The 207,282-nt window shown below is 39.3% G+C and overlaps 8 protein-coding genes, 1 long non-coding RNA gene and 1 other non-coding gene across 21 annotated transcripts; 8 read left to right on the plus strand and 2 right to left on the minus strand.

The window, feature by feature from the left end:
* Positions 1-3,133: 3,133 nt before the first annotated feature.
* trnaa-ugc lies at positions 3,134-3,205 on the minus strand. Its single transcript has one exon. It is a non-coding gene; the product is annotated as a tRNA-Ala (tRNA).
* Positions 3,206-7,985: 4,780 nt separating this feature from the next.
* Positions 7,986-18,962, plus strand: LOC122845072 (tumor protein p53-inducible nuclear protein 2). 3 transcript variants are annotated; one of them, XM_044141202.1, is made up of 5 exons: positions 8,007-8,319; positions 11,785-12,158; positions 14,054-14,368; positions 14,468-14,624; positions 14,714-18,962. In XM_044141202.1, the coding sequence occupies exons 2-5, from the start codon at positions 12,035-12,037 to the stop codon at positions 14,979-14,981; spliced, it is 864 nt and encodes a 287-aa protein (XP_043997137.1). In that variant the 5' UTR covers positions 8,007-8,319; positions 11,785-12,034; the 3' UTR covers positions 14,982-18,962. The 3 variants fall into 3 exon arrangements, with proteins under 3 accessions (XP_043997219.1, XP_043997052.1, XP_043997137.1); XM_044141284.1 differs by lacking the exon at positions 14,054-14,368 and having other exon boundaries at positions 7,986-8,319; positions 14,714-18,462; XM_044141117.1 differs by having other exon boundaries at positions 8,006-8,319; positions 14,054-14,624.
* Positions 18,963-20,181: 1,219 nt separating this feature from the next.
* On the plus strand, positions 20,182-29,549 carry LOC122829436 (glutathione hydrolase 7). Of its 2 annotated transcripts, XM_044113998.1 has the most exons (18): positions 20,182-20,429; positions 20,611-20,772; positions 21,094-21,257; positions 21,354-21,613; positions 21,884-22,110; positions 22,292-22,443; positions 23,037-23,154; positions 23,252-23,319; positions 23,548-23,621; positions 23,801-23,994; positions 25,038-25,125; positions 25,456-25,583; positions 25,700-25,788; positions 25,877-26,029; positions 26,112-26,226; positions 26,321-26,458; positions 26,546-26,645; positions 27,867-29,549. In XM_044113998.1, exons 4-18 carry the CDS (start codon positions 21,394-21,396, stop codon positions 28,037-28,039), a joined length of 2,037 nt encoding a protein of 678 aa, XP_043969933.1. In that variant the 5' UTR covers positions 20,182-20,429; positions 20,611-20,772; positions 21,094-21,257; positions 21,354-21,393; the 3' UTR covers positions 28,040-29,549. The 2 variants fall into 2 exon arrangements, with proteins under 2 accessions (XP_043969933.1, XP_043969923.1); XM_044113988.1 differs by having other exon boundaries at positions 20,182-20,772; positions 21,094-21,613.
* Positions 29,550-30,185: 636 nt separating this feature from the next.
* ncoa6 (nuclear receptor coactivator 6) lies at positions 30,186-45,148 on the plus strand. 4 transcript variants are annotated; one of them, XM_044113967.1, is made up of 17 exons: positions 30,186-30,309; positions 33,378-33,716; positions 34,081-34,236; positions 34,332-34,454; positions 34,836-34,958; positions 35,054-35,863; positions 36,009-36,131; positions 36,922-38,206; positions 38,290-38,408; positions 38,567-39,069; positions 39,157-39,387; positions 39,512-42,485; positions 43,312-43,362; positions 43,473-43,503; positions 43,882-43,923; positions 44,155-44,288; positions 44,410-45,148. In XM_044113967.1, exons 2-17 carry the CDS (start codon positions 33,419-33,421, stop codon positions 44,454-44,456), a joined length of 7,050 nt encoding a protein of 2,349 aa, XP_043969902.1. In that variant the 5' UTR covers positions 30,186-30,309; positions 33,378-33,418; the 3' UTR covers positions 44,457-45,148. The 4 variants fall into 4 exon arrangements, with proteins under 4 accessions (XP_043969902.1, XP_043969893.1, XP_043969885.1 ...); XM_044113958.1 differs by having other exon boundaries at positions 30,206-30,309; positions 34,836-34,964; positions 39,160-39,387; XM_044113950.1 differs by having other exon boundaries at positions 30,212-30,309; positions 34,836-34,964.
* Positions 45,149-45,449: 301 nt separating this feature from the next.
* On the plus strand, positions 45,450-56,734 carry top1b (DNA topoisomerase Ib). Its single transcript, XM_044112062.1, has 21 exons — positions 45,450-45,613; positions 45,905-45,929; positions 47,469-47,565; positions 47,927-48,053; positions 48,970-49,025; positions 49,165-49,272; positions 49,380-49,470; positions 49,547-49,632; positions 49,740-49,855; positions 49,932-50,053; positions 50,134-50,256; positions 50,338-50,525; positions 52,083-52,227; positions 52,325-52,468; positions 52,546-52,731; positions 52,970-53,038; positions 53,148-53,262; positions 53,352-53,479; positions 53,589-53,683; positions 53,885-54,034; positions 55,629-56,734. The coding sequence occupies exons 1-21, from the start codon at positions 45,581-45,583 to the stop codon at positions 55,729-55,731; spliced, it is 2,307 nt and encodes a 768-aa protein (XP_043967997.1). The 5' UTR covers positions 45,450-45,580; the 3' UTR covers positions 55,732-56,734.
* Positions 56,735-57,979: 1,245 nt separating this feature from the next.
* On the plus strand, positions 57,980-94,732 carry plcg1 (phospholipase C, gamma 1). Its single transcript, XM_044111935.1, has 33 exons — positions 57,980-58,272; positions 60,362-60,646; positions 71,063-71,212; positions 71,357-71,450; positions 71,532-71,579; positions 73,059-73,143; positions 73,281-73,364; positions 73,711-73,733; positions 73,820-73,892; positions 73,989-74,090; positions 76,353-76,471; positions 76,950-77,035; positions 77,185-77,305; positions 77,510-77,678; positions 78,216-78,338; positions 78,560-78,661; positions 79,541-79,728; positions 80,352-80,552; positions 80,741-80,860; positions 81,604-81,784; positions 81,885-81,962; positions 82,041-82,144; positions 82,290-82,383; positions 82,548-82,617; positions 84,681-84,841; positions 85,041-85,137; positions 85,232-85,456; positions 85,589-85,737; positions 87,293-87,407; positions 88,036-88,197; positions 88,296-88,384; positions 91,395-91,651; positions 91,733-94,732. Exons 2-33 carry the CDS (start codon positions 60,433-60,435, stop codon positions 91,767-91,769), a joined length of 3,921 nt encoding a protein of 1,306 aa, XP_043967870.1. The 5' UTR covers positions 57,980-58,272; positions 60,362-60,432; the 3' UTR covers positions 91,770-94,732.
* Positions 94,733-95,908: 1,176 nt separating this feature from the next.
* Positions 95,909-111,967, minus strand: zhx3b (zinc fingers and homeoboxes 3b). 6 transcript variants are annotated; one of them, XM_044114450.1, is made up of 8 exons: positions 111,532-111,967; positions 103,387-104,294; positions 103,209-103,307; positions 100,808-102,337; positions 99,146-99,877; positions 96,953-97,205; positions 96,532-96,570; positions 95,909-96,438 (listed from the first exon to the last, which is right to left on the minus strand). In XM_044114450.1, exons 2-7 carry the CDS (start codon positions 104,131-104,133, stop codon positions 96,548-96,550), a joined length of 3,384 nt encoding a protein of 1,127 aa, XP_043970385.1. In that variant the 5' UTR covers positions 104,134-104,294; positions 111,532-111,967; the 3' UTR covers positions 95,909-96,438; positions 96,532-96,547. The 6 variants fall into 6 exon arrangements, with proteins under 6 accessions (XP_043970385.1, XP_043970405.1, XP_043970413.1 ...); XM_044114470.1 differs by having other exon boundaries at positions 95,909-96,570; positions 111,532-111,568; positions 111,818-111,953; XM_044114478.1 differs by having other exon boundaries at positions 95,909-96,570; positions 99,146-99,460; positions 99,599-99,877; positions 111,532-111,951.
* LOC122829717 lies at positions 111,960-120,163 on the plus strand. Its single transcript, XR_006370415.1, has 4 exons — positions 111,960-112,045; positions 119,132-119,327; positions 119,509-119,561; positions 119,657-120,163. It is a non-coding gene; the product is annotated as an uncharacterized LOC122829717 (long non-coding RNA).
* A 343-nt stretch (positions 120,164-120,506) lies between these two features.
* rab5if (RAB5 interacting factor) lies at positions 120,507-124,772 on the plus strand. The gene is made up of 4 exons (XM_044114495.1): positions 120,507-120,841; positions 122,621-122,724; positions 122,822-122,951; positions 123,191-124,772. The coding sequence occupies exons 1-4, from the start codon at positions 120,734-120,736 to the stop codon at positions 123,230-123,232; spliced, it is 384 nt and encodes a 127-aa protein (XP_043970430.1). The 5' UTR covers positions 120,507-120,733; the 3' UTR covers positions 123,233-124,772.
* A 1,221-nt stretch (positions 124,773-125,993) lies between these two features.
* Positions 125,994-135,185, plus strand: dhx35 (DEAH-box helicase 35). Its single transcript, XM_044114509.1, has 21 exons — positions 125,994-126,095; positions 126,477-126,604; positions 126,706-126,798; positions 127,019-127,096; positions 127,220-127,324; positions 127,402-127,463; positions 128,302-128,371; positions 128,642-128,701; positions 129,075-129,187; positions 129,270-129,366; positions 129,524-129,682; positions 131,037-131,247; positions 131,355-131,479; positions 131,593-131,647; positions 131,755-131,945; positions 132,042-132,119; positions 132,249-132,378; positions 132,498-132,579; positions 132,669-132,740; positions 134,072-134,183; positions 134,273-135,185. The coding sequence occupies exons 1-21, from the start codon at positions 126,056-126,058 to the stop codon at positions 134,309-134,311; spliced, it is 2,100 nt and encodes a 699-aa protein (XP_043970444.1). The 5' UTR covers positions 125,994-126,055; the 3' UTR covers positions 134,312-135,185.
* The last annotated feature ends 72,097 nt before the right edge of the window (positions 135,186-207,282 follow it).

Raw genomic sequence — 207,282 nt, forward strand, 5'->3', positions numbered from 1 at the left:
CAGACTTCAACGGCTTAATAACGGGGCACATTTATATTCACATTTTCATTTCTTTGTTGTACTCATGCCGTTTGTTTGCAGAGCGCGTTAATTTGCAGACCAAGAGAGGTTTTACACGTCCATCGGCAAATGATAATAATGTCACTCATTATTAGATTTGCTCACAGTTGTATTGTTGCATGTGAGTCAAGAACAAACACTTCACAAGCCAACAGACTGGGTCACAAGCAAACATCTACATCTCACACACAGGTGGAAACATTGTCTATTTTTATGCGAGGTGGTGAAATTAAATGTTAGCTCAAAGCCCAGACAGAAAATGATGGGAATGCGGTTTGTTAGACCATGTTCAAGATTTATTCCCCTCTAACTTGACCTAAAATTTCTTAGATAACAAAAAGACGGCCAGACTGAGAACCTTACTTGGAATTTATCCTGATGTCAGCTTGTGTTTTATATTTCAGTACTTTCTGAACAGATAGATATATCCTTTCATGCATTATTCAAAAACCTATGATACTTTTTCATGTGAAATTTTCATGTGATTTTTTTCTACAAATGAAATTTTCTTTTTCAAAATGTTACGAGTTATGCGGTTTATTCCTCTTTGCCTAATGTTGTCATAATGTTTCAATGTTTTTGTTTCCATTCCTTTATATCCCTCATACAACAGGCTTTTTCAATTTGTTCTGTACAAACAAATCTGCATTTCTGTAGAACGTAAAGATTTTTTTTGTGCTACATCATGGCTTTGACATTATTATTATTATTATTATTATTATTATTATTATTATTATTATTATTATTATTATTATTATTATTATTATTATTATTATTATTATTATTGCTGTTGTTGTTGATCGTAGGGTATTTACTCGGCAAATTCAAATTTCAGTAGACCTACATACTAAATTGGCGCCACCTGCTGTTAGAGATGTGAACCAATTCTTGAAAATACTCTAATTTGCCACAAGGTGGCGACAAAGAATAATTAATACTTGTTCTCAGACTATTAATGTTATTTATAATCTACAGAAGAGGATTAGGGCCACCGGGGGAAAAAAAAAAGGATTCTGACTTTAAAGTCAGAATTCCGACTTTAATCTCAGAATTCTCTTTCTGACTTTAAAGTCAAAATTATATATATATTTTTTTTCGGTGGTCCTAATCCTCTTCCGGATAAATCACATCAATCTACTTTTAAAAAAAAATCCTCTACAGAACTACCAAAAGTATGAGAAGTCAGGAATATGTTACTAAACAAAAAGTTTCAAAAAATTATGAAACAAAAAGATAAGCCATTTGAAATAGTTTCATTTAAAATGATTTCATCAAAAATTTTTGTTTTTTTATTGTTGTTTTGTTTAAGGAAACTGTGCCTCTTTTAAAATTGCTAATGTTAAAAGTTTAAAAAGTAATTTTAAAAAACATCGTTCAAAGCACTTTTTCTGTTTTGTGCAATATTTCAGAAGCTGTGTAAGTCTTTACAAATCTGAGGTTCTGCATTCTTTCAAGAGGTAGAGCCTTTTTCCAGGAAACTCTTCCAAACAAGTTTTACTTGATTTTCTTCTAATTAAACTGCCATAATTTTTCTTACATACCACAATTAGTAACAGCTCTTGGTTTTGTTATACACTTACAGCTACTGAGAATATTACCATGGACTAATTAAAAACCTATTTTTAAGACACAAATGTTGATCACTTTAATACCTGCTTAAAAGTTATTTCCAAGAGGTACTCACCACAGAGCATTTTCAAATTTATGTCCTTTATAAATCAACAACCTTCAAAATGTAGCCTTTGGGAAACCAGCAGTATATTCTTTGGATGTTGACCTAAGGTTTACTACAATTTGTGTTTAACCTTTAGATAATCTGTAGGGAATGTTCTTTCAACCTTTCTTGAAACAAATAGAGCTGCAGCTGCCATTAACTCTGTACTAAGTTTATATATATATATATATATATATATATAAAGTTTATATATATATATATATATATATATATATATATATATATATATATATATATATATATATATATATATATATATATATATATATATATATATATATATATATATATATATATATATATATATATATATATATATATATATATATATATATATATATATATATATATATATATATATATATATATATATATATATATATATATATATATATATACTACACACACAGAGGTAATCCTGGAGGATTACTTCTATGTTTTTTGAGTTTCCTTTTAGTCTGAAAAAATAAGTCATTCAGGCTTGCTCAGGAAGAGGAACTACTACAAACTTAATGTTTTGTTGAACAATAGATAAGTTTAATGTTTGCCAATGCGACGTAAATGTATCTGTGCTGACTTAAACCAGGGTTGAATTTGAATGTATTTAATTAAATGAAAGAGTCAATTTCAGGAGCAATCAACCTCAGTCCTCTGAAAATAGGTTCTCCAACTCTTACATGAGTCTGTGTTCAAAAGCACCTGAAATAATGGTGGTATTACCTCATAAGTACAGTGCAGGTTCCACTGAGTCCTGCTGTCATCAGTTTAGGTGTATAGAAGTAGACAAACATCAAAAAGATGATTTATTTCACTGAGTCAGCATCCAAATTGGATCTGTTTCTGTTTTTTAAATGCCTTGAAAGAACAGTTAACGTAAATATAAATTACCGAAATTAATTTATCTCAACTCATGTGGAAGGTTCTCTACAAGGGCAACCTTTAGAAAACCTTCAGCAAATTTGTCCTGAGGTTTCAAATAAACTTTATCATTTTAAATTTTTTGCCGTTGAAATCTATTGAGAGAAACATTAATGTTTAAAAACAATTGTAGTAATTTAATTTAGTTGAAGCAACATCCATTTAATTTTTGCAAAACAATAAATTTCTAAAGTAAAATATTTACCCTGACACCTAATTTGCTTCATAAAAAGGAACTGGAAGATTTACATACAGTTCCTTCTTAGTTCCACCATGTTATGTTTTCAGCCATGTTTTTCTCTTCTTTTTTTTCTTACTGAGACTACTCTGAAAAGATTTATTCATTAAAAATATGTTCGGTGATTTCTTCTGAATAAATGTTGTGACTCAAAGACGTTCAACAAAAATCTCGAAAAAGAGTGGAGATGCCGGGGATTGAACCCGGGGCCTCATACATGCAAAGCATGCGCTCTACCACTGAGCTACATCCCCTACTGGAATCTCAGGCGACCAGGAAGTGGTTTTAAATATAACCGTCAGTCGAATTGCTGTCTACTGAAAAGTACTTTATGTACGAAACCTTATTTTTGACCTACTATAACTCCTTATTTTGCCGTTTCAATTTCCATTTTGTCACCAAGTTTCCCCGCCGTGCTCCAAATAACAGAAATGATTATTTAAGCATTTTTCTGCATATTTGTTGAAGAGACGTTTTTTTATGTGACGACCAACTGACGCGAGTACATGTAATAAAAAATAAAGATGTTTGCTCTAATTTAAGTAATTTTTTTAACCTTTCTGATGCTTTGTGCTATTTTGAACCTTGCTTTTAGGCGGTGGACAGGACACATCTGCATTTATCTGACCAAGGAGTTCCTGATGATCCCACACTGAGTGAAAAGCAAATAATTAACTGACAGTGCTGAAGGACAGCCAGACAAGGTTGCCGTCTATATTTTCTTAAATGAATGGCGCCTGAAACTCATTTCTTGTCATCCGTGACAGCATAATCCTTTAGAGAATTTAAAATAGCTCTCCTGGTTACGTTTCGTAATACCCTCCAGGGGGGAGCGTTGCCCCCTTCCGTCTGGTGAGCACAGACTGTTCTAACCCATGTTTATCGGTGAGTATGCACTCTTTGCCAAGGACACTGTCTCCAGACCCTGCTTGCTCTGGCCTTGTAGGGCTAGATCCATTGGATGCAGATTCTACAGGAGAGATCTCTTCGTAGACCAGGGACCTCCCAGGAAAAAGATCTGTCAATTCTGCTCCCTCCTGCTGTGTAAATTTGGATTAAAGAGTGCAATCAGGTTATGCCTGCCGAGTAAGCAATATTAACATAGTGCTGTTGACCAGAGGTTATCTGGGGACTGTGTGAAGAGTTTCAAGTCCAAACAGGCTGCATGCAATATGAGACAAGCAGAGGAGTTAGTCATCTAAGGCCGCAAACCGGCTAACACTAGTGGACAGTGTCAGAAGAAAAGATTTGGGGTTTGGCATGTTTCTAAAGGTGGACACACAGGCAGAAAGCCCTGGGTTTAAAAATTTTAAAATGCCTTTCAAAGTGCATCAGTAAAGTTAAGCATCATCATTGTAACTGTGATTTAGCAAAATGGCCTCAAAAATGTTAGCTAAATATAGATTAAAGGCATTTTAAATGTCCTGGGAAATAATTTTACTTAAATTATTTTAAAATAGCCTTTTCTGTCTCAGAGGATGTCTATTCAGGCCACTGACTGTCATACAGCCAAACAATGCTGATGTTTTTTAATATAAGTTATTAAATCAAATGAGCACCCAGTCAGAGGAGGGGAACATGTTATGACAAGGTCTGGTGGCCCAGGGTCAATGAAACGCAAACGTCACAACCAAAAGTCACAACGGAAGTCATGATAAATCTATGGATTTAACAGAAATATTTGTCTGTGTTCATAATGAAACCCCTTTTCCTCCTTCTCTCTCAAAGTTGTATTATATTAGCATAATTTTAATTTAAGCATGAGACCTAGTGTGGCTTTTCCTCTTGTTTTGTTGACTTTTCTGAGCCACCATAACAACTAGTAGTTATGCACATCACAAACTTGGCCTGTATAGAAGAGCAACAAAAAGAAACCAGGTGTATTTTCAGTGTGGCACAATTCAATCTCTATGTGGGACACAGTAGGTGGAAGAAGGTGCAGTGGCAAGAAATCTAACACAGCACATCACTCTGAATACACCACTACCAAAGTGAAACATTGTGGCATCAGCATTGTGCTTTGAGGTGGCTTTTTGTCAGCAATCTGAAGGAAATACAGTTAGAGATGAAAGAGCTAAATACAGAAATGTTCTGGGAGAAAAAAATTCTTTAATATGTTGCAAAAGACTTGAACCTACGATATAGCTTTATCTTTTAAAAGGACAAACAACCTCAAACATATAGCCATGGTTATAAAAGAAAGCTGCTGTCTTGCAAGTCAGAATTTGAGCTATTTTACAAAGCAGAAATGGGAAAAACATCAATCTTAAGATAAGCAAAGCCTTTAGAGACATCCCACCAAAAAACCTGCAGCTGTAATAGCAACAAAAGGCATTTATACAAAATATTAGCTGAATACAAATAAAAAAATTTTTTTCTTTAATAAAAGGATCCATGTATCACATTTAGGGACTATATTTTGTATGTTCATCATTGTAAAAAAAAAAATTATCCTAATGTGCTGAAGATGAAGAGATTTTACATGTCTCTTAAAATTAGTGGCAGTTGTTTGGTGGTAACACTTCTTATCACAGGGGGCTGCTGTCTTATCAACAGCCAGACGGTAGGAGGCCTAAGAGAAGAGAGACACTAAAAATAAAGCCTACATTACATGCATGATGAAAGTAAATATTGTGAAGTTAAGTATCTAAACTAAAGAATTAAGATAAGCTAAGTAAAATCAGAGAATGTGAAGGACCAGACTTTTTTTTTTCTGTCTGATTTGTCAAAATGTCTTTTACCACCATTTGATAAATAAATTACAGCAGTTAAAATGAGAGAGAGATAAGGGTGACAAAGTTGTGACCTTTTACCTGGTTTTCTGATCAGCACAGAAAACTGCAGGACTCTTAGGGGACTTAGGTGAAAGCACCCAAATGAATTAAGGAAAAGGGGGGGGAAATACAATAATCACTACTGCCTTTTGGATATTTAATTAGTAAGCTTGAGCTACAATAATTTGTGAAAATTGTTACTATAATCATTTCTAGCGCATAAAAGCAAACACAAACATCTCGACACGTACCCATTTCATGTTTTGAATGTTTTGTTTTGAAAACCCTATAAAAACACTGTAAGGGCATGACAAAACAAGCACTACCGGGGCTGTGACTTGCCCAGATTAGCTTGAGAGCACAAACATTAGACACAGATGCACGTAATGTTCTCGGTGAATGTTTGTGTTCAGCGTGTCAATTGAGTTTGGAGGTCATTATCACTGCAGTGTGTTCAGTGTGTGTGTGTCTGTCTCTGCGTCCTTTAGTCACCCAGCACCTGGTAACTGTATCGGCCTCGCCACCCAGACTTAAGACAGCTTTGAGGACTGCTTTTATTAAAATCATCACATCTTCATGAAACATATGTGACACATTCAGCAGGAATCTGGAGACAGGTGTGTTTTTTTTTTTTTGTTCATAGTTTCCAGCTGAGTTTCTGTTGTTGTTGCTTCCTTACAGTGCAGCACCAAAACACTGACTACTTTGCAGCCGAGGAGTCGGACTTTATTTACAAGCTTTGGGTAGATCTGCTTGGGCTGCCTCTTCATTCTTTTTTATACTATTTTTTGTACTTGACATGAGTTTGCACATTACACTGTAGGTTGTCAAAAAACTGAGAACTCTTTAAAAGCGTACAGTCAAAAAAGTGAGGCCTTCACGAATCCTCCATCTAGTTAATCATTAATGATTTCAACTTTTAAATACACAATTTCATGTCTGTCAGTGGTTGTTAACAGGAAGGTGCCAAAAAAATCCACTTTAAGCAAGTTTCCTGTTATGTTTTCTGCTGTGCAAAGACACAATAGAAGATCAGGCTTTGAAGTCCAGGAGCCTGTTAAGCCTGAATGATTCATGGGACAGTGTGATGTGTCTTAAGCAAAACAGTTGTAGGAGTGAAAATGTGAGCATAAACAGTGGACCTAGAGAAGGTGAAGGCCTTTTTAAAAATGAAGGTTTTTTTAAGGAGCAAAGAATAAACAATTGGGAATTTAATAGAAATAGAAATATCCCTAGGGCTTAAAACTTCATGGTATGTGTTATATCAAAATTGATCAACTATATAGAGGTTTTACTTCACTTTATTTAATAGTAGAAAAGTCCATGGTAATTTATGAACTTCTGTGACTTGATTAAGTTTGATTCAGTTTTCTCATGCGGGGTTTGTATTATTAGATTCCACTGTTTAGTAATGTTCTGTGCAGTGATTGTTTTTCTATCCCAGTAGATGTGCCCCATTATGTGAGCCTTCACACCATTGCATAAAGTGGAGGGGGAAAAAAGGAGGAAACTGGAGACTGCAGAAAGGACAAAACACCACCAAGAGTTTAAACCAAAAATCCAGAAATACCATTAAACGCCCAGGTGCTGCATTCATAAAAAGTCAGTAGGAGTGGGTGGTATACAGTGTGATGAAAGGCACATTTAGGTCCATCCCATTAAGGCAGAGTGAACTGAGTGACGCTGTGGGGAGGAAGAGATGACTATTTACATAAATAAAATTCCAGCAGCATCACTGAAAAGAAGAACATTGGTGCTGTCTGTACTGTGGCTGTTTACTCATTTGAATATTTGAGGTTAATGATCAGAGTGGTGTCAGATGAGAACATGCAAATAGGATTAGGTAATCCAGCGTTAGCTATGAATTTGCAAAAAATAAAATAAAATAAAATTTAATGAATTAAGAATAGCATGAATATGGAGTGAAGTGTTATTTTAATATACAATGACTATTATGATTACTTCAAGGGTATTGACTAAAATATAACTTTACTTTGCTGTCATCGCATCTTCATCTGCTCCCCGAGCAGGTCCTGGATCAGCTTACCCTCCCCCAGCCCAGCTTTCCAACAACAGAGCTGCTGGAAAGCAGAAGCTGATCAGGGATCAGTCTCCATTTCCATCTGGGTTCCGGCTGACAGCTCCTTCCTGCCCAGCCCCCACCTATCCCTGTTGCTTAGAGGACTCGGCTCCTATCGGGTGTAATATTCTGATTGGCTGCCTCGCCTTCTGGGAGGCGTGCGAAAGGCGTGGCCGACACATTGTGATCTCACAATCAGCTGTTTTGTACGTTTCTACATTCTGATCCGAGGATCAGCTGGAAGGCAGCAATAAACAGGAAAATCTGCAGCGAAGGAAACAAAAAAAAAAAAAAAGGAGAGGAGGAAGCAGCTGCAGATGTTATGATCTGAAAACAAAAACATCAGTGTAATTTTTTTTTTACACGAAGCCCTTCTTCTAAGAAGAAAGCCTTTTATTTTTGTATATTAGTGTTCCAACTACCTCACGTAAAGGCTATTTCTAAAGCTATGCTTTAAGAGTTGTCGTTTCTACTGTGTTTTGACACCTCGTTTACAACTTGAACTCAAAGGCAGGTATGTATGTTTTCATTTTTTGTTTATTTTCAATTTAGCCTTTTGTGTCTTGGCTGTAGATCTTAGACAACAAATTTGCCAGTCAGCCTCTTGTAATCCTGGTTTTGGGGGCATTTATTAAACCCATTTCATGGTTATTGAATAATGTGACATTCAGTTATAACGTATTTGTCTTTGTGACCCATACTGTAGGCTATTTCTGTCCGCAGTGTATTCTATCTGTGATGATCTATTATTAGGACATGAATAAATGCGAAGGCAATATCGTGGTGCAGAATAAGATGCGTAAGAAGGCCGATTTGCGCTCATGTTATGAAAATGACTCCTGCCTAACTGAATATATATGCTCAGCCAGCAGCCGCTGCTTTGAAAACTGCACCAAAACCCTGATGTGGGTCTATGGCGGATGTTGACGTCTTTTCAGCCTCTTTTTTTTCTCCTCTTCTTTTTTTTTTTTTTTTTTTTTTTTTTTTTTTTGGTCAGGGTACATTTTCAGGGTTCATTTATTTTTGCATAAAATCCTAAGTTATTCAGCATAAACACCGGTCTTTTGTGTTACCGGAGCCCGGTCCAGTTGATGTCTTGCGAGCGGTGCACTGTGGCACAGCTGTCATTGCTGTGACCCTTCAGCTGTAGAGCTTATACGGATAATTCATGTTTAACCTGAATACCACCAACACACATCGAGGGAATCGCGACTTCTCTCTGCTTCATGTAAAGAAGCTGCAGCTGGTTTATTTACCTTATAAACACTGCGGGTGTCTTTGTCATTTTCCGTGTAAATATTAGTGCTGCTGGCAGCATAATCTTTACATAAGCGCAGTTCTCAGGGGATCCATCGACAAGCAGGAAATGGCTTTGCCGTTTCAAAATGCAGACTAGACACGGACAGCGGAATATGTTTCCAAATACATGATCTTGCATTTCGATATGTTTGCTGTTAAGACCTTTTTTTCGCCTTTGGTCGCAAAATGGGCTGGAGCTTCAGTGTCAGCGTCCGTGACGCAACGTGACGTTAGAGGGTTCTTGTTTTCATTCTCCATATCTCCGCCCATCGCGCTCCTTTCTCGCCTCCCTCTTAGAGGAAGTCTCAATTGGAGATATTTCTGCATTTAATATATAAGATATCTATATTGTAAGCTTGTAAACCTCTTGTGTAATTATATAGCTTCTATCACCGGCTTTTGTTTCTCCTTATAGACCTGAGGGCAAAGCCAGGGCCGCATTTAGGAGCTTGTGGGTCCTTGAGTTAAAGCTAGTTTTGCTGCCCTTCTCACACAAGTTTCTGCTATATTCATTTTGCAATACATTGGAAGTTGGGTATGGGCGATGGTCATAATTGCTATTAGCAATGGAAGCTAATATAATATTAACCTTGCTGCCCTGGGCTTGGAGACATGTTACCATTCTCACCTTGGTGAAACTTGGTAAATGTAGCAATTAGTGAGTTGATTATTGTCATTAAAAAAAATAAAACTTTGAAAACCTAAGCTCAAAATAGAAATTTCAAGTTGGTTGAATGTCCTACAACGTAATAAAATGGCTAAGCTTTATTCCCTGTAACTGATACGGTAATATAATTATAATCTGCAACCCAAAACCTAGTAACGTCAAGAGAGGTACAAAGCTCTGTGGCAGAACACATAAAAGGCACTGCAAAGGAAAAGAGCACTCCAGCCCACAACCTTTAAACTTGTTTCTTTAAGTCTGTTTATAGCATCAGTAAAAGTGCACAGTTGTTAATCCATAGATTGTACGGTAATAATTAAGGTTTGTCAATAGCTTAAATTATACAGGCAGCCATGTGATCTCTTTTGCCACATCCAGTATCAATAACTATGTTTAGACCAGTAAGTTCACATTTAGAAACTCATAAAAGACTGAAAAATGATGCACTGTCAAAACAAGCAAATAAAAAAAAGTTTTATCAGTGCATCATGTACAACATGCAGATAGTGTTTTAATCTCAGGCAAAACAGACGAGAGTCTTCTCACTTTGAAAGGTTGTGTGTGTATCTATAACTATTGACAGTCATGTGTGTGGGGGAGTTTGTAGAAATTAGACAAACCTGTATAAGTGTATGCTCTGTAACAAGTGGCATGTATGTGTACCTATTGACAGTGAACTTTATTATTTAATTATTTGGGACAATATTACTAAAATTATGTCACCAAAAGTAGTTATAATTGAATTATATCTCTTAACAACAATACATTAGTAAAGAATGTCAAAACGTACATGTTGTCAAATAACCCCAAATCTAAAAATTATTTAAAGTGTGTCAGTGCTCTGCGTGGAGACCAGGTGTGGTATTCGTTTCACCTACAGTCACTTGGTTTGAGTACATTAAATATGCCCTTTGAACTTGTAAAGGTTGACAGGGCAAACTATTTAAACATTGCTCTGTATTACATCATCATGTCTATATACAGGTGAGGCACTTGCCTCAGCTGTTGGTGCTGCATTTCTGTTTTTATTTGGATGCATGGGTACAGTCACTGTGTTTCTTGTTGTAGGAGTCTCTTTTGTTACCTTCTTTCACCCTCCTTTTCTCTGGCTTGTCCATCTGTTCTGGAACTGCTGACTTGTTGTCTAGATCTATTGGGGGAGGGAGGTTTAGTCATTGTCATTCTGCTCTTTGCTTAATGAATCATTTCTATGTTCATAAATCCCTTTTCGTACATGTTTTCTTCACCAATATGTTAACGTAATTGACAGTTTAAAGCTTAAATGCATGCCATACAACAATCAATACATTTCCATTTTAAATCAATTAAAACCACTAATTTAAAAAAACAAAACAATAACGATAATCAAAATCAATAGTGCATACAAACAGAATCAGTTGTGACATCAGATAACCGTCATAGGGAATCGAGTCCAGTAAATCCTCCTGGGTCATTTTGTTATGAAAAGCTTTTTTTTTTTTTTTAATTGACTATGTCAACTGTTTGATATATTGTGATTGTGTTTATTATGAGGGCTGCACAGTGGCACAATCGATAGCACTATTGCTTTGAAGTAAGAAGGGCATGGGTTCAAACAGATCTGGGTCTTTCTGCTTGGAGTTTCCATGGTAGGCACTATCCTCTATGAGACCAGTGTTAGATGATGGAAGGATGTTTATTCTGTAGTGGAGGCAAAGGGGGAGATTTGAATTTCCCAGGACATTTATAATGCCTTTAATCTATATTTAGCTAACTTTTTTAAGGCCATTTTGCTAAATCACAGTTACAATGATGATACTTAACTTTACTGATACACTTTCAGAGGCATTTTTTATTTTAAAACACAGGGCTTTCTGCCTGTGTGTCGACCTGTAATGATTCTGGATATAAGATTAGCTTACAGCTCATGAACTTAATGAAACATTGAGCACCAGTTTTTGCTATAACCATGTTTTGAAAACTCACTGGTTTTATCAAACTATCAATATTTTTTAATTTATCTCTCTTTCTCCCCAGGCCTTTGTTCCAAACCAAGTGAAACCTTACATTTGCACTACAAAAGTCTCTCCTGCCTTGATTTGTCAACTTCAAGATCAAGCACAGGACTTTAAGTGGAAACAAGAACATCAGGCAGACAAACAGCATTACACAACAACTATTACATTGATAAATATATAAAAAAGAAAAGGCAGCTACTGCATACATTTTCTCTGTAGGAGAGCATATAGCACATCACAGGCATCAAAACTTGACGACACAAGCAGAAATGTTTCAGCGTCTTAGCAACCTGTTGTTCGGGGAGGTGGAAGAGGTGGCAGCTGATCTGAAGGGACCCAATCCATGTGTGACTGAGGCCGACGAAGAGGGATGGATGCTCGTCAACCTGACTGGTGAGTCCAAGAGTTCAGGGATGGAGCGGTGGGGGGAATCTGTCATTTTATTTAAACATCACAGTAGAAAATACACCAGTCAGGCACAAAATTATGTCCACTAAAAGTGAAGTGAATAACACAGATTGTCATCTTATAGAAGTGTTTGTTGATGGATGTAGGAATTTTAGTTTGATAAGGAGCAGTTCGTAATAGACAGCTGTGTCAGAGAATCTTCTGCACCTAATTGGTGTCCCCCAGTCTGCAGATCAGTCATAAAGGTTAAAGGAAGAAGTAGTGGTGAATCAGAAACAGGGCTGGTGATGAACATGGGGAGCTAAGACTCAAATCACACAGACTGTAGCTTCAGTCGCATCTCAAATTGGTATTCATGGAGCTTCATAGCTGCAGACCAGATAGGGTGGAAACAATATTTCCTAACTGTGGGGTTGTATTTCAGCAAGATAATACTCCCTGCCATGAAGCAAAAATAGGCCAGGAATCGTTTGAAGAGAATTCCCCTGATCTACATCCATTGGTGAATCCGTGGGATGTACTGGAAAATTAAAGTCCAGTGCCTGGACACCCCGCCTCACAGCTTATGGACCTAACATCCAGTGCCAGATGCCACAGGAAGGGATCCAACTCACAATTGGGGCTGTGGTCACAATGTTATGTCTGATAGTGCAATTAATTTGTGTGTTATGAAGTAAGAAATATTCACCTCTTCATTGCCATTGCATGATGCAGTTAAAATCTGAAAGGTAAATGGGGACGGGGGTCGATGGAGTACGGTGTAGAATCAGTCTGGGCATGGCGTACCTCTACATGGCTGCCCTGACACCAGTGCTGTCTCTCTGCAGATGAAAGCACAGGAACATTCAGCTTCGTCCACTTTTTGTTCATGGTGGGATCTTGACAAACACAGTGACTGCAAAAAGAAAGCTTGTTCTGATGCCTTTAATGGAGCAAAGCACATATCAGCACGCCAAAAGTCGTGCTGATCATTTTGTCCCTTTGCCATTTTATGCCTTTGCAGTTTTGGTCAATTTCTGCCTGACGTTTGGGATTGAAAAATTAACCATTGCACATCAATGCATGCCAACCTAGGCATAGCATTATACCTGCTTCTAAGTAATGTTTTATCTTCTGCTCTTATATTACCATAAGAAGATGCAATTATGTGTCTGTGATGAATATTTTCAGCCATCATTAGGTCACTCAGTTATTTTGATTTGAACTGGGGTGCAAATATGACATATTTCATTGGACAGTTCACACAAACTGAGTATTAGGACCACAGTCCATGGAAATCAGGAGTAATGTTTTCATCACATTATTTTAATTGACTAATAAACAATAAAAATGGACTGGTACTGAGTTTTAAATGATGCATAGACGAGGTATGAGCATATTATCTTTTTCCATACTTAAGGCACGTAACATGCAAGAAAAATAAACTTAGATGTAATTATTTGTGGGAAACAATCATTCTATTTAAAGATGTAAAATGGCAATATGTGGGTACAAAATGGAGAAGGGGCTAGCTGACCCAGAGCTCATCAAAAGTACCTCTCAGCAGAATCAAAACATTATGTCACTGACATCATTACAACCTCAGAGGGTCAACACAACTAACAATGTGACTCCTTTATGTTTTGTGTTTCCTTACCCCTTCTTTTTTCCCCCTCTCCAAAAATTTTATTTAAACACCCTTATATATCTCACATCGGTATGTGTGCGCGTGCGTATGTGGTCCCTCTACAATGATCCTCCACGTCCCGCATGGCCTTTTGAAAAACAATTTTTTTCTTTTGCAACATTTGCAAAAAAAAAATAAAAAATTTTGCAAAATCATCCTCCTGCCTTGAATGGCCTTCCCATTCCTAATCTCATCTGTCCAATGTCCTTAAAAGACTCTGACTGCATGATGCAGGTGGAGGATGATGTGGGAACCCCACTGACTGCACAAGCATCCCCCAACAGTAAACTAGCAGATCACCAAAACATGCAAACAAGGACTGAATGCCCAGCCTCCATGCCCCGTCTGTCTCATAAGCGTCGCAGGCCCCATAAAGGTCAGACACAGGATCCAGCAGCACCTTCGGAGCCCCTGTCTTGTCCCAGTGCTAGTCCACCACACTTAGGTGCCGCCACACCCGTGAGCCTCCCGAGACGGGCCAGACTGTCCACGCCCTCCTCCACCCCGTCAATGTCTCCAGGCTCTGGGAGTGAGTGCGGGGGCACTGGGGGTGCCAGTAGGTCAGGATCAGAGAGAGGCTGCATGGATGAGAGCTGGTTTGTCACCCCTCCCCCCTGTTTCACTGCAGAGGGAGCCACGGCAGAGACCAGCCCCATGGAGGACCTGCTCATAGAGCACCCCAGCATGTCTGTGTATGTCTCCCCCAACAACCTGTCCATGCTCTCCAGCAGCAACCTGTCTGCGGTGGGGGAGGAGAGCATCGTCAGCCTGGCAAGCAGTGCGAGGTGAAAATTTTTTATTCACACTATATCTCATCTTCACCTTCTTTTGTAGCTAATAACAGTCCTGCTGGTTTTTGTTTTCCCATTTGCAGCAGAGTGACTGAACCAGCAGCTCCCCCAGCCACCCGCAGCACTATGCCCACCAGGGTGAACCGTGGAGCGGCTGCCCAGGCTGGGGGCTTGGCCAAGGTCACCCAAGTGGCCAGGGTCCAGCGTTACAAGGCTCGCATGGAGCGCCGCCATCTGAGCCGCAGCCACATCCAACGCCAAAACCGTGTGAGGGAGCAGGTCCCTCGTCACGCTTCGCACGCCAGAAGCACCTTCCTTCACCAGCCCAGCAAGCGCAACTTCTGTCACTAAGGTTACCATCATAAAGAGGGGCTTCGTTTACGTCTGGGGGTATTCACAGTGCAGAATCCACCATAGTCACCACGTGTCCACCCACAGCACTTTTAGCTTCCATTTCCATACATTGCGTCAGGATGAGTCACAGACTGACTCATCTTGGTCATTTTTCATCCATTATGCAGTTAGAAAGCATTTGCTAAATGTAGATCTTTGTAGATGATATGATTACCTCCTTATTGTCCTCCAGAATAAACAACAAAAAACAAAAAAATAAGTACATTTTCAAGCTTTATCCAGTTGTAATTTCTCGAAATGGCAATAGTTGAGTTTTATTGATTTATAAAAGCTTTTTAAAGACATATGAGTTTTATTTTTCTTCATTTAAAACCATAATACTGTGTAACCATCATAGAAAATAAAATAAGACTGAAATAGCCCCTTCTTTCATAGTCTGACTGGAGGAACACTCTTCATAGCAAATCTATAAAACATGATCATGATTTTAATTTGGTTAGTTTTGCTTACAAAAGGTTGGAAAAAAATACCGCCTGGCGAGAAGGAGAGAAAAATCAACACAAGTTGGTTTCTCTGCAAAGTTGCTTTACTAAAAAAAGTGTTGGCAGAGGAAACAATTGATTCTCTTCTCTGCCCCGTGAAGAAGGCCACAGCATGTAGGAGATGGTGAGAGCATGTTACAAAACAGACTGAAGAGTAAAATGAATCCCTCAGTATATGGGGTTTAAAAAAAAAAAAAAAAAAAAAAAGTGGTTTAACCCTCAGAGCAGCCAGTGAGAATTCAAAGATTCGGGGCTCAGATTTGGGTTACAAGGTATAGCAAGACATGGTAGGTGAAAAGCGGTATCGAAGGCAACTCTTTATTTTGTTTTCATAACATGGATTTCATCTTATTTTATCTGAACTGTCTTTTTCAAATTTCCACCACGGGAGAAAATAAAAGTGTTCCTGCAGTCAGATGGAAAGATTTGGCTTTTAAAGTTAAATTAATTCTCCTTGGAGATATGTCATTTGCCCAGCCATGTTTAACAACAATATGGGCTGTGAACTTAAATTAACTATGTAATTATGTTTTGTTTGTTTTTTTTGTTTTTTTTACAATAACCTATTGAAAGAGGTCTACAGTACCTTCCAAAGAGGCTTATAAACTTTGATTTTTTTCACACTTTGTCACATTACCACTACAAGCTTATGTGAGAGACCAACAACAAGAAGAGAATAATTTTGAAGTAGAAAAAAACTTGTACAAGTAGAAAACCTGAAATTTGTGGCCTGCACTTGCTCCTTTGGAGCGAATGATAGAAACACCTTTTGTAGCAGTTACAGCTGCAAGTCATTTCTACCAGTTTTGGACATGTAAACATATATTTCTGCCCATTTGTCTTTGCAAAATATCTTATGTCAAGTAAGCCTGGATGCAGAGGAGGTAGAAACATCCGCTTTCAAGCTTTGTCACCTTTTCTCTGTTGTAGTAAGGTATGACCTTTAACTGGGCCATTCCAACACATGAAAGGGCTTTAGTTTAAACCATTCCCTGGTAGCTATTTATTTAGGGTCGTTGTTCTGCTGGAAGGTGAACCCCTGCCTCTATCTCAACTGCAATGTAGGATCTTAAAGGTTAGTATTGTCCTATTTAGCTGCATCCCTCTACCAATGACCTCTGTCCGGTTTCCTTGCTCTGCTAAAGAAAAGCAACTCCATAGCATGATGTTGCCACTGCCATGTTTCACGGTGGTAGTGTTGTGTTCTTGTTCATTTTCTGCCACACACAAGATTTTGTATGCAAGCCAAAAAATTTTACACTTTAGTCTCATCTGACCAGCGCACTTTTCCACACATTTTCTGTGTCTTTTATAGAGATTTGGCAACATAGACAAACTAGACAAACAAGATTTGTTATGATTTTCTTTGAACAATTCAATATTGTAACCATTTTTCCATAAAGATTAGTCTTCACAATCGTACCCTATTTGGTTGGTCCCATAAAAATTACAATTAAATATATTGAAGTTTGTGGAGGCCATGTGACAAAATGTGAACAAGTTCAAGGTACATGAATAGTCCTGCAAGGCACTGTATTAGGAGAAAGAAAAGCAACAACTTTCTTAATGCCGTACAGCAAAACCTTGAATCGGTTCATCAACATGCAACATCGCTCTACCAACAAATCCATAAATGTCCAGCCCTTTTTGTTGCTTGCACATCCAGTTCTGACATCATCCACTTTTACGATCTCGCTTACTGATATGTATTCAACAATATTAAACAATGGTGCTGAAGTGTATACTAATGTTTGTAAATTATTTTAAGACATGGATGTAAGTTTGCACTGTCAGATATTGTGTGGGTAAAAGTTTTAGCAGTGTGCTGTGTGCTTGTTTTTTTTTTTCTTTCTGTTTTTACTTTTGTGAAACTTTTTTTTGTTTTGGATCCTGAAGTGTGAGAAAGTGTACTGGCACGCTAAATGCTAGAACCTTTCCTATATGGGGGGAAAATGCTAATTATATTTAAAAAAAAGTGTTGGTCATTTATTTTTCTTGTAAATATTAGAAAACAATTTACAACTCTCCGTTATAGATGTCAATGCCTCTGGACATATCGTCCAGCGGGGTATGAGGTTCGATGAGGCTGCAAATGGTCTCAGAATAACATCTGAAACATCACTAAACTCAGATAATGTGCCATTGGCAAACCCTGGCCTGTAGAGGGCAGTGCCGCACAGCACCTGCTGCATAAATGGTAACGACGTCACACAGCAACGATGACATAGTTTGAAAACATCTCTGAAGGAGTTCAAGTTCAACAGAAAGATTGTCTGTGGATTCATTTCTGATTGTTGTCTTGATGTTTTGCTTGAATGAGTGACATTATATGACTTTTTTTTCCCTCATGTACCTTTTTTGTTTCCTCTTGTGGCCGTGATCCTTTGAATGAAAAGTCTTTGCACTCAAAATATAAAAAAGTGAATACTACCTTGTTTATTTTTGTTTGCTTTGAAGATAAATATTATGTAATCGTTTATATCCTCAATAATGCAGAGCATATAAGGTGTGAGCTCATCACACACACCCACACACACACCCACACGCGCACACACAACATATAGTGCTGTCTTTAATGACATCCACAGTATTCCAACACTATACTGTGCCTGAGAGGAAGATAATGTTAACCTGTTGCAAATAAAACAGTGAAAGATCACAAGTGTGTGTAAGACACCCCTCCAGAAATACCACAGATGACTCTGCAGGTGAAAAATGTTTTCTGTTTTGAATCTTTTTCTACCCGTCCCCCCTTCCTCACTCAAAAATGAAACATGTTTTCTGTATGTTGTGTCTGATTATCATTAAGGTGTTATGCTTTGCGTGAAAGTTCTCAAAAATTGGTTGTGGATGGATGTAGACAAAAAGAGGCAAAAGACAAATAGTTTCTATATATGAACAGAAATGTACTGCATTAAAGAAAAAAAAAAGATGGACATGCTTGTATTTTCCCACATAGCTATTAGAAGTTGTTTAACAATATGGGTGTTTCAAACAAAAGGCATTGAATGTCTGGGAGGTGATTTCCTGTATTATGTTGTGCCCTGAAAATAATGGCAGCTTAAAAATACTCGGGAGGATTTGTCCATATTACACCTGAGTTGGTACAACCCCTCCCTCACTCATTCATTCATTCATTAAAAAACAAAAGATAAACCTATAAAAATTTGAAATTTTGTGTATCTGATATTTATGGTGATTGTGCCTTTTCACTGTTTCTGCATGGTTTTTGTGATGTACTGATTCCCCATCCTTGGACAAGTCATCCACTGACAGACAAGATCTATGCAAAAAAAAAAAAAAAAAAATCAACAGATGGGAATTTTTCAGCATTCATTCCGACACCCCTCCAATAAAAATATATATGCATATATTTAGAAAAGAAACTGAACAATAACAGTAACAACCAGAATAAATACTCAGGTTAAGACCTGAATTCTGTGTCATTATTTTACCTCTGACATTAATCTATGAATGTAATTAAACATCACCAAATGCAGGAAGTGATACATTAGGTGTTCTAATAATGAATAAACAGTTTGGCATTAAAAAACTATTGTTAAAGAAAACAGGTATCTTCATTTATATGTTTTAACTTATTAGATAAAATTCTAACTATCTTACACACCCTAGCAATAAAGGGCTGGTTCTCCTTATACTGTGAATGGGGTGAATTAAGAAACGTTTCAGGAATAAACCCACATTATGTGAATAGACGGGTGTGGCAATCAAGAGTAAATATTGTCTGTAGATCTGGGCGTTGTGTTCTTGTGTGCAACACTGACTTAAAATAGTGTGCACAAGAAGCTCAATATAGTAATCATGACAACACACACAATTATGTTAAAAATAAACACCCAAAAGGAACGGCACAAGCCTCCATGATTTCTTTTTGGCAGTAAGGGTGATATGTTTTGTCAGTCTCAGGTTTAATGTTATAATGTGGCCAGGCGCAGTTGCATTAACAGCACCAGGGTTGAGTTCCTCCTTCTGCTTCCCTGCACAAAGCTAATAAAGCAAAGTAAAAGTAAAATAAAACATGAACAGAAGTGGAGGGAGAGGTGCTCTGTCACAAGTGTGCTTTTAAAATGGGAAATGTTTCGAGGAAAACCAAGAACTACATCAAGAATTTTTTGATATGTTAATAAATAATTCTTTAAATGGGAGTGGAAATGAGTATATTACTGCAAATAATGTTGCCATAATGTATGGAGAATAGTGACAATATTATGCAGACATATCTTCACATAAGCTTTCAGAAATTTCTGTACCTTACATAAAAACACACTTGCGTGTCTTTTTTTGTATTTAAATTATTTGCGTTGAGACCTTGAATGATATCTGTGTTTTCCAATTAAGATCAAAACTGAAATATAAGCTTCTATTTTGGAGTTTATTTATTTGTACATCGGGTTTCAGAGGAGTCAGAGCCTCACCGGTCATGAACTTCACTACAAGTCACTGTGTCATGCCGCTCTAGGTTGGGATATTGCCATGGGCAAAAAGCCCTCTTGCCCATGTCAAAAAAACAACTATTAATATAGCTGCCACCCTGTTTTTATTTTTTCCTCATTTTTTTCCCCTTGGGGAACAAATAATGAAAAGAGACAAAAAAAAGTAACAGTAGACCGACATCTGAGACATTTTCATTCTTTTCTCGGGTGAGGGAGAAGAAGACAATGAATAAAGGGAGGGTTTAAGGCTGAGCAGGTTTATGCACCTGCTATGACGTGCTTTTCCACTCCAGCCAGTTAACCAATACTCCGAGGCAGCAAGTCCAGGAATCGCGCAAAGAGAGTTTCCCCTTTTGTTATGATGCAGATAGGCGAAGAGGCGGGGGATTTATGTTTTTCAGAAAGAGATTTCAGTGAACCTTCAAGGCCTCAAGCTCTTTTCCACTGAAGTAAGTCTGACGTTGGTACAAAGAAGACGACCAGAACCCTCTGGCGATTTTTTCGCCTGACATATATTAAAGGCATCCAATTTTACCTTTTAGTTACACTCAAATGTATTTTTAAAACAGAGTGTTCAAATTCCGATAATTATCCCCTAACAAGTCCTACCGGTTGTCCGACACTCAATAGGAAGTGAACTTCAGCGTCGAGCTGCGGCTGCTGTCTGTGCAGGGAGGGATACGGTCGCTGGGATGAGTCCGTCCTTCCTCCGCACCGGCTCCGCATAAAAACCTAAAAAAAAAACACCTCCAAGGAATGCTTATATTGAACAACATGTATTTCACGACAAGGGTAAGTATTATTGCCTCACACCGATGCTCTTAGAATCAGTATATATGGAAAGATGCGTTAGCTTGTAGCAGCGCGGTAAATAAACAGCGCACGAATTTAACTTCGGAGTTTTAACAGGTAATAACACTGTTGTTTCTAGTAATAATAAACTCGTTTGCTACTTGACCTTTCTAGGAAATATGTTGTCTTATTTCCAAACATTTGCTTTAGGCGTCTTGTAGTTTTATTAAATCCTACAAATCGCAGCTCATCGTAGCTGTATCAAGGAAACTGCTTATCTAAAACTAGTCAGTCAATCTGCGTGTTTGTTTTTATGTCCAGGTGGAAAGAAAAGCACCATCATTGGAGCTACACACGTCTGCTTTGGCCTAATGAAACGTTTCCCAATTAGACCCGGCTGCAGTGATCTAGATGTGCCACAATCACACTTAAAACTACAAATCCCTGCACGATTGGGATATCATGAGAATTTAAAGAAGCTGCAGGTTCCGGATTTGCAGTCCCTAAAAAGAGGAAATCCATACATTTCTCATATTACCTTCTTTTTTTTCACAAACATGTATTTCTTGGCCTAATTCAAGAATTTAGAAAACAGAGTCAGCACAAGATTCATTGCAAGTCATGCACAACCCTGCTCCAGAAGCTGTGACAGCCTATCCGGGTGGAAGTGGGGTGGACAAGGATGCCAACCCGGAGACAACCTTGGGGAGCGCCTACTCTCCAGTGGATTACATGAGCATCACCAGCTTCCCCCGGCTGCCGGAGGATGATGTGATGTCTGGAGAAAACACCTTAAAGTCCCGCAAAGAAGATGACAACGTCCTGAGTGAGCAAGACACAGGTAGGACTCAGGAAGTCATGTCAGGAATTATTATGCAAAACACTTCCTAGTTGAGCTTATCTTGCCTGTTCATTTAAATCCATGGTTGGAACCATTGCAATAAATCACTCACACAGGTTCAGTTAGTTCTATATTCACTACATGGAGTCGTAATTTAGAAAGAAATCAAATACCAGCTTTAATTTTTTTGGTGTTTTTTTTTATGTGAAACACTGCATCCTCTCCTTTCCCACTTATGGCTGCTTTTCATTTACGCTTTACTCATCCCAGACCCAGATCTGTTTCTGAAGTCGGCTCGCCTGCAGCGTCTCCCGTCCTCTGCCTCAGACTTGGCCAGCCACGATGTCGCCTCGTTGAGGGAGACCACTGTCGACCCTTTCAAAGAGGACTGCGCCTGTCAGCGGGACGGGCTGACGGTCATAATCACAGCCTGTCTCACCTTCGCTACCGGGGTCACTGTTGCCCTCATCATGCAGATCTACTTCGGCGATCCACAGGTACTGGCCTATTGCTGCTTCCTGCTCATTTAATGCCAACAGCGTTGCATCACTTCTGTTTCTGTGAAATTAATAATTAAGAAATTACTGTGTGTATCTTCTTGTCTACACTCGGATAAGCCATTTCATAATAAAAGTGTGATGAATATGCTTCCTTCCGTTGTCTTTTTTATGTTTTCAGGTCTTTAACCAGGGAGCGGTGGTGACAGATGTAGCTCAGTGTACATCTCTGGGGTTTGAGGTTTTGGGGAAGGAGGGGTCCAGTGTGGATGCTGCCATCGCTGCTGCTCTCTGTTTGGGAATTGTACACCCTCACACATCTGGCATTGGGGGGTGAGTTACTTAAACATAACAGTGAAAAAAACAGCAACATAAAGATTAAGGAACATCTCAGGTAGACCAATAACAAAAGTTTTGGCGAGGTTTAAAGAACGTTCAGGCTATAGAACATTATAACAAGCTTTTCATATCTAACTGAGTGACATGGAGTCCATCATCTGAGTATAGGAAGAGACTGCAAACGTACCGTCCAGCCTAGATTGACTGTCAGGGAAGGAGAGCATTAAATCAGAGAAGCGGCAAAAAGGCCAATGGTAAAGCTGAGCTAAGCTGCAGAGATTTACAGCTCAGGTGAGAGAATTTGATGATTGGAAACTTGTTAGTCAAGCACTCCACAGATCTGGTCCTCATCATTGAGGAATAGTAAAAATAAAGCCACTGTTGAAAGAACAACATAAGAAGCCTTGTTTGTACTACTTCGCCACAAGGCATGTAGTGGACATAGCATATATGAGGCCAAAATTGAATGTTTAAAAACAATAATTATACTTTTTATTGGTTCATCACATGCTTTATGTTTGCCTCTGTCCGCCAACTCAATCATTATGCTTGCTCGGATGTCTGCGTTGTGCTCTTTTGATGTGTAGTGGTGGCGTTATGTTGGTGCACAACATTCGTAAGAACGAGACAAGAGTGATTGACTTCAGAGAGACAGCGCCATCTGCCATTCAGGAGGACATGCTGCTCGCAAACCTCGACCTTAAAGTACGTTTTTCTTCTTCATGTCAGCCTGCTAGAAGTGAGAGATAAAGGTCTGAAGTTGCTTTCTGCTGCCTCGAACATATTGTTTTGTTTCTTTCAGTCAGGGTTGCTAGTGGGAGTTCCAGGGATGCTCAGTGGGATGCATCAGGCTCACCAGCTCTATGGCAGGTCCTTATACAGATAAAATTATTTGTTAAATTTGTTACAAGCCATTATATTTTGCATATCTCCATTAATTTCACTTTTTCTGTTGAAATTCTTTTAATAAAACTAAATATTTTGCTTTTATTTCTTTCTCTTTTTTATGTGTTAAGTTAACTATAACAATATGTTTTTAAGCTGTCATGTTAGCGTGACTACTAAGTTGTTTGTTGACTTAATATTTTGTTTTTCTAGGATACCATGGAAGGATGTTGTTTCCATGGCAGCAGATGTAGCCAGAAATGGATTCAACGTTACTCACGATCTGGGTAATTATAGATTATTATCATGCCAGACACCGGGTGCAACTAATTGTCCTTACAGTTGCTCCTTTTTTGCAGACAGAAGTAAGGCACCATGTTTCTCTCAGACAACATAAAGTGAAGGCACACAAACTTTAGCTGTAATCTCACCTCTCTCTCCCTTTAATTTGTTTATTGTTTTGCAGCGGAAGCTGTGGATGAAGTGAAGAATAAGAGTGTGTCGGATGCATTTCGGGATTTGTTCCTCCCCAACGGTCAGGCTCCAGTTTCCGGACAGTTCACCCGACGCATTGATTTAGCAGATATTTTGGACGCGGTCGCAGACAAAGGAATATCAGAGTTCTACACTGGGAAGCTGGCGCAGGAAATGGTGGCTGAAGTAAGGAAGACTGATTTCCGTCGGATTATATAAGCAGTCATGAATTTTGCATAGTGTCCTTACAAGATGAATTTTGTTCTGCAGACATCAAAAGTCTAGTTGTGCCTTCATTATATTGTATCATTTTATTGGTTTTATTGAACACTAATGTCAAAATGGAATTAATGTTTTGGAGTTTAGTTTTGGTCTCATCTGACCAGAGCACTTTTTATCCATGCTTGCTGTGTCCTCTTCGTGGCTTATCACAAACTCCAAACAGGACTTCTTGTTGCTTTATTTTGACAATAACTTTCTTCTTTCCCCATAAACTCCAGATTTATGGAGTGCTTAACTCACAGTTGTGTCGTAAACAAATTGAAATGCTGATCTCTGCATCCCAGCTCTGTAATCTCATTGCTTCTGATGGCAATCGGTTGCAGTCGACTTACTTACTAGAACCCGACGGACCCACCGGTGGGTCCGTCGGGTTCTAGAGGTTAATAGCCCTTGTGATCCATCAGTGCAGAAAGGGTTAAGCAACGTCAATGGAAAGGTGGCGGAATACATATTTTTGATACAAAAAAAGCTATTGTAGAAGGATGTATGATTTTCCTTTCTCTTTGTTGATCTCTGCTCTATTGGTCTGTCACATAAAACCCCTGCTGAATAGTGGGATTTGATAACTGACTCTTCATTAAAATGACCTACACAGGGCTGAATAAATATCAGCGTATTAGAAATAAGCAAACCACTGATCATTTGATATTGTCACTCAGCTGATTCAGTGACCCTGACATGACCTTTAAAAGTACACTCCCTGGTGTTAAGCTGTGTGTTTGATTAGCGAGGCACTAACACACTGGATGAAGACTTTCGCTCGATAATAGGTAACATAGTGCCGTCAGTTGCAAACACTGGAAAATCTTGCTCCTCTTCGCAATCTTGAAAGGTTTGTCTCTTACCACAACTTGACAGAAGGAACATATTTAACTCTAACTGATGAAATATGTTTTGTAAAAGCAAACGATACAAGCATATTGGACCTAATTCTAGCTTTGTAATAGGTGAAAGCAAAAGATGGCGTGCTGACGGAGGAAGACTTTGGAGACTACAGCACTGTCATACAACAGCCAGTGGAAATCACCTATCAGGGTAAATGTTCCTTATTACCCATCAGAGCAGATGGAGAGACACTTTCAACTACAATATTCACTTGACCTGATATAAACACTTTTTTCTACCAGTCCTCTATGTTTCCTGGGTGATTCTAGAATGAGCTAATTGTCCATTCTTGACTTTGGCAGAAGTGTCTTTGATGCTCTTTTGGATCTAAAGTGACCTGTTTTTAGTCTAGGAATCCAAATGAAATGCAAACACTGATCTTATTTAGTAACTACATACTTTAGCTCCTTTTATTATTTGATTTGTTCATGTTTGATATTACCATGTCTTTAATATTGTGATCTGTTGGTGTTTTTGAAGGACATCATATCATGGCCGCCCCAGCCCCACATGCAGGTGTTGGTTTGATCACTGCACTCAATATTCTTGAAGGCTACAATATTACGAGCCAAGTGCCCAGAAGTAGCACCTACCACTGGATTGCAGAGGTAAATAATTATATATAAATATACATATTTTAATTTTGATTATAGAGTGTAACCACTTTGCATGCTGGATTGATTTCTGTATTTTCTTCTGTTTTATTTGTCAATAACCTCCCCAGGCTGTGAAGATAGCATTGGCCCTTTCTAGTGGACTGGGAGACCCTATGTTTAACAATTCTGTCTCAGAGGTTGTTGATAAGATGCTGAGGTACAAATGAATCCACCTTGTAAGAAGCCAAATTAGTCTCTCTCTTAGTAAAACATCAGTACAGAACCTCTTTTCTTTGGTCTTCCAGTAAACCAGAGGCTTCCCAGCTCCGACAGATGATCAATGACTCCCAAGCTTTCTCTGTCAACCATTACACTTCATCATTTCCAATGAAGGACGGTGCAGCAGCTGCACAGGTCATTGTCATGGGCCCAGATGACCACATTGTTTCAGTTGTCAGGTACGTCTTATTGCCAGTTTGATAACAAAAAAACCCACCAAAATTGTTAAACTTGCAACGCGTTGTATTTTTTTTTTTTTAGCTCACTAAATAAACCATTCGGCAGCAGGATAGTGACTTCGTCAGGTATTCTTCTTAATAGCCAGATCCTGGACTTTTCGTGGCCTAATGAAACAGTGAGCTCATCACCTAACCCTGTATGTATGACCTTCGGCTTGACCCACTTCCTCATTAAATTATTTGTTGCACCATCTTACGGCTCTTATCTTTATGCTTTCCTTGTTGTTGCAGCATAACCTCATTGAGGCTAGAAAAAGACCCATGTCCTTCCTGATGCCCACAGTGGTGAGGCCAGCCGTGGGATTATGCGGCACATATGTGGCCGTTGGATCTTCCAACGGAGAGAAGGCCCTCAGCGGCATTACACAGGTTAAATATTCACCTTTTAGTCCTGTGACACGTACAGACCTCTCATAAAATGTATATTTTATTACAGTTCATGTAATTCCTCCACAGGTACTTATGAATGTTCTCTCTCTGCGCAAAAACATGAGTGACAGTTTAGCGTATGGCAGACTCCACCCACAGCTGGAGGACAACCTACTCCTGGTGGATGGTGAGTTTTTTTCTCTTTTGTCAGGTTGGGCACAAACATCCTGATACTCACTCTTTAGGCCAGTGTTAAGGTATCATATTGGGATAAGCTAGAAAAATTTAAATGTATATTTAGGAATTAGTTGAGTCTTTTAAGTCAAGTGTTATGTTCAATTTAACATGTTCAGAATGATTAATTTGTCTCCACAAACATTAACCTCTCCTGCTCTCAGCATGTACTGTTGCAAATTGTTACTTTTATCTGCATAATTTATTATGCAGTCTATGTAAAGTAGAAGCTTGACTCTGGCAAACAAAAACACCAAGTGTCTGTGTCTATACCAGCAGTTACCAGAGCTAAGCAAAATGTTGAACATTTTAAATGCTTTTATTAACTTTTTCAGATGTTTAGACTTTCTGGGATCTTACAGTAACTCATAAAAGTTTTGTTCTTCTGAAGTATAAACATGACATGAGACTGAGACCCATGTATCTGTTTTGTAAGTTGGACAATAACCCATATTTATCTTTCCACCATACACTCAGAGAGCAGGATGGTATCACAGATAAGAAAATATCAACAAACATCACCGTTATAAAACTGCAGCACCTGTATAAAGCTATTAACTGGTTTCCATATGCGGGTCTTTCCTGTCATATCACATGCAAACACACCGATTTACTATACCTTACTGGGACTACAAGAGGAATGCACTGTGGTCAGCTGAGAACAAACTTCAGCTTTTTTATCACTCAAACACTCCAGGTGGATCTGGCTTGAAACAAAGAATTTGTATGTAGAATAGCACCACAGACCATTAAGTATATTGGGGGATCTGTTATGATGTGGAAACCTTCTTTGACTGCACAACATGGATTATTTAAAATACTAGAAACTTTCAAATGAAAAGGTTGGATATTGTGCCAGAAAATAGAAAATGGGTCTTCTGGTGAAATTTTCATCCTTAACACATGGCCATATAAGCTCAGAAATGTAACAAAAAAGTGTGCCTTTTCTTAAAAGTTCTGTTTCAGATTATGCTCCCGCACTAAAAGATGAACTTATTTGAAGGCAGGGTTGCCATAAAACTGTCCAACAGTGTAAAATGCCTCATAGAGACATCCAGTACACACAATCCAAACAAGTTGTGATTGCTACACCCTTTGTGAGTGTTATATTTGAACCACGTAAGAAAAAATATCTTAACCTTCTTGTTGTGTTCTTTTACCTTACCTGCTACAGCTGAGTTTTTAAAGGACGATGTGGTGCTGCTGGAGGCAAAAGGGCACAATGTCGAATGGAGGGAAGTTCTTTCATTGGTGGAGGGAACACGGAGAACCAATGATCTCATCATCGGGGTGAAAGATCCCCGCAGTGCTGATGCCTCTGCCCTCACTATGTCCAACAAGCCTTAGTGCATTACTTCTTCCTTACTGCAACAGTAAGAGCAAGTGGTTTTTAATGACGAAGAAAGGAGGCTGCTTAATAAATAAAACAACAAGCTAACCCGCCCTGCAATCATCTAACAGCAGAAACACATGCAGGTTTCCCTGAACTAACATGGTACAAATCTGACCCTCTCTCAGAATATTAAATTGAAAAGTAGATCCACTTTAATGTTGATAATAGTGCACCTACTCTCAAAACCTCGAGGACCGTCCTAGCACAGTGCACCTTCTTGTAAAAGTACACACCCATCCCAGAAATGGCTTAGAAGTCAGCTGCTTGTATTATACACAGTAACGTAAAGTTTATTATTGAATCACAGTGAAACAGAAGCATGAGCGGTTGGTGAAATTATTTGTCCGAAGGTGGCGGAATGGGAACTTTTTTTTTTACTACTTAAGTTCCCGAGTTTTGCACTAGAAATGGCTTTCAGGAATTATGAGTGGAATTCCTTTGGAAAATAATCAGTCTTTTGCAAGGATTCGTTGGAAAAAGGAAGGGGTATGGCAGACCAAAAATGTCATCATTTATAACATATTTGAATCACCTTTGCTTACTTTGTGATTGCATTTCACATAACCACCTAGAGCTTAGTGGAAATGTTTACACCTGTTACAAATCCTTGCTGCATCTCACCTGAGAAGGAGCGTCTCAGACTAGACTAACAACCTCCCCTCCTCTTTCTGTGGCATGTAACTGTGTTTCAATGTTACTTGGTAAAGCTGCTGGAACTGGAACTGTTGCGTTGATTTTTTTGGGACCATGCTACAGACTAGAGTGCATCTGGAAAGTCTTCAGATAACTTCACTTTCTCTACTTTTTTTTGTGTTACATCCTTATTCCAAAATTATGTCAATTTAATCTCTTTCCTCAAAAACCTACGCATTATTAAACCTACCAATTATTATTTTTTAGTTTTCTTTTTTTTTATGCAAAACTCTCAAAAACGTTTTTCTACATTGTCATAATGGAGTATTTGTGTGTAGAATTTTGAAGAAAGAAATACATTTAATACAATTTGGAATAAGGTTGTAACAATAAAATGTGGGAAAAGTGAAGTGCTGTGAAAACTGTACAGATGAACTGACACTGATAAGTTGTTACATACAATTTTAGACTAAATTCTGTTCTTTTCTCTTCTCCTTACCAAGATATTTTTATTAAGCTCCACAGGTCTTAGGTATCAGTAAGTGTTTGATGAGTGCAATTAAACTAATCCTGTAGAAACTGAATATTTGAATTTTCTTAATTTGAAGGTTATGTGGCTGCATTCTTTCTAAATAATTTCATGTGATTTCTGTTTTTAATGTAATGTTTATTTGACTGTATACATTGTTATCATTTATATAGTTTTAATAACATATACCAATCAGTGCATCTTATTTGTGTATCAGTGCAATTGTATTAGATTGTATTTAAGGTATGAGCCAAATGTTTTTGCATACTTTATCACTGAAATATAAATGCCAATCCCAACTAGTCAGTTTTGTCTTTCATCTTTTTTGGGTGCGGTGCTAGGCACACATTTCCACAACTGATGTCTGGGAAAACAGTTGGCAGCCATCCGACCAAACAATAAAGAATGTTTAACTAGTTCTATCTTTCTGTTTTTATTTTAAATAAGATTTTAAATGGGTTAGGGTTACATATGGACTGCCGCACAAACAGAGAAAACGGGGCAACAACAATAAATACTAATTTTTGATTTAATAATTTCGATTTTTCAGCATTTCAACCTCTGCTAATCTCGTGTTATTTTTTCCCCTGTCCCATTGTATGCTCAAATTTCATATTTTTGTGGGGAGACTTTCTGAAAAAGGGATTGCCAAGAATTGCCGTCAACATTACTTCTGATCAATTTTAAATTTTTTGTCATTAAAAAGCCATCAAAAGGTTTTTGCACAACCCAGTGAAAATCGGATTCACAGTTTATGAATAAACATTTGAAGGGATTGCAACTGCAGGGAAAGAAAGGCGTATTTAACACACATGCAAGACATCAACATGGCGAAAATAATATTTAAAAATATAAAATATCCAGACACACACGAGGGTTAAATAAAGCAAATTATATGAGGGGGGTTTTATAACGCCGTTGTTCAAACTTTTACAACTGTTTTATTTTGGAAAGCATCATCGGAAGTCGTTCTGTTAACCTGCTAACGAGAATCATGTTTTGTTAGCCTTCCTAGCAAGCAGATTTCAACTGGTTAACCATATTTCCTCACGATTATGTGTGGTAAGGTGTTTCGCTCTTACTAATTGTTAGGTGTAGAAATTTAAAATAAGTGAAATTTTCAGCTAAGCGTAGGCGCTTGAATGGATTCGTGATGAGTTACATTTTCTGTTAGCCGGCTAGCGGTTGCTAGCTGGAATTAGCTGTAGTTGACGGAGACGCTAGGATGAACAGTTTTGACTTCCAGTTTGCACATTTTGAAGATGTATCATCTAAAACGTAAAGATGTGGGATGTAGACATTGTCTGCTCTTGGTTGATTATGCACAAGGACAAATGAAACTGTATATGAGCGTTTGCGTCGGGAATTTCGCTACCTTATATTTGCGTTAAGGCCCTTACTTCTGGGCCCCCATCATCATCATTGAATCAAGCTGGAGCTCTTTTATAGTGCTCCATTTAAACCGTGTGATATTAACCGACTGGGGGTAGAATCCAAACTACACTTTACATGAATAAAAGACGCCTCTAAAATTGGGATTTGTCTGCTTTGATAGACTTAACATCACCGGTCAAATTGATGTGACCTACAGGTGTGTTTAGTGTATGCTGCTGCAGTCATAATGTGATTTTAAGTTTTTCTTCTTGCTTTCACAATTAATAACCGTCTGTGTACATTAATAAACACGTGTATATAAGTTTTAAATGTGCAAAAATATTTCAATGACTCTTAATTTTCCTATGTGGCCCCTCTTTGAGAATTGCGAAATTTTTTTAAAAGACAAAGCACAGCTCCGTACTTACTATAGATACAGTACTATACGCTGTTTGAAACTTTATATGTGACGGATTTATCCAGGTTTAGAGGTAATTTGGTCAAACATTTCCAACCTTTGAGTGTCAACAATGCTCGTTTGAATACGCAATTATGTTCAAATTCACACGCACATCCAGTATAGATTTTGGCCCATAATTTAGTCCGATATTTTTAATTTTTACTTGTATCATCCATAGTCCAAAAACTCAATACATTTTGGCATTAAACATGAAAATTCCTGACACCTGGAATATAACAGGTGTTTCTTATTGCTTCTCAGTCATTTGCCACATCAGTACCACACACACTGATATCACTATTACAATATATTTTTACGATGTAATGTGCAGCCATAACTGTCAGTGAGGTGGAAGAAGAGGGATTCTACACTTTTTTGCTGCTAAAGAGAATACATTGGAAATTAAAGTAGCAACACCCATCAATTTTGCTACAGAAAAACTGGAGAGATTTAGTTACTAATTCTTTTCTTAAGCATTGTGGCTCCTTTAATGCTGCTTGGCTACCTGGGCCAGGCAGCAGGTAGCAACCCAACCAATGGAACTGCTAATATCAACATGTTGTGCTTCTTGTGTTACTCTAAAAAAGGCAACCCAGCAAACGGGTAATGTAGCCACAAGCTACTTCTTAGCTTCTTATTTTAAGTCTTTGTTTTAAAAGCGAAATAATGATGATCCAACTTTATGCATAAACTGTCTTCATCAACATTTTACTTTTGGAACAACTGGAATAATTTTGTTTTCGAGTTTAGAACATTTTTTATTTTGTTTTACATGAGTAAGTACTTTATTTGTAGTGAAATGCTGGTATTTTTACTCGATGTCATATCCTGAGAATCTGTTGCCTGTTCATGCCTCCTTTCATGTTATTACTGTGTGGACATTAAATGTAAAATACCTGATAATACTTGGTTTAGGTAGACAGACTCCAGTGAATGGCGAAGAGGATGCTGCTTGATTAATAGCAGCCCCCTCAATCAGCAATATTTCAGATATAGCTGAGAGCTGATCTCTCAGAACAAATGGTTCTGGTGTGATTGTGCACCAGGAAACTGCTTCCCTTCAGAGGCTGAGTGTGAGGCAGAGCAGATCTGTTCACACAGTGCATGTGGGTCATCTGAAACTTCATCAGCAAATCTCTTGAGGAACAGCAAGTGAGGAGATCTAAAGCCTCAGCCAGCACACTTAAGTCTACCAGTACACATTTGTTTGATATTTAGAAAATTGGCAAAGAAAGATATAGGTACTAAATCGAGGATTCCCTAGTAGGATATCAAACAGTTTGATTTGATCTTTTTAGCTTCCTAATTGCTTAAAGAAATATAGTCCAATAACAATAGAAATTCATCTTTCCTTTTGTATGCATTTAAGCGCAAAAAGAAAACATTTTCTTCCATATTGTTATAAGCTTCTAAGTCTGTATTGTTGCTCTGATGTGGCAGCCATGTTCTGACTTTAGAGGACGTAGAGTACAGCATATGTTGAGTTCAGGTTTAAGATTAAACCACTGTGAATGAGCCAGCGTTAATGCTGTAATCCGTGCAGGAAAAATGCGGGATGCATGCATAACCTTTTACAAGCACATGCTAATTGTATTCCAACTACTTGAGAAATGTTGAGTGCTCAGAACTGTGCAGAAGGTTTTTCATCTGAGCTGTTGAGCAGCTCAATATTGGAAAACGTGAGTGTGGCGATTGCTGAATATTGCATTGATACTAATTGCAGTTAAGGCACAATTCCACCGGTGTTTTTTCCTTCTGTCATGAAACTGCTCATCCTTCAACTCTTCATTCTTGGTCAATAAAAATGACATTTGTTCCAGTGGGAAAAGTCCATCCTTCTGGTCAAATATAACATTGTGATCTGTCATTCATTCGGTCCCTTATTTTGTTATAAATTCTTTGTTTTTAGCCCGCCTCCCCTAAATTAGGTCGTTTGATGTATTTGTAGTTTTTGTGAAGCAATTTGTGGTTTTTACCTTTCCAAAGTAATGTGCTTTTATGTATTTTCTTTGCGATTGTGGTTTTGTAAATGTTAGTATTGCTTTAACAATCGTTTATGTCAACAAGTCCTTTCTGATATCAACTCATTTTGATAAAAAAAAAAGAGTTTGAATTGAAAGCTGAGCAGTGAGCTGCTCCAGTTCCTCTGAGTGCTTGGCTGTTTTTTTTTTATTAGGAAGGAATAATATGTCTGACTTTGTATTGCTTAAATTTTGTGTACTACAACCTAGTTAGTTAGTTTTTTTTTTGACATTTTTGTTGTTCTAACCTGAGTCTTTAATACATGTGACCGCAGATTAAAACAATTCAGACGCCACTCCCAGTAGAAGGCGGAGGATGGCTCACCGACAGACCCCGCCTGACGTGTCCCACAAGGCTGAGCACCTGGAGTCTGACAACGAGTCAGACAGAGACTCAGGTGTTGGGGATGATGCAGTCGAAGAAGCTGATAGTTGCCACGAATGCAACACAACTGAAGTAGACGAGGTTAAGAAGGCAGACGGGATGGAAGAGGACGGTGTGAAGGACGAGGACTCCACAGTATTTGTTGCCTTTCAAGGCAACATGAACGATGAGGACTTCGCTCAGAAACTTGACTCGGTTCTCAGTGGGATACCCAATGTGCTTAATATGGGTTAGTTTTGTTTTCGGTTACGTAGTAAATGTATTAATCAGATTCAATTTTCCTCTGTTTATAATAGTTTATAATGGAGTAATTGCTTTGTTTTCCCACAGTTTTTATTATGTTTCCTTCTAATTAGGTGGTTTTAACTTTCTTAAATTCTAAAGGCTTTCAAATTCTTGATAAGTGTGAAAATATAACAATGTGTGAGATTTTATATTGAAAGAATTTGCAGTTCGTTGCATAAGATATACAAGCCCTAAAAACTTTGACAAGTCGCACAATTTTGTTTCCGTGAGCTCTTGTGTGTTCTATGCATATGAAATATATGTTCTTGCATCACTTTGTATATATATATTTAATTATCATCTTTTAGGCTCTGATAAGCTGCAGCCACAGCGTGTAGAACCTTGGAATAGCGTCCGTGTTACCTTCAACATTCCCCGAGATGCAGCAGAGCGTCTCAGACTGTTGGCCCAGAACAACCAGCAGCAGCTCAGAGACCTGGGTATCCTCTCTGTGCAAATAGAAGGTGACAGAAGCATAATTCAAACATGGATTTCTTTGAAAATATAATGAACATGCAAATCCATATTTGCTGCTTTTCTTTTATGTTTTAATGTTCAGGCGAGGGAGCAATCAATGTGGCTGTTGGACCAAACAGAGGACAGGAAGTAAGAGTGAATGGACCAATTGGTGCACCTGGTCAGATGAGAATGGATGGTGGCTTTCCAGGTCAGCCTGGCCCAGGTATGTGTTCACTTAATGTTTTCTTAATTTATAGCAACAGATGATCCAGTGAATGAGAAACTATATTACAGACGACATCTGAGTCTGAGCAAGTTATAAAAACAATATAAATGTTTTTTTTTCTTTGTTTTAGTTGGCATTCATTTTTTTTCTTTTTAGCTGTTGTTCTGCTTACTTTAGAATATTGATTTGCTTACAATTCTTCGCAAAGTCTTCATACCCCTTGATCTTATTTACATTATGTTACATTACAACCACAAACCTCAGTGGGCTTTATTTGGGTTTTATGTCATGAACTTGCACAAAGTAGTGTATGACTATGAAGTAGGGGGCGATATGCATATTTTCACAGTTGGTGGCATGTTTTTTTTTTTCTCCAAGGCGGTGTAAGGATGCCCAATCCGTCGATGGTTCCACGTGGGCCTGGCATGGTGGGTCAGCCTATGTTGCCAGGCAGCAGCGGACAGATGCACGTTCGTGCACAGAGACCACCTTTACAGACAGGTTTAGGTCTTTATTTTTTGCTTCATCTAATAATTGATGTAGGAATTGCAAATACATTACAGCACTTGCATAACAAAATTCCACTGTTGTCACAGATGTGATGGATCCAATGATGATTTCAGTTCAGCAGCAGCAGCAGCTTCAGCACCAACAGGGCGCTGCACATGCTGCAGCTCCCATGTCTGCTCAGGCTGCTCATCACATGCAGGCACTGCAAGCAGGCAGACCAATCAACCCTGCCACACTGCAACAGCAGCAGGCCCAGCAGCAAGCTCAGCAGCAGGCTCAGCTCTCCCAGCTCGGACCTCGACCTCCATTCAACCCCGCGGGCCCGATGGGTGTGCCTCCTGGCTGGAATCAGTTGCCTTCTGGCGTACTACAGCCACCAGCAGCCCAAGGAGGCCCTGCCTGGAGAAAACTCCCCCCTCAAAACCAAATGGTTCAACGCCCACCGTCACTAGCTACAGTTCAGACCCCCAACCACCCACCACCCCCGTATCCGTTTGGTAGCCAGCAGGCGGGGCAGTTATATAATGCAATGGGACAGGGGCAGTTACAGCAGCAACAGCCTGCAGGAATGGGGCAGTTTGCTGCGCCGCAACCTAAAAGCCAACAGGCTGGTCCAGGTGGTGTCAGCGGACCACCCAGACCCCCGCTACCCCTACCGTCAACGTCTGGACCACAGAGCAACATCACTGCCAAGTCACCTGGATCGTCCTCGTCTCCGTTTCAGCAAGGTTCTCCTGGGACTCCTCCTATGATGGCTCAGAGACCTACGACTCCTCAGGGGTTCCCCCAGGGTGTCGGCTCACCAGGCAGAGTGGCTCTCAGCCAACAGGGCAACATGCAGCAAGGATTCATGGGAATGCCCCAACATGGGCAGCCGGGAGCCCAAGTCCACCCTGGTGAGTAATTGTTGGTAACGGCTTCTTTTTCTTTTTGGTTTCCATGCAGGTTAAAACATGATGCAATTTTCTCTTTATAGAACAATCACTATAAAGTTATGATTTCTAATGTAATGATGGTTTCTTGAATAATTACTGATTGCAGGCATGGCAAAGCGTCCTATGGGCTTTCCAAACATGAACTTTGTTCAAGGTCAGGTGACTGGTGGCAATCCAGGAGCCCCGGTAGCAACTCAGCAGCTGCAGAACCAACAAATGACTCACACAGGTAAAAACTAATAACATAAGAGAAATTCAAATGACACTGCAGAAGGATGGCTGTATGATTGGGGGAAATTGATCAAATTAGTCTAATGTAAACTATATATTATTGTTCTTCACTCAATGCTCACAATTTCTTTTGGATTTGACATTTTTCTCAAATTTTATTAGATTTGTGTTTGAGAAGAAAATAATCAAAGAAAAATGAACACACACCCACATTTTTAGAAATATGCATTGCTACATAAATTCAAACTATTTATTTGCATGCACTGCACAAAGAGACAAAACCTCATTCACCATAATTATGTCAGACCAAATTTTTCGTTTTAGGTTAGTTAGCATTACCCAAATTTTCTAAATATCAGAGTAATATTGGACATTTTTTGTCATTCATTTATAATTTGCGGAATGTTGCAAAATGATTTGCCAAATTAGACCAAATTTGCACAAAAATTTTGATTGTCTAATTCAGTGGTTCTCAGAAATTTTCTTCTGCCCCCCTCCCCCTCACCCCCCTCCAGTGGTTTCCGAAGATTATCTGGTCCACCCTATGGATTACAATAAAAATCCCCCCCAAAAAAAGAAAAATTAATCAACTGGGCACACACATCGTTCAACCAGACATAACACACTTTTGTTTTTTTTTGTTTTTTAATTCATCCATAACACTTCCTGTGCGCGCCCCACACTTTGGGAACCACTGGTCTAATTTGAGATGTAAAATATGAATATGTTTGTGTCATAAAAAGATATTTCTACAGTCTTTCATATATATTTTTTCTGTTTCAATTCAGGAGCCCAGCCAGCAGCATCTACTCCAAACTCGATGCAGGGACCACCCCACGCTCAACCCAATATAATGGCTGGTCAGAGTAGTATGCCAGGACCACCCCCTGGTACCACGGCTGGGGCTAGTATGGGCCAGCAGCAGCCTGGCCTCCAGACCCAAATGATGGGCCTCCAGCATCAGGCCCAGCCTGTGTCCTCCTCCCCCAGCCAGATGGTTCAAGGCCAGGGTGGCGGTCAGACTGTCCTTTCAAGGCCCATTGGTCAAGGGCAGAGAGGAGGGATGACCCCACCCAAGCAAATGATGCCACAGCAAGGCCAGGGGGTGATGCATGGGCAGGGTCAGATGGTTGGAGGCCAAGGGCATCAGGCCATGCTCCTGCAACAGCAGCAGCAGCAACAACAACAACAAAACTCAATAATGGAGCAGATGGTTGCCAACCAGATGCAAGGAAACAAACAGGCATTTGGAGGGAAGATTCCACCTGGGGTTATGCCCGGCCAGATGATGCGTGGCCCTTCACCCAATGTTCCTGGTAACATGCCTCAGTTCCAGGGCCAGGTTGGCCCACAGCAGATGACTCCACAGCAGCAGCAGCAAATGGCTCAGATTCAGCAGCAGCAGCAGTTACAGCAGCAGCATCAGCTGCAACAGCTGCAGCAGCAGCAGCAGCACCAACAGATGAACCAACAACAGCCTCAGCAGATCCCAATAGCTGGCAATCCTAATCAAACTATGGGAATGCACGGGCCACAGATGAGACTCCCTGCTGGCCATCATCTCATCCAACACCAGCAACAACAGCTGCAACAACAGTTTCAGCAACAAAAACAACAAGTTATGTTGCAGCAGCAGCAACAACAGGCCGCTCAGCAGCATCCACATGTCATTGGAGATCCAAATAGTGGGACAGGGGAGTTAGGTGTGCAGCAGATGGTCCCTGATATGCAAGCTCAGCAGCAGCAAGGCATGATGGGAGGCCCCCAGCATATGCAGATGGGTAATGGTCACTTTCCAGGTCATGGCATGAACTTCAACCCACAGTTCGCCGGTCAAATGCCAGTTGGAGGACCATGTGGACAGCCAGGTGGTTTTCCTGTTAGCAAAGATGTTACACTGACCAGCCCACTGCTGGTCAACCTACTGCAGAGTGATATCTCAGCAAGCCAGTTTGGACCAGGTGGGAAGCAGGGAGCTGGTGGGGATAATCCAGCTAAACCCAAAAAGAAGAAACCACCCCGAAAGAAGAAGCCCAAAGAGAGTGATGGACAGCAGGAAGTAGAGGGACTTGGGTAATAACAATTATTTGTTACAGTTGTGTTGAATGCTTAAACTGGTTATTTTGTCAGATGGCTCATTTTGTTTCTCCTTCCAGTGGCCTTGATGGGACTGTTGGCATGGAAGATACAGATTTGCCAAATCTAAGTGGGGACCAGGGTTTGGGTTTGGAAAGCTCCGGGCAAAAACTCCCCGATTTTCCTAATAGGCCTACAGGTACATTTTATTTAAAAAAAACAAAAAACCTTAAGTTATTCAGTACAAATCTTCAGTAATTAGTAAAACAATTATTACAGTTGCATACTCTTTTAATTTCTAAAATTGTATTGTATTTGTTATTAAGTTATTACTATGAACCTCTTTGTTTCAAATAGGCTTTCAAAATCAGACTGGAGAACAGAGAGTTCTGCAACAGGTACCGATGCAGTACATACAACAACAACAACAACAGCAGCAACATCAACAGCAGCAGCAACATCAACAGCAGCAGCAGCAACATCAACAGCAGCAGCAGCAACATCAACAACAGCAGCAGCAGCAACATCATCAAATGCAGCAAATGCAACAGCAGCATATACAGCAACAGCAAATGCAGCAGCAAATGCAGCATCAAATGCAACAGCAGCAAATGCAACAACAACAACAACAACAGCAGCAGCAGCAGCAGCAACAACAACAATTGCAACAAATGCAGCAGCAGCAGATGATACAAATGCAGAATCTTCAGAATGCTCAAGCACAGCAAGGGATGCCAGGGTCACAAACACCAGGACAAAGTCAACCACAGATGCATCAACTACAGCAACAACAACAACAGCAGCAGCAGCAACAGCAATCACAACAGCAACAGCTGCAACAGCCCAGCCTACAACAACAGGTACACGTATTGTGTGACTTAATGGTATTGTTTCTTGTCAACATCAGAAGCTGTATCTTGTTCCTAAAGTTTGTCTCTACATTCTAGCAGCAGCAGATGATGATGATGATAAAGATGCAACAGGAGTCCAAGAATCGCATGCCCATGCCCCCAGGAGGGCAGCTTCCTCCTAGAAGTTTAGGCAATCCAACAGATGTGCAGAGGCACCCTGTTTCGCAGCAGGGAAACATGCCTGTAATGATTAACCTTCAAGGCCATGGTGGTGTCCCACCCTCACCTGACAAAGCCAGGGGGATGCCCCTAATGGTGAACCCACAAGTAAGGCTTAATGTTAATGGATTTAATATAAACATTTATATCTGATAATCAAAAGATAACTTTGGATTTAAAGTGCAGAAGTAATCAGAATTTTTTTTAAAATACTTTCTAAAATCTTTTCCAGCTCTCAGGTGCTGCACGAAGAATGTCTCATCCAGACGTAGGACAAGGACCCCAAGGCAGTGGGTCTGAGGAGGTCTCCACTGGTCCCCACACAAAGCAAGACAGGCCTGCTGGCTCAGAAATTGGAGTTCAACCTGGAAATGGGACACAGCAGATGGTTTCCAGCCAGACTTCCAACCCTCAAATGATGAAGCAAGGACCTGGGCAAACAACAATGCCTCAACATACTGGGGCCAGTCCTCAGCAGCAGTTAACCACTCAGCCCCAGCAAGGAGGCCACATGCCTGGCCTTCATTTTCCCAGTGTCCCAACGTCCTCACAGAGCTCAAGACCCAAAACCCCAAACAGAGCAAGCCCTAGGCCGTACCACCATCCCCTCACTCCGACTAATCGACCACCAAGTACTGAGCCCTCAGAAATTAACCTTTCGCCTGAGAGACTAAACGCTTCCATTGCAGGCTTGTTTCCTCCCAAAATTAACATTCCTCTTCCTCCGAGACAGCCAAACCTTAACAGAGGATTTGACCAACAAGGTTTGAACCCAACAACTTTGAAAGCCATAGGCCAGGCTCCCCCTAGTCTAAGTCTGCCAGGTAACAACAATAACGGCAACTTAGGAGGAAATAACTCTAACAATCAACAGTCTGCTGGAGCAGGTGTAGGGGTTTTAGGTGCCAAGCAAGACAAACAGTCTGGGGGTCAAAATAAAAGGGCAAGTCCTAGCAACAGTCGTAGGTCGAGTCCTGCTTCCAGTCGAAAGTCTGCCACTCCAAGTCCAGGAAGGCAGAAGGCAACAAAAAATACCATGAATTGCCCTCCTCACCAGCAGCAGTTGGTTAACCCTCAAGGACAAACCATGATGCTAAGTCCTTCCTCTGTACCACAGAGTCCAGTATCGATGCCTTCACAAGCTGGTGGAGCCATAGAGACACAGCAGAGCCAGAGCTCCCTCCATGGTATTCATGGAAACCCTGTTGATGGATTTAGGGAAAATCAGGGAATAATGCCACCAGAGCAGCGACCAATTGCTCAACCTCCAGCCCAGACACAGCAATTTAGAGATTTGTCATCACCAAGAATAAGCCCTCGTATGCCAGCACATCAAGTTCTCAAACCTGATGCTGAAACGCAGGCTAACACAGTTGACAGACCCCCAACACACCTAGCTACTGGACAGGACTCAGAGGTCTCAACTGCTCTTAAAGCAGCTCCAACATCCCTTAACCAGTTACTGGATAACGCAAATATTCCAAACATGTCACTTCGACCCTCGCAAACAGGGAATGACAACAAGCCTGCTTTGGATCCAGATAGACCTGTATCCAGCAGTTCTCAGAACTCGGATAAGTCAACGTCTGTCGTTACTACAGCCGCTGCTCCTGCTACTGCCGCAAATGAAACTCCAGCTATACCTAGATCTGCTCTAATTCCTACCAGTGGTTCTTCCTTGCCACCTACTTCAATTCCAAGCTCCCACCCATCCACTGCTGCAAACGCTAGTAGTACCCTTAGTCTTAAACACAACCTATTACCTAGCTTTGTAAATTCAAATGTAAATCCAGCAGCTACTCTTACTAGCTCAGTCTGCACTAACACTAATGCCAATCCAGGTCTAAGCACCAGTATGCCTGCTTCCGGTCAGAACACTTTTGCCTCCTCTGTTAGTGCCAGCTCTGCAGTAAACGCTGCCAGTTCAGCTGTCAAACCAAGCCCCAGTCCAAAACCTGTGACCAGTGTTCAGTCAGTAATACAGATCCCCGCATCATCTAGTAACATTTCCCCCAACCAGATAACAGTGTTTGTTACATCAAACCCCATTACATCTGCTCCCACTTCACAGGTGCCAACATCAATGGTGTCCACCATGGTGGCCGTCCCTAACAAGAATATAAGACCTCAAGACATCCGGCATCCGAGCTCTGGCCCTCGACCTGCACAATTTATCACTACTACACCTGTATTTATTAACCCAATTTTCCAGGTCCCAGGTTCCTCTGTGGCTCCTAATTCAGGAGTTGTATCACAGTCTGTTACCATGGTGGGGTCTTTACAGGTCTCAGCTGCAAACATCCATCTTTCTCATGCCCCTAGCTCCTCTCAAACTACAGGGGCTACAATGACAAGCGCTCAGTCTAACAGGAGTGGTCTCGGACAGGTCCACATAACCACTAGTATGTCGCCATCAGGGCCAGTTAGTACTCTTGTAGCTCCTCAGCAATTTAACCAAGGAAGCATCAAACCAGAAACTCCAAGTGAGGCGAGTTCCTCTCAGAAATCTGCTGTCCCGGTGCATCAGCCTTCTCCCCACCCAGGCCCGTCTGTATCAGCTTCCTTTCAGCCACCTCTGGCTTCTCCACCTCCTTGCTCCAGCCCCATGGCTGTTCGAAAGAGTCCCGCGCCTCCATCCCCTGCTTCCCAAATTAAACCAATGCCCACATCAGCCACTGTATCCGTTTCTGGCAAAGGCGACTCCCAACAAACTACTGTAGAAAGGCCTCTGCAGAGTCATACAGGGGGTATCCCACAGCAGGTCTTTCTACATCCTGCTAATCAGACTGAAACACAAGCTCCTCATACTACTGCTGTTGGTCCAAATAATAATCCACCTGTGGTTTCTAAAGAAATCCCCAGTCAAGTTACAGTTCCTACTCAGATTGTTGGACAGGCTCCTGCACCGGTCTCGGTCCCAAATCAGCCACCGCCTGTAAATTCTCAAGCTCCCGTTGCGACTGTAGTTGGCTCCGGGGTTTCTTCCAGTGCTTTGCTTTCTACAGTCCCTCCCATGCAATCTTCTGTAACATCTGTTCTTCCGATTGTTGCTGCAAGCGGTCCCGGGGAGGCTTCCCACATCACCTCCTCACCTACTGGTATTCCCAGTGCAGTTCCAGCAAGCCAGACCGAAGTCCCAGCTGCAGAGCCTTCTGTGCCGCCGCCAGCAGAAGCAGCAGCAGCTGAATCCACCCAGGCCACCCCAGGTACATTCATAGCAAGCCATGAAAAATATTCATCTTGTTGGTATACATATTGTCACTCCTCTGTTAATTGATTTTTGCATTTTGGCCCTAAATGGGGAATTTTAGGGCTGTTGCCTGCATATGCATACACATTTATTGGCACCCATAGCAAATATTTATAAAAAGAAAGCATCATTTTAAGTTTACGTGTAACATTCACCAAGATTACTTGTAGTTTACCTGATGTTCATTTAAAATGTACTTGTATTGTAAATAGGTCAAAACAGACCTGGTGCATTTGGAAAAAGAACTGGCCCATAGCATCACAGGACCTCCATCACACTTAGTAGTTAGAAAAAGAACATTTCCACATCTTCATCCTTTGTTTCAAACCTGACCAGAAAGGCTTACTGTTTGTGTGCCCTCCAAGCTACTAATTGATATAAAGGTAGATAACTGCAGATTTTTTTTTAAAAAAAGTCACGTAACAGTAAATAATTGGGGGATGAATAAAAATTGTAACAGATTGCTTAAGATTTAATTCTGTTTCTAGAAAATTTTAAACATTATTCAGCCACTTTTATTTTTAAAAAGGAACAATTGTACTCTGGGTTGTTACTGTTTTTTTTGGACATTTTTGATATTTTCAGTATGTTTAATTAAAAATTTGATTTTATGCAAATTTACTTGAAAACCATTTAAAGATTTTATCAGGGTCCAACAAATGTATCTGCTACCATTCACATGATGTTACTTCCACACACACAGCTGCTTCTTGTAGCTCTTTAAACTGTTGTGCATCTAGATGTTTTCCACCACTGTAGATGTTTTTTTTCTCATGTTTCAGCACCTCTGCAGCCAGAAGTCTCACAGGAGCCTGCCTCAACTGAGAAGACGGGTAACTGATCCTTATTTATTTATTTTTTTCTTACAGAAGAAAAAAAACAAGCATTAACATTTTTGGAAACTTTAGAGTCCTAATTGATCATTTGCTCCTGTGTTTCTTAGGTGAAGACATCTCAGCAGGTTCAGAGCAGGGGTAAGGCTCCAAAATTATTGTTGCCGTCCTCTCTGCTTGTTTTGGGTGGCGGGGTTTCTAAGCTGTCCCCTTTTTTTAACGTTAATTTCACGGAGAGCAAAACCACTCTTGGAATATTCTTGGGGATTTCTGTCTCCATTGACACAATTTGGAGGTTTTTTTGGTTGGCCACAGGGGTAAGTGATGAGCAAAGGCCTTCGGACTTGGTACGTATGATTAGCATGAGATTATATGATATTTAAAGCATGTCAAATCAAAGGCAGATCATTACCACATGGCTGTATCTCCACAGTGGGATTATCATGATATGGTGAGGTGGTAAAACTGTTTGTTCAGCACAGTTGATAGTTTACCGCTGTTTTTCCACTTCTATCACAGATGGGCAAAGAAAAGAAAGACGCCCATCAACATAGTCCCAAGGTATGTATTTTGACATGGTTGTGCTGCAAAGGCAGAAGCAGTGATCATGTCGACGTAGTCGTGGATGCTGTTGGGATGAAGATGGACAGTATCTGTGGTAGATGAGGAAAAACAGCAGAGTCCTCTTTGGTATTACAATGTTGAGTAAAGCAGAAATGGTCGCTCGTTAGTAACAGATCCACGTCCTGTTTTTCTCTCCTTGTTTGTTGTTTGTCTTTGTGGTTCTCCCAGAGCTGCTGTGGAGAAGCCCAAGGGGCCAAGCAGACGGAGCTCCCGAGCTGAGAAGGAGGCAGAGGAGGAGCCGGCGGTAGACAGCGGCATCCGGAAGAGGTCAGCCAGGCCTGGAACCAGTGCTGCAGTTAAAGGTACAATAATCACCAAAGTGACGTTTCAAAGTCAGTACCTTTGAAAGTCAGTATAATGTCTTATAAATGTCTTTATAAGACATTATAAAGTTTTCTCTAACCGACGTATTTGGTTTTACAGAAACCGCAGCAAGCCCCACCCAAGCCAAACGAAGGAAGTCTAAATAGGCACAACGGTGGTCGTTTACCTGTGAACTGTACTGTAAATGTTTATTTTTTCTGCTGTGAATCAGTTGACCTTAGTTTCTCTGGCTCAGTCTAAAACTTAAACTAGAGGAAGATACTATGTACAGATTGTTTTATGAAAAAAAAATAAAGCTATTGTTTTGTTGACACATATATGTGTGATTGTAGCTAGAATGTGTGTATACAGTTTGTGTGAATGTGCATTTTCTTTCTATAAAATGCTGGATTAATCATGAAGATTGATAATGAAACTCACCATTTACTGTATGATTAAGTTGTAAAATCAAATTAAATTTTCTACTGCTTTTGTTCTGTGAAATGACATGCTGGTTCTTTTTGTCAATTATGTTGAATACAATACAACTGTGTCCTCTCTGCCCATTTGACGGTTTATGGTTGTCCGAGATAGGGTCGCTAAGGTGACATTCTCTAGCTCATTGGGCCAGAAGGTGTCCCCTCAGAAGGTATCCAATTGGCTTCAAGCCCTTTTCCTTCCATCATTAGTTTTGCTGAAATACTAGAAACAGAAAAAATAAAAACTCGTATGAATCTTGGAAAAATATCTCAATCTGAAAACAAAATCTGTAGCTGAAAAGAACTGAATAAATGTATTTGAATATATATGTATGTGTGTATAAATATATAATGGAAATTAAATTTCTTTTTAAATAGTATTTTTTTAATGCACTTACAAATTATTTTATCCGTTTTAACCTTTGCTTTTTCTCTTGTTTTGATAAATATAACTTCCATTAGTTTGACGCTAATTTGTGAATGTCTTCACATCCATAGTGGGGTTCCAGTTTTGGATGCCACAGGAGTAGATGAGGGCAAACCTGATGAAGAGTTTTGGGGGAATTTCAATAATGCCAAGACTGACGCCGACGTGTTTATAACTTAAATGATTGGTGTACAGTAGTAATAAATGCCAGCCTTCATAGATGTTTATAGAAGGAGAGAGTTCTCTGATAGAGTGAGCATGCGCAGTTGACAAACATTGGGACTCCATTCCAGGCTGTCAGTGAGGGTTCCCTGAACCTCGCATCCTGAACTGTCGTCCTCTCAGTAATAACTTTATCTGCTCTCCAAACAAAAACAACTTGACCATGAGTGGGGATCATGGACGCGGAGATTCTCAGGTAGCTCTCGCTTCATAATCGAGGTTTTTTCTCGGTAGTTTTAAATCAAGATTTCCGACCACAACTGACATAATATGAGTAATAACCGTCACGTTATGAAATAAATGTCAATTAACTCTGAAAACTGAAGCAACTATTCGCAGAGAGAGCCCTCCAGATGTCCAGGTTGTTTGTGCTCTTTTTGTTTTGTATTTTGATAACAGGAATGTATTTCTAGGTTGCAGTTGTAACTTGAACTTACCGGCGTTTTTAAAATTGAAATAATAAAAATATTTTCTCCACAATTTTCAGGTCAACTCTGGATTTAAAGGAAGTGGTAGGTCCTTTTCTGACGATTTTCTTTATTCATCCTGACTAGTTTCTAACCGTAGCCGCTGGTACCTGTCTACTGTTAGTTTTTAAAGGACAGAAATGGCGTCCCAGAGACTAAGTCCCTTCTCCTCCACTCTCTTGCGGCTATTGTTCAAAAAGAGGGTCTAAAATGTGCATTTACCACCCTCGGATTTCAAAACTAAAAGAATATTCTGAAAGAGGCTGATCTCTGGTAAATTTTGCATGCCTTGGTGTGACGATATATGGATGCAATTGTGATGAATTTTGGAGCCGAAAGTGATGGAATTGGGGTTGAGGACTTAGTCTCTGCGCCATTTTCTTTTCTGTGTGAAGCATCCAGGGCGCCGCTGAGCGAGCCAGCTGTCCGCCGTGATATGGAGGCGAGAGCGGGGCGCTTATCGCATCTCAGCACCGGCTGCTCTCTGCCTCCATCCCTGTCAGAGAGCCGTTTATCTGCACCGCCAACAGAATATATATATATAGGTTCAGAAACTTTGATCCAAACTAGAGGAATTTGTACACAATTACTCAAAGCATATGCTATTTTAATCTAATTATAAACCCCTTATGTGACACTTTAAAAGTTGAGAGTATCTTATCTCTCTGTTAGGTTACGTTTGTACTGATCTTAGAGAAAAAAGTGGGAACATATTTAACTCCCAACTGGAATTATTTGATGTCAAAATACATGAAGATTCTTCCCTTTGCATAAAAACCTTTATATGTCAGTAATAGTTTATTTGGGGGGGTTTTCAAATTCAACAAAAAGTACTTGCTGGTGCTCAAGCGGTACTTATTTCTTAGTGGTGCTTTTTCTTAGTGACTAAAAGTGTTTATATCTTTAAGACGTCACATTTTATCACATTATTAACAGTATTAATAATAATTTTTATTTGCAATTGTACAAACTTTACAACAATGTAAAGTGGAAACTGAGATGATAATTTATATTTGTCAAATTATGTGATATCTGAAGCAATGGTTGCATTTATTTAAGGTTATTACAGTAAAAGAGACTGAATACAAATGCAGACCACACTCTTCATATTTCAAAAAAAAGACATTACTTTTTTTTCTTTGTTTATTAATGTACATGATTATTAATAAAGACTCTTTGACATCCTCCTTAACTTCAAAGTATAAATTACAAACAAAAGTTACATAGGAATTGTTAGGAATGCAACTAAATGTTGCACAGAGAACTTTGTTGATAACAGTTAACGTTTACTACTGGATTTTAACCTCCGCCGCTAATCAAATATGATCTATTAAAATGACTTTTACAACAAAAATCTTGTGTGAGATTACGCTTCTTTAGTAAAAGAAGAGTTTATTTTAACTTGCTTTGCACATCCGTGTCAGACATATAAATAAATATCCAGGCTCTATGTGAATTATGGCGCCCTGTGAAGTGTTTATACTTCTTGAGATTATCCTTAAAGTTTTTTTTTTTTTTCACCTAAGTAACTTAAAGTTGTCATTTTATGAGTGACTCCAGTTGGATCTTTTCATTGTGTCGCAGACTCTCACAAACATAAAGACAAGCACAAAGAAAAGGAGCACAAACACAAAGATCACAAGAAAGACAAGGAAAGAGAGAAAATAAAGCACAGCAACAGGTACACATTTTTTTCTCTCTATTAAGTTAAGAACAGAACATGAATCTATTTTTCATTTGCCTCCTGATTATTTCTGTATAGCTTGCTTTAAAATGTTATGTAAGGACTATGCTCACAAATATTACTGGGATTACTGTTAAGAAAACTCTGAAATATTAAATCAGTAAAGTGGACGTAAGCCAGCCACATTAATGACACCTGCAGAACATGTGTTGTGATTTGTTCTTGGAGAAATAGTGGTGGCCTGAGGTATAACAGCAAAGATGATGAATTTAAGTTGGTGTTAAAGACGTTTATGTCACTGACATGCTCTGTCTGACCTCTTGGATTGGAACTACTCTGTGACCTCTGCGGTTTTCAGCGAACATAAGGAGTACTCTGAGAAAAAACACAAAGACAAAGAGAAGCTGAGGCACAGTGACGGCAGCACAGACAGGCACAGAGAAAAACACAAAGACAAGGACAAAGAGAAGAGGAAAGAGGATAAGGTTTGTTGATTCCTTCTTAGTGTCTGTCACGGTGAGCTGGAAGACTTTTGTGCTTACTCGGTGCTTATGATCTAAGCATTTTAGAGGTCTGGACAAGTATGGTAAAGCAAAAATAGAGCAGGGCTGCATTCAACCACCTGTTTGTTATTCTATCCATTATTTATTGAACCATCTATGTTTTCTTTCTTGCTTTTCTACTTTAATAATTGGCTTGAAAAGTGTTTTCAGACTATTGTTTTAGTTTTACGTAATGATTTCATTTTGTTCTTAAAACAAATGCGTACTTAATTATTTCAGCTTCATTTAAAAATAATTTATTAATTCAAAAGAGAAATTAGGTTTTCAGCTATCACTGGTGAACATCCCCAAATCTTAGAGGTAACATCTCAACATCGAGTCTGTAGGCACAATATTTCACTGCAGAATTTTGTGGATTACATTGTCTCTGTCCCATCTCATATCATCTGGGGAGGAGTATAGTTTGGAGTCAGGGATATGACCCTTCAGCCACGTCTTAGTGAAACATGTAATGTTTCACCATGCTCTGGTTGGGTCCTCAGCAGCTCATCCATCTTATTTCCCTTTTAAGACTTAGGACAAAGAATGTTTAAACTTCCTCTTTCTCTCCCTCCACTTTGCTCCTGCTCCATAATATGTCTTTATCTCTCCAAAAGATACAGTTTTTTTTAACCCTTCTGTTACTGTTATACTTATTGCAGAAATACCAGAGTAAAGGAGTGCTTTATTTACTAGTTAGCTACTTCAACAAGCTGCCACAGTGTGCAGCCCTATTTTAGAATTCCTTGTATTTTCCAGAGATTAGAAAACGCAACAGCTTGACATAATTTACTCAAGCTGATCAAATTATGACCAGCTGTTTAACTTTGACTAAAGGAGTTTTTATTTTTTATTACAGAGTTTACCATCCCATCCTGACAAACCTAAAAAGGAGAAGGAAAATGGATATGTGAGGTTCGCAGTATTGCTTTATTATTATATATGTAATATATAAATGATCAAGTACAATTAGACAGAAGTTTAGCCTACCATCGTATCACTAAATGTATGTGTTTGTTTGCTTGACGTAAATTATATTTAATGTGCGATTCAGAGACAGAAGTCCCGCTGCCATTAAAAGCGAGCCGGAAGATGACAATGGCTTCTATCCGTCTCCCAAACACAATAAGGCCATCAAACGTGAGAAGGATGATGATGAGGAGTATGTATCATTCAAATATATTGAAATTTCTGCAATTAGCAGCAATTAAAAATGTATTTTATGCTATTTTGTAATCAAACCTTTATTAAAGCAGGAGTTGTTTACAGGTTTGAATACAAGCCTAAGAAAGTCAAGGTAGAACACGATAAGAAGGCCAAGAAGAGGAAACATGAGTATGAAGATGACGAGGAGGAGGAGGTATGCCAATTTAACGTGCCTTGTTGAGTTGCATTGACAAAACCTCATATTAAATCATGTAAATTGCGTCTTTTAGGATACCAAGCACAAAAAGAAGACGAAAGACAAGAAAGCAACAGAGGGAAAGAAAGGCAAAAAAGAGGAAGAGGAGAAATGGAAATGGTAAGATAAAGTTCAGCTCAAATTGTTCTTTTCCTCAGAAAATGGCAATCAAAGTACCACTAGACTACTGGGTGGCTGATCTTTTTCTTCCCTGATTGTGTTTTTAGGTGGGAGGAGGAGAGGTACACCGACGGCTCTAAATGGCGCTTTCTTGAACACAAGGGTCCGGTCTTCGCTCCACCTTATGAGCCTTTGCCCAACAAAGTCAAATTCTACTATGATGGTGAGTATCACCTTGAAAATCAGGCTGCAGGTCACAGAGAATTAATTGTTCAAGATTGTAATGTTTTTTTTTTTAGGTAAGCCAATGAAGCTTAGTGCTCCCGCTGAGGAAGTGGCCACCTTCTTTGCCAAGATGTTAGATCACGAGTACACCACTAAAGACATCTTTAGGAAGAACTTCTATAAAGACTGGAGGAAGGTGGGGAGAATCCCCATGCAATATGTATGAGTTCAGAAAAAGAAGCAGACAATACTTCATTGATTTTCCTTGTGTTTTAGGAAATGACATCAGAAGAGAAGTCGATAATCACAGACCTGAACAAGTGTGACTTCAGAGAAATGAGTGAGTACTTCAAAGCCCAATCAGAGGCTCGCAAACAGATGTCCAAGGAGGAGAAACAGGTTGGTGCTCATCTATGTGGATGCTATCAGTCTTTAGAACACGGTGGAACGAGTTAATGTGTTTTCAAAACTGTTTTTCAGAAAATCAAAGAGGAAAATGAGCGGATCCTTCAGGAGTATGGTTTTTGCATCATGGACAACCACAAGGAAAGGATTGGAAACTTTCGCATCGAGCCGCCGGGTTTGTTCCGAGGACGAGGCGACCATCCAAAGATGGGGATGCTGAAACGACGCATTAGACCCGAAGACATCATCATCAACTGTAGCAAGTAAGGATTCAAATGACTTTTTACATATATATGTAGAAATAACAATGCAAATTCAGTCAATGCATATCCTGAGGATATGGCCCTCCTCCTGCCAGTATGTTATGACTCTTGTGTCCTGGTTCAGCAACAGTTTCTTTGATCCTAATGTTGCTGAAACCAGAGAGCTCTACCTGGGGAGCCAAAGAAAAGGAAGAGGCACTTACATGTGTCAAAAAAGACATTAAAAGACAGGCGTTGTTAGCCTGTTGAAGCTTCTTTTTTTTCAGTAATCTTTAGACATTATCTTTATTTAGACATCTATTTTGCTTTTCTTTTTTAACCACATATTTATATTACCTTAACATTTTAAAAGGAGTCCACCAAGGCTCACTTTTAGGCTCAGGTAAGGTTTCTATTTTTAATGACATTTAAAAGATTGTCTTCAACTAAAGTGCGCTTTTATGAAAATAGGACCATATTTTCCTTCATTAACTCCACTCTGTGGGAGGCTAAAACCAAACTACCTAATTGCTGCTGCAGCCATCATTGTAGACCTTAACATTGGTTCTTATTTGCAAAAGTGAATCCTTAGAGACCTTCCTGGGACAGTATTACCCTATGAATGATTGGGTTTTTGGCTGAGCGCATATCAATGTTTTATACAAAATAAATTTCAAAAATTAGTGGACTTTTATTATTGAATAAGGGGTTGTCTTCATTTATTAATTTGAAAAAAAACTTGCGTCAGCCACTTTTTTGTCTATTCTCGACTATGCTACATAAATATTAAAAACAAGGCATTTTCTAATTGTTTAAAATGAAGACACGGTCATCTGTTTGATTTTTGTCTATATTTTGTTTGTAGGTCAATCATATTTTATTTATTTTTAAGCCTAGGAGGTCAGTGAAAATAGTACCTAGTTCTGCAGTACACCACAAGGTGGCCCCGTCAAACCAACCTGAATCCAGTTAGGTGAACTCACATCATGGGAATCTTACAGGTTCAGAGGAGATTGAGTCAGTTTGCAGGAGTTTCTCCTTAGGATTATAACTCACATTTGTTGATCTTCCTCAACTCTGTGTTCACACTCTTCGTTCTTTATCTTTCCCTCTTTCTTACCGTCTTGTTGTGTCAGCTTTTTATAGACTTTAGTTAAATTTATTGTCATGAAACCTTGCCTTGGTGTTTCTTTTTATAATTAATTTGCAGCATTGAGTTACCATCAAAAAGACGGGGGAATTAATATTATTCAGTGCCAAGAATATTATTGTTCTAGTGGCAACAGTATGAGAGCACACACTCAGATACACCACTGGCAGTGTGTCGAAGGTATTCTTCCTGTAAAAGAAAGCCAACAGATTCATAACCCAGAGAGGATGTGTTGATCCTCACATGCGGGTTATAATCTCTACATTACAATATCTTAAATACAGTGTTTATTATGAAAAACACCTCAGTCTTTCTGTGTCGGGTGAGACTTTGTTGTTACTGATGGGTTGGAAAATAGTAGTTTTGATGGAATTAGTCCACCATACACCAACATTCATTCATATTAAACCAGCTGTTTGTTCCCACAGGGACTCCAAGCAACCCAAACCTCCACCAGGGACAAAGTGGAAGGAGGTTCGCCATGACAACAAGGTGACCTGGTTAGTATCCTGGACAGAGAACATCCAGGGCTCCATCAAGTACATCATGTTGAACCCGAGCTCCAGAATCAAGGTGCCTGTTCTTTCTCAAACCTTCCATGCATTCATTAGCCTTTTTTTAAACATTTTTACCTCAGTTAAAGAAAATTTGTGTGTGTGTGTTTGTGCAGGGGGAGAAGGACTGGCAGAAGTATGAGACCGCCAGGCGTTTAAAGAAGTGCGTGGATCGGATTCGTACTCAGTACAGAGACGACTGGAAGTCAAAAGAGATGAGGATCCGGCAGAGGGCCGTTGCACTGTATTTTATTGACAAGGTGAGTAAACCTCCGTAATTGCTGTCTTAAACTAAGTTGAAACAATAAACTTAGCCATTGCGTTTCCCCCTGCGTAGCTGGCTCTGAGGGCAGGGAACGAGAAGGAGGAAGGTGAGACGGCAGACACGGTCGGCTGCTGCTCGCTGAGGGTGGAGCACATCAAGCTGTATCCCAAGTTGGACGAGCAGGAGTATGTGGTGGAGTTTGACTTTTTGGGAAAAGATTCCATCCGCTACTACAATAAGATCCCGGTGGAGAAGCGGGTGAGCTGCAAAATGACAACAAACAACAACACCATAGAATCACAGTAGAGCAATACAGACCCTCAACATGATACTGCTGCTGTGCTTGAATGTTGGTGTGGCAGTCTAATGTTCAGATGTCATTTTCCCCTTTTCATTAGAAATGCTATGGTGCAACAGTGAATGCAATTAAAGAGTCAGGGTTGCAACTTGTACAGTTTTTCTCATCCACATTGATCCTCTGTTTATGTCTCCTCAGGTCTTTAAAAACCTTCAGTTGTTTCTGGAGAACAAGCAGCCAGAGGACGACCTCTTTGACAGATTGAATGTAAGAAAAGCACCAAAATCTGCCTTCAGGATGTGATCGGGGTACATTTAGGTCTGTGGTACTTTTCCTCACCTACACGCTATCTGTCTTTTTTCTGCATTTCCTATAGACTTCCATCCTCAACAAGCACTTACAGGAGCTGATGGATGGACTGACAGCCAAAGTTTTCCGTACCTACAATGCCTCAATCACCCTGCAGCAGCAGCTCAAAGAACTTACCTGCCGTGAGCAGCTTTACTTCCACTCACTCCAACCATCTGTGTTTCTTTGAAACGTTCTCCTTTATCCGTTTCTGTTGTTGTTGGGTTCACAGCTGAGGACAGTATCCCAGCTAAGATCCTGTCATACAACCGAGCTAACAGAGCTGTAGCCATTCTGTGTAACCACCAGAGAGCTCCGCCCAAAACATTTGAGAAGTCCATGCAGAATCTTCAGACCAAGGTAACCATGCCTTAGTAAAAGTTTTTTTAGGAAGCAAAAAAAAAAAACAAGCAAAAAAAGATGCATCATCTATACTAATTTCCTCATCCACGGTGTGCTTGTGATGCAGATTGATGAGAAACAAAAGCAGCTATCTGCAGCCAGGAAGCAGCTGAAGGCCGCCAAGGCCGATCACAAGGCCTCACATGATGAAAAGAGTAGAAAGTAAGAACACCTGAGAGCTGTTAGCTGTCAGCAAAGTGTTTAATCTATCGCTTCCCGAACACTCTCTGTCCATTTTGGGTTAGAAAGAAAATACATTTTTAACCTCCACTGCTGAATGTGCACATGATGTGGGTTTTTATTTCTTCATCAAAATCTCTGGCTTATTTTAACGTCCTTGTTTTTGTATTCTCTCACTCTCAGGACTGTAGAGGTGAAGCGTAAAGCCGTGCAGAGGATAGAGGAGCAACTCATGAAACTCCAGGTGCAAGCCATGGACAGAGAGGAGAACAAGCAGATTGCTCTGGGCACCTCCAAGCTCAACTACCTGGATCCACGCATCTCTGTTGCCTGGTATTTATGCAGTTTCTTTCTTCCGACGCTGGGAATTGTATGGTTGAAAAGCCGGAACGTTAGGGTACAAAACCGACTGATGCACAGGCCAGCCATTTGTTTGTGTGTGGCTGGCCGTGTGGGCCGCACATCTACCTCGGCGACAAAAAGGCAGGAAATGGCCTTGCATTGTAGGAAAAGAAGCAGCAGAGGTAAAAAGCTAGCGGCTGCAGAATGAAAATAAGAGGAAGAAAAAGCGTGTGAGCGCCAGGAACAATGGGGTTTGTTTCTGAAAGCTAGGGAGCGTCCCCAAACAGCTCTCCTTCCTCCATGCGGGAAGTCCATGAGGAACTGTCTGTGGCAGAATGCCTCAGAGAAAGGGGTGAAGAGTGGCCCGCCCTCCCTAAACGATGCTCCACAACTATTTATGGAGAAACTTGTCCTCAGGCACAATGGACGAAGGAATGCTCCCTGCTTTAGTGTAAGGGATGGGGGGGCTCCCAATAACGGGGTGGTGCCTGGAAACCTGGTTTACAGTGTAGGACCCGTGACAGTAAGGGGGAAGAGGTTAGTTGGTTGAACAGTCTGTGTTTCTACAGGATCCTGCCAGTTCACTTCATCCTGCTAAATTACTGTGTTGAGGATTTGTGGAATTTAACAATAGTTTTAATAATAATAAAATTAAAATACAAAAGTTGCACAAGTAATATTTTATTATGAAGTTCTTTTCTGATAGACCAATACAAAGTGGAAATGACACATGTGCCGTGGTCTGGTTGAGTTTGGTTTTGATAGAGTTCTGTTGTGTTGTTGACACCCAGCTCTGTTTTCATGGAGTTCTTTTGTGTTTTGTTTTAGTTCTGGTTATTTGCTTTGTATCAGTTAAATCTTCTTGGATTCATTCATACATATTTACCATAATTCAATTTCCCTCACACGTGCCATTTATGCAGTTGATTAGACTCACCCGGTCCTGTGTCCACTAATCACCCCGCAACCCCACATTTACCAGCTTGCCAGTTTCTCTCACTTCTAATTCCAGTTGCCTGCCTGTCACTATTTTATTCTCATATATTTATTTTTAGTACCGTTACATGTTCTCCTCTTTTCAATAAGTCAACTTCAATATGATACTGCCATCTTTCTGCACATGGGTCCAACTCAGCTTTTGGCAACCTCTTTTTCTTTTCTTTTTTTCTTCTTTTTTTACAATTTAAGAACTTTGAACTGTGGAAGACACCATCTAAAGGCCACGAAAGGCCTTTAAAGGCAACCATTATTTCCTAAGAAATAAGAATACACCTAAAGCTCTTGAATATGATTTGCAGAAATGTTGTTTATCCCATTCCTTCGTCGGCACCATTAACTAGATAATACTATTTCCTCTTCATCAAAACTGACCGAAAAGTTTTAAAGTTCTTAGAGAGAGATCAGATCTTTGATTCAGCTAAAAGAGCTCCAGAAATTTCCACAAATTGTTATAAAAAAAAAGCAGCCACATGGAAATACAATAACTTTTGTCCAGTCTTACTTCAATGAAGGAGAGTTAGAATTAGAAGCATAAACTGCTGCTCATATTTTTGTCCCTAATTGGTTCGTCTTCCCTTCTCTCCAGGTGCAAGAAGTGGAGCATTCCAATCGAGAAGATCTACAACAAGACCCAGAGGGAAAAGTTTGCCTGGGCGATCGACATGGCCGAAAAGGATTATGAATTTTAACTGCACTTAGTATTTTTATTTGAACATTTCTACTCAAGCCTTTGATTGTACAGATGGTATGTCGCCGATGTCAAACGATTCCACTGTGCGATGGCTGTGGGACAAAGCCAGGACGGCACCTAAGCTGTGATCACAGACAGGTTTAGTAATCATGCTGTAAATATCGACCGGTTGTGTACAGGCAAAAATCAACTCTTGAAAGATTTCACCATGTTGCCCCATACGGCATCTCTCCTTAGAAGCATTATGATATTGTGTATGTAGCTGCAGCTCTTTGACCGTATTCCCGCAACCATGATCACGTTAAGTATTAAGTTGTGTCAGATTAAGTGTTCTGAAATGCTAAGCCATCAGATCCATAGAATAATAATTCTGATAGAATAATAAATTATTATGTTTGTCACTAACACAAGGGATTCTGATGGTTTTGACGAATGTTTAGGTGGTGTTTAAATTAAGCTGGACAAAGCGGCGACGGCGAGGAGCTACACTCTAGCACTATGCTAAGACACATTAGCACACAGAATGTCAAGTTTTATCCATGCTGTTTATTTCAGGGATGTACATATTGTCATTGTTTTGTTTTGTTTTGAAGCGTGTGCTGTATGCATCCTCAACAAAAAGCCCTTATTGCTCTATTGCAAATCTTTAGTGAGTGTGTGTTTCCTCAGTCTTACAGTGAACAAGGCCTAACGGTGATTTTGGTTACTTAAAATGTCTGAAGCATCATGTTTTTGTGTGCCAGAGCTCAAAGAGGCTGTTCCCTCTGACGGAGGGGTCTGGGTTTTTGCCAAAAATAATCTCATCATCTATCCTTGTAGGTGTGCTGTTTTTGTAATGCTATAATAGAGCAGGAAATGTCTTTGAGAAATCTTCTAATGTGAATGAATAGCTTTTGTCATGAATATTTCTTGTTATTTGATCACTTACCACACAAGCCCACGCTGATTTGAAAGCTTGTTGTTTAGAGCTTTGTAGTTTTCAGAATAAAACATCAACCTTGTTCTATTTGTCTGCTATCCTAATCTTTTACATATGTGGAATTAAAAACAAGCTGTTTAGAGCTCATCAGATGGATTCAAGCAAATAATCCTCAATATTAATATCACTTTCTTTCATATGAATTTATCTCTGCTGTCTTTTGTTTTCAATGACATGCTGTGGAACAGCTGAATGAAAACAATAAACAGTTGCCGGTTCTTACTGTAACCGTAAAGAAAGGTTTTAGGAGAAAGAGACTGAAATAGGCGCTTCTGCTGAGTAAAAGTTACCTGAAGTTTACAGTGAAACTTCAAAAGAGCTTCCGGAAGTAAGGTTATTACTTTCAAAGTAAAAGATTTGCATTCGTAGTCCGTTTCAGTCAGTAATTAATTAAGAAAATCAAACTTACAATGGTTGCCAGAAGTCTATACACTCCAATTATGATAGACTGTTTTAAAAAAATAGGATTGTAAAAATAAAAAAGTATGTCGTCCGTTTCCACACGTGCCTATTTGAAGCACTATTTGATTCAGTTTCAGCGTTCATTCTTTTAGGGTTCACATCTGCTATGAGTTATTATTGCATTGAATGAAAATTTCAGATAAAAATGTCCAAAGAATTGTTTGACACAAAATTAACACGGAGCATATTCAAAGACAACATCAGATAAAGACTGACTTAATTTTTTCAGCATCACTGTGAGTCCAACCATACAGCTAAATCTGGGAGGAAATTTAAAATTTTGTAATGGCCTATCAGCAACTAAAATTGACTAAAAATTTGTTTAAATAACTATGCAATCAGTCATGAGCAAGTACTCTCAACCCACACTTGTTTAACTGCCAAAGTAGATCGTTTTAACCATAGTCACAGAAGTAATTGAAAATGGAATTTAGGTTTGAATATTAATCCCTGTGATCATTTTGCAGTTTTGTTTACCTATTTCAATTGTCCTTGCACAATTAGTTTATTGCTAATATCTGATCAATTTTGTTAATTGCATTCAAGGTGAAACATCAGCTTGTTAAAACAAACGGACGGACATTTTATATATATATATATATATATATATATATATATATATATATATATATATATATATATATATATATATATATATATATATATATATATATATATATATATATATATATATTTATATATATATTTATTTATTTATTTATTTATTTTATTTTGAAAATCTGCAGCGGAAGCTTGCTCTTTGACTCTGCTTGGGATGATGCTGCTGCCAGTGGACTGAGAGGGGGGAAGGGCCTCCGCTGGTTGGATCCGAGAACAGACAAACTTACGTAGTCTTGGCTCGCCGCTGCTTGCCTCTCTCTATGGACGGCTGGAGGGGAGAGGGGGGTATTGCTGGGATTGTAGCTGTTGTCGTCGGCTTCGTGGTGCCTTCAGAGGGCCTGGTGATGATTTAATTCACGGGAAACCCGGGTCCGCGGAGTGGAAAAGGAGCAGGAGAAAGAAGGACGAGGGGAGTCGGGCTAGAGGAGAAAGGAGGAGCAGCCGTTAGAGATGTGCGGTCGGGCCGAGATTGCTGCGGTAGGTAGTTACGGAGCTCTCCAGCTCCTGCTACATGTTGTTCCACCCCCCTCCCCAATCCCCCTTGTTAATTTCTCCCAGGGTGTTAAGAGTAATAAACAATGAGAAAAAGGCAGGGTAGGTGCTGCTACCTGTTTTTGACGGAAAAATCCAGCCATATTCTCCTGTCGGCCCAGGCAAAATGCTAGCAGCCACTGGCCCCATTTCCACGCTGGTAAAATAGTGAAAAGCTCCTTGTTAGACTGCTGTCCCCCTTTGCTGCTTTAACACTGTCGTTTCTTAAACTTGCTGTATTTAGAGGGTGGCTTTGTTTTTCTGCAGGGCACGGGCCTGTTTTTCTATTTATTTATTTATTTATTTATTTATTTATTTATTTATTTATCTTTTACATCATTCTAGATTAAAATAAACCCGACAGCCTCCGGATTAAATTGCAAAAAAAAATGCTTATGTAAAAGTTTTGTAGTGTTATTAGTTTTAAATGTCTAATAATGGGGAAACAGTTTTTGTGGAGGTAATGAGCTGTCATTTGTCTACAGCACTGCTAGTAATTATTAAAGAATTATTCTCCTGTCTGTATGTGAAGTTGTGTAAAAAGTCAGCAGTATATATGAAATGATGACTAAGATGTATGTTTTTCCTTATAAATCTATATTTTTTGTTTCTAATCTACATTCTGATGTGATTCAGATGTAGCCTATACCCTGTACTGACTTATTGAAGGTCTTTGTGCTGAGAAATCTGGAAAAAGGCATAAGAAGTCAAAAATGTGTAATTCATCAAGATATCCATCAAGATCCAGAAATCACAATTTAATTCAGGTTTTCTTTTTTTTCTTTTTAGCCTATGTGTCAAAGTAGTAAGCAGAAATTATGTTTACATTGCTTTAATTCACTGTCTGGAAGGATTTTCTTTAAAAAGTCTGTTTAATGCAAATAGAGGTGTTTTTTTTTTTTTGCTTAATCTTAAGATGTCTATTTTTAGGCTTTGGGTGCTCAACATTTGAGAGCATTTTTGATTTTAAGTACGTATGTAAGCATTTTTACAGGAGTTGCATGCCGAAGAAGACGACTTATTCAATAAGTGTACTAAATGAACATTTAAGTGATCCCTAGAACATGTGTAGGTTTAAAATTGAAGACAATTAAAACTTCATTCATGGGTGATTTGCATTGAAAACTCTTTAGATAATTCAATAAAAGACTCTGCAAAGGGCATTGTATGAATGCCCATATTTTATAGTTAGAACAATTATAAGCACTGTACAATTCTTTTATTCAACCTAAACATCACATTTATCACTGTAGAAAATAACATTTTCACCAGTAACGGCAGCAGTGATTATTGTGACTTGAACAAAAACTGTTCAGCTTGTATTTTGTTTCCAATGAAACCCAGTACAGTAAAATCCTGAAATTAGATTGTGAGTAATTTTTTTTTCTGCTGGATATTGGGCAAGCTAATCATGTTATATATTTTTAGACGATACGTATGATTTTGCCATGCTGAAACGTCAACAGTAATAAGCAATGCAATCACCAAGAATGAATGAATGAGGAGAAAATAGATATATAATAACCTGGGCATGTCTGTTTTACATTATCATTGAAAATTAGCACCTCATAATGTAATCAAAAAGACCTTTTCTTCTTTTTTTTTTTTGTGTTTGTTTTTAGGAGATGAGTTCAACCAGTAGCATAAGAGAGTTAGTTGAGCAAAAATGGTAGCCGAAGTTCAACAGATGCATTAAAACAATGCTGCACAATATCAGAGTAATCTTGCCTTAGCATTTTAGTCTCTAAGATCTAAATCAGATGTAGACATAAACAGGTTAAGTTCCTCCAATGCTTAACAGATGAAATATTGTAGCTAATTGAACATTTCGACCGGACAGATAATGACAATGTTGGACAAATTGAAGCTGCGTTGCTCATTGGGATCCAGTATATTGTGCAGCCCTGGTCCCAGTATTATTTTTTCCAGGTTTTAACTTCCAAGTCTTTGCCCTAGTTTACCGTACATACAGGATTGCAATACTCTGGGGAACTGTTGTTTCATGCGTCCTCTCCCCCTTCTCCTCCTGCTGTAGGTAACCCTGTCTAAGCCTGGACCGAGCAGATTGTTCTGAGAGGAAACGGATAACAAACGGGGGAAGTGAACATGGCTGGGACCTCTGGCTTCTTGTCCAACGGACCTGTTCCGTGGATGGACGACACGGAGATGAACAACCTGTACCGGGACCTGGAGCTGGGCACAGTGATGACTCTGTTTTACTCCAAGAAGTCCCAGAGGCCGGAGAGACGGACTTTTCAAGTAAAACTGGAGACGCGGACTATTATCTGGACGCGAAGCACTGACAAAATTGAAGGAGAGAGTGAGTAGCTTGCAGAGACACGCTCACACACTGAGATGTTAGTGATTTTCCTTTTTGAACAATGTTAGGATGGAATGCCATTTGTGCCAGAACTGGTTTGTGTGCATGAAGGCAGGCATGAACCATGTTCATTTGAAAATACAATGCAACGGTACCTGAAGGCTCCTAATTAGTTTTCTTAATGCATCAGATTATTTTCTGGGTTGACAGGTCTGATCAGCATTTCTTCCTGTTTTTGCATTCAGCTGTCATTATCAACAAATTGTGCTTGAGCAGTATGTGCTTAATGTGGTTTGGCATTATCTCAACGAAATCCGCTGGAGCTTTCTTGAAAAGGGCATGATTAAGTTACTTTTGTTTATTTTTCTCCTACATGTTTTTAAGCAACCAATCACATCCCTAGAAAACAAAACAAAAACAGTGACACAACGCATGACATCATTTTCAGGAATTTCTCGGTCGTCATGAATCGCATCACTTGGTCTGCAGCCAGCAACTGGAGCAGATGAAGCTCAGAATAAGATCCTTTGCGCATACACATGCAACGATATGTGCAAACGGCTTCACCATGTTATTTAGGGTGCTGGCTGGTGGTTCAGTGGGTGTGAAACTGCTACATTTTAAGAAAGAGGTGCAAGTATTTTCAAGACAGATTTACAATTGGACCTCTTTTAAGCGATGATGGGATTCTCTATGGTTTTGTGCATATTGTAGGAGTGCACACTATTGTGGACATAGAGTGGGATTGTTGGTATTTAGGGGTATGGTGCTCAGGGATCGCTTGCCAGTGGAAGACGTTTCTCCCTTTGTTACCACAAGATGACCGTCTCGTGTTTTTCACAACTAGAAATATTTCCAAACAGCTGATTAAGATTATTTGGACACGACGAAATAATTCAGGAGCCTTCTATTTACGAGCTGTTGGGCAGTGAGCAGCACTGTTTTATTCCAAATTAATTTCAGGTATTCGGCATTTATATCGAAAGTGTAAACTTTTAGATACAATACAGTATAAAATATTACAAAGTGGGCATAATGAGCCAGTGAACGCGCCTGTTCCATTGGATCCCAAGTATTTGTGGGTTTTAGGGACCCTCAACCACCTGTGAATACTTTAGACCCTCTACTTAAAAAATGCTTATAACTCCATTTTTAATAGTTGAAATACCAAATATACCTTACTATTAGGGCTGTCAATTAATTAAAGTACTTAATTACAATTAACTTACATTGTCCATTATTAACTCATGACAAATCACAAATTAAGTTTTTATAGATGTTTTTCATATACTTTAACTTAGTATTTTTTATGTTTATAAAATTTGGTAAAAATTTACTTATTTTATGCAAATGAATGTTATAATTTCATCAATACCAAACATGACAAACAATATTAGGAATATTCTGCAAAAAGAAAATTTATAAAAGTAACATTCTCTTTAAAAAAAAAAATTGCCAGAAATGTTCTTATGCATATACTCCCACAGATAACTGCGTTTTTCCTTCATGCAGGAATATTAACCAAGACAACAGATTTTATGTGGGATTATAACAAGGAAACAAAGAAAGTACTTTGAATTAAATGTAACAATGGGGAGTGAAGTACAGAACTCGGACTCTTTTTAAAAAGCGCTGTTTATTTTTGGGAGGTTTTCACATGTTGCATTTGTTTTAGGTCTGATTTCTAGAAAATGGACTAATTTATATTGGTCAATTTCTTAGAAATTAGTCAATTTCCTAGACACGGAGGAAGTTGAATAAAATTAGCAAATTTCCTAGAAATCAGACCTAAAACAAATGTTGTAATAACAAGTGTTTTTCTGAGGAAGGTTCAAAGGAGGAGCTTATTAAAAGAGACTTTTAATAGTGCTGTTCAAAGTAAGTCATTTTTGAAGCAGGACAGATGTAACATGGGATTCTTTCTCATGTCTGTTACTTTTGCATTTATCCTTTTTTTATGTTTTTCATTTGCTTCAAGATGTCTAGTGTTGCTTCAGTAATGGATAATGGAATGAAAAAGGATGCTTTGCTGCGGGTTTTTTTTGTTTGTTTTTTTTGTCTACAACAGTAAAGTAATTCCAGAGGTTTATTCTGTTGCTACTGAGCTGCACTCACAGGTGTCCTGAGTGTAGTGCACAATTCTCGCCGAGTTGAACAGGAGGGTGTGACAGAGAGTGAAAATGACCTTTTAGAAAACAGGGGATTAGCCACACTGAGAGAGAGCTGGAACAAAGAAGAAAATAACGTTTAAAACGGCAGTAGATAATTTTTGTTTAAAAAAAAAAAAAAGAGTATTGGTTTTTTACATTTTTGTTTGACTAGTATAACGGGCACAACAATACGAGACAATCTGTGAAAAAATAGAGCTCCTTCAAATAATAAAGCCTGTCTGTTAATCCTATGTTAAAGAAGATGACAGGGCTAAAAGGAATTTGCATTATGATTAACAAGGTAACTTTGAAAAGCCTGCTTAAAACACCTTAGTACCAAGTGGATGCTTTCTAAGCGCTTTTGCTCCTTTACAAGTACCAGCCAACAACGTGCCAAGAAGCATTGAACCTTTGAATTTCAGCTTTCGAAACTGCATTTTCTTTCAAATATTTAAGATATTCTTTACAAAACAAATTCAGAAATGCGCTAATCTTCCATGCATAATTTGGAGTTATGTGAACTTATAGGTGAATTGTGAATACTGAACCACAAACAGTTGGAGCTCCACTTTAGCATATTGAGTGTAAATGAATGGGAATCGAAACACGCCATGCAATCAGATATTCCATCCAAGGAGTCTTTTGTAATTGGGATGTTGCAAAAAAAAAAAAAAAAATTCTATTAGTGTCAAATGAGTCGATGTGTTGTACAGTTTGAGCATGTTGATCCATCTTTTTACTTAGTTATTAATTTAGATCCTTTTTTCTAAGAAGCAGGTGTCTTAAATGTTTCTCAGCCAGTGCACAGATTTTTTTTTTTCCCGCAGAAGTGATTGTTTTTATGTAGCCAAGGTTCTGGAGAGCTGGACTGTTTCCCATCACTTCCCTTTGCTTCTAGTTTTTTTTTTTTTTTTTTTTTTTTTTTTGCTTTGTTTGTTTTGTAACTCGGATCCCTTGATTTAGAGATTTGTGCTCTAGTATTTCAAGCAAAATCATATTTACAATGAAGACAGTTTTTCTGAAATTAACTACATGAACAAGTTGTCTTTTACTGGATCAATACGATTTCACACAACCTCTCCAGTCCACTCCCAACGTTATGGTTCCCCCCTTCAAGTGTAGATGTGAGTATTTGACGAAATTACTTTTATGACATACATAAAAATAAATCCTGGGTCATTGATGAGAAGACCTAGTATTTCATTTTTCCTATCTGCTCCATTAATAAGAATTTTACAGTAATGGGTGTCAAGCTGAAAACACGGAGGCCTTCGGTGAGTCTTTTAAATCTCCTGTCTGTCGGCTCGAGCACAGCTGCGGTCTGCTCCGGATGCAACGAGAGAGAGCACGCAAAAAACAGAAGAAGAAGAAGAAATAAAATGAAATGATGGGAATAGAGCTTAGTTGCCTTTTTAAACAGTGAAGGGTTTCATACAGCCATGTGCTATGAGCTCAGAGCTGTTATTCGATACTCATGGAGAGGTGAAATTAGCTTAGGCTGTTCATTAATGTACAGAAATAGAGTCTTTGGGATTTGCTGGAAGTATGTCATCAATCAGGATCAGTCTGGCCTGGAGTATTTACCGCTTATCATATCAGTGGTGTTAAGGAATGATGCCCCCCAATTGCAGAAGGAAATGGCTATAATAGCTGAAGACTATGTTTCGCATTTTCTGCGTGAAAATTCGGTGAATTAGCCTTCATCTATTTCTTTTTTTTTTCTAGCATACCTTTCAAACCTAATAACATGTGGCTTACACACTATATGATGCTTTAAGATTTACGTGTTGCTTGGTAAAGCACGATGTGGTTATGAGGATTAATGTACAGAAAGTTGGGGGTTGTTAAATCTGCACTGAATTTCAAATTAAAAAGTGTCAGATCTCAGTCTTTTTAAGAGGTGAGGGTCTCACTTCACTCTGTACTTGTGCGTGAAGTCTGAGTCAAAAATAGATGTGTTGCAACTTCAAGCTCTGCAGATCTACTGTATATCTCACAGATGATCTGTAGACATTCTGGTCGAGCACGATCCTGATAAGTGACATAAAAATGCATCAAAGCCATCTTCCACTTTTAACTCCTGAGACACGCAGCGAAAGTCGCACTCTTTATTTTTAAAGCTAAAAGTAACGATTCTGCTCAGTCTTCTATTGTCGACTTTAGTGCGCATACTTGAACATTTTCCTGACTTGTTGCTAACTGTGTGAAATAATATTAAACTTACATAATTGCCTTCATTCATGTTAAGGCATGCAGCTGACTGAGCAACATCAACAGGAGTGTCTTATGTCTACAGGTGGTGAAATATATTTGAACTGAAAACCTTTGCGGTAATGCTTTCAGCTCCCTACTGTCATCTAAAATCTGACCTCCAGTAACTTGATGGAGCATCCAACATGCCTCAGTAGAAAATGGTTTTCTTTAAAGAAACTTTTTACACCGTCCCTAGTTTCCCTAATGTAATTTTAAAGCTCCTCACTGATTCTGAACATGGTTGACCTAGTCGTCTTACCTCAGAGGCGACTTCCACATGAAGGTTGTTTACCTTGACGTGATGGTGCTTAGTATGATATGTAACCCTGTCGCAATAAATCAATTAATCGTATAATCAATTAAAACTGGTAGTTTTGTCTGTTTACCTGTCTGAGCCTAATTATTAATAGTTTACAGAGACTTTATAATCTATTGTGTTTATGGTTTTGGTTGTGTTTTAATTTTATTTCCATTTTATTTTTTGTTTAGAGTTTTTTTTTATTTTTTTATTTGGGGTACTTAAAATGTTTGAATGGTATTTTAATTGTTCATAGAAATTAAATCTTATTGATGTTTGAGAGATCAATAAATAATGCAGTTTGTGGATTATTATGCCAATGTCATTATATTATTTAAAATTAATCTCAAATCAAAAATATTATTGTTTATTGCAATAATTTCTGGGACAATTTATCATCCAGTAAATTTTTGTAATTGTGACAGACTTAATGATATGTTGGGGAAAAGGATCGACTCTTACTATTAAACCCTTGGATAACTTATCAGGGTGAATTTTAATAGTAAAAGCTGCACTTTTCTCAAATTTCTGTACATTTTTACCACTGGGACACACACCTCTTGAGATTAATTTGCTTTTGCTGTGTCAGCAGTAGCCTTTATCTCCGGACGTAGGTCAGTGGGGTCAGAGCTGCATGACAAGGTTCAAAAGAGTCTCATAACAGTCCCAAATATTCACAATATGACTACAAAGTGCTCCAAAATACAAGTGCTGATTGGATTCTTAAAGCACAAGCGATCACAAACACAGGTGATGATATGTTTTATATACACATTTACCCAAATAATGGTTACAAAAGTCTGTCAACAGCAGAAAAGTGACAACCATATATTGTAACACTTGAGTTTAAAGTGAAACATAATGATTAAAGACTGTTTCTCTGTAAGTTTACAGAACATGATGAAGGAAAAAGATGATTGTAGAAAAGTTTCACTTTTTTGGGCTTGACTAGCAAAGTCAAGTTTCTATGACTCGCATGTGAGCCATAGAAACTAATCATTTGTTAAATTATTCTGTGGATTAATTTTCAATCACAGCCTTTTCACTGTTTCATTTATATGTTTTTTATTGTTGACATTTTTTTTCTTTCAAAAAATAGTTATATTGTGGGGCTTTTTGTAATTATGGTGTGAAGCTTATCATTGCCTATTCTGGCTAGTTTCTGTTTCCAAGAGTTGGAATATATAAACAAATATATAAAGCTTTTTCTGGCCTTCCAGAATGGTAGTTGATTATTTAAATAAGGAGCAGAAGCAACGTCAGTGTGTCTAAGACAGCAGTTAATGCTAAGTATTGTTTTGCTGTAAAAGTGAAATAATTACAGTTTAATTTTGAAATTATAGCATCTTTGCAATTAGCACAGTTAGCAGGGTGGGCATTACTAAAACAGCTTTCTCCAAAAGTATTCCCTGAGACTTCTATAAAGGCTGTCTTCATTAGCAACAACAATTTTGTAAAAGTGTTGCTCTCTCTCACTGTCTCACAGCCTGAATAACCTACTGACATGTCTTAGCATGCTGCAGCAAGTGGAGTTTCATTTTAAATAACTTCTTGCGTCTGTTCATGTTTCTTTGGCTTTATTTTCATTATGAAACTAAAAATGGCTAATGTCAAGTTTTCTCTTAGTAACATTGTCTGCAGCAAAAAGTCTTGTGTATTGTGTGTTCACCAATTAGAAAAATAAACATTTGAGTTTATTATCATCATTAAGCTACTTCTAATCGAGGCTGATTAGGCTGAAAATTGTGCTTTTTTTTTTTTTTTTTTTTGGTCAACAGCTCAATTTTAGGTGCATTTCTGTGGAGTGCAGATGAGCTCACCAGCTGTTATTTATCTTTCTGTTGTTTGCAAAGGGTTTAAAAGACTAAAACTTCTAATATCAACATGTGGAAAACTTGGCCCTTTCTCCTCGACTTATCATAAACAGTGTAGCGATAATCTGTTCATACTTTTTTGGATTAATCGATTATTAATTGGATAGCAAGGGGTGCTTAATGTGAGATTATTTTTACAGTATTTGAACCAGTTTAAACTGAAACTTTAAACACTGCATGAGGAAATCTGAGTTGGACACATTAACAGACAAAAGGTTTTTGTACCTTTAATGCAAAATGTATAGTTTTTTTGTTGTTGACAGTTTTAGCATAATTGCTGCTCTGGCCTTTTTTGAGTCTGTATGCTCTACTTAACAATCAATCAGTTACAAAGTTAGTTAGCAATCACTTCAATAATTAATTAAGCATGATTAGTCTCACTGATCATTCCAGCATCATTTCTCATATTATTCAGCGATCAGAGTACTTTTGCACTTTATTCTAACAGGAATATGTGATGACTCTGTCGTGTCGTGTCCTATTGCAGCGTCACTTTCTGCTCAGAGACCAGAAAGTGGTTTCAGTGAAGCCAGGTGAATGCGTAGTGTTATTTCAATTGCAGCTGTTTACTCTCACACCTTACTTGTGTGTTTTCTTATACAATCATAGCTGTTTACTACCCTAAAGTTTTATTTATCAGGATTTTCTGCTGCATTTAGCTCAAATTTGCCTTTTAAAAAAAACCTCTTGTTTTACTTTGCTGAGAATAGCAGAGCTACAGCAACATTCTGTCACATGTTTCTGCCTCTTGTTTTTCCCTTAATTATATCAAGACTTTAAACATGGAAATGAACGTAAGAGTTAACAGTTAAAAAAAAAATAATCATAAAATATGTCCTATTTTCTTTTTAAGTAGTAAATCATTCATTAGGTTTTGTGTAGAAATTTGTAGAAATGCAGTGTGAGTTACCTGCATTCATGTGTGGAAAGTTTTTTGCCGCTGTGACCTGCTTTTTCCAGCCCTCCTGCAAAAGAAGGGCACATGCACTCAGTTCAGACCTCTGGTTTCTTTTCTAGGTGACGCACTTTTTTGGGTTTTTTTACACACTTGACACTCATTTCAGTGTTTTGGTTTTTTTTATGAGATCTGTATCAACAAATTAGTGGAACATAAGCACGCAAGCATAAAGGGCTCCTGACTGAGCAGCTCCATTAAAAACGTTGCCAATTTCGTCTTTTTCCCCATTGGAAAACGAGCTCAGCTCTGGAGCTGAATCGATCCAGTTTAAGTGTTCTGGAGAAGGTTGAGTTATGTTGTTGTGGGCAGCTGTTGAGAAAAGAGGAGTCTCCAGTTTAGCTTAAGCCAATAAACTAACTAATGTGGATTGTGTCGTGTCGTATTGTGAGCTATAGTGTTTCTTGAAGGATCCGCTTAAACAAATAATACGGCAGTAGTCTTACAATTAAAATACATAAGTAAAAAACTGAAGCCATATTAGTTACTCGTTCGTGAGCATTTTTAGTTAAAAGAAACAAATATGAGGACTTTGTTGTGGAGCTGGGATTTGACCGAGCTGGGAGGAGGAACTGAACAGGGTGTGTTGCAGGAATACCTTCTCTCAACTCCCCGGGTTAGGTCACACCTCTGGATATCTCCTTTACATCCTGACACAAGCCTCCAAATATTTTGACTCAAAATGACTAACAGTTACACCAGCTCGCCTGCAGTCAACGGATGTCTGCTGGCTGTGAAGTGGGTGAAGTAAACTGAGATGTGAGGTATGACTGGCAAGCTACAAGAAGACCTAGTTTAAACTACACGACAAAAGAGCATGCACACAGTCACCTATGCACAAGCACAGATGTGGTGTGTAGGCGACAAAAGCACAGGATGTGTGGTACGGGGGCAGGAAGAGGAGCAGGAGCTGAAAGAAATGTGTGTTTTTAGCAGGAGAGTTTTGGGTTTTCAAAAGCTACTAAAGTAGTACCGACAGGGACCCAATGAGTTTCTTCAAACTTTTACTCTTGGAAAGTTCCAGACTACTTGATAATCACACCAAGACACACCTTAAAGAGGACAGAATCTATTTGCTGTTTCTCTTTGCACCATAGTTGGCTCTAGTAGTTTCCTGTTAGGATATGGATTGTATATAGAAGTGGCTATGATGCAATATGAAATGAATATATTGGTTGTAAGCTTCTTATTTGTCTCATTCGTGTTGATCGTTATCTTTGTACTGTATGGCATGTAAAGTGAATCATTTGTGGTTTGGCTGATGTTCTCAGCCTCTGCTTCTTGTGATTAGAGGGCGTATAAAATGTGTTACTCTGTAAGCTCAGCGGTTATTTTTTAACATTTTTAGTGTTTCAGTGTTTATTTATACATAAGATTTAAATGGGGAAAAAAAAGTATTTCTTAGGAAGCTTTCAGTAGGTATTTAATAATACCACAGAATTATGTCTTAGAAAATGTTGTCATTTACAGGCCCAGAATGGAAAAGGTTGTTTCTTATTAAGTTTTACTAATGTTTTTTTTTTCTTTGTCCCTGTTAGGCAAATGTCTGACTGAGTTTCTGACTATAACAACCTGGAGTAGAAATTGTATTTTTACGTCACAAGATTTACATCCAGTCAAAATAATCCAAATTATTTTATTTAAAACAAAACTACCAATAATTCCTGCTTGCAAAAAAATCTGTTCCTAAAATAGTTTAACGGTGGTTATAATGTTATGATGCTCTTCTTAACCATAAAATGTTGTTTGTTTGTTTTTTACTGTAACGTAGAATGATAAGATAATAAATATGATGCAGACTCTCTAATATTAGTAGTAGTTTTCAGCTGCTTATTGCACAAAATATGAGAAGTTTTTGATAGGGATGACGATATATCTATGTTGGTCCCATAACTAAAACCGTGCTGAAATCAATATCCAGTGTTTATTTCCAACTTGTTATCGTTTCTGTTTTGGGAGGGAGAAGGAAGTGAGATCACTATGTGGTATTTGTTGGCTCATTATGACAGTGATGCAGTGCAGCATTGTGGGATTTTTAACTGAAGCAGAGAAGCAATGGCACCGGTGTGGTCGTTTTTGGACTCTTACAAAATTTAGATGCAATATAAAAGACATTGTTAAATGTTGGCCATAACAGCAATATTAATACTGAATATTGATATAGGGAAAAAAAATTATATTGGTGCATCTCTAGTTGTTGACATTTTGCTCTTTAAGGGACACCTCAAATATAAAAAGCTATTAACTAATTAACTAGTCGGGCTGTCTGCTCCAGCAGCTACCCTGCGTTCGGGTGGGTACATCAGATTAGCAGAGGCGACACTGCATTGTTCCCTGAAATGACATCAAGGGGTGGAGAATTCCCAAAAACCTTTCATGGGAATTTTGGTTTGGAATTTGTGGAAATATTACAAATTGTAAACTTTCCGTGAGAAAATAAATATAATATATATTTTTTATTCATATGCATTCATGTAATATTCTCAAGCAATACCATATATAAAATATATTTACCCTATAATGTCATCAAAGCTGATTTCATGAAGTTCACAGGCTCATCTGTTCGTTCTGTTCGTTCTTGTGTTCTGGGCTTCAAAGTGCAGGTTTAGTGGCAGAAATCATGTAGGCATGTGATGAAGGAAACACATGCCCAGTTCATGAAGGGGATGTTTACTTAATAGCCTGGCAGTAAGTAGAGTACGGTGCATGTAATTAAGGAAATGGTATGGCCAAAAGTGTTTTTATCAATTTTTAAAAGCTTGGGTGTATCTGGATTCCAGTGAATGGCCCTGTGCCTAGTTTCCCATCATCTTTGGAAATGGTCCTGAAAGGAAATGGTGACTTTTTTTGTTTTGCTCACTGTCTTCTGTGCGTCTGGTCCTACAGTTGACATTCGAGAGATCAAAGAGATCCGTCCTGGTCAGAAGTCCAGGGACTTTGAGCGCTATGTCGAGGACTCAGCAGTACGGCTTGACAACTTCTGCTTCGTTATTCTCTATGGCACGGAGTTTCGCCTTAAATCCCTCAGCTTGGCAGGTACGCGCACAAACATTCTTCATCTGTCATTGTAGCAAAACTCAGTTGGTGGAAAAAGGGACATTTTCTTTCAATTATGACTGCTTTTTATATGTAGTGCCTTCATTTTTGTGACTCTTGTTTCTTACTAACTGCTTTCCTCAGCAACATCTGATGAGGAGATGTCCATGTGGGTGAAGGGGTTAAAGTGGCTCAGGGACGACACATTGAAATCACCAACACCATTACAAATAGAAAGGTACATTAAAGCAAACATGTCATTATCATCCAAATTTGTTTTTTATTAAGAATGTTAAGTCCATTCATTCTCATCTTCCAGGTGGTTACGGAAGCAGTTCTATGCTGCTGATCGCAACAGAGAGGACAGGTAAGTTCTAGACGGCGCAAGAACAACTAACTATTTTTCATTTATACACATAAATATGCACATATTTGCATATTGCACATAGAGCGGGATAGTTCAAGCCTGTGTTTCTTGTAACTTTGATAATTATGGCTCACAGGTCACAAAGTCTGTGGCATGGAAGGAATGTATCTGGTGTCCCTTATCTTCCTGTTGACAACAGGACCAGAATTCTCTGTGGCACAGGCTCATTCCAAAATGAATCTCAAATACTTTTTCTAAAAATGATAAAGAATCAAGTGTTTTCAAAAAAAAAAAATAATAATAAATGCAAGTTTTAGCAACTTTTAATTTTTTTATGGAATTATTGCTTTGGAGTTCCACAACAGAATTAGAGTAAGAGTACAAATTATATTCAGATCTCTTTTTGTTACCATTAAATTGCAAACTAGATGCTTTTTTTTTAATGTTTTCACAAATATTAACATCTCATCAAAGAAAAAGGAACTATCCTCTTTTTGCAAAGGTTTTACAATGTATGACAACACATTATTACCTGCTGTAGATGTTTCTCAAAAATTATCAGTTGCACTTTTTCCCAAAAGGACTCTAATGTTGATTTGAAAACAAAACGCTTACTTTCTTTTGAAATTAGGACTTTTGGCCACTGAGCAACAGTCCAGTATTTTTTTTTTGGGCCAGTCAGCAGTTTTCCCCATGACTGTGTCCTACTGACCCAGACTGAGACAGGCTCAGAAAACCTTTGCAGGTGCTTGTGGTTGATTAACTGATTAGAGTCACTCAGTGGGTAACTTTTACACAATGTTCTAAATTTCTTTAATCAAAATTAAAGAAATTTAGAACAACTGTTTTTCCCTGTATAGTGAATTTCTATATTGTAATATGAACTTCACTTTTTGAATTTAAGTTTTTAAGTCTGACTGCAAACATTCAACAGGTTCATCATAATTAGTTCAAAAATTCTTATTTTTAAATTGCTCTGCACTTTTAACTTTATGGTTTTGGCAAAAACAAACAACACCGCTACAAAGAACAAGATATTTTCTTTGAGTTTGCTTTGTGAAATGTCTTTTTAAATCAGCAGCAAGTAACTTTCCTAGTTCAAGTGGCTGTTTAATACTCAAGAGTAAAGTGAACTGGTTCCATCTGGTTGCTGGGTGTTTTTGTCAGCACTCAGTAGAGGTGTAGTGAAGGAACTGACCTAAGAGCCAAACACTAGCCCCTCTTCCTGCAGCAGGAAACAGACTGCAGAGCACGAAGGAGATGTGCAGAGATGTTTGTCTGCAACATCCCTGTCTTTGTTATTTTTTAAGGCTATTCTCATCGCCTGCCAACAATTCCAGGCTCTGTAGTAGAAACGAAGCAGTAGAAAAATAAATCTGATAGGATGGTGTCCAGGCTTGGACGGATTTTACGTGCTCCTGCATTTTACTGTTTAATCATTTTTGTTTTCACAAAACATGCCTGTGCGTGTGTGCATAGGATATCCTACAAGGATCTGAAGAACATGCTGAGCCAGGTCAACTACAAGGTGCCAAACATGAGGTTCATCAAAGACAAACTTCCGGTAACCTCTCTCCGTCTTATCACAGACCACCTTTCCATTCTCTCTCCCTGCCCACTTCCTGTTCCACCGTAAGATTTATGATTTTTATCGTGAAGGTTCTTCCTTACACATTCATCCTTCTCCTCTTGCTTTGTAAGGACTCTGAAACCAGGAATGGAGACGTGACCTTCAGCCAGTTCGCCCAGCTTTATCGAAACCTCATGTTCGATGCGCAGAAAAATGTAAGTGCAGACATTTTATGTGCTCCCATCACTCTTCCCCTCCTGCGATCCCCTGCTGAGGCCCACTTCATCCCCCATCTGTGTGTTCTCAAATGGCTGCAAGATCAATATGCACCGGCTGAAACCCACCAAACCCCTCTAGTGGAGGCCATTAGGACACACAGATGAGCAAGCTGACAGACTCTGGTCACATTAAATGGATGACCCCAGTGACCTCATCCAACCTGCTGGAAGTCTGTGTCTGTCCACATAAGCAGGACTGCACACAGCATTAGTGCAGCACTGTGATAGAAATTAACTAAAATATTTTGTTTTCTTTTTTTTTTTTTTTTAAACCTCTTTTCAGGTGGAGATCCCTTTTATGCAAAGGTAGGTCCTAAAAACTAGACTCTGATGTGAACAGTGAATCTTTTTTTGAATGTCAGTTGTTAATTTCCTGCTTCCTTCTCAAACAGGTTCATGGGTAACGTAGCTGATGAAAGAATCACCCTGGAGGATTTCCAGAGCTTCCTCGTAGAATGCCAGAAGGTAATCCCTCAGCTATTTAACATGTCACTGAATTTGTTTTGGTTTGTGCTCTCTAATCTGACTGTATTTTTTTTATTTATGGTTTGGGCATTTAAGGAACTGTGGGCCTCGGACAACAACAAGGTTCAGGAGTTTATGTTCAGCTACCTGAAAGACCCGCTAAGGGAAGTGGAGGATCCATATTTCCATCCAGAGGAGGTAAATAAATTACCATCTTCTGTTCTAAGGGTTTCACTCGTTAATGGAAACATGTCAGATGTTTTCGGAAGTAAAATTTTCCAATGCCCCTCTCTGTGCTACAGCTGTGGGTGGGAGATTATTCAGACACTGATGTGGATACCAATGATCTTGGCCTAAAATACCATCTCCTACGCAGTCAAAAAAGGCTATTTACCAAAAGGCTTCATGACAGTTCTGCAGAATGCGAAGGATGCTTTTGTTGTCACCAATAATGTAATGACTTAAAAGGAAATGAAGCTGGTGAGAACCAGTCTGCAGGGGATGCTGGTAAAAGTTAGACAATGCCTTCACCTAACAAGCAGGAATACAGTCTTCAGCTGGACCAGAAACTCACTTGAGTTCATTAAAGTAATTTTACTTTGTTAGCAGTTTGCAAGATGCTGCATTATTTCTCACGTCTCACCACTGACTTGTAATGTAAGTCAGGGTAAATCATCTAAAAACCACTGCAGAAACAAAGTAGCACCGAAACCGCACATTCCACACAGAAAGGTCTCAACTTGGGTTTGACTCAAGAAGTTTCTTCCTGTACAGAAACAGTTGAACCTACACTACAGCCTGAATATTTTATAAAGCATTTGCAGTCTGTAGAATACTTTTTTCTAGGATAGACCTTGTCCAGTATTGCAGTTTCAACCGGGACCCCATCTGAAATGGTACCAGTGCTAAATTAGTGGTATAATCAGCCTGTTTTTTCTGTTTTTAAAATATTTTTTGTGTTTCCTGTCGAACAATGTGGTTCTGGTTCTAGGATAGTCGTCAGTGGAGCGTTGACGCTTCCAATAGAATTCTACACTTGATTTTTATAAAACACTTCAAATGCAAATGTAGTACGGTAGACAGAGACTGTAAATAATGGGGGGGGGTGAAGGGAGAGAGGTGAGATAAAAAGTTTAAGAGGAAATGAGACAAGACTAGAGAAAAAGAAGGATAAAGAGAAAACAAGAAAATACCCTAGAAGTCTGCTGCTACACCTTCAGAGAGAGAGAAAAAAAACTGAACCGAGAAACCACAGTGACATCCACATGGGATGGCGTTGTCACTAATAGCAGATGATTGGAGCCACAGACTTTCAAAGATCTTAAACCAAGCCACTGACACAGGAGGTGATCCTGTTCATTCCAGTTAGATTTTATGCCAGAGATTATCAGGGATATGTATAACAGTGAAACAGGCCTTAACTACGGCAAAAACAAAATCCAACAACTTCTTGTTGCGTTTTCACATAATGAAAAAGCATTACCGTAGTTACATTTCAAACAATCTGTAAATATTCTAAAAGCACCCTGGACATAGTGAACAAGATGAACTTTAGTGTTGTTAGCATTTTTTTGTTTGTTCATTTTACGTCACTGCTAAACATTTTTGTTTTTGTCTATCCCTCTGTTTCTGATTGTTTTATTTATGTGTTTTATTGCTGAATGTAAGCTTATTAGGAAGTTTGGCAAAAGGAAATAAATGTGGTGGAAAAGGTGTCAAAGCAGAAGGAAGAACTGCATCCTGGATAGAACTGAAGTAAAAGCTTTTAAAAAGGGAGTGGACCGCAGCTTACAGTCTGGTTCATGAAGTCCAGTGTGACGTTTACACAGCTGGTGGTAATTTTGGGGACACGTCATCTGTTGACGTTGCTCCACTGGATTTTATAGAGTTGGATGTCAGTGCATCTATCAGGACATTTTAGACCCCTTCATGTCTCTCCTGACGAGCTTTATGGAGATGCTGGTTTAATTTTCCATCTGAACCTGATACCTTTTCATACTGCCAAAGGTACCAATACCTGGGTTAATCACCATGTAGTTCAGACAGGAAAAACCTGCCTTGTCTTAAGATCATCTATTGTCTGACATTCTTGTCAAAATGAAAAGGAGAGAAACCACACCCAACAACGTAAAGGCTAATGGTGGCTATTTAAGCATCCTGAGCTACTTTAACCTCTGCATTAATGCAGTAATTTATCCAAAAACAGGCCTGACCAAGCATTACATCATCTACTATAATGTACATGCACATACTCTTCAGTGACCTGGCATTTAAGAATTAAATATAATCTGTTATTGGTTTTGCAGTGTAAGTTTGAGTTTTCATCTGCAAGCCTTAACCAATTTAAGGTTTATCTCCGTGTTCAATACTGAATTTTCACTTTTTGAACTGGGCTAAACCAAGCCTGGATTTCTGAAATAATTTCATTCACAAACTTTTGCTCTTTTCTCCTCTCTGCAGTTCCTCACATACCTCTTCTCCAAAGAGAACACCATCTGGGATTCCTCCCTGGACATGGTGTGTGCTGAAAACATGAACAACCCCTTGTCCCACTACTGGATCTCCTCATCACACAACACGTAAGAAAAGAACGTTTTCTTCTGTCAATTGTAGTCGGGTCCTGGGAATGCTGAAGCCTGGCATCCTCTTCCCCAAACAAGCCTTTTACACTGACTTCTTGTATCAGATAAAAGCGTATTATTTCCTCGTTATGTCCCAGAATAATATTCATGCTGGTATTCAGTGAGAAGAAGTATTTGTCCAGGCATTGAAAAGTGTGAGAAAGGCACTTCTGATGATAACCTTTTGTCCTGGAAGTGAAACAATACTTTCTGAGGGGCTGAAGTGAAAATTTCCCATGTTCCTTTGAGTCTGTTTGAATGGATATGAAACAAGAACTTCTGTTGACAAAAGAGAAACAGGACTTATAATTTTGCTGTGCTTTTTTTGTTTGTTTAGTACATAAACAAAGTCAGTGTGTGTCTGTTCTTTCTGGTTGACTGTTAATGTATGAACTTGCTTTGTGTACATAAATTATTCTTGTGTGGGTATTTTTAGCTACCTGACGGGAGACCAGTTTGCCAGCGAGTCGTCCTTGGAGGCGTACGCTCGCTGTCTGAGAATGGGATGTCGCTGCATCGAATGTACGTAAGCACACATGACCTGCTCTGTCATCATCACTTTAAGATTACTTTCAACCTTTTAGCTGAACCGTGGCAGTGACAGTTTCTTGGGTGCATGCCAATACGTCGTGTTTTCCTTACTAAGAATAAAATCGTCTGTGTGCTTACAGTGGATTGCTGGGATGGTCCTGACTCGATGCCGGTTATTTATCACGGACACACCCTCACGACGAAAATCAAGTTCAACGATGTTCTGAACACCATCAAAGACCACGCTTTTGTCACATCCGAGTGAGTCTTCTTGTCTTCACCGGCTTGTGTTTCTCCTTTATGACTTTTGTTCCCGATAAGATAACAGAAGATTAAGAAAGGACAGAGATCAGAAGATTGGAAAGAATGTAGATGTGTCATCCTTTATTAATATGTCTGTCTGCAGTAACGGATATTTTAGGAAATGTTCAACCTATCATGGTCTAATCTGTACATCTCCCTCAGGTATCCCATCATCCTGTCCATTGAGGATCACTGTAGCATTGTTCAGCAAAGGAATATGGCCACCCAGTTCAAGAAAGTGTTTGGAGACATGCTGCTGACCAAAGCAGTAGATATGGCTGCAGACGGCCTGCCTTCACCCAACCAGCTCAAAAAGAAGATTCTCATTAAGGTCGGGCCTTAAGAAATCAATTAAGGGCTTTTAATATTATTATTGTTTTATATCTTTTTGCAAGAATTCTGGATCGTAGCGTTGTCCTCCCTCAGGTTAGAAGGGCGGGAAAGGATTTTTTTTTTTTTTTTTTTTTTTTTTTTTAGCAAACACGCTCATTCCATCCAAGTAAATCTAATATTTAACAAGAAAATCAGTTATTTTTTTTAATCGAGAAAATAAACCTTATCCTATTTATAATCATGGTTTATCAGTCAGGGTGGATCCAGGTGTTTCACTAATATCCATATGATATGGTTCTCACTTCCTTGTTCTTTAAGTGCTGTGGCTCAGAGAGTTAGTTTGTCAGTTTTTTTTTAGTTTTTTTTTAGTTACTTATCTGACCATTTATTTATGTCGAATCTTTCCTATATTCAGATATTGTGTTGCTCTAACATATATTTGTCCTTTAACACGCTTAGCCTTTCAGGACTAGCATTGCTACGCAGGTTAGAATGTTGCTGCTCCTGACTGTCCTTCTCTTTCTTTGTGCCTCAGCATAAGAAGCTGGCAGAGGGCAGCGCCTACGAGGAGGTGCCGACAGCCACACCTTATTCTGAGAACGATATCAGCAACTCCATCAAAAACGGCATCCTTTACCTGGAAGATCCCATTAACCATGTAAGCATTCTCACTGCAGAGCTGATGCCACATGAAAGGCCGTTGAGAGACAGATGGGGGGACTGGAAAGTTGCAGCTCATATCCCCAAGTCTTCCAGTCGTTCTAAATGTTGTAGCTGTAAAAAAGACACAAAGTGCTGCAGGTTTTTCTTATCTGTTGGTTTTGAAAGTTTTATACACTTTTTCATTTCATTGCATCTTTTATCTCCTTATTTTTACAGGATTGGTACCCTCATTTCTTTGTCCTGACTCACAATAAGATCTACTATTCAGAGGAGACCACCAATAACGTGGGTAATGATGAGGATGAGGAGCTTAAAGAGGTTAGTACAAGCAAGGGCGTAAATCCCATTTTATTATTGGGGGGCTCCATAAACAGGGATATTCCTTAAGAGTAATTTTGGCGGGGTCGGCAAGTTTCCATTGAAAGTAACGTAAAATGTGGTTTAAAAAGTTTTTAAACCACATTCAAGCTGCAGGACCAAAAATGACTAGTAATGCACATCAAACATGTTTTATTCTCAGTAAGCAGCCTGCAGAGAAGTAAAATTCAAATTCAAATGTTTGCTTAGATACGAGTTTCATTTAGTCTGACTGATCTAATCTCTGCCACACCTTTACAAAAAATGTAAGGTTCTAAATACAAAGGCTTTAATGAGTAACTTGTTAAGTTGCTTTATTTTTAAGCCTTTTTTAGTTTTGCCATGTCCTGGGTGACTGAGAACAAATAAGTAGATAGAAAGGAATATCTGGGGAATATCATAATTTAAAGGCAGCACTTAAAGCACAAGAGTTTATATAGAAAATTATTCAGATTAAATTTTTTGGTTTTTAATTTCTATCTGTTCTCTCTCATGATCTCGGCTCCCACACAGAGCTGGCTCCACTTGCTCAGCCCCTCCCTCCCGTTTCAAACTCTTAGAATTTAACTAAAAGTTTGTGTTAAATATGAATGAGATGTTTGCTACCTTTAACAAAGAAGCTTACGTCAATGAAAGCAGCGTAGCAGTTTTGCTAATAAGGCAGCTTATAATGATTCAGTTAAAGTAATGAAATAACAAACTACAGTCTGATTTTTACCCACACCCGCTAGTCTAGAAGATAAAGGTGGCCAATAAGGAAACGGTATTAAAGCTGATGTATTCTGCAGAGTATGGAAACACTGTAGCTGCAGTTTGACTGATGTCTTTGTTTCTGTTAAGGTGCTCAATACTATGGACCAGCATGTGACGGAGAAATGGTTTCATGGGAAGCTTGGCGCTGGGCGGGACGGACGGCAGATCGCTGAGAGGCTCCTGTCGGATTACTGCCAAGAGACCGGAGCTCCTGACGGCTCCTTCCTGGTCCGGGAGAGCGAAACCTTTGTAGGAGACTACACCCTGTCGTTCTGGTAAATACAGCCGTCACAATGCTCCACGACTTTTCTATGAGACTAGAAAAAAAAACCTGAGAGAATAAACTGAGATTGATTTATTTATTAGGAAGTAACAAGCAAATTTGACAAATTGTAAAAGTGTTGATCTACAAGGTTTCTTCAAAGTTCAGCCGTGGATTGAAATGTACTTTGATGAGCTCAGGAGGCCGGTGCAGAAATCAACTTTTAAAACAATCAATGAAAGGAAGCAACGTCTAAAATAGCAGCCACCATTTCTCCTTAGAGATATTAGAGGCTGATAAGGTCATACAGATGGGCTTCAATAATTCTACAGATAAATGTGGCCCTGAAAGCTGCTCAGGCAATGCGTTGCTTTTCATTTTGGACAAGTTATTCATCAAATTACGCTAAATTTGTAAAATAAGTGTGTGTGACATGCATTGTGTGAGATTTTATTTAATTTTGTCTTAGAGGTCATTCAGGCTAGGCGTCATTTTTACAATGTCCAGTGTCAGTTAAACATTTTACCATATTGAGATTAACCGAGGTTACTTTCTGCCAAATCATGAACAGTGAAAATACGAAGCAGCACACGGTTGTTCTGACTTCCTCTCCTGTCCTCCCCTGCTGTACGCCAGGCGGTTGGGGCGCGTGCAGCACTGCCGGATCCACTCTCGCCAGGAAGCTGGCAGCCCCAAGTTCTACCTGACGGATAACCTGGTGTTCGACTCGCTCTTCGCTCTGATCACCCACTACCAGCATGTGGCGCTACGCTGCAATGAGTTTGAGATGAAGCTGACCGAGCCAGTGCCTCAGACCAACGCTCACGAGAGCAAGGAGTGAGTTTGCAGGAATCTTTTAAATTCCCAGAGAGTTTGATGATGCTGTTCACGGATGTATTTACTGTGTTCTTGTTTAAACTCAGGATTAACCTGGCTTTGTTTTCTCTGATAAATCGATAACTTAGAGCCATAGAATCAGAACGAAGTTATTCATGATGTTTTGGGTTTTGGGTTGTTTGTTCTAGATGGTACCATGCCAACCTTTCCAGGAGCCAGGCAGAGAACATGCTGATGAGAGTTCCTCGTGACGGGGCTTTCCTAGTCAGGAAAAGGACAGAGCCCAACTCTTTTGCCATTTCATTCAGGTAACTCCATCCTGATGCTCTGTTGACTGATGCCTATATTATTCTTTCTGGTCTATATAGAGCTTTTATTTTAGTTCTCAAGACCTGGTTTAGCCATTAGATGTTAGTGCAGCTCTCCAGTATTGATGGCCTTGGATCCCTTCTAAGTTTTGTTTTGTCACCCTTTACTGCAGTTTTTTATTGGTGTTTTATGTGATAGACAAACACAATCTACTACTAATAAAGTGGAAGGGAAATGACATGTTCTTAATCTAAACTAAAATGAACAGACTGTTTGCATTCAGCTCTCTTTACTCTGATACCCCTAATAAATTTCTGTGCAGCTAATTTCCTACAGCAGTCACCTAATATCCAGAGTCCACCCGTGTGGTTGATCTTGGTATGAATACTAAGATATTGTAAGCTGTTACAGTAATATCTTATGTTTTGATTTTAAGATATTGTGATTTAATCTGGCAGAAATCCTTAGGTTTAAAAACTGCACATAATGCAGAAACGAGTGAATCTACAAAGCGATGAGTAATAGTAACTGGCTTCAAGTGCAAATTTCAATTTTTGATTTTTAATTTCTAAAAAATAATGAAATTAAAAGACAAATTTTCTATCATTGTGTTTGTCTGTCTAATCCAAAAATACATTTAAATGTGTCTGCAAAATGTCAAACCTATGTTAGGTATTGCATGCTTCTAAACTGTATACCACATGTTGTCATTATGACTGTGTGAATGTTTGTTTGGTTTCAGGGCCGAGGGTAAGATCAAGCACTGCCGAGTGCTGCAGGAAGGTCAGGTAGTCTTGCTGGGCACCTCGGAGTTCGACAGCCTCGTCGATCTCATCAGTTATCATGAAAAGCACCCTCTGTATCGAAAAATGAAGCTACGCTATCCCATCAACGACGACACACTGGAGAAGATAGGCACTGCTGTGAGTGCTATCCACTGCATATTTACTAGACGTTAAAAATACATAAACTCCACCAGTCAGAACGCTCCGCAGTCTGTGAACTCTGCATGTTGACCAACAGGAGCCAGACTACGGGTCGCTGTATGAGGGCAGGAATCCAGGCTTTTACGTGGAGGCCAATCAAATGCCAACTTTGAAGGTGAATTTCCAGCGTCTCTGAACACTCGCGCTTCCTCACCGGTGGTGTTTGTCTAATTACTCTCTCTGGTCGTTCCAGTGCACAGTCAAAGCCATGTACGAGTACAAAGCTCAGAGAGACGACGAGCTCTCCTTCTCCAAGAACGCCGTCATCACCAACGTAGACAAACAGGAAGGTGGATGGTGAGTGAGAAGTGCAGGAAATTGTTCTTCTATTTGCAGAGATCGCATTTTTCTAGAAAGAGACCAAGAGCAGTGAGTGAATTATAATATAGTGCCGCTGTGACGTTGGTTAGAAATGCACTTTAACTTTTTGTGTTTGACACAGGTGGAAAGGTGACTGTGGAGGGAAGAAGCAGATGTGGTTCCCTGCAAACTACGTTGAGGAGATCAGCCAAGCGACAGCGGAGCCGGACAGAACTGTGAGGATCATCACCTTGTTGTTTATTCTGCTGATCATCATTAATCTCTCTCATTGGATTATTGGATCCCTGCATAATGTGGAATAAAATGTCAACAGAGATGAAACACTTTGTAATCTGTTTCTGTTTTTTTTTTTTTTTTTGTCTTCTCCTCTGTCTTGCAGGAGATTACAGAAAACAGCCCTCTCGGAGATCTGCTGAGAGGAAGTGTGGACGTAACTTCCTGCCAGATTAGTGAGTAGCCCCTTCACTTCCTGTCAGACTGCTGCAGGGCTGCAGAGCAACCTGTTACCTTGACAGCGGGCCCCACTTCAAGCTGAAAAATGGAGGCGCCTGCTTTCTGTGTTATGACTTTCCTGACTGCTGTTTTATCGACCTCTTTCTTAATTCATTTCTCATAGGGCTTGATTATTTTTTATATAGCTTTTAACACGCATTCATCTCATAGTTTCATCATGTTCAGATTAGGAAAACCACAGTTAATTAAAAGATAGGGTTGTTCAAATTTTACCCTCCGAGCATGCATTCGGAAACCAAAGTAAAGCTTGTGTATATGCCTATTTTATCAGTTTGCCTTTAAACCGCCAGGCTGCCGAGTTTTGACAGTTTCGTGAAGAAAACGATAAAGTTTATTCTGCTGGTTTTCATTTTATTCTCTCATTGTGAGGAGAATAACATTTGTCTTTAAGTGTCAAAGGGTCAATTTTTGTAAAATATCAGACAGAGATTAGCTGAGTTACTTACTAAGGAAAGCGTTTATCCTAACTAATCAGATCATGTGTGAAAAAGGGGTCAGGTGTAAACCTAATCACTGCGCTTCATATTTGCTTTCCCTGCAAACACCCAGACTGCATCTGCATCTCAGAGATTTGAATAACCTCTTTAAATCAAGTGTCATTTATCTAGCCACACCTTGGCTTGATGATAGCTTAACCTATAGAGAAATAAAATCTGGCTAAAAGACCCTCACTTGCCTCACAAGTGAGGAATACCGTGAAAGTCAAACATGCAGCAGTAGCGTAATGATCTGGGGCATTTGTGGTGGCCTAGTCAAAGTCTGGACCTAAATCCGATAGAGTTGCTGTGTGTGAATTTAAACAAGCTGTAAACGTTTGCAATTCTGCAAAGACAATGACAATGGACCCAGATTCATCCAGAGGAATTTAATTGCCTGTTATGACAAATGTTTTATGGTAGTTGTTGTTCCTTAAGGAAGCCTGAACCATCTATTAGATTGGGTTGGAAATTATGTTTTACATAGAATCAAGGCGGTTTGGATGGTTTTAGGTTTTTTTTGTTTGTTTTTTTTTTCAAAATTTATTCCAAATGGGAAATTAAATGTCAGAACTTAAATCAGGTGTCCAAGTATCTTCAAAGTGTGATTGTGGTCAGTGATGCTGATGAGCAGGAAAGATCTCCAGTAGCAGTCAGTTTTGCAGTGAATATAATGAAGCGTCTGACTGAAGACTGTTGCTGTATGAGCGTGTCATGACTATCAGAACATGCTTCCAGTTCAATTTCAAGGCAGCAGAGATGATATTCCACAGCAACACTTTCTGGATGACATGGTCATCAGTTACCGTGGTTTTGTCTTTGCCACTCCTCTTTATCTGACCATGTGGTTAGAAAGCTGGACAGAGAAACGTTGGAGTCAATCTTTGCCCTTTATTATTGATTTAACAGATGGTTTGAACTTCCTCCTTCTCTCTCTGCTCTTTGGTTGTGCTCTGAATCCATGAAGTCTCCTTTTCAACTACTCTAGGATTTGGAATTGTAGTTTACGTATTATTTGAGCCATTGAGATACTCATCAGCTGCTCCCAATTGTAAAAACTATACCTTATTGTCAAGGTTACACATCACAACTGGACAAAAGTAAAAAAAAAAAAATATATATATATATATATAAATTGGTAAAAATCTCTTCAGGTGCACAGCATCCAAAACAAGAGGAAATAATTATCAAATGTCATCCAATCCAATGTCTCAGTCAAAAAAAATAAGTATAAACAAACTAAGTAAAATATTGACCCAACAGATTCTCTTATTGCTTTTTTCCCCTGCAGCTCAACATCTCCATCTAGTGGCGTTAGAATAAATATTTTTTATTTTTTTTTAAATTGAAGCAAAACATCTTCAGTGCAATTCTTAGTGTTTTACACATAATCTAGATTTAACTGGATCTATTATTTGGTAACTTGTTTGTATTTATTTATTAACCATGGCTTGATGGAAGCCGTACATGATATGATAATGTGTTATTTTCGCTCTTTCTTCTTTTGCTTCACTCCTCTTCAGTCACGCGCATAGAAGGGAAGGGCAGCAGACCGTTTGTCTTCTCTCTGGTTCAGAATAACACGGTTCAGGGCACTTTGCTGGACGTGGCTGCCAACAGCGCAGAGGAACTTCAAGACTGGAAGACGAAAATCCAGGAAGTCGCTGCGACTTCTGAGGCCAAGGTGAAGACGCAGATATGGGATGCTTATCAGGAAATCCACAGAAATATGAAGGCTATCTCCTTTATAATAGCTGTAAATATTTAATAAGCACCAGCAGTGCGGTGCAGTGCACATGAATGCTAATTTTATTTTCACACACACTGAGCTGTATGCTACCCTTCCTGCTGCCATGTTTACATTTATGTGTTTCTGCGCTCAGCTGGAAGAAGGCAAGATAATGGAGAGGAGGAAGAAGATTGCGTTGGAACTATCAGACCTGGTCATCTACTGCAGACCGGTCCCGTTTGATGAAGAAAGTGAGGATTACACACAACTTCCTGATGGTGATCTATGATGAAGTTGAACCTGTCCTGAGATTAGCCGCGGTCCCTCCCTCTCTGCCTCACTCAGAGATCGGCACAGAGCGGGCCTGTTTCCAGGACATGTCGTCCTTTCCCGAGACCAAAGCGGAGAAGTACGTCAACAAAACCAAGGGGAAGAAGTTCCTGCAGTACAACCGGCTGCAGCTGTCCAGAATCTACCCCAGAGGCCAGCGGCTCGACTCCTCCAACTACGACCCGTTCCCCATGTGGCTCTGCGGCTCCCAGCTGGTCGCGCTCAACTTTCAGACTGCTGGTAAGTCGGAGTGCAGACAGGAGAATTCATCTTTGGGGTTTCTCTTTTTTTTTATTATTATTATTATTGTTTCTGTTTTTCCCCCCTACTGATTTCACCTTCTTTGTCCATTTCCTCTCCGCCTGCCCACAGACAAGCCGATGCAGATGAACCAGGCACTGTTCATGCTGAACGGAAGGAGTGGTTACGTCCTGCAGCCTCCCATCATGAGAGACGACACCTTTGATCCCTTCGACAAAAACACACTACGTGGCGTAGACCAAGTCTCAATGAAAATAGAGGTAAAGTCAAAAAGGTTTCATTCTAGTAAAAGACGATAAGGAGAGTTTATCAAGACGGCGTGGAAAAGTTGATTAATCGTGGTTTAGCTTTGTTACTTACAAAATCAAATTAAAAGACTTAAGATGTGTTTAGGTACGACCGCATTAGTTGTAGTTTTGCATGACAAAAATAAATGTAGTGAAGTTATTATTTTTGAATTCAAATGTAATAAAATCCTGAAGGTGAAATATAATTAGAAAGAGCTGGAAATAAACTGAAATACAACCAAAAGGGGGTGGGGGGAGGTCTTTATTTAAAATGTAACTTTGACATTTTACATTCATGTACATTGTTCTAATTAATGATATTTTTTATTATTAGATTAAAAAATTAGATTTTTTTTTTTTTAGTTGTGTTGTGCACAGATCATTTTTTCTTGAACTGTGCATTCATTCTTAAAGTAATTAAAATCAATTAAACCCACTTTAAATTCTAGGCTTTTAATCATTTTTTGTACATTTAGGCTTTGATTAATTTTCCACAGAGGTTTCTATTTTAATTTACTCTGGTTCAGGAGGTAAGGACTTGATGGAGTTGATCATGTGTGATTTTATGCACTACAGCTATAAAAGTCAAAGAATTTTAAAAACAGAAAAAGCTTTTCTTCTTTTTTTTTTTACCATAAATTTGTTATTCCAGGTGCATCGGGGATTGCTGTTGTGTTTTGTTTTAATTTACACTTTTGAAATTAAAGTTAAAATTATTTCTACCTTTCTCAATCAGTAGAAAAAGGATTAGAGCAATAGAAGCAATTCTTTACGGTCAGAAATCCTATTTTCCATCTTTTAGCTCCTTCCATCAATTCTACTGTCAATCAGAAGAAACATGTTGGTAAAATGAAAAGACTTATTTTAAATTTCATTTTGCCCTTTGCTGTATCGCTGTCTTCATTTTGTTTGACTTCGATATGGTGAGAGTTGCATTGAAATATTAAGACGTCTTTCAGCGATGTTTGTATACTTCAGTCGGTTGTTATAGGGAGCACAACTCGGCAAGTAGGCTGCAAAGATGGGAAACCACCTCCTAAGAGGAGCTGTGAGATTGTTGTTCCCCCTCGCCTCAATCTAACCAGGGCTGTCTTTCACATGCTTTCAGTTCTTTGTGGTTATTTGCCACAGAACAACTTTGCTCACAGCAACCTGTTTTTTTTTTTTTGTCTTCTTTTCTTCGTTTGCTTGCGCTCTCTCACGCTCGTCACCACGTTGCATGTTTTCTATGCTTGCAAACTCCCATACTGCATCCGCATCTCAGATTATTTTTTTCCAATTAAAGTCTAAATACCTCAAAACAAGTCAAAAGCAGTTTTGCAATAATTGTAAATCAAGCAGTGTGAAAAATCCTAAACGTCCAGCTGACTGAAATTATAAGCAAAAACTAGAAATCAGTTGCGTAAGTCCGGCTCAGCAGAACAAATCTAGATAAAAAAAAAAAAAAAAAAAAGTCTAATGAATGATTGCATGTGTATTTGTAGTTTGAGGTATGACGAATGTGAATTTAGTTGCTTTTTCTTTCAAGGTTTTGGGCGCGCGGCACCTCCCGAAGCACGGCAGAGGCATCGTCTCTCCTCTCATCGAGATTGAGGTGTGTGGTGCGGACTACGACAACGAAAAGCAGAAAACAGAATCCGCAGGTGAGCGCCGCCTCAATTGTAGCCGCAGGTCTCTCTTCCAGGAATGGGCCTATCCACCAAAACCCGTAGGAAGGAGTTATTTTTAGATTGATTTTTTTCATTGTTTATTGGATCAATTACCTTTTGTGTACAATTTCCTTTGTGGTCCTAGAACAACAGGAAGTTGTGCAAACAATTTGGCCTTGTCTGGGAATACAAAAGCAAAAACATTGTGCAGCGTTGACATAATTGTAGTTTGTCAGGTAGAATGGTTTGCATTGAAACTTGTAGATTTTAGGTTTTGTATTTTTTAAAGGAATCCAGTTCAATTAGTGTCATCAGAGCTTCTATTAGTGCAGTGATGCTCTGATCAGACCACATGCCTAATAGTATTTGGCTCCTTCATGTCAATAAAAGCCAGTTGGCAATGTTGTTGTAGTTGGTGGGTTGTGAAAAACGAGCGCCACTCTGCCCCCTGGTGGCAGAGCCACGATGGTGTCTCCAAAGTAAGCTTCATTCACACATATCCATAGTATGCAACAATGGTTCTCTGAAGATTAGTGATAGAATGATTATTCTATCTATTTATCCATTATAAATCAAATTAACCTAATGCAATGACTAACCCAATGTCTGCGGTCTCTTCCAGCTGACAACGGCCTGAACCCGACCTGGCCCAGGAAGTCCTTCTCCTTCACTGTCTGCAACTCTGCCTTTGCTTTCCTGCGCTTCGGGGTTTTTGAAATTGATATGTTCAACGACCAAAACTTTCTGGCTCAGGCGACGTTCCCCATCCAGAGCCTCAAGACAGGTGTGTTTATTCCCCAGATCTTTGTCTTTGAGAGGAAAAATCTCGACGCTGCAGGGACGCAAGCAGCTGTAAATGTGTTTTGTTTTTTTGTTTTCCAGGCTACAGGTCGGTACCGCTGAAGAACAGCTACAGTGAAGATCTGGAGTTGGCTTCTCTGTTGGTCCACATGGAAATCACCAGAGGAAGGGTGGGTTAGTCTCTTCAACCGAGCTTCTTTTAAACCTGCCGGTTATAAAAGCAATAAACTCCTTCATATAGATTTTATTGTTTTATGATTAAGAAATTATTTTAACGCTAAACCAGGAGGTTTGCTGTTTTTTGTCGAGTAAGGCCGCAGGAGTATTTTATTTTCTTGGCTTTTAGCAAAGACGGCTAAAAGTGTCTAAACACTCTCAACTCTGAGAGATACTCGTCTGTTTACAGATTCATGTCTGGAGCTGCATGTTCACACCTGTTCTAGATGTGAGAACATGTCGCTGACCGGTGTGAGATGAGGGAAAAAACATAACGTGTATATATTTTACAAATTGTTAAATATAACCCCAACCTACTAGATCTACATTGATATTTTGTATGTAAGCGCTACATTCTAGGTTTTAAAATGCTTTATTTTATTATTTTAGTCAAAATCTTCAACTCAAAATCTTCATTGATGTTAAACCCTGAAGAGATTATGGTATCTCCATAAGACAGATTCTGCTACTTCTGTAGCTCTGCACCAAAAACCTAAACTTTATGTTGTAAAATGGGAATTTGATTTCGGTGTTGGTGGTGGTGTTTACTATTTAAAATGTAAATACTATTTTTAAGTCAATTGTATTTGGCACCAAATGGCAGAATTGTACAAACTGAATAAAATCTGTTGAGAAATGCTCCAGTTTAGTTTTTTCTTTTAAGTCTTCGGGTTCTTTTTGTTTGTTTTTTTTAATTTTTTACATTGGATCGGGTTTCTGGGGGCATGATAGCTTCAACACACCGCCTTCACCGATGTTTGTTTCTAACCTTCATTTATAACGAGGAAGAGAATATCTCGGGGAGCTCAAAAATGTCATTTACCAGTGTCCTGGGCTACACAACAGCAGAACAAGACAATTTCAACCTTTAAAACGTTTTCAAAAATATGCCTGCTGCAATGCCTTCCAGTAATGAGGAGCAGAATATTTAAAGCGCTCTTTCCCAGTTCTGTCCTGGTAATTTGAATCTCACTTCAGAGTAAGACTAGACGGAGGAGCTGACTGGAAATTCACACCAAGTAGAAAAAAAAAAAAACCCCAAGTAGAGCAGAAGGGTGAGAGCAGCGACTGATGAACAGCAGGATTTCGGTCAGTCAATCAGACTTTGAACTGGAGACGCATTCAAGCTGTTTGGTTCAAAGAGTTGCAAATATAGATCGAAAAATTTGAATACTGTGAAAGTTCAATACTTTCTGTTTCTCATTTGGCAAAAGTTAAACCCTTATATACGTTGTTTTGGCCTGGCTACAAAATACACTCGCTGGGCACCAACAAAGAAAGAATCCTTTTAATATTTTTGTAAGAACCCGTTTAGGTTTTATTATGCCGTTTTCTGTGGCATCGTTTCAGTCCAGTGAGTCCTGGCGTTGTCATCTTGTAAACTTCCCCCACGTCATCAGGGAAGAACCAGTCCATTGATAGAATAATCTGGTTCTTCAGGTCAGATGACCTCATAATGTTGCTGAACTTTGACCTGACCATAGTGCTCCCCTCTCAGGCATGATGGGTTCTTCCCTTCATCTGCCTCTCTTCTTACCCTGACGCTCCTGTCGCTCTGGAAGAGGGGAAATCGTCAGATCACATCTTTATGCCTCCTTCCAAATTAAAGCCTGTTTTTCTCCGGTTAGCCTCACTGATTGGTGGTTTTATGGTCACACAGCTGTTCAGTCCCAGTTCATTGAGTTTCCCATGACGATATGCTCTTACTTTCTCCACCGCTCTGATTTCTACCGTTGTTTTTCGTAACTTGGTGTCGCCAAACCTTTAATTGATCACAATCACAAATTTCTTTTATCCAACCCCATTTCTCCCTCAAAGACGATGACGGTTCCCCCTTCTAGTTTTTAATAATGTCTTGATGTTAGTTTCTCAAGTCTCCTTGGATGATTTGTCTGCTTGATGCCAATGATTTGACTCTTCTTAAACAGACTAACATCCTTGTTTAAGAAATGAGAAGCTACTCTTTGCATCAGCTGGGGTGGAAAAACTTTCCAGCTGAAAGACGATCACCAGTGGAAATATCCAATAGGAAAGTCCTGCTGGAAAAAGAAGGCGGCGTCTCCATGCGGCTTGTCAACCGAAGGAAGTGTGAGCTGCTGTAAAACTTCCAGGTAGACGGATGCGTTTGTCTTGGAGACTTCACACTGGATTTTAAGCCACTGGGCTTCTGTGCTGCTTCACTTTTCCTCCAAATTCTACAACCTTCATTTCCAAATGAAATGTGAAATTTACTTTCATTTGAAAGGATGGCTTTGAACTTCTAAACGACAGCGCAGTTAATTTTCTCCTTAGCCCAGGTAAGAAGCTTCTGACGTCTCTTGATCAGGAATTGAACTTTGGTCGATGTGTGTGCCGGATCTTGATGACTCCAGCCTCAGTTCACTGAACGGATTTTGCTTTTCCTTTCACCCAGCTTTCTGCGAATATGCTGTAGCTCTTTCCACAATATTCTGCTTTCCTGAGGCAATGGATTTTGAGTTTTCGTTATCTGTGAGCGGCGATCTCTAAGACTACAAGAAATGTCGGCTTGTAAAAGTTTGAAAGTTTCACTTTCTGAAATTAATGACAAAATTGTTGGACTTTTTCTTCATATTCAAAAAATTTCAAGCTGCGTTTGTAACAGAAGTTGCTTCAGATTTCTGCTGAACGTCTTGCTCTCGCTCGCTCTGGTCTCGACAAACAGTTTCTCTTTAAATAGCTTCAGGCTTCCTGTCCCTTCATTCTCACCGCCCCGATGATGAAAATAGCTCTAAGTCGTCTTTACTTCGCAACAAGCTGCATCCTGTTTAAACAAACGATTAACTCCTCCAACTGAGAAGACGTGATGATCGCTCGGCTTCATCGCTTCTTCTGTAGTTGTTGAGGAAATTTGGCCCAAACCCGGTGAAACCAAAGTTTTTCTGTCGGACCAGCAGCTGTGCTGATCCTGCATCATCTCTCCTGTCTTTGCTCCGTGGTTTCCAGGATGAGAACGGGGAAGTCCTGAGCCCGTTCTCCGCGGTGGGGAGCGCGTCGGCGCCGGCGTCGGCGCAGGTGGGACGAGAGCTGGGCTCCGTGTCCTCGACGTCGTCCGCCATGTCCCCACTGCCCCAGTCGCCGGCTCAGGCCACGTCCTACAGAGGGAGGGAGGGCTCGTTCGAATCCCGCTACCAGTCACCCATCGACGACTTCAGGGTGTCCCAGGAGGCCCTGCTGGACCAGATGGACCCTCAGAACCGAAGGTGAGCGTGTGGACAGCTGGACAGCTGCTGTTGGTGGTGTAAGAGGACGTAGACCTCACTCTGTCTCCGTTTTCTCTCCAGGATGCTGCGGAGGACCAGTCGCCTCTCCCCGTACTGATGATGTCACTGACTGCTGTGATTGCTGTTTCCATGGAAACACCCACCACCGCTTTGGCCTACATTTCAGGCAGCTCTCCCTCCTCCGACTCCTCCTACAAACCCCTTCTCCACCCCCCACATCACCGCCTCTGTGTCCAACCGAGGAGGAGGGAAAGGACGCTGTGGGGTGGGAGGGCGCTGACAGGAAGCAGACGGCGGCAGACAGGAAGAAGAAACTGGAAGGCTGGAGGAGTCCTGGACCGCGATTTCCAGTGTTGTTGTCGTCGTGACAACAGCTGCTTAGTTTGGAGACCAAGTGGAAGAAAAGGGATAGAGCCGGTTCCGGTTCCTCTCTCTCTCTCTCTCTGCTGTTTGGACAGATATTTATTCCTGCTGCGCCGTCAGCCGGAGAGCAGCAGCGGCAGCCGGCCTGCTCTCAAAGAGCTCCTGTCTCCATGGTTTTAAATATTCCAGTTATTTAAACCTTTAAACATTCATAATGTGACTTCATGTCAGCGTGAACCACGAGGGCTTTCTACGGCTACGTTTAACCTCGCTCTGCTTCGTGACAGACATTACGTGCCTCCGCTCTGACTCCGACTTACAACCTGGACCGAAATCTCAGAGGCGTTTCTGCTTTTATTATTATTATTATTATTATTATAATTATTAACGGCGGGAGGAAGAGGTCACGGCCTGTTTTTGCGTTTCTCACTTACATTCCAACAAAACAAGAGCTGCACATCATTCCATCGTCTTGCTTTGCTAGCCAGCTCCGCTGACCCTTATGGGACCTTGGCCCTGTGGTCATGGAGGTCGGGCCTGGACTCTGATGGCGACTGATTGTTGTTTCTTTTTGGGGTTTCTATTTGCACCCACTACCGTCACGTTCTTATCCACATCAGTGTCTTAAAACACGCCCCTTGTTAAGCAGTACGTGTTTCTGATGTTCTAAATTCATCTGAGAAATGCCAGAGAACAGGAATAACCTGGTTTCATAAGCGTCCACACCATTTTCAGTTTTGAGAAAGTATGTCGCGTATTTGGCCTCTGCTTTTCAAAATGGCCTCCAGACGTATCATCCCGTAAGGTTGAGCCAAAACTTGATTTCTGGTGAAGAGATTCTTTTGTCTCTTGCCTGATTTAATGGGATCTTAAATCAACTGATTGCCAGCAGACATCTAAATTTTAACGAGCCCAGATCATAATGCTGCCACTACCATGTTTCACTGTGTTCTGCCAGAGGTGCTTTGTGTTTTTCCTCTTCAAATTTTTAGTCTAGCAAATGTTTTTTTTTTTTTTTTATCCGGACACTTGGAGAAATACAAGAAATGTTTGGAACAGAACCAGAATATTCAGCTTTCTCAGAGGTCCTGACAGCGACTCTGCAGCCTCACAGACTGGTCTTAAATATGTTTAGTCAATGACTAAGATGAAACTTTGGTTTTAAACTTAACTTCTGAAACTAATTAGGAAAAAAAATAAATAAATCTGTCAGCCAGAAATGAAACATAATTTAAGGGCACCAGGGCAGTTTTCTTTTGTAAAATGAAATCTTGTGTATTTAAGAATCAATAAATGGATTATAGGGCATAAATATCTGCAGATTATTTGTAATAGCTCATAAAATACATTTCTCTGAAACTTTTTAATGCCTAAAGACACTTACAGACTCCCAGAAACTGTGAGTTTCTATCTAGTTTCAACAGTTTATCGCCTGCAGTCGTCAGGAAATGCCTCCTCCGGTCATTTATAGGGTGTGCTAACTTATGCAATGAAGTTCAAGCAGATTTGTTTATGTTTAAGTTCAATTATACAGACTGCGTCACATTAAAAGTGTAAAGGCCTTTAAACAAAAAGTAATCATCATGGTTAATCTTTTTTTTTTTTTATCACAATAACATAAATTTTAACAGCGGTGTGTAAACCTAAGACTCTCACAAGAGTCTGCGTTGTTGCTGTTTATTCTGCTCATTCCTAATACAGGAGATTCATGCTGGAATTATGGGTAAAAAAAAAAAAAGATGGGAGTTTGTTACAGTGACCCAGCTTTGCAGCCCAGTATCCCAGTCTGGATCGCTTTCTGCTGATGAAGTCAGATGTAGGTCGATTCTGAAGCGTCACTGAAAGTCTTTTAGCTCTGCTCACACGGATTTCTGTGTTTTGGCGCAGGTGGCGTCACAGTATTAAGATAAACGAGTATTGAAGACCGGTAGTGACCAAATGATAATGAATGAATGAAAGGTCCAGAGTTCATCTCACCGCTGCGTCTCGTCGATACATGCCTGGAAACGGATTAGCCTTTAGCTGGACAAACAGTGTTTCCCTGATTTCGACTAAACGGTCGATGACATTCAGATTCTTGCTCAGTGTTTTGAGACGCATTTTAAGCCATAAAGGACGATGTAAGGTGAAGGCGGGGTCATCATGCTGGACGGCTGGGGCAGTTTGTTGCCTTTGCACTCAATTATTAATCCCAAAGCTCCTTTGTCTTACATGTACTCTTCCTCCAGTGTGTTTAGTTTTTTAGTTTTTTTTTTTTATGTGTGCGTGTGTGTGGAGCAATGCATTGCTCTCGTTTCTGGCCTATCTCCACACACACCACATTGAAGCCACATTTCCCACAGCCATGGTCACGTTTTTTTTTGAAGGTTTGCTGCTCGGCACCGTGTGAGCTCGTGCAGAACGACTCGGCTGTTTGATGTTGCAGGAGGATTTTCCATATTGACATCAAATCAAGCTTAATAACAAAGGACGCCTGTGTGGGGCCTTTAATTGTAATTTGTCTCGCTTTTTTTGTTGTAATTTGATCGGTTTTTCTTTCTGCTAGCGTCGGCCTCATTTTACATTTGCCTTCCTGTAATGTGCCTAAACCTCAATGACGAGAAGTATTAATTTTATTTTTAATTTTATTTTTTTTGCCTTTCATATGGAACATATTCAAGCCTGAAAAGTAAATAAAATACTCACTGCTTTATACAAGCTTTCTGGTCCTTATTTTTCTCATCAAATTGTTCACTGAGATGCAGATACTTCTTTTTTTAAACTTCCGGCGCCACATCGCAGGAAATGATTTAAAGACGTGTGAGCAGCCGATAAACATGACTTAATAATCTAACAGAACCGAAAATGAGCCACGTGGAAGCGAAGGGCATGAACTTTTAAAACTTGTCTGAAATAATTAGGTATTTAAAATGGGGGGGGGGGGGTATTTATAGTATAGTATAGTATAGTATTTATAGAAGTTGAGCTTTTTTCATTTTTTGTCCATAGCAAAATGTGGACATTTTGCTATGGACATCACATAAAATTCCAACACATGGAATTTTATGTGATGAACCAACATAAAATGATGCACAAGTATTAGATGGAAGGAAACACGCTTTTCAAAAATGGTTACAAAGTAAAATGTGAAATTTGTTGCATGTATATAAATGTAACTTTGTAAATCAGCTGAAGATGTTTTGAGGCATGTCAATAATCTTTGGACATCTAAATACTAAACATTTTCAGCAATTCTTTGCAGAAGAGCAACTAAGAGCATGTATTTTTGAGTCTGGACTTTGACTGAGCCATTCTCTCCCACATATTTGCTTTAAACTAACCCTGGGTTGACCAAAGTTTGGGCTTTTTGCAGCCATCAGAATTATTTTGTGCAGCCTTGAATCCCTGATTTAAGAAACAAGTGAATCTTCAGGGTGCAGGAAGCCTTTGAAAAATGCAAAATGTTACAATTGGAAATGCTAGGTACGACCTAAAACATTTAGGTTGCTCTGCATTCTTTTTAATGTAAGTAAGACCACATACATCCAGCAACTCTCACTTGGAAGCAGATTAAGAAAACTCAAATACAAAGACCCTTCCTATGTATTTTCCAGCCATTTTATAGCATAATAAATGATCACCTTTACCTATCAACTGTTGTATTTATCAAACCTGACTTAAAAGAAATTTCACTGTCTTTTCACATCATCACAATAACGCTACTCCTCTACACAGTTTACATTGAGCACTATATCACATTAAATCTGAGTAAAATTCAGTTTAAAGTTTCTGTATTTTGTCTTCTAAAGAAATTATCCTTCAAACAGTAAAATGTTTCAGATTGTTTTGTTTGGTTAACTCATCTTGGACCAGTGAAGGAGAAACAGGTTTGAATTCATTACATTCGGTTGTTTATTCTCCAAATGCATCTGTAAAAATTGTACATCGAGCATAAGTATGGAACTGTGGTAAAAGTTCTGATCTTTCGCATTTATTCCTAAGACAGATTCATAAAAACAAACGAGACATAGAGAAGCACTTGATGCTACCAGAAGATCCGAACTCCACGTGGTTTTAGCACATCGTCCCATTCCTTTGGGCGTCACAGGATGCCCGCCTTCACTCCAAACGTCTCCCAGACTAAAGTCCGTCCGATCCAAGCAGAGGAAACGCATTCAAGGAGCGACGAAGACGCACCGAGAGCAGCAGAGTTTGGACGTTTAGCTGAGCAGAAAGAGCAAGACTGGGAAACAAAAAGTTCATCTATGGCCTTGGCAAACGCCCGGCGGCGACGACTTGATGACAAACTTCCCGTCACTCATGGTCAGACCTCAGTCCACCAAACATGTGGTCATCAAGTAAAACCGGGATGATGGCGTCACATGGCACACGGAGGGACCGAGGGCTGGCTGTAGTGTCCGTCTCTAGTAGAGGGAGATGACGGATCTGGGGTCAGTTTCAAACCACTGATCCAGTTACAAACCATCTGCTGTCCTGCCGGAACAAAGACCACCTGCCTTGTGAACTCTGTCCTCACACTAAGACCTCTTCACTTCCTGTAGAGGAGAAAAAAAAAGCAACAAATGAGTCAGAAAAGATGTAAATCTATAGTTGAGCTGTTTAGTTGGGCCAGAGAGGTGGGAAGTGAATGTCTGCCACAGAACGCCTCATTACTCATCATCATAATGTCGGTGAGTTTGTAGGTTCCACCCTTGGATTTCTGTGCCACCCGATCATTTCACACACAGCTGTTGACGCAGCACTCCATTTCCCCAACAAATGACGTCAATCTTAACAATGACTTCCTGTCTTTCTTTGTTGCATTTAATTATTAAGATGTGTGTGAGTGGTAGCTTCTTGAAAAAAGTCAAATTTGCTTTACACACACACACTCATAAAACCCCCCCCAAACAAACAAACCATAGAGTCCAGGATTACCTGTAGCAGAGCTGTCGGCGTCAGCCTCCGCCCCACACACCGACTGCTCCATCTTCTCCTCCGTCCCGCCGCCCGGCTGTGGCTCCAGAGCCGAGGATCCTGTCGGCGCCGCAGCTGCTTCCTCTGCGCCGACGGCGTCTGTTCCCGCCCGCTGTGCGGCGCTTTGCTTAGCGTCGGGGATCGCTCCCCTGGTAGAGAACCAATGCCGCACCAAGTCGCCCGTCAGACCAGTTTTCTCAGCCAGATCCTTTATCTAGGACGGAATCAGAAAGGTTTTATTAATTAAGATGCAGGCAAATGGTAAAGCTGAACACCTTGAGACTGCAAGGAAACTATTAGTATTTAGATTCAGCTCATATGAAAGCTTTGAAATGTTCTTTCCATGTTTCAAGCAGAACGTCATTTACGTCAGTGATCAAACCATTTCTGCTTTTACCGTTTAAAGTATTTTGTGTTGTAATAAAATAAATTAATGAATCCATAAAAATTAGGAGTTCTTAGAAATAGTAGGGAAATGTCTGTTACTACTGATGATAATATTATATTAAATATTTACTAGAATTGTTTATACTGGGTATTGCTACTTTGCTTTAATCCTGTCATACAGTGGGGACGTGGATGATAGATGAGCAAGAAAAAGAATGTTTATTAAACCAAAATAAAATACCAAAAGGAGAAATAGTGTGTCATACAAATAAACAAAACTACTGATTAAACTAAGATTAAAAACAGCAAAGAGACGATTTCACTCACACTGAAAAGATCAAAAACTTTTCATCAGGAGATTTTTTTATTTTCATGTAGTTCAGTGAACAAAAGACTCTCATCTCTTTTGAGATAAAAGATGACAAGATGAATTTAGGAGGAATCAAGACCTGAGGTGTGTCTTAAACTTCAAAGATCTCAGCATCCCAGGAGCTTTATATATCTATATATATATATATATATATATATATATATATATATATATATATATATCTATATATATATACATATATATATATATATATATATATATATATATATATATATACATATATATATATATATTTAATTTTTAAAACTACCTAAAATATCACTGACTGTGTTATGAGAGTTTCATGGTATGACGACAGTTTTACAACATCATGGTGCCTCATGTGATCCAACTGCTGTTAGTCAAGAAACAGAAAAGCATCAGCTACACCTGCTGCTGCAAAAATTACACAGCCTCCATTATTATTAGACTCATATTATTGGATATTTATACAGAGACAACTGCATGTTTAGAAAACGCTTTCACGTACTTATTGCACAAAATGTTTCACCTCCTTGTTGTTCTGCTCGCTGGTTGATTAGCTGAGGTGCTCAACAGCTTAAAAACCAGCGTTACATATGCAAATAAATCACAGGAATGTTGATCACTTGGGTAGTTAACCTTTGAACTTCTGACTGAAATCAATCAATATTAGTCAAACTCTTTAAATAAATATTGTAATACTATCATTAAACACTATGCCATCCTTTTGTTACACCATTTGGTTTTTATGCATTAAATAGAGCTGGGACTTTAACATGCTCATTTTTTATTGATTAATTACATTCATTTTTAACATGTTGAAATGTTTTAATGCAGTTAATCACATTACACACACAGAAGTCCTGAGTCAGAAGCTTTTTGTAAATGTGTTTCTGGTACGCTCATGAATCTGATGCACAAATTAGATCCGATTGCAGCAGCGACGGACGACAAAGTGGCTTTTCCTCGTTTGTGCTTCAAACAGTGATTTGATGAGAAGTTGTGTGAAAGTTGCAGACGTTCCCAACGACGACGTCCACATTTCTAATTATTATAGTATAGCAATTATTTTTTCATAGAAACAACATGAAGGTTCAAAGCTGAATATGTATATTGGCACTTTGCACCAATCTGATGGTTTAATGGCCTGAATAATTAAAAGCAATAAATGTTTTGTTTGTTGAGCTTATATGTGTCTATTTATTCAAAAAGGATTCCAAAAGGGGCTATGAATTAAAAATGATTATTTTATTGATATATGGTTTTTGATGCAATGAATTTTGAATAATTCTTGCAGATCCTGCAATTAACTTCATCACATTTTTTGTTTTGTTTTGCTGGCTCTAGTGTCCTTCTTTTGAGAGCGGTCAGACAGGAAAGTGGGTAATGAGAGAGGTGGAAGAGATGACCAGTACCTGGGAGTCGTCCAGCCTGCCGTTGGCGTCCAGATGGTCCTGCAGGACCTTGGAGCCGTCCCTCTGCAGCTCCTCCTCCAGGGCCAGGTTCTGGTACTCCTCCAGCCACTTCAGCAGGCCGTTCTTCTGGACGTAGCGGGAGTCCCCGAACCAGCGCACCACCTCAGGTCTGGGCAGCCCTGTTCCTGAGATGAGCTCATCGTACTGAGTGGCGCTGGGCCACTGGGTTCGGGCGTAGACTTGCTTTAGCAGGTGGAGCTGCTCCGCCGTCTTCTTCCCTCGGACGGTTGTGGGTTTGGGGGAGTGGGAGGTTTTCTGTGTTGGGGTGGAAGGTTGGGAAGGTTTAGTGGTGGTGGAAGAGGTGGGGCCCTGGGTGGAGGCAGGCGTGCTGCCAGGCTGAGAGCTCGTGCTACCAGATCCCTCCCCCTCTGCTTTACTGCTAGCCTCGGTCACCTTCAGCATCTTCAGATTTATTTTGATGGGGTTCACTTTCGGTTCCCCTGAACCGTCATCCCTCTGCCTCTCTTCTCCATCCACCTCCATCTCCTCCTCGTCCTCCTTCGGCTTCCGCTCCGCCTCCTCCTTCTTCTTCTCAGCAGCCACTCGCTTCCTCTTCTCGGCAAACCAGCCGTGTATCTCCCGCCGAGTCATCTTGGTCTCAGAGCGCAGCCTGTCCACTTCTTCTCCTGACGGGTCGGTGTTCTGGGCAAAGCTGGCCTCAAGGGCGATCACCTGAATGCAGGACATGCAAAGAGATGAATATTACTGTCAAATCATGAGAAGGTTGATTTATTTTAGTTATTTAGCGTTCCCTTCTACTGTACTCATGCACCGAATAAGTAGTCGGAGCTCATTTTGCATGATTTACTGCATAGATGATGTTAAGAGGGATTAGCCAGCCAATCAAATGCAGTCGTACCAAAGCAGGTTTTGGTACAAAGTCTAACAGGAAATTAAATCAGCATCTTCATAAAGCTTATCAGCAGCAAAGGGAACTCCTACAGATAACACGGCTACCCAAATCATCACTGGCTGGGGAAGGTTCACTCTGGATTTCAAATTTCAAATGATGAGAAAAATTTACTTTTATCTGGGAAAAAAAACAACAAAAAAACAAAACATGGAGTCACAGTTAAGGCCTTTTTTTCCCCAAGTTAGCTTCTGACCTCGTCTCAGGGTCAGGACAGCTGAACACAAGAAAAGCAGGAGTTGAAGACCGAATCCTGGATCTCTGCTCCAGACACAGACCACAAGGATGATGAAATGTTTTTTGTGTGATTACTGCAGCCTAAAATGACTGACTTTTGACACCTTCCTCAAACATGTTAAAATGTTTTTATTTTGCCTTATTTTTGGCCCGACATGGTCTTGCTAAAAAAAAGTTTAAATTGCTGTACATCTTTTCAAATGACAGAATTTTAAGTCTTTCAAGTATCTTCTTGAAATAGCACCTTTAATCCATATAAAGTCATGTCCTGAGAAATTGTCAAAATGGATTTTGCAAAGACAAAAAGGCCAGTGTTACCATTTAGCATCACATGTTTTCTTCTTGCGGATTCGGCTTTCAAGAAACATTGTGAAACAGGAAGTTCAATTAGCAGAGGGCCAAGAAGATTGGTCAAAATTCAGCAGAGTTGCAGTGAGAGAGAGTTTGGGTCTCACCTGGTGGGGGTCTCTCTCCTTGTAGCGGACGGCTGTGAAATCAGGTGAGTGTAACCTGAAGAGCCTCTTGGAAGGAGCGGTGGGCGATGTGGGGGTCTGCGTTGGCGGAGGGCTCTGGGTGGCGGTGCTGGAGCTGTGCTGGGGAGTTTTGGCACCAGAGTTGCTGCTGCTACTTTCCGACAGATCAACGGGGGCGTTACAGCCGGAGGCGGCGGCGCTGCTACCAGGCGTACCTCCGCCGTTCCCCGCTCCAGCACTGGGCTTACTCTGCCCACCTGTGCTGGAGCGGGAGCTCTTGCAGTTGCGGAAGTGATAGCGTCTGTCGCTGAACCACTTGCGGACCTCGCGCACCGTGAGGCCGGTGAGGCCGATGAGGCGGTCGACCTCCTCCTGGTCGGGCCACTGGCTCACCAGGAAGCTGTCCTTCAGGGTACTGAGCTGCTCCTGGGACTTCTTGCCTTTGTAAAAGCTGGGGTCCAGGAAGGTGCTGGAGGGGGTCCGGGAGCCGGAGCTGCTGCCTGGACCTGCAGGAGTGGGGGAGGAGGACTTGGAGATGGGGGATGAAGGATCCTCCATTTTGATGGTTGGAGAGTCACAACCAGAAGGATCTGCTTCCTCAGTTCCTGCACTGGCCAGATTGTGATGGTTGCTGCTACCATTAGCATCTTTGCTCTTCAGGTTTTCACAACTGCTGATGACAGTTTTGTTTTCTGTGGGGGTCTTACTGTCCATCTGCACCGAACCTCCCCCACCCCCGCCACTGTCAGGTTTACTGTCTGTGTTTCTGGCGCTAGCACGGCTGCTAACATCACTGCTGTTTTTCTCGCTGGAGTTAGCATTAGGACTGCCATGTTTACCATTGACACTGCTCCCCTTAGCGTTGCTATGACTACTGCTTCCAAGACTAAGGTTGATGACACCGCCCTCAGTGTTGCTGGTACTGCTGGTGCCCCCTCCCACAGCTTTACTGCTGCCCACCGTTCCAACCAGCATGCTGGGGCTTTTATCTGCCACCAGAGCGGCGGCAGGTCGGGCCTGCATTGTGGGCCGAGCCGCCGCCTGGGGCTTCGGCGTGACCGCCAGGGCCACGGGGGCACTGCTGACCTGGATTCCGTTTGCCACAACAGGCTGCGTGACAATTACGCCGCCTGGGCTGACAAGAGACCCCTGCAGGAACTGAGGGATCCCGGTGGGCCCCAGGGAGGCGGGCAGCACTGTGATGGTGTGTGGCGCCTGGCTGTGGTGACTCTGGGTTTGGTTCTGGGAGCCGACCGGCGCCGTCTGGATGATGGTGTTGAACATCTTCCTCCTTGCCTCCTCGATCTCCTCCGGGGACCAGCTGATGCCTTGCTTCAGTCGCTGAGCGGTGAACCAGATCTTGATCTGCTCCTCGGGGAATTTGGTGACGACGGTCAGGTAGCACAGCTCTGCCTTGGTGGGGTACGGAAACTTGCTGAAAGAGGTTTTCAGGAAGGAGGAGGAGTCCATGGAGGCACTGTAGGTGGGGATGCTGCTCAGAGGGATCATTACCTGCAGGGAGAGACGGAAGATCAGCGTGGAGTCGGATTGAACCGTACATGTTTAATCGTACTTGGGGCTGGACGACATGGATGGAAAACGTATCAAAATATAAGGGTTTCATATCAGCGGATAGCGATAATTATTGATATTATTTTAAATATCTGAAATATTGCTGAAACTAGTGGAACAACCTTTCCTGTCTCCTGCAAGTTCCATATTGTTAAAGGCTCAGTTGGCTGTTCCAACAAGACAATGATTGTGGAAAATGAGTCGCCCTAAAAAAATGTACATAATAATAATTTGTATTGAGTGTGAATAGAATTACGTTTACTCACAAATCGTTTAATCGACATTTTTCAAGCTGGACCTCATTGAAACAAACACTTTCCTGTCCAACTTATTTTTGCTGGATTTTTTTAAGAGCCCACAGAAACTCTGATGACCCAAAACACACATCAACACTGGTTTTGCATTAACCCCTTAACGGTCGCCCCACAAGCACTTACATGCAAGTCAATGGGTTCATGAGGACCCATTGACTTGACGCTGTCCTCATGAATGTTAAAGGGCTCCCTGTATGGCCACATTAAAATTATGTGGATTATTCTTCAAAACCAGACCCACAGCAAGAAGGCAACAATTTTAAAATAACTTAAGACGAGTAGCGCAAAGTATCCCACAAAAATGTCAGATTTCAAATTTTCTGACCTAATTGTTGTTTTTAATTCGTTGAGCTTTTGTGTTTTCAAACCATCCTGGAATGTTGATTATAAAACCCATCATTAAAAAAGGAATAAAATCTATGTTTCCTTTCACTGATGATTGCATATAATCTGTTTACTTGAATGGTAAATTGCGTAACACAAAAGCCAATTTGTACCTTGGGAAGATTTTGCGAGGATGAGGATGAAGAAGCAGTAGAGGAAGCTGTGATAGGTGCTGAATGGTGAAGACTTCGGTTCTGAGCTACAGAAACAACCTGAAAGGAATTAAAAGCACGATTAATAAATGAAATTCACTTAAACAAATAAAAAAACATCAATGTCATCAATGTCCACCTGTGTGATGGGAGTCTTCAGTAGGGGTAACCCCGTAGAGCCGTTGACAATCTGGATCGCCGAGGGCAGGGTGGTCTTGCTCGTTCCGTTGTGGACGATTGTGGAGACGTGGGTGACTGTAACAGCAGAAGATTCTTTTCTTTCAGATTCCCTGGATATGGAGGCAGAATGCATGTCTGAGGCGGGCTCATCTGACACAGAGTGAGACACCACAATCCTTTTGGGTTCAGATTTGCCCCTCAGCATCCTCATGATTGGCGTCTTAGTGATGGAGATTTCACTGTCCCTGCACAGCTCTGCCCCTATCACCAGGTTCTGCTCCACCACTGCCCTCCTCTCCCTCCTCCTCAGCTGCAGGGTCGTAATCAAAGTGCTAGGGTGGACCCTGGCGTTGTGCAGAGCTAGCCCCTCAAACTTTGGCGCAGATACGCCGCAGCTCATGCAGACGAAACCAGGGTCCGCCCTAAAGTCCGGATGCCCCGTGTAGACATGATCTAGGAACAGGTTGAGGTCGTGAGTTTCAAAATTGCACAGCTTGCAAGTGTAAGTGCCGCCGCCACCGTCCTTATCTGCATCCCCCGCCTCCTGTTTTGGGTCACCGCTGGCGTCCAGAGGGCTGCGTCTGCCACCTCCAGAAACCCTGGAGTGACGGAGCGGAACCGGAGAGTCCCGCTCCGCCTCCTCCACAGAGCGGATGACCTTACTGGGGATCATGCAGGGTGTAGTGGACTTCCTTTTGCTGGCCATGGTGAGACCAGAGGGAAAGGAGGTGGGGGGTCAAATGGCTGAGGGGCTGAGAGAGAGAAGATGGATTCCTCCTTCACTATCGACCAGACATGGGGGAAGGAGAGTAGACAGGCTCTTCCATAAGTCCCCGAGTGATTCTCTGCAGAGGTTTCAGTAGAATCCTGAAAAAGAAGCGAAAGAAAATGAAAATATTTAGATCACCTGGAATTTAGACAAGAAGATAGGCAAACAAAAATAAAAGGATTTCTTACAGAAGTTTCACATAATATCAGGAACTTCAGGGTAAAAAAAACATCTTTAAAGTATTAAAGCCAAAAGTAAGGCTAAACTTTCCCGTCCCCTGAAACTCAATCTCATTTATGATGCCATTCAGTCTCAGTCTGCCTCCTCACTACAGGGCTTTTGGGAGAGCCCCTGTCCTACCCCCCTTACTCCCCTCCCCCATGCTACTGCGTCTCACTTCCTCTCTTTCAGACACACCCCCACAGAGACTGCGAGCTGTGTGCCTCTGAAGTGGCACTAAACACATTTCCAAGCACTCTGAATATATTTTTCTTTTAAATTTGCTGCTCAATTCAGCTGGAGACTTGACAATGAAGCAATTTGCTGCATTTCATTACATATTTCCTGGAAAGACACATTCCTGAGCAATCAGGACCAACAGCAACACACCTGGATCTCAAAAAAAAAAAAAACATCCCACGTCCAGAGTCTGTGTCTTTACAGGGGTTCACTCCTCCCTTTCTCTCCACCTAACATGGAGCCAACGATGCAGGATTGAAGGACGGCTCTAGGGCAGTTACTCTACCAGCCATTCTGCCCCGACATGACATCTCATGCAAAGCACGAGAAGCTCACCGAGCCTCCACAGTTGAAACGCAGAACAGCGTTTCTTCTTGCAAAAATGTTCCTTAAATGTTCAAAACTGAACACAAAATTCACCTAATAGAAGAGGATCCAAACTGAGACAAGATGCAAACCTCTTCCTGCAACATATTTGTGCTAAGGTGTGAAAGAAACCCAGATTGCATGTGGTCATTAAATAAATCCCTCCTTTTCTGGTTGCGTATCTCTTTCTCTAATTGCAAACCTGCTGCTTTTCTTTGTACCTACAACGGCATGAGTAAATGCTTGGTTTGCCCCACACATGGGTCATGGTACATTAGCTCAGCGCTCAGTTAACCCCCACAGGACTGGGGTGTGACACAACGTACAAAGAGTTCGCTTTGAAGCACCAGAACGAAGTCAGTCTCCAGATTTAACTTAAAAGAAATAAATCTGCATTAAAGGAGGACTTTTTGGCCCTTTTTAAAGGTAAATAAGGGGGCAGTGTGTGTGTGTGTGTTTGCATGTGTGTGAGGGGTTAACAGGCGACTGAGGTTCGTCTCTGAGGGAACGCGATGCCCCTCTTCCCCCCTTCCTCCACCCCACTGAGAGCAGCAATTGCCCTCGGTTTGAGCCGTCGTCTGTCCCTCCTACCTAGGCCCCCACCTCAACCACCACTGCCATTCAGTTCTGCATCAGGGGGCACCGCTCTGCCAAGCCAGTATCGTCACATGACCAACACAATGGCTTATGGGTGGGCAGTCGCAGTCATCCATCACGTGGTTGTGCTGGGTGTGGGTGGCAGGCGAGAGTAGAGAGAGGGAGAGCAAACGGTAGATGATGATGATGGTGGGGGGATGGGCAAGCCATTTGGGTTGGGGTGTGGGGGGTTGATGGTGGTGTTAACTATCGTGAAAGAACCACTGAGGTGTTTCTGTGAGGAATTTTCCTTCATGGTAACCCCCCCCACCCCACCATCTCCACCACTGCAACCAGCCTACCCCCGCACTTCCGAACCCCCGTTGTGCTCTGAGGTTCAGTCACACACTGTTTCCCTCCCTCCCCACCGCGCTGTGAAGCCTGGAATGTTCTGCCAATGGACACAACCTGGAGCTCATGAAAACCAGCTTACAGTGTCTCCCAACACGGAACCGACGGGTTTAAAACTAATCGAGAGGCGTCACTTAACTCAGGTGACTGCTGAAACAAAGTCCTCTGACCTCACATCAGCTTTTGCTTAGGCAACTTCGGTCAACTTGAACACCAATTCTGTGCATTGACATTCACCGTACTGACCGTCCTAGCCATGATAGCAATGTGGATGTGTTTTATGCGACACTGTCAACATTCGTATGTGTGAATTTCCTGTGAGGTTCAGAGTAAAGTGCAGGGAGGTGGGTGTGTGTGCATGTGCATGTAACGTGCGGGGGTGGGTGTCTGCATGCCTGTGTGAAGCCTGTTTACGAAGGTGGTGAGGCTGCCATTTTTTACTGTGCGAGAGATCACACGTCTCCCAGTCCCTCACACACACACACACACACACACACACACACACACACACACACACACGCGCATAAGAACAAAGTCTTAAATGTCTGAGTCTGAAACTAGAGATGCATCAATCAATCGGCCGATTGATTGATGCATGATGAGACTGGGTCTATTTTTTCCTTGATCGGCTCAGATTGAAAATCAATAAGTGAAATAGAGAAGAAAAAAAAATTTTTTTTTAATTCTCTATAATAAAAACACATTAAAACTGATAAATACCTCCATACTCTAAGTTCAAAAACTACCAATGCAATAAGTCAACAAGAGAGCAGAATAAACCCAAATTTCTCCTCGATTGGCTCTGATCTTTGATAAGTGAAGTACTTTCCTTTGCCCAATAAATGCAACAAAGCTAAAAACTGCCACCATTTTATGTCTGTGAATGCATCAAGAGAATGTACCTTTATGCACATTTTTTAAATGTTATTAAAAGATCCAGTTTAAGTAATAGTTTTTAAGTACTACTTAATCTTTAAAGCAGTAATAGTTTAAATATTATTTCCTTTGTTGCCTATTGGGTTGCTAACCGCTGCCACTAACAAAAACAAAAGACAAAATAACAGATATTTTATCTTTGTGTCACCACGTTCCACCTTAAAACCAGAAATTGGTATGGTCCAGAAAAAGTCTGATCTTTTTAAAACCAAAGGTATCTTCGCTTTAGTAGAGTACGGCGCCAAATAATCAGCTCACCTGAGAATCCTGCAGCTGATCACCTGAGACTACAGATGCTGCTCTAGGATCTGTGCAGGGAAACAAACCTTACCCTAATGAGTGTTCTGCACAGGCCTTTCCTCGGCTGCTCCCGTTTTATTCCTCCCTCTTCCCCCTCCTGCTGTTCCCTCACCCCGCCTCCCTCTTCGAACAAGTTTGGCACTCGGAGACAGGTCGGCAGCGGCACTGGTGTGTTACTGTCCCCATGGCAACCACCTCCTAGCCCCCCGCCTTCTCTCACCAGCTCACTTCTCTAAAGCACACGCATGTGGGTAAACACACACACACACACGCACACACACACACACAGAGATCTCCTGTGCCATGCAGTCCCAGGCCAAAGTGGGGCTTGTTTGTTCCACACACCCCTCAGAGTGGTATTTGGAGAGTCCCTGCCCTGCTCCTATTTCAGTGCAGCTTCCCGCACCGAGTGTTCCCGTCTCTCCAATAGGTGTGGCTGCCGTCTCCATTGGCCAGAGCCGACGGCGTCTCTTCCTGTCAGGGTTGTGTCCAGACATCTGCCATCCTGCCCCTGCTCCCCCCCGCTTTCCCACAGCACTCTGTGGTCCTGCAGGGGCCTCGGTCACACAGGGTTGCTATGTTCTATGCTGCAAGAACTACGCCAGATGCTATCTCACTCATTCAGGGGAAAAGGGCCCTAAAAACAGCCTTAAACCCCAAGTGTGTTCCAACCAATTATCAAGACTGCACCTATGCGGCGGCACACACCCGGTTCCACCTTCCAGTGTCTGTCTCTACATCTACCGCCATGTTTTTCTTTGTCTTAGTACAACATAAAAGTGCTTGTTTCAGCTACTTTCTCCCACCCTAAACCAGCACCTTCCAGCTAACCTCCAACTGTCAATCATGCGTGCATCTTGTGTGCATCTCGACTTGTGTCTTCCACAACAATCGGAAAACCTCAATTACAGCGTTCCTACGTCGTCCTTCCTTCCCTCGGATCCCTGAGTGTCAATGTGGGCTGCTCCTCGGGTCAGGGAGAGGATGGGCTGCGTGGGCTGCACCACTGTGGCTGCTGCTGCTGCATGGATTTAAACTGGACTGCTGAGAGGGGAGGGAGAGAAACATGGCGGTTGCTCTTTGTAGTCCAACCTAAAATGGCCGACATCACAGGCTGTTCACCAGTCAAGCAGACTGAAAAGATTGCAATGATCCAAACCAGTCCGCTACAGGCCCGGTCGGGTTTTCTTGGTCATAACTGGTAAGACGTTAATTAGAAATCACACGACTGGATACAGGAAAGATAAAATGACTCAACTCGACTAATGCAGTCAGAACATTTTTTTTATGTTAACTGATTCATTAGAAGAGTTATTAGCTAAATTAATCCGGAGCTACTCAGGCAAAAATAAAGCAGCCTGTAGAGCGAAGTGGTCATAGTGAGGGCGGAAGCAATTAATCGGATAAATTTATCAATAAATTATTATTTCAATAATCGATTGATCGTTCCCTGGGGTATACATAAAAAAGGCTATTTGCTGACAAAAACAACACGCTTAGAGCAATAGTTAAGCCAAACTTATCCAAAGAATATCTTCATTTTGCAATCAAGACAGAAAAAAAGAAAGAAAATTTGCTAAGCACCTTATACTACTGAATTTTTAATTAGTTAATCCAAAACAACAGTCAACAGATCAGCCCTGTGTTGTGTTGAGGTTGAGTCAAGCAGAAAGGGCTGAGCTTTTCACATGTTGATGTTAAAAGTATTTTCAACTGCAAATGCATCCTTTCCTACAAATGATCAAGCAGACAGTAAGGAAATGCTTTCATATCAAATTTTAGGCAAGAAAAGGTTGGTTGTTTTTTTTTGCATCAATTTGGATCTTTTTGTGTATTTCTAATGTATAAAAAAGGCTTAAGTGAAATGCCTTCAGATTTTTATTTCCTACAGAAATAACATGAAACATAATTCTAGTTATACACCAAGATGAGACACAGCACCAAAGCTACAAGGCAGAGACTTTTTTTGTGCGAATCAAACTCAGTTTAGATACAGTTTGTCACTTCCACAACAACACCATTTGTTTTGCTGTTGTTGTAAATTGTTACGTAATTTAGATAAAATCTAACCTCCCACAATCCAGCTTCCAAATGCACATGCTTCTCGTGACAAGGTAACCGATTGTGGGATTTTTGTTGTTAATTTGTCACTTTATTTTCAATCCAATTCCTCGTTTAAATGTGTTTATTTGTATTCTGTGCAGCTGCAGCAAAGTGCTTGAGTGCTATTTGACAACACTGCCTTTTAAAGAAAGATTTGGCAACAATAAAACAAATGTAAGCAGTTTGTGAGGAGAAGGGGGGCACATTGGAATAGGATGCTTCACATTATATGCCAACTTCTGTCAAAAGTCATTTGTCTCCGACAATGTTTCCTAACGCCAGATGATCAGCCTGTTTCTTTTTAAAGGGGCAGCAAGAAATCAGGTGGTGACCGGAGTCGCCCAACTTTTAGCTTCATCAGCTCCGACCACTGGAGGTCAGATGAAAACTCAAAAATGTTATGTTTTCCTGAGAACATCAACACTTCCCAGTATGGAAGTTTACTTCTGAGTGAAAAGGGCTCCAATTGTGCTCTATTTCATAAGTGAAGTGAGCTGTTTAAGAATGAGACTGTATTTTCTATTATTGAGACATCTCTGCTATTCATTCAAGCTGCAAGAGAGATCAAAACTTTCAGAAGATAGCAAGAAGGTTTAACAGACTAAAGCGGTGGATTTGTTTTTTATCCATAGCCCCTCCTCCCCCCACGTTTTAAAGTGGTAATCATTACCCAGCTGTGTTTCTAATGTCAATTTAATAAAAAAAAAAAAGCACACCACTGGAGTGCTATTACAAGTTCAACATATTTTCTCGCATGATTGATAAGTTGAGCACCTCAAGCTTTTCATGAGTTCTTATTTTTATTCTCCATGTGATCATCAGCAATGATGAGGCAAGCGGCCACTAGTGAGAGTGGACCGTTGGTGATAAACAGAAAGCTGGATTAAGCTGTGCGTCGAACCTGAGACTCACGTGGACGTCAGACACAAATTAGCTTCCTGGGAAAGCTTTGGTCTAATCCTAGGAGTGACACACACTAATGACAACACTATCTAGATAAACAGAAATGCACAGACCCAGCTTTTCTTGGTTGACAGCAAAGCCCGGTTTCCTTTGATATCTGACCTGCTGATTCTGGTCATTTTTATTTCTAAAGGCCTAAAACACAGTAGAGGAAAAGGTGTGCTACAGATTTCGCTAACAGAAATAGCAGCTTTCACTATCGGAAAGTAAATGTATACATATTTATCTCTGCTTATGCATCATAGCCTCCATGACATTATCTAATTTTTATTCAACCCAATAAGTGCGTAAAAATAAATGTTTGTTGACGTCATACTCTGAAAAGGATTTGAGTTCTGAGTTGGGATGAATGTAATCAATACGAAAGAAAGCCTCAATTTATTTTTCTGTTCCTCAATTTAGTCCTGTGTAGTAGATAAAAGTGCTTTATAAATAAAGCTGGACTGCAATGTTTATTTCAGAAACAATTAATGAGACCCAATTAGGGGGAAATTGGCCGATTACAATCTCTAAAGATAAACAATCACTTTAACGCTTCATGAAATAATAATGAAAAATAAACATTGCTGCTTATTGTTTCTAAACTCTGGATCAGTCTTGATTAAAACTTAAGTCGGTCTGACCCAAAATATAACTTTTTATAAAGTGTAAAATCCTTTTATGGTTCACAGAAGAAGACAGAGAGAGGGGTGCTTGGGACGGCTGTGATTTCTAATTTCTATCGTGATGACATACTGATTTTGGTGAAAATTTGGGAATATTTTTCTAACGGGTTGAGATTTAACAAAAAAAGAAAGCGTATATTTACTACTTCTTTGAAAAAGTATTTTCAAGACATGCAGTGTTAGTGTGGAAAAAGTGTCTCGACGAGTCACAGAGCGCAGCAGCTTTAAACGTATCCGAAAATGATGCATCTTCCGCTCAACTTAAGGCGGAGTAATCCCCAACTTAATTCGCTCATGTGCATTATTAAGGGTTGCAAGCAGTATAGCCAATTCAGATCGGAGAAAAGAGGCGAGCCCCCTCAGTACCCCCCCAAAAAACTACACCGTCTCTCTCTTTTTCCCACCCCCGTCGGCTGTCGCCATTTTAAGCAGGCGACATGCAGCTGGCCAGCGCTGCTGAGCGAAAGCCCACAAAGGTGAGGCTTTCCCTCAGCTCGGATAAGTTTTAGTTGAGATGAAACACTGAAATACATGGGTATCAACAAACCACACTCACCTCGCCTTGTTGGGTCTCACTGTGCGCAGTGAACGTTCTTTAAAAAAAAAAAAGAAAAAGTTTACATTGATACGGGCTCACACAGGAGCCACTAACGGACTTCACTGATGGCAACTTATAGGTGTAAGACCCCTCCGTCCATCGGCTGCAGACAAACGCGACACCCGGCGTCCGGACACCGACGCTCTGTCTTGGGTTCGTGTTTAATTCGCCAGGCTCGCCTCGGCTCTGCTCCGTCTCGGCGTTGGAGCAGACAGCGGAGGGGAGGAAAATACGACGGACGTACCGAGGGAAGAGACGCACACGTGACGCAGACGTCACTGACGGTTGAGTTGGCGTGAGGGCTCGAGCTCGGAGATGCGGAGTGAAAGTGAGTCAGATTCACCGTCTCGACCCGGACCCTGCGGTACCTCTGCTCTGAACTCCTCGTGAAGTGTCTCTAAGAGGGGCAGAAAGTAACAGTTGCGGATTAGCGTGATGTTCAAGCAGCTCACACCTGTCCCCCTCCTCTCAGGTAACTTCTCTTAAAGGGATAGTCCCCAAAAGACACCCCGAACTATAAAACCCTGATTATGTCTGACTGCGGTAAATTCTACAAATACAACTAATAAACCAGTTCAACAACAGAATTAGCTTAAAATAACTATACGCTTCATATTCTTTTGACATGGCAAAAGTATGCCAGTAGTAGGCTATTTAAATAATATCTGACAGAATGATCTCAAAAGTATGTGCACCCATAAACCTTTTCACATTGTGCTCAAAATACTTTATTAATCCCACATCATAACAACTAATGTCAGTTATTGGGATCTTTTGGGATAGTAATGATGAGAATAACATTTTGGTGCACATAAAAGTCTTTTGTTTTTATTATTTCCTGTTAGCTTTGCACATATACATCTTGAATTTTCCCCTTTTTTTGTTTAAAAATGCCTCTCCTCAGTCAGTGTTGGCAGATATTATCTGTGAACACCAGTTTCCAAGTTATTCCACAACTTCTCATTTTAATTTATGTCTGGATTTTGACTAGGCCATTCTGATACATGACTATTCTTTGATCTTAACTATTCCAATGTAGTTCTGGCAGTATGTTTGGTTTACTGTACAGACTTTCTTCCTGGATTATCCTGTATTTAGCTGCATTCACCCATCTATCATAACTAATTTCCTTGCCTTTGCTGAAAAAATGCATCCCCACAGTTCTTCTTAGGTGAAATGTAACAGAGTTCTATTTTACTAAAAAGCATAGTTTACCAAAACGTATAGTTTTTTCATGACTTAATCATGATATGATACTTTAATAATATTTTATAACCTAACCCAATAGTTTGACCTAAGATCAATCTGTTCTCACTATTTTCACAATATTTAAACAACCAATTCAATGCAAAAGAAAAAGATTATAAAGTGATTAACGCATAAATGTGTTATTTCAGTTGCATAAGCATTATTTTGAAAATCTCAACCAAATGTATCAAGCATATATAACTGATAACTAACCCACCCCTCATTTATCTAATTATATGACAGTATTAAGCTAAAGTATTTGTTACAGAGTATTTTTATATCCAATACTTCACATGCATGCTACAGTTTTACTCAATTAATATTTTCCATAGAAAGTTTGTTCTTGTACCTGAGTACTTTTTACAAAGTGATTTAAGTAAATCTAACCAAATAAAATGTGTAAAAATAATCAACAGTTTTAATCATGAATTCAAGTTCAAATTAGACAAACTAAAAGTGTTCTATGAAGTGCTTCTGTTTACATTAACTTCAAATGACTCTTGATCAGGGCTAAGCAATATATAAAATTTTATTCTCTTTCATGCTTATTGGCAATGATGGAGATGTAGAGAGTTTCTAAAGTTGTGTATCGATTCCCTCTTTTGTGTTAAGATGGATTGCCACATGATGCACATCATTTTCATTTCCTGGGCCATTACCGTTAGGGAACAGCATCCTCCTATCAATCAAATCGATTCACCAATGACCTCTCAGAACAACGTTACATTGATTTGTTATAGGCCATAAATGGACAGTAAACGTGTTGTGAATCATGGTGGCAGCATCACTATTCTGTATGTTTTCTTTAATTCGGGATTATGGGATGGATATTAAAAAGTTATTACGCTTTTAAATATAGCATTACTTTTTTACATCTGAAAATATGTTTTGATGTAATTAGTGATAATTTATTATCAGCCCCATGAATAAAATAGTTATAGTGACACAAATATCAGTAATCATTTCTGAAAGGTGATTTGTTTTGTTTGTTGTTGACTTTTTGTCATTATATGAAGGTATGTCTGCATACCTTACGGAAATTATTTGCATTTATTTACAATTTATATGTCTATTTTGAAAATAACAGTGCTCATTTCAGTTCAACTCAGTTTAATTCAATTCATTTTAATTTAATTTAAAGCAATTCAAAATACTTTATTAATCCCGGAGAGAAATTAATTGGAATTTTCACTCTCATTTCTTCACAGAGTAAACACTTCAATAAAAAATTCAATGATTACTTTGGACTCATTTGTTAATAGACTCTAGAATCACCCGTTTGTAGTCACACTAATTTGTTTTATTGATTAATCAATGCTCCTATTACCAAGCCATCAGTACAGACAGGATTTGGCATGCGTTTTTGCTTGTTTGTTTTGAACTTTAAACTTTTACTTCATTTTCAAAACCACACAGTAATACTGAACAACTGGCTAATACTCAAAGTTGAAGCTGTCTCAGAAAAAGGAGCAGAGACATGGTACCCTGGTTATAAAATGTGTAAAACTCAGGCTATAAAAGGCTAGGGAAAGAAGCAAGGTTGAATGTAAACAAACATGAAATTAGTACCAGCTTAAAAAGAAGTGTGAATTACCATAAGCTAATTTAAGGCCCAACTGTATCAAGTTCTGTCAATGTCTTACTGTTCTCCTGAAATAGAAACACAGAGCTTTTTTAAAACACCTTAGTTATCAGATTAAATACATTACGTAAAAGTGAGTACTGGTAAATAAAAGGAAATACGATTAGTGAGCACAATGAGAATCAAATTTAATCCTTCAGTAACTAGCAATTAAAGATCAGACTGGTCAGAATTAGACAGGTGTTGCCCCCTGTGATATCACCAGAAAGGAATTATCCCAGCAGCAATTGTCAGCAGCAATCCCCTTCAAACTGAAAAGCAATTGTCACATTGCATTAGACAATGTCAAATAGCTTTAAGTTTTGAGAGAGGGACACTTTGAAAACACTAGCTAGCAAAATATTTCATCATGTGCTCCACTTTATGGCTGCTCATTTTCATCCATCAGCAAACGTATCAGCCCATACGCTGTAAAATTGTCATAATAAAACAGCCTCAAAATTGTTCAAAATGTAATCTCTATATACAGGTATATGACTTTATTATGGGAAGCCAAAAGAAAATGCTAAGTTACTTTGTGAAGGTCTTTGCAATGTCTAGAGAGCCATTGAAATAAACATATCACCTTCGTGGTTATAGATTCTGAACAGCTTGAAGATTTCAGGAACAGCGTTTGTGGCATAAAAGAAACTGGCTCAAGCTATTTAAAAAGTCCCAGGAGGATGTAATGTGTTGAATGATTGTCATTTTTACTATAAAATAGCATTAATGATTCCTTAGCAGCCAAAGGTTCAACAGAATAGTTTAATTTTTCTGGCACAAAGTTGTCCTTATTAAAACATTGCTGGTGTGATAGTAAGGGACAAAAAAGGGAAAAAATAAAAACGTCTCATGACTTTGTAGTTTCAGATTCCATCTTGGTTCTCAGATGTCAGCGTAAACTTACAACTCTCTCATCCCTTGCAACAAAAAAAAACAAAAAAAAAAAACTGACCCAAGTCAGTTTTTCGACTATTAGTTTTTCGACTAATAGTCGAATTTCTTCGACTATTAGTCTATGAGTTCCACATAGACTAATTTGAAGTGACCAACAATAAGCAGCATAAGCCCACGTGATGACTATTCTGCTTTCTTTAAAAAATCCTTAAGGAGCTTTTGTTATAAATTTGTTCCGTTGCATCCAAACTGAAAATGCTGACACATCGCCCACCACTTCCTGAATGAGTCAGTTATTCAAAAGAGAAACTGAAATTCTCTTACTAAGTGTCACAACAAAAGCTTAAAACAAATTTTTATAAAGAAAATGACGTTAAACAAAAATGAGCAGCATCAGGGAAAGATATAAAGAATCTCTGCTGTTGATGGGAAGTGAAAAGGTTCTTTAGGTCAACACAAAACATTACTGGGATGTGCTTTCTTCTGGAACTGTTGGACTGGAAAATGACAGAAGTTAGAAGAAATGCAATGTTGTTCCATGAGTATTCACTTAAACAAAAGTGATAAATGCCGATGTTTTGTTTTGTCAACTAAAATCCATGCAAGATAGCACTGACATACAAAATGCACAGATCACTAAAACCAGATTTTATGTTATCTTACCTAAAATAACAGACAAAATTCTTGGATACAGAAAAATAGGGGAAAAAAAGAAAGCAATTCAAGCTTGTTTTTCCCTTGAGTTTGTAAAAAATAACAGTGTTGGAGGCCCTCCAAACATGTCCCATTTTACTGGATAATTTTACGTTCTCTGAATAGTTAAGCAACATCTGAACCAAACACATGTTGTAAAATACTTGAGACCAGCATGATGCTGGTACGTTTTGGGGTTGAGAGACAAAGATGAATCCTTACTGCTCTCAGTTTACGGCTCCATTTTTCAATTTTCAAAAAAATTGAAAAGTGTGTTGCTCTTCTGTATTTATGCTTCTTTATTCTACACCTGCGAGGAACACAACAGATAGGTCAGACAGAAAGTTTGAGAGAAACTTAAAGGGTTACGGCATAAAATCCCAAACATTTATGGAGCGGCAGCAAGAAAGCTATAGTTCAAAGACAGCCTTCAAAAAGGACAGGATTACAGGAAATGAAAGATGTTTTAACCAGATGAGAGCAGCAATGGCCCTTATGGCCTATATGCAAACCTCTACGTTTGAATACACTGCTTATCGCCCTAATCATACCATCCCCACATGTTGGTGTCTGCATCACGCTGCTGGAATGCTTTTCTTCAACAGAGACAGAGAAGATAGTCAGAGTTGATGGGAAGATAGATGCAGCTAAACCTAGTGAATTTTTTGGAGGAAATTTTGTTACAAGCTGCAGAAGACTTGAGAGCTTGACATTTATCTTCCAGCAGGACATTAATCCCCTATCTTACAGGCAGAAGTGCAAGGATTTAGATTTTGTTTGGATCGAACACTTAATACTATAGAGAATTTTGACAAGGCTTGAAAAGTACTGTTCCCAGTCACTCTTCCAATCAGATGAAGTACAGAACTATGTTTGCTATTTTGTTTTATAAAGTGTATCTAAATAAGGGCCAAATAAATAAGGGTAAGTATATTACCAAGGTATATTAGTACTTGGTATACCTTGGTATACTAAAGAATACCAATACCTATCTATTCGTGCTACGGTAGGAAAATCTGATGAGAAGCAGCTTTGTGCATGCATGATTCGTTTCCAATGTGGACACATAATGGGGTTCAGTTCAGTTCAATTCAAATTTATTTAAACAAGGACAGCACATTAAACTATGCTACATGTGGGAGAAAACAGAGTAACTTTTGTTTTGGGCATAGGTTTTCTAAACTGCACAAAATAAATTTTTTGGTTGTATCTTTATTTAAAGAGTAATATCAAAAGTTAAAAATTCCTGTCATTTACAGAGACACCTACATTGAATTTCTTCGACTATAAACAAGAAAAACATATCAGAATGCATATCAAAGAAAGCCAATTCTCCATAACAATGTAGGTCAATATAAACCAGTCTTCACGTACTTGTTTTTGATTTAGTCAATGTTTCGTCTGGGAATAGAAAACTCTAAAATCAGTTTCCATTTGTATTCCTGAAGGTGGGATTTCTGTGTGCAGGGGAGATTTTCTGAATCAGGTCACTGTGGAACTGACCACCTGTCTGAGCTCGGGGAAGTGGGAGGGGCTCACTGTAGCGTGGGAATTCTGGCTCTTTTTAGAGAACCGGCTCTTTTGGCTTCGACCACTAAAAAGAGTCGGCTCTTTCGGCTCCAAAGTGGCTCTTCGGATTTTTGTTTTTGTCCCTTAATTTATTATCCAACAAAAAAATGTTGCAAAATCAATGCGAGCTCATAGTCGGAATTGACTATATTTAACAGCTCTTCTTCTGGGTCAGCGGCAAAATTATGGAACGGAAGCTTTTAATTCAGAAATCTTCCTATTTTGTCTGAAACTTGTGTTTGTGTTGAACCAGCAATCAGAAAACATGCTTCTGTTACATGACAGTTTACTGCTCTCAAGTAATGGGTTTTAAATGTTTTCTTCTCTGAAAAACACACCAGCAATAAATCTCAGGCTCTAGGAGTGAAGGGGTTATTTAAATCCACAAGGGGGCGTCTTGAACTGTCTTACACTAAAGCATGGAAGAGAATTAAACTCAACCATAATTATTGTTTTAGTATAATTTAGAAAATATGTGACATTAGTTACACACACAAAATGTAAATTTTAAAACTACTTGTGGCTTTTGATGGTTTAAAAATATAATAAATAAGTTCTTTGCTTGCTTATATTCTTTTTTGTTCAGTGGACTGAGACTGCTGTGATTTTTCCCCTCCAGCACCTACTGTGCTGACATGACGCTGTGACATAATTCAGGATAACAGCTGAAAGCCGATAACAGCTGAAAGCTGTTATAGGGAATGTAGCGGCACTGAGCTGTTGACTTGCTTTTTAATACACAATTTGATCACTATGTTATTGTATGCAACCACTGCTCATAGTAAAGTACGGGACTTGGAAAGATAATAAATATGGTTGTAACTAGAGGATTTTTCGACAGAAAAGTTGATCTGACTGGTGGTTTCGCTGAAGGCCAAGCATCTCTGTTTCTGTAGAGATCACAGTTAAAGTTGGTAATGATCTGCACAGCTCTGGGTTCTGACCAGTAAATAAAGTTTATTTAGTTCAGAAACTTCAAATCGACAAGAAGTTCATGATTTGCATTTAACTTGAATCCAAGGTAAACATTTAATTAAGATCTGTTGACTTATATTTGCAAAAAATAATTAAAGATAAAGAAAAATGTGTTTTACAAAACTTTATTGTACATTTTTAATAATATTCATAATATAAGTTATTTATGAATAAGCTTATATTATTTAAAGATCAATCAATAGACACAGATCTATGGATAGTGAAGAGCTTTAATAAATGAATGGCACACTGAAATAATTATTACATCAATTATTTTCTCTAAATTATTCCAAAAAATATATTAGGGATAGATTGTGAATTAAACATATAGTGCTATTAACATGAGTTTTATTAGAGGTTTAGGTTCGTACTGGTTCTTTGAAGGTGGGCAGGTTTTACAAGTTTAGTTTTACCCTGTTTGGACGGGAAAGTCCATTGGCTGACATGAAGCTGCCATCACCTAACCATTCTCCCTCTCCTTTTCCTTTCCACTAACATGGAAAGTTCTCTGGATCAGCTGACTTGTTGTTGTGTCTCTGCTCTGTCTTCTCTCAGCTCCAGTCGGTCATAGCAGGTGGCTGCTGGTACTGAGCCTGGTTCTGGTTCTGCTGGAGGTTTCTTCCTGGTTGAGGGGAGTTCTTCCTCTCCACTGTCGCTACATGCATGCTCTGTATGAGGGACCGCTGTAAAGTCAGTGACTCAACAGAAGTGATTTTCTGTCGCCCCCTGCTGGTCAGATGGAGTGAATGCTGTAAGTAATGACTCCACACAACCTGTTGGGTTTCATTTCATAATTATCATTTCATAATGATGCAAAAACACATTCTCAAATATCAATAAACTTTAAATTCTAATTGACATTTAATACTAGAACTGGAAGACATTTTAAAGGTCCAACATAAATTTATAAGTCTTCTTCCTGTTATGATCAGAAGACGAAGACTTCTTTCCTTGGGTCCTCCACTCAGCCGCTTCTTTCTTCTCAGTTGAGTTTTTATTTTCCATCGCAACATAATAAATGTTGATGAAAATAATTAATTTCTGATTTCCTGTTTCTCCCTTTTATTTGTGTCTGAGCAGGAAGAATTTCATCAGGTGTCCCACAGCAGCTTGATAGAATCAGACTCAAGTACTGTCAGTAATGAGCCGACCAGGTCGCCAGTGTATCGCTGCGACTCTCTCAACTGAGGTGCCATTGGTGGGGGAGATTTGAGATCAAACAGCCTGAAAACGGCCTCAACTGTTGAGTTTGAGTCTCTACGTCACACTGAGTCGATGGACACTGGAAGAGAGGAGACACGGCGAGCTTTTCCTGCTGGGCAGATCTGAGAAAAGAAAATGAGGATTTAACAATTTCCTGATGAAAAGCTGCTTTCTGACCCAGATGAACTCCGTCCATCCATCCATCTAACCTGGTTCTCTCCATCCATCCATCCTGGTTCCCTTCCATTCTTTGGAATTATGTGACCATTTTGATTTCTTTACAGGGATGTTCTCACAATCTGTTAAAAGAAATATGAATATAACCAGAACATCCTGGAAGTGAATGTGGAGATTTGACATTAAGATTTCTTTGTGATGACAGAAGAAGAGACAATATTAAACTTTGGGGACAATGTTATCCCTGATGTTTAACGGGTGGCTTGCACTTTCTCCAGACATGAATCCCAAAAGAAAACCTAAAAGCTGAATACCTCTTTGACATTATTTGAAAAATCTTAAGTAACTCGGCTCAAAAAGTGAAAATTGCATATTGTGCAATTTCATCTGCAGAGAGGCCAGTAGTGCAGTTGCTTTTGCGGTACTACTTCAGAGCTTCAGAATCACTGCAGTACTTCAGTTGCTGTCATGAGTCTGGTCCAACAGAGGTCGCTGTGGTTTTCAATCAGTCACTTTGCCAAAACATTGCCGAAACGTCGCACTATCTGATTGGCTGGCTCACACTGGGGTTAAACAGTGCTGCGCATGCTCCAACTCCCTTTAACTGTTAAAGACAGAAATCTGTCAGCTCAGCGGAGCTACGGTCCGTCTAATATCCTCAAATATTTCCGAGTACCGCCTTGTTTTGGTCAGCGCCGGGAAGTTAACTCTTACTCAAGGTGTTTTTAGATACGGCTTGCAACTTTTCAACGCGTCTTGATTGAAAAAAGCAGAGGAATGGCGAGTAGTTCTAAACGGAAAGAGGAAAGTCACCTGCTGAATGGGGCTGTGAAGCAATCCACATGGAGCAAAGCCTTCTGCGGTAATGCCGTTTGGGAAGAGAAGGTGAGTCATTTAACCACTTTTTAGTTGTATTTTTGTAACAATTCCTTTCTATTTTCTATTAGAAGTTGTGAGTTTCCGGACTTTAATAACCGGTATGGATAAAGAGAGGTAGCCGAAGCTAACCCTTATGCTAAGGTTTAATCTGGTTAGTTTAGCTGACTGGCATAAGATGTTCTCCCCTGTACCTGTCTATTGTTAAAGCTGACATTTTGAGGTATTAAATATTAGGACACTTTTGGTGAACAATTTTTGTTGAATAATTGACATTTAATTGACAATTACTCTTATTTTTTACCACAAAAACGGGATCAGAGAATATTACACCTTAAAAACAAAAAGGCATCATACTCTTATTTTTTTGTCCCCAAATTAAACATAAAAGTAATATTCTGAATTTAATATTATGTCCAGTGATCCAATTGCTTCAATGTTTTCGTTATCTGAATGTGCTTGTGTTCATAAATCATATCAGTTGTTGTGTATGTATTGGGAATATTACTTTTAATATTTTTCTGTTGAATGAAAAAAATGCTCTTCTTCAAGTAAATCAGTTTTATTCTAAATCACTAGGAAAAATAATAAAAAAATGTGACCATAATCAGGGTATGTCATTGAATTAGAATGGGAATTTTTTTCAACCCTGTTCACTACAATAAATGGATGGTTTTAGCCCGAAAGAAAATTAGGAATTAAATTCAGTGTTATATATATATCGCACCAACTCACAAAGGTAATCTAAATGGTTCCAACTCGTATGCTGTGAGAGAGTCTAGTTCTGTCCAAATTTAAATCTTTGTTTTTGTTTTTTGCATTACAGTGTATTCATATAGTTGCATTCAGGTCTATCTACATGTGTAGCCATTTAATGTTAATTATAAAACAGTAAAATCTAAATCAGTTGATCATATGATGCCCACTACTAAACCATTATCTGTCAAAGAAGGTTTAGTTGACTCCATTGAGACGGCTACAGTAACAACTTTAGAGAAATCTGCACATTACATACCCTAAATCAAGTAAATCCTGTGCTTGATGTCAAATTTTTGAATTATTTTTATCATGATTATTAACAAAAGAAATGATAGAAAACCCCAGAGACCTTAAGATATTTAAGTGGGAAGTTGATTTTTAATTTCAGTTTAATATATATCTAGCTCTATCACCTCGAAAAATACACAAATTTCCAGTATGGAAAGTAACTGAACTGGTGTAATTTTCTTTCACCTCGAAAAATACACAAATTTCCAGTATGGAAAGTAACTGAACTGGTGTAATTTTCTTTCCACTTTGTATACATGTTGGTGTGTTCCATCACAGCTTGTGCGGCAGCTGCATTACAGCTTGACTAATGTAAAACCATAGATTGTTTCCCAACAAAGTTTGCAACACCAATCCACCAGGTAGGATCAAATCAGAACGTCTCAATTTTTTTTTTCTTCCATTCTTGACAACTGAAAACCCAATCTCGATTCATTACCCCTTTAAAGTCAGTTTTTAAAACATAGCTTTTATTAGTCATTTGTTTTAAACATGTGAAGTTCTTATAGTCTGACAGGGAAATTACATGCTACCATTTCCCTATGTTTGGCCAGGTATGGGTATGGCCTCTGATTTATTTTTATTTTTTCAGTGTCCCTTTCTAAGGTGAGACTTTTAATGCACTTGGTGTCAACTGGGATAAATGAAGTGATCAGTGTTGATAGCTGTGGATGTGTTGTAATTTAAATACTTAAATCTGGCCCATGACACTTGTTGCCTGTCATTGTGCTTTTTCCGCAGGATGAGTTTTTGGATGTGATTTACTGGCTTCGGCAAATTATTGCAATTATCCTTGGTGTGATATGGGGCATTGCACCGTTGAAAGGATTTCTAGGAATAGCCATGTACGTATTCTGAGCTCGGTATATAATATTTTTAATATTAGTTTGTTCAGACGAAAATATATGAAAATTTCTCACCTTCCCTTCTATGCCTCTTTAGTTTCTGCGTCATCAATGCAGGTCTCCTGTACGTATACTTCAGCAGCTTTCAGCAGATTGACGAAGAAGAGTATGGAGGCACGTGGGAACTCACCAAAGAAGGCTTCATGACATCTTTTGCCCTTTTCCTGGTAAGTATATATATATATATATATATATAATTTTTTGATAACTTGAGAAGGTCTTAAATAGTTTGAGTTTATCTTGATTCTGTGCTGGATGATGTTTTATTTTTCTTATTTGTATTGTCCCAGTTTGAAATGCACAAGCTGAGTTAAGGCTATGCAAGTAAATATGTATTTAGATTTAAATTTGACCCGAATCAATCACCGAAACAATCTAAGTGAAGTTTTTTTTTTTTCTTTACCAGGTGGTGTGGATAATCTTTTACACAGCTCTACATTTTGATTGAGAGGAATGCACGAAGAAATAAATCTGAACATTTTTGTTGAAGTAAGCTGATATGACTGAAGAACTTCATGGTTTGGGTGTCGGTGCTCTACGCGAAGACGTCTTTGTGTGCACAGCATTATGGGAATGCAAGTTTGCTTAAGAAGATCCGGCCAAGATGAACACGTTCAGAAGCTGTACATCTCTTTCATTTGAGGCTTCCGTTTTTTTTTAAAGATGTCTTTCCTTATGCTTCCCAATTTTTTTTTTCTTTCTTTTTGTACCGTTTAAAAAAAATAACAATAACAAACACTAAAGTTGCAGAGAGTAAAAATGTTTTAGGCTGTTTGGTTTTAGCACAATACATTGTTGATATGAAATGGAGCTCAATCAATCTACTTTCTTCAAATTTAAATAACTGACGTGAGTCCAGACTTTATAATGCAAAGATGACAAGTTATTCCTACCAATCTCTGCTTATCTGTTCGATGGGACTCAAGCAAACAAAGAGACATTTCAACATGAGTGTGTGGAAAGCTTCATTTTTAAAAATAATACATTTCAGATGAACAAGGCCACTTTACATTAATTAATTCTGATTCTTTAGTTTTTTTAATACCTGCTTTGAAATTTTACAACTAAATTATTTGCGAGAAATGAGGAGTCACGCTTAACAGTTATAGTGTCTTTCTGGAGCTTATGTTGTTTGTCTTAACAAAAGCTGGATTTGTTATTTAATGAGATTTTGTTTCTTCCAAAAACTGTTATTCGGTTTTGCTTGTCGAATGTTTGAGTCTAACAAAAGGGGAACGTTGCATCCAAAAACAGCTGATAAATATCTTCTAACATTAATGCGGATGCTGTTTGGAAAGAGACTCCTGTTTGTAGTTCAAGACTGAACTTGAGCAAAGAGGAGTGAAGGAGTTAATGTTCAGATGCAAACTTGTTTTTAAGCTGAACCTGATCTGTGCACTGCCATGATTTGCTGTTGGTTTTTGTCTGCCATTATTCATACACTTGAGGTAAAACAAAAAAAGAAATGCAAAAATTCTAATGTTTTCTTTAATAGTCAGGGGTTTCCAATCCTAGTCTTCAAGAGGTACTGTGCTTCAGGTTTAAATGCATCCTGCTCCAACACATTTGAATCAAATGAGTGACTTGTTACCAGGCCTGATAATGGCAATCTGAATAGTCATTGTAATCATTTGATGCAGATGTGTCGGAGGAGGAATCCATCTAGAAGTTGCAGATCAGTAGGTCTGGATTGGAGACCACTCATTTAGATAAATCATGTTTGAAAAATTAATTTAAACTTTTATAGTCTGTGATTTCTTTTGTCAAATCCCATCTCGTATTACACAGATTTATTTGTATTTGTTATATCTTTTGATGTAACATATTTCTCAGTATTTTATAGTGAAGAACTTTTGAGAGCTGTTCTTGCTAAGATGTTATGATACTGTTATTCAATATGCAGCTGGTGTTTGAAAGGATTGTATTTTCTGATCAAATCTTTTGGGACTCATTAAACATGGGCTTCATTTGGCCTCCATTTTCAAAGACCTGAGTATTTTCATTGCAAAACTTTTTATTCTTTTCATGTATTTATTCTATAAAGAGCTATATCTTTATCGGCAATGGAGCATTTTCATGTACAACATAAAATTTCACGTAGTTATGAAATATTAGAACCAGAACTTCCAGTATGATTTTAGATGCTTTTATAGTGAAGAGTTTTAAATCCTTTGGGGTTTTTTATGTATGTAGTGTTTTGAAGAAAATGTATATATTGGAGAGGATATAAACTGATAAATATAAGACACTGTCTTTGGATGGGTAGTTTGAATCAAAAACTCAGGAGTGTTTTTAAATACACTTTTGTATTTTACTTGAAACTAGTTATAAACTAAGGTGTAAGAAATAGATGTTGACAATTAAATGGTTCACAGAACTTTGAGTGGGTGTTTAATTTTTATGATTTATTCAAACTGAGTTACTTGAGTTATTTTATGACGTAAAGTTTCTGGCTATTCACCTTGAGTAACTTTACTAAATTACTTACTGATTTAGGCTTGACAACTTGATAAAGTCTGGTTCTGTTTCGGGGATTACTATGGAACATATGGAGATGATGTTGCAAGAAAAAATTCTTCATAAAAATCAAGAAAATTTTGGACAACCCTGAGCACCTTCTCTATGAGACTCAGAAAAAGTAGTCTTCAGTCAGAGGGCTCTTCAGAGTTGCTGCACTAAAGACCACTACAGGAGATCCTTCCTGCCCAAAGCCATCAGAATCTACATATATGCATAAAATTGATCCAGTTTTGAATATATGAAGTAACAGCAATATGCTTTTTTTTTTTTTGCCTCCACTATATTTTGGTAATGATACAGGCTTTTTTCTGGGCACTGCTCTGGAGATTGTTACGCAAACAAATATTTTTCATGACATGAACTTTTTGGAAAAAATTTGGATAATATGAATTGCTACAACTATTAATTTCCCTTTGGGATTAATAAAGTATTTTTAATTGAATTGAACCGACGTCTGGAAATCTGAAACTTGTATAAAAATATCTCAATGCAAATGGCTATCCATATAAGCTATAATGATAATCATTATATGGCATAAAAGCCAGGACGGTAATTGCCGTGATATGATACAATAATACGATTATAATATTTTACAATGAATAATTAAACCATGAGTTCTTGCTTGTAGCGCTTTTACCGATTAACTGGTAAATCGGCATGCCATACTCTGACATCATTCAGAAATCTGAAGAAAGCCCAACTCGTCATTCTCGAGTGCAGAAAAAAAAAATGATGTGACGTAGAAGCCAAGATGGCGGCTCCCCACTCCACGATGAAATTTTGGAAGCCGGGTAAGTCCAAAGATAACAAGGCAGAGGGCTTGTAATGTTGATTTCAGGTTGATAATTGTACATGTGCAGTTACTGTCGTGAATCGGTGATAAATGTGTGAGTCTCTCTAGAGGAATCTATTGCGGCTGCGTGCTTTCTGGAGCCTGAGCGCTTCAACTCCGGATCAACTGCGCTGAATTCAAGTGTTTACCTGCCAAGATGAAACCCGTTTGGAATAATAACAACAATTTATAGATTGGTCGCAAGTGAAAAGGCCCCCATTGCAGGACGGTGCACCAAATCCTGGCTGTCATTCTTTGAAAACCCGCAGTTTGCGGTAAAACATTTTAATAAAACATCTCCTCCTCCTCCTCCTTTTCTTCGCCATCTGCTCTCCTCCAGGCGCCGAGGCTCCGGGGATCTCAGAGGAACGGGATCTGAGCTCAGAGACCACTGGCTCCCCCTTCATCTTCAATCCAAACACGGCCCTCTCTATAGAGAAACAACGGCAAAAACTCCCAGTTTTTAAGGTTTCAACACTGCTTCCACACACCTATAGCTTACTGTATACTATTAATATTTGGCCACCTGCCTGTCAGTTTGTGCATTTTCTTATTTATTCCCAATGCAGCACAGAAACAACATCTTATACCTGGTTGAAAGCTTCCAGACTGTCATAATAGTTGGGGAGACCGGATGCGGGAAGACCACACAGATACCCCAGGTTAGTGTCTGTAAAACCATCAAAAGAATTTGAAGTGTTTTGCCCAGAGATGCACAAATTCAGCAGTTTCCTCCACAGTGGTTCAATATGACCTTGAGTGAATGCTTGCAAGCCTATTTTCCTTTATAGAACAGAGTTTGAGCCACCTCAGCTAAAGCTTAATTTATGCAGAATCTGTTATTCATGCTTTGTTCTCTCTTTTTCATCTGCCTTCAATCAGTACCTGCTGGAGGCTGGCTGGGCAGCAGAGGGGAAAGTAATTGGAGTGACGCAGCCTCGACGTGTGGCCGCTATCTCTGTAAGAGCTCAGCTTATGTCCTCTCACTTTTTGCCAATGTCATCCGGCTGCAGGCAAATTTGGTTCACACTGCAGGACACTTGCCTGCTTCAAATTTCAGGCTTTGTTCTCATTTGCTGATAGGTGGCTAACCGTGTGGCGGAGGAGCGAGGGGCCCTGCTGGGACACGAGGTGGGGTACACCATCCGGTTCGATGACTGCTCTGATCCCCACGCCACGAGGATTAAGGTAGCTAGAGGAAGGTGGCTTCAGTCGGTCCTGTGCGTGGCGTCAGTCGGTCTTTACTAATGCCTCTGTGGTTGTAGTTTTTGACAGACGGCATGCTCGTGCGAGAAATGATGGCCGACCCGCTTTTAAAAAAATACAGGTACATGTTTGGAAGTAAAAGGTGCACTCACAGGCCATTTTGTTAGGCACACCTTTCCTATTATAAGAGGGGCAGAACTCTTTATTTTTCATGTCGTTGATTGGTCAATATTGACGTGACGGCATCATTCAGTTGTTACTGACTAAAACCCTTAATATAAGCCATGATCCATCCGTGCTTTCATGTTGTTTAGGACAAATTTGACCCTCCCATCTGAATGTTGCTGCTGAAATCAAGACTGATCAGACAAGGCAATGTTTTCCTGTTCATTATGGTCCGATTTCTCCTATAGTGTGCAAATTGTTTTCTTCATTTCCTGTTCGTAGTAAACAGGAGTGTCACCTGGTGCTGCTTTAGCTCTTCTGATTCAATGCTTCGTTCATTCAGAAATGGTATTTCCATTGCCTGGATACCAGCAAGAGGTTAAGTGAACTACTCTTACCTTTATAAAATGTTAAACCTGTCTACCAATGCTAGCAAGACGTTTTCATTTTTCTCTCTCTTTTTTTTTTGGGGGGGAACATTCTGTGGAAACCAGCGGGATTCCCAATTATGGGAATCCCAGCAGATCAGCAGTATACAACAGCCGTACAGTTGATTCTTTTTTCTTTCCCATTCTGATGCTCAGTTGTTTAATCTACACCATGTCATGTTCCTGGATTACGGTTTATTAATTTGCTATTTGTGTAAATAAGCATTTGAACATGTGTACCTAATAAAATGGCCAGAGAGTGTATATATTTTTTTGTTTTAAGTCAGGATTGTTTTTGTCCATTTTGTATTAGCATGAATTGGATGGGATTATTCTAAGTTTATACTTTTCCTCCGTCCTTTTCAGTGTGTTGATGTTGGATGAAGCACACGAAAGAACTCTGTACACAGACATAGCCATTGGTCTACTGAAGAAGGTAATGCCAACTGATGCAATGTTTGTTGGCTTAGAAAAAAAAAGAACGATCTCTGACTTTAATAGATTAGATTTCATGTGAAGAGAAAAGTTCAGGTTCCAAAAAAACTTGACGTAACATTTAAAGTTGATTTGCATATGATTAAGTAAAAATTGACTTCCAAGCAACACAAGACTTTTCTTGTCGTTGATTCAATAAACTTCTTTTAGCTTTTTAACTTTTTAATTTTTAATCGCTTTCCTCCGTTTTCTCTCGCTGCTTCCTCGACAGATTCAGAAGAAGAGGCGAGACCTGAGGGTGATTGTGGCCTCTGCCACTCTTGATGCCAAGGTGACTGCATCATTAAGATGAACAGATATTCTAGGATAACTTGAAAAGAGCAACAAAGGCAGGCGCCAGGGGAGTGTAGCCGTCAGGGGGGATTAACAATGCACTCACATCTGCGATAACCTGATGATGGATAGATAACCAGGATCGGGTCAAAAACACTCTCAGCATCAAGCAAGTCAGCGAAAATATGCCTGCTTACCCTGCAAACAATATAATAATTACAGACATTGGCAGTTGTTAAATTTATTTATTTTTTCCTGTTTTACCTCTTTCTTAGCGTATTTAATTGAGGAAAATAAATGTAAATATGATTGCAATTTTAAAAACTAAGAATTTTTTTCTCCACACTCTGTAATATTCTCACTACCTACAGAAATTTCACGAGTTCTTTAACCTGAATGAAACTGGGGATCCGAACAAGGACACGTGTGGAATCCTGACAGTAGAGGGACGCACTTTTCCTGTGGACATCTTCTACACCGTCAGGTAGTCCAGAACGGAGCTTCATACTGGAAGAAGTGATCACTTAACTCTTCCTTTGTGACTTTGATCTCTGCTTTCTCCTTAGCCCCGTCCCAGATTACGTAAAAGCCACAGTGGAGACTGTGATGAAGATCCATGAGATGGAGGATGACGGGGACGTTCTTGCTTTCCTCACAGGGCAGGTCAGTGGTTATATTTATGTTTTTTGCTATTTTTTATTTATTTTTTTGTTTGTTTGTTTAGATTTATATGGTGATCACCCCCAAAGTCATTGAGCTTTTGTACCACTGATGCATACATATTGATTTTTCTTTGCCCTTATATTCAATTCCGTCTTAGGAGGAAGTGGAGAAGGTTGTGTCTCTCCTGCAGGAACAGGCCAGAGCTCTTTCTCGACATGGGATGAAGAAGCACCTGAGGATTTTGCCCATGTACTCTGGCCTACCCTACGCAGACCAGATGAAAGTCTTTGAACGGGCTCCCTCTACTGTTCGGAAGGTGAATATTTATCTTTCTGTGGATTTCTATAGAAAAGTATCATTGTTTGGGTATTTTCCAATGCTGTTTCTCGATTTATTTGACTAAATCTATGCCAAACAAAGTAACTTTCTTAAAATTCTACTTGAACAACTTGAACAAACTGAAGATACAAGAATATTGTGGTTTCCTCCCTGCTACCTGTCCATCCATCTACTGATTTGATGCTCCTGGGAGGCTCCTGTCTAAATGCTAACTGGTAATTTTCCATACTTTGGCTTAACTTGATAAATAAGTTAAGCCAAAGCTAAAGAAAGCTCGTAGGCCAGCTTTGTCAAATGTATCTCACAGATGTTGTTACAAATATTCAGCTGCATCCTCAAATAGAGGTCCATGTGTGGAAATGACCACCCTGATAAGTATGCTGGTCCCCCTACGAGTCTCATAAAAATGAATTTAAGAAATAGCAGACAGATTTCAGTGAGTCGAAATATTGATATTTTTATTACATGTTTTTAAATATATAAATATATTTACATCTTTATACATTTCTTTTACAAAATTGTGCCACTTTGTTAAGGTTGAGACAAGAGTTTAATCGAAAGCTGGCACTAATGCTGTGGATCTTTTAACTAGTCTTCTGATCTCTTCTGATCCATTTTTATTGAGCTGAAGTGAACTCTGAACCTTTCTTATATCGGCATGTTGAGTTATTTACTTTAGCGCTCATAAAGCTCATAAAGCTCATAAAGCTCAGCTGAACCTGAACACACAGATTTAATCAAGAAATAATTCAACTGTGCAACCTGAAGTTTATTTATGGTTAATTAGATTTTCTTTGGTTGGTGGCAGATGTGACCTCAGGAAGACTGGATTCTAGAGTTAAATCAGAAGATCCAACAAATAATTAGCTTTATGGGTGCACATGTTTGCAACCAGGTCATTACAACTTCTTTATTAGCACTTGGCAATGAAATCTAACTATGATCAACGAATTTCACAATAATCTTTTATTGGAAAATCATAAATTTGTTCTTTGAAAACCTTAATTCTTGAAGTTTACAGATGTTATTTTAGACAGAAGTGTGTTACTATAGAAAACATGCATCTATTCTAATATTTTAGGTTGTTCCAATTTAGTTCCCATTTTGTTGTCTGTTTTTATTAAAAAGTGAAACACAAACTGCAACCAAAACACATTTCTTAGCTGAGAAGTCGTTTACACAGTGATGCCCACGCTTAATCAGGCAGTGGATCTTAAACAGGAAGTTACACATTTTTATCCTTTAGAAAAACTTCTATAAAAAGCCATTTTGGATATGGTGAACTGACTTCTGTCCGTGTCTATCTTTTCCTGTGTCCTTTCTATTTCCAGATTGTGGTGGCCACAAACATAGCTGAAACCTCCATTACTATAAATGGGATCATGTTCGTCATCGACTGCGCGTTTGTGAAGCTCCGAGCCTACAATCCTCGCACCGCCATCGAATCCCTGGTGATCACTCCCATCTCCAAGGCTTCAGCCAGCCAGCGGGCCGGGAGGGCCGGACGAAACCGACCCGGGAAGTGCTTCAGGCTGTACACAGGTTTGTGTCAGATCGCTGTAATGGAACTACAAGAAAGTACACGAGGAAAGCCTCAGGAAAGGGGGCGTTTTTAATAATCGCCACCTTGTCTGTCTGCGCTTCATCAGAGGAGGACTATGAGAAGCTGCCTGCCGCTACTGTTCCAGAGATGCAGCGCTCCAATTTGGCGCCTGTGATCCTTCAGCTCAAAGCGCTAGGCATAGACAACGTGCTGCGTTTCAGCTTCCTTTCTGTAGGTCGCTCACATTGACCCCACGCAGTGCAGTGTGATCACCCACTTTAATAAGAATGTCTTTAGAACAGCAGATTGTGAATTAATTCTGTCTTGTGGTTTTATCGTTTCAGCCTCCTCCAGCTCAAACTATGGTTCAGGCTCTGGAGCTTCTTTATGCTCTTGGAGGTAAGAGACATTTTGATCATTAGCTGAGGGAAAACAGCTGCTGTTTTCACATTAGCCAAGCTGTGCAGCCACAGAAAGTGTTTACAGTCTGCGTTATTTGATGGCAGGTCTGGACCACTACGGCCGCCTCACTGACCCCCTGGGTATGCGGATGGCGGAGTTTCCTCTCAGCCCCATGTTCGCCAAGATGCTCCTAGAGTCTGGCAACTTTGGCTGCTCCAAAGAGATAGTAACCATAGCGTCGATGATGCAGATTCAGAATATATTTGTTGTGCCGCCCAATCAGAAGAAAGACGCCGTAAGGGATTTTCTTTTGTTTTCTGAGCTTTTTGTACTTTCTGCTTCATCAGCTTAACAGTTATCCTGTTTTCTTTGGCAATCTGCCCCCCTGTAGGCTCGCGAACACAGAAAATTTGCAGTCGCTGAGGGAGACCACCTCACCATGCTGAATGTATACGAGGCATTTATTAAGGTACAGCATGTGGACGCATTCACTTCAGTTCTGTGGTGGAAAACTCTTCAGGCTTTTGTGAACTCCCAGAACTTGATGAATGTGCCTCTAATCATGGTGATGGGACTGTTTTTGTTTTATTTCCTGCAGCACCAGAAGAGTTCCCAATGGTGTCAGGAGCATTTTCTCAATTACAAAGGTCTGCTGCGCGCCATCACAGTGAGAGAGCAGCTTCGGCGTCTCATGAACAAGTTCAAAGTGCCACGAAATTCCAGTGAGGGTATGTATTTGTCACAATAATGTTATGTTGAATCAGCCGAGGCTTCCACAGACATGAAACATTGTTACTCGTCTCCAGATGTTTGACTAACTCCTGCTGCTGCTGCATGTTTTACACAGGCGACCCAGACGTGATCTTGAAGTGTATCGTGTCTGGATTCTTTGCTAATGCTGCCCGCATTCATCATTCTGGTTCTTATCGGTGAGAGTGCAATTCAGTCCGGGTTTGTTTATGACTTTCAGCTATTAATTTGATTTTTTGAAGATTGGGTTTTTCTGTCGTCTTGCCAGGACTTTACGAGATGATCTCGAGCTTCACATCCACCCCAGCTCTGTGCTGTACGGAGAGAAACCTCCAAAGTGGTCAGTATGTGATCTGTGGCACAATGTTTCTCATATATTACTTTGCGTTAATGTATGAATTAGTGAATACTTTTGGTAACTTTTAAGATACAGTTCCCTGTAAAAGTATTCAAACCTGTAGATTTTGGAACTACAACCCTTAACTTATTATATTAGAATTTTATGTGATAGAACCACAGAATAGAGGGAGAGATTGTGAAGCAGAAAAGAAACGGATACAAATTTTTACCCGCCAAAAAAATATTAAAGTAAAATCAAATTTTCACTTCAGCATCAATCTTTGGAATATCATTCACAAAGGTTCCTAGGATGCTATATTTATCAAGAAGAAAGAAGTGAGTCAGGAAATGTGTGTTAATCGTAATCCATGTTGTCATTAAAATATTCAACTGTATATGTCTTCATATTAATCAGTCATGATATAGAGCGTACATATAGCCTTCAAAAGTCACCTAATTGGTAAATAAGAGAGCACCTCAGTTTGATTTAATCTCAGTGTAGTCTATGGAAAGGGCTGGCTGTCTCCTTCAGCTGACAGGCTGGACAAGGACAGATTTAATCAGACGCTGGAGAAGCTGCAGGGATCCACAGCTCTGGGGGACAAATCTGTCGACAGGACATTTATCGCTCTCAATTCCTTAAATCTGACATTGACAGAAACATGGCGACAAGAAAACCTGTCCCATTTAGAGTTCTCCATGTATGTAAGGGACACAGCAAATATGTTGTGAAAGTGATGTGGTTAAATAAAACTATATCTCACCCTTTTGATGGAGATGCTGCAAAACTATCCAGAAACCGCCATCTGCTGTACAGGATTGAAGATGGCAGCATCATGGTGTGGGGATGATATTCGTCAACAGGAATTAGGAAGATGGTCAACAATGATGGGAGAATTGATGGAGACAAATACAGGGTGACGCTGGAAGAAAATCTTAGATGTGCCAAAAGGCTTGAAGCTGGGATGGAAATCGATCTTAAACATGCAGCCAGGGCAACAAGGGGAAAGTTTCGATTTAAAAGTACTGTCACAATTGCATGGTCAAAGCCCAAATCTGAATCCAATGAAGAACTTTGGATTGTTAGCCTGAAAATTGGGCTTAAAATGTTCCAGTCTTAGTTGGACTAGTTTTTAAAGAATGGGCAACCTTTCATCCTCTAGATGTGCAAAGCTGACAGAAGCTGGTTCTTAATGCAATCCTTATTATGGAGAGAAATTTTAAAATCATGCATTCTGTCCTTCCATTTTACATTACTTTGAGCATGGTCATTTGGGGAAAAGAAGGCTTTGCCCAACTCTTACTGATCATTTTTTGTTTCCCTCTGTTCAGGGTTGTCTTTAATGAAGTGGTGCAGACATCAAAATACTTCATGCGTGATGTGACGGCTGTGGAGTCATCCTGGCTGGTCGAGCTGGCCCCTCATTTTTACAAACAAGCTAAGGTATGGCTTGAGCAATCACGCCGCATTCTCTAAATAAACACTCCATATTTTGACTAGTTTTTGCTCATTGTGTTCCTTTTGTCTTGCAGCATGGGTCACTGGCCAGCAAGAGATCCAGAGTCCTCTGAATAAACCATCCCAAAGGGAAAGCAAAACAAACTTGCCACTGTGCTCCCATCGTTTTTCATTGTATATATGAAGATGTATATTTATTGTCCATGTCCACCTAGAAAGGTTTCTTCACATTGAGTGGCCGTGTTACAATAGATCTCAATTGTAGATTTTTAGAGGTAATGTCATTTCCTTGGCTGTGTGTTTGTTTACATAGAAATGAATGTTTGAGGAGGCCAGGCTGGGCCTGACGGGCATCCATTTGAGCATGGTCATTTGATTCACTCATACAACTAGAAATATATATATGTATATGCAAATATATATATATATATAAAGTAGTAGTAGCACTCAAAGTAGGCTCAGGTCCAGGTTTCAGCTCCTGTGCCACAGGCCCATCCACACCTGGCTTCATTATTATTATTTTCTTTAAAACCTGTTTTTTTTTTTTTTTTCTGTTTCAGAAAAATATTGAATGACAATAGACTGTGATGTTATTTCCCAATGAGGGATTTCTTTTTTAATTGTATTTGGTCCATTCATGTCCTAGGTGCCTTTTATATTTTAATCACTTACCTTCCACTCAGTTTATTTTCACCCAAGTTAAATTGTGTCCTATTTACCTACAGATTTTATTTCAGGATCTTTCATTATATTTTTTATTCAGCACCTGGTTCTCTGATTGATACTGTGAAGAAGCTGCATTTGTTTTACACTGAATTCCCTCTTAGCTCCAGTATAGCTCAGATTTAGTGGCCTTGTCACCACACTGTGCCAAATTGTTTTTATTTTGTTTAAAACAGCCTGTTTCACATTTCACCTTTGGCTGAAATGTGTAAATACTCCCAAATATTGTACATGTATTGCTGTGAAATTAAAACGAGAACAGAAGTGCCATTTGTTGCTGTAATAACAAAAAGCATTTAGACACACCTCTCTTTTTTTATAATTTCAACCATGACAAGCCACAATATACGGTTTATTTTCTACATTGTCTTAATTTATTCTAGGTTGTAATTCCTAATATGTGTCAGATTCCATGTCATCTGCATGAACAACTTTTTGTGTTTTTGCCCATATCTGTTCTCGGACCCTAAAAGCTTTACTTCACTTGGTCCACTGCTGGAATGACAACATTTGACATGTCTACTTTTGTTTATTTTTATAGTAGAAACTGTCGTTAGAGTAGTTAAGTAAAACTGTAAAAATCAACCAAAAACAGCACATTACAGCAGGTAGGATGCACTCAAACCTGTTAGATTATAAAATGGAGTACATTTGCATGTTAAATGGTATTCTAATCAAGACCTATACACTTTGTAGATGTATTTCAGGAGAAAACCGTTCCAACGTGACTGAGCACCCTTCTCGGCGCAGACAGTTTGTGAAGGAGCAATCTGTAAACATGTGTAGCAGCTTACCTCTGAGATAAAACTGTCATCTGTCATTCTCTCGTGACATCCTTAAATAAAGCCTTATTGTCATACAATAATTGATCGCTTATGGTTATGGTTTTTGCGTTTAGCTCGTCCTGCTTTGCTTGTCATGCAGTCTGTTCGCCAGGAGGTGTCACTGTTGCTCTACAAATATTACTAGAACTTCGGCTCTAAGTAAAATCAGCGAATGCCAGAGCATTTGATCACTGTCTGTGTGCATTTAATCTCTTTGATAAAAGTGTGTTTTGTTTCAGCTTTTTACTGTTAACACGTGTCAGTTTAATAATGCAGTGTGGAAAGTATGTGGGACTGTAGCTGCAGTTATTTGTTGGTCTATATTTAAAAACACTGCAAGGACATGGACATTTAGGGGAAAAAAGGAAATGTGTTAAAACAGTTTTAGTCCATTTAACTGAGAAGATCCTTGTTGCAACAAGATGAGGTCCTGCCAACATTATGTTTAAATATTAAATATATGTGTATGTACAAAATATGTTCGCATTGCTCTCCAGTTTAGGCAAGGCAAGTTTGCTTACATAAAAGCATGACATTAAAAGAAAAACATTAAGATACAGATTTTAAGGGAAATTTAAGCCTGCTATTTTGATGACTGCACAAATACCTTGTGTCAACTATCAAACAATGATGTGCATTGTGCATAAGCCCAATGTGATTATTTGGACTTATTAAATTGAAAACAACGAAGGTAAAGTATTGCTTTATCCAAAAATCAAAGGTCTGACATGACCCGTGGACCTTATGGAAGCTGTGCTTGAACAAATGCCAGCAAACATCAGTAAAATTAGCCACAGCTGTATGAAGAATAAAACAGACAGGTGGAATCATAGAGAATATATAACCTGAACTAGTTCAGTTAAAGTGGTTCAAGAAGGTATTGGAACCACGAATGTAAAACTCAGGAGGAAAAACTGGACCCTCATTAATAATTGTAAGCAAGATTTTTTCCTTTCAAACAGCAACAACAAAAAAAATAAACATTAGAGACAGAAATCATGAGCAAATAAGTCTCAAATTCACAAAAAAACATCCAAGTCCTAGAAAGTCTTTTCTGCTACAAGGTGATCTTGATATTTTATTTTCTAATAAAAAAACATAATCTGATTCACCTTCTAGTGTAAAACAGGATTTTGATAGCTTTTGATAGATATAATTTTTTGTATTATATCCCAGATGGGTATTTTAACAATATCTTCATGTGTTTGTGACTTAAAATGTAAAGTTGTGTGTAACACAGAGTAATCACCGTCAGATGTGGTTAGGTGTGGCCTAAATACTGCCTGTTGTTTACTGTTCGCGCATTTTCAAAGAAGCCTGATGGACTTAAATAATGATATTCGACCAAAAATCGCGGATTCGTGAATCTTGAAAAAATAAGACTAAACCTATTAGAGGGGAAAACGAAACTTTAAGGCCCTTCAGCCATGTAGTTAAATATGCCTCACACAACAAAAGTGGCAGGGTCCTTAAAGAAGTCGTCTATAAACTTTCACTTCCAAAATTGGAGCACATCGTATTCATTAATTTCATGCATATTTTGCATATCGCAAAGAAATATGTTTTGTTCATACTGGGGGCCACATGGTAGGGTAAAAATAATGAAGGACAGCTGATAACTTTGTTTTCAGGTGAGTGAAGGTGTGCGCATTTTCATTTAGTTAATTTCCCACAGCTTGTTGCTGAACTCTTAGTTTGTTTTGACCAAGAAAACAAAACACAGCGTTGAGTTAACGTGGCACTTTATATTTTTTACGATATATTTTTGATGGAAGTCTTGTACTGATTAACTGCTTTGAAAGGCACATGATTAGATTAATTACTTCTGTTTTTTTGTTTTTCTTTTAAGTGAGTCCCAAACGTCGTTGTTTCTCCATAACAGTTTTATCATACCTTCTCCAAGACGGTGTGCTTAATATGAGAGTTGGTGTATCTGCAAAAACAAACAAGCAAGCAAAAAAAATCTACCTACCGGTACTGTGTTTTAAGCCTAATTCTTGCTAAAAGATCTTTGTAGTTTGAGAGCTGGTAATAGTACTAGTAGTATTAGCAATAGATTAGGCTAATCTTTAAAATTAGTTTTGCTGTTAAATTTATTAATCTGCGACTATTTATTCTACAAATAAGAAAAGTAAGACTTTTGTCTGTAGATGTCAATCCCATAAGAGCCTAAGATTATGTGACAAAGGCCTTCATACTACACCTGCACAAATATTTGCACCCTTGTTAGACAAAGAGATGGCTAAACATGTCAGTCACAATGATGAAATGTCTTTGAAAGAAAACCCCTTTAATTTGAGTACATCAGTGAAAGTGTTCACACTAAAGAAATGGAATTTTTAGTACCCCTTTAAAGTCCTAATAAAACAAAAGTATTTTTTGATAATGTATGTTTTGATCTTAACATGTTTAGAAATTGCTTAGATAGGTCCTTGCTTAAATGTTCTTATGCATGAACATTTAGGCAATAAAAAAATTAAAACAAGTGGAACTGTGTCAACCATGGCTGGAAATGGGATCATATTGATTTTGCCACTACAGTGATGATGAGGAGGATGTTAAGGGATGTTGAAATGTCTCCTGAACTCTGATGTCCTATTTAAATCACAAAGTTTTCACAGCCAGTGTTTGACAAAATCTACATGACAAGCCATACCTTGGAAAGCATAGCAGAAAATTAACTTTTCCGTCCTATTGTTTGAACGTACATATTTAGTCTAACTTGCAAAATGCTAGTTAAAATGTAGCTGGATCTTGTTGCTGTGATCAAACTTGATCAAGATTAATTGTTTCTAAGCAACATAAAAAAAAAAAAAAAGCAGAAAATCTGGTGGAGTGTGACAGAAAACAAAAAGTGGTTGTGTGTGTCAGCACAACAATGACAAATACCAAAAGGGACAGCTGAAGGATGGTGCAAAGAAGAAAGCAAAAGAGATGGCACATGTTTCGGGAAAATCTATCCAAGTCTTTATGCACCCCAAAACTATTAGATACCAAAAAAAAAACACTAGGAGTAGGTAGAATAATGCACTACTTGATGTTGATCTACCGCAGGGGTCCTCAAATCCAGTCCTTAAGGTTTAGTGCCCTGCAACTTTTAAACGTGTCTCTGCATCAACACACTTCCAGAGTCCTGCTAATGAAAGAACCTAACTGCACTGCGGAGGTGATTTAACCATTTATTTCAGGTGTTTTGGACCAGGGAGACATTTAAACGTTGGAGGACACCAGCCTTCAAGGCATGGTTTTCAGGATCTGTGTTGTATTGCAATACATCCCAATAAAAATCCAGCAAAGTTTGTGGGTCTAATGTGACAAAATGTAAAAAGGCTATAAAAACATTTGCAAAGCATGATAGAGTTATAAAACTTGACAATAAAGGAAAAATCTTAAGACTATTCCAAACTACTGTATCTTTAGACTTTTATTGACTGATTAGTAGTAAGGCTTATTAGTCAGACTATAAAAAGTTAAATTAAGGTTATGCAATTATGACATTGTCTGCTGACATACAGTGCAACAAAAATGTTTCTTGTCCTAAATAGCTTTAAGATCCTCTTTTTTTCCCCCTAGGGATCCTTTGAGGGTGAACTGGATCTGCATGTGTCTCAATATTATCCAATGGGAAGCCTGACTCCATCCACCTGATATCTGCACAAAGGACAAAAACAAGTAAGTGTAGAAAGGCCACATTAGTATATATGTTTTCCTGCTTCGCTCAGTTGCCCATTAGTGTCCTATAAGCTCGTACATGTGAGGTGACAGCCGGAGGCATCAGTGATTAATAGCATGCATGTGACCGGAACGAGGCAGCAGTTTGAACAGGTTGTGAGTGTGTGCTTCAGCGTTTTCTTGTCATATTTCAGTGCTGTCAAAAAATCATTGACATGTTCCATCCAATTCAAGGAATGTTTAACTGTTTTAAAAGGGCTTGATGGGAGATGAAGTCATGTGTGAAGTGTAATTATCCCCAGTTCAAAGTTTGTTCATGTTTTGAAAGAAAACAAGTTGGTTAATATGTTTCCACCCTGAATAATTAGTAATGAATGATTTTTACCTGTTTTTTTATTATTTTCTTGTACTTGTTGAGCCATACAAAGATAACTGTAGCTTTTTAGTTAAATGTGCTTCTTTACCTTTTTTATTATTTTATTTTGACAGACTTTAGTTTTCTTTATTTGGATTTTATATGATTGGCCACCACAGTGTAGTTCATAATTGTAAAGAGGAAGGGATGAAGTTATTTTTTTCTCCAACACATTTTTTTTAAATAAAAACATCACTGATGACTATATGTATTCAGTCCTTTTTACATTACTTCTTAACAAATTCCAGTTCAAATGGGAGATTATGTCACTCCATTTGTCAATTGCTTCATGAAGTTGGCCTTTATGAACTATTATCCAGAAAACAGCAATAACATGTTTAATTTATATGCCACAAGACATATAAGGAACACAGCAAAGGTGCAAAATTGTATGGAAAAATTTAACCTTTTGGCATACATACAAATTCCTGTGTTCTGGAAAGAAAGATTCTGCATTATCCTGAACATACCATCCTCACATTGAAACCTGGTAGTGGTGGCATCATGCTGTGTGAATGCTTTTCTTCTGAAGGGACATCATGCTGTTTAGTGCTGATGAGAAGTTTGAAGGCGGTAAATACAGGCTAATTCTGGAAAAAAAAATTGTTAAGGTCGCAAAAGACTTGGTGTATGTTACAATAACTGGTAACGTACAGTAAAAGAGTGACACTAGAAGGGTTTAGATCAGGGATGTTCTTTTTTGCCACGTGCCATCATTGAGTTCAAAGTACTTGCACTTTTCTAATCTTGACAATATGATAAGCATTAGATATTGTAATGAAAAGTACAAAGTAGTCTGAGGGATCTTCAAATTATTGTAGATCCAAAAACCAAAATGGTTTTGATTGTTTGCATCATTAAAAAAATTCATGGAATGTCCCAAATTTTATTTTCGTCCAAAGTTTTGTCCTTGTTTAATTTCAACAACAAAGATTTGGGTCTTTTTTCTGTTAAACTGTCTGCTATAATTAGCCAAGCTTAATAAATTGGTGTGCCCAAATCTGAATAAAAGTGAATGGATATTTATAGTACTTTTTCATTAAGAAATAAAACAAAAGCAAAAATTATGGTCAATGAAGTCTAAAGATTTTGTGTGGTCCTAGCATTGTCCATTTTAAGGTTTTACTTTAATGAGAACAACAACTAAAAAAAGTCATTTTAAAAATTGTAAATTTACATCAACCTTATTTGCTGTTAAATTTGACCATTATGCATAAAATTATTCCAAGGGCTACAAATTGCCCAGATTTATTCAAAACATATTCTTATCTTAGAGTGGCCCAGTCAAAGTACTAGACGTAAATCCCACTTAAAACCTATGGTGAGACTTGGAAAATTGTTCACAAATGCTAACCATCCAATTAGAGTTTGAACTATTTTGTGAAGAAGGCAAATATTTTTGTTTCAGCATGTTAAGTTAATTGATGCTTCTCCCATTGAATCAGGTGGCACTGAGTACATATGCATGCCACGTTTTTCCAGATTCCCACTTATAAATGAAATAATATATTCTTTTCATGTCACATTTTGGTGCAACTGCGTGTTGCTCGGACATAAAGTCCAGATGAAACACAATGAAGTTTGAGGTTGCAATAAGCCAAAATGTAAAAACAATATGAATACTTGTAGGCTCGGTGTGTATTTGATGCATAAATGTGTATTGTAAAGACAGTATTATAAGAGGCATCTATTGTCAATAACAATTTCCACTGCTTAGACCCTTTCTCTGAGCTGCTGTGTACTTGAAAGAGAAGAAAAAAACACTTAGGAGGTTTCAAGCTCCATAGGAATTTTTATATTTGGGAGGCTGGATGCAATCAGTAGCCTGGGACTTGCAGAGGCCTCCTCGGGTGACAAATTGAAAGTGTCTCGGTCTAGTTTATAGCCCTGATCAGGTCAAACGAAAAATATTGGAGGTCTGGGTGAGGAGACAGGCCCGCCTGGCGCAGATAAATGGACTGATCATTTCTTATTGAGAAACAATTCCTAAAAGGTAGTTTACTGTGTGACTGGAGAAGCGGCAAGCGGCGAGCAGAACACGTGCCCACTGCTCCCTCCCTGACCCTTCCTCCGCTGCCGGGATTAAATGGATAGAGAGACCGCGCATTTCTGATGGCACTCCTCCGCCGGAGAGACACTCCATTTGTTATGAAGTAGGGGGTTCTGATGAAGTGTAGGGAGCTCCTTTTTTTTTTTTCCTTTTTTCTCCCCTTTTTTTCCCATCCTCCCTTTTTCCGGCACTACAAGGCCGGCCTTCAGTCTGCTTCACATGAAATGGATGGAAGGAGCCGATTGAATTTTACACTCCCCTGGTCATGATTAATGTGTTTGCTGTGGTATTAGAGCTAGTGGGACTCTAATACCACTAGCTGGGGCTAGAGCTCCTCCAAGCCTGTACCTTGAACTCTTCAGACAGGCTGGAGCGGCTGTAAGAGCCGGGCAGTTTTGCTCACGAAAATGGACTTCACATACCCACTCCTCTCCCCCCAACCTCTTTTACTCCTCTCCCATTGTGTTAATAGAAAATCTCTTGCCTGTTCCCCAGTTATTGCTTCACGGCCAGTTTCTCAGTGTGCTCTGTACCCAGTGTAACTTGGCAGGGCAGACTGTAAATGTCAATTTATCACTTAACCCACCGTTAAAGAGTGGACGGCGGAGGCTAATAAAAGATGCTAGGTCGTGCGTCCACATAAGACGATGTTTAATTATTTAAATGACATGCAAAGAGGTAACATTTTGCCAGACTCTATCTAATAGCTGAATTGTATTTTGAAGAGTGAATTATTCTGTGTTGCTTATTTCTATTCTTGTACACGGAACTGCTGTTCTGATGTTCAGTGTAGTTTAGAAAGCTTAAACAAAGCAACAAATACAGAAAAGTAGGCCTTAGGTAGATGGTTTGTGCTGGTGTCTGAAAGCATACATAATATTGTGGTTATGAAATGAGTTTAAGTTGTAGAGGCCCAGTGTTCAAAGCATTTATTCACTCATTTGTCTAATGCGACACATCTGACCAAATGAGACATGCCATTAAAATAATTTATTTTAATACTTAAAATCATTTATTATTATTATTATTATTATTACATCTGCAGGCAAAAAAGTGTTCATTATTATTAATTTTGCAATGCGCTTTCAAATACACTTAACTTTTTTATGAATGTTTTAATGCATCTACAGAATGAATCTAGGTTTGGTGGATCCCAGAACAAGAGGACTTGCCAAATTGCATTGTGTAAGAGTAATGTTCGGAGATAAATGGATTTTGATTTGATTTTGAGCTCAGCCCCTTGATGCAATCGAAAGAAACTGTACATGAATAAACAAACAAGGAAGAACTAATAGAGGACATTCTAGATATGGTAGAGTTGAAACTACGACCTACAGTATTATAGAGAACACTTGGAGTGATTTTTTTATTTTTATTTTTACTTTTTTAATAACAGTTAAAATTGCATAAACTGTTCTTTAAGTGATGTTTATTTCATCTAAATTTTAATATTACGTTTCCATAGTTGATTGCAGTGTGGCCAAATTAAAGTGTAAAACTTTGCACATACACACAACTTTTTATGTATATTTTTATAAACACTGCAGCATATGAGATATATGTGTATTTTCAATAAAAATAATAAAAAAAATTGTTTTCTTGCAAGATTTGGTTAAGAATATTTCCACACCACTTCGTTTGCAGACACAAACCACAATCACAAAAATTATGTCAAGTTTAAGCTCATAAAAAACTTTCAAACTACAATGTTTATGCACTTACCAGGGTGAAAATAAAAGCAAGTGCTTCACAACGATAAGATAATGTTATCATCTAGTGAATTAGAAGTTGAAGTTGGCATCATAACCTATTTGGTGATAAGGAAACCGTCTCTCCTGGTTCTATGGCTGGAAGGTAGCAGACTGGATTTACAGAAGTGCTTTAGATGAGAGATCAATAAAGTGGTAACTGAGTGGATGAGCAAGGCTAAGCAGGAATAGAAGCAGGTTTAATTTTGCATAAATAATGCACTGTCTGAGAAAAGAGATGATCTCAAATTGGTGCAGACAAAAAGCACGTCAATCTTTCCCTTTGTAATTGCTTTTTTAAATTGAGTTTTATTTCAGATTGCTGTTGTCTATTTCTACAGTTCATCTGTTTCCACCATATTGCGCACACATTAGATGTTTATGTAATTATTGCCCCGATAGAAGTCATGTAAGTGGATTGTAAGTTACCCCAGAGCCTTTTCCTCCACAAACCCTGCTCCTTCCGAACCCTGCTTCGATCATCAGGACTTCAGGGGATGACGGATGGAGCTGTCTCCCTCCAGGTTGTCATAACATCTGTTGCGTTGTGCTCACTGCATCCAGCTTAGTAGATGCGCTCATGCGCACTGATCCCCACTCCAGCTCGCGTGTGCAGGCGAGTTGGCGGTAGATGTTGATGGAAAGTAGAAAACAGAATCCTTCCCGTAACTCTAAAGTATCTCTCCCTTCCTTAGTACATGTAAAGAGGTGGATATACTTCACAATCCCCTGTGAGAGACGACCAAGGTCTCTTGTGGATGTGGGGGTCAAGGTATAGAGACAGGAGAGAAGCGATAACTGGAGATAAAAAACAATGGAACAGTGACGAAGGAAGGGATGGCCGAATGAGGGAGAAATCAATAGGAAATCAGTGTTTGGGGAGGGCCTGTCGTTTATCAGGTGACACGGTTAAACAGCGTTAAGGCACTAAAAGTGAAAAATAAGGGCCATCCTCATGCTAGTATTGATCACAGCCGAATGGGGCGGCAGAAGGCCGAAGCCACTAATAAAATAAGACGTATCTGAGTGGGAATCAGCCAGGGATCGATGGGTGTGGTGATCAAGGCCAAAAACATCTTCACTGGGATTTAAGTTTGTCCTGCTTTCCTGGGACCCTGTTAGACACTCAGTGTGAGCACAGGTTGGGTCATTTAGAGGGATTTCAACAGCTGGAGTCGTGTCCTCCCTGTGTGAAAAACTGGAATGAAATTTGATCAAATTGAAAAAAGACTTTAATCTTGTTTTTAAAAATATTTTATCTAAATAATTTTCTTGTCCAAGACCAAAAAATATCTAATTGGTTGATTAATGTACTTCTGGGTCTTCACAGTGTGTAGTTGTGCCAGTTTTGCATTACAAGATTCTTCGGACTTCTGCAGAATTTTTTCCACATTGTCTGATTGGATGATTGGTTTGTTGACAAAATTATTTGGGAAATATATAATTTTGAACTCCTTATGTATTTTTTTTTCCATTGTATTCAAAATAATAAATCGTTCATTTAATTATACTTTGGTAGAATTTTGTTTGGATTTGAGTCTAAATTTTGGTATTGTAAAACATTGGACTGAATCAAAAGATTCTGGATTAAAATAAATAGTAAATCAGTAGAAATGCTCTTTTTCTTAAATGCTATTGACTTGCTGTTAAGTGGAACTATGTACATCAGGAGAAAAGGGAAGAAAGGACTAAAGAGCAATATTTTATGGTATTTCAGACAGTGGATGTTTAGTGTTATATTGCTGTTGCACAACTACATACAGTCTAAACATTTATTATAGATAAGCCATAATGTGACTCTCTTTATTTATAGATCCATCAATGTTCTGACCTTAACTTATAATTAAAAGAGAAGGAACCTCCTCTGCAGGATGTCTGTGCTCACCAGAAGAGATGAGGTAACGACCTGGACTATGTAGAGCTGCTGCTTCTTCACATTAAAAAGGATGTCATTTCAGATGCTTCACATACCTCAGAAGCTCCGTCTGGGTTTCCCTCCTTTGGAGGTTTTCCAAAACCTGTTGGAGGGATTTTATGCCCTCTGTACTGGGAATGCAGTGGAATTCCTAAGGAAGAGCTGGATGGTGTGAATGGGCAGAGGGATGTCTGCGTTTCCCATCTGAACTTGTTACCTCTGCAACCTAATCTCTGAGCAGAGGACAATGAATGAATCAAACGAAATACCCTTCTTCTGGTTTACTTTATAAAGAGTAAAATCCAGAAGAAGAGATGGTGCAGTCCTTCCTCAGTGCTTGTGGATGGATGGATCTACAGCAGACCACCGCCTATTCTTGCTTCAGTATTCGCATATTTTTTGTGGACAGTGACTCCAAATTATTTGCGTAAATCCCGCTTATTCAGATTTGCGAGGAGCACATCTAAAATATTTGACAGAAAGTTAAGCTATAGAAGTTGAAGTTCCTAGGCAGAAAAAGGGCGTATCCAGGAGCGCTAATTATTTTCCTTGGTGCTGATTGGCAGATTGAAGACATCAGCTTGTGGGGTAGTGCTGAGGCAGTTTTTCTGTGTGCATTAAGGTGTATTTGGTGTTTCACATTATTAAAATAGGCTGTTATAAGAGTAAGGGGGTGGGGGGGCCTCTCAAGTATTCATCTTTGCAAGAGGCTATGGTCCCTCACCCCCACTGCACTTTGTTTTACTCATCATTTTGGATTTATGGTCCACTAACAATAACGGGACTCTTACAACATTTCTCCATAGTTTTCCCTCCTTCTGCTTTTTTAAAACATATGATGTATAAAAGCTGCCCCTCCTTCTAAAGGTCCATAACGTAGACAAAATGATGCAAAGATGGATCAATTGATGAATATCTGGCAGTGAAACAGAAGGTTTCAGATTTATTTTTTAGGTTGTTATGGTATTCAGATTAGATCAGTGGTGCAAATACACACTTTCTGTACAGACCACGATTTCATCCCTCTACGTTCTCCTTTCCTTTTCTACAAGCTGGCACAATATATAAAATGTTATTCGATAGCAGATGTCAGTCCTGTAGTCTTTAGAGGAAAAAATAATCTATTGTTGGTTTTGATGTTTGTGTTGATAACTTGACTGTTTCCAAATGTGAATTAAAACATTTGTAGTCTTTTACCCTTTACTCACTGGAAAACATGTGTAAAGCACTGACCAGTGGTTGTGTTTTTAAATAGTTCTGATTTCTGATTGACATTCAGTTATTCATTAAGCTGACATTCTGGCAGTTGTGCTAATCACAGATAAAAAAAAAAAAAGCTTTTGTGTGTTGAGCACAAACATTGACGGGCACTTAAACAGTGTCATTGAAGAGAAAGGAGCATGGCTAAAAGTTTTTGGTCAGGAGAGTTTTATTGCTTAGTTATGTAAAAACATAAGGAAGTAGAAAGGCTAAACAACTAAATTGTTGTCTGAAGGGTACTGTGTTTTTTCCGCCGTCTCCACATTTTTCCAGGCCCCGTACCGCAGTGTGTTTAACAAGTGCTACAAGTAAGAGGCGACTGCGGAGAGAGCACTGTGACAAATAGCAGCAGATCATGCAGAAAATGTGCAATGCTAAACATCAGTTACTGCACATGGGAGAAATGGTGTGTTTGTGCAGTGTTTGCTGTCCAAGGAGTTCTGGAGGGGTAATGAAAAAAAAAAAAAAAAAAGAGTTGCTCTCACAGCTGGGGACTTGCAATTGAATACATGGCTTCATTTTAACTGTTAAAAAAATTATGTTGAGGAGGGCAGAAAATGTTGCTGGGGTTTTGAGTTTCTTTTGATGTGCCCTGATGACGATTATGAAATCCAATAAAAACTAATTAGGAAATTAGGTGGCAGATCAATAAAGTTTGCTCCAGTGGAGCATGCTGTGTGTGTGTTGGTCAGTTTCATGTTGCCCAGGGAATGTGTTGCAGCTCTGACCTGGCCAAAGCAATTGTTACTGATACTCCTCTGTGGATTCAGGCTGCTCTACCCTCATATGGCTCTAATTTATATTTTGTTGACTCCTGGTTTCTTCGTCTATGTGTAATCTGATTCAGTAAGTTCTCAGTTTGGGTAATTTTATCCTCCTAATGTTGCACTTAACGTACCCTGAAACCTCTTTCTTGCACTTTATTGCTTCAGCTTTGCATTATTTACTTCATTTATATATTTAAAACTGATTGGGCCATCAGAAAAACAAATGACGTAGTGGTGTTGCACTCAAAGGAATGTAAGATTATCTTGGTTTGGTTCCTCCTTCTAATAAAAGTGAGGCTACTTTTAGAAATCTAGTTAAAGTTAATTTAAGTACAGTTCACTATTTCAGAATACTTAAGATTATCTTTTTAAAGTAATTTTGCTGAATCGGAATAAAATAAATCAATTCTACAGTACACATATTTTGAAACAAAACGGGAACAAAACATTTCAGACGAGTTTTTAAAAGTAACAAAAGAAAAAAAACAAACAAAAAAAAAAACAGCAAAGTGCAAAACCCCCTGCTCTTTACTATTGTTTGGCCAAGGGATGTAACTTTACATTTACTTTATTACTCTGAAATTGGGTTTGATAAAGTCCTCTTCAAGCAAAAGTGCTCTGAAGTGGGATACACTGAGAATGTTTCACAAACCTTTACCTCAAAATCTAATATGACTGTCAGAAAGTGTACTTACACTTCTGATGGTTTGTAGGTAATGACATCTTTTGCACAAATTATGGATATTCTTTTTGTGTTGAAATACATGAAATCTAAATTTTTTAGTTTTGGTCTGATTATTGTGTCTTTATTGAAATATCTGCTGATGCTGATATTTCTTTGGTCCTGAACAACATAGATTTTATTGAATGTCAACTATACTGCTGGAAGTTGTGTTCATCCCTTCAGTTGCTTTAAACATGTAGTAAAAAAGTAAAGGGTGCAAATTGACTTAAAAATACCGATAGTCTAGCAGTATTTTTAAAAAGCTGTCACGGTCAACTGTTCACTGTAATGTCCATTCCTCTAAGCACTTATTTTGTTTTTTCTGATTTTTAACACATCTTCTGCAGGAGGTGAAGCTGAGCAGCAGGCTGAACACTTTGCACCAGTTGCACTCTTTACTGACAGCAAATCTCTGCCAATCCAAAAAATATTTTTGAGACGTTTGAGCGTTTTATTAAGTTACCTCGTGTATATCATTTATGTATACAACATTTTTCACGACAGATGTCTTACTCTTTCAGAATGCCTTTCAAAATATTACCTCCAGCAACAAAACACTTGGCTGGCAATTTGTTGGGTGGATCATTGATCAAGCTCAATGTTTGATCCAAGTGTCACATTTTAACACAAATATTGACTCAAATTGGGCCCATCTTGAGCACAGCAAAAATCATATTCATCATATTTTACCTTTCCAAAATATGAAAGGCCTCTCTTACATCCATTTAACTTTGTATAGATCCATATTCCAGCTTCAGATGTAAAGTGCCTACCAGGATTTGTTCTGTTGTACACTTGTGTCTATTCTGGAAGTTCTTCGTATATTCTCCACTGCACTTTTTAGTGTTTGTTTTTTAAGTAAGCTGTACATAAAATTAACTTTTATGTTTGGAAAATTTGATACCAAAACTACTTCTAAGTATTACAAAAGGCACCACCAGGTGCTCTAGTAGTATTTTATAACCTCGGGCTTTGATCATTCTGTAGCACAGCAGAGGTTAATCCATGCTGGATTTACTGTTTACTTTATTGGTCAATGGGTTAGATCTGTCCTGCAGTATAATAATGAGTTACCATTCCAGGCCAAACCAACATGATATCGTTCTTTGGACAGTACCATCCTCTTCCCTCTTCTCTGTCTGACACCCCAGTCTCCTTCTTGGCCCTTTTTTGCCGCCCACCCTACAGGATGGAAGGGCCTTATTTAGCGGCCGGACTCGTCTGTGTCCGCGGCCGGCGATTTGTCCTTGTCTAATTACGGCTGCTGGCTGCTGCCCGTGTGCACATGACTAATGGAGCGGCCGGGAATTGGGGGGTGGAGGGTTGTGAGGTTACGTGCAGGGAGGGGGCAGTGGGGGAAGAAGAAGCAGTGGACGAGCAGCTCAGCCGCTGGTGATTTGTGGACCAGGCACTCTGTCATTGCCCTGCGCCCATTTGTCTTCAAGAGCAGTTGGGAAGAAGAGGGGTGGAGATGGAGAGGACGGCTGAGGTGGGGGCTCCAGGGCAGAAAATGGTTTACAATGACTTCCATTTTCCAGCACTTTCATCCTTGGCCGTAGCCGTCTGCATGGCTTGCCAGAGATGGGATGGAATGGGCGGCTGAGGTGATGTAGGATATGACAGAAACCTTGACAGCTCACCGCTGCTATTTCTTTTTAGGGGGCCAGCGTGATGGCCACCCTCCCTCTCCCATGAAAGTGAGCCTTATCTGTTTTCTCCCTGCCATGTGGTGAGAGTGGAGGCTTTGTGGATTCAATGCTTCGTTGTCTGGAGTCAAACTTTGAAGACAGATTTTGTCTCTCATGTCTCTGGCTAAGGACATACATCATCTACTATTGTGTTTTGTGTTTCTTTTAACTGTTTAGGGCCCAGCCTACTGTCTGACCCTAAGATGACCAACATCATTAACAGTCAGCTGGTTAATTCCATACAAAAAGAGCATTTTTGGATCTCATCTCCTCTTCTCTGCTGGCTTTCCCTTTTCTAGAGTTTCCCTTTGGTTATGTGCAGGTTGCAGAGGACACCTGCATCCTGTCTCCACCTGGGATTCTTATTAGGCTCCAGGTTATATTTCTTCTGCCGTTCAAACAAAAAAAGAGCAGCAGCAGGGCAGGAACTGCTAACTCTGTATTGATTTTAAGCAGTTTTTTACCTGCCCCCCTTTGCTCTTTCTCCTGGTCTTTTTAAGTAAATAAACACCAGATTTGTCATGTTTTTCCAGGGAGAGGAGGGGTCGATGGAAGTGGTATGGGGCGGTAGAGAGAGGCCAGGCCCAAGCTCAGCCATGGGTCAGCCATGATTCATTTTGCCGTCTCATGGATGGAGGGATTTGGGTAGGATTGTTGAAGGGCGCCTGTGGAGCCACTCAGTGACCTCCCTCGCTCCTGTTCCTCCCTTAACGCTCCTGGGCAGCTCTGGTCCTAAATCACACGTTGTCAGTGGGTTGGCAGAACAATGGTGCAGGGTCTTCTCAGGCTCCAGCCCACTGGACATGGCTTCCTCTATCGTTAGTGTAAGCTTGTACCCTCTCTGGTCCTGCCTGGCCTCTGAAGCCCACAGGGCCTGACGAGGCAAGGGACTAGGCAACTTGGCGCGTCCGTCTGAGTTGCTGTGGACAGTTGCTTTGAGAGGAGGGAGGAAGGGATGCATTTGTTCACACACAATCCCTTTCTCTGTTTTCTTTTTATATTTTACAAATTTGTAGTCAAAGTTGTATTTAAAGGCAGTTATTGAAGATGAAGAAGGTCCTGGCAGAAATACAAACTGATCTGATAAATAACAATTTCTACAGTTATCAAAAGATTTTAATATTTGTTTCACAGCTCTTTCTGCATCCGCAGAGCACTGACTGTGGTATAGTGGAACTGCTTCTTTTAACTAACTCTTTCCCTGGACGGGAGGAAGAGTACGCTTTCACAAATGGAAATCTTGTAAGCCATATTTACAATGCCCAAATTGGTCCTTCTGCATGATTTGGGAAATAAACAATAAAAAAGAGCTTTAACAAAAATAATAATCAGATAATTAGCAATGGAGTAGCATGGGTTCATAGCTCATTTGCTTGTTCAATAATGGCTGTTACTTACTGAATGCTGGTCAATGCTCTCTGCATGGGGCTGTACTCATCAACACATTTTTTAGGTGTATTCATAAAGTATCCAATCCTTTCCATAAAGTGCTGCTGGTAAGCACCAGTTAGAGAAATACAAGTTGCATTTATAAAAATTAGTGATAAATGGGCTAAGGTTTGTGTCAAGTGTCTTTCAATATATATTACGATATATATTGTAATGTATATTGTATTGTTTTGTTGTGGCATTGTTTGTTGTGTTTACAGCTACAGGTCTTTTACTGTATGTCACTTCCAGCTTTGCCCAGCCAGAGATTGAATTTTCTGTCAAATTTTCCTGAAAGGTCATCTACGGTGGACCCCTAAGATTCACATCGATTAGGAACCACAAGTATTCATGAATACCTAAAATCTATGAATACATGATTTTATTAGCTCTAAAAAAGCTATTAAATGCCTATTTTAATCATTTGAAACACCACATATACCTTAATGGGCATTGATGTGCACAGTGGAAACCTTTAGCACTACCACAGTAGGTAACGTTTGCAGTCTTCCTTATCTCCACACTAGAGGGTACAGCTAGTCGGTGCCAAATTGAATGGGGCTCCTAGATTGGCACCAACCATTAGCGCATCGAATAGCGCTGTGCCAGGGCATTTGTTTCCCAAGCTGCATTTTCTTTCTAATATTTTATATATCCTCTCTGAAGAAATCCCCATAAATGCGAGTTATAATAAAAATTTTGAGTAATGTTCAATAGAAAAATCTGCAAATATGTGAGTGTCCACTGTGGTGGTGTTTTTAAACAGACAGTCTTTTGCCATATTTCCTTTGTGGCTTGAGAAACTGGTGGGGTTTTTTTTAGCTTTCTTTTTCCAGCACTTTCATAAATGCTGACAAATTGTCCCACCTCAGTGAGTCTTTGCAGCTCCTCCAGAGTTACCCTGCTCCGCCTCCTTACTTCTCTGAATAATGCCCTTATTGCCTGGTTTTGTCAGTTTAGCTGTTCAAAGTTTGCAGTTGTTTTTAACTTTTCTACTGACCCTTTTGCTGTGTTCCTCTATTGTCATGATACACTTAGTTCACGAATGTTCTCTAACAAACCTCTAAGGTTTTCACAGAATCACTGTATTTAATAAATTACACTTAGATGGACTCTGTTTACTTTAATTGAGAAATTGCAGTACCTTTTATTTAAGACATATATTGAAAACTGCAAATGCACACCACACTTTTCAGATTTGTATGTATTTTTCACCCAATTTAAAATGATAAATTATGTAAATTTTTAATTTTATGATGTTAAATCTGTGACCACTGAAGTTTGTGGTCCTTGTGTGATAAAATATGGAGATTCTTGTTTTAAGAATAAAGATAACGTTTTTAAGAATAAAGAGATTTGTTTGCAAGGATAATGATACACATTATTTTAATAAGTGGTCTGTCGGCCTGTTGAAAATACAAGTGATTGAAGTTCAAACAATATAGAGAAAACCTCGTTGATATAATGAGACTGTACCCAACTGCTTCTTTGCATCATTCAATATTTAAGACTGGAATCATTAAGTGGAACTGTTCCAGATGCATAGACATTTTAAAAACATGAACATAATAAGTCTCTAGAGAAAACATGAGTAAGTAAATGTATAATTAGAGTTTGGATTTGAATTTAAGTGCAGTTGAAGACTACGAGTTTGTTTTTAGAGCATTTAGGGACAAAAGCATTGCACTAAAGTAACTTTAAGACTGAGGTCACCATGGTGTGAGACAGATTACTGTTGTTAAAAATTACTGTGACCTCGAGAAAATCACTCTTAGAGTTCCGGGTCCTAAACATGAAGAATTGTTCACCTGGACTGTAATCCTTCCCCAAACCTCATCCTCAAACTACAGTGATGTCATCTACTCATAGATAATGAGTTGATGGCTGGGATCAGTGGCTGATGTTTTTTTTCCCTTCTTCTGAAATACATGTGAACATGGGAAAATAAGCAATAAAACTTGTCATTTAGAAACTTGGTCAAGTGAAAGATTTATTAGCTAACTTTGGTTAGTTTATGGGATTGTAGATAATTTATATATTTTTAGTTTTGTGGCGTACTTGAGGTGCTTCTATTCTTCTAATTACAGCTTCAATACCTCCATCTTACAGCTTTTAATTAAATAGATTTTACATCTAAAATTGTTTTATTAAAAATATTTTAAATATGGCACAACTATTATTAATTGTAATTAGCTTTACAAATTAATTATACTAGTTGCAATATAAAAAGTAAGCATGTGGTAAACCTATAAACTAAGATATCACATTATAGTGACTTATTTATTTATTTTTTTTTACATTTTGTTTAGCAAATTTTAGAAAAAGTGGACAATTTCTGGTCTGAAATCAATAGTTATGCTGATTGTATAACTTTTTGCTCCCAGAAACTGATATAATTGGTTAAAACGCCTAAAACTAATTCTTGCGTTAATCTGAATCCAAACATAATCTTTAGCAGCTGTCATGAATGACATTATTGAGTTTTTGTTTCAGTCACTTGTTTTGCTTTCACCCTTTCCCCTCTGATCTCAGTTTTTTTTTTCTCACCCCCCATGACTTTTTGATTTGCCCTCTGCGTTTCACTGTTTAAAGTCAAGAGTCTGGGGTCAATCCATCAAATCTCCTAACTGAGGGGGCGATCAATATGTCAGCAGCCCAGTTCTCCCTCGGCTGTTATGATGATGTCCGTGGTACTGCGCCGGCTTCGGCTACCGCCGCTACAGCGCGCTGAGCAGGGGATCGAACTCTGCCTGTCAGGGGGCCTGACGGAAAGCATGAATCATTATTACCGGACCTGCTGTTTGCTCCCCGGTGCTCAGCAGAAGTGCAAACTACGATGCTCTGTTGACAGTCCAAACCCCACACTAGCTGATGCACAAACACACACACACACATGCGCGCCAAGGCTGTTTTTTAACAGGTAGAACGTAGTGCAGCTCCATGTGCTGGGGGGTCCTCTGTTTTTACAAGGTTAACAAAAAATATACAGGCGAGTGAAGCTTTTTTCTTACTCCCCTACCTGCTCCCCAGACATAAACGTGCACCCTTTATTGCTCAATTAAGTGTCAGTTAGTCTTGGACTCGTTATCTCCTGGAACCTGATCCAGTTTGAACACTACTGCTGGACTTGTTTTCTCAGGCCAGCAGATCTACAAAGGTTCCAGTTACCTCTCTAATCTCATTGAAACGCTTTACCCACGGCCAGCGGATGCCTGCTTGTCCGACAAAAAGCCCTCACACTAATAGCAACATGCTTTGCGTTTATGGTTTGCAGGCGTGTGTGTGTGTGTGTGTGTGTGTGTAGGCTTGTGCACGATAAGTGTACATACACAAACAATGTAGAGTTGCTATGGAATACTGTGCACAGGACCAGAAAATATGATGTTAAAAAATGTGGGTGTGCACCAGCAACGTGTTTGTATGTGGGAATAATATCCTATTTTACAGGATGCATTTCCCCTTAATATGCCCATCCTAATGTAATTTGGCGTCTATGGAGTGTCTGTGAGCTGGGCTGGGCTGGTGTGCGTTTCTGCTGACTGCTCCTGTTTTCTGTTTATATGGATGAGTGGCTCTCTGGGAGAGCATTATGCATTGTTTTTACCGTTTAAAGATTATGTGCACAGTGGCGGCAGAAGCATTAGACAAACAAGGAAATATGTCTTTGATTAAAATATCTTTTATCTCTTTATTGATTAAAAGGCTTAGTTTGGTAATAGAAAGTCTCTGCCTTCCTGGCTTAGAGCATTTTTTTTTCTTATCATGCTTTTTGTTTTTTCTGTCTCATCTCTGTTGCTGTGTATGTGAGATTAATAGAGTTGTATTCAATTAAAGAAGTTTATTCTCGCATGAAATATTTCCACAAATGTGGTTACCCCTCATTCTTAATACTGTCTTATTTTTATCATTAATTCAATCTATAATGTGTCACAACTTCTTCTATTTGTAGAGAAAAAGTAAGTAAATGGTAGTTGTAGTAATTTTCCTTTTGTTGGATGGTTTATTATGTGAGGTGCCTTTCTATAATATAAACTGAACTTGTGTAACATTGTGGAGCTGGGAGGAAGGGTCCCCTTTTTTCAATTAAAAAAATCTGAAAAATATAGCATGCATTTGTATTCGGACATCTTGAGTTGAAACTTTGCTGAAGCACCTATTGCCCCAGTTAAGCTGCAAGTCTTTTGCATTCTTCCTCAAGCTCAGTCAATTTTTTACGGAGATCATCTGTGAACAGCTGTTTTCAAATCTCACAGATTCAGTGCAGTGTTAGTTTTCTGTCACAGAGTTTTGCATGTTGACCTAATAGGGACATCTTACTCTCTAACACAAGCATTTTCCTCCTTAAGTTATTTGTACTTTATGACTTGTGGCAAATGGCCAATAGGACTTATTTTTTCTTTCTTCTCGACAGTTTACACGAGGGCCAGAGGTATTAATTGCACAAATAATTGCCTTATTTGCCTTATCTGTAGGTCTTTGTAGCTCCTCCAGAGCTACCATGTGTCACTTGGCTGATTCTTTGATTAATACTCTTCTTGTTTAACAAACCAAATTAAACATAAAATCCCCCCTCCACTCTGTTCAGGTGGATGGGAGTTTAGTTCACTTAGGTTGCATAATGCATTTTATCTCATAAAAATCCACCAAATACACAAAATGTTGTTGTGTATAAGGTGATAATATAGGAAAATAAAAGGGAGTTTTGAAATCTTTTAGTAGTTTTTTTTTTTTAAGGGATTAGTCAAAGATATATTAGAAAAAAGATGCAGACATATTTTAGTCACCTGGAATAAAAAACTGTGAGACTGCACATTTTAATAACCCAACAGAAAATAGGAGCTCAATAGTTGTATCTCATGGATGAAGGAGTAGTGTGATTATTCTTTGTAGAAAAAAACAACTCCTGTTATTTTGGATCTTATTAAAAATATATATCTAAATTTTTGGATGGCTCCGCTTCTTGTTATTAAAAGAACATTCTAATGGAATAATGATTTATTATGAGAGCCTGTTGCTCCTTTTAAGCGGAGAAAGTTTGCCCATAAAAAGACTTTGAACCCTGATTTCCTTGAAAGTACACGTGACAGCAGGCTGACCGGCACTCTTACACACAAACCAGGACCGACTTGGCGGCAGTGGCTTGAATATCCTCCGGTGGTTTGAAGACATCAAGGTCAAGCTGGGGGTGTACTTCATTAGTCAGGTCAGCAGACAAGCCGGGTTAGAGGCCAGATTGCGTCTTTAAGTCTAGGCATGTTTATCCGTGTCCCTGCGAAGGCCGTCATGTCAAGTATGGCACCCAATAAAAAAGAGCAGACAGAGTGGGAAAAAATGAACGTGATGTAATGTGTGTGGGTGCGTGTGTGTGTGCAACGACAGTACGGTGTGCTCGATGGGAAGAGACTGAGTTCAGGCTGAATGAGAACAGATGGAGATGTGCTCTTTAATTAACCCTGCAGAATCACAGGGCTGAAAACAGGCCTCGGCCCGTGAATAACACCCAGCACATTCACGCTGTGTGTGTGTGTGTGTAACTCCTAACATTGGTGTACATTACTTGTGTGTGTGTGTGTGTACGGAGAACGCTATGGAGTAGCCAGAGCATCGACCCATTCCCGCTCCACCCCCCTGCCCCCATCCCTGGAGCGGGGCGTTTTATTTCTCATTAGCGGGCCGCAAACTGCTGGGGGATGAAATTTGCTAACAGGAATTAAAAGTGCATTAACACATCTGAGAGATTCATTTTTGCTAATAGTTTTATTAGTGCTCTGACCTTTCATTTCATTAGAGAACTGCTGGAGAGGGGAGGGGCGGAGAAAAGGTGGCGAAAAGTGTCTTCGGGGCTTACTTTCATGGGTAGACCTTTGGAGGGATCTCAAATCATTATTTGATTCACATGTTGTAACTGCTTCCTTAAACATTGTCATGCAATTATCTACACACCTCTTGTCAACTCACATGAGATGATAATGATGCAAAAAGGGCCAGGCACTACAGAGAAGGTGCTTGCTTAGTCTCAGTGGCCTGATTCTCACCTCCCTGCAGTCAATTAACAGAATTTATAACATGATGTTTTTCAGGTCTGTTAGAGCTTGAGTGTATCACTTATCCAGCCGGTTAATTGTTTATGAACTGTGCCCAACTCCTACTTACTTTCAACTTTTACTCCATTACATTTTACAGTAAGTATTCTACTTCACTACATTTCTACAAAACCGTCGCATTACTCCTTACATACAAGTCGCGTTGCTCTTGTTTTCCGTTGAAATGTGACGTTCAGGGACTTAACGTGGCGCTGTAAAATCCAAGCAATAACGTGATCTACTAATTACATGTTTGTTGTTACCCATTGCCTCCTCCTTTCACTCGCACGCAGAGCTCCAAGACATGCGCAGTGGTTTTCTCTGAGCGGGAGAAGATGTCTGTCTAATTGTCAATAATGGAATACCACTACAATCATCAAATAAATCATAAGATTTGGCGACATGTAAAATCAGCAGTGCATCACTTTCATAGATGGTGGGGACCATGTCCAACTTTTATCGTCACTTGGAAAAGAAACTTAAAGAAAGGTAAGATATTTCTGATGTATTAAAATCAAATACAATAGGTACACTTAATTGTATTAGCGATTAGATATTACATTCAGCAAATACTTTTACTTTTAATACTGAATTATTTTTAAAAGCCAGTACTCTTCTCCTTTTGCCTAAGTAAAAATGTTAATATGGTACTTTCACTTTTACCAGAGTACATTTTTGTCTTTTTATTTGTACTTTTATTTAAGTACTTTGTTTGAGTACTTTCTCCACCACTGGACAGGAAGGGTGTTTGGTGGGTCAGATCATAGCTTTAAACCTGACCAGACCAGAGCAGCGGTCACTTACGACATACTGACTAGATGTCAATTTTTCTAACTGGTCTATGAAATACTTTACATAGAAGACAACCAAGAAGAAATTCATGTTGTTTTCTTTCTCTTAATTGGAAATCAAGTGAGGCAAGTTACAGTGCAATTTGCTTTCCCCTGTTCCCAATAATTAGCACTTTATAGAAATGAAATAACATTGATGAGAAGGTCAATAATCCTGATCTATAGTGAAATTAATTCTGCTATCGACACTACAAGCAAACAATACAATTAAGAGCAGAGGCAGGAGAGAGCAGTGAGGGGGAAAAAAAGAACAGAAGGAAAGGAACAGGTCTGAGGAATAGGATGTGTTTTATCTCCGGGGTTCACTGTGCAGAAATCCTATAAAGGTTTCTAATTAATTCATCCATTGTTAATGAAGGCAAAGGGAGGAACCAGGGATTATACATGAGGAGAGGAAAGAACACAATTAGAGATACCAGCTTAATGATTGCTTTTTAAACTTGCTGTTGTTTTTCCCTTGTGTTTTGTTGACTTGCCGATGTGCATTTATTGGAGGTTCTTGAAACTACCTCCACCTCTTCTGTGTGCCACCACAAAGACAAATGGAGAACAAAGTTAAAACTAAGCTGAAGCAGAACTTCATATTTGAAATTACATCAATGTGGCAGATTTAGTCTTTTAGGACCTGGGGAATGACCCAGAATTGATTAGGAGCTCCCATTGAAGGCATGTTAAAATGACAGGTCAGAAGTTAAGTTCAGTCAGCCACTATGACATCTATGTTGTCTTGTCTGACCAACTGGTCAGCAGCATAGGAGCACCACCAGGTACCGCACTGTTACCATTCCTTTTCACTTTGTACACCTTAGACTTTAAGCACAAGACAGAATTGTATCATAGAAAATGACTGGACTTTGTCACCTTAGATGACACTGCAGTCACTTGGTTCATCAGAAATGTGGAAGCAGCCGAGTACAGAGACCACTTTGTGACATGGTGTGGAATCTTGAAAGTAAAAAAAAAGAAAATAGATTGTGGAACAATATTTCTATAATTGTGGAGTTGTTGTAGAGGCTGATGGCTTTGTAGAGCAATACCATTAGCCTTTATAGTACATCTTAATAACTTTATTGAAATAATGGCAGATAGTGTGCAAGTGTCTGTAAAGGTATAGGCTATACAGACAAATGCAACTTTTTTAAAGCTGTGTCAGTTTTGGTCAGGTGATGCCCAGTTATTCTTTTCAGTCAGTGAGGGCTTTGGTTTGTTTCTTAGTTTGGATTAGGCAATCTAAAATTTGAATTGTACTAGTCTACAACAGATCACAACATATTATGAGTCTTTAAGGGCATCTTCTAGAATAAAAGGACAACCTATAAAAATGGGGAAAAAAAGAAAAAAACTTTTCCAGGAAGCCCTGTTCTGTCAGTTTACAGTCGGTAATCTACTGACACAGGGGGCCACAGTGCTGTTTCCAGCTGAGCAGTTTTAACTGGCCCTGGACCGGCCTGGGGATCTGGAGGGGGCGCAGGGACCGCGCGTGGGGTGGGCTGCCCTGAACGAGGGTGCATCTGAGCGTTGGAGGGTGAAGAAGGATTGCCTTTCAAGAATTACGAGCCATTAAATCAGAGCCTGGAAATCTCAAGGTTCCCCAAGACTGCTGCACAAGGAATCTGGGCTTGAGAAATATTGTTTATGGTTTAAAAGGCCCGGCGATGGATTTATAAAAGAAACATTCATCATTGCAGGAAAACGGAACAAAACATTCCGGAAATAAATACTCACTCTATAGGTATACTTGTCACCCAGACAGCACAATAACAAGTGAATTGGGAAGGAGATCCTTCATTTGCTGGCAGCTGGCCCCCAAAATATGCACTGTGTGTGCCTGTGTATGTGTGTGGCCACACTGTGCTTTGTGTGGGCTTAAAAATATTTGGTTGCACAATGCCAGTAATTTTATATTCATGTTGATGCATCTGATGGAACATTATCATACTTGGGGGACTTTTACTGCTGTCTTCCATCAGTATTGACTTAGGGAATTGTTTCTCTCAACACCTTATTGTTTATTTTTAAAGTATTTCCCACTTGATCTAGTAGTTAAAGTCAAAGCTCCGGTAAACATAATTAACATTATTGATTATTGCAGTCTGACTTGTTCCTGGAAAAAGCCATATCTTCCATGAGGGAACATTTGACCTAAAGGTGAAGGGTTTTGTTCCATAAGGTGTCCTTAAGACATGGAGAGAAATCTATATTACAGTCTTCATGGTGCCTGGTTGGCACTGAACACCTGTCAATAACATGCTGTTATCATTAGTGGGTCTACTCTTAAAAATAGTTTTGTTGCCTTTGGAGTACATTTTGTTTGAGAAGGTTTCAGTTTAGTTACCCAGGTACAAAAACCTGATTGGTCTTTGATTTGTAGAAATTAACAACAATTTATGTACCAAGAGTTTATCAAGAGATTTGTTAATATTCTAAAATTAAACAAATATTTATCTGGAGCCACCATGTAATATTAGAGATACCTTTATAATTATGAGCATCTCTGGTAAAGATACTTAAAAGAAGATTTAAAAAAGTCTTATTAATTTCATCATAAAAGATAAAAAGATTGAAGTCCTTCTTTGGCATTCACAAACTGTACATCATCACTAAATTTCACTCCTAAGAAAAGGTATCAGCTTAACCCAACACACAGTGACCTTATTGAGTATGCAAATACAGTTGATCAATCAAATCATTTTGTCTTGTCATTGTAATATAAACAGTGTGAAAACTTCATCACCTTGTGCTGCTACAGTTGCCATCAGTCACATAAATATAATTTAATGTTTTGCTGTTGTTCATTAGGTGAGGATATTTTATTGCATGCTCCAAATGTATCCGTTTGCAGTTATGCAGTATGGGATTAAGTAGAAGAAAACTTTGACAAGTTTTTAAGGATGATAAAAACAAATCTATGGACCTCGATCACAATTGGTGCCAGTCGTTAACACTCCCATGCACCCCCGAAAGCATTTGGATTTCTATTACAAAAAACTATCATTTCAGGGGTTAAAAACTGAGCAAATGCATTAGCTACGCATTGTGACTGTAGTAATTGTATCAATAAATAAGACATTTTGATAAAATATGTTTATGCATAATATGTTTATAGCAATATTCTGCATGATAAGAGCCCAAAAGATCACAGTAGCCTTTCACAGGCTTGTTGCTGAATCAGTGAATTTATTTGCATACAGATTTTGAATGATTGATTTTTAGGCTTTGTAGATTTTTTAAGCATGTCTTCCTCTTTACATGATATTTCACTTTTCCAACTCGCCATAAAATCAGCTACTTGTTCTTTAATATACTCTTAAGGTCTCATTAAGAGTATGTTGTTTTTCTTTGTGTTGCGTATTAAAGGATTGTGCACATTGGATAAAGCTGATGAGTGAGTATTTGGCCAGTTCTAAACTCTTGTGGATTTGTAATGATGTGATTTTTTGCCATGGCGTGAAACTGAAACTAGAGGCAGCATTAGGCAGAGAACAGGTGACAGTGATGAATTGATGTTGCAGAAAATGGAGGGAAAAGAAAACTCATCATTTGATCCGCATGTGTAAATTTGTGTTTTCATGACATATAGTATGAGTGTCACGATAAGTATATTGAGGACTGATGCAAATTTCACAACAGTATATTTGTGTGTCTTATGTCCAGGACTGCAAGGTGCTGACAGTCGGCATACTGACGTGTGTGTATGCGTGCGTGTGGATCTGTGTGTGTCTGTTGATGGATGGGCTGGCAGGGCAAGGCCGAGGATAAGAGTGCAAACAAACTGGGTAATATATGAGAGCGACAGAGGAGCAGTGATGGGGCCCACTCTGAGGCTTCTGATGCATGCCGACCGATACTGGCAGCCATTTGTTTCATAGAAATGAGGAAGCTGTCACTGGAATGAAGATGGTGTTCGTCTTGGGGTAGAAAAGGCCTCTCTTTCCCCCTTACACTTTCACTTCTGTCTCTGTCTTTCTCGCCATTTCACCCACACACGCTAAGAAACTCACTCGCGCTGTAGATTTTGGCTCAGCGGGGGAGTAATCAGGACGAGGTAGGGTGCTAATGTAGGCCATAACGAGTGCAGCCCTCAGTGACATATCACATACCTCTTGGTCTGTTAGGGAAAGTGCAATGGTAGAGCCACTGGTACCACACAGACACACAAACCACAGGTGTAAGTCCCAGCCTGCTGGCGTCTGGGGACAATATCAGTCTGAAGAAACCAAAAGAGAGGAAGGAAATGAAGGAGATCGTGATTAAAAATATGACTTGGAACATGCCAAGTTTTCAGTGTGGCCGCCAGGTCTGGTTATCACTATAATTGTGGCTCACCTTTTAATTTGGGAGTTTAAATAAGACCTAACCGATTGCTGGCATAACACCAAATCCTGACTCTTACCCACTGAAGGATCCCACTGTAAGCCTGCAGGTTTTCTAGTTCCGAATGTATGCAAAATATACATTTACTCCATTGTTAAATCATGAATCAACAACGTTTTACCATATTTTTTCATTTTCATCTCCACTGCTTGATTACTCCCAGATCTGTAGAATTAAGAAATCACTCAAGTAGAACAATGCAACAGCATGAAGTCAGCTAAAACATCTCTAAAAAGCTACGCATCAATCCATGATCTAAAGAAATTAGAGAACAGAAGACAAAGTTAAATCTTTAACTCTGAAAAAGATTAGAGAATGAGCACTGTAGCTCAGAGTGGCCAGTCTACCCAAATTACTCCAAGAGCACATTGATGACTCACCCAGGAGGTCACAGAACAACCCAGAACATCTAAGCACTTTGCATCAATTGTGGTCAGTGTCTGATTGAATAAGGTTTAATAGCATCAATGAAAGGTCAAAGGCCAAAACCACAGCTGATCTGAGTTAATGCAATTACTTATTTCACATCCAAAAGGAACTTGATGATCCGCAAATCCTTTAGAATAATCTACAGACTGATGAGATGAAAGTGCAACTTTTTTTGAGGTTTGCATCCTATTATATTCAACGTAAAACTAACAGCAGTTTTAGAAAACAGTTTAACATTGTGGTAGTAACGTGATGGTCTTGGGCTTCTTTGCGCTTTTGGATCTGGATGACTTCATATAGTGATGGAAGCAGGAATTCTGATCTCTACCATACACAATTTCTCGCCATCAGTTCATATTATTTTGATTGTGGCAAACTGACTGCGCATGTGTGCCCTATGCCAAGTTAGCAAGATATACGTCTGCATGCAGTGGCTAGACGGTTTTTCAATGAAGCATAAACTGGTCTAACGCTGCTTGGTTATGGTCAAAACTCTGAAGGATATTTATTTTGTCCTGATCTCTCACCCTGTAATGTAGAAAGACAAACAGGCTGCTTAGCCTGTAGCTCAATTAGTGAGTGCAGTAACGCCTCATCCATTATTGGAACCTGGAGCGGATTCATTCTGGGCGCCCAGAAGACACAGTGAGAAAACACTACTGCGTTTGCTTTTTATGTTTAACAGACGGTAGTTCAATTTGTTCTGTCTTATTTTTTTTTCCGAATAAATTTCAATATGATCAAGGAATTTTGTGCTTGCAAATATAGTAAGCTCATGTCTCCCATTTTTTCCTTTAACTTCACAACACTTCAACTTTGTTTTGATGTATCGCGCAATATGTGTATAAAATACATTGAAGTTTGTGGTTGTATGATGACAAAATATGAAAAAGGTAATGAACACAATGAACAGCACTTTTCCCTTTTTCTACAATAAAACTACGTGTTTTCCAGAAGAACCAAAAAAAAAAAGCACTTGGATGCATTTAAAATCTGGGCTGCAAGAGGACGTCCCAGAATCAGTTCCGCTTTCATGCGTCTTCTGTTTGTGTGTTATTTGTGTGTCTGCTAAATCTGGGTGCGCAATCCTTCACTGCTCTGATGGCCACTGTTCTCTGTGCCACCCAGATACCAGAGGTACAGCCTGGCAAGACAATGGGGGCGAGCTGCATGTGTTTGCCTTATTTATTTATTTATTTCAAGCCTCTGTGTGTGTATGTGTGGGGGTGTGTGTATGCGTCTGTAGGGGTGTATACAGCATGCGGCTACAGCTGGCGGAAGAGGAATTTGGGCCTGCACCTGCATGGTGATAATTAATGTGGATGGAGTTGCACTCACATAAATCAATGCCTCCTGCAGCCTCAACAGTACTTTTCTGTTTAGGGTCAAAATCTTCTCACCGTGCACTGGATTAATAATGCCCACAAGCAGAGACAAGGAAAAGGTGGTGTACACACATTTATGTTTGTTGTTTGTTTTGTGTTTCTGGTCTTTTCTCCACCTTTATGCATCTCTTCAGTGAGAGGCTGTAAGGCTATTTTTTCCCCTACCTCACGCTGAGCATTGTAATCTCTTAGAGGACAAACAAAACAACAAAATGTCATGATTTTCTCAGTTGTATAATTAGCCCTCACCCGTGTGTGTGCGCACAGTGATGAATAGCGGAACCTTTTGTTTGCATTTGTCATACTGCAGTGGCATTGTCACAGATGTGAGAACACGGGAGTGCTGGAGGTCGGTTACATGTAGGCGTGGACATGGATGCAAGCCGCTGTGAAGTTTCTCTCAGCCCGTTGCTTTAAAGTGCCTCGCTAAAGTATGCATGCTACCTGAACCTTCCTACATTTTTTCACATTACATTTCTATTCAGACCCCATGAGTATTTCGGAGTTTTGTGGGATATTTTGCTGCCATTACAGGTGCAGGTCTTTTAGTGGATGTCTCTTCCAGCTTTATAAAATAGCTTAGTCCAATTGGATTTGGAGCATCTGTGAACATTAATTTAAGCCTTGCAATTAATTCTCAATTGTATTTAAGTAGAGTTTAGAAAACCAAAGTTGAGAAGAGATAAAACCAATTTTCCTTGGAGATACAACTCCTTGTATTTTGGTGCTTGCTTTTTAAAACTTTGCACATGCAGATATCGACTTATCCCCATTCTTCGCTAGAAAGCAACTCAGGCGCGGGCAGACTAAATTCAGAGCATATAAGCAACCCCCCCCCACCCCCCAAAAAACAAAACAAAACACAACTTCAAAGGAAATCGCGCCAAACAAGACAAAAAGTTAATTTTATTAGATATTTTTCTGATTTTTTTTTTCTTTAGATCAAAAATAATGCGCAATTATGCATTACTTTTCATTATGTTTTGACATTGAGATGATCATTTTAAAGTGATGAGACAAAATGTGGAAATAGTTTGACAGTACAAATACCTTTGCAAAGCGCTGCATTCATACGGCGACGCTTTAGTTGAGCCGTCCCCATGTTCCATAGATCACAGCTTATCTCCACCTCTTCCTGCTATCTCTGACAGCCGGCCTGCTGTTCTAGTCCAGTCCACTGCAGATGTACACCCTATGCTGTCCACTCCTATCTCCCAGACTGATAGCCTCTGATTGATCTCATCACCTCCCTTATCTATTATTCATGTTACCTTTCATGCCTTAATGGAGGGAGGGCAAGAGGGGGGAAAGGAGACACTACCTGTTTGCTAGCATGTCTGAGACGAGCAGAGAAAATTTATTTAGTTTTATTTATTTATTTTATTTATTTATTTAGCGACTGACTCTTTTTCTCCCCTGAGATCAATCTCATGATCTGTGTATAATGGAATGAAATGGCTCTGAGATAGACGCCCCGTGGGGCTTGGTGGAGATGGGCACCACGTACTTACGGCTGTTTGGCGAAGAAAATTAATGGTGCATTTTTTGTTTTTATAATGTGATTTAATGATGCAACTCGTCTAATAGAAGAGAACATTTCTTAACATTTACGCATTCATTTACACGTTTCGTCTTTCGTGGAGATTGTTCGGAGGGGGAGGGAGGGAACCCAGTGGGCCACCTCAAACATCTCACTCCTCTCATCCGCTCGGACTGCTGCAGGCCTTTTTTATCGCCGGTGATGGATGATTTCAGTTTGGCATTTTTTGTTTTTGCCACTGCGCAACCCAGCCCCTTCCACCCAGCCTCCTCATTTGAGTGCATAGTGAGTCCAGCCTGTATGCACAAAGGCTACATCTAATGCATATTGAGTGTGTTTTGTAAAGGATCATTTGATTGTCTTGTAAATGCCTCTCAGCTGCTAATTTAGCCACATTCCACCTCATTACAGAGGAGGAGGAGAACAAATGATGAAGGCGTTCTCTGAAAAATGAATACTGATTTGACTCTAAACAGCTTGAATTACCTCAGATTATTTAGAACCTCAAAGTGACTTGTTCTCTCATCCCTCATGTTCCCCCATCTTTCCTTGTCTCTCCATCTCTTTAGAGATGTGCAAGTGTATCTGGTTTCCTGAAGCGTTTAGCATCTTGGCCACAAAACCCGGACAGGAAGCCCAGACTTTTCGCGATGTATCAATTGCTCTGAACAACACTCCGTTTACCTTCACCTTCCCTCAGCCTGCAGCTGGCTCAGCAGACACACAGCTCATACTTTCTCATGCGGGCTTTCAAGTTCAAACTTAGAAATGTAAAAAAAAAAAAAAACTTTTAAAATGAGACGGTTCCTGTTAGATTTTGTAAAATGGTAATCAAACACACACCATCCGTGCAAACACCTTAAACTTAAATGAACAGGTCCAAGAATGTGTGTACGCAAACACACCCGAAGAGGGAATCTGACCTTGGCACCACTTAGTGCTGGGGTTTATCTTCCGGCCAACCTGGCAAGTCAAATGGTTCAGGGAGCCAAGACAGCGGCTGCAGCTACAGCAAGGCTGCTCTCATCTATTACACAGAAAATTACATATGAACAAAAGGAGATAAAACACCAAAACAAAGAAAATGAAAGCTTTGAAATCTAATAAAAATTGACCTTCCTGTTTTTATATTTATATATATATATATATATATATATATATATATATATATATATATATATATATATATATATATAATGGTAAAGAAAAGCACTTTTGGAGCCACTTTTGTTTCAGTGCAGAAATGTGTGTGATGGTGTGCTTGATGCATACGATGCTCAGATTCAAATGTATTCACATGCATAGGTGTGAATACGAAAGCAGAAACAAGTGCCTGAGGTGATGCCTTTGAAAGGCACTTTAGAAATTAAAGCGGTGCTACTGTTCTGTAATGGGGCTTAAATGATCCAGAAAACATAAGATATATTGAGCATTTAATGAAACACACAGCACACTTCTTAATTATGCGTATGGCTTCCCCAAAGTGTATGTTAAATCTTCTTTATGCTTTAAATATGCTGTACACACATATGCTCACAAAAAAAAAATCTTCATGTTTAGTGGTTTTCAATTTAGATAAAGGTAGAATATTAGTATGCTCCAATCAGGACATTTTGTTTTTGATAGTTCAGACATACTAAAGGTTTAATATTTGCTGATACAGACACTTAATCTGATTGCTTTTTTATACAGGACACGGTTGCAAAATACACTCTATTAAAATCAAAGCCATGCATATGCTTGGCACATCACTAAATCTCTAATGTGAAAAGAAAAAAAAACCTCTGTGCTATTCATTAGGTCAGGATCCATCCATAAAGCAAAATCCAAATTTTATTTTGCACTTTAGCTTGGAGAAAACATTTTTTTTTTTTATATATATAAAAAAAATTAAACTTCTGATTAAACTGCAGTGCTGAAGTTTTGCTTTTTTAACAAACACAACAGTAAACAAAACATTGTAAGTGTATGATATCAACATTTAGACGTTTTTTTATTAAAGTTGGTGCTACTTTGCAGAACGAAAGCTGAAAAAAAAAAATGTGTTGCACTCCTAAGTGACATTGTTGGATTGCAGTGCTAATCATGTGAGGGAAGATGCATGCTGGTTTGAGAACTGGGGTTACTGTAATTGTAATTGTACAAATTTATTACAAATCTGTATCGCAGCAGGTCGAAAGCAGCTTTTATTAAAAGCAAACTCCTTTACAGTGTGACAGTTCCCAATAAACCAGATTCTGAAATGGATGGAATTTTGACAAGACAAAATCATTTTGAAGTGCCATCACGTTTGTTGCGAAGTATCTAAAAAAAGTATCATTCACAATTACTGTTTCTGAGAACTCCTGGCAGCATTCAGCACGGTAATAACCTTTGTGTAAAATCTGTTTATTAGATGTAATTCACATTGCAGAGATTGCATCAAGTGTGGAATGAGTCATTCAAGGTGGTTGAGTCTTTCCGGAGACAGGGCAGAGGGCACAGGCATCTTCCTAGGCACAAAGGAGTGTTAACCTTTCTGCCATTTTGTTTACTGTCTGCAAAGTCTTTGTGTCACTTGTAGAAGCCCTTTTGTACCACCCCAAGGTCAGGATGCTTTCGATGAAGCGGAAATGGCGTGATGGAATGAAGTACGTGGTGTCAGACTGATCTTCATCAGAGCTCTCAACAAGTGCAATCTTTTGCTGCACTGTTCTTAAGGTAGTTTGTGTTGTGTCCATGGAGGGTCCTCAGAAATGAGGATGATCTAAATCCCTTTAACAGTCTCTGTGATAAACATATTATCTATGGTCTGACTCAGGAAGAGCTGTTTCAGATGAAAACATGGACAAAAAGCCAAAAATTCTTAAAAAAAAAAAAAGTACTACTGAGTCGTTGGGTTTTAATTAGTTGATGTCTGAAGCCAATAGGTTGCACTGCTTTTTATTTAGCGATCTTGAAATAAAAAGGGGTGCTCAGTGTTTACCATGGCTATTAGATTTCAAATAGTAAAAAGGAATGAAAGTCACATATGATTTTCTTTCCCATTCACAAAAATTCTTCTTAATCTGTCATGTAAAATGCCAGTAAAATATACTGGAGCTGGAGGTTGTAATGCTTAAAAGTGTGAAAAAAGATCAGTTGCGGATATGAATTTTAAATTGTGTGCATGTAAGATCTATGTATTAAATTGCATTTAATCATTCTTCTTGAATTTCCTGCCTAGTGGTTGGAAACATTCAACATAGTTTAGTCTAGGAATCTACCTTCTCCCTAGAAGTTCCTGTTTAGAACACAGAGTCACTCTCTTTCTCATTGTCTGTGAATGTCCTTTGTGGTTTGGCCATACATTAATAATGTAAAGGTAATGATCTCTAGACTAAAGGCCCTGTCCTGTCTTGTACCCCCTCCTTCTGCCTCCCGCTTTCTCTCTGACCCTCCCCCACGTCTGTCTGCAGACCAGGCCAGAGGAAGAAACGGGAATACTGGCAGAAAGGAAAATGATTTCTGGCCATAAAGGGTCAGAAAGAGAATTGGAGGAATTCCTGGCCGTGTGGCCGTACAGTTAAGGATACGCTTGTGCTCCGTTGATTGCTTGAGGAAACGTGGGAGGAAGCAAAGCATCATTCTGTGAAAACAGTTTGTGTGTGCCTTTGGCTTCCCCTTTTCCTGCTCCTCTAAAGTTTGGGCTGAAGAAATGATGGATGGGAAAGTTTCTCTAAGGCCTCCTGTGTCCTCTCCTCTTCCTATCTCCTTATCTTTCTCTTCCTTCTTTACAGACTTCGATGAACAGAGTTTGGAGGTGATGGATGGCGAGGTGGCAGTGGCAGTCACCCAGATCTCAACACTTAGAGATTTTAATTTCTAACACATAATTATACCCTTAAATCAGAGCAAAAAATTGTTACAATAAATCTTGGTTATTTTTCAAACTGAAATTATGTCAGAGGTTTAATTTCCCCTCTAAAAAATTGGTGAAATCTTGTAAAATCTTATTAAATTTTAAAAAAAGTTTGTTTTATTATTTTATTTACATAACGCTAGTATAGAGACAGTCATGGCTTTGTAGTCCGAATTGAGGCCCTGCACGTCAGACAAAGTGGAACTGATGGAAATTGGACCCCTTACACAACATTACACAATGTTAATCATTCTAGGATGGGGTGCCGAGGGGGAGGGGCATCAAAAAATGGGAATGAAATTAGAGGTAAGAAAATAAGTGGAAGAAGGGGAAGTGGTGGTAACAGAAGGGGGTTAGAAAGCCACAAATAACTACCATCAATCATCAAGCAGTCAACATTTTTACATGTTCAAATTGCCTCTTATTGGCAGCAGCCGGGGATCTGAGTGTGTGCGTGCGTTTGTGCATGCTCTGTCTTGCCCGCCGCAGACTTCGCTCCCTTTTCTCACTGTCCTCACCTCTCCTTAAACTGACGCACAAACAACAACAGTTAAGAAATCACCCTCGTCAGCAGGAAGCTGGCAGGTGTGTTAACTCCCCGAGTACCAAATTAGGATGTGCAAAGATTGCAGAAACGCCTCGGCTCTCATATCTCTCCCCTTCTTTTTTTTTAAATCACAAACACACAAACGTTTACACGAACCTGGATGGAAACGTGCATTAAGATTTCACTGAGGATTTGGATGCAGGGCAGGACCTTGGATCAGTTTCAGAAGGGAGAGTTGGGCTTTAGTGAAAGACTTCTGGGCAGTTTTAGACTTTCCAACCTACAGACCAGTAATTGCTTAAACTCTTGTAGTGCTAAAGTGGACAGTAAATAATCAGCGCGATAAATAGAGCTAAAATTATTGAGGTTGGATGAGATGACCAAAATCATGTCCTTTACTTTTTATTATTATCATTATAATTACTGTCATTATTTTTAAATCTTTCTTTAAGTCATATTGTAAACAAATTAAACTTTCTAGACCTTTTTTTTTTTAGAAAAACATGCCCTTTGATAAATGTGGTCGGGAACTAATGCGCTTTTTTTTTGCTCTATTTACTTAGATGTAAGTTCTTCTCATAGCAGTGCAAGTTGGTGGTTTATAGAAAAGCAACACTAGGGGGTGCTCCAGGTTTGTCCAGCCAAGTACTGGATCTTATTCTTCTCCAGGTGTTCATGTGGATTTCTGTACATGTAGATATGCACATCATCTCCACTTGCTGTCTAGTGTTCGAGCTAGGAGTTAGTATTTCTTCTTTTTTTCCACAAAATATCTTTATGATTAACCCTCTGCTTGCTTATCTTGCAGAATGGTCAGAGGTTAAGTTTTCTAGTAACAAAGTATTGCAGGATAATAGTTAATAGATGAAGGTTTTTATAGAGTTTGGTCCATTGCTTCATATTTAGTAACTTAATGTGGTTGAATATGAACAGACCTGCTGAGAGGACAAAATAGAGTGAACTAATTGGATGTTTGTGACATCTAATTTTGCCTTTTGCAGGCTCTTTCTGAACTGACACTTTTACACAAATACATCATTCACAATATTCCAGAAGGGATATGTAGGATACAACAAGCCCTATTTGCCGATATGATTATGGAGCTCACTTTATACATTGTCAAATCATGCAGATCATGCAGAAATTCACTATTTTATTCCTCTGAAATATTTTGAATACATGGATTTTTCTTTAGCATTACTCTGTATCTAAAGTGTTTACTGTGGAGTTAGATACAGTACACTGTCTTTCATACCGATATGGTATGAATCCTTACACTGACCCGTGGTGTACTTGTAACTGGCAAAAGTAAGGAGACATTTTTTTTAAGTGGGCCGCACAAAAGCAGCATAATAAAATCAGTGCATTCAGTTGTCTGCGGCCAGACAATGTGGCTGGGAAAAAAAAAACAGCACCAAAGGCACAATAACATAAAGGACATTGTCATTGTACTGCAAAGAAGTATTATTATTTATTTTGATAAAGATAAACTTTAATTGGAAAAAACGTGCTAGTTTGAGCTGTTTTATTGTTAAATGCAATTGACATGGAGTACCTCGTTTAAGGAATTTTTTGATACATTTTTAGCTACTTTTTTAGAAAGAATGTTTAAATTTTAAAATACATTTTAGTGTGACTTGTTTTATAAATAAATGGTAAAGCATATTGATAATGATAAAAATCAAGGTTCATATTGCCAACTCTTATTGTCATAATTAACTTTTTAGCTAAATTAGGGGACATTAGCTGTTCCTATTGAAACATGAAAGCATGTGAAAAGACAAAGATAAAAGTTATTTTTTCATGCAGAAGAAAAGTCTTCTGAAAAAACAAAACAACATAAAAATAAATGTAAAATCTCTAGTATTTTCAGTGTTTAGGTATTCACCATTTTTTTACTTGTCCATCAAACAGTTTTTCTTCTGCTTGATCTTAAAGCTTATGTGCATTTTTAAATTTTTAGTTTGTTAAACTAAAAATCTTATAATGTTGCTGTTTGCCATTGATTTGTGTAAACATCTGTGTTTTATAATCACTTACTTTCAGTATGCTTTGTACATAGCAGTAATCTCTGTTTGAGTTGTAACCTAACTAAGCCAGCAGCTTGCAGAACCTCCTTTGCATCCTCTCCTTTTGGTTTCCATCCTGACATGGACTCCTCTGTCGATCAGCCTTTTTGTCTCGCTCCCTCTGTCGCCGTCTTTCTGTTCTCCGATGAGCAATGTGCTGACATGAGGGGAAGTGTGTAAGAGTCGTCCCTGTCTAAGTAATTACTCCTTTATCTGATCCCGTGCTTTGGCACTGCAGTTACATTTTTTATTTTTTTTCCCTCTCACCCACCTCTCCATTCCGCTTTATGCTGTTTCTGTTCAGCTCAACTGTACATATTCAGCCTCCAGTGACAGGTGTGGTGCTTGAGTCATGTGGGCCACGGCAGGTGAATGTGGGAGAAGGAGGTTATGTCAGCACCTCTCGCTCCTTTGACACCACACTCTCCGCTCTCTTGTGGGCCAAGCTACACATTTGGCCGCCCGCAGGGGGAATGCCGGGGAGTTTCCACTCTGAACTTACATAGATTGAGGATAGTAATGATTCTCATCTGGAAATAACCCTTTGAAACCCATTTTTTGTGCAGTGCTCATCTCCTTTGGCGCCTTTTATTAAGTTTTCACCTTCCACTATTTTTAGTGATGTGTAAAACCATCTGTGAACTTCAGAAAATTATTCTTTTGTACTCTTGTTGATAAATACAGTGCCATGCAAAAATCACATCACAACCAGAGATTTTTTTATAAGAGACACAATGCAAAGCTTTTTCAAATTTTTTTTTTTTTTTTTTTTAACAAAGTCATCACCTTGTGTCTAGCATTGTCAGTCCAGGAGCAAGGTTTATACTCCTAGAGACTGAAAATTTAGCTGTTTTTTCTCTACAAAAATGCTTAAACTCGGTGTGATTGGATGCAAAACATCTGTGAACAATAATATCTTGTTTTGCCACAAGTTTATATATGGATTTTTGTCTGAACTTTAAGTAGGTCATTATAACAGAAAAATATGCCCTGAGCAAAATAATTTCTTTGTAGAGCTGTCTTTGTAATGTTGGAGGGTCTCAGGTCTTCTGCAGCCTCTCTAAGGCTTTCTTCCCCTATTACCCTGCATTTAGCTCCATTAGTCAAATCTGACCACCTTTACTGTTTCAGCTGTAAAAAAAAAAAAAAAAAAAAAAAAGCATCCTATAGCATCATGGTGCCACTACTGTGTTTCATTAAGGGACAAATGAGAAGGTTTAGTTTTTCTGCGTATTTTATATGCATGTCTCATCCAAACAGAGCACCGTTTTCCACATGACTGTATTGTCAGCATGGATTGTGATAAGCCATAAACCAGTCATGGGCCTTGGATTTTATTTAGGGTTCGCACATGTAGAGGCCCATAGCATGCACATGTTCAACTTTTCAGATTTGTATCTGTAAAAAAAGTTTTAAAGCCACATATTTTACTGAAGTTACTTTGTTGCTCTCAATAAAACACATCATAGTTTGTGGTTGTAATGTGCCAAATTCTGACAAGTGCAAGTGGTATTGATAATTCTGCAAGGCACTGCATTGAGAATTCTGGTGGTCTTAATTGAAAACAGACTTTTAAAAGGATGTTTGCCTTGTGGACTTCTGCTCTCTAGGAGGGGGGCCACCTGGAGCATGCTGTAACCCACTCAGATGTAACGTTTGAAGCAGAGCTCAGGGCTCACATTCAGCCCCAAAAACTGGTGTCTGTGTGTGCGTGTGTGTGTGTGATGCGATCGAGAGGAAGACGGAAGGATGAAGGAGTAGTCGCATCAGCAGAAAGTTGTTTTTTCTGTGGCCTGCAGATTCTGTGTGAAGTGGAATGTGTGGGTGGGGGACTTAGGTGGTTTGGGGGTGAGAAGGGGGAAAATTGGGAGGTAGGTTGGTCCACAGCCCAAAGAAACACAGACAGGATGAAAGGGAGTGGTGGGAAGGTGGAATGCCGTCTGTTTTCTAGTTTTGATTGAGGCTGGATTGTGCATGTTTATGAGCATTTTGAGGATGATCCACCATGGTACCTTGGTGCGTGGGTGAGAGATGTGTGCGAGTATGCCCATGCTTGTGTGCCTGAGGTATTAATCTTCTTTGTCAGTGTAGCCCAGATGTAGGGCCTTTCCAGAAGTACAAGCCTGAACTCAGCAATCTGGTCTCTGGGAAGCAAGGCACCGGGTGTGAGTGTAAGTGGGGGTGTTTGGAGATGGGGTGGGGGCGGGGACGTGCTTGTTGTGCTACCAGAAGTGGGCATGCTGACGGTGAGGGTGAGGAGGACAACACACAGCAGATTAGCTAATGATATTAGCCTGAGAAGACCCTCATGCAAAACCCAAAAGTTGCAATTAGTGGAGTTTCTGAGTTTCCCCTGCAGCCCCTAACACACACGCACACACACATGCCCTCCCACCCACCCTCACACGCACGCTACTTACTCTATATGAGACACATAAAAATCAGTTGCCACTTGCGTAAAGCACTGACGTAAGTCTTGCTGCACATTAAATTACAAACCTGTCCGCTCTTTTACTTCCTGCTCTGCTTCCACAATCCGCCCGCTTTTTTGCCGCTCCTCTCTCTTCTCTCCATTAGCACCGCTCATGAGCCCCCTTCACTGTTTGCCCACTGTGAAAGCAGATGAACTAACATGTTTGCTCTGCAGGAAACACGCGCTCACAGTTGCTCTGTGGGAGCGAAGCAGGGGCTGCCGGCGAGCCGACGCACTCTATTCAAGAGTCTGCTGATCTAACGCGCACATGCAAACGAACACATGGAGGGAAAAAAATGTCAAGGTAGGGGGTTGAGAGATTGACATAACAAGCTGATAAACCGCTTTCTCCAGCTAATTTGCCAGGACAGCACTGAGAGGAAAGGTGTTAGTGATGGAAAATATTAATGTACTAGCAAAACAGACTTGATATCAAGCACATTTAGTAATGAGAATGCTGAGCAGAGCACATCCCGATGCTAAGCCTTGTGCTCAGTCACATTATCTTTTGGTTAAAGCTCAACTGATTGGTCTTTACTCATTTATAGGGGGCCGTTGTCAGGCCTTTTTATTACATAAGGTGTTTTGTTTTTTTAATTTGTAGGTTTTGATTATGGGAACGATGATGGAAAAGTAGGAAAGTACTTTCTTGGTCTGTATGGTGGAAAAAGAAAATGGAGTACGGAAAAACGTGTTATCCAGACTTTATTTTCAGTACCAAGAGTATAAAGTTGTATCCATCCGTCTGTCCTTCCATCTGTCCCAAAACTCATCCATCTGTGCATCCAACAATTTGTCCCTACGTTCATCCATCCATCTGTAGTTTTTTCAATTCCACATTTAAAGCCATATTACAGTCTAAATTAAAATGACTGTCTTAATTTTATACTGCTGCAGAGTTTTCTGTTCCTGTCATTTTGATATTTAATTTACAACTTGAGTTGGATTTTTTTGTTTGACAAAAAAAAAAAAAAATCCATTCCTTTTTACATATGAAATGACTACGAATTGTTTTGTGAATTCAACAAACTCCCGATTCTCGGGGAGTTCGAAGTGTTACCTCCTTTTGCACTTCCTCTGAAAACTGTGATTACATCTTAAAATTATGTGTAAAACTGGGCTTTCCTATGACAGAGTGATGAATTACAGAGGCTTAGAAAACATCTCTTTTTCTCTGGCTCTGCTGTTAGTCTCGTGACAGGAAGACTTTTTGCCAGCCGGTCTGGAATGGAGTAAAATGTTTCCAATGTATTGTTAAAACAGCTTTTTACAAAATGTCCATCAGACTGGATGAGTAAATTATGTGCTATATTCCAAAACACATTGTTCTCCCGCCTCTTTTTGGTTTTTCTCCCCGAATCCCTCATCTGCAGAAGATTAAAACATGAGCAGCTCTACTTTTCTTCCTAGTGAAACATTTCCTTTTAGTCTTCTCCTTAATTGTATTGGCACAGAGGAATCAGACAGAAAAAAATGACTTGGCTTCTACTTGTAAAGGCTCTGTAATTCGGGAACTTAAGACAGAACTGAGGTGGGACACCTGAAGGATGGAGCCATGGAGTCAAACTCCAGTCCTCAAGGGCCGGTGTCCTGCAACCTTTAGATGTGCCTCTGCTTTACCACACCTGAATAGAATAATTAGGTCATATGCAAGGCTCTGGAGAACTTATCTACAGGTAATTAAGTCATTTCATTCCACGTTTTGTACCTGTGGCACATCTAAAGACTGCAGGACACCAGCCCTTGAGGACTGGAGTTTGACATCTGTGCATTAAGGGTTACTTGTGTAAACTTCCTAAAAATACATATGTGGAATAAGCATTGTGGACATCTGGATAAAACCAAAGTTTTATTACTTCATAGCAACATTCACTTCATTTATAGCTTGCAAGTCATTTGGGTTTTATATCTCTACTGGCTTTACACATTTGGAAACTGAAAATATTCTCTGTTCTCCTTTGCAAAGTGGTTCAATCTCAGTAAGATCGGTTGGAGACAAAATTCCCAAATTTTGTCACTTTATTGGGGGGGCACACACAGACATTCAAAGGGCTAAAAATGGGCCTGGGTCCAGTGGCAGTTTTTGATATATGTGATCTGGGCAACTTATCGGGGGCAGCAAGAGCACCCCCTTCGAAGGCGCCCCCCACTCATTCCCCCAAAACGAAGACTAATACATGGACAGGAATGTAGTTTATTTAGGAATGCGGTAAGTTTTGAAGGGAATTTGTTTCATTGCATTTTATTAGGGATATGAGATCAAAGAAGGCTAAATACAAAGGCATGCTGCTCTTTTTAGATTTTTACTTATATAAAGAACCTCGTATCCTTTTCCTGTCACTTCAAGATTATGTGAAACTTTGTGTTTGTCTTATAAAATCCCCACAAAATACACTGAAGTCTGTGGTGATGTAAAAGTGGGAAAATGAAGAGTTTGAATGTAGCAAGGCACAAAACACTTTTAAATTTTGAGCTGCCTAACAGATCTAGCTCTCCTCCCACAGTACCTCCATTTGTCACATATTCTCCTCAAAGATTTTGCAAATAAAGGGTTTAAATTCCTTGATGCTTTTTAGCATGTAAAACAAAAAGCAGAAATTGATCCTGACAGAAACGTGCCAAACTGTCTAATAACTTCTCTTTTTTCCTTCTTCACTCCCCTCCACTCTTTTCTTCACAATTCTTTATTTTCTCCACTTTTCTGACCCCACGCTCTGTTCTCTGGAAGTTTGATTCAGTGTGGATTAATTGCTCCTCATATGGGAGACGGCACTCGATTATTCTCGTTCTTGATAATGGTGTGTGTCTTGTCCGTTGGGAATAGGCTGCCAATTTGCTCACAGCGCATCTGCCAAATGATTGGTGTTTACACGGCACATCCCCCGAGGAGCGTTTGTCACAATGCCACTTCTTACATCTTAATAACACACATACTACCAATTCAGACGTCATCACCGATCACGTCACGTGCAGGAATGACATCTTGGACCCAGTTTGAACACGGGCTGAACCTTAATTTCGGTTATTAAAAATTATTATTTTTAATTATTTCCTTTTCCCAAGCCTATTATCTCCTCCCCTCAACTCTTTCCACCATCGCTCATCTCATCTCCCTAACTCAGTGCTCCTCCTCTGCTGTCCCATTAATCACCCCTCTCTAATTAACAGGCCCACTGTTCCCAGACTTCCCAGCACTCCCACTCTACACCTGGCCCAGCCTTGCTGTCCAGCAGGCATGCAATGCATGGCAACCCACGTGTACACACTTACAGTTAGAACTCGAGTTGCAGCTGGCAATTGACCACAAAAAGAAATTGCACTTTGACTGGAAAAATCCCTGCTTTCAAACTTTGTCTTCTTTGGAAGTGTCCATGTTCTCCTTACTTTCCTCTTTCCTTTTGATGCATTATTTCATCCCTTCATCAATTGCATCTTTCTTGTAATAATGCAAACTTTACTCCCATCTGCTTACTCCCACTTTGTTTTCGTTTTTACTACTATCCTCATGCTGCCCCCTTTGACTCACTTCCTATTGCCTCCCCCATTTCCACCTTCTCCCTGTCCTCCCCCCTGTTAGCCAGGGTGGCCCCGGCAATGCAGCAATGCCATCTGCCAGCGCAGCATGCCCACAGCCTTGTGTCCACACACACTCGCCCACAGACTCTCTAGAACACACGCTCAGCTTGGCAAGGACACCGTCCAGCGCAGGATACACCGATATCCACGCTTCCGCCACTAGATCACCAAAGTCCCACTCATTGTGTTACACAAGGCACAGCCACTTACACAGCCCTGTTGAGTCACACGCTTCATCTGTCTCCCAACAGGGGGAGCCGGGGAGCATCTGCCATAACCAAGACAGGAGTCCTGCAGGCTCCATTTACAGTTAGAGAGCAAATTCCTTTAGCAATCCTACAGTTCCCGATCGTAGACGGACAGGAAGATCACCACATGGGTGTGTGTTCCACACTGACTACAAATGAATTGAAATAAAGTAAAGCAAACCAGCAATTACATGCAAATGCACATTTTTGAGGCAGCAGTCTTTGGTATTTTTGTGGCCCAGAGCAGCAGTACATTACCACATGCTGCAGGGTTGTTTCAGTTGCCTACACAAGTTTTACTGTAAATAGAAACTAATGCATGTTCATTCTAGGATAAATGTATGAAGAGTTTAGATGCATTGAATAAAAAAAAAATTTTTTTTCAGAGAAAAAATATCTGAAACAAAATCCAACTCACCAAGACCTCAGATTTGTCAGAAAATATTAGTAAATAAACAGCACCATGACAGCAGGCTGGTTATGGAAAACGTTGTAGAAAAGTTAAAAACAATTAGACTAAAAAGCTTAGTTCATCTTCAGCCATAGCAAGATACAGCCATTTCTCTAAAGTGACTTGTAGATTAGTAGATCATTAATCAGAGAAGCAGCCAGGTGGCCCATTGTTACTCTGGGAGAGCTGCAGAGATTCGCAGTTCATGCATGACATTTTTTTTTGCAGTATATCTATTATTCTTACCCTTCACCAATCTGATACTTATGGAAAAGTGACAGGAAAAAAATGCCTTTCTTGAAAGAAAGCAGTAAGACCTTCTGTTTAGTTTGCAACAAAACCGTATAGGCGACTCATCAAAGACTGGGACCGAGGTTCTCCTTCAAGCAGGAAATTAACCATAAACACACAAGGTTCCTTAATACCTTGAGGTTTGTTGTCACAAAGATGCATTTTCAAGGTTCGGTAACTTGATAAAGTTTGGGTTATGCCGTCGCAGCTAGCAGTCGGACAGATCATGGCACAGCTTGTTAATGTGGATGAGTAAATGTAACATCTTCTATATATTATTAATCTATTCCAGTGTTCTTTCTCCTGTTGACATTTGAACAAGACAGAAGCAGAATTGATGGGAAATTCAGCAATTAGCAAATGAGCTCCAGGATGTGTTGCTGTCTGAGCTGCTTGGTGCTGCGTTGGGCTGCTGGGGGTGGCACAGGGAACGCGTTTGCGTGTCTGTGTGTGTGTTCGAGGGGGCCATGGCGTGTATGCCTGTGTGTAAATGTGGTGCGCTGCCAGGTGCGAGTGGGGGTCTGTGGCAGTATATTTATTAGCAGCTGTCAGAGAGGTGACACTTTGATGAATGGTGCAGAGTAATCAGGGCTGGGCTGTGACAGGCTGCACTCACAGCCTTCTACCTGCCAAACAGCCCAATCACACACACTTATATGTGCGCTCGCATGCTCGCGCACACAGTTGCGTTCATACAACTACACAAAAGCTCCTGTAAATGTGTGTGTGTAATAAAAACACCTAACAGATAAACTACGTCATCAAACTCCTCTTCCTCTCCTCTTTAACCTCCCTCTCTGCCGTTCCTTTAGTACGACTCTTTCTTGTCCCAGACTCTTCTGTCATGGTGCTGTCATTTTAAAGGAACATTGTTGTTTCTAAGGAGATAAATGGAAAGGATAAATGGGTCGAGAGTCTAAGAAGAAGAGACAAAGAGATTTGGGGTGAAAATTTGCAGAGCTTTGTTGTTTTTTAATTGCCGGTGAGAGACAAAGTATCCTTAATTAGTCCTTGTCTATCTTCTGTTGTACTGCAAGGTCATTGTTCTGTGACTTTTGGCTAATTAGTCAACTACTGCAGACTAACTCAAACCTTCCCCACAGGATGAGAAAAAGGCTTGGCTTGGTAAGTGGGAGAGTTTATGGAGTGTGGTAAATTGCACAAGTTTTCCATTTTTGTTTAATAGTGCCTCTTCTTGTCTTTTTTCCCCCCTTAAACACAGAATCAATTATCTCATTTAAACAGAAAAAATAAGCAAATCCTCTCTTACAAAACTATCCTCAGATGAAAAAGCAGAAACCCCATAGCAAATATTGTATAACAACTCCAACACAAAATGGAAATCATTACTTTTCAGCGAGTTTTTAATGCCTCCAAACCAAGAAGTAATGGGAGGTTGTAATCAAATAATTTCACTGAGGTTTGGGTTTCCAAACTGTTTTCCACTGATTCTATCGACAGACCACAGTCTGGCCCTAAAGCCTAGAGGCTCAGAGAGAGGAGGGGAGACTGTGGGAGGGACAGACAGAATAAGAGGGGAATAAAAAAAAAAAGACGAAATGGGAAACAAAAAAAGAGAGAAAATATCGGAGCCCAAAGAGTTTGTGGTTATTCTTGTCTTCTTTTTCTACAGGAAGGCCTGGCAATGGTAGAGTTTGTTAAACCTACTGATACCAACTCTGTTTACATTAAGGCATCTAAATACTTTCTATAAAACCACACCAGGTTTCATCTAATCCTCTAATTGTCTCTATGATCGACTCATGTTGTTAAAGCATATGACTTTATCAAATCTTTATATCTACAACTTATAAAAAATGTTTTAAGGAAACCATAATGAGACAGAATTTCACTCTAAAATTTCTTTTAGTGATCATATCCTGGGTGGTTTGACCAGGATTTTTTTCTCAGTTTTAAAAAGCCTTCAATTTAATAATCGCAAATTCAGGGCTTAAAACGTCTTAAACGTGCCCAGATTTCCAAACTGCATAAATCGGAAATGTTCACATTTATTGGTTTATCAGACGTTTGGGAATTACATTAAGAACCTTCATGTTAAGTCATCCACTATTAACTTAAAAAGGTATACACTTACGTTTTGACTTAAAAATCTTGGTTTTCAAGTCAGCTTACCCTTCACCTTATTATTTATGTAAGTTCGATGCAATTTATGATGCTATTAAGTACATTTATTTGTGATCCATCTCTAAGGTCTCTGAAAAATACCACTTTAATTCCAGGTTTGTGTGCTGGAGAAAATAGTTTAAACTGTTTCATATAACATGAAATATATGAAAGTGTCAGAAACAATCTCTCATAACCTGTTTCCATCACTGAGCAGACTCTCAAACTATTGCTTTATTGAAACAGTTTTTAATTTTGTTTCAACTTCCAGTGTTCTTCGGTTTACACCTGCTATCAATGACAGTGTATTTGAAATACTTTGGGGGAACAAAAGTGCCGTCCTCATTTTTATCCTCCAGTTAATACCAGTGTTTGCAAAGTGGTTACAAATTAGCAGCATTGTACACAACAAGCCACAAGACAGACACTAGTAATTGAAGAAAAAAAAAAAAGGTGTCTCCTTTGGTCTGTTGAATTGGTGTGCCTCTCAGAAGAATAACTTCACCAAAATAAATCCATCTACACATTGAAACATGGTAGTGGCAGCATTATGTTCTGGGGTTAGTTTTCTTGAGATGAAACGTGTTGTAAAGGTGGGAGAAGTTTTGAACAGTTCTAGATAAAAGTTAGTTTTGGCCCAGAACCTTTAGGGATTTCTTGGTAAGCTGTAGCATTACACTGAGTTTAAATCCACTAATAATGACTTCAGGACAAAGAAAGTTTACGAGTAGCCCAGCCAAGGTCCAAAACTAAATCTAAAGGAAAGTCTTTGGGGTCTATTAAAGAAATAAAACTATATGCCAAGATATCTTTTAGTTAGTAGCACAGAGAAATTTCTGGATGATATGACCTGGATTTCTGGCTGGGCTTTAAAGTTATAAACTCTCCCAAATTCAATCATCTTCAATAAGTTTTAATCCTTTAAAAAGTTCTGAATATGTCCAGATTTTCCAGAGTGGGTTTTAGATTACATTTGGCCTTGTCTTGACTTTTTCCTGCTAAAACTGGTTTGTTACATATTTTGGCAATTACAATGAAAACATCCTGTTACATTGTCCACTACACTGTAGGCCAGAGTTATATGACCAATAGGCTGATGGTTATATTTAACATTCTTATGTCATAAAGTTAAATATAATTTCTAATGCCACGAAGTTACTCTTATATTATTATAAATAATAAAAAACAAAAAAACAAAACCAAAAAGATCTTAAATGTAACTTGGTGAAACTTCCAGAAACCCTTTGACAACAAGCACTTCTAAACACTATGTAATTAAATTTATGTCTGTCTGGAAGTGTACTGCTGCAGATCATCAGCTCCTTCAGTGAACAAATAAACATTTGCAAGAAATTAAATGAGCACACTAATTAATGACAGGCTGAATGAATGGACTGAGAGAATTCTGTCTTTCTCTCTGTTTCTCAGAGGAGGATTCACTGCCAGGTTGAGTGAACATTGACGGAGTAACACTTATTTTCTCCATCACACCAATGGAAATCAATTGGGTGGTAATTGCAGTCTTTGACCCCTCTCCTGTCTGCAGCACATCCCATCTCCTCTCCGTCCATACATCCTCCCTGGTCCAGCCATAAAGATGAGTCTGTGGCAGTCGATTCATTTTATACGTCAGGGTTTTTTCCTCCCTGTTGAAGTGAGCGAGACTAATGTGATGCATTTCAGCGGGACTGATAAAAAATTTGAGAGGCAGATGAAAGAAAGACAGAACTGGGAAGAAAAAAAAAATGGGACAGGCGAGTGTGGAAAGTGTTAAATGCACGGAAATGGGACGGCAGATGAAGACAGTTTAGAGAAGCTTCTTCCTACAACTGCCATCTGTGCTTGTGTTTGTGTGAGCGTTTTTTATTCCTTGTCTTTGGGGTTGAAAATGGCTGGTCAGATGGGTAATGAGTGACCCTTCCTCCCTGGCATGGTTCTGCCGTCACACTAGTATTAATCTTCCTACATCATCCCTGCTCTGAACCGACAGTGAGCCTCTTGGGGCAACACACATAGATTCACAGCCCCGCAACACATAAATACACACGCACACACACACACACACACACACACACACACACACATACATACACAGAGGCACTGATGCATAAGAGAGGTGGCAATGATGAATGAAGATGCTCTTAAGATCTGTTTAATAAGTTTTAGGCAGGGTCCCTGTGAGAGCAATGGGAAAGGAGACGGAGGGTATACATCGGCAAAATCTGTGGGGTTTTCCCGTTTGACTGCATTGACACCGTAAAGAGAATCCAAAGAAACTACAAAAAGAATTGATTAAAAGGTTAAGCACAGGACTTTACAAAAGTTTTGACAACCCCTGTGCTATTTTATGTTTCGGCATATTGAAACCACAAGGTTCAATGCATTGAATGGTTTCATTTTGAGTGTGTGGAAAAACCAACTCAAACTTGTACGTGATAGTGCACTTAAAGAAAGTTGGGATATGTTTCTGCCATGCTTGCACTTCTAGAGTAACTTTTTTCCTGTTTGTGGAGAGTGTCCTGACCATTGAAGTTCAGAGTCTTATCTCAAATTTTTACCTAGATTTTGGTATTTAGTTTGACTGGGCCGCTATAACTCATGAATATCCCTTAATCCAAACTATTTCTTTGACGCTCTGGTTGAATGTTTAGATTTGTTGTCTTGCTGCCTCCATCCAGCTTCCCTGTTTCCAGCCCGCTAATAGAAAACAATCCCATAGTATAATGCTGCCACCACCTCCTTTAACAATGGATATAATCTGTTCGGGCTTATGTGAATGACATGGTCATGTTTTCCTACCAGTTTCTCCATTTTCCAATTGAACAATCTATGATTGCATTTACACTGTATTTTATTCAGGATTATCAAGATAAAGGGAGCTGAATCTAAATGCACCCCATAGTATTTAGACCGTTCGTGAAAATATATAGAAAAATGTCTCGTATCTCTTCCATTTCACAGTTATGCACTACTTTCTATCACATAAAATGCCAGTAAAATTAATAGTTTGTGGTTGTATAGTCAGAAAATGTGGAAAAAAATTGCAAAAAGTTTTGAATAGCTCTGGGATAAAAACAACTGAACTGGAAAAACATCAAGTATTTAATCTAATCTAATTTATGTAATTGTTAGACCAACACAGTATTTTCAGCAAACATTCAGAGCAAACAGACATGTATGAAAACCTTTAACAATGTTTAAACATACACATATAAATATACATTCTATACTTAGAAGAAAAAAGATTGACTTTGATAAAAATGGTTAAAGTGTAAAAGCTTAAACACTGAAATACAAACATTTTCTTTCTGATGTAATCTATGCTCTTTTATTTACAGTTTTTAATTGTTTCATCTCTGAGTGATGGAACATTAAAATAAAATCCATTGGATTCTTGCATTTTTTTTATTTCCTACACTAAAACCGATCTAAACTATAAATTGGTAACCAAGGAAAAAGTATCTGCAGCACCATCAACTGTAATGTTTGAAGACTTAAGCGAGGTCCCACCTGTTGAATTGATGCATGTGTTGTTTGCATGGTGGAGCTGAAAAGAGCGGAAGGTGTCAGAGCTGCAAACACTAAGAGTCAACTCGGCAGCCAATTTGGATAACTCAACCGGGGGGTGACATTTCAGAAAACTTGCTAATTTTCTCATACTGCACACATGAAAATGACACCTTCTTCACAGCACTTGGGTTTCATTCAGACCAGATTAATGTGACTTCTGATTTCAGATTTCCTGAACAAAACCTAAGAAATCAGATTGTTTGGTTCTGTGTATGTGAATGGCTACATTGGGATCTTCAAGAGAAATGTCAGTTGTTTTGTTGTTTTTGAAGTCATGTTTTGTAGTTCCCTGAAGGCATTTGTTTTTTTGTTTTTTTTTGGAACTTCAACTGAATTGCAGCTTGTTTCAAACTGTTGCATTCAGGCGTCTTTGCGCTGGATTCATGAAAACATTTAGTTCCCACTTTAAACCACAAAAACTTCCTTCTATCAGAACTGGTCATTTATGAAGCATGTCATATTTTTGATGTTTTTACCTTCTGTCTCAGTCCTTTCAGTTTTTTTCCCATATCTTTCTTTCAAAGAAAAGCTTTTTTTGCTTTTATTTTTTTGTCTCTTTTCTTGTCGGTCAGGAGCATGGTCAGTGAAGCTTGGATTGTGTGTTGTCTGACAGCTGCTGCTGCGTGCCTCTTTTCTCCTTTCCTCCCACTTCTTCCCCCCTCTCCTCCTCTCTTTTTAACACGCGTCCTCATTTCTAAACTATCTATCATGCTGGCAGGGCCAGTGGGGCCTTTAAACTGTAGGATTGGCACTTTCTCAGCTGCTGAGCTGGAAAAGGGGGTCTGCTTGCAGACGGAGACATAAGCAGCAGGCCAGTCTGCTGCGGGCGGAAGAAGCAGGAGGTGCTCCTCCTGAAAGCAGGTGGACTGATAAAACTCTTTCATATGCGTCATGATCTCATATGGTGATAAAATAGCTCTTGTGCTGCTGCTGATCCAAGGCCTTGCTCTGCAGCAGTCAGAAGAAAGAGTTGTTTTAGGAATTTAATTAGAACGCAAGCCGATGGGTTCGAAATGGGACTGTGAAACTAAGTGTGCAGTTTCCATGGATGTTGTCGGCAACGAGTTGACAAACTCCGTCTCACTCGGGAGTGAGAGGTGTCTGAAAAGATGGTAACATGCTGACAACATCTGTGTCTTGAGCATGTGCATTGAGATGCCGCGTTTGACAAACATGAAAAAAATAACAATGTGGGTGCTGTCAGCGGGTCTTGTCCCTGGCAGGGGGTTGGAAACGAGCACGAAGTGTGACTTTCTCAGACGAGCAGAGAACCCGCGATGACGCCTCTTATCGATGTGTGTACGCAAAACGCACAACACGCATGTCCTCACGCACACATTTTCCAAGCTGATCATTGGGACCCTCATTGTATCTGACTTTACCTGTCATGGCATCATACCCATTTGGCCGGAAAGTATATATATATAAAAAATGCAGTTTTCTTTGCTCGACACACTTGCATAGAGCCCAACACTAAAGACAGATGTTTCTCATTCAGTGCTTTATGTGAGGATTTACAAAACCGACTTTAAAGCAAAGTGGTCTTACGCCACATTAGAGTCCTGGTCATTTCTGAGTCTTCTGGTTCTCCAGCTGTTAAACAGTTCCTGCATATTACAGTCACAAGTCTGAGAAGATGCCACGCTACAGCTGAAACCAAAAATTTACAAGCTCTGTATAAAAGGATACAACCTTTCTCCTTCCCCTCCGCCCACTTCTCCTCTCACTGTCTGGCAATGAATCAGACTACGTCTTTCCTTTTTCAGGTCAGTTATAATGCCTAAATTATTTCTGCTTGCTAATAGCCAGAATGGTGGGAGAATGTTTCAGGGGATGGTTTTTATTTCCTCAGAGTTAAATGGAGATCCACCTGTGGATCAGTGTTAAGGTGCACCTCAGACCTTGTGTGGCATCATGGGAAAATTGAAAGAAATCAGGAAAGATAAGAAAAATTGTGGACCACCACATACGTATTACCTTAGTAATATTCCCAGATGTCTGAAGGGGTCACATTCACCTGTTTAGAACAAAAGCTAAAGCTCTTTTAGAGCTGTTGACTGAAGCTGGTAAGACAGTTTCCTCTACAGAGAAATGAGTCTTGTGCCAATATAGGCATGAAAGCCACTCCGATAAGAAGAAGCTATTGCTATGAAAAAACATCAGACGAGAGATTACAGATTGCAGGTGCACTCAGGACAAAGACCTTCATGTTTGGAGACATGTTCTATGATCTGATGGAGCTAAAACTGATGTTTTCAGACGAGATTACTATCATTGCTTACAAAAGCTTGCAAATCTAAAACCATCTCAATTGTAAGTTGGTGGCAATATCATGTTATGTTGCTTTGCTCTAAGAGGGACTGAAGCATTTCACAAAATACTGTAGATGGTGTCACTCGGAAGGAATATTATTTAAAGGTCACAAACAAGTAGATGAACAACTTGATTGGATCCACTTTGTACAAAACCTTTCAATGTTTTCTAATCAGCAGCTTATTATGTCAACACTTGTACACACTTGTATCTTCATAGGTTTCAGAGTCCAGGAAGCTGAAAGAGATCTTATTTAGGAACAGGACAAAACATGTTCTAACACAATTTTGGCCAATAGAACAAACATTTAAGCCCATCTTGTAAACAGATACACACAATCTAGTACTCATAGATATGTCTGTTATGCAACTTTATTGAATGTTAAAGCAAATTTGTTTTGAAATTGGTGCAAATTTTTGCAAACTTGTTTTACTTGGTAAAAGCTCTTGGGTGTTCTGCTAATTGGGTGTTAAGTTGAGATAATTGTGTAAAGTGTTTTGAGCAAAAACGGCTCAGGTTTTGAAATTATGCCTACTTTAGTATGGGGAAAAAAAACCTTGATTATATTTGAAAGAAGCATCCAATACTTTTTCATATGCTCTAAATAATGCCTGCATTTAATGTGCTTCACTTGGTTTTGCAGTTAATACCGTTGGGTTTTTCGGGTTTGTCAGTAGAGGGCGATCTATACTCAGCAGTGCATTGTGTGTGGGGGTGTATGCGTGTGTGTTCATTTTCCCAGTGTGTTTACTTAATTTCTCAGCACAGTGGTGGTTTTCATGTGCTCTAATTACATTAAAAGCACAGCCTATTTATTCCTTCCTTTTCTTCTGAGTGCCCCATATCTTTGAGTATCTTTAAAAAAAATATTTACTGAAAAGCCCAGAATGATGACTTGATTATAGTGTTGGTGTAATTTGTATCTCCTTCTTCCACTTCTCTGAAATTTACTCAGTCACAATAAAACTAATTTAAAATAATTTGCCTGAGATTGCATCTGTACTGAAGATTAAAAAGGAGTATTTGGCCTATGGTGTTCTGTACCAGGAACATGTAGGGGAAGTGCATGGTTCAAATTGATTTAGTTTCTGAACTGGTGATAAAATTACAATATTTCATAAATATACCAGTCGTTAGTTATAACATCTCTATTGGTTTGCTTACAATAAACACATATTGGATCTGCTGTAGTTTTCATTTAGATTTAACTGCTTCTTTTGATTTGCTCTGGGAATGTATGAGATGCATGGAAGATGAATCTATAGGACAATTTATTATTGCAAAGACAAAAGTAGTTTTCCGAGGCTTTTTATAATTAAATATCTTGCTGCTGCTTCAAACAAGACTTTTAAATTTAGAAAGTCGCATTTAACTTTCATGTTATCTGGTGTTATTTTCTATTACTTTATTGTTGTTTTTCCTTTTCATATCCAGGTTAAATGACTCATTAAGATTACAATCGGATTAGAAAGAGGATTCAGAATTTTACACCATTCTTCAATAACAGTGAGTCTTCCAAACATTTTTGAACTCCCTTACAATCCTGTTAGACTTGAATTTATTGGTCTGACAATAAATATGCACATATTTAAGCTAGTTGTCATATTCTTTTACCCATACTAACTTATGATGATCAAAATATACAGTTTTTAAAAATAAATTCTTTAATGTGGGAGTTGACGAGATAAATGTGTGTTCACCTTTTTGACACAGTTCTACTGCAGGGTTATTAAAGTTTATTGACACTTTGCTCAGATGATCAAAGGCAGTCAAGTATAGATAGAAATGCTGTGTTCTATATATTAGAAATTGTTGAGGGTGCAACAACTTGAGAATTATTTTAATAGTTACATCTGTTATCTTCAACAGAAATAACTAACTTAAAGGAGATTTTGCAAGCTTTAAATGCTTCCCTATTCAACTAAAAAGTAGCATAAACAGAAGGTTTTGTTTGTGGATATTTCTGTCACATGCTATATTTATAGAGTTTATGTTGCCAGAACTTCAACATGATATTGTGTTGCGACAGTCTACAGTTTGTGTGACATAGTCGTTCTCTCTGACAGTTTATCCAGCCTTCCTTTATCTCTGCTTTATTCACTGTTGGGAATTTCATTGTGCATGCAAAGCAGTGTTTCTTTCATAAAACACAACCCATATTTTGACCATGCTGGACCTTTATTATGCCTTTATTGTAATGTATTAACCTACCCTTATGAGACGCAAGACATCAGTGTTTGTATATTATATACAGCAAACTGATAAGTTGACTCAGTACTGATACAAGATGAGTAAATACTTTTAAATGTTTAATTTGTCAATTTCTGAATGGGCATCTGGATTATGTTTAACAATCAAGTATTTCAATGTTAAATTCTTAGCTTCTTGGATTATTTGCTGCGTGGGCGGAAGCTGCGTGTGTGTAGGCGTGTGCAGGCGTGCACCGGTGTGTCTGAATGGTTACGGGTTCAGGATGAGAGAGAGGTGAGATAAGAGTCTGGCAGGAGCGTGCTCAGATTGCCTTCAATTAGTGCAGTCCAGCAGAGACAAGGGGAACAATGGTATATAGATTGGGACTGCTCTGGACTGGAGACTGCACAAGATGGAGTGTGTGTGATTGCATGCATGTGTGTAAGAGAGAGAGAGAGAGAGAGTGTGTGGGAGAAAGTGAGGTTAATGACGGGCTACTCACAGGCAGGTAATCCGTCTCCCTCTTTCTCTTTCCTTCTCTCTGTGGGTATAATCAGTTTCTTTCCTCTCTTCTCCCTGCAGTCATGATAATTATTATAACAATTAGCTTTCATTTTCTGTCTGCTGCGATGAAGTGTCCCACGGAAACCCGTACTACACCGTGTCTGACTAGTGCAGGTCCCATCCATCCTCTCAGCCAGGTGTTTCTCTCCCTCACTGCATGATTCACACAGAGTTGCTCGACATAAAGCTTCTTACAAACCTACATTTCCCTCTTTTTTTTTTTTTATAACAAGTCAAGCTGTTTACACTTTAGAAATAAGGTGATAATTAGGAAAACAAAAACAAGGTAAAAACAAACAAAATATTTCCACCCTTCAGAACAATGACATGTATTTAAAAGAGAAAAGTTTCATAAAGTCATTGCGTTAACTTTGCAACGTCTAGATATCTTTGTACAATGTTTACTTTATTAGAGCTTTTGGGAAAGTGTAGGTGGGAGAATATGAAGTGATTGAAAAGAAATGAAATACTGGCTTTAGGTTAGTAACACATACATATCACCAAACTTCATTTAATCACTTTATTAAAATGTATTTTGCACATTTTTCTTCTTAAAGACACCCCTGCAGTTTTTAAAATACTGTTGAACTTAATTGAAGAGGTCTGAGGAATTGTTTGGGGTTCGCAGAGATTTTAACCCCTTAACTGTAATGGTGAGACCAGTGTCCTCGTGGACTAATTTACCTACATGTAAGTGTTTTGAGGGTGAGACTAAAGAGTTTTAAACAAGGCGAACTGCACTAATAAAAAACATAATGGTCAAGATGTTTTGAAGTGTTTGCTCCAAAACAATTTCATCTTCAGTGTCTGCTGTTGAAGGTTTCTTCAGAGACTCTGGACAGGAGACCCTTTCTGCCCACATCCATCAGCATCTACAACAACCCTGAAGAAGCTTGGATAATATGAATTACAACAACATTTAATGTACCTTTGGGATCAATAAAGTATTTTTGAATTTGAATTGAATTGGCTCGTAATATATAACTGCACCTTAATGGATGATGAAAATGGGCTGCCAAAATTCTAATCAGTGCATCTGTGTAATAAGATGGTAGAGGGTTTTTAATCTTCTACCACTAAGCACAAGGTGTACTTAGTTACAAGCAGCTCGAAAAAGAGAAAACTTTTAAGACTTTGAAAATATCTGACAGGTTCTTTCCTGTCGTTCCAATAGACATTCTACTGTAACTTCACAATATTTGGAGAGATCTTTATTAAACAGCTGTCTCTCTGTGTGCTAACAAAATATAGGTTATCTTAAGCTAGACTTTCTAAATTTTGCTAAGATTTCCAAATTCAACATGTTCTATGACTTTTTTCTGGAAAGTTATGGTTTTGCTATTACTATAAATATTTGTCAGAAGACAATTTAAAGTAAGAACCATCATTGCTGATTTGATGAAAGAATATTAGGAGCATGAGAAGAATGTGGTGTATTTGATTATGTATCCAGTGCTGAAGTGTGTAACCAGGCCTATTAGGCTGAAGCTCGGTGCTGTCAATCACCCTTGGTGTGGACGAAGAGGGGGGGCGTATGCAGATACGACTTGCTGTCAGCAGACCGTAAGAAAATGGATTCCTGAGAAAGCCATAACTATGATAAATTTACTCCTTCAATTCTCAGAGTGCCCCCTCCTCTCTTTCTTCTCCCTCACTAACACATTGTGATAGACATGCATGCATTTCACACACAATACTTCCCATCCCCAACAAAACCCAATATACTACCTCTGATAGGCCCCACTCTCTGCCACTGGCAGTCGGTGCACGTGTGACTAATGTATGCGCTAAAGCTTCTCGCTACCTTGCCGCTCACAAGCCTACCGCCACCCCAATCTGTCCATCCAGCTCTAAGTTACTGCCGGGGATCACATTCAAATAAATTTGTCGCTGCATGTTCATGAAAAATTGATGGACGCAGAGGATAGAAGGAAACTTTGGGTTCAGGAAAGCTCAAAAGATTGAGCTAATAAAGGTAGGAATCGCCAAGTACGAGCACGTTAATATATGAATTTATTAAAGACACAAACTCAGCATATTAAGAAAGAGAGAAGACTGTCAAGTTATGTCAGCGAGGTCTAAAGACTTCATAACATTTGCTGTGTGTCAGGATAAGATGGCCAAAGTGTAGGTCACCGAAGAACTCATACACCTTAAGATTGAGTTGAAATGGGGATCTTGTTCTAAACTTGACTCATTTAAAAAAAAATAAAAAATCTTATCTATTTTATGTATGTCTGACTTTTTGAAGTCTTTATTTTCCAATGTAAACATACTTTGAAAAAAAAGGAAAACCTTTTTTTATTATTATTTTGTCATTGTAAAAGTGTATTCTGTTGTCTGAAAGTGTTTAGATCTAGTGATAGAAGTATTTTTACTTGAGGTGAATCAACACTTTACTTGTGCTGTATAACACAACTTGTGTCAGATAAAAATGTTCTGTATGAGCAGCATATTTTGTAACTTTATCCTTATTAAAAGTGCCAAAATAAAGCAGAGGTGGTCAGAACCAAGATATTTTATTTCAAACAGGGTTCAGACTGTTAAGAACAAACTAAGCATGATGCAAATCTGCTCGAAACATTCATCAGAATGATCATTGTGTATGCACTTTTCAAACTTTTGGATGTTTGAGTTGTACATGCTAAGATACAAAGGTCAGAAACATTTAACATGGGCTAAGAAATGATAGGAATTCTTGGAAAGCAAACCAATCCTCTTTTGTAATGTTGTGCTTTGAACAACATCTCCTCAAATCTAAAGTACCCAAACACAGTGTTAGAGTACGACCTGTTTTATGCAGAAACCTTAGGAACATTGTGTCCCATTGTGCTTGTGTCAAGGTAAGAGGCATACGACTGAATGCTGAATTATTGACTGTTTGGATTATATGTGATCATTGAAAAGTGCCATCATAATACGCCTTTCTTTGTCCTCGTGTTTGGTCATGACTGAAAAGGGAATGAGTAGGTTGTTGACAATAGTGACTCATCTTTTGAGATGCATTCCTTTTCTCCTCAGTTGTCTCTGGTAAACACACAATCCTTGTTTTCTCCCACTCTCGCCCACCAAAACCTACCGTATCTGTTGCGCCTCCCTCACTCCCTCACTGCCGTGTTGTTTTCCATCCATCTGCCTCCCCCTCTGTCCCTTGTCCTATCAACAAGATGAGTCACAGGACTGCCTGTGTCAGGGGGTAAATGTTTGGTCCTCTCCTTTTAGCCCTCGAAGCACAACTAAACAACCGTATTGGACTCAAACTGGCCAAATGTGATGATGCTGAAACTTTCCACCCTCATTGCGAGCAAGCTCGTGCTGTATTTGGTCAGAGATAAACATAATGTCAACAGCACTGCTGAGACATTTTGTGCTTGCTGTGAATGTGGTGATCTTCAAGGTCACAGAAAGAGATAAGAGAAATTAAGCGGTGTTTTGCAGAAAAGAGGAGTGGAGATATCTGGTATCCATCGACGTGATGATTTAAAAGATCAAATTTCTGTTTTCCGTGCAGGTCATACTCCCCTCTCTCTCCTGTCCGAGAGAAAATACATGCAGTTATAATACGGAAGTGGCCTTACACTGCTGTTACCAGATTATTTTTAACAAAAGCCCCAAACAGAAGGGTCAACTAACCTAACACTTGTCCACATGGAGCCACTTCTGGGCTACCTGACAATTCCTGCCTGGTGTCAAATTTCAGATGAAGTATTTGAGAAGCCAGAAAATATGGTGGACAACAGCTTAAGTGTTACATTGCCTTCTTGGGGAAAACATTGACAAATAAAAGTGATTGCTGGAACACTGTGCTATAAGAAATAATTTCTCTGCTATTTGAGTAAATAATTGCTCCCTAGTTTTAAAATCAGCTGTCACAGATGTAAGACCAGTCAGTAAAAAGGCTAACAAAAAACCTGGCAAATCTTTTCAGACTTTTATCATCACATTTTTGTGATTGAGTCGTGAGGATATTTGCCTCTGATTTTATGATTTCTGGACATATCTGCCCCTATGAGATCATCCAAAGACCAAATCGTCATTCAACTTTATTCTTCAAACTCATAAGTCTGGTCCAGATGCTGGTCTTTTTGCAGTTTTCATCATTTCATAACCAACTTGTGGGTACAAAATAAGGGTAAGAATGCTCCAGAAATGGACTGTTCTCATCACTCCATCACGGTAATGTCAGAAATATTTTTATTTCCACATCTTTTGTACCTGCAATGTTTGTGGGAAAAGCTGAGACTTTTGAACAAAGGGGACCACATATCCAATAATTGGATGTGTGGATATATGAATATACTGTATGCATAGTAGAAACCAGAAAAAGGTTTACAATTACAATACAATTAGAATTATTTTTATATCTCGAGAAGTTTCCCGTCACCATGATGTTGAATATTTGAACATCCAGATAAGAAGTTGTTCTTAAAATGTTTTTCCTTTTCATTTCTGTGTTTACAAAATAGGCAATTATTTCATCCAGTTACATTGAAAGGGGATTTAATTTAATTTAATTGATATCACTTGGAGCTACAAAATTTTTGTTTCCACCCATGTAAATATATTTCTTTATATTCGTCACATATACGTGGGGGATATCTAATGAGAACATATAGTTGGAGCCTTGCTAATGTAAAGACTTAAGTTTTGAAACTGACTAGGTCGTTCATCAATTTTTTGATCACATGCATGTTTGTGTTTTGGATTCTATCTCTTCACTTCTTAAAACATTTTTGTCGTTACAAGAAGGTTTGAACGAAACAATGTCTGCATGACTATCTTTTCTTAAAGGGAAAAGACGATGCAGCTTTATATTGGACAACCATAGGTCATGACACTCTTTTACCTGACTTTTTTCCACCTGTCACAACCTCTTCCTGTTCTTTCTTTTATTCCACTTTATTTATTTCTACTTTCATTCTTTTTATTCATCTTCTGCTTCTTCCTCAGATGACACAAAAGCACTCCTTCCTAAATCACTCTTTGACAGATGGAGGCAAAGAAAGGGGAGATAAAGTGAGAGAGATAAAAGGGGTACAGGGACAGGGAGGGGAAAAATAGAGGGATGAGAGTTTGAGCATACATGGAATGAACCTATCAATCCAGCATGCCTATTATCCTGTGTGAAATGCCTCTTGCTAGCAGACGCCTAGTTAGTGTGCCTGTTCAAAATTAATAAAACGCCAGCCGAGTCTGGGCTGAAACTCCGACAGGCCCTGGTTATTGATTAAGTCATGTCACAGGAATGGAAGGCTCTGCCATTAAAAGTACAAATTATGCAGCACGTTTAGCCATGCCTCTTATTCATATCGGAGACAGGCAAGAGTCGCTGGAAGAATGGAAGCCTGCTCCATTCTCTTCCTCAATCCAGAGCATCTCTTCCTCTATTGTTGGAACCTTTTTTGTATTTAGGATCCTAATAGCATGAAGTTGTTTTAAAATAGGTTAGCCTGCTTGTGTCTGGAATTGGCCTGAGACAAGACGGCCTGAATGAGATGAAGACGAGGATGAGACGGCGCTATTGCATTGTCATGCACTTCAGGACAAAAGGGAACCAATAGCACAGTGTAAAAAAAAAAAAAAAAAAAGACAGACAGGCCTAAATTTTAAACACGTAGATGATACAGAGCACATTTTAGTTGAGCTCTCTGTGATAATACAGTGCATTATGAAATTATTCATGGCTTTTATTGTATCTTATCTGGATTTTGAGTGATTCAAAGACAATGTGTTGCATAGTGAGAAAGTAAAAGGAACTTTTTATTTTTCACAAATTAAAATCCTGAATGTGTGATCAGCATTTATTCATTCCCCTTCTGTTGATACTCCTAAATAACAACCTGACTCGTTCAGAAGTCCTCTGTGTAGTTTTAATATAAATCCAGCTGTTCTTTGAAGTTATGAGATTTGATAAAGAACATTAGTGAACGAACAACCTCATGAAGACTGAGGAATACAGCAGACAGGTAAAGTTGTGTAGAGCAGGGTCAGCGTTTAAAACATCTCGAGCATCAAACTTCTCACTGAGCACTATTTGACCTGAAAATTGAAAGACAGACCTACTAAGACATGGCCTGTCCGTTTTTACTTACGGCATAATTTAAAGAAGCAGCCAGGAAACCCGTGGTAACATTGGAAGAGCTGCATGGATCCACCGATCAGGTTGGAGAATGCTGTAACAAGACAACTATTAGTTGTCAGATCAAGTCAATTCTAGTTGAAGAGTTAGGAGAGGAAAGCTATTGTTGGAAGAAAGCCACTACAAGTCCTCTTTGCAGTTTGCACATGCCATGTAAAGAACACAGTTAAAATCTGGAAGGAGTAGCTCTGGATGTATAAAACCAAAATTGGACATTTTAGCCTGCATAAAAAACGCTAATTGGTTGAAAACTTGCACATTATGTTGAACACACCGTCCTCACTGTGAAATTTAATGGTGGTAGCACCATGCTCTTTCTTTAGTAGGGATATGGAATTTTGCCAGCAGTGCAGGGAAGAAGAATAAAATGAAACACAGAGAGATCCTGGAAGAAAATCTGTAAAAGACAAGAGACAATCTGCCCTAAAAATAATTTAGATTGAAGCATTTTTATATGTTAGAATAATACTATCAACATCCACCCTTAAACCCCATTGAGAATATTTGGCAACATTATATAAAAGTGCTATTCAGTTAAAATTTTCCTTTATTTCCATTATTCTGTACTAGTAGAATCCCATTGAATTACACTAAAGCTTATGTTTCCAATGTGACAAAAATAGAAAACTTTCAAAGAACAGCAATACTTTTCCCAAGGTGCTGTAAGTCGTTTAATTATAAAAAGAAGTCTAATGATATTATTTTGACTTGCAGCCAGATGGCAAAGCTGTTTCTGTCTTCAGTATGAGGAAAGATGGAAGGAGTGATTGAAAAGGGGATAAGTTGATGAAGAGGAAATCGTAGAGGGAGGGAGGCTCATTTGCAGGTAGCATGTATGTCGTAAGATTTCGGTGTTGGGATGCTCAGTCAAATTGGAGCAATGTGCAAAGCTTCAATCAGAAGGCCTCTTCCCTGCTGTTTATCAGTTGCGAATGTTACTCTGTGAAAGAAAACACAGGTTGAAATCCCCTTTTTAAGTGTGGAGATGAGTGTCGGAGGCAGAGAGAGAGATAGATGGGAGGGAAAGGAGACGATAGGGACGTGTCAATAATTTATAGGTAGTGCCTTGTGTCAGAAGGGCAAAAAGAGCGCTACACATGGTTCCCGATCATCTTCGGAGCACAGCCTTTGCACATTCAAGATATGAATACATGTAAACAACTGAAGACATATGTAAATGAGCATTTGCAGACACACACACACACACACACACACACGCACGCAATACTCACCATTGTGCACAACTGACACAAATATGCAGGAAAAAAAGGAGCCCCTCTTCACTCACCTGGCAGGTCATTAATTTCACAATGCGAAACCAGAAAACTGGAGAAGACGGAGTCACACACACACACACACACACACACACGCACACACACACACACACACACACACACACAACAAAACACAAAAATGGGCACCTAACAATCATACACCAAGCCCCTGAAGAAACCTGTGTTTATGCATTTGAAAGTCTTTTTGTTGTTGTGGTTGTCCCAAAGCGTCAAAGCCATTATAACGACCTCTTAGATCTCAGATGTTGTTGGAAAAGAGTTTCTGAGTGGCGGCTGCTTTGTTGTATGATTCATCACCTACTAGAAGTCAAAACTGAGGTCTTGACAGATGGACAAATTTTGTCCTTTCACTGTCATATGGGTTTGTGATCTGAACTATGATGCTTCGGTATGTCAAGACACATGAAAGAGTCATTAAGAAGATTCATGCTACCTGAGGGCCAGGAAAGGTAAGTAAGGGAAACCTTACGATTCTGCATGCTGGAAACTTCAGTATCTGTTTTTGAGTAAATGAACAATAAGAAAGTGAATGAGGCAGGAAGGAATGAAAGTCTAATTAATCTGTTAATCGCGCCTATTATGGAACAGATGCTGGAGAATTAAAGGAAAACCTCCTTCGCTTGTTTCTTTATTTCTAATGTCCCTTTCTTGCTTGTGCAAAGGAACTTTTGGCAGTCGATCTGTGTTTTCCCTCCTCTTTCTTAGCTAAAGAGCCAATTGTGGCTAATGGCACAGTGTGCGGCAGGCAGACTGCCCCCTTGGCAATGCCTGCTGGAGGAGCAGAGGGCTTTAAGATGGCACAGAGCAGTAAAAATTGTTAGCTGAATAAAAGAGCCACTGCGGAGAGGTAGATTGACTTTATGGTCCTCCATGCACAGCAGGTTGTTTAACTTATTGCGGCAAATTATCAAACGTGATCAGTATTTTAACTCAATTGTTCCAAAATTTGTTTAGTAGGGAAACAGTTTTGAGATGAGGAAGAGCAGTCTTGGATGCAACGGAACGACAGCGGGGGGAGAGAATAGAGGAGTTTGGAGGGAGCCGGGGGTGGGGGTGTGAGAGCTGAATCAGCGGGTAGCTCCGCTAATCGCCGCAGCTCATCTGTTAATGGAGTTAATGAAGAATGGGAGCAAACCAAATGCGCTGAGATGAGAGAAGTTCCACCACACTGCATAGGCCACTGCCCGCTCTCTCTGTTCCACATGCAAACACAATCATACACACACACGCAGCTGCTTTTTATTTCTTTCACTTGTCCTCTTGCTGTCCCGCTGCGTTTACCACCTTTTCAACACCTATTGACATACTTGCTTTTTGCACTCTCTTACACCTATAAGCATAATCTGCAACTCTGGCACTCATTACCCCTTACTAACATCATCACACACGCGCACTTGCACGCTTTTCTCGCCTGTCCTCTTCCCATATGTTCCTTTTCTTTTGCCTCATGAGGTACGCATCCCCCTCTGGAGACCCTCCACAGCTCCGCGGTGAGGAGATATACGGTGACAACACTGTTTTCGTGCAAGGTGAAGAGATACTCGGTGTGTAGACCTCTCACCCAGCTGATAGGGTTGATGGGTTGACAGGGCCCCTCAGAGAGAAACGCTCGCACACACAGCTGACGCACTTGTTAGAGGCTCAGTAGCACTTATTAGCAATTTATTAAACACTTGTTGTTGACACAGCAATTACTGCATCAATTAAGATATAATCTTAGCACACACTTCCATCAATCAAACACTGTGTGCATAAATTAGACCTATAAAGATTTAAGATTTAATGTCCTTTTTTGTGTCGCCTTAGGAACAAAATGCACCAATAGAACCTGGCAGACATTTAGGACTCTTTTAGTAAATGTGAAGTTTATGGCACGGAGAGGACATTGGCTTATAGTAGAAGATCAGACATCTCCCAGGCTAAACTAGTCTCAGGAGAATTTTCACACAGTTAAAGAAACACACAGTGAAGGAGGCTTTGCTCGAAGAAATGCGTTAAGCAGGATGACTCTAATTGTCTGAAGAATAAACTGTAGATGCTGATATGTTGTGTGATCCTAAAGTAGTGGTATAAGCAAAGGATGTGGAACAGATTAATAAAGACACTCATTTTAGAAACTTTTCGGTACTGCAGACATAAATCGTAGCAACTGTCTCGCTACAGACCACAGTAGTTTACCAAAATTAGTGTAGATACCATCTTTAGCTGTTATCCCTGTGAACCTATAAATTAGTGTTATGTTCATCCAAACCCCTCAATGTTGGTTTTACACAAAAACTAAGAAATTCAACGAAATAGGACAATGGCTTTGAAGGGTGTGACGGCTAAATTTAGCCCTCCCTGAATTTTGTTTTTTGAAGTGGAAATTAACTATTTCACAAGAAGGCACATGCAGTGCTTTCCAACTCATACTGCTTTAATCTTTTTATATTTCCCCACTTTACTGCTATAAATTCCTGCATATTTCATTGGAAATTTATGCAACAGACATGAAGTTTCCCATGATGGTAAAGAGAAATTAAAAATCTAAGGCAAGCATTTGTATTCAGCTCTTTTTACTTTGACAACCGCAAGTAAGAACCAAGGTAACCAATTTTTGGAAGACTTCGACAGGGCATTGTGGAAGAAGAGTTTAAAAAAAATGTCCAGTGCATCTGGAAGGCATTTGCAGAACTTCACTTTTTACACATTTTGTTAAGTTACAGTCTTATTTCAAATTGTATCAATCTCTTTCACTTCAGACTGGGGCAAAGGTTCATTTTTCATCAGGACAATGACCCAAAACACATGGTCAAGATCTCAATGGATTGGCGTCAGAACCCCTCTGGAATCTTCTGGTGTTGCCAAACTAGAGTTCAGACTTGAATCTGACTGAACATCTCTGCAGAGATCAGAAAACGGCTGCACAGGCATCTCCCATCTAACTTGATGGAGCTTGAGAAGTACTATGAAGTGGAATGGGCTAAACTGATTAAAGATAGGTAACTAATGCTTGTGGCATCATATTCAAAAAGACTTCAAGCTATGATCACTGCCAAAGGTAGATCAACAAAGTTAAAAGAAAACAGCTAATCAAAACTCTCTAAAACTTGCATCTACATTGTCATAATGCAGTATTTGTGTGTATTGGAGGAAAGAGATTTTTTACAATTAAGGCTGTAACAACATAAAACATTAATAAAGTGAAATGCTGTGAATAACAGAAAGATGACTGGAGCCAACTTTAGAATAAACCTGAAAAAAAAAGTTGATGTATCTGGGGATAAATATCACAAAAGACCCTAAACTCCTTTTTAAACATAATTTTTTGGATTTAATCAACAAAATTAAATCCATGGCTGACATGTGGAGGCACCTTCCTCTTTCATTGATTGGTCGCATTAATGCTGTCAAGATGGTGCTCCTTCCAAAATTTATCTATCTTTTTCAGAATATACCCATTTATCTCACTGCTTCCTTTTTTAAGATGATAGACTCTATTATAATCCCTTTTGTCTGGGCTGGTAAACACCCTCGAATATCAAAATCTCACCTACAGAAACCTACAGCGGAGGGGGGCCTAGGCCTTCCTGTTTTTCGATACTATTACTGGGCATGTAATGCCAGATCCTGGGTTTTCTGGACTCAGCTCTGTCCGAGGGTGAATTGGTTGACTCTACTACCCAAATGGCCATTGAATGAAAACCTTGCGTTATTGAGCTGACTTCTTCTTCCTCAGCTGCAGTATTGTTTTCCAATCCGTCTTTGTCCTTTCAGTTGCTGAAGGATAACTTTATACTAAGAAATTCACTCAGGATTCTGAAGCAGTTAAAGAATGTACTGAATCTCCCTGGCTTGTCCATCTATGCCCCGATCTGTCAGAATTCAACATTTAAGCCAGGTAATATGGATGTAGTTTTTAAGCACTGGTTAAATAAGGGGATAGTTGCTGTTAAGGATTTATACATTAATAATCACTTTGCTTCCTTCACGCAACTACAATCTAAATTTGGTCTTCCGTCTAGTCATTTTTTTAGGTACTTGCAAGCTCGGAACTTTGTAAAACAGCACCTCCCCCACTATGAAACCTTACCGGCACAGCATTGTTTCTTCGAGCTTATAAAAAAGCCCCCTACCTCTAAAAATCTAATTTCTCAGTTTGTTAATCTTTTCAGTTCATCCCCGTCTACTTGGCATATAAAAGAGGCCTGGGCTTCTGATTTACTTGGTGAGATTTCGGACGAGCAATGGGATTTGTCTCTTTCGAGAATTAAGACCTGTTCCATTAACTCTAGACTGCAACTTATTCAATTCAAAGTTATCCATCGGCTGCACTTTTCTAAAACTAAACTCAACAGGCTATTCCCCTGCGTCTCACCAAAATGCGACAAATGTAAATTAGATGATGGGACCCTGGGTCACATGTTTTGCTCCTGTCCTAAACTAATGGACTTCTGGTGCAAGATTTTTGAATTTTATAGCAACGCTTATGACCAGCCTCTCTGTCCGGATAGGCATTTGATCATTTTGGGTTGCTCTAAATCCTCTCTTGCTCTTCCCATGTCCCTACAACAGTCTCTAATGTTTGGTTTAGTGGTAGCAAAGCGGGTTATTCTACGGGAATGGAAATCCTCTACCCTGCCTTGTTTTAAGAAATGGCTTAATGATATGGTGTCCTGTATCTATCTTGAGGAGATTCGATATTCTTTGTCTGACAATCATCATAAGTTCCTGGATGTTTGGGGTCCTTTCAATAGATACATAAAAAATAATAGGCTAAAATAACTGTCGTTTACATCTGGACCTGTTTTTTCTAATAATTTATTTTATTCATTTACCGTTTCGTCATGTTTATTGTGTTTATAACTTGTTTTCATCTTTTCTTGTTATTCCATATTCCATGGTGGGCTGTTTGATTCAATGTCCTCAGATATGTCTCTTACTTGCTTGGTCTCATGCTCGATAACATTCTACAATCTGATGTACATTTATTTTATCCTCTTATCAGACCCTTTGTTAGCTGACAGTGTTTTGATTGTTCTGTTCTGTGAACTTTTATTTTGATGACTCTGGTTAGTTTTTTTGTTTTTTGTTTTTTGTTTTTTTTTTATTGTTTTTTTTATTTTTATACTTGTTGTTTTGTCCTCTAATTTGCCTGTTTATTCTTGAAAATCATAAATAAATAAATAAAAAAAAAAAAAAAAAAAAAAAAAGTTGATGTAGGCTGCAAAGTGGAGGTTCTAGCAGGACAATGATCCTAAGCATACAACCGGTGTTAAAACTGAGTAATTTAGATCGGAGCATCTAAAGTTATGTGTTTAAATGGGTAGGTTTCGACCTCAGTACAATTGGGATCTGAAGTATGAAGTTTGCAAAGAATGTGGAAATATTTCAGATTTTAATCATGTTTAAGTTGGTAAAAACTACTTGTAATTTCAGTAAAATGTGATTCCACAAAGTATAGACTCTTGAAGACTGACTACAAATGCACACATGTAACATTTTCCTTCCACTTCACTATTATTCACTACTTTGGGTTAGTCTTGTCACAAAAGATGAACTCTATGTTGAACATAAAGGCAATTAATTAGCATTGAAATTACTAATAGTAAATGATTAATAGCAAAGTGAGTTGGCTCCAGGTTTAAAAATATTAGGAAATCTGCCTTTAAAAGTGCCACATTCAAAGTCTACACATGAGCTTGCAAGTCAAATAAGTGTAAATCTCTGGATTAATGTGCACAAACAAAAACAATATTATTTTGCTTTGTGTATGACAGCCGAACAAACCTGCTTAACCTAATGAGCTCAGAGTGTGAGATTCTTGCAATGATGTATGCACACACACAATCTGCTGGTTAATCATCTGTGTAAAGTACCATATCTGTCTTCCCATTTCCCCCATTATTGCAGACGCTGGCTTGATTAGGCCCTTAATCTCCTGAGATTGAGACATTAAAGCATGGGAGTGATGTACTCACGCGCATTGGCACAGTGTCACACTGAACCAAGGGAAGAGTCATCTGCCACAGGAATGCCAGAACACACTGACTTCATAAGATAAAGCGGTTCCTGTCATTTGGTTGCTTGTCTCCGTGATGTCCTCCTTCTGTTCTGTCACTTTCATCACTCTGCAGTCACGCAGGCCTCACGGTGCACACGTGTTTCACTCAATTCCTGCTTACATAAGGCTCATTAAGAAGAATCCTGGTGGAGGACTGTAGCTAGGCAGGATGTGAACCTGCAGATGGGCGTCTGTACTTGCAGGTTATTTCATCCTTGGAATTGTACAGATTCAGGCTGCTTTGATATGTTTAAATAACTCTCTGAACGGGAACTTTTTATGTTTCTGTGTCCACCTCAGGTTAGTTTGCACTTGACTTTTCTTTAAGGAACTCTACCTTAATACAGCAGCAAGTTTGCACAGAGGGTGTACCAACTGGGAGGGGCAGGTGCATTGAACCAAGAAAAGAAGATGTCTAGAGTTCTGGCCCATTTCCTCCAAGGACAATAACCCCCATCTTGTTTAACAACTCACCCGGCAGGGACTATTACATTAATTTTAATTGGCTCCTCTTTTAATTGCACAGGTGGAAGGAGGGGGTTATTTCTTATTTCCCCTTCACTTTTAAAGTTGGGCCTGCCAAAATGGATTTCCGGCAGAGAGCAAGTTGTGTTTTTCTGGAATGATTTTAAAAACAACCAGTGCTAGTGTGTCAGGTGGAGCTGGGAGAGCAGCAGTCCAGCTCAGAGTAAAACCACCACATGTTACGGTTGGAGACAATTACCCTCCTGTTATTGGTATATTGCTGCCAACAGCTGACACTTTGTCCTGAACAGCTGGTGGGGATTCAGAAATGTAGATGGGGATGGGACAGTAAGTTGGTTAATGACAGGGAAAGTGTGAGTTTTGGGTTGGTTGAAACAAGAGGGACATGGAGAGAAAACGTATTTACAGGAATTAAAGCGGGTGAGGGAGGGGAAATTAGGGAACGCTGTGGGAGGAAGGGTAAAAGAGGGACAATAAAGTGCAGCAAAGCACACAGTTAAATGTAAAAATCTGAGCTCTGACCTTATGTTGCCCTAAAAGTGGTGTTCTTAAGTGAACAGCAATTGTATAAATTGATAGTATTGACTGTTTTTTTTATTAGAGCTGTGAAGGGACCTCTATGTATCTCAAGTTCCACATTTTACTCTCTTTATGGCTTTAGTTTTTTTTTTTTTTTTTTTTTTTTTTAAACATCTGATAAACCCTTTATTTGTTTGATACATTTATCACCAGATTGGATGGTTTTAGATTTTGACTTTGGTTGGGTCATTGTATTACATTGTGTCACATGAATGTCTTTTGAACAGAGTTCTTTATGCTCTGGTTGCATGTCTAAGGTCATCATTGTGATTGAAGGCCAAATTCTGTAAAGTCTTTTTCATCATCCTATTGGTGCAGTTATATCTGTTTTCCTATCAGCCCTGATTGTCTTCACTGAACTTGCTAAAGCATTCCCACAGCATGATGCTGCCACCACTATGTTTTACTGTAGGTATTAAATGCTTCATTAAAGCAGTTGCTTTTTCTGGATTTAACTTTGGAGGTGTATCAGAATAAAGGGGGTGAGTACAAATGCGCATTTGCAAAAAAATGAAAACTGTGCGTCACTACTCCCATAATTACACAACTATTTGTATTATATCACAAATAATCCCAATAAAATACAATATGTTTTTAGAAATAATCTCTAAAAGCTCAAGGTTATGAATTCTTAATTTTTGTTTTTATATTTTGCAGGCACAAAGTGCAGAAAGCATGTCCTATCCTTCACCTGTTTCTCTTTAACCACATAAATGTTAGGCAGAGCGAGGAGCAGGGACGAGGACAATTGAGATCACAGGGATTTGAAAGCACTCGCATCCGAGTGGAGGGAATTCCCCCCGTCTTTGACAATGGGAGAGGAAGGAAAGAGCGTGTTGGCTGCATGAATGTACCAGGTGGTAGAAAAAGACAGGACAGAGCTACGTGTGGGACATTTTTTGAGAGCGTGGCGATGTAAATGAAGAAAGGAACATCATCAGACTTTAAAATGTTCTCTGGGGCAAATTTTGCTATCTTCACAGTTCAAGTAAAGCCAGGAAAACAGACACTTCACTGGACTTCAAAGAAAAAGTTTCTGATGGAGCGGTGGAAAAGCTTGATTATTCCTGGAAAGCAGATAATACCAAAATATACCAGTTATTCTTAAAGGGGTAATATTATGTATTTTCCAGGCACATAGTGACATTTTATGGCACTATGTGCCTATAAAATCTAGTAAGTAGGCCTAAGTTTATTTCAGACCTTCGCAAGAACAAAACAATCAAATGGAAAGACAACGAAGCAGAATCAGAAAAAATAAATAACTTGAATTAAGAAATCTTCCAGACATCTCCTCTACCCATTAATCATCAGTTTCTTGTCTGAAAGGGAGTGGATAGAAGTAAACACTTGTGTATCCCTTTTAACTTCTTTATTGATACAAAATTTGAGTTAAAACAAACAACGAACAAATTTTAAATTAAATAACTGTATGCAATGTTTCTGTTTAAGAATCAGTTATTGTCCTCATTCCTATATTGATCAAAAACCATCACTTTATACTTTTTAACTGTTTTAAGTTTGCACACCGCTTTATTGCGGCCTTTAAACTATTCCACAGAGCTCTTTCCGATACTCCACCTTTAGTACGTCATCACAACAATGCTCATCATTATGGCATTTACAACGTTTCCTAGGTGTGTTCGACTGAGAAGTAGCCTATATTATAAACTAGGTAGATGCGCCGTTCCCTCAGTTGTTTGCTAGTTGGTGCTGCTGCTAGTCTGAAGGAGCTGAGTGGGGAAAAGCTGGGGGAGGGTGCTCTGTGAGACTGCAGTGCTGAGGAGGAACTACTTTAGAAAAACCAGATGTTTCTGAATGTAGATGGTTGAGAGGGGAGACTAAAGGATTTCTCAAGCATAGCCTGCATGAAAGAATCAAAGTAATATTCCAGGTATGTTTTGAATGAGGGAATGACATTGTAAAGCTCGTCAAATCTATTTTGTATGATACTGTCCCTCTAAGGTACCATAAAGTTGGTCTTTTTCTTTTTTTTTTTTCTTTTTGCCAAAAACTATTTTTAAATTTGGCATGGTGAAAAAAGACGACGCGTGCTTTGCTGTTTTTCTTCTTCATTTTAAGTTGATCTGTTTTCCTGCTTTAGACTACTACAGGAATGCACAGTTTTCCAGAGCAGACTCTGGATAGTCAGTTCCTTTAACCTTCTGCTTGATGTCATTATGAACTCGAATGCTTTTACTTTCTTAAGTTGGAGGCTGTCGGACGCTATCTTGAGTGTCTGAGATCCATCATGTCTTACCGTAATATGACTCACTGCACAGAGGTGGCGTCAACAGCACGTTCTGGCCTTGAGGACAAACAGCTTGTGCTTCCGAAGGCAACAGAGCACCATCTCTATACTCAAATAAA

This window comes from Gambusia affinis, linkage group LG01 (assembly GCF_019740435.1).
Source record: "Gambusia affinis linkage group LG01, SWU_Gaff_1.0, whole genome shotgun sequence".
Taxonomy (NCBI): Eukaryota; Metazoa; Chordata; class Actinopteri; order Cyprinodontiformes; family Poeciliidae; genus Gambusia; species Gambusia affinis.

Excerpts from the sequence above, each read along its gene's own strand:
- LOC122845072 (XM_044141117.1), top strand. The coding sequence starts at position 12,035 with ATGTTTCAGCGTCTTAGCAACCTGTTGTTCGGGGAGGTGGAAGAGGTG. Across the intron at positions 12,159-14,053 it reads GATGCTCGTCAACCTGACTG|ACTCTGACTGCATGATGCAG; the intron begins GTGAGTCCAAGA and ends TGTCCTTAAAAG. Across the intron at positions 14,625-14,713 it reads AGCCTGGCAAGCAGTGCGAG|CAGAGTGACTGAACCAGCAG; the intron begins GTGAAAATTTTT and ends TCCCATTTGCAG.
- LOC122829436 (XM_044113988.1), top strand. The coding sequence starts at position 21,394 with ATGCACAACCCTGCTCCAGAAGCTGTGACAGCCTATCCGGGTGGAAGT. Across the intron at positions 23,320-23,547 it reads GCTCACCAGCTCTATGGCAG|GATACCATGGAAGGATGTTG; the intron begins GTCCTTATACAG and ends TTGTTTTTCTAG. Across the intron at positions 23,995-25,037 it reads CGCAGGAAATGGTGGCTGAA|GTGAAAGCAAAAGATGGCGT; the intron begins GTAAGGAAGACT and ends GCTTTGTAATAG.
- ncoa6 (XM_044113950.1), top strand. The coding sequence starts at position 33,419 with ATGGCTCACCGACAGACCCCGCCTGACGTGTCCCACAAGGCTGAGCAC. Across the intron at positions 34,965-35,053 it reads ACCTTTACAGACAGGTTTAG|ATGTGATGGATCCAATGATG; the intron begins GTCTTTATTTTT and ends CTGTTGTCACAG. Across the intron at positions 43,504-43,881 it reads TCAGCAGGTTCAGAGCAGGG|ATGGGCAAAGAAAAGAAAGA; the intron begins GTAAGGCTCCAA and ends CTTCTATCACAG.
- top1b (XM_044112062.1), top strand. The coding sequence starts at position 45,581 with ATGAGTGGGGATCATGGACGCGGAGATTCTCAG. Across the intron at positions 47,566-47,926 it reads AAAATAAAGCACAGCAACAG|CGAACATAAGGAGTACTCTG; the intron begins GTACACATTTTT and ends TGCGGTTTTCAG. Across the intron at positions 49,633-49,739 it reads GAAGAGGAGAAATGGAAATG|GTGGGAGGAGGAGAGGTACA; the intron begins GTAAGATAAAGT and ends TTGTGTTTTTAG.
- plcg1 (XM_044111935.1), top strand. The coding sequence starts at position 60,433 with ATGGCTGGGACCTCTGGCTTCTTGTCCAACGGACCTGTTCCGTGGATG. Across the intron at positions 82,145-82,289 it reads GACAAACAGGAAGGTGGATG|GTGGAAAGGTGACTGTGGAG; the intron begins GTGAGTGAGAAG and ends TGTTTGACACAG. Across the intron at positions 85,738-87,292 it reads AAGTCTCAATGAAAATAGAG|GTTTTGGGCGCGCGGCACCT; the intron begins GTAAAGTCAAAA and ends TTTTCTTTCAAG.
- zhx3b (XM_044114450.1), bottom strand. The coding sequence starts at position 104,133 with ATGGCCAGCAAAAGGAAGTCCACTACACCCTGCATGATCCCCAGTAAG. Across the intron at positions 99,878-100,807 it reads AGGAGAGAGACCCCCACCAG|GTGATCGCCCTTGAGGCCAG; the intron begins GTGAGACCCAAA and ends TCCTGCATTCAG. Across the intron at positions 96,571-96,952 it reads CGCCGACAGCTCTGCTACAG|GAAGTGAAGAGGTCTTAGTG; the intron begins GTAATCCTGGAC and ends TCTCCTCTACAG.
- rab5if (XM_044114495.1), top strand. The coding sequence starts at position 120,734 with ATGGCGAGTAGTTCTAAACGGAAAGAGGAAAGTCACCTGCTGAATGGG. Across the intron at positions 122,725-122,821 it reads GGATTTCTAGGAATAGCCAT|TTTCTGCGTCATCAATGCAG; the intron begins GTACGTATTCTG and ends ATGCCTCTTTAG. Across the intron at positions 122,952-123,190 it reads CATCTTTTGCCCTTTTCCTG|GTGGTGTGGATAATCTTTTA; the intron begins GTAAGTATATAT and ends TTTCTTTACCAG.
- dhx35 (XM_044114509.1), top strand. The coding sequence starts at position 126,056 with ATGGCGGCTCCCCACTCCACGATGAAATTTTGGAAGCCGG. Across the intron at positions 129,188-129,269 it reads GACATCTTCTACACCGTCAG|CCCCGTCCCAGATTACGTAA; the intron begins GTAGTCCAGAAC and ends CTTTCTCCTTAG. Across the intron at positions 129,367-129,523 it reads TTGCTTTCCTCACAGGGCAG|GAGGAAGTGGAGAAGGTTGT; the intron begins GTCAGTGGTTAT and ends ATTCCGTCTTAG.